This window comes from Coenobita brevimanus, chromosome 57, assembly GCF_032717465.1.
Source record: "Coenobita brevimanus isolate Jiangsu-jjx chromosome 57, ASM3271746v2, whole genome shotgun sequence".
NCBI lineage: Eukaryota > Metazoa > Arthropoda > Malacostraca > Decapoda > Coenobitidae > Coenobita > Coenobita brevimanus.
The window spans coordinates 30,415,691-30,704,048 of NC_137010.1; the positions used below are offsets into that span (position 1 = coordinate 30,415,691).

General features: G+C 41.7%; 2 protein-coding genes and 1 non-coding gene across 3 annotated transcripts; all 3 read right to left on the reverse strand.

Moving 5' to 3' along the window:
- Nucleotides 1-20,084: 20,084 nt before the first annotated feature.
- Nucleotides 20,085-152,606, reverse strand: LOC145401952 (uncharacterized). The gene is made up of 11 exons (XM_080274057.1): nucleotides 152,468-152,606; nucleotides 99,784-99,969; nucleotides 91,901-92,109; nucleotides 72,646-72,757; nucleotides 70,521-70,654; nucleotides 66,872-66,985; nucleotides 58,335-58,640; nucleotides 42,259-42,325; nucleotides 41,954-42,096; nucleotides 39,449-40,763; nucleotides 20,085-20,874 (listed from the first exon to the last, which is right to left on the reverse strand). Exons 1-11 carry the CDS (start codon nucleotides 152,502-152,504, stop codon nucleotides 20,690-20,692), a joined length of 2,808 nt encoding a protein of 935 aa, XP_080130183.1. The 5' UTR covers nucleotides 152,505-152,606; the 3' UTR covers nucleotides 20,085-20,689.
- Nucleotides 75,955-76,073, reverse strand: LOC145402404 (5S ribosomal RNA). The gene has a single exon (XR_013897759.1). It is a non-coding gene; the product is annotated as a 5S ribosomal RNA (ribosomal RNA).
- A 22,827-nt stretch (nucleotides 152,607-175,433) lies between the features above and the next one.
- On the reverse strand, nucleotides 175,434-279,944 carry LOC145402326 (sphingomyelin phosphodiesterase 5-like). The gene is made up of 8 exons (XM_080274470.1): nucleotides 279,773-279,944; nucleotides 277,868-277,985; nucleotides 272,168-272,312; nucleotides 250,850-250,962; nucleotides 215,725-215,802; nucleotides 197,335-197,488; nucleotides 195,691-195,899; nucleotides 175,434-175,816 (listed from the first exon to the last, which is right to left on the reverse strand). The coding sequence occupies exons 1-8, from the start codon at nucleotides 279,937-279,939 to the stop codon at nucleotides 175,499-175,501; spliced, it is 1,302 nt and encodes a 433-aa protein (XP_080130596.1). The 5' UTR covers nucleotides 279,940-279,944; the 3' UTR covers nucleotides 175,434-175,498.
- Between the last annotated feature and the right edge of the window lie 8,414 nt (nucleotides 279,945-288,358).

Here is a 288,358-nt window from a genome sequence, read left to right on the forward strand (position 1 = left end):
GGTGAGGGCTGGGTAATGGTGGCGAGGGCTAAGTGATGGTGATGAGGTCTGGGTGGTGGTGGTGAGGTCTGGGTGGTGGTGGCGAGGTCTGGGTGGTGGTGATAGTGAGGGCTGGGTGGTGGTGGTGGTGGTGGTGGTGAGGGCTAGGTGATAATGATGGTGGCGAGGTCTGGGTGGTGGTAGTAGTGAGGGCTGGGTGGTGGTGGTGGTGGTGGTAGCAGTGAGGGCTGGGTGGTGGTGGTGGTGGTGAGGGCTAGGTGATGGTTGTGATAGCTGGGTGGTGGTTGTGGTAAGGGCTGAATTGTGATAATAATGATGATGGTAGTGACTGGGGTGGGGCTGGTGGGAGTTGTGTTGGATGGGTATTAGGGCTGAGTGGGGGTGGTGGTGAGAGTGGGATTTTAAGGCGTGATGAGGACCTGCATAGGTGACGATTTTTTTTTTTTTTTTAAATCCCCTAGCCAGACCTCATAACATCATACAGCCTGCTAGGGTTACAGGAGAGTGCTACCCCTCCCTGCACAGCAGCCACCAGGCGGGGCGCGAACTCACTTCACGATTACGAGCCCGACACCCTACCACCGAGCTACCGCGCTTCCCCATAGGTGACGATGAACCTGTGAGATGGCATTGCCTTGTGCTAGTCAGGTCAGGGGCCATACAATCATCTATACTGATTTTTCTTTAACTTGGCTCAGATTTTATTTTCCTGATGCAACCCTTTTTCACCTAGCTCTGTGTCTGAATGAGGCATGCTCTTGCTCTACATACTTTCCAGAGAGCTTCCTTGTGACTAGTATCATAATCTAATGTCAATCTATTTTTACAACTCAGCATTCAAGATGAAGAACTGGGAAGTTTAGGCCAAGTTAGAGGACAAAGAATATAGTAAGAAGAGCTTTGCGCATACTGTAGATACCACTGTACTATACTGCTCCCTTAGCAGCAAGCCTTTACAGTTGGATGGTAGTTAACCAATGATTTGGTTAGATTTATCTGTGTGCACATGCGACGTAAAAAATTAATTCATGCCCGATATTTTGTGAACTTGGGGCAAACCTTATGCCATCAGTTAGATAGTTGTTAGACCATGGTTTAGTTAGATTAAATGGTGTGCAGATATTACATAGACCATGATTTTATACTAGAGTTTCAGTGGTCTTGAGGCAAACTATAAGCAAACTGTTATAGTGTGATTACCCCCTGATTTGGTTAGATTTAACAGTATACAGACATTATGTAAACGATAAATTTATATCAGAGATTTTGTGGACTTAAGAAAAAATTAACATAAAAATAGAAAACCTTTTGCAGTAAACTTTTGATAATATATCAACAAATATTTCCATGTTTTGTAAATTATTTGAGTCATAATATATTATGTTTCTGTTGCTCCTGGCTGGCATTTTTAAAATGAAAATCAGTCACCCCCCCCCAGGAGTAGAAACTCAATCTAGCCATTGGACAAATGTTACCCTTATTTGATGACTGACACAAGAAATACAGTACAAGTACAATACAGTATTGTACAGTAGCTAGAAATATGTAACCTATTGAAAATATTAAAAATAGGTTACTAACATTACCGTATTGTATAACTATTTCTCTCTGAAAGATCCAGTAGACAACCACAGTACAGGCACATTGCAAAAATCTTCTTTAAGGTGCACTCCATTTGCTGTTACTGAATACGTGCACTTTTGTTTCAAGTTGTTTCATTTTTAAAGGTTCCAACATGCTTGCATGCATTGGTCTTGGTCACCTAATAGCGGCACTCCATGCTACTCAATCTCTGGCAGCTTCCCTATTTAGTCCTTTATCCCTGAGGTCATACTCAATGACCTTGTCCCAGGTCTTTTCCAGTCTCTCTCTCGCAACCTTATCTCAAACGTTAACACTTCTCACTCTCTGCACACAATTATCATCCCCCATCCTCTTTACATGCCCAGACCATTTCAATCTACCTCTCCTCATCACAGCACCAATACAATCCAGTCCCATTCTTCCTCTCAACTCTTCCATCATATACCTAGACCCCCCAGGCCTCACACTCAGAGGTGCACTGCACATCCACCTAATCATTGCCATTTCTGTAAATTTGAGCCTGCAAATATTCTCTTCCTTTACTGCCCAGGTCTCATTACCATACAGCATTATACTCCTAACACATGCTGCATACAAAGATCCCTTAGCACGGAGGGAGAGCCCTCTCAATGTCAGTTCAGCTCCCTGAACTTCTTCCAACCACTCCTCACTCTAGCCACAGAGCTAGCTCCAGACGCACCTCCAGTGCATAACATGTCTCCCAAATAACAAAACTCTCCCATGCACTCAAGAGACTCACCAGCAAGATCAATCCTTTCATGCCTGACAATCTCCACATGCTCTCCCCAACACACCTCACACATGAAATCAGCATTATCTTGCAGTCCACCTCTAATACCACTACATTTCTTTTGCACCCACTTATCATAAACACTGCACAAGATTGAAATACTTCCCACACCCTTGTGGTAAATCACACATGGCCACTCTCCCTCTTCTTTGGCAGTACTGCTACCAACCCTGGATACGATCAATTTTGTTTTATTTGCATTCACTCTTAAGCCCTTGTGCTCCATACCATCTCTCCACTTCCTAAATCTTTCCTCCACCTCCCTTTCTTTCTCTGCAGTCAATACCAATCACCTGCACAAAACATTTCCCAGGGGAGTCCATTTCTGAGGTCATGTGAGAGGGTTTCAAGTACCATGATAAGCAACAAGAGGCTCAAGACTGACCTCTGACGCACACCAACATTCATGGAAAACTCATCACTCAAATCTCCCTTCACCCATACCTGGGTGTGAGCATCCACATACATAGCCATACCCACCCAAACCAGCCACTCCTCTATCCAAAGCTTTCTCATTGCCCACTTCACCGCCTCCCTAGGGACTCTGTCTAACATTTTCTCCCAATCAACAAAGTACAGATTCCTTTTCTTTCCTTTATATATTTCCTGAAGCTGTCAAATAATGAATATGACATCAGTGGTCCCTTTGCCTCGCATAAAGTGCATCTCATCAATATTCACTCTTTCTCTGATCATAGCTTCTAGAACTCTCTCCATTACCCTCATTATCTGGCCCAACAGCTTTATGCCTCTATTATTACCTCTCTCCAGGGCATCACCTTTCCCCTTGTACACATTTACAGTTACATGTACACATTTACAGTTCATTTTTTTGCAGGTAACTGTTCGTACAACTTTGGCCTCATCACTCAGTCACTGGAATGTATGTGCAATCGTTAGAGTTTCCAGTTGGTAAACAAGATGGGGGAGATTTTTCATTGTTCCAGTCCATGAGTTGGTCATGTATTTTTTTTTAAGTAGATGCCACCAGGGGTGGCCTAGACTCAGGGCCCCTAAGCTCCAAAGCAGGCAGAGTTTCATTTGACAGTTTGAACAAACTGAAATTTGGCTTACAACCAAGTCTGTCTCAGGTTAGATCCTGGGTAGTGGCTAATGCTTTGGTTAACTTTGCACTAATTACAAAAATCTTATATGTTTTACTGTTCACTGAAAATCACAAACCAATGATAGCCCTGGTTTACTGGCAACATTAGCCCAACTTCAAGACAACTTATTTGCTATGGCATTGCTTTGACTTGGCCCAGGTTTTCATCATTTTGCGGCTTATTTCCTGAAGACCAGTAGCAGAAAAAGAGAGTAGTATGGCTCTACATACTTCCATTATCACTTTTTCATGACTAACATCATATTCTAATGTTAATTTCTTATTACTGCTTACCATTCAAGATGGAGAAATGACAATTTTAGGCATAGGAAGAGTAGAGAGAGTAAAAGCCATTAGCAGGATATACAGTACTTTCATGGGCTTAGGACACTCCCTGATGCTGCCTAAATGAATTACATTGGACATTTATACCTTATACTTTCTAGTTTCCATGGTCCAAAGAGCTAAAGCACAGGCTTGGAAAGGTCAAGTGTTCAGTCCCATGCAAGGACCATTTGATGATGTCAGAAAGGGCAACTGGTCACAAAAAGTGCCACATGCTTCAGAAAGTCATCTACAGCGTGGTAACACTTGAGCCCATCACCAAGAAGGGAATGCATGGCACAAAAAATCAGATTATTTTAGTATCAGTACGGTTTGCATTATAGAAGACTATTAACATGTTTATCTATCTATCCATCTATAGCCAGACACCATAATCCCATAAGGGGTGGCCGTCTGACTTTGAGATAGTTGTTTTACAAGGATGGACACTAACCTTCTCCCAACCCACTTGTTGACACATAGGGAACATGTATGAGTTCGTTACAGTATATGGGTACCATCCAGGATTGTAAATGATTTCCTGGATTACAGGAAACCATTAGGCTTGTCACTCAATGTAAATCTACCTGAAAAGGAAAGAAGAGTAATAAAAAGTGACAGGAAAGATGGGAGAAATAGACAGAGAGGAGGGCAGACATATAAAAAGAATGATAAAGGTGAAGGAGGAAGTAGGTAGCACTACATCAAGTGAGTGGATTATGGTCGCCATCAACTACCACCATGTCATATACAAAAATAAACTGACAAAGTGATATGCAGACTAGTAAACCCATGAGAATACAACTCCAAGAGAACAATGCTGTACTGTTCTGGGGTCTGATGGGGACTCTGAAAATTAGGACATGTTTTTCATTAATAGTGATGAGAGCAGCCTCTTGGTATGAAGTAAGCAAATGCAGTTGGACACTGTCAATGGGTGTAGCAACAGATGCAATCTCCATCTAGTCTGTAATAGCGCTCTATTTCACAGACACAGAAAGAGTCTTAAACCTGGTCACATATGCTGCTGCAAATGTGTGGGAAGGATCAAGGAAGGCCCCTGATTTTCTGATAAATTCAAGTGAGAGTAAGTTGTGCTTTTTCTTGCCAGTCTTTCCTCCCATCAGAGCACCTCTGGACAAAACCCCTAAATCCTGAACCCATCACAGATGCTCTGAGCAGATTTCAAGACCTGCAGGGTTGACAGGAGGCCATTTGTGTGGCTTCACTCTCTCTCCTGCCTGGAATATCAAGAGAAAGGTTGCTGTTAGCTAATTATAAACTCATCCTCACTCTTCATCTCTTCCTTCCTCCTGTCCACACTCACCACTTGCTCACCATAATCATCATCATCATCATAACATTATTTTATTGTAATAAACAGGAAAAGGAGCACACCAAAGTACAAGAACCATCACCACAGTATCCAATGAAATGGATCACATATCCATTCACTCATCATTCTGGTGATAGGTGGTGGCAACCATCACACACTTACTTGATTAAGTGCTGCTGACATCTTCCTCTTTCTCATTCTATCTCTGTCTGCCCTCCTCTCTTCCCGCCACCATTAATTACTCTTATTTCCACTTCAGGTGGCTCTACACTGAGTGACAAATCTAATAGTTTCCTGTGGACCCCAATTACTATGCTGGGTGGTAACCATATAACCAAATTATAGGATGAAGTGGAGTCTACCATGCTGCCCCTGTAAATTGTTAACTAGGCGGAGAGTTGCAAGTGTGGTGTCCATCCAGGAACCAAGTCTCAACAGTATTCCTTGTGCTTCACTATAGCGAAGCACTGCCGGCCTCCAAGGGCCTGGTTCACTGCATGGGACGGTCCTACGGGGGCGGTTGTTTGCCTGTGGTGGATGGGTCTGCTTGGCCTGACAGACTGGGATTGATCAACAATTCATCCTTCAGGACTTCAAAATTTACAGCTCTCCTCAAAATACTGTACTATGGACATAAAATCATATTAAACCACAATACCACCTAAAAGCAATCAATAAAACTCCATATATAATAAAGCTATTACAGTTTTAATGTTATTTTAAATACATATTAAGTCTAACCTATAATGGTGCTCTGAATGTATTCTATAATTAATTACTGAATTGATATTTGGTGTGTAGACTAGTACCATCTTCTGAGACATTGTATGCACTGCAGTAGTGTATGTACAACAGCACTGTATTCAGTACTGCAGAAGATATCCAATGGTTGGTGATGAATACATGGTGATACTTGCTTGGTGACTCGCCCTCACTTCCACTTCTTACTCTTATTTTATTATTTGCAGTTCAGTAAAAACATGTCTAGTGCTTGGCATAATAACTTACCATCCATCATCATCATAACTTACAAATTCTGGAATCAAGGCATGCTGTAGTTTTTTAAACAAAAAATACCAGTGCAATCTTTAACTCTCCTATGGATAACAAGGTTTACATAATTTCTGTTACTAACCTATAAATATTTTTAAATTTCCATCTTTAATACTATATGGCTATATAATGTTTTATACTCTGATCAACATACTTCCAATCTCTATATCTGCTACTGTTCACTTACAATACATCAGAAATGTTTTGCATGCAAAATAATAATCTGAAACTGTACCAGTCTGCATAAATAGACCTTCTCCTTCGAAGGAGTAAATCCTCCCATGTACAAGTCAGCAAGTGGTGTCTGTAGTCAGAGCAGTGCATATGAAAATTAGTGTTGCAGTTGATATATTGCAGTAATCTGTATACAGGTATCATAATTCATATACCTGCGTGAATAAATATACTACAGTACTTGCAGGCATATGAAAGGACACTGTCAGCACCCACTGTAAATATCCACAGATGGATTAAACCCACACTCAGTGCACACTTAAGTTGGAGAAAAAAAAATAAGTGAGTCACAGTTCATTCCATTACAATAATTGAGTCAGTAACTAATATTCTAAATTTTTGAATGGGAAACATTGTGAATATGTAACTACCCAGTATATTTCAAGCAGACTATATCTGTATATATATATGTATATATATATATATATATATATATATATATATATATACATATATATATATATATATATATATATATATATATATATATATATATGTATATATATATATATATATATATATATATATATATATACATATATGCTGTATACAGTAAACCTTCTATAATTCAGATTAATTGGCTCCAGCCCCACCTCCAACACAAAACATGTCTCCCAAATAACAAAACTTCCACACATTGAAGAGGTTTACCAGCAAGATCAATTCATTCACACCTGACATCTCCACATGCTTTCCCCGACACACCTCACGCACGAAATCAGAGTTACCTTACAGTCCACCTCTAATACCACTACATTTCTTATGCACCCACTTATCACAAACACAGCACAAGATGGAATTACAGTACAGTACTTCCCATGCCCTTGTGGCAAATCGCACATGATCACTCTCTTCTTTGACAGTACTACCACCAGCTGTAGATGCCATTGCTTTTGTTTCATTTGCATTACCATCTCTCCACTTCCTAAATCTTCCCTTCATCTCACGCTGCAATGAACATCAAATAATTGGAATACAACATATCGCACAGGTGCCCACATCTGAAGTCACGTGACAGGGCTTCAACTACCATGATAAGCAACAAGAGGTTCAAGAATGACCCCTGATGCACACCAACATTCACGGAAAACTCATCACCCAAATCTCCATTCACCCTTACCTGTGCGAGAGCACCCACATACATAGCCATAACCACCCTAACTAGCCATTCCTTGATCCAAAGCCTTCTCATAGCCCTCTTCACCACTTCCCTAGGGACTCTGCCAAAGGCCTTCTCCATATGAACAAAAATAAAGTACAGATTCCTTTTCTTTCCTATATATTTTTCCTGAATCTGTCGAACAATGAATATAATATCAGTGGTCCCTTTGCCTGGCATAAACTCAAACTGCATATCATCAATATTCACTCTTTCTCTAATTGTATCTTCTAGAACTCGCTCCATTACCTTCATTATCTGGTCCAAAAGCTTTATGTCTCTACAATTTCCTCTTTCCAGGGTATCACCCTTCCCCTTGTACACATTTACAATTACACTCTTCAGCCAATCATCTGGAACAACACATTCACATATAATCATGTTTATCAAGTCAGTAACTTACCCCATTCCTATATCTCCTGAGGCTTTCAGCATTTCAGCTGTCAACCCAGACACACCTACTGCCTTCCCCACCTGCATCCTACCTATTGCCCTGCTCACAGCAGCAGCGTTAATCAAAGGCCAAGGGCCATACATTAGATCTACTGGCTCCAAACCTTCCCTGTTCCAGTCAGACTCCTCATTCAGCAACAGGTTGTAGTGCTTTTTCCAGGCATCTTTAATATCCCAACTGCTCACCACTACCTTTCCTTCAACATTCTTCACACACTGCTACACTATGATAACTCTGTTTTCCATCTTCATCTGATCTGCCACCTTAAGTGTTATATTCTTCCTTTCCACAATACAATATTGAGGTTATAGAGTAAAATATATACAGTATAGGTGTACAGTCTGGACACTGCTACTCATCACCCTGCCCTAGAATGGGAAAAGAGGTCCGGACACTGCTACTCATCACCCTGCCCTAGAATGGGAAAAGAGGTCCGGATGATATATATATATATATATATATATATCTTTTAGTCTTGCTACAGTCAGATAATTCTACTTAGCTTGCTGTTTAGAAGGGACTTAGAGTTAGTCTTCAATAACCCTTTCATACATTAAATCTTTCCAGAATTAAATGAGATTATCTAGACGTATGCCTATGTTTTTGAAGGCTTTGGTCATGCATGCATGTGTAAGCCTTTTTTCACCAACTGATGGTGCTTAGCGGTGGTACTGGGTACCAGGTAGCTCCAACACCACTGGTGTACCACAAACAAGTAGCCTAGGTATTTTTTTTTTTTCTCTTTTATGGTTATATACTTTTACTGCTGCCAGTCCTCAGCTAGGGCCATGAATAAGACTTCAGAGCCTTCCTTTTCCTAGGCCAGCTACCATCTAAGGCTAAAGAGTCCAGTCTAACACAGGGTACTGCAAACTCTCAATTATCCGTCATCGCAATATCCAGCCCAACACAATATCTGGCACTGCTGGTTCAGCTCTATTAGAGAAATATCCAGCAAAATTATGCAATATTGGTGCTGAAATGGGACGTAAACGGCAGTTCTATGCAATATCCAGTGTTGAGGTGTATCAGTCCCCTTGTAAACAGCAGCCAACCGGCGCTGTATTACTGTACCATGTCTTTATTATGTTTTAATCGTAATTTTCACCTTTCACTCATGGGAAAGTCTTTAGGATAGAGATTCTAGATGGACAGTAATGCAATATCCTGCTCAACGCCGAATACTGAGCCAATGGTGGGGTACTATGCAATATCCGGCATTTTACTTTAACTGGCGTAAGGCTTGGCTGAATTACTCTGGATAGTTGAGGGTTTACTGTATGTGTAGTAGTCTCTCTCTGGACTCTGCAAATGTGTACGTTGAGTTCCCCTCCTAGCTGTTGATGTTGGTGATGGTGCTTGACCCTGGTCAGCCTGATCAAGTATACCTGTCATATAAAGATAAACAGACACCCCTGTGAGACTGTCCCATAGGTTCTCTACACCATTAACATTATGCCTGCATCTCTGTGTACTGTAGTATGTGCTGTGCAGTGCTCCATATGTGTTGCATCATGTGGGCCTATTCTACAAACAGGGCACATGTCATCTGTGATTCCACCCAACCACTAAGTTAGTAATTTAGGATAGCTGGGTGATCTCTTGAACTAAGCCTAGCTAGGTAAACTCGAGCAACTCAATTTAAAGATACTTCTGATAGGTGGATGTTGTGAGGGGGCTTGTAGTATAGTGTTCTGATCAAGGTGTTGTATGTGCGCTGCCCTGTACATGGAATGGGTATGTTGGTGCTTTATCGATGTTAATGTACGAGTGTCTGGAGGTGGGATGTTGTTGAAAAGGGTCTGATAATGTGTCTAGTTGTGCTGTGTGGCTCTGTTATTTGATGACAAGGGGGTTGTGTGTCATCACAGGTTGCCACAAAAAATTGTGTGCCTCTCAAATCACGATATTCTCTAACAGGGAGAACTTTAGTTTCAGAATGTAAGTGAGCTATGGGAGTGGTATTGGTACAAAGTTGAGGAGTGATGATATATAAGGTGTTGCTCTGTTTGGTCTGCAAGGTTTTGTAGTGGGTTTTAGATAGGAAGGGGGCCCATGCCAGGGAAGCACAGGATAACATTAATGTGATATACTGTTTACAGGGTTAGGAGGGTGTTTCTGATTGTTTAGCCTGCCCTTGTAAGTGCAGTGAGTCTGAGGATGCATCATCTCATCTTGTAAGTGGTCCTTAAGGGCACCTCCAGTATAATAAGTCACTGCAAAAATCTTGATGGAAGGAGGTATGAGGCACTGTTATGCCATTAAGTGTAATATTAGGGGTGTATTGGTGCTTATGACTGTGACTGGTGATGAATGTGGTGGTAGATTTGGCTGAAGCAATCATCAATCAAGTACAACCCATCTCTTAAGTGTATTAAGGTAATCTTGTTGGATGAACAAGCTGTGTCTGAAATGTGGTGTGTAGTTGTTACAGTAATATCGTTTGCATATAAAGCAATTTTTGTGGGTGGCTGCGGAGTGCGAATATCATGCATGTATAGTTTGAACAGTGCGGGTTGATGGGTGCAGAGGAAAGAAGGTTAGAGAGTTCCTTTTCCAAGGCCAGCTTTTTTTTTTTTTTTTTTTTTTTTTTTTTTTTAATGCAAGGAAGAAGGAACCAAAGGCCAGGAGCCTGCAAACTGTTCCTTCCAAGAAAAAAACAAAAACAATACAAAAGAGAGCCAATTCAAGATCCATTCATTTCAAGATGCCTAGACACACTGCATTTGAAAGACTGGAGATCATGGAGATCATAGGAAGTAGGAAATACTGACAGGGAGACAGTTCCAGAGTAGACCTGTTGCACAAATGAAGGACTGGAGAGTAACGGTTAACTCTTGCATTAAAGAGTTGGACAGAAAAGGGATGAAAGTTTGTTGCTAGATGGGTGCTACGCACCCATCGTAGAGGTGGGAGGATGCAAGCAGACAGTTCAGAGGAGCAGTGACCATTGAAGTAGTGATAGAAAAGATATAAAGATGCAACAATGCAGTGAAGAGTCTGAGGCTGAAGGAAGCATGTAAAAGAAGGGCAGTTAATGAGACGAAAAGCCTTTAACTCCACCCCTTTGAGAAGAGCTGTATGTGGGGAGCCTCCACACACGAGAGTTGTACTCTACACAGGGGTAAATAAAACCTGTGTATAAACTCAACAACTGTGCAGAGGTAAGGAAGGTATGGAGTCGTCTTAGTACAACTAACCTCTTGGATGCTGAAGCAGATTTTACAAGAGATGTAATATGATCCTTCCAAGATAAGTCCCGGGAGAATGAAACCCCAGGTATGTTTAAAGATGATGCAGGATTGAGCTGGATATTATTAAACATTAGTGGGTACAGTACTCTTGTGGAAGATTTTGTCGAGTTGATAGGTGTAAGAACCGAGTCTTTGATGCATTAAAAACAACAAGATAACTTTTACCCCAGTCAGAAATACAAGCCATGTCAGACATTAGGTGTGCCACAGTCTCATCCCTTGTTTGTTGAAGCAATGCTGAGATTGACGATGCAAGAACTGAATGGAAAGGTAAAGAGTGGAATCATCAGTGTATGAGTGGATGGGGTTAGATATACAGCTTAGAAGGTCATTAGTGAATAAAAGGAAGAGAGTTGGTGATAGGACAGAGCCCTGAGGAACACCATTGTTGATAGATCGAGGAGAAGAATGGTGGCCGCCTAAAACAGCAGGTATAGAACGACCAGAAAGGAAGCCATAGATAGAGGCACAGGTAGAAGGATAGAAACCGTAAGAGGGCAGTTTGGAGATTAAAGATTTATGCCAGACTCGATCGAAAGTCTTTGAGATGTCAAGTGCAATGGCAAAGCTTTTGCCCAAGTCCCAAAAGGAGGATGACCAGGAGTCTGACAGGTAGGTGAGAAGATCGCAAGTGGAGCAACCCTGACGGAACACATACTGACGATCAGAAAGAAGGTTGTGATAGGAAAGATGCTTTAAAATTTTTCTGTTAAGAATTCACTCAAAAATTTTTGAGACACAGGATGTTAAAGCAATTGGGCGATAGTTAGAGGGTTGGAAATGGTCACCCTTCTTTGGGACTGGCTGAATGAAAGCAAACTTCCAGCAAGAAGGAAAGGTACAAGTCAGTAGACAAAGGTGAAAGAGTTTAACTGGGCAGGGAGTAAGCACCGAGGCACAGTTCTTGAGGACAACAGGAGGGACCCCATCAGGCCCATATGCCTTGTTATGATTGAGGCCAGTAATGGCAGAAAATACATCAGCTGAAGAAATTTTAATGTCAGCCATGAGGAAGTTAGAGGGGGGGAAGTGATGGAGGAACAGCACCAGAATCATTCAAGGTGGAACTGGAGGAGAAAGTCTGAGTGAAACAGTAGAGGAAATAGCTACAGAGCCATCAGAATAGAAAAGAGGAGGGAGGGATGATGAGGTAAGGTTGTTAGAAAGTTTTTTGGCGAAAGGTGCCAGAAGGAGCGGGAAGAATTCGAATTGGAGAGTTGACAGCATTTAGTACAGATGAAATTATTTTTAGCAGTGTGAAGAACTGACTTAGCACGAATCCGGGCAGAAACAAAAAAGGTGTGATTCAGGGGTGGGTTGGCTCCGGTACCTTTTATAGGCCCTCTCTTTGTTGTGGACAGCATTAGGACAAGCGTGATCAAATCAAGGCCTTTTTGCATTAGTCAAGGGATATGAGAATGGAATGTATGCTTCCATGCCCTAGAGAATAACATCCGTAATGTGCAAGATACACTCAGTTGGCTTCTGGCCATGGAAGCAATAATCATTCCAGGGAAAATCAAAGAAGTACTGCCTGAAGGCCTCCCAATCAGCAGCTCCAAAGTACCACAACTGACGTTTTTTTGGAGGGTCCACAGGCCATACTGGAGTTGATAGGACAGGTTAAGGTAATATGGTTGTGATTGGAGGAGCCCAACAGAGAGGAAAGATCAACAGCATAAGCAGAAGGATTAGTTGTAAGGAAGAGGTCATGTATGTTGGAGCTCTCTCCAAGGCGGTCAGGGATAAGGGTAGGGCGCTGTACAAACTGCACTAGGTTATTAAGGACAGAAAAGATGTGGGCTTGTTCACCAGGTGGATCAGTGAAAGGAGAGGAGAGCCAAAGGTGGTGGTGAACACTGAAAACTCCTAGAATGGAGATTTCAGAGAAAGGAGAAACGGACAGGATGTGTTCCATTGTAGAAGTATAATAGTTGAAGATTTTTTCACAGTAGAAGTAAGGGATAAGTAAACAGCGCTGATATATTTAGCCAGAGAATGACAGGAAAGCCGAACCCAGAAAGTAGAGAATTCAGAAGAGCCAAGCTCAGGAACAGGAGTGCAAGATAAGTCGTAGTGTACGTATACACAACAGCCACCTTTGGCTTTGAAATGAGTATAGAGAAAGTAGGAGGATACAGAAAAGGGTTTGCTATTACAGTAGTTGCCTCAGACAGCCGAGTATCAGGTAAGAAGAGAAGGCGAAGTATAGAGGAGGAAAGGTGGTGTTCAATAGAGAAAAAGTTAGAGGAAAGGCAGCAAATGTTGAAGAAATGAAGAAGTGAGTCAGACAGTGGTTCCAGGCAGCTTGTTGATTCATCACCGGGAGAAGGGTGGAAGGTGGAGTCATTTATGGTCCCCTCCCCCCCTGGGGACTCCAAGGCTTGGTTATTAGATGCTATTTTAATTTTTATTGTTGTACATTTTGAATAGGAAGTGTAGTGTGTAATGTGCATGTAGTCTGGTGATGACAGTTGGAGAAATCTGTATTGGAGAGCATGCTGGCCTACTGTATTACTGAAACACAGGAAAAGTTCAGCAAAGGGGGATGGTCAGGAACTAGTCTCAAGGGCTGATGAAAAAGGAGCTCCAGCTCTCCTTGTCATCAGCTTTCCATCCACCTTGGGAGTACTGCCCTGCTCAACTGATGCTACAGTCTACTCCAAAGCTTAAGAATCCTGTCTAACACAGGAAACAATCTGTAATTTTATAGAAAAGGTATGTATGCATAATGGTCTCAGCCTAGACTCTGTAAACATGAGTAAGTTTTCCTTCTTGGAGTGTTGTGCAAGGCCAGTTACCAGGCTTGTGGTCCCACAGCTCTCCCAGGTTAATACCTCCTGTATACAATGGTAACCAGCCACTAACAATAAAGTGAAAATGACCATCATTATAGTAAAGGGGTTAAGAGTTATTCCACATTAGAGTAAAACCTCAAATTTACTACTGGTCTACTTAATCCCTTCAAACTGAGGACATAATTTGTACTTTGTTCCTCCTACCACCAGACGATTTTATTCAGCTTAGGAAGGACTTTTCAATATGGAGGGATAAAACCGTACATTACAGTGTATAGCCTTCTAAGCCAAAGAAAATCATCTGATGGTAAGAATAAAACCAATGCAACATTCTCTGGCTGAAGGGGTTAATATTATACAACAAATAGGCACTAAAAGTTAATAATCTTAAATGATGCAACACTGAACAAATAAATACTGAGAAGAGAGTAACAAGACAGCTAATGGGAGGAAAACTGAGGGAAAGCACTTCTGGGTTGGCAGGAGGAGGTGTGATGAATGGTACTAGAGAAACCAATAGGCATCTAGGAATAGAGTACAGTACAGTACAATACACAGATGATCTATAGTCTGTATCAATTTTACTCTGACCTACCAAAGATCCCTAACCCTTTTCAGCTCAGTTAATGGCCAAGTGTAGTAAGAGTGATAAGTCAATTTGATTATGAATCAAGGAAACTCATTTCTACCTCAATAATAAGGTTAACTGAATTTTATGCAACCACAACTTGGTATTCACAGAGTAGGAGTGGTCCAACTCCATCAGGTGAAAACAAACCAAATACAGTGATGTCTATTAAATGAAAACTTCCTTCATTTTACACAAAACTGAACATATTTAAATATCAGTCCTCATTTAAGTGGCATCACTTAAAAGATGCTTCATTATTATGCTAGTAATGCCAATTTTTCACTTAAAATTATTCATGATTCATTATGTGTTTTGAAATCAGAAATTATTTATTTGTTTATTTACAGTATTTATTGCTTCTGACTTTAATCATGAACTAGTAGCAGGCATCACTGAAAGTATCATTTTGCTAGTGCTGTACACATATTACACTTTAACTGAGGATTGAATGTACCGATGATTTTCTGCTCATTGTTCTTCCTGAGGGTCCACTGTATGGAAAATCTGAATATGAGTACAATTAGCAAATGTCTAGTACAGGCAGCAATAGTAGTAGTAGTAGTAGTAGTAGTAGTAGTAGTAATAGTAGTACTTGCAAAACCAGGCTCATATGGATGCAAACTCAGTGGACTGCAGTCCACCCTTTCCTGCAGTCCACTATCCTCTCTCATGGGAGAGGGAGAGAGAGGATTGAGAAAAATTTGTATAACCAGCCAACTCCACTGTAAGGTCATTTTGGTGCCACCATGTGAAGGCGTCCCTCTCTAGCACCAAGGAAATGACTGATAATCATACAACAGCCAAAAGCTGAGAGTTCTCCACCTACACTAATAATCAACTCGAAAGTTGGTACATTTCACTCTAAGAGTATAAATTTTTAAAATATATAAACAAGTGCTGCACAAAATAACAGAAGAAATTACAGTTTAAATACATATACAGTATAGCCAATCATATATACTAACAGAATTGTTCCTAAAGTATATATAAAAATAAAACCAATCAACTACAGTACACCGAAACCAAGCTAATAACATTGGCAAATTAATAAAGTAAAATGTACTGGGTAAATGAACCAAAATCACTGGTATATAGGATCTTCAAAAAGCTCATAAAAATTTTTCCTAAAACTGTACTACATCATTTCATGGAATATAGGGGTAGCGTGAAAATGATGATGATGATGATGATGATGATGATGATGAAAAAAACAATTAGTATAATGATACTACACTACAGCACAATGCATAATTAACTGTCCTAAAACTGACTTCTTGTTAAGTGTCATTTTAAAGCAAATTGTGGTCACATGTGATGAGTTGTTATTGTTGAGTGACCCCAATCTGTTTGGCTAAGCAGACCCATCAACCACAGGCAAGCAATTGCCCCTGCAGGGCATATCATACAGTAAACTGATGTTCCCTTGCAGTTGACAGTGCCTTAGGACAGTGAGGAGCAAGGCAAAGTGTAGTGGTTTAGTTCCTGGATGGTCACCACAAATACATCCTTCTACCCAGTTACCAAAGACACCATAGTAGGCTTCATCAAACCCTGCTATTTATATGGTTACCAACCAGCAATGTAAATAGTCTCCCATTTTACAGGAAACCATTAGACTTGCCACTCAAAGTAAAGCCACCTGAAGTGGAAAGAAGAGTAATAAAAAGCAATAAACTGACAGTGCAGGACAATATCACAACATAAGTGGTCACATGCACATGGACTTAAGAGGCTCCCAAGGACCTTTCTTACTAGTATATTCTTGTTTATGGCATGTCAATATTCTTTTGTAGTTTACTGGTATACATGCAAAATAAATAGCAGAGGATCAGGTACCTGTACTTGGGAATCTCCTTCATCCATGAGAATACAGCCCTGAGTGTTGTAGTGATTCTTACAATTGGGATTAAACTCTCTATAAGCACCAACTGTTTAGATGCCATATTAATATCAGCTTAGGAGGTTCTCTAACACTTCTTCCTTAGTGATGTACTGTGGATACTACACCTTACCATTCTCTAGAAGATATATCCTTTTTTTAAAATACAAGAATAGACTACTGGTACTATAGATAAATATCATAAGTATGAAAGATTACTATGCAGAAATAACCCAGTATGGAAGAAGTGTGAGGACATCTCCTTAACTTGCAATATGGCACCAAAAGTTCAGTCAGCTACATAAAACTGTGGGGGTGCAGTAGCTCAGTGGTAGAGCATCGAGCTCGTGGCCAGGGTGTCGCAAGTTCGAGCCTCGCCCAGGTCTACCGTTGCCGGGAGGAGTTGCTTCCTCCTGTAACCTAGCGGGGCTATATGGCCTTTGATGCCTAGCTCGGGGAATTCATTTCTCCATTTTTTTTTACATAAAATTGTTCTCCACTACACTGGGTTAAAACAGAACACACGGTGGTCTAAGCACCAGTTGGAATGAGGATGATGTGCTCTACATAGTGGTTCAAATCTTTAAGAAGCATGTAAAGGTTTTTCAGTCTTGTAATACAATACTGTACTATACTACTGTGGGTGTGGTGGAAGGTGGGGGCAACCATCATCCACTCACTTGATGTAGTGATGCGTACTTCTTCCTTGTCCTTATCATTATGTCTCTGTGTCTGCCCTCCTGTCTTCCTATTTCTCTCCTTCCTGTCGCTCTTTTTTGCTCTTTCTTCCATTTCAGCTGGCTCTACACTGAGTGACAGGCCTAATGGCTTCCTATAATCCAGGAGGTCATTTACAATGATGGGTGGTAATCATATAATAAAGTACATGTAACTGGTTGATATGCAGCCTGCTATGGTGTCCCTGCTCACTAGGAGGAGTGACAAAAATGTGGCATCTATCCAGGAACCAAACCTCCACTCTTTTCCCCATGCTTTGCTGTTGCAAGACATTTTCAACTGCAATGGAATGTTGGTTCACTGCACAGGATGGTTCCGTAAGGTCAGCTGCTTGCTTGTGGTTGATGGGTCTGCATGGTCAGAATGACTGGGGCTGATCAACAACAACAAACACTGATGAAGGCCAATCACCTACCCTTAAATCATGACTGATGGCTCTGCTTTGGGTCATTAAACCTCCTAAACATTAATGTTAGGCTAACTATTACTGCTGCCTCCAGACATTCAGTGAGGAGTTAGATATAGAGTAACTTTCATTAATAATTTAATACTAAATATCTCTCCTTAAGATGAATAAAGTAATCTGGTACTGGATTTAAAAAAAAAAGAAAGAAAAAAAGTCATCATGTGGAAGTGGTTCAGGTGAGAAATGGTTCCTTGTCACAGGGTCAACCCTATATATAAGTGCAGGAACTGAAATATTGTAAATGAGAGTGAAAAGAAGTAGACAGGTCCACAGTTACTGATGATAATTTTTGATACTGTACATGTTATGATGCATGAATAATGTCTGACCTTTCCGCATTGTTCATGACTCCACTCTAATGTGGGTAGCTGGCTCATCACATCTAACAACTACAGGTATTTTAAAAATAATTGTCTGAAAAGAAAGGCCAGCTTACACTTTGATGCACTCAGTTTCCATAATGCTGGTTGTGGGATGCAGAGTGTCATCTCCTACGATTACAAACAGAGAGGAAATGTCCCTGCTAGACCAAGCTAATGAAAGCAGTATGTAAACATTAGCTATAATGGTTCTTTACCTACATTACAATACAGTAAATCCCCATTACATGTAAAGGGCATGTTCCAAAATAACAATGTTTTCCATACAGCTGGTGCTGTAAACTGGAGGATATTGGTAAATCATCTTTACAGGTACCAATGAACTTTAACAGGCATTGCATTAATCATTTACTGTGGATTTAATTGCGCATATGAACAAAGAACAACATATAATGAGGACTTACTGTACTATAACTGCAGCAATACCAAACATAACGTCCAAGTAACATGTGAAGCAGTATCTTAACAACTCTGGGTAGCTACCTGACTGTTTTATGCACCAAGGAAATTAACCCCTTCAGCCACAGGATGCCATTTTTTTTTTTTTTTTCTGGTTAATGCTAGGTGGTTTTACTCAACTCAGAGATGTCCTCAGACTGAAGGAGTTAATTTATACTTTCTACAGTACACTTCTTAACTAAATACAGTAACACAAGTCAATTCAGTCTTTCATAGTCTCACAGCTACTTCTGACAAATGCCCTAGTACAATTAAAATATGTACACTACTAACCACATAATGCATTACCTTATCTGCCCCAGTATCTAAATATGACTACTTTTACTGACCTCTGTTGCACTCCCCTACAATATCTACAAGGAGTCACAAATAAAAGGCTGGAGGATAGAAATACAATTACATAAACTACATCTTATCTTTGCAACACTCTTTTACCTCCTTAGATTTCTATGTCTGAAATATATGGAACTTACCTTCAGTACTGCGCATCATGCTACATAAACACACTGAGCAATAATTTCTGCAAATATTGTACCAGTGCCAACTTGTATCTTTAGACTAACCATTACAAGTTTAAGTCACCACCAAATCATTTTTTATCAGCAACTAACATTATGCATACTCAGAACAGATACAAAAACTGTTACTTGCTGCTTATGTGTTGAATCCTTATTATTTGATGAACTATAATTCTACAATATAATTATATAGATTTGCTTTTTGAAAATTACTTCATAACAGTATATACAATAATTCTCTAGACTGAGTATTGACAACTCTTTGGACTGTTAACATATATGGTATCACTGACTATACACTTTTATGCAAGCGCAGGACAGCTGATTTTACAGTACTGTGCATACACCTCGTACTCAAGCAACATTACTTAGTCAACATCCCACAGATCCAGTTTAGCCTATTTCTTCTTCTTCTTTTTCTTTTTGTACCTACCATACAACCTTTGAAAAGCCACTACCATCTGTTATATGGTATACATGGTGCTGTAAAGAAGGTAAAATAACCCTCCAATATGGGTACCTTATCTTTGGCTAGTCCTGAATTAGTACCTTCCAACTTTCTAGCACTTTCTTCACTTCATCAAGATAATTCTTTAATTGGGCCAATGTTAACAGTACTGTATGAACTTCATCTAGGCTAATCTAGTAATTTCAGACTTTAGAAAAGCAAACATCATCTCCCCCAATTTTACTTCTTTTCAGTAATACTTTATTTTTTCTGCTATCTACTGCTTTCTCCTTTCACTGCAGTTGTAATATGAATATAAACAGTCTCTTTTAAGTTATTCAGGACTATTTTTCACTTACTGGTAAACCTGCTTTTAAAAAGATCTTTCTCGTTCAATGCATATTATAACATGTCCAGCAGCAGTGTAAAGCGCTACTGGTCACTGACACGTTATCAATTTTTTCTTACCTTTGGCTCAATGTTAACACTATTTACAGAGCTTTAATTTCAACTCACTGAACAGAACATACATTATATTACTCCACAAATACCTCGCTAATGATTTCAAATGTTACAGATCCATCTCATGAAGAAAACCGTACTTACAACTCAACTTCTTCCTTACCTTTATTCATCCTCACACTCCAACAACAACTTCTTCCTTATCTTTGTTCATTCTCAAACTCCAACAACTTCCACACAACTCTTGACAATTTCCAGACTCATTTCCTTTTTCTTCTTTTTCCTTTTGTAATTTCTTTTTCTTCAATCTCAACCTTTCTTTTCCTCCTCTCTGTCTTTTTTGTTCTCTGTCTAATTTTTTCTTCCTTCTTTTTCAACTTTTATTTTCTTATCTCCCTCAACTATTCCAGCTCTCTCAGCTTTTCTTGTCCTTCGCTCACAGCTTTGCTTTCCTTCTCCCTCAACCCTACTTTTCCAGGCTCCTTAGGATGGAGATGGACTTATGAACTGCAACATCCTCTGCAAGTGTGACAGCTCTTCTCATTCCAGTGACTGTCAGGTCAAGTTAATACTTGTTCTGCTACTGTGTCACTTTCTCAGGTCATAGTACCATCCTTCTTTCTTAGATACTCACGTGGCACCAGTCCTGACTGCCCCTTAAGTCTGGCACGCCACCAGCCAGATGCACCAGATGTGTCATAAACAAATAACTCCTCCCCACGGCTGAAGCTAAGAGCCCGATCAATGGAGGCAACAAAGGCAAACTTAGCTACATACCATTCTGTTGGGATGAAGGGGACATCATGTGATAATGTGACAGGGCACTAATATTACTTAAATTATGTCACAGCCCATGCATAGGAAAATATATATATATATATATATATATATATATATATATATATATATATATATATATATATATATAATATATATATATATATATATATATATATATATATATATATAATACATATATATATATATATAATATATATATATATATATATCTATATATATCCATATATGTCTACATGTGTATCATCATCATCATCATCATCAGCCATTTGAGTATCCACTCCAGGACCGGCCTATCCCGGCCAAAGTTGGGACGATACAGCCAATATATCTACCAAGTGGCTTAGGCTGTCTGGCAGAGATTGTATGTACAGTAAGAAGTGCTTGTAAATGTAACTGTAGTGTTGGAATGGCTTTGGATGTGTGTGTAGTCTGTGAACCAAGTGCAATCGGCCTGCGCAAGCTGACTGGGTGCAAGCATATTTTATAGTAAGCGACACTGGTTCAATCACAGCACTCTTTGTGTCCACCAATGCAGTACGTGGCTGGGTGAACACTCCCAAAGTTTATTACCCTGGCACGGCACGAACCCTGGTTCACCTGTGTACGAAGCACACACTCTACCACTGTACCACAAAGGCTCCATATATACATATATATATATATATATATATATATATATATATATATATATATATATATATATATACACAAGAGTCATGTGTGCTCTCAGCTTGATTACTATTCACCTTTGTGGAATGGATGTGGAGAGGTTGCACTAAAATAACTAGACAAAATTTAGAACAAAGCTGTTGGAATTATTATTAACCCTGTTATTATAAATAACCTACCTCCCCTACAAACAAGAAGGAATGTTGCCTCCCTAGCATTATTTTACAGATGTCTTTATAGCAAATGCTCAGATGGTGTTGCATCCATTGTGCCATCTCTCCATGCCTTCCCTCGTGCTACATGGGCATCTGGTAGCACTCATGACTGGAATGTCACACAGCCATATTGCAGAACTTAAGCTTATCAGATTTCATTTATTCCCCGAACTGTATCTCTCTGGAACCCACTTCCTAGGAGTTGTTTCTCTCCAAACTTCAACCTACAGCTGTTCAAGTCCAACTGTGAGGAGTAGACTGTAGCACCAGTCGAACAGGGCAATACTCCCGAGGTTGATGGCAAGCTGGTGATAGGGAGAGCTGGAGCTACCGTTTCACCAGCCCTCAGGACTTGATCCTGACCATCTCCCTTTTCTGAACATTTTCAATGCACTCATTTACACAGAGAGTAGGCCAGCATGCTCTCATAATACCTCTACCTTCAACTGTCTACACCACACTACATGCGCATAACATATCACACCTTCTATTCACATCTTTAGTAATGGCCGCTGCAATCTTACTGTCAAATGAGGTGGTACCTCGGATTGCCACCACTGGCAGGGTAGGGCTGGAGGCACAGGGTCCTCCCGGTCGCCATCAAGCGACTGTGCCAGCAGCGACTGTTGCTATTTCCGGGAATGCTCGTCGGCGAGGAGGTGACGGTGCGGCCTTATTCTTTACCAACATCCACGGCCTTACCACAAATTTAAACTCAGTTCATTTTTTCCTTCAGTCCATATCCCCTTTGGCCCTTTTCCTCACAGAACCACAAATCTCACCCTCCACCGATATATCTCCATTTTGTTTTCCCGGTTACCATCTCCTTACAAACTTTCGTAACAAGGGCGGCACCTGTTGTTATATCAAATCCCAATATGCAGTTGACACTGTTTTAAACTTCACTTCATCCAGTTTTGATTACTCATTATGTAAATTAAATTGCCAAAACATTCCCAAATATATCTGTGTAGTTTATCGTTCCCCCAGTGCTTCTTCGGAACCCAGTGTATTTGATTCCACAACCACTCAGTTGAGTAACCTTGACCTTGCCCTTGGCAATGAAATTACCATTTTGGGTGATTTTAACATACACAATGTTGAACGGCTATTGCATTCTGCCCGGACTGACGACGCTGGTCTAGAATGCGAGCTGTTTGCGGAATCATTTAATCTCACCCAGTTGGTAAAGCAACCAACCAGAATACCTGATAATCCTGACCATAATGCCCATCTCTTGGATTTATTCTTGACAAATAATCCAGATCAATACAGGATAGAGGTACTGTCACCACTTGGATCCTCTGACCACAATCTCATCAAAGCCTCATTAGTTAACCCTCCTACACCTCCCCACTCTGAACCTGTCAGGGTGACCCGATGGCACTTTGACAGGGCAGACTGGGATGGATTTAGAAATTATCTTGCTGATGTTCCATGGTAGTCTTTCTTCTCTAGTGATCCCAATTCTACCCAGTCCCACATTTGCGACTTAATACTAGCTGGTATGGATTTATTCATACCAAGTCAACAATTCACTAAAAGATCAAACTCTCCAAAATGGTTTGATGGCAATTGTGCCAGAGCAACAGCCCAAAAGTCATTAGCATATAACTCTTACTTAAAATCAAAAACATCTGAATCACTCTCCCAATTTAAAATTGCTAGAAATCATGCAAAAGCTGTATTAAATCTATCTAAATCAAACTTTCTTCAAAAGCAAGCATCAAAACTACTTAACAACCCTAATGACAATAGAATATTCTGGTCAACTCTTAATTCTTTCAATAATAACTTTAACAGGTCATCTTCCATTCCCCCACTAAAATCTTCAGATGGCAATATTACAAATGACCCACGTGGGAAAGCAGATATCTTTGCTAGTACCTTTGCCAGAAACTTTACCATAGATGATACTAGCCAGAATGTCTCAGTACTGGAACTTGATTCTCCCGAAACTGCCCCACTTAAAATACAGACAAGATACGTAAAATCCATCCTAGACAATTTACCTACCAACAAAGCTCCAGGCCCAGATGGAATTCCACCAATTGTTTTGAAAAAGTGTTCCCCTGAACTTGCCTCTGTCCTAGCTAAATTATTCAGACTATGCATACGTACTTCTTTATTCCCAAATTCATGGAAAGAAGCCAATATCCACCCAGTTCCGAAGAAAGGAAGTTCGTCTGACCCCTCCAATTACAGACCAATAGCTGTCACATCTTCTCTTGGTAAGGTATTTGAAACTTTAATTAATAAGCATATTGTTAAACATCTTGAATCCAACAACTTAATTAGTGATAGACAATACGGTTTTTGCCACGAAAGATCCACCATTGACAAACTCAATCTCTTAACTCATACCATCCATCAATCAATTGATCTTTTTGGAGAAACTCATGCAGTAGCTCTTGATATCTCTAAAGCTTTCGACACCGTTCCCTGCTGTCCAAACTCCCTTGCTATGGACTAACGTCTTTTGTTCCTTTGATTTCTTCTTATCTTAGTGACAGGAAAATAAGAGTAAAAGTAGATGATGTATATTCGAATTTCCACTCAATTAACGCCGGCGTGCCGCAGGGATCAGTTCTGGCGCCAACCCTATTTCTGGTTCATATTAATGATCTCTTATCTGTCACTCACAATCCCATTCACTCATATGCAGATGACTCAACACTACATAGTTCATTCACACTCAGACATCCATTCACAAAGTCTAATATCTCTACCTCTCAACTCAGTACAGCCATCTCCATAAATCAAGATCTATCTACAATCAGTGAATGGGGACAAAACAACCTTGTCTCTTTTAATGCTAGTAAAACTAAATATATACAGTTTACTAATAGACAGATATTGCCAGATTCGTACATTACCTTCAGTGCTACTAATATTCCCATCTCCAAAAGTATTGAAATTCTTGGTGTCTCACTTAACAGTGCCCTCAGCTGGACCTCTCATGTCAGATCACTTGCTAAAACCGCCTCAAAGAAACTTGGATTATTGTACAGAGTCCGTAACTTCTTCGCCGATGAGCAGTTAGCTATAATTTATAAGAGTCATGTGCGCTCTTAGCTTGAATATTGCTCACCCTTGTGGAATGGTTGTGAAGAGGTTGCATTAAGACAACTAGACAAAATTCAGAATAAAGCTGTTAGAATCATTAGCAACCCTGCCATTACATATAAACTACCTCCCCTGCAAGTAAGAAGGAATGTTGCCTCCCTTGCATTATTTTACAGATATTTTTTGGCAAATGCTCAGACGAAGTTGCGTCCATGATGCCACCTCTCCATGCCTTCCCTCATGCTACACGGGCATCTGGTAGCGCTCATGACTGGAATGTCACTCAACCATATTGTAGAACTTCTGCCTCTCAGAATTCTTTCATTCCCCGAACTGCATCTCTCTGGAACTCGCTTCCCCAGAGTTGTTTTCCTCCAAATTTCAACCCACAACTGTTCAAGTCTAACTGTTACAGATGTTTTATGAACGGAGGACACCAGTAATCTGGTGTATGGATTATTTTTTTTTACCCATTTGTTTTTCCTTCCTCCGTTCTGTTATTTATTATTAAAAAAAAAAAAGAAAAAGAAAAAAAAAAGATATTTTATGAATGAAGGACACCAGTGATCTGGTGTATGGATTATTTTTTTTAATAATTTGTTTTTCCTTCTTCTGTTCTGTTATTTAAATACATACACACACACACACACACACACACACACACACACACACACACACACACACACACACACATACACACACAAACACACATACAGAGAATCCTGAAAGACAGATGGATAAAATATCTGGTAGAGATGAATATTTTGGCTGAATGTCAGTTTGGATTCAGAAGTGGAAGGTCATGTGTTTCTAACTTGTTGAGCTTTTACTCAAAAGCGATTGATGTGGTACAGGAGAGAGATGGTTGGGTGGATTGTGTGTACTTAGACTTAGAGAAGCCCTTTGACAAGGTACCTCATAAGAGACTAATGTGGAAACTAGAACATATAGGAGGACTAAAGGGGAAACTTCTGGAATGGATGAGAGACTTTTTGAGAGACAGACAAATGAGGACAGTAATAAAGGAAAAGATGTCTGGATGGAGGGAAGTAACAAGTGGAGTCCCTCAAGGCTCAGTGTTGGCGCCAGTAATGTTCCTGATTTACGTAAATGATATGGTAGATGGAGTGAACAGTTATGCAAGTTTGTTTGCTGATGATGTAAAGATCTTGAGGAAGATAGAGGTTGAGGAGGATTGTAAAATACTGCAGGAGGATTTGGATAGGATACACAATTGGAGCCAGACGTGGGAAATGAAATTTAATGTAAAGAAATGTAAAATATTGGAAATGGGTAAAAGTACCAGGAGACCATCACTGAATATTTTTTGGGTAATGAATTAATCACAAAAAGGAGAGAAGAGAAAGATTTGGGAGTGTTGGTCCAAGATAGTTTGTCACCAGAAAAGCACATTAACAAGATAGTTGGAGAGACTTATAAACTCTTGACTAACATAGGAGTAGCATTTCATTATATGGATGAGGAAATGATGAAAAAATTGATAGTGGCCATGATCCGCCCCAGGTTAGAATATGCAGCGGTAGTGTGGTCCCCACACAAAAAGAAAGATATAAACAAGATTGAGAGAATACAAAGAACAGCAATCAAGATGGTCCCCAGTCTGACAGACCTGTCATACAGAGAGAGGCTGGAAAAACTGGATTTGCCTTCCTTAGAGGAAAGGAGAAAGAGGGGAGACATGATTGCGGTGTTCAGGACCATGGTGGGAGTAGATAAAATTGACAAAGAAGATCTGTTTGTATGGGATAAGAGAGCAACAAGAGGGCATGGAATGAAATTGAAAAAGTCAAGCTGCTTGAAGGATATCAAGAAATATAGCTTTCCTTACAGAAGTACAGTAGTGCACCAACTTTTGCTACAGCAGGATTCGCGGAATCCACTTTCGCGGCATGCACCAAATATTCCCTAACTTCCACTTTCGCTTGAAAAAAATCGATTTTCACACACAAATTTTGGGTTTGGGACAATATTTTGAACTTTGAATTTCCTGCACCGCCCGCCCGCAACCCACCGCCATCTTGAATGACGTCATGTCAACACTCTGTCCACCCATTCCCGCCATTGTGTACGAGCGTGCTAGCTCCATTGTGTTGGATTCTCACGGTTCAATGGCCTCTACTATACCTGGTAGTGTGGGGAAAGGGCCTGATGGTGTGGGGGGAGAGCCTGGTGGTGTGGGGGGAGGGCCGGGAGGCAGTGGTGGTGATAAAAAGTGGCCGGGACATTCAAAGTCGGGAGGAAAGGCCAAGGCTAAAAGAGAGTATCGTGTTGGAGTGAAGAAACGGCAGTATAATAATGAAATGAAAAGGAAGATAGTTGAGCACATGGACAAGGGCGCAAAAAACAGTGAAATCTGCCGTATATTTAACATCCCAGAATCGACAGTGCGTAGTATGAGGAAACAGCATGGTGGTAGCGAGGCAGCAAGAGGTGGCGCCAATACGTCTGGCGTGGCTAAATAAGCCCGCCACGCGCCTCGGATACTTACCCCCAACATCCATTAAACACCTCAACCTGGTCTCTGTGGTATGTTTCTCCTCATATAATGTGTACTGTACAGTTTTTATTGTTTGTATCTCACAATGCAATGTACAATAGTGATTTGATGTACTGTATTGCAAGTGAAAATGAAAATCTGATGTTACTTTAGGATAACCGGGAACCAATTAGCCTTTTTGCCATAAAGACAATGCCCCAACTTTCGCTAATTCCACTTTCGCGCATTATTTTTGGACCCAATTAGGCGTGAAAATTGGTGCCCCACTGTATAGACTTATGGAATAGCCTTGACAAAGAGATCGTCCAGTCTAAAAACTTAAACGAGTTTAAAGTTAAATTCGACTTATTGAGAAACAGTGACGGAAACCCACGAGCATAGTACATTCTGTGTATATCACAATTAGGTATATTAGGTAAATACTTAAATATTTGGAACGACTTAGACAAAGAGGTGGTGCATGAGAAAAACATTCATGTGTGTAAAGGTAGACTTGATAAATGTGGATATGGAGACAGGACAACACGAGCATTGCTCAATTCCTGTATACAGTACTACAAATAGGTAAATACATATATATATATATATATATATATATATTCAGTATATATGTACACCCACCACAAATTGACTTAGGACCTAAACACAGAATTGCTATGGGAGAGTTGTCTGTCTTTGCTTTGTGTTTTCACCTCTACCAGTGAATTTTTTGGGCAAGAAGTAAATGGCAACTCGTCTGGTGTTGGCGGGAGGTGGTGAAACACTCAGCACGTCAGTGCTTGCCCAGAAGCGAGAGTGGGAGTATATGTTCCCGTTGCTCTGAGCTTGCACCTCCCTCTTTTTTCGTATGCATTACTGTTTGCCCTGTTATTTTCCTAAAGTCAAGTTGTCATGCCTGGAAAGTACTGCTCAAGGGATGAGAGAGTCCGCATCATCGCATGAAGGCTGGATAATGTCCCTATCAACACAATTTGTGAATGTACTGGACGCACAAAGTCGCCCATCATGAAGATTCTTGCTGCAGTATTCAGCCTGCCACCTGATGTCGTACCAGAGCACGAGCATGGTGATGGAAAGAAGAGGACGACATCCAGAGGTACAGATATGCTTCTGAAGAGGGAAGTAATTAAGAATCCTCGACTGAGGGCAGCAGAATTGAAAAGAATACATCCCCAGCTGTTACAAGACGGCTCAATTCGAACTATCCAACACCGCTTGCAGAAGGAGCTGGGTTTGTTAAGCTGCACCGCAGCCAAGAAACCGCTTCTCACTGACTGCATGAAGAAGCAGCACATTCAGTTTGCCAAGAAGTATGCACACTGGACATCAGATGAGTGGCAAAAAGTTATGTTTTCCGATAAAAGCACATTTCAAGTGTTCCAGGCGTGTTCCGCTAAGGTTCGTCGCCCTGTCTCCCATAGTCTATATGACCCTAATTACAGGGTGCCAACTGTTAAGCACCCACAATCAGTAATGGTATGGGGATGTTTCTCAGGTGAAATGGGAAGGGGAGGCCTCTACTATCTTCTTAAGAACTTGATGATGATTGGTGGCCAGTACAGTACATTCAAGTTCTGAAAGATCATTTGTCAAACTTTTTTGCTATTCATGGGTGCAACTTTTTCATGCACGATTCAGCTCCATGTCACAAGTCAAGAAAGGTGACAAAATGGCTTCAGGATAATTGATTGAGGTCCTCAACTGGCCTGGCAAAAGTCCGGATCTAAATCCGATAGAAAACTGCTGGGCAAAGATGAAGAAAATCATGGCAGAGAAGACATCCAATCTGGACAACCTCAAGACTGAACTGACAAATGTTTGGTGCAAAGAAATGTCCTTAGATTACTTTAGAGATCTAAGTGATTCCATGCCAAAACACATGCAACTGGTCCTGAAAAACAAAGGAAACATGATTTCATATTAACGAATGGCATTTCATGAACAAAAATTGATATACTATGATCTCTGTGCTTTTTAATACCTTGTGGGGGGAGGTCCTAAGTCAATTTGCAGTACATCTATAGATATATATATATATATATACAAACATATACAGCATATACCAATATATACACACTACATATATATATTTATAAACTGTATATAGAGAAATAACAGACGAATTAGTTGGAGAAGAACAGGGAGGTTTTAGAAAGGGAGGGGGCTGTGTAGATCAGATATTCATTCTTAGGTCTTTAATGGGAAAGTTTCCAGAGAAGGGAAAGAAGTTGTATGCGGCCTTTATGGATTTGGAGAAAGCATATGACAGGGCGGATAGACAAGGATTGGGGAAAGTATTAAGAATATATGGAGTAAATGGGAAGTTGCTGAATACTGTGAAGAGTATGTATGAGGGTGCTAAGGCTGTAGTGCGTGTGAACAGTGAACTGGGTGAGTTTTTCTATTTGAAGGTCGGATTGAAACAGGGATATGTCATGTCTCCATGGCTGTTCAGTCTTTATATAGATAGGGTTATAAAAATGTACAAGGTAGGGCAGTGGATGTTGGAGTGGCCCTAATGAGAGGGGGCAGTGTGTGGAAACTCCTTGTACTGTTGTTTGGAGATGATACTGTGTTGTTAAGTGAAGACGAAAGACAGCTGCAATCTTGGTGAATGAGTTTGGGAGAGTGTGTAAAAAATGGAATCTAAAGGTGGATGTAGGGAAAAGTAAAGTTATGGTCTTTGAGAGAAATGAAGTCACTGAATGTACAGTAAGGTTGGATGAGGAGGAAATGGAAAGTGTGAGTGCATTTAAGTACTTGTGTAGTGTGATGAGTAAGAATGGAAGCTTAAAGAGTGAAGCACTTAAAAGGGTACAACAAGGAAGAAAGGTTGCTGGTTCCTTGAAAGCAGTGATAAGAAAGAGGGTAGTGAGCAAGGAAGTGAAAAACTTACAGCATGACAGTACTGTGATACCAACTCTAACATATGGTAGTGAAGCTTGGACCTTGTTGGAGGGACAGAAGTCAAGAGCGAAAGCTGCGGTAATGGGTTATTTGTCAGTAGCATGTGCAGTCACATTGAGAGACAGACTGACAAATGAGGAAGCGAAGGAGTGTTGTGCTGTGGATGTGGATGTGATTGGAAGCATAAAGAGAAACACACTGAGGTGGTCTGGCCATGTGGAGAGGATGGAGAGTGAGAGACTGACAAGGAAAGTGTATGTGAGTGAGGTGGAGGAGAGAAGAGGGAGGGGGAGGTCAAGGATGAGATGGGGGATGGAGGGGAGAGGTATATAAGATAGGAGGGTGTGAGCTAGAAGCAGGGCAGTGAAATGGCGAGGAACAGGGTGACATGGAGGCGATTTGTTTGTGGCCACCCCTTATGGGATTAAGGTGTCTGGCAATATATATATATATATATATATATATACACAAGGTGCAACCCAAAAGTTCCAGTAATTTGAACAGAGGAAGCCAACCATTTGCAGTTTTACCTTTTGCCACTAGGAGGGGTCAGCAGCACCCCTTGTGTATCATTGTGGCCATGGCTGTGTCTGTGAGTGGACGTGTTGTTGAGCTACACTTACCACTGTAACGTGGTGTGTAGGTGGTTTGGCGGTTTTGCAATGGCGGACCTCATGGAACAAAGGACCTGCATCAAGTTCTGCCTCAAGATCAACAAGACGGCTGGAGAAACTCACCGGTTGCTTCAACAAGCCTTTGGTGACAACGCCATGTCCCAAAGCAAAACATTTTTCTGGTACAAGCGGTTCAAGGAAGGACGAACTTCCGTCTAAGACGATGACCGTTCTGGATGACCATCAACGGTAACAACACCAGAAAACATCGGAAATGTTCGTCAGGTTATCCTTGCAGATCGTAGACGAACTATTCATGATGTCTGTGATATCGTTGGACTGTTGTACAGGAGCGTGCAACAAATTTTGTCAGACGTGTTAGGCATGAGATGCATCGCTGCAAAATTTGTGCCAACACTGCTGAGTGATGAGCAGAAGGCACATCGTGTTGCAGTTTGCAGGGAGCTCAAGCATCAGGTCAGAGATGATGCCACCTTCATTTCCAAGGTCATAACTGGTGATGAATTATGGGTTTATGGCTATGACCTGGAGACAAAGCAGCAGTCATTGCAATGGAAGTCTCCCAATTCTATACATTAGTGTTGGTATCAAAATACTGTCATGCAGCAACTTTGTCACTCCCATGCTCACTTCCCTGTTTCTTATCACTGCTTTCAAAGAACCAGCAATCTTTCTCCCTAACTGTACCCTTTCAAGCACTTCACCCTCCGAACTTCCATCCTTACTCATCACACTAACCAAGTACTTAAATGCACTCACATTTTCAATTTCCTCCTCATCCAACCTCACTGTACATTTACTGATATCATTACTCTCGAAGACCATGACTTTACTCTTCCCCACAATCACCTTTAGATTCCGTTTCTTACACACTCTCCCAAACTCATCCACTGAGCCTTGCAGCTCCCCTTTGTCTCCACTTAACAACACAGTATCATCTGGAAACAACAGTACAGGGAGTTTCCAAACACTGCCCTCTCTCACAAGGGCCACTCTCACATCCACTGCCCTATCTTGTACCTCTTTTATAACCCCATCCATATACAGACTGAACAAGCATGGAGACATGACACATCCCTGTTTCAACCCAACCTTCAAACAGAAAAAGTCACTCGGTTCACTATCCACATGCACTGCAGCCTCAGCAACCTTATACATAGTCTTCACGACATTCAACAACTTTCCATCTGCTCCATATATTCTAATACTTTCCCAATCCTTGTCTATCCACCCTGTCATATGCTTTCTCCAAATCCATGAAGGCTGCATACAACTTCTTTCCCTTCTCTAGAATCTTTTCCACTAAAGACCTAAGAATGAATCTACACAACCTCTTCCCTTCCTAAAACCTCCCTGCTCTTCTCCAACTAATTCCTCTGTTGTTCCCATAACTCTGTCGATACGTATTATATCTCTAAGTTTAAAAAAATATCAAGGTTTGAGGGGGGGCCCCATCCATATGTTATTTTTCCCATAAGATTTTGTATTCACAGTACATGAAATCATAGTGCCTGAGGTCTTGGACAGCCTATCCACTTGCGCACTGTGCAAGCACACTGTATGTATATATATATATATATACCCTGTATACATACATACATATATATATATATATATATATACAGTATATATATATATATAAATATATATACACAGTACCCTCGCATCCAACACGCGTTTGTCCAACACAATTCGTGTTCAGCATGGAGAGCAATAATTAGTAAGATTTAATTCGGTTTAATTACTGTAACACGGGTGCATTAGCATAACACGGACGGAGCTCTGAGAAGTGGGTGAAATCTGCAGAGTTCGCCTCTAGCACGATCACCCCTGGTCCAACACGGTCATACTGGACATTCCCGTGATCCTGACAGCCAATAAAAACTTCTGATCAAGTAGCCTCCCCCGCCCACTATCGTGAGGTGATCATGATGTCACCCAATTAAAAAGGCTTCTGCTCTCACGTGATGTTTTGTTTAAATTTCTCCCGCAACAGCGCCACTCAGTCACATAATTCGCATTGGAAGGTGCTTTTTTCTTGCTGCATTTTCTGCCCTTGTTACTGCATTTTACCCTGCTCACGACGCCTAGGAAGCCTTCTGAGAACCCCAAGAAGCGGCGGCACTTCCCTCAGGCCATCAAGCTAGAAAGCATCGAGAGGAAGAAGAAAGGGGAAAGGAAAATGGACATTGCCATGGCCTACGACATGAATGAAGCCAACGTGAGGACCATAATAAAAAACCAAGACAAGATCCTCGCAGCAGTGAAGGCTTACAGAGTGCTAGGACAGGCAGAAGCAGGACCTTCCATGGCTGTGGACGAAGATAGTGATTCTGAGTGTGATTTCGAAGGATTTATGAGGGAGGTTGAGGAGGAGCAGCAGCCATTACCCGCTAGTGACGCCAGCAGCCATGCTCCGGGTACCCAGTAGGACTACCTACAGCCTTGGATACCACCTTCCATTCCCAGCAAGCCCACCAACATTATCCTAAAAGGTTAGTTATCATTCACAGCACAGTACCATTTATTATAATTACAGTAGTACCGATATATGTATAGGTATATGGTCGGTATTTAGGGTGACTTTTCCTAGGGCTGCTGACATAATTCATTTTTCCCCATAGGTTCTGTTGTTTGTCCAACACATTTTTGGTCCAACACGGGACCCATGCATGACAATATTACCGTGTTGGACGCGAGGGTACTGTGTATATATATATATATATATATATATATATATATATATACAGTATATATATATATATATATATATATATATATATATATATATAGAACAGTTATATATATATATATATATATATATATATATATACCCTGTATACATACTGTACACACACACACAGCTGAAAGTAGAAGGAGAGGTCTTTAAGGATGCGGCAATGCAAGCAGAAATAATGAACAAACGTTTCCAGTCAGTTTTCACTAAAGAAAAGGAGCTTGTGGAAGGGGAGGGAGTGATTAGAAATGTTCCGGTGATGAAAGATATAAAAGTGGAAGTACAGGAAGTGTATAAATTACTGGAAACTCAAGATGTGAGGAAAGCCCCAGGACCTGATGGAATTTCCAATTGGGTACTGAAGGAATGCTGAGAACAACTGGCGGATAAAATTCACAGCTTAATTGTATGCTCACTGGAAGAGGGGAAAGTGCCAAAAGAATGGAAGAGGGCAAATGTGGTACCAATTTACAAGGGATGGAACAGGGAAGAACCCCTGAATTATAGACCAGTGTCTCTAACCAGCATGGTCGCAAAATTGTGTGAGAGAATCCTGAAAGACAGATGGATAAAATATCTGGAAGAGATGAATATTTTGGCTGAATGTCAGTTTGGATTCAGAAGTGGAAGGTCATGTGTTTCAAACTTGTTGAGCTTTTACTCAAGAGCGATTGATGTGGTACAGGAGAGAGATGGTTGGGTGGATTGTGTGTACTTAGACTTAGAGAAGGCCTTTGACAAGGTACCTCATAAGAGACTAATGTGGAAACTAGAATATATTGGAGGACTAAAGGGGAAACTTCTGGAATGGATGAGAGACTTTTTGAGAGACAGACAAATGAGGACAGTAATAAAGGAAAAGATATCTGGATAGAGGGAAGTAACAAGTGGAGTCCCTCAAGGCTCAGTGTTGGCGCCAGTAATGTTCCTGATTTATGTAAATGATATGGTAGATGGAGTGAATAGTTATGCAAGTTTGTTTGCTAATGATGTAAAGATCTTGAGGAAGATAGAGGTTGAGGAGGATTGTAAAATACTGCAGGAGGATTTGGATAGGATACACAATTGGAGCCGGACGTGGGAAATGAAATTTAATGTAAAGAAATGTAAAATATTGGAAATGGGTAAAAGTACCAGGAGGCCATCACTGAATTATTTTTTGGGTAATGAATTAATCACAAAAAGGAGAGAAGAGAAAGATTTGGGAGTGCTGGTCCAAGATAGTTTGTCACCAGAAAAGCACATTAACAAGATAGTTGGAGAGACTTATAAGCTCTTGACTAACATAAGAGTAGCATTTCATTATATGGATGAGGAAATGATGAAAAAATTGATAGTGGCCATGATCTGCCCCAGGTTAGAATATGCAGCGGTAGTGTGGTCCCCACACAAAAAGAAAGATATAAACAAGATTGAGAGAATACAAAGAACAGCAACCAAGATGGTTCCCAGTCTGACAGACCTGTCATACAGAGAGAGAGTGGAAAAACTGGATTTGCCTTCCTTAGAGGAAAGGAGAAAGAGGGGAGACATGATTGCGGTGTTCAGGACCATGGTGGGAGTAGATAAAATTGACAAAGAGGATCTGTTTGTATGGGATAAGAGAGCAACAAGAGGACATGGAATGAAATTGAAAAAGTCAAGCTGCTTGAAGGATATCAAGAAATATAGCTTTCCTTACAGAAGTATAGACTTATGGAATAGCCTGGACAAAGAGATCGTCCAGTCTAAAAACTTAAACGAGTTTAAAGTTAAATTCGACTTATTGGGAAACAGCGATGGAAACCCACAAGCATAGTACATTCCGTGTATATCACAATTGTTTATATTAGGTAAATACTTAAAAATTTGGAACGACTTAGACAAAGAGGTGGTGCATGAGAAAAACATTCATGTGTGTAAAGGTAGACTTGATAAATGTGGGTATGGAGACAGGACAACACGAGCATTGCTCAATTCCTGTATACTACAAATAGGTAAATACACATATATATATATATATATATATATATATATATATATATATATATATATATATATATACAGTATATATGTATATATATATATATATATATATATATATATATATATATATATATGTTGGTAGGTGGTGGCGACCATCATCCACTCACTTGATGTAGTGCTGCCCACTTTTTCCTTAGCCTTTATCATTCTTTTTCTGTGCCTGCCCTCCTCTCTTCCCATTTCTCCTATCTTTCCTGTCACTTCTTATTGCTTTTCTTTCCCTTACAGGTGGCTTTACATGGAGTGACAAGCCAAGAAACCATTTACAGTGCTGGGTGGTAACCATATAACCAAACCATACGTGCTTCCTACGTGTCAACAAGTGGGTTGAAGGAGGGTTAGTGCCCCTCCCCGTAAAACAAATAACTCATAGTCAGTGGCCACCCCTTACATGATTATGGCATCTGGCAAGAGATAAATATATATATATATATATATATATATATATATATATATATATATATATATATATACCTGTACATGTATGGAGCCTCTGTGGTACAGTGGTAGAGTGTGTGTTTCGCATGCTGGTGGACAAGGGTTCGCCTCCCGCCAGAGTTGTAAAAACTTTGGGAATTGTTCACCGAACCACTTGTTACTTTGGCGGACATAAGGGGTGCTGTGGTTGAACCAGTGTCACATACTAGTATGCTTGCACCCAATCGGCTTAAGGCAGGCCGATTACACTTGGTTCACAGAATACATACACATCCAAAGCCACTACAACACTACAATTACACTTACAAGCACTTCTCACCCTACATACAGTCTCTACCAGACAGCCTAAGCCACTGGGTAGAGATACATTGGCTGTATCGTCCCTGCTTCAGTAGGGATAGGCCGGTCCTGCAGTGGACCTTAACGGCTGATGATGATGATGATGATGATACACATGTATACATGTGTGTGTGTGTATACATATATATATATATTCCTTCTGCCTGTGGGTGACTCTGCACTGAGTGACAAGCCAATGGTTTCCTGTACACCAGGAAACCATTTACTACGCTGGGTGGTTACCATATAACCAAATTTTGGCGCCTGGTGGTTTAGTGGGTAATTATTGCGCTCCAATCGGATTGAGCCGGTGAAGGTTTATATCCAAGGGATGGTTGGGGTTGATTGCTCATGTAATGCCACTCAGGGATGAGTGAGGCTGGTCATTCTCATCTTAAATGTCAGGACCAACTGCCTAGCCCTGGGCTCCTACGCTCCTCATGGGGCAATGTAGGATTGGATAAGAGATATATATATATATATATATTTAATAACAGAATGGAGGAAGGAAAAACAAATGAATACAAAAAAAAATAATCCATACACAAGATTACTGGTGTCCTCTGTTCATAAAATATCTGTAACAGTTAGACTTGAACAGCTGTGGGTTGAAATTTGGAGGGAAACAACTCTGGGGAAGCAAGTTCCAGAGAGATGCAGTTCGGGGAATGAAAGAATTCTGATAGGCAGATGTTCTGCAATATGACTGAGTGACATTCCAGTCATGAGCGCTACCAGATGCCCGTGTAGTATGAGGGAAGGCATGGAGAGGTGGCACCATGGACGCAACTTCGTCTGAGCATTTGTCAAAAAAATATCTGTAAAATAATGCAAGGGAGGCAACATTCCTTCTTACTTGCAGGGGAGGTAGTTTATTTGTAATGGCAGGGTTGTTAATGATTCCACAAGCTTTGTTCTGAGTTTTGTCTCGTTGTTTTAATGCAACCTCTCCACATCCACTCCACAAGGGTGAGCAATATTCAAGCTGAGAGCGCACATGACTTATAAATTACAGCTAACTGCTCATCAGCGAAGAAGTTACGGACTCTGTACAATAATCCAAGTTTCTTTGAGGCAGTTTTAGCAAGTGATCTGACATGAGAGGTCCAGCTGAGGGCACTGTTAAGTGAGACGACAAGAATTTCAATACTTTTGGAGATGGGAATATTAGTAGCACTGAAGGTAATGTATGAATCTGGCAATATCTGTCTATTAGTAAACTGTATATATTTAGTTTTACTAGCATTAAAAGAGACAAGGTTGTTTTGTCCCCATTCACTGATCATAGATAGATCTTGATTTATGGAGATGGCTGTACTGAGTTGAGAGGTAGAGATATTAGACTTTGTAAGTGGGTGTCTGAGTGTGATTGAACTATGTAGTGTTGAGTCATCTGCATATGAGTGAATGGGATTGTGGGTGACAGATGAGATCATTAATATGAACCAGGAACAGGGTTGGCGCCAGAACTGATCCCTGCGGCACGCCGGCGTTAATTGAGTGGAAATTGGAATATAGATCATCTACTTTTACTCTCATTTTCCTGTCACTAAGATATGAAGAAATAAAAGGAACCAAAGACGTTAGTCCATAGCAAGGGAGTTTGGACAGCAGGGAACGATGCCATACTCTGTCGAAAGCTCTAGAAATATCAAGAGCTACTACTGCATGAGTTTCTCCATGTAAATCAATTGATTGATGGATGTTATGAGTTAGGAGATTGAGTATGTCAATGGTGGATCTTTCGTGGCGAAAACCATATTGTGTATTACTAATTAAGTTGTTGGATTCAAGATGTTTAGCAATGTGCTTATTAATTAAAGTTTCAAATACCTTACCAGGAGAAGATGTGACAGCTACTGGTCTGTAATCAGAGGAGTCAGACAAACTTCCTTTTATATACAGCATATCTATCTATCTATCATCTATCTATCTATCTATATAAACACATATATACTGCACATATATAATAATGATAATAATAATAATAATAATAATAATAATTTTTTCATTCATTCATCATCCAATCCCACATTGCTCCGTTAGAAGTGTAGGAGCCCGGGGCTAGGCAAGTAGGTCCTGACATTTAAGATGACAGTGACCAGCCTCACTCATCCCTGAGTGGCATTACGTAAGCAATAAACCCCAACCACCCCTTGGATATAAACCTTCACCGGCTCAATCCAATTGGAGCTCCGTAATTACCCACTAAACCACCAGGTGCCAAAATTTGGTTATATGGTTACTACCCAGTGTAGTGAATGGTTTCCGGGTGTACAGGAAACCATTTGGCTTGTCACTCAGTGTAGAGTTACCCACAGGCAGAAGGAAGAGGAAGGAATGAAGGAAAGAAAGACAGAAGAGGGAGTGTAAAGTCACTTGCAGCAGAAGGATGAGGAAAGAATGAAGGAAAGAGAGACAAAAGAGGATGGAAGAAAACAGGATGGAGGAGAGGAAAGGGCAGACACCCGAGAGCAGCACTACATTGAGTGAGTGGATGGTGAGTACCCCCACCTACCACATTAATAATAATAATAATAATAATAATAATAATAATAATAATAATAATAATAATAATGATAATAATCTGAGCATGTATTCGAGGAAGTTGCACGTCTAGTGTATGGAAGAATCACAATAATCTCTCCCATGCCAAAATAATACACACTTTTCAGCCTATCACTTATGCCCCATTCTTTAACAACATGCAGGGACTGCACAGACAGTCCAGTATTCTTTCCCTTCTGTTTTCACTATGTACACTGTGATACAATATTAAAGGTTTGATCTCTGAATACAGGTAAAGTATCAAACTTGCACCTGGCTGCTTGGCATAATGTCATTATTATTATTATTACAAATCTGTAAATATGAAATCTTAGTGGCAGAGTAAAATCTTTAAAATTTTCTTTCATATCCTTAGTTATTAACTATAATGTAACATTATTTGACAGAAAGAAGTTACAACATGGTATATGAAATGTGGTCACACTCGGTGCTCTTACCTCCAGCTTCCTCAGTTTTGCTGCTGCCTTGAGCCACAACATTACCACCTCTCTCTACAGTGTCTGTGGTGTCAGTGTGAATACTGCTGCCACCACTGGGCTCATCTGGAGTCTCATAATCATCTGATGAGTCGTCAGCCTCCTCACTCATTCCACTGTTACGCTGCTTTGATGGGACTGGTGGTGCTGACAATTGTGTCACTGCACCACCATTCACCAAATTTGCTGGTCGTGGGGGTAAAGATGGCTTACTTAGTCTGCCATCCACTGTTCTATGTGCTGGCTTTGCTCTAGAATCTCCAGTTTTTGCAAATTCACCATTGTTGTTTTCACCAGTTTCTAGCATTGTGGTAGTCACTGGATCCTCTTTGATTTTTGTTGGGGGACTGTCTGAGTCTGCTTTATTTTTATTCAACCTAGCAATCATGTCTTTCACTGAGGTTCCCTGACTTAATCTGTTTTCTACACTGGGCTCACTACTTGTCTCATTCTCACTCATGTTCTCAAAACGCTTGGCAAGGGACCTAAAACTGGTCTTAGCATATGGGTTCTCTTGACCACTGAAAAATGATGACAATGGTTTCATATCCTCCTTGACTATGGATGTCCTTCTTTCACTTGGTTTGATGGAAACTATAGTCTGTGTTGGAGGGACTTGATACAGCTCAGAGGCAGATTTGACAGGACCAGATATATTATGAGCAATGTTACTACTTTCAGATAAGCTTTCCTTGCCTGTAGGAACTGGATTAGATGAAGGAACTTGATACTCAGTATCATGTGAGGCTGGTGGAACTTTGTATTCTGAATCATCATCATCAACAACCAATGGAAGGCCTTTAGGAGGGAGTTTTGGAGGATTGTTAACAGGACGAAGGGAAGGGTAACGCGTGGGAGAGGAGGTGCTGAAGTCAGAAATGTTTTGAAGCACCTCATCACTCAGGTACCCAACCAATGAATTTCCTGAACCACGTTCAGGTAAGGGTGGAGCAGGGTTACATAATGGCTTTATTTCCTTGTTCACTTTGTTATTTATTTCTAGTCCCTGCCCACTCTTCCCTTCTCTTTCTGCTTGCAAAACCTTTTCATAGTTTTGTTTTGCAACATCAAGCACATCCTCATCAATTTCACAGTAAATGCCAATTATGTCTTCTGAATCCTGGTCATGATCATAAGGAGCATCTGGGAGTGGTCGTGTGGCTTGCTGATTCAACCGGTCCTGGATTACCGCAGGAAGGGGAGGCCGGTCAGGTGGTGGTTGTTTGGGTGCACAGGAGGGAGGCAGGGGTGGTGGGCCACATTCTTCAGAACCAACCTGAGGATCATTATGGTTTGGTATCATTAACACTTCAAACAATGACTTCTCCAATACAAGCATTTCTGATACTCTACAATAAAACTACTGGTACATTACAGTATAATCAGACTAGATCATCATCATTGTATTAACCCTATTTCTCACACTCCCAATGAAGAGTGGGTTAATCAAAACTGGGAATTTAGTCATTTAACACTGCTAAAAGTAAATCATTGTATTACAAAGAACAAATGTAATGTGACAAGAACAATGTGAAAGTATTTGGTAAGGTAACTGGAAAAGTAATATTACATTACCTGTTTTGCAGTTGTCATATTTAATACATTACTTAATAGCTCATAAAACAAATGCTACAAATCAAACATATCCATACACACATGCACACATGTATGCACACACTCTAAGCAGGGTGACAATTAATAACTTGAGAGGAAGTAATGCAAACACATGCAGACTGTCATAAGGAGCATAATGTACCATGCAAAACCAAGACAAAACATGCAACTTAGTGGATAGAAGCAGAATTAAGAGAAGGAAGCACTCTAGCCTTAAAGAGTTCAGGCAACAACTCAGAAAAACCCAAACTCGCATGAAAACAAATTATAAGTACTATACTTCTTATTAGAATTTTGAAATTCTGGCAAGCTGTTCTCAATTTCCCACAACACCAGTATGCTGATTTTGACTTCCCCTAAATCACTAAGATAACTGAATCAAAGAACACTGATTACTACAATACCTCAAAAGAATTAACAACAGCAAATATTCTTACCAACATCTACAGGTGAAGCTTTTGAGCATTAAGGGTTAAGGAGAGTCATGCACAATTACTGGATAATACTTTGACACCCAAAATGACATACCGTACAGCAAAGAGAAATGGAACTAAAGATTGGTGTAGAATTAAGCAGGAAAAAGAAGCCTTGTTGATGGCACTAAGCAAAAGGAAATGGAACTAAAGACTGTGCAAAATTAAGTTGGACAAACAGGCTTGTTGCTGTTGTTTTATTGTCATTGTTGTTGTTGTTTGTATGGCCTTAGGATCATCTGGATGTGAACCCAGTGAGCTGCATGCTGATGCTGCTCTTATTCTGTAGTCCACCATCCTCCCTTTGGGACTATGGATAAAACTGAGGGACATTTCTATAACCAGGACTGTTCCAATCTTTTGGTTATATCAATGTCACTGTGTGAAAGCTTCCCTCTCCAGAACTACTGTAAGCATCCTTAATAATCATAATGAGCAGCAGACACAAGCAAGCAGAATCACAGGACACAAGCCTCAGGAGCAGTACCGGGTCATAGTCCGGGAGTTCCTCAGGTGGTGGTGGTGGGGGGCAGGAGGGGGGAATGGGGGAGGAGGTGGGTGGTAGGGAGGAGGGAGGAGGAGGAGGTGGAGGGGAAAGGTTGGTAAGGGAGGCAGAGGGATGAAGGAGAGATGATGACTGAGAAGGAGGAGGAGGAAGGAGAGAAGGAGGTGGAGGGGAAGGGCTGAGGAGGGAGGGTGGAGGGGGAGGGAGAGCGTCGCAGTGCCCCTCAGTATCTATCTCCTCATACACCTGTGAGTGAATGGTTACTTAAAAGAACACAAAATATAGCAGTAAGCATTAACCACTTCAACATGGTAACATATCTTTCATTTACCCTTTTTGCCTTCTTTGGAATCATCATTTTTCTCTGGCTACCACAAGATAATTTTGTTCAGCTCAGGAAAATTCTAGGAGAAAAAGAGTTGGAAACTGTTATGATACACCACTGGATGCTTGAATTTCCTTCACTGGAATAACACAGTGTAAATTTATCCTGAATAAATTACCAAAAACCATCCAAGGAAGGGAAAGGGTTAATTCATGCCATCTCCAGAAAATTTTATTTTGCCTTTGGGGGAAACTTTTTAAACTGCACAGATCAAAGATAGCTTTTTACTATAAGTGACTCTTTCCAGGCTGAATATATTGTCTGGTGGTTGCAAATATTAATAAATAAGATATCCTCATGCTGAAGTGGTTAACCTCTTCACTATGAAGATGTATATTCTTGTTACTTCCAGATGAATTTATTCAAGTTAGGAAAGACCTTACATTCTGATGGGATTAATGAAGGCTATCTTACCCCTCCAATTAAAATTTACATCCTAAACAGAGTAAAATCATCTTGAGATAACAAGAATGAAACAGAAATACCGTACATCATAAGAGTGAATGGGACAACTGGGATCTCTAGAAGTTTATATCGTACAGTATAGTGTTTAGGGACACTGGGCAATGAATTATGATAAGTGTACATTAAAGTGCTGATAACTGTTGTTATTCCACTTCGTTTCTCATGAAATGGAATCTTAGTTAGGTCATGTCTGTCTGTCTGTATATCTGTTTGTCTGTTTCATGCTGTGTCTCAGAAACCATTTGTTGGAATTTTCTCATATACTGTATGATTGTAGGGTTATATAGGAGGTTGATGACCGTTTTTTTGAAATTTTGAAAAAATCCACGATGGCCAGCTTATGATAAATTTTCTATTTTGAAACTTTAAATCTCTTTTATCTCTTTAACAGCCAAGTTTACAGGATGTAACAAAGTGGAATATAGTCTTCCTGGGACTTGTTTTTCTTGCTGATCCCATGGTTCATACTGCTTTAAACATGGTGCATGATGGAGCTTTTTTTCTGACACTAGGCATAGTAGTCCATTCCCAAAGGGCTGACAGTCCTCCTATGTGCCACAAACCTTCATGTCACCACTCTGGTACAAATATCCACTGTCCATATTGAATATAGACTTCAGGGCTGCATGTATTTACTTATTTGTAGTATACAGGAATTGAGCAATGCTCGTGTTGTCCTGTCTCCATATCCACATTTATCAAGTCTACCTTTACACACATGAATGTTTTTCTCATGCACCACCTCTTTGTCTAAGTCGTTCCAATATTTAAGTATTTATACCTAATTGTGATATACACGGAATGTACTATGCTCGTGGGTTTCCATCGCTGTTTCTCAATAAGTCAAATTTGGCTTTAAACTCGTTTAAGTTTTTAGACTGGACAATCTCTTTGTCAAGGCATTCCATAAGTCTATACTTCTGTAAGGAAAGCTATATTTCTTGATATCCTTCAAGCAGCTTGACTTTTTCAATTTCATACCGTGTCCTCTTGTTGCTCTCTTATCCCATACAAACAGATCTTCTTTGTCAATTTTATCTACTCCCACCATGGTCCTGAACACCGCAATCATGTCTCCCCTCTTTCTCCTTTTCTCTAAGGAAGGCAAATCCAGTTTTTCCAGCCTCTCTCTGTATGACAGGTCTGTCAGACTGGGGACCATCTTGGTTGCTGTTCTTTGTATTCTCTCAATCTTGTTTATATCTTTCTTTTTGTGTGGGGACCACACTACCGCTGCATATTCTAACCTGGGGCGGATCATTGCCACTATCAATTTTTTCATCATCTCCTCATCCATATAACGAAATGCTACTCTTATGTTAGTCAAGAGTTTATAAGTCTCTCCAACTATCTTGTTAATGTGCTTTTCTGGTGACAAACTATCTTGGACCAGCACTCCCAAATCTTTCTCTTCTCTCCTTTTTGTGATTAATTCATTACCCAACAAATAATTCAGTGATGGCCTCCTGGTACTTTTACCCATTTCCAATATTTTACATTTCTTTACATTAAATTTCATTTCCCACGTCCGGCTCCAATTGTGTATCCTATCCAAATCCTCCTGCAGTATTTTACAATCCTCCTCAACCTCTACCTTCCTCAGGATCTTTACATCATCAGCAAACAGACTTGCATATCTGTTCACTCCATCTACCATATCATTTACGTAAATCAGGAACATTACTGGTGCCAACATCGAGCCTTGAGGGACTCCACTTGTTACTCCCCTCCATCCAGACATCCTATCCTTTATTACTGTCCTCATTTGTCTGTCTCTCAAAAAGTCTCTCATCCATTCCAGAAGTTTCCCCTTCAGTCCTCCTATATATTCTAGTTTCCACTTTAATCTCGTATGAGGTACCTTATCAAAGGCCTTCTCTAAGTCTAAGTACACACAATCCACCCAACCATCTCTCTCCTGTACCACGTCAATCGCTCTTGAGTAAAAGCTCAACAAGTTAGAAACACATGACCTTCCACTTCTGAATCCAAACTGACATTCAGCCAAAATATTCATCTCTTCCTGATATTTTATCCATCTGTCTTTCAGGATTCTCTCACACAATTTTGCGACCATGCTGGTAAGAGACACTGGTCTATAATTCAGGGGTTCTTCCCTGTTTCCTCCCTTGTAAATTGGTACCACATTTGCCCTCTTCCATTCTTGTGGCACTTTCCCCTCTTCCAGTGAGCATACGATTAAACTGTGACTTTTATCCGCCAGTTGTTCTCTGCATTCCTTCAGTACCCAATTAGAAATTCCATCAGGTCCTGGGGCTTTCCTTACATCTTGAGTTTCCAGTAATTTATACACTTCCTGTACCTCCACTTTTATATCTTTTATCACAGGAACATTTCTAATCACTCCCTCCCCTTCCACAAGCACCTTTTCTTTAGTGAAAACTGACTGGAAACATTTGTTCATTATTTCTGCTTGCATTGCCACATCCTTAAAGACCTCTCCTTCTACTTTCAGTTTGGTGATTCCTTCCTTTTGTTTCAGTTTGCCATTAACAAATCTATAAAACAGTTTGGATTCATCCTTGCATTTGTCTATTATACCTTTTTCAAAATTCCTTTCTTCTTCTCTACGTATTCTTGTGTATTCATTTCTTGTTCTTTTATATTCTTCCTTTGTTCTGTTGTTACCTCTCTTTTTCTCCAATTGTTCCACGCCTTATATCTCTCTTTTTTTGCTATCATACACCTTCTATTAAACCACTCCTTTTTCCTGTTTTCTTTTCCTCTTACTCTTGGTACAAATTTTTCCACTCCCAAATTATAGAGGTCTAGAAAGATATTCCACTTCTTCTGTATCTCTTTTGTTTCTCTGAATTTTCTCCAATCCGCATTTTCAAAAAAGTTTCTCAATCCTGTAAAATTTGCTTTCCCAAAGTTGTATCTTCCCTGTCTATGAAGCTCGTCTCTTGGCTCGACGTTCCCTATTAACATCTGGAACTCAATGACCACATTATCACTTTTTCCTAAAGGACAGAGATATTTCAATGATTCTATTACATCGGGTTCTTTGGTGAACAGTAAATCTAACCTTGCTGGTGTGTCCTCACCTCGAAACCGTGTCTCTTCTTTGACCCGTTGCGTCATCACATTATTCATTATTATATTTAATAACATAGTGCCCCATGAATCCTCGCCACCTCCCGAGTACCATTCCTCCCAGTTCACCTCTTTACAGTTAAAGTCACCCACTAAAATTATATTATTGCTTTTCTCAACTATTTTTTGCAAATAGATAGCCATATCTGACATCTCATGGTATTCGTCATCCTTCCATGCTCTCGTCTCTGGGGGAACATACACTACCGCCATATCTCTCTTAACATTCTCTCCAGTTTCTAATTTCATATATATCACTTCAGCCCTGCCTTCTCCCATTTCCACAGTATCTACATTTATGTTGTTCTTCACTGCTATCATCACTCCTCCTCCCTTTTTTTCTTTCCTGTCTTTTCTCCACAGTTTGTATTTACCATCTCCCAAATGAACATCAATATCTTCTCTTAATTTGGTCTCTACAAGGCACATGATATCAGGTTCATGTTCTCTCAAGAAATCGTTAATTTCGATCCTTGTCGATATGAAACCATCAACATTAGTATATATCACCTTCAAATTATTTTTGACATTTTTAATACCCTCTTCTCTCCTACTCTCTATCCGTAAAACTTCCTCAACTTCTGATCTTTCACAGCCATCCCCCTTAGTTTCCTTCACTTCTATTTCCTTAAATACCACTTCCTTACTTTCATATCCAATACTCTCCAAAAAAAATTATTACATTCTTTCTCTGTCCTCTTATCATTTTTTCCCTTTGCTTCTTCCTTTAATGATTTTAAAACTTCTCTTTCTTCTTCATTTAGATCTTTTCTTATTATAATATTTTTCATCCCCGCCTCTTTGCTTAATTTCCAAGTCACTTTAAGTATCTCATTTATTACACTTTCTGATGTAAACTTTACTCTCACTGGTCTTGTTTCCCCTTTCTTATGAGGCCCTATCCTCCTTACTTCCTCAATTTCTTTTACCCACTTGTCTCCTTCGGGGTCAATCTTGCCTAATATTCCTCTCACCAGGTTCATGTCTCTCTCGAGTCTTACGAACCTAACCTTTTCTTCCTCTTCCCTGTTTCCAAATACTACCACACATCTGTTCCTTTCTACAGTTTCTCTCACTATTTTCTCTTTTTCTTCAGTATTTTCACTACATTTTCTTCCATTTTTTTCTTGTTCATTTCCCTTTCTTCTTGGATGATCTCTCTTAAGGTGACCACTCTTTCTGTTCTTCTTCTACATGTGCCCACTTTGCCTTATGCTCTTCGAATACATTACTCACCTTCTCCGTTTTATTAGTACTGTACTCTCTTCTAGTTTCCTCCTCAATTCAACATTTTCATGCTTCAAATTCCTAATCTCTTCATTCGCTGTTTCATTGGATTGGATCAGACTCTGTATGGTACTATCCGTATTTTCAGACACATCTTTTATCACTAGATTCTCTACTTTCTTTTCAAGTTCACTAATCCTCATAATTAATGTTTTAACCAGGTCCATGACATTGGTATTTGTATCAAATCCTTGAAATTCGAGTCCCTCATTGTTTACATTTTCGGCCATGTTTAATGTAAAGTACCAAAACAGCCGTTACCGAAAAAACTACAAACATTCATGTATACTATAGCCACTAAATCTTTACATTTTAGGTAGTCTATTAACTTTCATTATTTTAAATTTAAGACAAGACCTTAGGAGACAGGACAGACAAAATTCCTGAAACTACTTAAGGTTAGGAGCGATGGCTGGGACGTCTGCTCTCTCTGGCTGTTCGTTCGTGTGATGACATTGGCATCCTGGCAGGTCTTGCTAAAGATCAGTACAGTAATGGCTATTTTAATGAAACTCAAATACTGTCCTCAGTTTGTTCTCTGTCCTTGTCTTGGACCAAACTTACATTCATTCAAAAAGCACACTGCTTCTCTAACCACTTGACGAACCCCTTCCCTTGATTACTTGAGCTATGATCTCACATACAGGTTGAGATGAAGGGGTGTGTGAGTTATAAGAGTGTTACAAACCTCAATACTAACACTGATATAGAAACTGGTCTCTTCAGCAGGGGTCTGTAACTGAAACCAATATGAGAGTAAGCTTTGGAGAGAGAGAGAGAGAGAGAGAGAGAGAGAGAGAGAGAGAGAGAGAGAGAGAGAGAGAGAGAAAGAGAGAGAGAAAAAGTACCACTGGCAGCCTCACCACCATGTCCCAAGCCAGGATGGTGGGTAAAGGGCTGAAACTCTTTTAATACTGTAAGGCTGTGGGAGGCTTGCATAGAGGACTTTTAAAACCCACAGTAACATACTGGTATAGATGCAAAACTTGTGTGGTATGAAAGTGAAAAGTCTGGAGTAGGAACACTGGAAATGAGATTTGGAGCATGGAGAGTGGACAGGATGAGAAATAATGTGATTCATAAAAGATGTGAAGTAAAAATGTTTGTGGATACCAGAGTCAACAGAGTGCGCTAAAGTGGTATGGATATGCGGAGAGAATAAGTGCACACAGATTAGTGAAAAAAAGGTATACGTGCAAGTTTGAAGGTGGGAGGTGTGATAAGTCAAAATGGTGGGTAGATATGGATGGATACAGTAAGTGTAAGAGACAACAATGTATGGAGGTTGATGATGCAAAACTGACAACAGACTGAGCTGAATGGAAGAAATATCTATGAAGAAAAGCATGACAGGGATTTGGCACACATTTTAACTCAGTGATGTGATAGTTATACACTCTGCAGGGATCTAATGCCCCCTTGTGGTGGACAGCATCTCACAAGGGCTGGACCATGGTCCTTCCCATGACAAGGTGCAGGAAACTATGAGGAGGTTTGGCTTCTGGGTAGATCCAGCAGTTGTTCCATCCAGGGTGCACAGCACCATCATGTGTAGGTTCCTTGTCAGTGCCTGATGGGTAAAGTGAAGCATGTAAATGTGGAAGGTTATGCCTACGGGGTGAAGTCGGGATTCTGGAGGCTTGAATGGTGAATGAATGAGAATGTTGTCCATTTAACTGGGTATGCTGTTCACAGTTCTTTTTCTATCAGCTTTTTTCTTGCTCTCTGGACCATACATCACCCCTGTGTGTGATGAAATATCAAATTGGCAGTCATTTACCGAATCAGCACTTTCATCTGGAAAATATTATCATTTTTATCACCATACAGGTTCATGCACATCTAATTATCTGAAATCTAGTTAAAAATTTTGGTTTAATTTAATATTAGTCAAAAAATCAGGAGCCAGAGCAAAAATCTGCTAAAGTTTGCAAAAGTGTTTTGCCTCTAGCTTGACAACTCACCTTAGGAAATTTCTGTTTTGTATAAATATTGATTTACAATGCAAATACATTTATTTCCACCTGAAATAAATATTTGTGCAAAACAGAAGTCTCCCAAAGCATGCTGACGATCTGAATGGGAAATATCCATTAACATAGAATGTTTTTGCTCTGAAACCTGATTTTTTATTAACCATTACATTATGCACAATTATCTGACAGGACTTCAGATAACTGTGAGTGTATAAACCTATATGGTGATCAAAGTTGAGCACCAAAGTAATAATCCAATAACAGATAATTATCGAAGTTAAATTTTATCAGACTATAATCGGAATTTAACTTCCACTGTCGTTATCGGACCAGGTAACTTCCGATAGCTCAATTTTTTAGTCTGATAATGCCTGTTAATTTTTTGTCCAGTAAAATTTTCATCATTTTATGTTTTATTTTAGGTTCTTTGTAAGGAAGTTAGTCATTCTGAAGGGAACCAGCACATACTATGAGTGGGTGACTCACAGACTCAAAAAAGACTCATTGTCATAATGTGATTATTATATCATCTTAAGCTGTCTGTAATTAGTAATTACAGGCAGCTCCCACTATCTGACTGGGATGTGTTCCATAAAATGTGGTTGAATAATGAACTGGTCGAATAACGAACCTATTTTTCCCATGAAGCTTAAGAAATAGAGGGGTTAGGTTCCTGACCACCTTCGTCATTCAAAAAATATTCAATAAAGAGAGAAAAAACACCAATATTTATCATTTTACACCTTTTATTTATTAAACAGAAGGAATGTTTTTCATCCATTCATCATCCAATCCTATTTGGCCCCATGAGGAGCATATAAGCCCGGGGCTAAGCAAGTTGGTCCTGACATTTAAGATGAGAGTGACCAGCCTCTCTCATCCAAGAGTGGCATTACGTAAGCAATAACCCCAACCGTCCCTTCGATATAAACCATCACCGGCTCAATCCGATTGGAGCACTGTAATTACCCGCTAAACCACCAGGTGCCATAATTTGGTTATATTATTACCACCCAGCATAGTAAATGGAAACCATTCGGATTGTCACTCAGTGTTGAGTCACCCATAGGCGGAAGGAAGAGGAAAGAGTGAACGACACAAAGGCAAAAGAGGGAGTGTAAAGTCACCAGTAGGCAGAAGGATGTGGACAGAATGAAGTTATGAAAGACAAGAGGAACAAAGGAATGGAGGGAGGAGAGGAAAGGGCAGACACCCGAGAGCAGAACTACATCGAGTGAGTGGATGGTGGGCGCCCACACCTACCACACAGGAATGTTTTTCTATCAATCTATCTATTGCCAGATGCCTTAATCCCATACGGGGTGGCCACAAACAAATCGCCTCCAAGTCGCCCTGTCCCCTGTCATTTCACTGCCCTGCTCCCAGCTCACACCCCCCTCTCTCATATACCTCTCCACTCCATCCCTCCATCTCATCCTTGGCCTCCCCCTCCCTCTCTCTCCCTCCACCTCACTCACATACACCCTCCTCGTCAGCCTCTCACTCTCCATCCTCTCCACATGGCCAAACCACCTCAATGTATTTTTCCTAACGCTTCCTATCACATCCACATCAACACCACAACGCTCCTTCACTTCCTCATTTGTCAGTCTGTCTCTCCATGTGACCCCACATGCTTCTCTCAAATAACTCATTTCCACTGCTCTCACTCTTGACTTGTGTCCTTCCAAGAACATCCAAGCTTCACTTCCATATGTTACTGTAGGTATCACAATATAGTTATGTAGTAACTTTTTCACTTCCATGCTCACTTCCCTCTTTCTTATCACTAGTTTCAAGGAACCAGCAACCTTTCTTCCTTGTTGTGCCCTTTCAAGCACTTCACCCTCCAAACTTCCATTCTTACTCATCACATTACCCAAGTACTTAAACGTACTCACATTTTCCATTTCCTCCTCATCCAGCCTCACTGTACATTCACTGATTTCACTTCTCTCGAAGACTATAACTTTACTCTCCCCTACACTGAGCTTTGTATTCTATTTCTTACACACTCTCCCAAACTCATCCACCAAGCCTTGCAGCTCTCCTTTGTCTTCACTTAACAACACAGTATCATTTGCAAACGGCAGAACTGGGAGTATCAAAACACTGTCCTCTCTCATTAGGGCCATGCCAACATCCACTGTCCTACCTTGTATCTCTTTTATAACCCCATCCACATACAGACTGAATAACCATGGAGACATGACATATCCCTGTTTCAACCCAACTTTCAGAGAGAAAAATTCACCTAGTTCACTAACCACAAGCACTGCAGCCTTAGCACCCTCATACATGCTGTTCACAGCCTTCAGCAACTTCCCATTTACTCCATAAATTCCTAATACTTTTCTCAATCCTTGTCTATCCACCCTGTCATATGCTGTCTCCAAATCCATGAAGGCCGCATACAACTTCTTCCCCTTCTCTAGAAACTTTTCCAACAGATGATCTAAGAATGAATATCTGATTTACACAACCTCATTCCTTCCTAAAGCCTCCCTGTTCTTCTCCCACTAATTCCTCTGTTATTTCCCTAACTCTGTCAATCAGTATCCTACCATATACTTTTCTTATTTCACTAAGAAGACAAATGCCCCTATGATTACTACACACTTCTTTTTCCCCTTTTCATTTGTACAAGGGAATAATTACAGTATACCTGATTTCCAATCCTAGGGGACTCTACCTTCCTCCCAGGCCAATCTGCACGTCTTCCACATCCATTCTATTACTATCTCTCCCCCATGCTTCAGCATTTCACCACACACTCCATCAATTCCTGGGGCTTTCCCCAGTTTGACTTTCTTCATTGCTTCCACAACTTCCATCCTACTGATTTCTTCCTGTCTTCTCACCTCCCTCCTTCTCCCAGCCATTCCCCAGCCACTTATACTCACATTACTTTCATTCTCTATGTTCAACAATTCCTTAAAGTGATCTCTCCATCTGCTCACTTTTTCTCCCTTCTTCACAAGTAATCTACCATTTTTGTTTTTCACTCCTCGACTAACTTCACTGCCACCTTGTCTAACTCTCTTTACCTCTTTCGAGAACATTTTCTTACAGTCCCTCCCCTTTACACTCTAATTCCTTCCAAATTCCTCATCCACTCTCTTCTTACTCTCTCTTACTAATCTTTTCACCTCTCTCTTCCTTTCTACATACTGTATAACTCTCTCTTCCGTCTCTCAACTTCTTCCATGCCCCTATTTCTCATCCATTCATTATATGCTTTTTTTCTTTTGTGCCACAGCCAGTCTCACCTTTTCATTCCACCATGCTGTTTCTTGCACCCCCTTTCATCTTCTCTTCACACTACACACCACCACACATGCTGCACATACTTCTGTGAATATGTGGTAGGTGGAGGTGCCCGTCATCCACCCACTTAGTGTAGTGGTACCCAGTCTTTAAGGTAGCTCTACACTGAGTGGCAAGCCAAATGATTTCCTGTAAACCAGGCAATCATTTACAACGTTGGGTGGTAACCTCAAAACCAACCGACACGTGTTCCCTACGTGACAGCAAGTGGGTTGGCGGAGGGTTAGTGCCCCTCCCTGGAAAACAACTAACTGAAAATTCAAACAAGAAGCCTCGGACCAGGACTGACCCAAAGATGATGACTAAGGACCGAACAAAGGACATGATACAGATGGCGATATGGACTGCAAGGAGTGCAAATGATGAGGTGAAAGAGAGAGAGACTGTCCAGGTGCTTCAGGGTGCAAAAGTGGATGTATGTGGATTAACTGAAACTAAATGGAGAGGTGAGAGTGTGAGAGAATGGGAGTATGGATGGGGTATATGTGTGGGAGTAGGTGAGAATGAGAGGGCAAAAGAAGGAGTGTGTATTGTTGTGAGAAACAGATGGAAGGAGAATATAAGAGAGTATGGATCAGTTGACTCAAGAATTGTGTGGGTAAGACTGAAAGATGGACTACAAATGTGGGCAATTGTGTGTGTGTATGTGCAAATGTAAGATCGTGCAAGCAGAGTGAGAGAAGAGTTCTGGACAAATGTGGAACTGTGTATGGAAAAGTTTGAAAGGGATGAGTGTTTTTGATTGGAGCCAGGGAATCCTGAAAGACAGATGGATAAAATATCCTTAGGAGATGGACATCTGGCAGAAAGTCAGTTTGGATTCAGAAGGGGAAGGTCATGTGTTTCCAACTTGTTGTGCTTCTACTCAGGGGCGACAGATGTGCTACAGGAGAGAGACAGTTGGGTGGATAGTGTGTAATTAGATTTGGAGAGCCTTTGACAAAGTGCCTCACAGGTGACTAATGTGGAGATTGGAACACACAGGAGGACTCAAGGGGAACCTCTTAGTGTGAATGAGAGACTTCTTGAGAGACAGACAAATGAGGACAGTATTAAAAGACAGGATGTCTGGATGGATGGAAGTAACAAGTGGAGTCCCACAGGGCTAAGTGTCAGCGCCCGTATGTTCCTAATTTATGTAAACGATACGGTAGATGGAATGTACAGTTATGCAAGTCTGTTTGCTGATGATGCAAAGATCATGAGGAAAGTAGATGTTGAGGAAGACTGTAAAATGCTGCAGGAGGACCTGGATAGGATTCACGATTGGAGCCAGATGTGGGAAACGAAATTCAACACAAAAAAATGTAAACTATTGGAAATGGATAAAAGTACCAAGAGACCATCACTGAATTATTTGATAGGTAATGAACCAATCACAAATGCGAGAGAAGAGAAGGACTTGGGAATGCTGGTCTAGGATGATTTATCACCTGAAAAACACATTAACAAGCTAGTTAGAGAGACGTATAATCTCTTGACTAACATAAGAATAGCATTTCACTGCATGGATGAGGAGATGATGAAAAAATTGATAGTGGCTATGATCCATCCCAGGTTGGAACATGCGGCAGTCGTGTGGCCCCCATATACAAAGAAAGATATAAATAAGATCAAGAGAATACAAAGAACAGCAGCCAAGATGGTCCCTGGCCTGACAGATCTGTCGTACAGGGAAAGGCTGGAAAAGCTAGAACAGCCTTCCTTGGAAGAAAGGAGAGAGAGGGGCGACATGATTGCAGTGTTCAGAGCAAGAATGGGAGCAGAAAAAACTGACAAACAAGATCTGTTTGTATGGGATGGGAGAGTAACAGGAGGACATGAAATGAAACTAAAAAAGCCAAGCTACTTGTAGGATATCAAGAAATATAGTTTTCCAATTAGATGCACAGACCTGTGGAACAGCCTGGACAAAGAGATCGTCCAGTCTAAACATTTAATTAAGTTCAAAGCAAAATCTGACTTACTGAGTAACAGAGACCAGACCCCACCAGTGTAGCTCATTTCCTGTATATCACAACCAAGTAAATACGACTAGGTAAATACACACACGCACACACACACACACACACACACACACACACACACACACACACACACACACACACACACACACACACACACACATACACACACACACACACACACACACACACACACACACACACACACACAAAACCACAAATTATATATGAAGGTCACATACTTACATGAACACTCACTCAGGTTGGTGATCATATGACTGTGCTTGAAAAGGGTAGTACTAGGGGTCTTGGGTGGTGCCATGGTGGTACTGTACTATTCCAAATAGAAATGAAGACAGATGAAGAGGCAACTGATCAGCAGGGCAGAGCATGGGAGACTGAGCCACTGAGGCAGTTCAGCCAGTCTGTCTGGTGGCATGTGGTCTGAACTGTCGAAATAGTAGGGATAACCATGTCGAACAACGAAAAAGGGTATAGATTTATAAACGCCGAAACAGCAAATTTTTGAGCAACGATCGGTTGAAAAATGAGGGTTTCCTGTGCTTCTTTTTTTTAGATTTTGAGTTGACTAAATGCTAATTCTGAGTTTGTATATAACTGTACCATACAGTATGTTTAATAGTTCAATATGTACTTATTTCAAACATACCTTTCGGTTCCCACTGTACTAATTATCTGGTTCATGGTACTGGTTTGGTTACAAGGGTTTCAAAACAATACATTTTTAAATAAAAACTTTAAAAAATATTAAGCAAAAAAGTTGCAAACTTGTAGAAAATGCTTACTTATTCTTGGAATTAGCATAAATAAGCATTTTCTATGGGATTTGAAGGTTTTTTCCCTTGTGTGTTTTTTTTTTAATTTTTGTTTTTAAAAAGTTATCATTATCGGATTATTGTTAACTTCCGATAACCAAGTATTATCAGTCTCAATATCGGGCTTAAAAACTGGGGCTGTTGGATTATCGTTATCAAAGTTACCTTTTAAGTTACCAGTGCCAAACACTGGTGGTGATAAACATTTATAATATTTTCCAATTAACCCCTACACCGCGGGCTTGTTTACCAATGACTTGCGTGTGCCGCGGGGTTATTTGGGCTCCGACAGACTCTCAAAAAATATTTGCCAAAAATCAGTTATTAGTCCTAGAATAATAAAATTACATATGCTTATGGCACATACCTTCAGCTTTCTCCTGGAATGACTGTTGAGCCTTCGTCGGTTACCGTAGGACTTGTGGAGACCTCTGAAGTAGGGTAACGAAGTCTCCACTTTACACTTCCCAACAACCCGTAATATGATTACCACAGCCAGATACAAACACTATAAACACTATTCTACAATTTTCAAGTAGTTTGGGATCCATACTCAAAAAAAAAAAAACACTGTGAAAGCAATGGAAATTACGAGCGCATCTGATCGTCGCACTGGCGCTAGTTCGCTCTTGGTACTCTGTCATTTATTATTCATAAAACCCCTCACACTTTATATTTCTATTACTATATAACACTTATATATATCTACAGTCTTTATCCATAAGTTTCCTTCAGTAGTATTAGTTTATTGTCACTGTAGGGATTCAATTTCTTTCAGTAAAATACGTAGCATTCACTTTCTCATCCTGTATACTAGCATTGAGAGTGAATGTCACTTTCATCTTCACTCTCATAACTCATAGCATTCAGACATGCTAGAGTGAAACTTTCACTTTCATTACTCCTAGGGTATATACTCGTATTCTTATAATACTACTCATTTACATTTCTATTTATGTTCTCTATTTTATTTACATCATTTACATTTCTATTTTATTTACACTGTGTTATGCACTGTCACTTGAAGTAACTTATAAAACTATTTTCCATTGTTCACGTATATTTACATTCATTACTTTCACTTGCTGTTTACACATTATTTACACATTATTTACAATTCCACTTGCACTGTTTTACTCAACAGAAATATCGTAGTCACTCTTTTATCAATTGTCAGCCCTTTACCTCTTTCCACACGAGGTTTAGTAGGGGGTAAAGGTCACAGGGCCCTTTGCATGGGGGTGAAAAAGTCCTTGAAGTCAGCAAGAAGAAACATACGTACCCTCACTTCGGAAGATGAGAGTAAACTGATAACGGAGGGCAGGGGTTGAGGCCTACTTAGGGGACATTCAGAGCTACCAATGTTAGCTCTTGAAACAGCTATGTCTAGCACTGAAATGATTGGCAGGAAATCTAGACAATACATTATAAATTAGGTAGTTCCAGGTGAATGTAAATATCACTTAGGCTTCTCCCTTCCCTCCTTACATGTATATCTATTACGAAAATAGATTATGCGGCATATTTCAAGGGGAAAAAAACAAAGAAAATTAGCGAACGAGTGCATGTGAGGTGTTGTCAGGTAATAATTAGCCAATTCCAGGTGTATGGCACTCTCACTTACCTTATTTCTTTCTTATATATATTATTTGGTATAAGAATAGGACATAGGGCTTATTTCAATGGATGAAATCAGTGAAAAATTCCAGGGAAGATTTACTTAGCGTAGCACGGCCGGGCAGGCGAGAGGATAGGGTAATGGAGGGGGGGTAGGGAGGGGAGTCAAGAACGGGGAGAAATGGCTTAATTGTCAACAATGGATGGGAGTACAGATGAGATTAGGAGTGCTGACTAATGTTGGACATTGGCAGTACTGATAGATGATACAAGCCCCCACTTGGAAGCCCGGGTGAATTCAAAATAACACAGAATCACAAAAGCGACGCCCCGCGGTATGATCCCTTGCTCCCAAGCGTCACGAAAGTGACGCCCCACGGTTAAGGGGTTAAAAGTGCTGATTTGGTAAATGACCACCGATTCAGTATTTCGTCGTACTGCAGCCTTGGGTGGGAAGAGATATGATAATGATGACGATGATGATGATGCAAGAGTGCAGTGCAAGAAATGTGTAGTGATGAGCTAAGTGGTATAACACCGAAAACAGAGTGGGTTGTGTGTAGGTTATACTTAGTGTTGATAGAGTTGATAGAGGTCCCACCTACTGTACAATACAGTACTTTAACTTCTGCTGACAATGAATGCATTGTAATCTTTGCTATAGAGCAGTACAGTTCTTGAAAAGTGTTAAAGAACATAGCAACATGATTTCAAGGAACTCTATACACTGTAAAAACATGTAAAGATTAGCTTGTACACTCAACACAGAAGATGATACTGAAACATCTACAGTATGAAAAACAAAACATTAAGAGTTACAACAATTAAACATAACTGCAAAAGAACTTTCTACAAGAAAAGTTCTAGCATCACAACTGAATGAGCACCTATACTGTACAACACAGAAACAAATTGCATACATCAACATGGGCATCTATACAAAAACTAGTGTGCAAATATCTGAATACTATATATTATTACAGCTCAGAACTCACTGCATCTTTGGTACACACATGTAGTCCTCATTATATACCAGGGATGTGTTCCAAAATAACACATTTCCCTTATAACTAGTACTGTAAACTGGAAGAGATTGGCAAGTCAGCTTTATATGGAACAGTGTAACTTTAAGTAGTAAATACAGGTTATTTCTTTAATTTGATGAGGAATTCTAACTGTAAGAATAGAACATAATAAGATGACATACAATGAGGGCTTGTCATACAGTACAACTTCCTGTACTACTGTCACTACAAAAACTAATACTCCCTCCCCACTCACCTCATCTCTTTCATCCTCAGCAACATCATGATAATAAAAGTACACGTCAGCCGAGCTTCCCAAAAACCCTGAAGATGATGACACTGATCCCAGTGGCTTCTGTGGATGCATCACATCTACTGACTTGCCAACATTTCCATTCTGGGACATTATTACCTCTGAGGTCGTGTTTGTCATGGCAGAAATAGCAGGGGTATGAAAAGTTGGGATCTTGGGGTTTGCAGAAGTATGGCTACATCCAGACTTCATTGTTCTTTCTAATGCCTCTAACCACTCCATTTTATCACGGGCTGTTCGTGCAATGAACTGTGGAGAAGAAGCCCTGCAGTTACTTACGCTATCAATATATGTTGCCATCAGTGACCTGTTAACTAGGAAGGGACTCTTGGGCCTGATAATATAATTAAATACAGTAAAGATACTGGAAGACGCTGTAAGCAACTCAGAAACTTCTGTGAATATTAACCTGAATATTTTCTATAACATTCAACTGTGGCACAGAAACATTTCCTTTCTTGATAAAAATTAATGGAGAAAGATGAAATACATAAAACATCATTCTCATCCTCATTACTTTTTTTCCATTTAAGGATGGAATGAGACAGGGTCCAGGAAACAAGCACAGAAACAGCATGAAAGGGGGATACCTACCAGCAGCAAACTCCATGAGATGGGGAAGACACTCATTCAAGCCTGGAATTTTGGTCACCACACAGAAAAGAAAAAAAATGGATATCAAGAAAGCTATGTTCAGGAATGCTAGGGAGATGTGTGGTAAGAGGAGTTTGGGAGGAAAGGAAAGAAGGGGTACAGAGTGGTAAAAACATTGTATCTTTTACAAAGGCTCCAACATGCTTGCATACATCAGCCATGGTCACCTAATGGCAGCTCTCCATGTTGCTCAATCTCTGGTAGTCTCCCTATTCAACCCCTTATCCCTGAGGTAACACATTACCTTATCCTAGTTTTTTTTTTTTCCCCCTGCCTCTCGCAGTTCTACTCCTGACGTTCACATTTCTCACCTTCTGCATATACTGTAACTGTTATCCTCCATGCAACATGAACAAACCATCTGAATCTACCGTTCCTCATCACAACACCAATACATTCAAGTCACATCCTTCATCTCAACACTTCATTCGCAATCCTAGCCCCCCCAGGGCTCGCATTCAAGGACACATTACGCATCTGCCTAATCACTGCCATTTCTGTACATTTGAGCCTACAAATATCTTCTTCCTTTACTACCTAGGTTTCACCACTATACAGCACTGCATTACACTCCTAATACATACTGCAAAAAAGATCCCTTACCATGGAGAGAAAGCCCTCACAATGATAGGAGAAGCAACAGCTCACTCAACTTCCAACCACTCATTACCCTACCCACAGAGGTAGCTCCCGCCCCACCTCCAGCACATACCATGTCCCCCAAATACCAAAAATCCTCCACAAACTCAAGAAAATCTCAAACAAGGTGAATTATTTCATGCCTGACAACCTCTAAATGCTCTACTAAGTCATCAACATACATCTCCCATGAGAGTCCAATTCTGAAGTCACGTAACAGAGCTTCAAGAACCACGACAAACAATATGGAGTTCAAGACTCTGATCCCTGATGCACATCAACAATCACAGAAACCTTGATCACCAGGGTGCTAGAACCCACATTCATAGCCATTACCACCCTAACTAGTTACTCCTCAATCCCAAGCTTTCTCATTACTTATTTCACCACCTTTCTAGGGACTCTATCAAAGGCTTTCTCCAAATCAACAACAACAACAAAAACAAGTGCAGCTCCCTTTTCTCTCCAATATATTTTTCCTGAATCTGTTGGACAATAAATATGGCATCAGTGGTCCCTTTGCTTGGCATAAACATAAACTGCATCAAATCAATATTATCATACCATCTAGGACTCTCTCCATTACCTTCATTATCTGGTCGAAAAGTTTTTTTGTCTCTATATTGTCCTTTTTCCAGGGTATCACCCTTCTTCCTATACACATTTACAATCACACTGTTAGACAGTCACCTAGGACAACACACTCATATAAATGAATTTATCAGATCAATAACTAAACCCACTCTTATATTATCTCCTGAGACATTCAGTATTTCAGCAGACAACCCAGACACACCTGCCATCTTCCCCAATTGCATTCTGCTTATTGCCCTGCTCACAGTAGCAGCAGCAATCAAAAGCAAAGGGCCAAACTCTGGATTTGTTGATTCCAGACATTCCCCATTCTGGTCAAACTTCTCACTCAGCAGTAGGTTATATTGCTCTCTCCAGTTGTCTTTAATATCCTCACTGTCCACAACTACCTTTCCTTCATCATTCTCCACACACTGCTCACCTCTGATATCCCTGTTTTCCCCCTTCATCTGATTTGCCACCTTAAATTTGAAATTCTTCCCTTCAACACTATATACTTTATCTGGCAAATGTCAGAGACTCAGATTTGACCCTATATACCTCCATTCTAGCCCTACATTTGGCAACAAAATATTCCTCTCTGTTACCACCCTTTTTTCACTTCCTGAAAAGTGTTCTTTTTCTCCTTAACTGCTGACTGAACATCCTCATCCCACTACCATGTTACTTTATATCTTAGAGGGCTCCTTGTCCATCCACACACACTGGATCAGTAAATCTCAAGAGATTGTTCTTGAAAGCTCTCTACTGCTCATTAACACTTTCTGTCAACAGCTCCCTGTTCAGCCACCACTCTACTCAGCTCACTACAGAAGGCATCTCCTACTGATTGTTTTTTAACTACCATATTTTCCTCCTGGGTGCACCAGTCCTTCTTTCATCACCTGCTCCTTCAGCACCATGTCACATCAGTAATTTGTGTTGCAGCACACACTCTTTGCTCCCTATATAACATTCTTCACCAACCTCCTATCAGTCCTCCTGACCAGGAAATGGTCAATCTGGGTACTATTATCCCCAACTCATATGTAAACAGGCTACTCTCTCTTTTCCGAAAAGGCACACAGTTATGTTCATTGCCTCACTGAAGTTGGGAATCCACCAGGCCTCTACCTTCCTCCCAGGCCAATCTGCACATCTTCCACATCCATTCTACTACTATCTCTCCCCCATGTTTCAGCATTTCACCACACACTTCATCAGTTCCTGGGGCTTTCCCCATTTTGACTTTCTTCATTGCTTCCACAACTTCCATCCTACTGATTTCTTCCTGTCTTCTCACCTCCCTCCTTCTCCCAGCCATTCCCCAGCCACTTATACTCACATTACTTTCATTCTCTATGTTCAACAATTCATTAAAGTGTTCTCTCCATCTGCTCACTTTTTCTCCCTTCTCAACTAATAATCTAACATTTTTATCGTTCATTCTCCTATTAACTTCACTGCCACGCTGTCTGACTCTCTTTACCTGTTTCCAGAACATTTTATTACATTCCCTCCATCTGATACTCAAATTCCTTCCAAATTCCTCATCCACTCTCCTCTTACTCTCTCTAACTAATCTTTTCACCTCTCTCTTCCTTTCTACATATAACTCTCTCTTCCATCTCTCACCTTCTTCCAAGCCCTTACTTCTCATCCATTCATTCTCTATGTTCAACAATTCATTAAAGTGTTCTCTCCATCTGCTCACTTTTTCTCCCTTCTCAACTAATAATCTAACATTTTTATCGTTCATTCTCCTATTAACTTCATTGCCACGCTGTCTGACACTCTTTACCTGTTTCCAGAACATTTTATTACATTCCCTCCATCTGATACTCAAATTCCTTCCAAATTCCTCATCCACTCTCCTCTTACTCTCTCTAACTAATCTTTTCACCTCTCTCTTCCTTTCTACATATAACTCTCTCTTCCATCTCTCACCTTCTTTCAAGCCCTTACTTCTCATCCATTCATTATATGCTTTTTACTTTTGTGCCACAGCCTGTCTCACCTCTTCATTCCACCATGCTGTTCCTTGCACCCTCTTTCGTCTTCTCTTCACCCCACACACCACCTCACATGCTGCACATATTTCTTCTGTGAATATCTTGCACACATCTTCCACATCCCCCATCTGCTCCACTTCATATTTACCCAATCGTTCCTCCATTTCTCTCTTATATTCTGCCTTTTTCTCATCCTCTTGTAACTTTTCCTCTCTCCTTGCATATACTCCTTCCTCCCATCCTTCCCTTCTTCTATTTCTCCATTTTACTTGGACCTTGATTCTGTTCACCACCAAGTGGTGGTCAGAAAGTCCACTCCCCCAACCTCAATATGCTCTTGCATCCATTACACAGCTTTGCATCCTTTCATCCACACACACATAATCTGTCATTGCCTTCCTTTCATTCAGTTCACCATCCACCCTTCTCATCACTTGCCATGTATAACTGTCTATCATTTTGTGCCTGAAGAGGGTATTAGCTATCACCAACCCCCTCCCGGCACAAATATCCACTAAAGCACTGCCACTCTCCTCTATCTCAGCATGCACACCCCACTCACGAACTACTCCATCCACCTTCACATTCCCTACTTTACCATCATATCACCAATCAAAAACACTCTCTCATTCCTTTCAAACTTTTCCATGCACATTTCCACATTTGTCCAGAACTCTTCTCACTCTGCTTGCAAAATCTTGCGTTGGCACATACACACATACAATCGCCCACATTTGTAATCCAACTTTTGGTCTTACCCACACAGTCCTCGAGCCAATTGATCCATACTCTCTTATAATCTCCTTCCATGTGTTACTCACAACAATACACACTCCTACTTTTGCCCTCTCATTCTCACCTACTCCTGCACACATACTCCGTCCATACTCCCATTCTCTCACACTCTCTCCTCTCCATTTAGTTTCAGTTAATCCACATACTGTACATCCACTTTTGCACCTTCAAGCACCTGGACAATCTCTCTCTCTTTCGCCACATCATTTGCACTCCTTTACATTCCACGTCACCATCCGTATCATGTCCTTTGTTCGGTCCTTAGTCGTCATCTTTTGGTCAGTCCTGGTCCGAGGCTTCTTGTTCATATTTTTAGTTAGTTGTTTTCTGGGGAGGAGCACTAGCCCTCCGCCAACCCTCTTGCTGTCACGTAGGGAACACGTGTCGGTTGGTTATAAAGTTACCACCCAGCATTGTAAATGATTTCCTTGTTTATTGGAAATCATTTGGCTTGCCACTCGATGTAGAGCTGCCCTAAAAACAGAGTACCACTACACTAAGTGGATGGTTGATGGGTGCCCCCACCTACCACTGAGATAGATAGATAGATAGATTAGTTTTAATAGGAGGGACACTTACCCTCCGCTAACTCACTTGTCGACGTGTAGGGAACACATATGAATTGGTTACTGTATATAGCTACTACCCACTGTATTAAATAATTTCCTGATTTACAGGAAATCATTTAGTTTGTTACTCAATGCAGCATCACTCTGGAGTGGCCCTACACTGAGTGGATCAGGGGTGCCCCTATTCATGGTTTGGCCATGTGAAGAAGATGGAGTGAGAGACTAACTAGGAGTGTATGTGAGTGAGGTGAAGGGTGGGAGAGGAAGGGGGAGACAGAGTATGAGATAGGGGGATGGGGCAAAGAGGTATATTAGAGAGGGAGGTGTAAGCTGGGGGGAGGGCAATGAAATGGAACAGGTCAGGGCAACATTGAGGTGATTTGTTTGTGGCCACCCCTCACAGGATTAAGGCATTTGGCTATAAACAGATAGACAGACATTCATGACACATCCACCCATTTCTCCTCAACCAGCACATCCACATTGCCATATCTCTCTGCACTTCCCCTGCCAAAATAGGTTATATCTACAGTCCTTCCCAGCAACCATACAAGCTGACTCTCCTCTGAACCTGACTTCCTGTAGGCAAAAAAACATCCATCCATCTCTTACTCAGGGTCTCTACCATCCCATGCTCTACCCTTCAAATTATCCATATTCCACAATGCCACTTTGACCCCTCAGGTGATTTTATTTCTACTGGCTTGCTTTTAATGCTTTTGCTTTTGTCATGTCAAGTAAATGAAGGGGAAGATGGACCACAGACCCCATCCACCCACATGGCCCCAAGACCAGGCATGGGATCTGGGACCCACAGTCCACCAGCAATGGCCAGTGGCTGTGGCAGTGGCCTCAGGGCACCCTGCCAGGACACCTACTGGGACACCCTTCAAGCACATCTTGGCACTGTAACTGCCTCGCCATTATACTCCCACTGATAGAGCAACCTCCTGGGACACTACTCCCAGGTCTGAGCCCCTCTCTACTGGGTGGAAGCAGCACCCTGGGAATTGCAAGGCCCTTTACCCTCTGCCACAGATCCAAGCTCCATCCCATCCTGGTTCCAAAACTGCACTGGTGATGTCAGTACCACACCTCCCCTCAGGTCTGCCACCTGGCTACGGGGGCAAAGATTTCTGGTCCCATGCCCTTGCTGGTGCCAAACCCTGTGGCACAGTAGGGTGTGTACGTGGTATATAACGCGTATACATTGTACTGCATATGATAGCTAAAGAAAAGCGTTTGGGGGAGTATGCTGGCTGGCTCTCTGTGTTAGTGTCACAATGAAAAAGGTCAGGAAAGGGAGATGGTCAGTGTATGCAGGGGACTAATGAAAAAGGAGTTCCAGCTCTCCCTATCACCAGCATTTTCATCCTCCTTGGGAGTACTCAGATCGTCTGGGGCTACAGCCTACTCCCTGGTAGGAGAGAAAAGAGGTTCTTATGGACAGTGCTTGCAAGGAGCGTGTGTAAAAGAGTGAGAAATATACAAGAAAATGGAAAGAAGCTTTGAGAATGGGAGAGAGTTGAAGAGGAGAGCAAACAAAACATAGGGTGAATGAGTGTCAAGGAATTTCTGTTAAAATAAGAAATTGCTCTAGAAGGAAGTGAATGCTGTAATGAGCACAAGAGAGCAAATGAATATACTGCAGCAGTAAGAGGAGTGACTGGAGAAGAAGTACAAGATTTTGGTGAGATGAACAGGAGATGGAGTGACCAAGCTGCTGTGATGGAAAACTTGTTTCGTGCATATTTGCATCAGTGCATGGTCACATTACATGGTGTCATAGGAAAGAGAGAGAGGAAGTAGAAAAGCATTACAGAAAATGAAAATTGAAAAAGCAGCAGGAATGGATGTTATCGCAACAAAGTGACAAACAAATGGGAGGGAGGAGGGAGGAACAGCATTGTGGAACAGTTATTATGAATTTTCAAGATATGCTTGGATGAAGATGAGGTACTGGAAGATCAACTAAGTGCATGTAATCTGCTGCTGTATAAAGGCTGGAGTAACAAGAGGGAATGCACAAAGTTTAAAGGTATAAAAATGTCGAGCATACCAGATATGATGTACAGGAGAGTGGCAATTGAAAGACTACTGCAGCATACTGAACACCATATCAGGAAGGAACAGGGAGGCATTAGATGTGGCAGAGGGTGTGTTGATCAGCTGTTTGCTTTTAAGCATTGCATATGTGTGAGTAATATTTAGATAGAGAGGAGAATTACGTAGCTTTTGAGAACCCGGAGAAGAAATATGACAGTTGATATACTTCTAGGGTTGGAGCAAAGCTCTTATGTGTACTGAAGAGGTTTTATCAAAGCAATATGATATGTGGGAGAACGGGAAGAGATGAGGGTGAATTGTTTGAGATAAAGATGAGGCTCCATTTGGGATGTGTTACATCTCCTTGCCCTCTTCCTCTTCCTTCTGCCTGTGAGTGACTCTACACTGAGTGACAAGCCAAATGGTTTCCTGTACACCAAGAAACCATTTACTACGCTGGGTGGTAACCATCTAACCAAATTTAGGCACCTGGTGGTTTAGTGGGTAATTATTGTGCTCCAATTGGATTGAACCTGTGAAGGTTTATATCCAAGGGATGGTTGGGGTTTATTGCTCACGTAATGCCACTCAGGGATGAGTGAGGTTGGTCACTCTCATCTTAAATGTCCGGACCAACTGCCTAGCCCCGGGCTCCTACGCTCCTCATGGGGCAACGTAGGATTAGATGATGGATGGGTGGATGCATCTCCTTGGCTAGGTAATCTGCTCATAGGTAGGTTAGTGAGGAAGGCAGATACAAGTATCTGGTATGAGGCTACTGTACTCTTTATTATACTTAGGCTACCACCAAACAACATTATACAAGTAGGAGTGCTCTCCAAACACTGGAAAGTCTAATGAGTGCTAACAGTATCTAATCTCGCCAGTTCAAAGAGTAATTTCTATGCTGAATAAAATCATCAGGCGGTAGTAAGAATAAATATACAAGACATCATCATACTCAAGGGATAAATAATCATGATGGGTAAATAACTGTGAACATAATAAGATCTAAAACAATGGGACTGCATAATTCTGGAATTGAAATAGATCTTTAATATCAGGTATAAAAAATTCAAGTTTCTCTACACTAGAGTATTCTAAAAGGATCATCAGCATAAATAAAAACAAACTTCCCTTTCTGTGCTACAATAAAAATGGAACTTCAACTGTGATAAGTAACCCAACTGACCGTATGTGTCTTTTTGCCCGGGCCAACAAGCTCAAAGGCGGCATCCTTCTTGCGCTGGTCCTTGATGTCGTCCCCAGTGGCTGAGCGGGCAGTGTAACCCGTCAGATCTAGGGTCTGGAAGGCAACACTGCAGTCAGTTTGGGAAGGTGGTGGTTACGTGGTTTGAGAAATTACTGGTAATCTATCTATCTATTGCCAGATGCCATAATCCCGTACGGGGTGACCATTTGACTCTGAGTTATTTGTTTTACAGGGAGGGGCACAAACCCTCCACCAACCCACTTGACACGTGGGAAGCACGTATGGTTTGGTTATATGGTTACCACCCAGCATTGTAAATGGTTTCTTGGCTTACAGGAAACCATTTGGCTTGTCACTCAATGTAAAGCCACCTGTAACAGAGAGAAAAGCAATATGTAGTGACAGGAAAGATGGGAGAAATAAGAAGAGAGGAGGGCAGGCACAGAAAAAGAATGATAAAGGCTAAGGAAGCAGTAGGCAGCACTACATCAAGTGAGTGGATGATGGTCGCCACCACCTACCACTAAGCGGTGCAATATTCAATGTCTGACAGCTTCACGAAAAATGTATGGGAAAGAAAATGGAGCTGCACTTTCTTTTTGTTGATTTGGAGAAGGCCTTTGAGAGAGTCTCTTGAAAGGTGAGAAAGGTTAGGACTGAAAAGTGGCTGGTTTGAGTGGTTATGGCTATGTATGTGGGTGCTCGCATTCAGGCAAGAGTGAATGAAGATCTGAGTGATGAGTTTTCCGTGAATGTTGGCATGCATTAGGGGTTAGTCTTGACCAACTTATTGTGTTATGGTGCTTGAGTCTCTCTCATGTGACTTCAGAAATGGACTCTCGTGGGAGATGGTGTCTGCTGATGACTTGGTGTTGATTGTGGAGAGTAAATGGGAGGCAAGGGAAAGATTTAGGATGAAATGGAATGGGACAAAATGGTTTGAGAGTAAACGTCGATAAAACATATGTGATGATAGCTAGGGCTGGTGGCAGTACTGTCAAAGCAGAGGGAGTGTAGCCATGTGCAGTTTGCCACAAGGGTGTGGGAAGTAACTTCACCCTGCACAGTGCTTGTGATAAGTGGGCGCATAATAAATGTAGTATAATCAGAGGGAGACTGCAACATAATGCTGATTTCGTGAGTGTGGTGTGTCGGGGAGAGCATGTAGAGATTGTCAGGTGTGAAAGGACTGCTCTTGCGGAAAAGTCTCTTGAGTGAGTGGAGTTCTGTTATTTGGGGGACATGTTATGTGCTGGAGGTGGGGCCGGAACTAGCTCTTTGGCTAGGGAAATGCTTGGTTGGAGGAAGTTTACGATGCTACTGCCTCTCCTGACACTGAGAGGGCTCTCCCTCCATTCTAATGGATTTTTTATGTGGCATGTGTTAGGAGTGTAATGCTGAATGGTAGCATGACCTGGGCAGTGATGAAAGAGGATATTCATAGGCTCAAATATACAGAAATGACAATAATTAGATGTATGTGTAGTGTGTCTTTGAATGTGAGGCCTGGGAGAGCTAGGATTGCAACTGAAGAGTTGAAAAAAATGACGGGATTGGAATGTATTGGTGTTGTGATGAGGAGGGGTGGAATGAGATGATTTGGGCATGTTGAGGGGATGGAAGACAACAACTGGGTGTGGAAGGTGAAAAGTGTGAACATCGAAGGTAAGGCTGCAAGAGGCAGACCAAAAAAGACCTGGGACAAGGTCATGGAGTGTGACTTCAGGGATAAGGGACTGAATAGGGAGGCTGTCAGAAACTGAGCAGCATGGAGAGGCATCATTAGATGACCCAGGCTGATGCACGGTGCAGAAGGTGAAAAGTGTGAACATCGAATGTAAGGTTGCAAGAAGCAGACCAAAAAAAAAAGACCTAGGGCAAGGTCATGGAGTGTGACCTCAGGGATAAGGGACTGAATAGGGAGGCTGCAAGAGATTACGCAGCATGGAGAGGCACCATTAGGTGACAAAGGCCGACGCATGCAAGCATGTTGGGGCCTTTATAAATGATAAGAATGATATAATATGAACACATTCCTTAACCGTCCCATTTCCTCCGCTTTTAGTCTTGACCTTTCACACTCATGTAATAACCAAATTTCAAACTCATACATTAATGTGGACACTAACACAGCCTCAGGTAATTCTTTTGCAGCCTCCATACTTAGACCTATTGTACTGTACAGGTTAGAAATTAATGCCAATAATATTTTTGCACATTGCCCTGGAATATCCCATGTTTTTATACATTTTACCATGCTGTTGTGTATTCTCTACATCGATTCAGTATTTATTTTTTCCAGTTGAATGATGACACTTGAGGCTAATATGTTACCAGTGAGTTCCTATTTGCGATATTTATCCACATTTCTAAAAGAAAATATTATAGGCAGTTTAAAAGTTCATTTATTGTAAGGATCCCAAAGGGGAAAGGGGAGACAAGGGGATGCCTAAGGGGGGGATGCCTGTGTCCGCTCTCTGTGTTTTGGTTTCTGAGTGGGCAGCATCACAGCGTCCTGCCTGGAGCTTTTCTTTCTCCTACCCCCATGATGAGTTAGTGCACCAACTTCTATTCCCCTAAAAGGTACAGTATTTTGATCGTATTGTGCCTATGCTAGTAATGTTTTGAAAGTGAAATCTGCCCTAGAAACTGTTAGATATGAGAAGAGTACAGAGCAGCTCTATGTGTGTGTGAGGAAAGGCAAAAAACTGCTGACCTCAGCGTATGACCCCTTGTGGTAAGGCTAGGTAGTCACATACACCACCGTGATACGAAAATCTGTTTTATAATTGTGAATTATGGTGACGAATTCTTATCCTATGCAGTATCATCCTAACACCTAGAGGTTAGGGTGGTCAAAGGGCGGCTGCATGATCCAAATCCTTGGAATATTCCTATGAAAAGTTTTATTTTTTCACAAAAGTATAATACTTTTATCTTATTATTTTGCTTGAAACTACCTGAAAGTTCTAACACTTTCAGGGGAGCAAGTCTTGGAGCAATTCTTGGTGCAAGCCTGAATATAATTCTGGGGGTGGACTTCAATCAAGTTCCAGCAGAGTATTTTTACATCCGACACTGGGTCCAGCATGCCCATTGTCTGTTTTTTATGCAGTTTTTTTTCAAGTTTTGCCCAGACCTGGAACAAGTCCAATCTCCCTCTTGTCACCTAGCATGTAATGGAGATGCAGAATGTATATAAAGGACCAATTTCTACAGTCAGGGTGTTTTGTCAGCCTCCTGCATCACCCTGTTCTCCTTCCCAGAAAACCAAAAGGTCAACACTAACGTGTATACCTCATACCGTTCGTCAAGTTATAGTGTGGACATCCCTTTAAAAGAGGTCCATTTGTTATTTTATTTTAGAAGTATTAATAATAATGGATCTTCAAACATTTAATATATATTCTATCAACTTTTCTTTAATTTTAAATGTACTGGTCACTTATAACAGTCTTTGTAAGTGGTTTGTGGTGGTTATTCTTCCACCAGTACATAATGGTGGCCAGTACACTATATATTGTATCAAAGCCACCTTTCTGCTCCAAATAAGAAAGATAAAGGAACCCAGTGTGCAACCTCTGCATATGTTGGTTAGTCTATTCCCTCATTTCCACCTGGCACTAACCTTGCGCTGGCGTTCATCAGTGTCCCTGAGGTATAGGTAGAGGCGTCCACCAGCAACAACAGTGTGGTAGGTCTTCAGGTTTCGTAGCAGACCCTTAGTGCGCTTGGCCAGAACCCCATGCTTCTCACATGTTGCTGAGGGACAAAGAGAAAGTTACTCTACTGTGCTGTAGGTAGTTTCTTGCTCCAAACCTTCAATATGATGATTACTTGTTATTTACAATATTCAGTCTATTGCCTGACAATTCCACTCAGCCTAGGAATGAACCACATATTGAAAGGGTTAAAAACAATCTTTGTTAGGCCATTCAAAACAGTGCTTATACTTTTTTTTTTTTTTTTTTTTTTTAATGTGTCTGACTCTGGGCATAGGCTTCACAGTCTGTTCCCAAGGACCAGTAGTCCTCCTCCATACCACAAACCTCCACATGCCATCACTTTGGCACTAACACCCACTGTCCATGCTGAATGCAATCTAGGGTTGTCTCATACAGAACTGGTGTATTGGTATTGGCAAGGGTACTTTTACAACATGTCAACAGGGCTTCTGGTAGATCAGTAGTGTCTGATTTATGAAACTCAAATCTATAAATTGTCCCCTGCACCAGACAGGATTCAAACCTGGGTCCATTAGGACTGCAGGTCACCTCTCTACTGATTCACTCTAACTACTGGTAGATAATTTGATTTAGATTAAGAGAAACCATGGTCATAAATCCTTTGGAACCTGCATAAAACAGGTAGACAAAAAAAAAAAAAAAAAAAAAAAAAAAAAAAAGTACACTAATGGGATTAAGAAAAAAATGGAGATATGGTAGTTTTCCGTCCCCTGAGACTGGGTGACCCTTTCCAAGTTGAATAAAATAATGCAGCAGCAGTGAGAGCAAAATTCAAACTTTGTAATCTAAGTACAGTATGTATGTTTTGCAATCACTGGTTTGCATATGATATTAGTGAGCAGCATTATTATACTGAACTGGAATATATCATCCTCTCATTCTAACATGCTGTCTCCATGATCTGACTTAACTGTTGCAAATATCTGATCCACACACTACACAGTGTACAACATTCTGTTCATTATTCACCTGTCACTAATACCTGTCTCACCCTCTCAGTCCTGTAATTATTCTATCATATGCTTTCTCTGCAACATTCAACCACCTCATCCCCACAACATTTTTTGCCTTCACTTTGGCAATTGTCTATGTACTGTCTATATACTGTATTACAACAAATAACATGGTGAGAGGATTTATCTAACTACTCCTTGTAAAAACAGTAATGTTCAGCTGTCTTGGAGACTCCAATTACATGAACCTGTTTATTTGACTTTCAATAAATCTTCTGTCTTGTCCCTTCCTGGGAACTCCTGCACACAGAATAGTAATGAAAGAACTGTCTCCAGCACACTCTGTCCTTTCACATTTCTCTTACTCTCTGAATATTTCTATACAAAGTCTCCTGCTTTCCACTAGTTCAGGTCTCTTCTCTGATACACCAAGAGGTCTTTCTCTGGTCACATTTTTCCAACATTCTGTTCAAATGTTCATATCACCTTAGTGTTCTTCTTCATCCACACCATAACACAACACAGCATACCCTCCCTTCTTTCCTACATACCAAATCTCTGTATATTCTCCTACTGCTAATTCCATCATGAATTCTTACTGCAGCTGCTGCTCTTAAGAAGTCTGTCATTACCTTTCGAATCTCTGACAATCTGTCCTCACTCAATGTTCATTTTACACATTATATGTAACAGCAGATAACGTGTACTCTCACTCAGTGCCTGCTTCACTTAAGACCAACCAACTCCTCTTCCAGCATACCGTAGTTTCTAGTCATTCTTTATCTCTCAAGTGTTCTCTCTTACTTCACCATCCATGCTTCTATACTTACGCATTATTCCCCTGGGGTATTTATAGTATTTCACTTTCTCCAGCTCCTGTTTCTTCATTTGAATCAACTGTATTTTTGTACTGTAATGATAATCTGATATATTCAAGCACTCAAAGTAAAACAGTGAAGAACATTATTGTCATTTAGCAGAAGCTATAATATCAATAAACAAAAACATACAAACAGCATAAATACTGTATATACACCCTAGTCAGGCAGGCTACCTATAATGGTACTAAATGGCACTGCTTCCACTGATTCCATATACACTTCCTCTGCATCATCCTTCTCTTCCATCTCCTTCCCCTTCTCACTACGCCTCTCATCTCGCCCTCTCTCCATTTTCCCATTCTGCACTGCTTCCTCTTCCTGCAAAAGTAAGTAACTATTTATAATAAAGGTAGTTTACATGACGAAACCAATGCCAACTTTTTCATAATTTTTTCCCCTCAACACATTCAGAAATATTTGAATTTGAATTCTGAGAATGTTTAAAGAGAAGAGAGTAAACTATATACATACATACATACACACACACACACACACACACACACACACACACACACACACACATATATATATATATATATATATACTGTATATATATGTACTTGAAAATTTACCCTGATTAAAAATTGTTTGGATGAACATATTAAAAATGAATGTCATCAACATCATCATCTGCCTTACCCTTGTTCCCACCTAAAAGGATAACATAAAGTATATCAGAATAGAAGCACAAAAAAAACGAAATACAGTACTGTATATTTTACAGTTCAAACCACTACAGCTACTAATATCAACTGCCCATCGCAACTCACAATCCCTTTAATATTAACCCTCATTCTCACTGAATTCTCATTCTCACGCTTTTGTTCTCTTCACGCACACCTAATTTCACTCACTTACTTCAACTCTCACTCCTGTCTGCATCCTTACACAAGCTCCTCATTCACTAGCAAGCATTCTGAGTAGGCTACTTCACTTTCCTCAACAAATACCCCCTCCTACCCTGTCTGTCTGTCTGACTGTCCCTGTGTCTGTCTCTCTATCCCTCCCTCCCCTCCTCCTCTCTCTTACCTCACCTAATCTCACAAAAACCAGCTCACCTCACCATGCTCAGGTCACTTTCTCTTTCCAATCAAAACACAGCACTCAAAATCAGCCAAGGGTATTACATTTACTTGTGACATTTTTAAATTCTGTCACAAGTAAATTTTTTTTTTTTTTTATCATTTAATGTCATGATATTTTTTTGAGATAAGGAAACTGGAAAATTCTTATTGTTTCACAAATTCCTGTCACAGCCAATTAACACAATCATTTTCATCAGTTCTTCTATCCAAAGAACATATTGTTGCTACCTCCAAGCTGTTTTACTTACTGTAGTTTAAGGTTTATGGGTGACCTCTCATACTACAGGGGTTAATGAAGGCTATCTATAACCAGTGCAACTGGAAAAGTGTCTTGTAATACAAATAATGCTGCCTCAATAAAGCAAGAAGAAAACAGAAAATACATCAATAGTTTTAATTGATTAAACACATCTACCAACTCTACCACACCCATTATCACCATACCATACATCTATTATCTTACAATCATTACCTACTACCACACACTACCATTCTTGTCATGTCCTAACACATCACTCACCTATAACTTCCATTAAGGAAAACTACCAACATTATCACACTCCCTACAGCCTACAACACCCACCATCATGCTCCCTACATTAATGGTATTTTTTCATCCATTATTCAATCCAACCTAGTATTGCCCCATCAAGAGCACAGAGGCCCAGGGTGAGACTACTCAATCCTGACATACGAGGCCAGAGCGATAGTCATCATCTGAGTGATATGTGAGCAATATACCCCAACCATCCCTCGAAAGGAGACCCTTAAGGGGAACATCCAGTTACAGCAACTTAAATCACCAGATCACCAGGCAACTGAGAAAGTTTATGAAGGCAATGGAACTAAAACACTACCTTTATACAGCACAAAGGAACACTTTTGTCAGCCTGCACATGTCAGAGAATGGTCCCATAAAGGGGAAAGAACCCAAATGCTACAGAGTGGGGCTCTGGATATACTGTATCTTTCATCAAACAAAAATATCAACCCTACCAAGTCCACTGCTTCCTACACAAACCAACTCTGCCTGACCCTACCACACCTTCTACATGCATTAATTAAGAAGAAATAAGGTAGCAACAAATCTCATGTTAACCATCATGCCTCTGAGGTACAGGGGCCCAAGGCCAAGCAATGGCAGTGCAGTACATTTACAGATACATAACCTTCCTCCAGAATTGTAGTGGCTCAGTGGTAGCATACTTATCTTGTGATTCTGTGCCCCAAGTCATCGGTTCAAGCCTACCTGTGGTACGCATCTAAAGTGGGTTCTGGTAGTATGCCATTTTATGTGTTTGTATATGTTTGCATCACTGATTCTCCTGACATACAGACTTACATTAATAAACACTGCCAACACAGCATTTCTATTTCCACTTTTACATCTATCACTCTTTCACTGACAACCTTTCTCCATTAGTTCTTTGCCAGCATTAGGATGGGTTGATTCTGGCTTTCACTCTTTCTCTGACAGGAAGGTCAGGTTTTACAGCAGATCTAAATTTACTGATACAGATACTGATACAGATGTACGAGCCAACCTACTCTCCCTGGTGGCATAACATGACTATTAAAAAAAAAAAAAAATTCATGGCCTTGTCAAGTGTGGCACAATGAGTAGGTGCTTAAACCTAAAGACCCTTAGGCACAGTCACTAATAATCTATTCAATAAATAGACCTACCATACTTACCACACCCAGTAAGATCACTACCACAATCAATGCCTCCATCACCACACCCATTACCACTACTAATACACCCACTACCATCACAACACCCATTACTACCACTATCTCTCACACACACACACACACACACACACACACACACACACACACACACCCACACACACACACACACACACACACACACACACACACACACTGAAAAAAAGAGAGAGAGGGGTGACATGACTGCAGGGCCACGATGGGAGAACAAAAAAATTGACAGAGAGGATCTGATTGTATGAAATGGGAGAGTAACAAGAGGACATGGAAAGAAACTGAAACAGTCAAGTTGCTTGAGGGATATCAAGAAATATAGTTTTCCATATTGATGCATAGACCTCTGGAATAACATGGACAAAGAGATCATCCAGTCTAAAAACTTAAACGAGTTCAAAGCAAAATTTGACTTATCAAGAAACAAAGATGGGGTTCCCTTCTTGATTTAGCCTAAATTAACCTAACCTATCCAAACCTAAATTAAACTACCCTTAATTCATGAAATGACTGATTTCACAATCTGCCTGTAACATTCATTCATTCATTCATTCATTCATTGCCAGACGCCATGTATCCCAAACGGGGTGGCCAACGGCTTAGAGTTAATTGTTTTACAGGGAGGGGCACTAATCCTCCACCAACCCCACTCGACAAGTAGGGAGAACGTTATGCCAACAGCATCTGGTGTTCCCAGGCGGTCACCCATCCAAGTACTAACCAGACCCAACGTTGCTTAACTTCGCTGATCGAACGGGAAGCGGTGTACTCAACGTGGTATGGCCGTTGGCACATACCGTATGTATATATACAGTATACGGAATCCCTCCAAGATCCGACGTAACAGAGCTAAAGGCATGCCCAGGACTTGGTACTGTCTGGGACTTGGGAAAAATGCCCCTTGACGGGTACTTATAGACCCCAACCCAACCTAACTTTGAAAGCCACCTAAATACCTCCCTACCAGACATGCATAGCACCTATTTAAGACACTATTCACACAAATAAGGGACAGAAACCATGAAATAAATGAAAAGGAACCAGATATTAAGAAAACAGAAGTGAGTATGGAAAATATTTAGCAGTGCACAGGGTACACATGACACGTCCGTGGCCGTTACAAAGATTAACCCGCCTCCTCTATGGCTCTGACAGTGGTGAAGGTGCACTTGAAGCACGTACAGTAATCCAGTGTTGTGCTGCACTTTATCCCTTGCACTGTGAATTATAATAGTTTAATACTGCACATTCTGTTCTTACTTGCACCACGCCAGTTGCAACACACCAGTTTGCACTCTGCACTTAATCCTTTGCACTCTGAATTCTAATTTCTTAACACTGCACAACACTGTAAATTCCCATGTCGTCTAATGAAGGCAATGGAACTGCAAGGTATTGCAGTTTATTCAATGTTTATTCTCAAAAACGAGCATGTGGGGAGCCATGGAGACGAGTGTGCAGTCACGACAGTAGGCAGGGTGGAACTGGCGAGGATGAAGAGGTGCTCCAGCGGACATAGGCTGAACAATGAGCCAAAACACAGCTGCTTGTCACCGCACGGCAAATTCAAAGTAGGGTTGATTTTTTTTTTTTTTTTGTCTGAGGACCCGAGCCCAAAATGTCCAGGACTTGGGTGTCCGGGTCTTACAGGGATTACTGTATAAATATATATACATATATAGTGTGTGTATATATATATATATATATATATATATATACATGTATAGTGTGTATATATATATATATATATATATATATAGTGTGTGTATATATATATATATATATATATATATATATATATATATATATATATATATATACATGTATAGTGTGTATATATATATATATATATATATATATATATATATATATATATATACATGTATAGTGTGTATATATATATATATATATATATATATATATATATATATATATATATATATATATAGTATATATATATATATATATATATATATATATATATATATATATATATATATACATATATTTATATATATGTGTGTGTGTATCGACCTATGGTTGCCTATAGGTTGATAAGACATCCAACTAATTTACTGACATATATTTCATAAAATATTAATAAATGCCACAGTACTTGAGATAACATGCGAATTCTTTCAGCACAGCAGCTAAAAAGGGACTCAGCGCATGCACACTGAGCCGAACGGTAACTTCTAGCATACAACACCAGTGTTTGGGAATATTTGCAGGCCACAGCTAACCATGAAATCGTGAACGAAGGTGTCGCTAAACTTGGGGCTGCACTGTACTTGGGGCAAATACTAAAAGTAATAAAAGACCATGGTAGTAAAATAAAAGGACATTATAATTGGATGGAAAGCCTTTCATAAACATAGAAACATAATGTAAAGTAGCTTGCCATTATGTATGAAATGAAAAGTATATAATGAATGTATAACTCCAGCTATGACGTACAGCTGTGAGACCTGGAAACTGACAAAATCGATGGGAAATACACTAATCAGTTCTCGAAGAGCAATGGAAAGGTCAATGTTGGGAATATCTTTAAGAGACAGAAGAAGATCACCTTAGGTGAGAGAGCTTAATAAATTCAGACATAATAAAAGTTACAGAACAACAGAAATGGGGGTGGGAAGGTCATGTAGCAAGAATAAGGGATAAATGACGGAGCAAGGGGCTGACTGACAGGACTCCAAGAGATCATAAATGTGGCAGAAAAAGGCTAGACAGGAGGTGATGAGATGAGATGGAAAAGTTTGCAGGCAAAACATGGCTGATTGACTCAGTCAAGGAATTCGAAAAGATTGGGGTAGGCCTTTGTTAAGGAGTGGACTTGCTGTGGCTGATATATATATATATATATATATATAAATATAAAAATATATATATATATATATATATATATAAATATAAAAATATATATATATATATATAAATAAAAAAAATATATATATATATATATATATACAGTGGTTCCTCAAATTTCGACAGTTTAGAATTCAATGAATCAAATTTTGATGCATTTTGGAGTTGTCTGCCTACCTCACGTTTCGATGTCAAGTCGCACATTTCGATGCACTCAGGGCCAGACGAAGAGAAGTACAGTAATTATGAATATAAGGAGCAACATAGAAATGAACAATAGAGACTGAGGAAAAAAAAAAGAAAGTCATGTTGTTTAAGGACAAGAGCTTCTGGATGGGAGTAGGCACCAACAACAAGCCATGGGTAAGGTGATGTTCAGTTGTCGGCGGCCATCTTGCGACTGTTCTGCCAGCAGCCAGCCCTCTACAGCCAAGTGCCGCACTTTCAGCTTGTACCTTCCACGTGTGGACATGCATTTCACTGCAATTTAGTTGTATGTATTTTCTTTGTATTTTCGTCGCAACTTACCTGTTTCAAGATGACATGCACGAGTGGTTCTTCGGGTAGCAGTGGTAATGGACTAAAGCAGCCTGGCACCTCTAAATCTTCGCAGCCAAAGGAGAAATGGCAATACAGGAAAGGGCAGAAATACACCAAGTATACACTTGCTGACAGTATGGCAATACAATGCAGAACTACAGTTACTGAACCACAATTATAGTTCATAAAGTTTACAGGGGGTGTGGGCAAAAAATCATGATTTTACATAGTTAGGTTCGGAGGCCTCAGACCCAAACTAATTTTTCCCATAAGAAATTCAGTTTAAATTTGGATGGTTTGAATTTCGCGGTGATCTTTAGGTACCCATGCCCGTCGAAATTTGAGAAACCACTGTATATATATATATATATATATATATATATATACATACTGCATATCTATATCAATTTATCTATCTATCTATATATAGTTATGCATAATTTCATCTTCTTAGGTACTACTGGGGGCCACCTCCTACAAGAAGGGGATGGCCCTTGGAGGTTCCACTCTTCCTATATCCAGCTCTGGGCAAAGGCTGATCACTGCAGAATTTTGTTTATAAAAAAAAAAAAAAAAAAAAAAAAAAAAAAAAAAAGGCCGTGCATACCACAGCTGGCGGGGACCCCCGTGGATTGCTCCCCAAGGGGGATTGCCCATGGGAATCCTACCCTAACCCAAAACTGATTCATATGGAGGTCTACACTGTTCAAAATAGTTTTCCTAACACCCCCCCAATCCATCCTTTAAAAAGGTAAAGTAACATGGTGTGTGACAGGGGTATGTATTATATTTGGCTACCCCTGTAGTAGTGGCATAGTCAGAGGGGTGGCCAGGGTGGCACTGGCCACCCTTGCGGCCACTTTGGCAAGTGCCTGGCCACTCTCTATTTTTCGGGGAATATCCCAAAAAGCTCCTGGATGACCGTAGAAATAAGTCTGATCATCCCGTACCATTGAGCTCTATAGTATGGAGGGACCATCTCCGCAGTGAGCGTGTGACTTTGGCTGCCACATTGTAACACCAGCACTCGTCGCCTCCACCATGGTAATGCAATTGGAACACTGTTCTTAGCTTGCTGTTTCTGTTTTGCTGTTGCTTACATAAGCTGAACAATGGGCCTTGGCACTATATTTTAGTTGCACAGTGGACTATAGCACTATTTTCTGAATTCATCGGCTAATATCAAAAGGCACGGGCATCACGTCAGGTGTAGTGCATTAACATCATCAGTGCTGCCCTGGGCCCCTTGCGGTGGGCACACAAACTACGTGGCGCTACCCATGAGAAAGCCTCTCCATATTATAGAGCTCACTGACCCTTGTCCACCCTATATTTAAAATCTAAGCAGTAAATTTTTGGAAATACACTCAACTAACTGACATTTAATATACTCATTGCTGAATTTAAGCAATTCTAAGCACATTCTCTACATAAGATTCCGTCGCAAATGCTTTTCTATGTACATAAAAAAGGAGATGGGGGGAGGGGTCTCCAGCTGCTATCTCCATCTTTCATGCCATCTACCCTAACCAAACCTAACCTAACCTAACCAATTTAATCTAACTTAACTTTACCTAATTCAATCTAATCTAACATAACCCTGCCTAACCTAACCCAATTTAATCTAGCCTGGACGTAGATTTGGTAACAGATGGAGCTACGAGCTGATCAACCCCCACTCCACTCCTTATCTACTTAGTACTAAAAAGCAAATTTACAACAGATGTATATAGAAGAAAAATTGATTAAAAATGTGTAAACTAAATGACGAACATATGAAATCACGCTACGTTAGTTGGGTGTACAGTAATCCCTCCAATAACCGATGTAATAGAGCCAAAGGCACGTATGGAAATTCCGTTTGTCCAGGAATTGGCAAAATGCCTCCTGGACAGGTACTTATGGACTCTAACCCAGCCTAACTCAGAAAACCACCTACATAACTCCCTACCAGACATGCAGAGCACTATTTACGACCCTATTCACACAAATAAGGGACAGAAACCATGAAATAAAAGAAAGGGAACCAGAGAATGAGGAATTAGAAGTGAGTATGGAAAATATTTATGTGGTCTGGTGGCAAGGTATTGCAGTTCATGCATTGTTTATTCACAAAAACAAGCATGTGCGGCAGCCACTGCGACGAGTGTCTAGTCACGATGGAAGTTAGGCGGGAACTGGGGAGGGAAGGCAAGGGGCCCCTTTATTACGTGCGAAAACACAGCTGTTCAGTGCAGCTTGCCAAGTTCAAAGTACAGCTGAAAAAATGTTGTACTTTTTTTTGCTTTTTTAATTTTTTTGGCCATTGGTGGGTTCCGAAGGCTATCTATCTATTGCCAGACGCCATAATCCCGTAAGGGGTGGTCATTTGACTTTGAGTTATTTGTTTTCCGGGGAGGGGCACTAACCCTCCACTAACCCACTTGTTGACACGTAGGGAGCACGTATGATCTGGTTATATGGTTACCACCCAGTGTTGCACATGGTTTCTTGGCATACATGAAACCATTTGGCTTGTCACTCGATGTCCTGGGCCCAAAATGTCCGGAAACTGGGGTGTCTGGGAATTGGGCATTCACTTATTACAGGGATTACTGTATTTCCAAAATAATACCATCTAAGCTACTCCCCTGTCCTGCAGGAGCAGCAAAAACATCTCAGAATATTTTTGTATGTCTGCCCATTTTTATATGATAACTCTGGTTGAAATAATATAATCATCACTTTAACCCTTATCCGCCGGTGGTTTTCTGCCATCGCCCACTCCTCCTAACAAGGAATTTCTGATATTTTGGGAAAAATACCCTTACTTCAAATCCTAATATCTGCCAAACTATTATAGCTAGCGAAAAAATTAAGTACAGTATACATAAGACTCACCAAATCTTCTTCTTTCAAATGAAAGTATTCCGAGGTCACCTGGTGGTCCCTTCGAAGAGTATGGATAAGTTAACCCATCCGATGCGGGTGACATGTATACATGTCCTCCCGGGTCCGTCTGGGGGTTATGTATACCTTATGTAGTAATTCGCATCCTTGTTTGAGTATTCAGCTGCTTATTTCCACCACACAGCCACTGGCAACCCTCCGGCACGTTCCAGTTGCCTGCATACCTCCGTCATGGATAGACCTACGCAAAAAGTTTTCCCTGTGTCCGGACCCTCGGGTGTCCACCCGCAATCTCCAACTTCAACACCAATGAAGTCAAAAGTCCCTAAAAGGAAAGGCCTTAGTGACAGTGCGATAGGGAGGGAGTTGGATCTGCCATTATCACCAATAGTGAGTAGGGAAAGTGACTCCTCCTCTGAGGAAAGTGACATCGCCATGCTGAGTGTAAAAATGTACGTCTCAGCGTAGGAGAGTGACTGAGTTCTCCACTGTGAGGTGATATTTTCCCTTTGCACAATCATTAGCCTTTTCTGATGACGAAGAAGGGTCAGATGTTGTTGATGATCCTGCAGAGGGGGATATTCATGCGGTGGAGAAGGCGGAAGGGGAGGTAGGAAGTGCCTTTTCTGATGACGAAGAAGGGTCAGATGTTGTTGATGATCCTGCAGAGGGGGATATTCGCGCAGTGGAGAAGGCGGAAGGAGAGGTAGGGAGTGAAGAAAGGGAGGAAGTTGAGGATGGCAGGAGGAGGAAATGACGCAGACTGAGCTGTGCACCAGAGCGGCCTACCGTGGAAATTTCCACCCATCCTCCATGAACACTAGCCTCTCCCACACAATATGCATCTGTACCAACATCACCACATGCCTCACCATGCCGGTCTGCTTCACCACGCTGGCCTGCCTTACCACGTGGCTCACCACACTGGCCTGCCTCACTATGTGCCTCACCACATGGCTCGCCATGCTGGCCTGCCTCACTACGTGCTTGCCATGCTGGCCTGCCTCACCACATACCTGCTTCACTACGTCTCACCATGCCAGGTTGCCTCACTATGAGTCTCACCATGCCGGCCTGCCTCTCTATGTGCCTCACCACACCAGCCTGCCTCATTATGTGCCTCACTACGCCGGCCTGCCTCACCACATGGCTCGCCATGCCGGACTGCCTCACCACATGGCTCGCCACGCCGGCCTGCCTCACCACGTGCCTTATCACCACAGCCAAGTACGTCGGGCTATGTTGGTGGAGGCACATGCTGGCAGGCATGTGCCCGCCCACGCCTATCACCACTGCCATCACCACCATGATCACCGTCACCAGCATTATCACCATCACCTGCCTCATCTAGTGGTGAGTCGGTGGACTCGCCACCACGCTGCGATGCCAGGGGCCGTGGCAGGGCACGGGGCAGGCCATGTGCACGGCAAAAGCAGGAACCATGGGTGGGTAGATTGGAAACTTTTGCCTGGGATGAAGGGATGGGATTTCAGCCTGAGGTACAGTGTTTGATGACACAAACGCAGGTGTGCAGCCAGAATTCCCCTGTAATCGATCTTCTGCGGTGGAATTCTTCCTTGCTTTTTTTCACAACAGCAGTGAAGTTCACTGTGGAAGAAGTGAATACATTCAGGGAATTCTGCTGCAACTGGGCTGCAACCTCGCACCTAAGAGAGAGTGCAAAGATGAAAGGATGGACTGTGACAAATGCCAGCGAGATGTACATTTGGCTAGCATTGACGATGCTGATGCCTCATGTAATGAAGCACAATATGCATGATTACTGGCTCGTGGATGATACTGCAGCTACCCCCATATTTGATAAGTATATGCCACGGGACTGGTACCTTGACATCCTCAGGTACCTGTATTTTTCCACCAATATGGGCACACATCCAAACAATACGTTGTGAAAGATTTGCTTGATTCTGGAGATGATGAAGGAAAAATTTCTATCCTTTTTCAGGCCATTCCAGAAGTTTGTTATCGACAAGTTGCTTGTTCTGTTCAGGAGATGTCTTGCCTTCATTCAGTACATTCCCTCAAAGAGACATCGTTTCAGAATTAAGTTTTTTTTTCGTGTGATTGCAAGACTGGGTATGTGTTAGATTATACTGTGTATACAGCGAATGATGCAGTGTTGTCGAAGGACGATCCCCATGGCTTCTCTGGCTCAGTCGTGAAGAGGTTCATGGATAGGTACTTTGGTGGCAACCATATCCTGTTTCACCGATAATTATTACATGGCACCAAATTTTTGTACCTGCGAGAACTCAATATTGGATTGTGTGGCACTGTCCGTGCAAAGAGGAAGCACTGGCCACCCTTTCCCAAGGGCACCAAGAAGGGGGAGTGCAGGATCTTGAAATCGGGTAAACTCCTTGCAATTCACTGGCACGAGAGAGGTAAATGTCCTCTCCATGGCCCATAAAGGTAAGCTGACTGATACAGGCAAGGTCGCTAGGAGAACAAGGCAGCCAGTCATCAAGCCTGATGCCGTTATCGACTATAACGTGAACGTGCAACTCGTCGATAAATCTGATATGCAGATCGGCACCGTCGACTGTCTGAGGAGGTGCTGTAAATGGTATAAGAAGGCATTCTTACGCGCACTGGACATTTGTGTACTGAATGCCTTTATTTTGTACATGAGTTACTCAGACCAGCACATCCCTGAGACAGTTTGAGATGGATGTAATTTACAGCCTTCTGGGGAGATGTGACCAAGTAATTCTGTGAAAAGGAGGCACAGTGTGCGGCAACTGCCTGACTGGCTGAAGTGCAGGGACTACTTCAGTAGGCATTACATGGAAGCACTGCCTCCAACACCTGCAGGCAAAGAAGCCTTCCAGCATTGCTATGTTTGTGCCAAATCATCACGCCAACCACAGCAATGCCGTATGATGAGGTGGTTGTGTGCTGAATGTGAAGTGGCGCTGTGCACTAACTGTTTCTTCGATTTTCACTCAAAGACCAACTGGTAGAAGTTTGGGAATTATGCATAAGCTAGTGTTAGTTTTGTACATACCGGTATGTTGTTTTTTGTGTAATTAGAAAAAATGATTTTACTGCTCTATATGTATTTATGTAAATAATGGAAGTAGAAAATTTGTTTCATGATAAAGTCATTGCCTTATTTTATACTGAAAATATTTGTTTATACATATTTCTTATGATGAAAAAAATACAAATCACAGGAAAGTCATAGTGGTAGTATTTTCGATTATGAACAGTATGTAAATAACTACCGGGACTTTGTTCACAATATTTTTTTTTTTTTAGTTTTTTGTAGTAATAATTGTAGTGGTAGTATGTGTAGCAGATGTGGTGGTAATAGTAGTAGTTGTAGTTGTGGTAGTTGTAGTAACAGTAGCAGTAGATGTAGTAGTGGTAGTTGTAGTATTAGTAGTAAAACCTCGATATAAACGGACTTCAATAGACTGGAATTCATTTACATCGGACTCAACGAGCTAAATTCCTATATATCAGAAAAAGTCCAATAAAGCCAGAAGCAGTCTGGACTGACTGCCTGAACACTTCAGCTATGTTCACCATAATAAGGTAAATAAAAGACATGTTTATCTGAGTACGGTACAGTATTATTATATATATTATACCATTTGATTAATGTAGTGAAGTTATAACACAGTACAGTAGCGCAATGATAGTCAAAACAGATTAAAAACCATTCATGCGATCCGGACTAATGTCTGTTATATCAGAAAAAGGGCAGGTTAGCAGGGGGAAGTCTGGATGTCGCTATTATCGGAATTTTGCATTTTTCGGAATGACTTGGGCCCCAAGTAGTCCGTTATAATGAGGTCTTACTGTAGTTGTAGTAGCAGTAGTAGTAATAGTAATAATATTATTATTTGTAGTAGTTGTAATACCCAGACATCTAGTCGCACGGTGGTGACAGAATCAAATGACAATGCAAGCCAAACATACATCTCCATGTGTGTGTGTGTGTTTGTGTGTGTGTGTGTGTGTGTGTGTGTGTGTGTGTGTGTGTGTGTGTGTGAGAGAGAGAGAGAGAGAGAGAGAGAGTCTGTCTGTCTGTAAGGTGGGATGGTGGTGGTGAGGTGAGCAGGGAGCCTGCCTCAAGGTCATTGTTATGGTTACCTGCCTCCCAGCACCATGTATGACCGATTATGGAAAGTTTTTCACGTAAATAGTGTTTGTGGTGGATTTTGGTCTTCTGGAAGTGTTATCAAAGTGTTATTATTGTGAAGGGCTAGTGTAAACCTTAGCTGTCACCAAACCTCTGCCACATATACAGACACCGGCAAAAAAACAACAAAAATTGCTCTTATTCCCCACTCACTCACTCTCCCTACATGCACCTCATGGATCATCTGATGCAATCAGCTTGAAGTCGAAGGATTTGGTGAGTATTATGACACTTTGTTTGTTATATTTGGTTAAGTATTAACTGAGATATGAAGGTTTAAAAATAAACAATTTTCATCATTTCTCTCGGGAAGAGACCTTTTCCAGTGACGTCCCAGAAATCACGTGTTTACGACTCCATATTGGACGGCAAACTCCTCACAGTAATGGCTGTCCAATCAAGGCTGTCAGAGGTGAAACTGTCAGATATATGCTGAAATCTGAATCAACACCACCATGATTTGTACAGGAACAAGATACATTGCTCGGGGCTAGATCCTTACACCATATCTAGGGAGAAATTCACCAGTTTCAAGGACTGGGGACTGACACCAGATCTCAGATATGGCGATCACTATCATTATTTGGTAAAGAGTTAAACACTCCATCAAAGTTAACAAGGGCAACCTTCAAGGGAAACAGACATGCAATATTGTATATATGCAACGTGGACAGCTGGAACTGACATATGGTACTTGTAAATCGACTTAGTAATCAGCAAATTATTGATGTGGGGCCAAGGAGGGAGGGATTGTATTACACTGACTGGGAATCGAGTAGCTGATGAATTGGTTTCCCAGTGATGTACCCTAGTTGCTGCCCCCTACTTAGAAAGCCGCAAGCATAGGTTAGATAAGCGTATGACAGGTATGGGTTGCATACAAAACTTGTCATTCTCATAGTCACACTCCTGTGAGAGCTGCCTAGCATGGGCTATTGTAGGCAGGGTAAATTAGTCACACTCTTGTGGGAGCTGTCTAGCATGGGGCTATTGGCCTACTGCAGTTAGCCTCTCTTCTCAATCTTTAAGTTAGACCCTAAGTTAGGTCAGGTTAGGTTAAGTTGGCTGGGTTAGCTTGGTTTGGAATTTAAAAAAAAAAGTAATTGCCAACAGAAATGAACATCAGATTCAAATTAATCACACAAAAACATTTAAAAATGAAAATTTTAAGCTTCAGGGTGAATTGGATGTAATTCTGGAAATTTACCAAAAAAATTTACCTTTTTTGGAAATTTCAGTAATTACAGACCTAGAAACATACACACAGCCTATATACTGATGTTTTAAGTAGTTTTACATAAAATGCATAATTGATGGTATAGGCCAAAACTGTCAAAACTACTCATGGTTAACTTTTACATTACAACTGAAACATAACACTGGCACAAATTTAACTTATGGTAATTTATTTCATGCTGATGAGTACCACAACATAAAACTAAAAGACTTCCACAATACAGTTTTTATGATTGTACATTTTATATTAACAAAGAAAAATCTTAGTAGCTACATACCTGGTAAAAGAAATATATAGGGGGCTGTTGATATAAGTACATTATTTATCCTCTTATTTGTAATTAAAGTGTTTTTGTACTAAGTGGAAAATGTACATTTAATTGGAGCATGCATTGACAGTTTTGCTTTCTGTGGAGAAACATTCTTTTCTAAATAAAACAGAAAATTATAGACAGTAGTACTAGTAATAATTTTGCTTCAGTTCTAACTGCAACATTGTTTAGCACACAGGTTCACAGTGGTATATAAGTTTTATACTGAAGTCCTGAACAATATTCTGTACTGCACTATTTTCAAAATCACCCATCATGACACAAATATCAGTTTCAAATGAATCACAGTGAAAAACACTGAAAAAATAAAAATATAAGCTTTAACCTAACCAAACATAACCTACCCTCCTTACCTAACCAAACCTAACTTCAAGTATGACCTAAACTGTAATTTAATCAGATTTACTTACGCATCTAACATTCTTGATCATCACTGCTATGTCAGATTTGGTTTAGGTGAAACTCTGGAATAACAAAACAAGGTCTGTGACATGGACCCTCCCCCCTCTTTTCCTATGCACACTCAAGGCCGTGTGGGTTTTGTGCTCTGACATTAACATAATTAGGATATCCCAGGACACCTGCAACTGCTAACAATGGTAAATATGCCCATATCTACTCACAAATCATCGACTTACCTGATGTGAAATACCTGCAGCAAAGCCGGGAGTAGGCCGTCGTCTGCCAATTCTCCCTCTTCATGGCAGCTATCCACTTCTCTTGCCTTTCCTCATAGGCTAGAAACCGGTAGAAATTTACCCCACTTCCAGTTTTCTGCCTTGTCTTACAGCCAAAGGCACAACAGTGGAATACCATTGTGGATTCTGCAATTTTCTGTCTCTAGACATCCGACAATTTGCCATCCAATATGGCTCCGTGAACAAGTCACATGACTTGTGACGTCAGGTGGAAAAGATCTATACCTGGCTGTGGGGAGGGTTCATGGAAACATCTGCTGGATGGGATGGGTTAAAGATGACTGGTTTTCCGTGTTTTGGTGGGCTAATCCGGTTGTGCGCCACTGTCAGTGGCCTTGGACTTGCTGACTAGCGCTTGCAGCACTGACCAGAGTGGTGATTGTAACACTGCCCAGCCTCTTGGAATATTCCAATCATTTTTTCGACTTACTCACCATTGCATGGATGAGTCATCACCCCTTCCATATGGCTTTCCTTTGGGTTTTCTGCCCATTTTATAGTGCCACTATGCCCCGTGGATGTATGGGAAAAGAATAGCTCAGTATTTTTCTTTACCGTACTCACTTCTTGTGTCAATTATAATACAGTAATCCCTGTACTATCCGGACGCCCACTTTCCGGACACCCCACTTAACGGGCATTGTGGGCCTGGACCTTCGGAACCCAAAAGAGACCAAAAAAAAAGAAAAGAAAAAAAATCTGAATTTTTTCCCACTCGTAATTTGAAATTGCCATGTGGCGCCGAACAGCTGTTTACACCACGGCCCCTTCACCCCTTCCTTCCTTCCTCCTCCCTCCCCTGTCAGGGTTGCCATTTGGTATTTTTCATTACCAAATGTGGGCCAATTTGGTAACGAAAAATTTGTTTGGTAATGAATCAGAATAATGCATTACCACACGGATTTTTCACATGTATGGGGATACACATGATGGAGATGGTGGATTGTCCTCTCTGTGATTAATATGCTAGCCTACACTGCATGAAAATAATCAACATGCTGTTAATTATAGAGTGACTAATATTCCACTTGTATATATAATTAGTGAAGAATAAATGCTTGCTTTACGAATTTGGTAATGAAAATTGAGGAGTTTGGTAATGTGGCCGAGTTCCCTCACGACCAGTTACCACCTAACGTCATCACGAGTGGATGCTTATCGCAATGGATGCTGCATGTGCTCGTTTTTTGTGAATAAACGGTGAATAACCTGCAATACCTCACCACTAGACCACACGGGAATTTACAGTGTTGTGCAGTGTTAAGAAATTAGAATTTAGAGTGCAAAGGATTAACTGTGGAGTGCAAACTGGCAGTTAAAACTGGCGTGGTGCAATTAAGAGCAGAATGTGCAATGTTAAACAATTATAACTCACAGTGCAAAGAATTACTGTAAGTGCAGCACAACACTGGATTACTGTACATGCTTCAAGAGCATTTTCACCACGGCCAAAGCCTCTGAGAAGGCGGTCACAGACATGCTGTAAGTACCCTGGCTGAGGTACAATCACTTCTAATTCCTTATTCTTTGGTTCATTTTCATTTATTTCATGCTTTGTGTCCATTATTGGTGTGAATAGGGTCTTAAATAGGTTTAAAATAGGTGCTATGCATGTTCGGTAGGGAGTTATTTAAGTAGCTTTCAAAGTTAGGCTGGGTTAGGGACCTTAAGTACAAGTCCAGGAGGCTGGGGCCCACTATCCATACGGGACCACTTTCTGGACATGCCTTTGGCTCTATTACGTCGGATAGTAGAGGGATTACTGTAATTTCTCTCTACTATGGCACTTATATTTGCACTTGACATCACAATTACAGGTTATTGCACTTTAAGAAGTAAATGCTCTGGCTGTTTCATGTAGTATGGTTGAGTATGAGGTAATTACTTGAACAGAAACTGTAACTAATTTGTACTAATCGGGGACAACGTGAAAATATTACCGGTACTAATACTGTATTATAAACAACTTACATTTTTTGTACTTCACATTACAAATATGCTAATGCTCGCATATTCAACATTATTTTCTGAGTAATGAGGGAAAAAAGTTTGTTATAGCCAACCAGAGGTCATTTTCTTTCTCCTCCATGCACTTTTGGTTTTCTTTCATTGTACTAGATAGGGTTACTCAAGATATTTCCAATCACTGTTTCACAAATAACCATAAACAGGAACATTTATTGCACTGCACTTGTAAAACTTATTATAAAACACTTATATCATTACACCTGTTAGATATAACTTATAATATCTCATTTCACATACGTATAAAAAAAAAAAAACACTTGTGCATACCTGTTTACTATTCACGATTTCCCACACACCTGCTCAGTCACTGAGCCCTTTCCCTGGTGGTAAGGGTAGAACTTTCATGGGGGTCGATGATGCAATCAGCCCCACGCATGGAGGGACAGAATCAGACGAGGACGATAAGAAAGCCATCAGTCTACGCTCTACCAGTGCCGTGTACAGACTGAGCTGTTCATCAGTGGGGTTTCTTGGGTACCCATCTACCCTATGGTTGTCACAGAAAATGGCCACGAGTTCAAAGGGTGGCGGGAAGTTGCTTGCGGTATATCCTGTCAACCAGCGGCACTTCACGCCCTGAATTCCCGATGTCACTAACCAAGGAAAAACTGCCACTCTTCACCAGATTAATTAATTTTCGACATCAAAGTCAGTCAATTAAACTCCGTTCGTTATTCACCAGATTATTTAATTTTCAACATCAAAGTCAGTCAACTAAACTCCGTTCATTATTCACCAGATTATTTAATTTTCGACATCAAAGTCGGTCAACTAAACTCCGTTCATTTTATGTGCCCTCTTTGTCACTAAAAGGATGGGAGAAATTATAACATTATTTTACTCACTGCTACAAGGAAGAGAGGCTATAATAAGCGATAATATAGTCAAATAAAATAAAACAGTTTGTGGGCTAAGTCTACCATCTCGATTTGGGGACGGTTATTATTCTTTCCTTCCTTAAACATCGATAAGCTTTATTTTACATCCATTTCAAGTATTTGTCCATCAAAACAAAAATAAACAGTGTTATGAGGAACATGTAACGATTCTTCGTTAAGAAATATTAGCACGACATGGCTGAAGATCGTATATTATGAATACAAACAATAACAAACTCACATGTGTCTACTGCCCCACTGGACCTGCCGTACAAAGATCATGGATAACCGTTGAACAGAAAAATGGGCAGTGCCTAAACTGAAGTATTTCCTGAAGTCTATAGGAATACCTTGCTCAGGGTATGCCACTGGTGTGTTTTTTTTTACTTTTTGTATGGTATTTTGGAGCCCTCGGCATCGTCTGATTTCGGCTAGCGGTCTCGTCTCTGCACGATTTCGGCTTTAAACATTGTACAATTTTCTTATGAAAAACTCTGCAGACTTTCTCCAGAATTTTGGAGATGAAGCATTGTTTTTTTAGAAAGCTAAATTTTATGATTTTCAAACCAAAGGTGCAGCTAGAGACTTGTAAATATGTGAAGAATGTTGTCACACCCGGTGTGCTTTCACGGTTTCTATAGTAACGTTTTCCTGCATTTACCACATTAAAGCATATCTAGGAAATTAGTATAACTACTAAAGAATAATATGAAGAACTTACGTACGGTATATCAATAAATATGACGAGAGATTTTTAAAGATGGCGCGACTTCTGTGGTCTCTGCACGAGTAGCCCGACTTCCATATTGAACTAGCTGGCGATCAGTGGCAACTCTTGAGTTAGTGACGGTGGAAATCGTGACGGCTATACACATCAGCTGGCAGTAAGGAGTTAATGCCACCATAATCTTCATATATTCTCATAATCCTCACCTTGCATGTTCCGAAAATCCCCGCTAAACATACAAACAGACAAACATTCACCTTGCCATCTTCGAAGTCCTCATAGAGCTCATCCTGCAGCTGGAAGGATGGTGGGAGTGTGTGAGAGCCACCAAATCCTGGCAGGCCCACCCGAGGCATCACCAGGCCATCACCACTACCGCCCCCACCACAGCTGCTGTTGCTGTTGCTGTATGTGTTGCTGCCACTGCTGCTGCTCTCACTGGGGTGCTGCTGCTGAATCCCTGCACACAAGCAAAACAGACTGGATGTGAGAAAACATGAGGGTTTGCTTTAATACGGTATGGTATTATTTAGCTTGGAATGGCTAGGTTACATTTGGTTTGGTTTGGTTAGGTTAGGAAAGGGTTGGATAAAATGTTAGGTTAAGTTTGGTTATGTTGTGTCTGATTAAGATAGGTTAAGTGTGGTTATGTTGTCCAATGTTTTGGTTAATCTGAAGTTCCTTTCATCATCTCATTTGTTTCTTGACCATCGAGAACTCTCTCACATTCAGCCGTACGAATTAGCATCTATCTATCTATCTATCTATAGCCCGACGCCCTAATCCCGCAAAGGGTGGCCGCAGACAAAACGCCTCCAAGTCACTCTGTCACCCACCATTTGACTCCCCTCCCCCCAACTCACCCCCCCCTCCCTTCAATATCTATGCCACTACATGCACGTCCAAGGTGTCGAACCCAGACATTAGCTACCCTGTAGGCTAGGCTGCCCCGCCAACTTACATTATCTCCAGCACTTCACCATCAACACATGCATTCTGATGCAAAAAAAAAACAGATCCACACAGGCAGCATTAACATCCATGCAACTAAGTCTTTGTCCTTACACTCCGTCAGACCCAAGTCTCACAAACAGAAACTTATTTTGATCAGTTAATCGAAAGCTGGTTCTATCAATGTAGGTATAATAAGGGAGGTGTCAGCATGAGGTCACAGCCAGCGCGCTAAATTTTTACAAGCACTAGGTTAGATAAGGAAATGGTTTCTTAGAAGAGGGCTTAAAACTGTCATGTTGGGTTCTTTTCCACGCATTTTCTTTGATAATTTATTGTCTAGTGATTCGATACTGATGTTTTTTAAGACTTTAGTAAACTCCAATAATCTACATTCAGTTTTGACACCGGTGCTGATACTAAATATTCCAAATGGGGGGGAGGGAGTAAAGAATACCGGCAAAGTGCTTCCGCGTTGTGGTCGGTCGGCCAATAAGTAGGCTAGGCCTAAGATATACTGCTGTCTCAAACACCTAACCTAACCCACATAGCCTATCCCAAATTAGCCTTTATAACCTAAGCAACCTAGCCTAACCTAACCTAATCACCTAACCCAGCTTAACGTAACTTAACCTAACCCCCTAGCCCTGCCTGGCCTAGCTTATCTTAACCAGGCACTAAATTAACCCATCTAACTTTACTTACCCCAAGCCAGCTTAACCCAGCTCATCCTAACCTAACCTTACCCAACCCAGTTCATCTAATCTAATATAATCTTAGCCCAAGCTATTTAACTTCAGCTCATCCACTTGATTTAAAAGGTATGTAATGTCTAAGAATGACCAACTTTTTCATACTGTAAGAGTTGTTGTATGTCAGTCATTGGTGTAATACGGACAAATATTCCAACAGGTAGCTACATGTATCATAAACTAGACATACCATGTGTTCCTTTAATATTTGTTTAAAGGTATCTAATGCCTAATAATGGCCAACTTTTTCATACTATAAGAGTTATATCAGTCATTGGTTTAATACAGACAGAATAACTAACAAAGGCTATCTTTTATTAGTGGTATCCTGGGGGTAAGGAGGATTACAACCTTAGAGTGAATTTCATTGAAATGAAATAGATAAATATATGATTGCAGCCTAGGTAATTTGAAATATAAACTATGGTGAATTAAAATGAACTGGAATAAATAAATTTTCTCTTGCAAATGAATTATAATTGATAACTTAATATCCTTCTGGAACTGGATTTGACTTGGAGCAAAGAAATTTGAATTGACCCCATATTTGATACTCTTAATATATACCGGTATATATATATATATATATATATATATATATATATATATATATATATATATATATATATATATTCTCCTTTCGGCTCTCCCCTTAGTGGTCGCCACAGCGGATCACCCGTCTCCATCTTACTCTGTCTTCCGCATCTTCTTCCCTTACACCTACCACCCGCATGTCCTCCTTCACTACATCCATAAACCTTCTCTTTGGCCTTCCTCTCTTTCTCCTGCCTGGTAACTCCATTTCCAGCATCCTCCTCCCGACATAGACTACTCATCCCTCCTCCGCACATGTCCAAGCCATCTCAGTCTCGCCTCTCTAGCTTTGTCCCCAAACTGACTTACGTGTGCAGTCCCTCGAATATGTTCATTTCTAATTTTGTCCAACCTCGTCACTCCTAGTGAAAAACGCAACATCTTCAATTCTGCTACCTCCAACTGTGCCTCCTGTCTTTTTGTCAGTGGTACTGTCTCCATTCCGTACAACATGGCTGGCCTTACTACAGTCTTATAAACTTTCCCTTTCATTTCTGCAGAGACCCTTCTGTCACAGATCACTCCTGTCACCTTTCTCCACCCACTCCATCCCGCCTGTACTCTCTTTTTTACCTCTCTACCACACTCTCCGTTACTTTGTACAGTTGACCCCAAGTATTTGAATTCATCTACCTTTGCCACCTCTACACCTTGCAGCCTCACGGTTCCCGTCATCTCTCTCATTTACACACATGTACTGAGTCTTACTTCTGCTTACTTTCATTCCCCTTCTCTCCAGTGCATATCTCCATCTCTCAAGCTCTGCCTCAGCTTCCTCCCGGCTCTCACTACATATGACAATGTCGTCCGCAAACATCATTGTCCACGGAGGCTCCTGTCTAATCTCATCTGTCAATCTGTCCATCACCATTGCAAACAAGAAGGGGCTCAGAGTCGATCCTTGATGCAATCCCACCTCCACTTTGAAACCCTCAGTCATTCCTACTGCACATCTCACTGCTGTTACACTATCGTCGTACATGTCCTTCACCACCCTCACGTACTATATCTATCTATCTATAGCCCGACGCCCTAATCCTGCAAAGGGTGGCCGCAGACAAAACGCCTCCAAGTCGCTCTGTCACCCACCATTTGACTACCCTCCCCCCAATTCACCCCCCCCTCCCTCATATACCTCTCAACTCCATCCCTCCACCTCATCCTCGGTCTACCCCTCCCTCTCCCTCCCTCCACTTCACCTACATACACCCTCTTAGTCAGTCTTTCATTCTCCATTCTCTCCACATGTCCAAACCACCTCAGTGTATTTCTCCTAATCTTTTCAACCACATCCACATCCACCCCACAACGTTCCTTCACTTCTTCATTCGTTAACCTGTCCCTCCATGTCACTCCACATGCTCCTCTCAAGTAACTCATTTCCACTGCTCTCACTCTTGACTTGTTCTCCTCTTGCAAGGTCCACGCCTCGCTTCCATACGTCAGGGTAGGGATCACAATACTATCATGCAGTGACTTCTTAACTTCCATACTCACCTCCCTATATCTCATCATTACTTTCAGTGAACCAACAACCTTCCTTCCCTGCTGTACCCTTTCACGCATTTCATCCCCCAGAGTCCCGTCCTTACTCATCACACTACCCCCTGGGGGTAGGGGGGTTTCAAGAATACTCCCCCAGTATCCCTGCTTATCGTACGAGGCGACTAAAAGGGTTGGAGGTAGGTTAGTGCCCCACCCCGTAAAAAGAACTAACTAAACAGCGCGAATAAAGCGCCTCGGACCAGGACGTTGACGACTTAGGAACGGACAAAGGACATTCTGAGGGTGGGAACATGGAATGTGAGAGAAGTAAATGAAGTGAAAGAAAGAGAGACTGTTCAGGTGCTTGAGGATGCAAGAGTGGATATATGTGGATTGACTGAAACTAAATGGAAAGGTGAAAGGGTGAGAGAATGGGAATATGGTTCAGGTATATGTGCGGGAGTTAATGAGAATGAGAGGGCAAGAGAGGGAGTATGTCTGATGATAAGCAAGAAGTGGAAGGAGAATATAAGAGAGTATGGAACAGTGGGTGCAAGGATTGTATGGGTGAGGATGAAAGCAGGTATACAAGCATGGGCGATTGTATGTGTGTATGCTCCAACAGAGGACCGAGTGGCAAGAGTGAAAGATGAGTTTTGGGCGAGAGTAGAAGGAAGTATGGACAAATCTGAGAGGAGCGAGAGAGTGCTTTTGATTGGAGATATGAATGGCAAAGTTGGGAATGTACGAGTGGATGGAGTGGTTGGTCAGTGGGGTGTGCCAGCTGACGTAGATGGGGATGGTAGTGTTTTGGTGGACATCTGTGCTGGTAAGGGGTTGGCAATAGCCAACACCTACTTTCGACATAATATGATCCACCGGTATACATGGAGAGTAATGAGGAAGATGGATGGTGAACTTGTTGAACGAAAGGCAACGATAGACTACGTGTGTGTGGATGAGTGAATGAGAAGACAAGTGTTGGATGCAAGAGTGTGGAGAGGGTGGGGGAATGGAGTCTCGGACCATCACTTAGTGATGGCCAAGGTAAAGCTGCAAAGAAAATGGTTGAGGAGACGAAGGGGAAGACAGAAGGAAGCAGCTCCTGTGAGAAGAGTGGAGAATTTGCAAGATAGTGAGAAAATGGCAGAGTATAAGAGCATAGTGGAAGAAAGATTGGGAAGGTATGAGCTAGAGCAGATGGAAGAGGTGGAGACGTATGTAAGATATTTACGGAAGAGATAGGCGCAGCTTGTGAGGTGGTTTGTGGAGTGAGGAGGAGATGCAAGGGACAGCATGGTGGAATGATGAGGTGAAACGAGCTGTGGAACAAAAGAAGAAGGCATACAGTGAATGGTTAGCGAGTGGAGGTAGGATAGAAGATGAGAGAGAGGAGAGAGAGGTATATGTGAGTAGGAGAAGGGAAGTGAAGAGACTGGTGAATAGAGTAAGAAGAAAGTGGATGAAGAGTTTGGGAGGAATCTGAGTGTGAAATGGAGGGAGAGTAAGAAATTGTTTTGGATGGAGGTAAACAAAGTAAGGCTGTGTGAAAGAGGAAATAGTAGGGGAGTGAAAGATAGGAATAATAGATTGTTGGTGGAGAAGAGAGAGAAATTGAGGAGATGGAAGGAGCACTTTGAGGATTTGTTGAATGTAGAGAGTGACAGCAGTGCGAGTATAGGCTAAGTGGTTGGGGAATGGCTGGAAGAAGAAGATATGAGAGGAGGAAGGAAGAGATCAGTAGGACGGAAGTAGTGGAAGCAGTGAAGAAGATCAAGTTGGGAAAGGCCCCAGGAATTGATGGAGTGTGTGGTGAAATGCTGAGGTATGGGAGTGAGATTGTTGTGGAGTGGATATGGAGGTTGTGTAGATTGGCTTGGGAAGAGGGAAGGGTTCCAGAGGACTGGAAATCAGGTATAATTGTTCCTTTATATAAAGGAAAAGGGGAGAGAGAAGTATGTGGTAACCATAGGGGTATTTGCCTTCTTAGTGTGACTGGTAAAATATATGGTAGAATACTCATTGATAGGGTTAGGCATATGACAGAGGAGCTAGTTGGAGAAGAACAAGGGGGATTTAGGAGGGGAAAAGGGTGTGTAGATCGGATATTTGTTCTAAGATGTTTAGTGGAGAAGTATCTTGATAAGAGAAAGAAAGTGTATGCTGCCTTCATGGACTTGGAGAAAGCTTATGACAGAATAGATAGGCAAGGTATGTGGAAGGTATTAAGAATATATGGAGTGGATGGGAAATTGTTGAATGCTGTGAAGAGTATGTACGAAGGAGCTAGGGCTACGGTGCGAGTGGATGGTGAGCTGAGTGAGTTCTTTGATCTCAATGTGGGACTGAAACAGGGTTGTGTGATGTCTCCATGGCTGTTTAATATATACATGGATGGGATTGTAAAGGAGGTGCAGGGTAGGGCAGTGGATGTGGGGGTGGCTCTAATGAATGAGGGTGAGATTTGGAAGATTCCGGTGTTGCTGTTTGCTGATGATACAGTATTGTTGAGTGAAGATGAATGGGAGTTGCAAGGTTTGGTGAATGAATTTGGGACAGTGTGTAGGAGGAGGAAGCTGAAAGTTAATGTAAACAAAAGTAAAGTTATGGTGTTTGAGAGGAATGAAGTCACAGAGTGTACAGTGAGGTTGGATGGTGAGGATATGGAGAGTGTGAGTGTGTATATATATGCTTGCATTTTATCTTGTAGGTTCCCAAGGGATGAAACTTTGCTCAGGAAGTGGATAGGGGCAACACGTAGGAAGGACTTGAATCCCTCTGAATCAGCAGTTCTTTGTTCTCAACATTTTAAGAAAGGATTTTGACAGCACACCGATATGTTAAGGGAAGGTGTGATACCAAATGTGTTTGATGGTTTTCCATAACATTTACAGAAGAAAACTAAATTGCCCAAGAAAAGCCCAACCAAACGGGAGGTACCAGCAGCACAGTCTGTTAAACTGGATTCTGTTAACGGCAGTAAAATTGTTAGTGTTGATACCAGTACTGGTACTTCATAAGGCACTACGTAAAGAAGTGGCAACTTAACGATATATTTTTCTTAATCAAGTCATAAAAGATTCAGTCTTAAACGACCTTCTTTGGTCAGCAGTAGATCACCAAAGATATAGTTATGAAACTTTGTAACTTTGGGCTGAGTTTACTTTTTCTCTGGTACTGTCGCACTCAAGTATTTTATACTTGCTAATGCCAAATAATTTCATTCAGTTGCCGGATGTCTTTACCAGTAAAAGGATTTACAAAAGATCTCTCATCCTGCCATTACAGAGGGATAGTTATGGAAATAAATTGTTTAAGTTTAGCCATATCTGGTACACCATCCAAAGCACGCCATCTTTGGTTAATTAGTTATACTGGAAGTATCTATGGGGATTACATCCCCGTACGAGATTAAGGCGTCTGGCAATAGATAGATAGACATCCACCAATTTAATCACAGATCTGTTCTGGTTAAATGACCATCGCAGTCATAAACTTGGAAACTAGTTACATCTGATTAAAGGACCCCATAATCGAAGACTAGACATACCAAACGGATAGTGGACAAATTTCACCAGAATGGTGCATCAGTCAGCCACCAAACCACTAAATACTTGACATCTGTGATTTATATAGTTGGCTTAAAACAAACAAATACAATGGAATGATTGGGATAATCCAGTCACACACATTAGAGAGTTAACAAGGGTTCGTTGACAAAAATACCGCAGTGCTGGAAGCTGTCAATATTTTTGTGACCCTGGATGTTCCTAGTTGAATACAAATCAATTGGCGGCAGCAAAATAGATGTTGCTTTTACTCAACCCTGGTCTGTCTGACTGGGTAAGCCTGTCGACCACAGGTAGGCAACGGTTTCTGTGGGGCTGTCCTAGAAGTAGAGTCCAGTACATACAGTGTGCAGGGAACCGGTGCTCCCATGTGGTAGACAGCGTCTCACCGGGGCCCTTCCTAACGGCGAGGTGCAGGAAAATATAAAGTCCTGGATACAGGCCGCAGGATGAGCAGCGTCACCACCGGTTGCGTCCTCGTCAGCGCCAGTAAAATAGTTGTTGCTGTTGTTGCTAAGTCCCGCTGTCTGACTGAGCACACCCCTCGACTATAGGTAAGAACTTGCTTCTGTGGGACCGTCTTACGGGTACAGGTACAGTATGCACACCGTGTAGGGCTCCGGCACCCTCTTGTAATAGACAACACCAGGGTCAGACCAGGGTTCTTCCCATGGCAAGGTGCAGGAAATATGATAAGGAGACAGGCTGCAATTACATTACCCCAGAAAAAAGAGGTCTTTCTTTCTCTCTCTCTCTCTCTCTCTTTCTCTCTCTCCTAGTTACCAAGTATAGGTGGGTTGTCCATGGGTAGGTAGGGTAGTGATGCTGCTGACTGCGGTCGTGTGAGGGTGAGGGAAGGGTGGGTGTGGCTGAGGGATTCAATACGCGCCAACAGATTCCGTCTCTCACTCTCACTTCCACCGCTCAGACTTTCGTAGCTCAGGGTCACACTCAGGAAGTGGTGGACGCCTGAAAAGAAAAACATATATATAAATCCTCATAATCATCATTCTAATCGTTATCATCATCATCATCATCATCACCACCACCACCACCACCACCACCCAGTCATTCAGCTACTGCTTCCTGCAATCGTAGGACCTCGGAAAGCGGTGTCACACTTGGCAGAAAACGGCTAACACGTTCACCATTTTCTCAGTCCTGTTGATCAACAGCCAGCGGGATTTAACTTGTGAAGAGCACTTAAATGAATTTATTAATTTTTCTAAAAAAAAAAAAATGCGAATAAAATATTGAATTAGTGCAGAAGGTAAAACGGCTAACAAGTTAGCTATTTTTTGCCAATATGATTCCACCGGTATGCATCTTATTCTTGCTAACACCGCAAGATCTTAGCAAAGAAAGACCTCTCGTCCTGAAAGGGTTAACATCTATATATCTACTCCCCCATGTTCGAAATGTCTCGCCTAATTTGAATCAAATATGAGTTAGAATAAAATGAAGTGCCATCCTCGGATTGGAGGGGTTAAATGAAGTGGGTACTCTCCAGAAACCTGAAAAGTAAAGAAGGCTACCTGTCTGTCTATCTACTCCTACTGTCTAACACCGTATCCTTTGAGAGGTGGACATGACCAAAGGACCTCTACACATTACTGCTCCTGCTCAATGACGACCTCACTTCCCGACACACCCTTCCACAAATACTCCCCCACATTACCATCATCCTCCATCAAATACTCCACCACTTTATCTCTCAAGCATGTTACTTCCTCCTAACCATCTCAGTCACACACCTCGTCATTTTCTCACTCTCCGTTCACTTCACATGGCCGAACCCTTTCAGTACATTCATTTCACCATAACAATTCCCACATCAGCCTCAACACCAATCTTTTTTCAGGCACTTCTGCAACAACATGTTTCAGGATCTCTGACTCTTGGTTTATGTCCACTAAGCATCGTTTAAGCTTTACTGCTGTACATTAGAGTGGAACTAGTATTACTGTAGTCATGTTATATATTATTTCTCGCTAACTATTCCTTATCATTGCTCTTAACGCTCCTGCCACTTATCTTTTTGGTGCAATATTTCCTTCAGCTCATCCTCCACACAGCCGCCTTATTCACAACACGGCCTTTATACCAAAACATCCCCACATTTTCCATGTCTGTACTGTTTAGACCTTGACCTACAATTTTCTAATAGCCTCTTTCACACACTAATATTTAGTTGTTGCCTACAACTGTCTTAACAATACTTACATTCAAACTGACACAAACAAATGATTATACATATTGTCGATAAATGTCTGTAATAATTACTCATGCATGTGCTCATAAATTAACAGCCAAACATCACCGGCTTTCACTCTAACAAACTTAAGATTTTTATCATTTCCTAACAATCTTGTTTTTGCACAAAGAACAAGGTACAAAGTATGTTTGTGCATTCACTTTTCCTTGTTCTTACTGCAAATTAAATCCAAGAAAAGATAGGGAAGTGACACACTCTCTCCCTCCCTCTCTCTCTCTCATATATATATATATATATATATATATATATATATATATATATATATATATATATATATATACAAACACACACACACACAATAATTTCAGCCCTGGGTAACACTTCGGAAATGGTGCTTGTCTCAAAAATATAAACAATGCTATACATAAAGTGGTAAATGTGAGATAATTAATAGCCCTAGTATCAATCCCAACAGCCTCCGTCTTTCACTCTCACCACCACCACTTAGACACAACTCAGGGTCATGCTCAGAAGGTGGTGTGTGCCAAAGAAGACAATATGAATATATGAATAAAAAATGCATACACCCTGAAAACACATCTTTAAAGACATAACATAAACAGTTTCCACCATACAAAAAGCTACACTGATTAATAACTGGAGTGGTTGTTGGGCACAGGTGTGGCGAGGGCCTGGTGCCAGGCAGCTGTTTAGTGTGGAGGGTTACGCCTGTAGGGTGGAGTCGAGAATGTCGTGGGCTTGAATGGTGAGTGAATGGATGAGGCTGAGGTTCGTATATTTATTTGGTTGTTTTAATGATTTTAATGACTGGTGCTGTTGCTTTTGTATTCCCCTGTTCCTGTTTATGGATCCTTCCTATCCCGTTTATAAAGAGAATTAAAGGGTGGTGGTGGTGGTGGTGATGGTGATGATGATGATGATGATGATGATGATGATGATGATGATGTGATGATGATGATGACATACATTTCATTTATCCACTTAATATTAATAAAGTATAGGAAAGCACAAAGGCACGATCTACATACTTCAGAAGTTCTACTATTGATCACGCTGAACCGTATTCCCGTGACCAAAGGAATTTAGGGGGTTCTCTAGCACACTTTTAACAGCGATTTGTTTTGCATACAACACATTAATCCAATGGAATAAGGACGTCTCTCCTAAGCTGAACAAAACCGTCTCGCGTTGCGTTAATACATTACAATAAAATTTCGGCTGAAGGTGTTCATGGTAATGAACATTGTTACAAGTATTCTCTTGTATCTATACATTTCTTTTTTAACATCAATCACGGTTTGCACAAATAACATGCAGACTTAAATGTATCATATCCAAAAACAACCGGATACGAAAGAAACACTAGGGAAGATATCCCACATTCCTACACCATAATCAAATGAAGGATTTTCCATGGCATGCCTTACAATAGGCCGTAAACAATAAAAACAACCCATCACTGAAAGGAGACTTATTCCTGTTTGATTTGAAAGTTGTGTAGCACCTCCTCCTAACCAAGGTGATGTTTATGTTACCAGTGCAAACCACTGACAATAATAATAACACGCAAACCACACGGCTTAGCAGGAGGTGCTGGTGAGTTTGCCAAGGACACAACACACAACTCAAGGTCTGTCCATTGGTACGGCCGGCTAAATCAGTACCGGTATCTGAACAGTTGTGAAGGGTTTCATAATGGGCACTGTGGGTTGTATTATTAGACCTTAAATCGCCAAGGGGAAGACAGACCCTCAATTTCTGGTATCATTATTGAACACATGATTAATACAAGTTTGGTCTTTCTGGCTCGTCATGCACTGCGTTATGTAAAGTAGGATGCAATCTGATCACTTCATACCGGCAATCCTCATACGTAAAACTGACCATCAGAATTAAGGGCTTACACTTTCACCTACCCAGTTTTCAATACGACCATGAGGCTTCCATCATCTTGGAATGGTAAGTGTGTCTGGTAATTATATGCACCTGTTAAACCCTTCACTACGATTATATATTTCTCAATATTAGCCTGATCTTGTCTTCAGACGATACTGTTTACCTCAGGCAGGACCTCTCGTAGTAGAGATGTGAATGAAGATCCCGCCTTACCCATCCAGGTCAAGGAAAAAAAAAATCTAAATTGAATAAAATCGTAAGAAGGTTGCTAGAATTTTAAAAAAATCATCACCGTACTGAAATGGTTAATTAATTCACAGTCGTATATGTAACTCGTCCACAGGGAATTTAAATATGAATGCACTGTACCCTTTGAAATTTAAAGACTGAAAGTGCAATGTCAGGTGTAATTCTCTTGTGTCCTATTTTAAGAGGCTCAGGGTTCAGATACATCTTTTGCCGACTATATTGTACAGTTGAAGGCAAAAAGTTTGCTTAATATTCTACTCTTTTTCACTGAGGCAGGTAGACGAAGTCGATGACGATTATTTTTGTACGAACTGTATCTTTGTGTGTTTGTGTCGAAAACTCGAATCTCTAAAAGTATTGACTGTAGAAGGAAAAATTATTAACAAAAGTTGTTTAGAGTCACAGGCAGACGAAGTCGATGGCCATTATTTTTGTATGAAATGTATCTGTGTATCTGTCTGACAAAAACTCAACTCTCAGAGTTTCGATTGTAGAAGGAAGAACTATTGATACAAGTTGTTTTGAGTCATCGGTAGACGAAGTCTATGGTCATTTTTTTTGTATGAATTGTATGTGTGTCTGTCTGTCTTTCGAAAACTCAAATCTCAGAAAGTATTGATTGTTGTTGTAAAAATTAATATAATACAAGTTGTTTCGAGTCACAACTTGAGTTTACATGTCATTCAAGCAGCACTGAGAGTCATCCAGGATAGATGCATGATAGTCAAGTTTTCATCTAATAGTATTATTACAGTCTACCTGGCTCACAGATGACGGGCAGTCTTGTCGTTTCTTTTTATTCGTTATTGTACTTAGCTAAGAGAGGCTTGCTATGATTCTCTGCCCTTAGATGACTCTCTTTGCTATGATGCGCCACTGAGACAGCGACAACTTGCCCTACGTGTAAAAGAGATGCAGCGGAACGGTTGGCGAACTGTTGTCCCTGACTGTACTGTACATGGTAAATGACAGAGTACCATGCATGGACACAAGTGACATTAAGTTTCAACATTCCCACACCAAGCAAGAGAAAGTTGACATCAATGTAAATAATTTACTCTTCCATTCCATCATAATGGGGAAAATAAGTATGTACAGCCATTACGGTATATATATATATATATATATATATATATATATATATATATATATATATATATATATATATATATATATATGACGCCGCATATGCAGCTAAGGACTAATAGAAGCTTAAGGTAAATTAACTGACTGGAATATATATATATATATATATATATATATATATATATATATATATATATATATATATATATATATATATATGACGCCGCATATGGAGCTAAGGACTAATAGAAGCTTAAGGTAAATTAACTGACTGGATTATAGTATATATATATATATATATATATATATATATATATATATATATATATATATATAATATTATATTCTGTGCAGTATGATCGGACAGAAAGGGATGATGCCTCAGCTGAGAGATTGGATAAGCTGTACTAGTCTATGGTATTCACCTGCCATGTTTCATGATCAGCTGCATCTTTGTGCCGTTAATTGTTCAAACGAAAAATTATATCCACATTTGAAAAAGTTCGTTGCTGGGATCTCTCTCTCTCTCTCTCTCTCTCTCTCTCTCTCTCTCTCTCTCTCTCTCTCCTGCACCCAATCCCGCTTCTTCCCTCCCTCCCTATCCCTCTCAAACCCCCCCTCCCTGCTCTTCCCTATCACCCTGGTGTGTGTGTGTGTGTGTGTGTGTGTGTGTGTGTGTGTGTGTGTGTGTGTGTGTTCTTACCATATTGTTCTCACCAGATTGTAAATATACAGGGATGAGCCAAGCTCGTCTGTCCCGTGTTTTGAATCATTTTTATCATACATGTCTTTAAATTTATGAATAATTTTGGCACAATCTGTTTAATTTAGTAGTGCATTCCACTGATCAGTTCCTCTATTTGGGAAACTGAATTTCCTTACGTCTCTATCACGTCTCTTTTTGTGCAGTTTTATGCACTGTCCTCGTGATGTTGCTTCCCCATAGGTTATATACTCATTTATGTCTATTTTCTCTTTTCCTGTGATGCATTTATATTAATCATGTCTCCTCCTTTCCTTCTCTCCTGTAATGTTGGTAGGTTTAATTTTTCTAGTCTTTCTTCATAGCTTAGATCCCTTAAACTTGGTACTCATCTTGTATGTACTGTAGCTGCCCTTTGTACCTTTTCAGTCTTATCTGTGTGTTTTTTGAAATGTGGATTCCAGACTACTGATGCATACTCCAGGGTTGGTATGATGAGTGATGTTATTATCTTTCTCAGCATGTCTTCATTTATATATGTGAATGCTACCCTTATATCAGCAAGCAGTGTGTACATGTTCCTTACTTTTTCATTTACGTGGTCAGCCGGTGATAGTCTGTTATTGATAATCATTCCTAAATCCTTTTCCCTTTCTGATGTGTGTAGGGTTGAACTTCCTAACTTATACTCCCAGTCTGGTCTTTTTCCACTTTTACCAAATTTTATTACATGGTATTTGTCCACAGTGAGTTCCATTTACCATCTATTGCTCCATTCATTAAGTTTATTAAATTCCTCTTGTGGCTCTCTACAAGAGTCCGTGTTTGTAATTTTCCTTTGTATTTTTGCATCATCAGCAAACATATTTAGGTAGTTTCCATTTCCAGTGTTGCTGTCTATGTCATTTATATAACACACACACACACACACACACACACACACACACACACACACACACACACACACACACACACACACACACACACACACACACACACACACTGTTTTGTTGGATGCAAGACTTTCTCATAAAAAGAGAAATGAGGACAGTACTAAGAGGAAACTACTCATCATGGAAAGAAGTGACTAGTGGAGTACCACAGGGTTCGGTGCTGGCACCAATCATGTTTCTAGTGTACATAAATGATATAAACAGTAACACTGGAAATGAGAGCTATCTGAATATGTTTGCAGATGATGCAAAAATACAAAGGAGAATTACTAGCACAGACTCTTGCAGGGAGCTACAAGAAGAATTAAATAAACTTCATGAATGGAGTAGTACATGGCAAATGGAATTCAATGTGGACAAGTGTCATGTAATCAAGTTTGGTAAAAGTGGAAAAAGACCTGATTGGGATTATAAGTTAGGAAATAAAACCCTATACACATCAGAAAGAGAGAAAGACCTAGGTGTGATTATCAATAACAGACTATCTCCGGCTGACCACATCAGCGAGAAGGTACGGAACATGTATACACTGCTTGCAAATATGAGAATAGCATTCACATACATAAATGAAGACATGCTAAAAAGGATAATAACATCATTCATTAGACCAACCCTGGAATATGCATCAGTAGTCTGGAGTCCTCATCTCAAAAAGCATATAGACAAGATTGAAAAAGTTCAATGGGCCGCTACAAGATGGATACCAAGCTTAAGGGACCTAAGCTACGAAGAAAGACTAAATAAACTGAATCTACCAACACTACAGGAGAGAAGGAAAAGAGGTGACATGATAATGCTATATAAGTGCATATCAGGAAAGGAGAAAATAGACATAAATGATTACTTAACATATGGAGAAGCATCAGCAAGAGGACACTGCAAAAAACTGCATAAGAAGAGAGGTGATAAAGACGTAAGGAAATTCAGTTTCCCAAACAGAGCAATTGATCAATGGAATGCACTACCGAATGAAATAGTGTGTGCCAAAACAATTCACAAATTTAAGGATATGTACGATAAATATGGTCTAAGACACGGGACAATACGAGCTTGACTCATTCCTGTAAAGATACAATTAGGTAAGAACAATTAGGTAAGGTAAGAACACACAAAACATGCCAGCAATGAACCCCGTGGAACTCCACTTGTCACGTCTCTCCATGATGAGCAATTTCCCCTTAGCCTCATCTGAGGAATTCTTCGGATCTGATAGAAAGAGTGAAAAACGTGGATATGAAGGGAAAGAAACTAGCCAGCTTCTACGTCAAGGTTCTGTTTACCAGTGTGCCAGTGGAAGGAGCCATGCATGCTGTTAGCATAGCATTGGAAGGAGTCAATGACGAGGGACTTCCGGTCCCAAAACGTTATATATTTCCTGAAACTCGTATCGTTGTGTGTTAAGTTCGGCGCGTTTGTTTTCACCGGGGAGGAGGACATGCAACACAGGGGTGCAGCCATGGGTCCACCCCTCAGTGCAGTAATGGCGTGTCTGTACATGGTCACCATGGAGCAAGACCACTGCAAGAAAATTATTGGAGGAACTGTGAATGGTATGGGTATGTGGATGATGTCCTGGTAATAGTCCCCGAGAAAACAAACATCGAGAATAAACTGAGGATGTTAAATAATGTCAGTACTCACATACAGTTTACAGTGGAGGTCAGAAGTGAACGGGAGATTACCATTACCGGATACAATGATGTGGAGGAAAGAACATGCAGTATGGTTCTCAGAACACGGCAGACCCACAAATAAGGACAATTTCATCCATTTACTATTGGCACACAGTTTGGGAACAAAGTCAGGTGTTGTAATCGGATTTTTTTTTTTTTATAGAGCGTTAAGAATATGCAGCAATGAGTTTCTGGAAGAAGAGTTTCAATATATCATTGAAAGATTCACAGACTTCAGTTATCCAGTGGGGTTATTAATGAGGCTGAAAAACAAAGCTATACACATACAGAACGGACGCAAGGATAGCAAGCTGAAACAGAAGTACATGGCGGTCCTAAACTCCGCAGTCGGCATGTCTGGCGAAATTCTTCAGAGGAACTGGGATAAGCATCGCAACATCACCAGGAATGAAAATAAGTGATGTCGTGAAGATGAGAAACAGGGAGAGGAATAACATCAAGAACAGTGTGGTCTATACAATACCAGGCTTGTAGAAACTGTTCTTCCGTATATTATGGTGCATCCTCCCAGGGCACATATTTCCGTTCTTCTGGGTACTCGTCTCACCACCGGGAACCCTCACACAGGAGCGACGTTGGCCCCGTCGTTTCAAAATTATCCATTGGTTTTTCTCGAAAATATGCTTAATGTGTTTCCCAGGCAAATTCCTGGTCTATCCTAATCTAACCTAACCAAACCTAACTTATCCCACTAGGGTTGCTTGACTGAAGTGGCTGGCTGTGGTACTGAGACGAACACCTATACAGAACAGAAATATGTTTCCGAGGCCTTAATAAGAGGTTATATGAACGTAAGAACGATGTATGGTTTCGCAGAACATCAAATTCTTTAGTTGTTCACATTGATGAGTATAATCACTTGCCCACTGAGAGAAGGCACAAGTAATACACACGGGTTTACATAAATGTGTAAGGAGGGAAATGGAAGCAGTTCACATCTGTGCACACAAGGGTAACAACCATCGTGACGGATTTCTGTGCTGGGGAGGCCGAGCACGGAAATAGCAATCAGGAGGGCGCCGAAGTCAGGTCAGGTCATGGGGATGCGAGGACAGCCAGCAGGAGGGGGTGATCCCACGGGTACTTAAGCAGTTCACGTCAGTCTGAAGGTAACAATCTATCTGATAAAGGTCTCTGGTCAAAACGTTGGAGAATAAACTCCAGCCTCTCACCTGTGTTTTTCCTAACCTCCCTATAGAATCCATCTTCCTCTATCTCTCTTTATATATATATATATATATATATATATATATATATATATATATATATATATATATATATATATATATATATATATATATACTGTATATAGCTCATCTCTCTCTCTCTCTCTCTCTCTCTCTATCTGTCTATATCTATCTATCTATCTATATATTCCTTCCCTGTTCATAGCAGAGGAGGGTCTAAGTCGGGCCAAAACTGTTGTATTTCCCCAAATAAACAGCTCTTTCTAAACCTGACTCATTCTTCCACAAAGAACACTGCTTAATACCGTGACATAAATATCGGTAATAAGAAAAACTATAAAATAGACTGCTACCATTTTCGAGGATGAGCATTAATCCCTTCACCATGATGATGTATCTCTGCACTTCAGTTTTGTTGCCGTCATACGGTTTTGTTCAGCTTACGAAGGTTTCCTGGTAGTGTGGGAGTTAATGAAGGTTACAGTATATCTAACTGCTCCAGTCCGAAGTCTTCCCTAAGTTCAATATAATCGTCTGGAGATAGCAAAGACAATGGATAAAAGACGTACTCGGGATGGAAGGGTTGATTTGATCGGTAGATAAAATCTTTACTTTTACCAAAAGTGGGTTTGTATCAGCCGGATGTACGGTGCAGTAAACGGTAATGGTACCAGCCAATCACATCTTGGCCTCCTTGCAGGTGTAGGGACCGGAGGCCAGGCTGCCGTAGTTCAGTTAATTAAGGGGTAGATGCTCAGCCTACTTTTTCCTGAGTGGCATTACATGGTGCAAGGTCTCCAGTCACCTCCTGGAATCGAATCTATGAAAGGTGGTCACTCCAACAGGGTCGTTCTGACCACTAAACCCCTCGGCTCCACCCTGTAGCCGTGCGATTACGAAACTCTTACACAACAGTCTGCTGTGAATAGTTTGTTGGGCTCCCAAGATCGCATTACTGGGTTTCGAGAGTCATTGTTCACCCTCTCGTTATTTATCACAATGAACTGCATCCTAAGCTAAATAAACCCGTCCAACCGTACCATGAATAAAATGAGTCGCACCATCGTGCCGAGGGGCTACCGGGGGACTATTTTCAGCCCCTTCACTTCAAGAGGCTTCTTACTGGCTGAATAAGGAAAAAAAAAAAAAAGAAGCGTCATCGTGTCGAAAGGGTTTACGAAGACTTTGCAACTCCCTTCACTACTAAGTCTCCCATCAGCTAATTATATAAATCTGGTGTTAACGTGAATAAAATTAAAAGAAATAAAAGCGTCATCGTACTGAGAGATTTACTTCAACAGTTCCACGGCGCCATTAATTTTATGCTGTTAACCCCTTCACTCCCATGATGTATTTTTCTACACCATTCCTGCTATCACCAAGCGATTTTAGTACACTTACGAACATAACTATCATAGTGAAGGGGTTGATAAGGACTACATCTGCCTCTTCAGCTGGAACAGTCTCGCATCAGCTGAATAAAATCCCATGACAGTGGCAACGTAAAAATAAATAAAGCATACACATCACCATACTGAAGGGGTTTAGGTTAACGTCACTATTTTTAGCTTGGCAGAGACGTCCTCGGGTTGATGGGCTTAATGAATGAAGGACGAAGACCAAGGATGGCGTAGTTTGCTTCACTAGCACTTTTCCTATGTGTGTGTGTGTGTGTGTGTGTGTGTGTGTGTGTGTGTGTGAGAGAGAGAGAGAGAGAGAGAGAGAGAGAGAGAGAGAGAGAAATCCGCCTGAATACGGGTCAGCAAATGAGTGAGATTCGCCATTTTCTAACCATGCAATCCGCCAAACTTTCCCGCCATTTTACGTCGTCCTCACAATCCCTTAATTTCCCTAGCCAGTCAACAAACCTGCTAGTCCCAGTCGCTTCTCAGTTATTTTCCCAGCCACTCAGCCCACCACCCCTGGAGTTTTCTCTTATCGCACGACAGTTGGGTTTTTTCAATGACGGAACTTTGCCACGCCTCATAACCTGAATACTAAGTCGTGGTTGCATGAAATTCCGTGAGCCTTGTTATGAGGCAGGAACGAGTCTCCTTAGTTACTGCACAAAGCAACATCCACATCCATGGTAGGTACACTTGGGCTCGCATTCTCGTCGGTTATGGAAGCCCCATCACCTCTTCCTTAGTGACTGACTTTTCGATATGGGTGGTTAATATCCTTTTGTACGTTATTTATGCAGACTACGGCGATATTAGAAGGATTTATTTACCACAGACGAGGACAGTAAAGTGTTATGAACAAAATAAATCGCTTAGGAAAAGGTGTTAGGGAGCTTCCTTAACCGACCAGAATACGAGCCTTGGCCATCAACAAAGCTAAAGTGGGTTAAGGATCTTTGTCACGTTAGAGTAATCGCGTCACAGCTCCCGAATTTATAGGTGGGGTGGTATCCTCGAAAGCCTCAGAAGCTGGCCAACACTTCTTCCTCTGTGACGACACATTATTATTCTTTTCGTACGTTGTCAAAGTGTTTCCTAACTCTTTCACTGACGTAAATTTACCCTGAGCTGAAAATACTCGTATAATCATCTGGTGACAAAACTAATAGAAGACGTCACGTTACTGAATTGGTTAATGGCAATTGTTTCTAATATTTTCACTACCAGATGTCTCTCTTAGGTTTATTAATATTGTTTGTCACTGGCTAATATTTACCAGGCATGTGTATATGACTCAAATCAGACTATACCACATTTCACTTCCAATTGGCCTAATATATACAATTTCTCCATCTTGAACACTGAGCTACAACGATTGATTATTACCAGAAAATGATGCTGGTCACAAGGTAGTGGTTTGGAAAGGATGTGTAACTGCAGTGTGTCTTTCTGCCATTAAGCTACGGGAAAGAAGCTGCAAAACGAGAGAAATCCGGGCCAATTTAGGGTGAAAAGAGTATAGTCAGCCAACAAATGGAGTTACTGTATGCAACCTCATGCCGCTGTCATGGCTACTGCTTGCCTCCCGCATTTCATAAAATCAGGGAATCTTAAGACGAACGGCTCACAGCACCAACAACGTTAGTTTTATGGTATGTAGTGTGGCTTCCAGAAGAAATGGAACTATTAACCATTAACAATACACCAGTAATCCCAAAATCTCCCCTGTATACACTAGGATTCCAACCTGCAGTGCAAGATTTACCGGCTAAGGACTAAACTACTCAACCAAACGTCCACACCTCATATATATATATATATATATATATATATATATATATATATATATATATATATATAATGTGTGTATGTTTGTGTGTTAAATAAAATGGGCCAGTTAGCCACGTAAGCCTACATAATTTGGCTTAATAGCAAACAAGAGTGCCTTCTGGAAAAATAATGGGAAGAAGAGATGCCTTTGAGCACAGACCAGTGAGGAAGTGATGGTGCGTGCTTAAAAAAAGAGGTGCTGGCACACTTCACAGACTTAGAGAAAATGAGGCCAGAGAAGAAATACTGAGCATGGTGGGTGTGCTGAAGAAGTAAGTGTTAGTGTGTTTTTTACACCTGGGACAACGTGGATCACTGAGAGAAAGAGCTGAGCGGCGATGCAGGCAAGGATACTTTTATATCTTATGATGATTACCCACAGATGATTTTGATCAGTTCCGGGCAGAACCCTAGAGCTGCAGGAGTTATAAACGATCACCAATAACCCATTCCTTATGACAATTTCTTTGTTGTAATGTCTCTCCTCACAGACAGTTTCTCTCAGTTTAAGAGGGACTTCTCGAGTTGAAGAAGGTTAAGGAGGAGGTGGTAGTGAGCCTCCTAAGACAAGAGAACCTGGCCGAGGGGAGAGAGAGGAAGTGTTGAGAGCTGGTTGTGTGGCGTGGTGGTGTTCCGTGAGTGTGTTATGGCCACAATGGGTCTAAGTGGTTGATGAGAGTGGCGCTGGGTCTCTCTCTCTCTCTCTCTCTCCTACTTGCTCTTTCCTTTGTGCAGTCACCTCTCCTCCCTCTCATCATTCTGTCCTTACCGCATTATCATTATCTCTATTATATTCCCTCCCCTACCATCTCTCTCTCTCTCTCTCTCTCTCTCTCTCTCTCTCGTTTCTTTTTTAATCTTTAGTACGTTTTTCCTTTGTCCCTCTTCTCACCCCTTCCCCTTCTCGCTCTTGCGCGCGCGCGCGCGCGCACACACGCGCACACACACACACACACACACACACACACACACACACACACACACACACACACACAGACGCATTTGTTTCCTCCCTGATCGTCAATGATTTTCTTCCTTTCGCCTGTCTTTGATCCCCTCTCACCTCCCCTCCTCTCCCGCTGTCCACATAATTTCCTGCTGGCCTCAACAATCATTCGTTCTCTCCGATGGAATTTCAAAGAGCGTTTTTCTGTTTTTCTATCTCCTGGGTTAGACTGGAAGGAGTAGAGGACTGTGTATTTGGGAGGCTGTGTGTGTGTGTGTGTGTGTGTGTGTGTGTGTGTAGGGGTAAGGTTAGTTGTCTGCATTAGGGACGTCAGTGAAGCAAGAAACAAGACAATTTCCGCCACAGTGTTGTGTCTGTCACCCTCTGAGCGCCTATACACACGGCTGCCATAACTCGGTATTCACTATGAGTGGTTGATCCCAGGCTTTACTAAATTACTGATGTTAATTAAACCAGCCGGTCATGTCACAGGAGTTCAGTGTTCACAGCAACATCATTATAACATCCGTGTCCTTTATATTAGACACAAATACTTATATCTAAATGCTTACACCAGTATTATTACATCAATGCGTTACGCTTAATGCCGCATGTACAGTAGGCTATTCATTCAGCCATAGAAAACCCCAGGCTTGAAAAGGGCAGCTTCAACCATACATATTACTGGGGCAAAATATTTACAATGGTGCTGCTATACATCATTGTGCTCTGACTATAAGTCCATATCACTGACATGAAATATCAACACAGGCTGGGGTGACACACGCAACACAATAACGAATACTGTCAAAACTCTATTTACTTACTACTCTAGTCAGCATCACTATTTCTGTGCCGTATTCTACTGGGTTACAACACTCTTTATGCATCTCCCTTACGCTTTTATTTAGCACTGCAGCTTAATATTCACCTGTGGTATTTATACACCTCTAATACCGACATACTTCTAAACGTCTATCTATCTATCTACCTATTGCCAGACGCCTCAATCCCGTTTGGGGTGGCCACAAACAAATCGCCTCCACGTCGCCCTGTCCCCCGCCATTTCACTGCCCTGCTCCCAACTCACACCCCCCTCTCTCATATACCTCTCCACCCCATCCCTCCATCTCATCCTCGGCCTCCCCCTCCCTCTACCCCCCTCCACCTCACTCACATACACTCTCTTCGTCAATCTTTCACCCTCCACCCTCTCCACATGGCCAAACCACCTCAGTGTGTTCCTCATAACGCTTCCTGTCACATCCACATCTACACCACAACGCTCCTTTATATCCTCATTCGTCAGCCTGTCTCTCCATGTGACTCCACAGGCTCCTCTTAAATAACTCATTTCCACTGCTCTCACTCTTGACTTGTGTCCTTCCAACAACGCCCAAGCTTCACTTCCATAAGTTAGAGTTGGTATCACAATACTGACACGTAGTAACTTTTTCACTTCAATGCTCACTTTCCTGTTTCTTATCACTGCTTTCAAAGAACCAGCAACCTTTCTTCCCTGCTGTACCCTTTCAAGCACTTCACCCTCCAAACCTCGATCCTTACTCATCACACTACCCAAGTACTTAAACGTACTCACATTTTCCAATTCCTCACTATCCAACCTCGCTGTACATTCACTGACGTCACCTCTTTCAAAGACCATCACTTTACTCTTCCCTACATTCACCTTTAGATTCCGTTTCTTACGCACTCTCCCAAACTCATCCACCAAGCCTTGCAGCTCCCCTTCGTCTTCACTCAACAACACAGTATCATCTGCAAACAACAGTACAGGGAGTTTCCAAGCACTATCCTCTCTCACCAGGGCCACTCCAGCATCCACTACCCTACCTTGTACCTCTTTTATTACCCCATCCATGTACAGATTGATCAACCATGGAAACATGACACATCTCTGTTTCAACCCAACCTTCAAAGAGAAAAATTCACTTAGTTCACCATCCACACGCACTGCAGCCTTAGCACCATCATACATACTCTTCACAGCATTCAGTAACTTCCCATCTACTCCATATATTCTTAATACTTTCCACAATCCTTGTCTATCCACCCTGTCATATGCTTTCTCCAAATCCATGAAAGTCGCATACAACTTCTTTCCCTTCTCTAGAAACTTTTCCACTAAAAATCTAAGAATGAATATCTGATCAACACAACCTCTTCCCTTCCTAAAGCCTCCCTGTTCTTCTCCAACTAATTCCTCTGTTCTTTCTCTAACTCTGTCAATAAGTATCCTACCATACTCTTTTCCTATTATACTAAGAAGACAAATGCCCCTATGATTACCACACACTTCTTTTTCCCCTTTTCCTTTGTACAAGTGAATAATTATACCTGACTTCCAATCCTCCGGGACTCTACCTTCCTCCCAGACCAATCTGCACATTTTCCACATTCATTCTACTACTATCTCTTCCTCATGCTTCAGCATTTCACCACACACTCCATCAATTCCTGGGGCTTTCCCCAATTTAACTTTCTTCATTGCTTCCACAACTTCTATCCCACTGATTTCTTCCTGTCTTCTCACCTCCCTCCTTCTCCCAGCCATTCCCCAGCCACTTATACTCGCATTACTTCCATCCTCTATGTTCAACAATTCCTTAAAGTGTTCTCTCCATCTGCTCACTTTTTCTCCCTTCTCCACTAGTAATCTACCATTTTTATCTTTCACTCCCCTGCTAACCTCACTTCCACCCTGTCTTACTCTCTTCACCTCTGTCCAGAACATTTTCTTACAGTCCCTCCACTTTACACTCAAATTCCTTCCAAATTCCTCATCCACTCTCTTCTTACTCTCTCTTACTAATCTTTTCACCTCTCTCATTCTTTCTACATATAACTCTCTCTTCCGCCTCTCAACTTCTTCCACGCCCCTATTTCTCATCCATTCGTTGTATGCTTTCTTCTTTTGTGCCACAGCCTGTCTCACCTCTTCAGTCCACCACGCTGTTCCTTGCACCCTCCTCCGTCTTCTCTTCCTCCCACACACCACATCACATGCTGCACATATTTCTTCTGTAAATATCCTGCACACACCTTCCACGTCCCCCATCTGCTCCAATTCATATTTGCCCAATCGTTCCTCCACTTCTCTCTTATACTCTGCCTTTTTCTCATCCTCTTGTAACCTTTCCACTCTCCTTGCAACTACTCCTTCCTCTCGTCTTTCCTTTCTTCTATTTCTCCATCTTACTTGGATCCTAATTCTGGCCACCACCAAGTAGTGGTCAGAAAGTCCACTCCCCCAACCTCTATAAGCTCTTGCATCCATTACACATCTTCGCATCCTTTCATCCACCACACATAATCAATCATTGCCTTCCTTTCATTCAGTTCACCACCCACCCTTCTCATCACTCGCCATGTATACCTGTGGATCATTTTATGTCTGAAGAGGGTATTGGCTATCACCAACCTCCTCCCAGCACAAATGTCCACTATCGCGCTTCCATTCTCATCTATCTCAGAGGCACACCCCACTCACATATAACAACTACACCACGATAACTTCACTCCAATTACATATTTGGTTACTTCAGTAGATTCTATTCAGCTTTGGAGAAACTTTTCGAATTTGATGGGTTAAATACAGCCTTCATTAACCTCTTCAACACGACAGGTCCTCCACTCACTTGATGCAGTGCTGCCTACTTCGTTCTTCACTTTCATCATTCTTTTTCTGTGTTTTTCTTCCTCTTCTCCAATTTCTCCCATCTTTCCTGTCATTTGTTATTACTTTCGTTTTCACTTCAGGTGCACTACACTAAGTGACATGCCTAATGTGTCTGTAACCCTGGAAACAATTTACAGCGCTGGGTGGTAACCATATAAAAAAAAAAGGAGTGAAGCAGTGAAGTGCACCCTAGTGTGGTGTCCGTGTAAATTAGATGGAGACGCACATGCGGCGTCCATCCGGGAACCAAACTTCCACAGTCCTCCCCGCGCCTCGCTGTGGTGAGGGGGTGTCTATCATAAAGGAACATTGGTTCATTGCACGGGACGACCATGCAGGGATGGTTGCTTGCCTGCCGTTGATGGGTCTACTCGGTCAGACAGACCGGGGTTACTCAACAACAACAACCCACAGATATTTCCTGCGTTCGGTAAAATAATTTGGAGTTAGAAAGAACACACACACACACACACACACACACACACACACACACAGACACACACACACACACAGACACACACACACACACACACACACACACACACACACACACACACACACACACACACACACACACACACACGACGCCATTGTACAGAAAAGGCCAACTTGCCGAAAGGAAGAGGTGCCAAGGAGCCTTCTAAGACCCCAAGCACGCAATCCATATACAGAACTGAACCCCTTTAGCCAGACACTGTAATTTGTATTGTATTCCTGTTGCCGCCTGGCCAGCGTTATGCAGGTGTGGGGGGACTTTTCCAACTGCGGGAGGGGATCCATACCTTCATTAACCCCGCCACACCCACACACCATCCCAGGCTGAACAGAATCGCCTGGAAACGGAAATGAGCGTCGTCGTAGAGAAAGGGTTAACTGGTGATGACGTGTAGCAGCCTCCTAAACCCACGAGTACACGATCCCATATCCCAAGGTAATTACATGATACTAGTCACATTCTACAGTGGCTTTCTTTTTAACTGCTCTGACTGTCTGTCTGTCTGTCTGTCTGTCTGTCTGTCTGTCTCTCTCTCTCTCTCTCTCTCTCACACACACACACACACACACACACACACACACACACACACACACACACACTTACCCATACATCATTTACTTTCTTTTCCGATGTATTGTTATCTCCTGAAAATCTTCATCCTGTCCTTCCCACAATTATTATGTCCAGGCTACCATTTCCCTTCCCCCCTTGTTCTCACGGGTAAGGTATTGACTGAGAGGCAAATTAAGTGAACGCTTTACGGCACTAAAAGTACTCGGGAACACTGATAAGGAAACATTATTTACTTTAGCATCAGCACTCCCCACCTGAAGCAATGGACTCAAAGCCGGCAGAGGACATACACCGCCAGTAAGCTACTCTTTGACAAACGGCACTGGAGATACATGGAATACACTCTAAAATTTTGGAGTGCGAAAAACCATCACAGATACGTGAAGAAAAAGTTAAATAATTATCTTCAACAACTTGGGTAAGAGATTATCGCTGTATCTAAGTAGTGTTTACAGTATGTATGTATGCATGTATCATAGTAATAATAATAATAATTAATATCATAAGCAAACAACGCATTCTTTGTGGTATCAGTTTAATAAGTATACTCAGTTCAGTACCTTCATTTTAAGAACCATTTTCCATCGTTGCTATAAACTTTTCTTCAACATTCCAGTCCTGCAAAGTGTTTCTCCCCCTCCTATCTTCCTTTGCAGCTGATTGTGGGGTGAAGGGTGGGGGAGAGCCTTCTGCCTTGCCAGCCTATCCTGTTCTTTAAGTCCTATAATTAGACAGCCAGGTTTTCTATTAATATTAAGGACAGGCCACCTACAGACTCCTCTCTCTCTCTCTCTCTCTCAGGACAAACAGCTGACGATTTGCGTATATTAACTCCTCACTTAGACACTTGACAGATGCTGAGTGGTGTGTGTGTGTGTGTGTGTGTGTGTGTGTGTGTGTGTGTGTGTGTGTGTGTGTGTGTGTGTGTGTGTGTGTGTGTGTGTGTGTGTGTGTGTGAGAGAGAGAGAGAGAGAGAGAGAGAGAGTTAGCTCACCCCAGTTCCCATGACACCACATTCACTACCAGTTTAGCTCACTCTTGCTCACATCTGTTGCTCCCTCTCTCACTCTCAGTATCACCTCCACTCGCTTTCATTCATACCCTCTCTCTTATTCCTGTCTCTCATTTTCTCTCTTGCTCTTTCATTCTCGCCTCTTCAGTCCAATGTCGTATTTATTCTTTTAGTACTGGACGACTGCACTGATATTTTTTTAAAGTTATCTATACGTCATTCATTTTGTATTGGTGATTTTCGTCCTCTTGCAGTTTCTATCCAGCAGTTCAAAGGCAAAATAGGATAATAATATAGCCCTGCATCCTTTCCATAGCGCTTCTTCGTGACTACCATTATATTCTAGTGTTATTCTCACGCTACAGCTCAGCATTCAAGGTGGAGAGATGGCACTTTCACACCTATACCCTGTTTACTCTAACTTGGCCTAAACTGCCATCTCTCTGTCTAGAATACTAAGTTTGTAACAATAACCACCGAATATGATGCTAGTCACGAAGAAGTGCTATGGAAAGGATGTAGACAGAGCAACTTCTTTTTCGGCCACCGAGCTACGTGAAATAACCTGCAAAATAAAAAAATAAAAAATCTGGTCCGTTAATGCGAAATATCTATAATCCCAGTGAGCAGAATATAGCGAAGAAGTTAACGATGGCTGTATCTTACTCCGCTACATCCAAAGGCCTGACCTAAGCTGAACGAATCCGTAAGGAGGGAGGAAAAAAAAAAAAAAATGAGCTCTGCGTGAGAGGTTAACGTCTTTAGTTTTATATTTATCTATCCATATATGTTTACTCTCTATCTATCTATCTACCTTTCTATCCATTCTTGTATTTACCTCATCTTTAGGAGCGGTCTGCCCAAGCTGAATAAGGGTGTGGCTGTGGCAGGAATTCAGTAAGAAAAAGGATCATTATTCTGAAGGGAATAAACTTCTTATAATTTCTAGGGTATATTCTCCTTATATTTTCATCCTCATCTTTTTTAACTATTATTCCTAAATTATGGGACAAACTCTAACACTGATGCAACAAAACTCAACGCGTAAATATAGACGTATAAAAGCAAATAATAAATAATGGAGGAAAAAAGACAACAGCTAAAAAGGCTATGTATAAAATCATAAAATCTACCAGTTTATTTTTTCTAATTCCTTTTCCTTGCTAACATCCTCAGTGATCCAGCATAACGATACACACGTTTGGAATAGAACCGTAAATGCAAGGAAATCTGTCATATTGTAAGAAAGGGATATAAATAAGAAAGACTATTTTTTTTTAACAGTATTATATTCTTTAACTTTCACTTAGCCTTAAATTGCCTTCTCTCCGTGCTGAATACAGCATTATAACTATACAGTAACACCGCACAATGGTGGTAGTCACAAAAGAAATGAGATGGAAAGAAGATAATGCCGCACGACTGTCCTTTTCTGTCACTAATGTACAAGAAACAAGTTACAAAAGGACGAAAAGCTGGACCACGCTATTTTAAAATGACTATGGTTAGTCCGACTGATTTTGTTAGGCCTGAGGATGAGTAAATACAGTAGGGTGTCAGTGGCGTACCTGACGGGGGGCGGGGGGAAGCTATTTGAAACTGTCCCAGGGCCCCCAATTGAGAGGGGCCCACAAAAGCCTTAAAAATTTATAAGCTTTTTTATTAATATTTAAACATATATATTTTTATCATCCCGACAATCCCAGCTGAGATATTAGATAAGTTTTGAGAATGTGGGGGGCTAGGTTTTTTGCAGGGCCCCCCTACTGGAGGGGAGCCCCGCAAAGAACCTATCCCCCCGGGCCCCCAAATCTCTAGGTACGCCCCTGAGGTGTGTGATCCATTTATCTGGCCACTCTGATGACAGTTTTCTTATCCTGCACTGGTAATTTCCTTTTTAATTATCTGGATTATACCCACCCAATTAAATTAGAGAACTATGATGATGATGATGATGATGATAATGATGATAGGTAAACAAAGCCGAGAGGTTCGGTTTCCAGCACATGTAGGCTATAAACGCTGCGTCATAAACCTGTTTAACAAAGCCACCAAAACGTTCGCTGCACATACCGTTCTAAATTTACTGCTGCAGGCCGTGTTACCTGGTGCATGATTGTTCCTACAGTGGGTGCAAAATACTGGGTACAGCAAAGGCTGCATTTAAACCCTCCTACGCCCCTTAGTCTACCTGCATTTGCACACGTTAGCTATCTCTCAGCATGGTGTGATTTTTTATAAAATGGTACTGCTCACGTTGTCAGCAGGCTTTGCTTGTAAACACTGGTGCACACTCTCAAGGCGGTATTCTCTTTGGCACTGGACACTGCATAACACCTCTTCATTGGCTATTTATGTTATACACTGTACCTTAATATTCCTCTGTATGTTATATGTATTTTTTTGGTTATGATCATATATGGTTGTTTGCATGAATAATAAGCAAAGTAGATCGCTAAAGAAGAAGGGTTACGAAATCTCCAAGGCATCACACAGCACCACTTCCTTTACCATTTAGTATTTTCCTGTTTGTTATTTACGTGATCTTAGTAGGTAAAACCATGATCCGACAGACGAGTGATAAATCACTGATTATAATACACCGGTATGATTAATTTCAATGGTTATGTGGTTTGGCAGTTCTACTTTTATACGGTACGGTACGTTTTAAACATTATAACTCGCTCCAGCTTGTCTGTGGGAATTAAAGTTTGGTAGTAATAAAAAGATTAATATTAACAGACACCACACTACTCTGGACACATAACTCACATACAAAAAATATAATGCTGTCATACGAGAGATTGGCATCGACGCCATCACAGCCCGGGAAAACACGACCCCAAGTAAAACAACATCAATTCCGCACAGCGGTTTATATGCTTTTAATTAACTGCCATACCGTTATCACCAGTTGTACTTCGCTCACACTCTGCGGACGTTTATAAGAAACGACCTGCATGAGGCAGTATTATCAAATGGCCCGTGGACGTGAGGGTTTTAGGCCTGTAGGCTATTCTCGTGGCAGCGTGAGCCTCTCCAACACCTATACTTTACCATTTAATTTTTACACATAGCACGTAAATATCCTCTCGAATGTTATTTACAGGAAGACAGTAAATCACGTAAATAAAGAAGCTAGCTAAGATGGACGTGACAGACAACCTACTACGACAACGAGATAATGGCTCGAGTGTCACTATAATATAGGTTATTCAACATCCCTATGCCATAAAGTAGGCTACCGTAGTTTAGGTATCACTGTACAAGGCATTCAACACCGCCACCCTACACGATAAACAAAAACAAAGGTCAACAACCCTACAAAAAACAAGAGAGTATAGGCATAACTGTCACCCACATTTCATAAACAAATGGAAGGGGCTATAACTATAAGGGACTCAACACCTCTACCATGTCTTAAAAAATTTATAAACAAAAGAAAGCGGTCGTAACTGTAGAGTTTCTTCAACTACAAATAATAAAGGGCACTGTAGGGCACCTAACACATTTATACTGTACAGTAAAAAAATAAATAAAATAAAGTTACTATATGGGATTCCACATCCTACACAATGACCAAAAAAAAAATTACGGAACACTATTAGGCATTCAATACCCCTAAACGATAAATAAAAGCATTCAACAGCCTTACACCATAAACAAAACAAACTAAAGCTCAATTTAATGCATTCAAAGCCCCTACCAAACAAAAAATTTACCTCTATTGCCAACCAAAAAAGGACATGCCAGTGTGAAGGACGACATTCCTGAGCAAGAACGCAGTGGTCAGGACGGCTCAAATAACCTCCTTCACCCAATAAAACCCCATCTAGCATGATTTACTGCCGAGGCGGAGGCGAAAAAGGGGGAGCTGAAAGACGCATTCGGGTCAGGACGGAGTATAAGTGGACGAATCTCGGCGCTTTTTGGATGGAGATTGCAAGAAATAAAAAGAGAGGAATTCAAAATCTGAATGTTTTTATTCAAGCTTTTCTCAATTTTCGAAAATAATATGGCATAAACGTACGAAACTTGAGAGAGTATTTAGGTATATTAGGTTTCAAGACGTACAGCCTACTTGCCCTACCGACTTGCAGTGTACAGGTATAAATGGACGATTCTCGCGCAGACTGTTTTGGTGGGTGACTGAGGGAAATGAAAAACGGGATATGTGATCTGATTAAACTGACAACACCGGTTAGTCCTTCCAGTAGAGAGCAGGATGGAAGAGCGGTCAGTGCATTTGGACAGATGGATGGAATGTGCCAATCCTGAAGGACACCGGCAGAGCGTTCAAAAAAGTGATTAGTAAAAAGCCATTGTACAGCGACAGTGGTGTTACTTTATGGAGAAATGAGAGTCTGAAGGAAATCAGAAAGACGATGGAAATTGATCAGAAGAAAATCTTTCGCTCACCAACTTTTAGAAAGGCAGTAGGATATACTATTTCGAGAGTCCAAAATACCTGAGAACTGTACTCCACACAGAGGCGACAGAATATCCCAGAAGAAAGTCAGCAACTGAGTACGGTAAGTGAAAACAGAGTCGGTTCAGCACACCCAAGATACGAGATGCTTATTTTGCAAGACAGTTACGTGCCTGTGATGTGATTAAACACACACACACACACACACACAGAAGACTTTGAAAACACTGTGAGATGATGTAACGAGAATTATATTACTGAAAAAGAGATACTGCCAAAGAAATAGTCACATGATTGTAGATGACAGAAAGAGGGAGACACTAAGTATTAAGTGTATAACTATTTGAAAGTCAGACAAGAATATAGACAAACCAGATGTCTGAAGTACTGTACCACAGGCGTATCGTGTGAGCTGTTGTGACTGCTGTGATGGAAGGTTCAAGAGGCAAGTAGAAAAGTGACGGGTGGAATCATTAGTGCAACAGTGAACAGAATTACATGTAACCCAGAGCTTACGTCAATGATCAACAACAGGTCGAGAGGTGGTGAAAGGAGTGATCCCTGAATAATTCCACTGGTGGCAGCTTCAGAACACTGACCGTAAACATCAGTAACTACAAAACGACGTGAAGATAATCCGAGACAAAAGTTCGCCTAATATTCCAATGTGTCTACTTCACAACATAAAGTATGTCCTTCACCTTCCGGCCGGACGCATCATAAAAATAAAAAAATAAAAAAAATAAAAATAAAAAAAAGATCTATGGGCAGCGAAACTTATCAAGCCTACCTCAGCTTGGGAAATCTAGCCAGGAGAAGAAAGTGAGAAACAGAAGAGATAACAGCAGGCGAGTTTTTGTCCCGAACTATACTTACCAAAGGCAATGATATACCTATAAGAGGACGATCCAGACTGAAAGGAATATATGTGCCACGATCCCCAACGAGCGGAAACCATGACGACGATCAGAGAGGTGAACACTATAAAGATACTTCAGCCTTCCATTGTTAAGGATAAAGTAGCTTTTTGAAAGTGCACGAGATTAAAGTACGTGGGTCATAGCTAGAAGGGTTGTGAATGGTCATCCTTCTTCAACCGAGTTTAAGAGAAAAATCCATCGAGAGAGAGAGAGAGAGAGAGAGAGAGAGAGAGAGAGAGGTGGATAGTTTCACTAAAGACAAAGTGTTTTTTTACTATTTTCTAATAAACCACCAGACCAACACAAATAAATAACAACAAAAGCCAGGACAAGTGGCCACACTGTCGCGAACAAAGGAGCCTCCCTTCCACCTCCTTCCTCACCACGATAGTTTGCTTCGAACACCTCAATACTCACATGTGTATTATTTATATCTATTGAACAGCGGCAAAGTATACACATACACTTAGGCTCAAAATAATTTTAAAAATAGTTTTGCATTTTTTATTGTCCCCATAATCATAAATAAGCCAACACAAAAGGAATATCAATGCGCCGTGTCCAGATATATATTAGTATGGAATGGACAATAGGGACTCGCCTTATGACATTTTTTTTTTTTTATTCCTGCCAACACCAGACGAATTTATAGTTTATGGAAACCTAGCAGTGAGGAGGTTAATGAAGGTTTCCGATATATTCTATTCCCGGGTACCTAAGCTGAAGAAACTTGCCTGTTAGCAATGATGTACTGTACAGTAATAGGAAAAAAATGTCACCGTAATGGAGGGGGTTATATCTCACCACTCCTACTGAACATGGAAGGCTGGGTTACTGCGATGATGATGATGATGATGATGATAGTGATGAAGATGACGATGATGAACAGGCCTACAACTACAAGAACGGTTCTCCACTACAACCATGATCACCATCCTAACCCAGCTTTTTTAACGTTACTGCTATTAACGGTATTACTACAAGCTACATGTACTACCTGTACATATACAGTACATGTCAGAGGGGTCCTAATGAGAGAAGGAATTGTTTGGAAACTTCCTGTACTGTTGTTTGCAGATGATACTGTGTTGTTAAGTGAAGACGAAGGGGAGCTGCAAGGCTTGGTGAATGAGTTTGGGAGTGTGTAAGAAACAGAATCTAAAGGTGAATGTAGGGAAGAGTAAAGTGATGATCTTCGAGAGAAATGAAGTCACTGAATGTACAGTAAGGCTGGATGATGAGGAAATGGAAAATGTGAGTGCATTTAAATACTTGGGCAGTGTGATGAGTAAGGATGGAAGTTTGAAGGGTGAAGTGCTTGAAAGGGTACAACAAGGATGAAAGGTTACTGGTTCTTTGAAAGCAGCGATAAGAAGCAGGGAAGTGTGATGGAAGTAAAACAACATTGTGACGTCAACTCTAACATTAAAGTGAAGCTTGGATCTTGTTGAAAGACCACAAGTTAAGAGTGAGAGCAGTGGAAATGAGTTACCTGAGAGGAGCATGTGGAGTTACAAGAAAAGGCAGACTGACAAATTGTGATGTGGATGAGGATGTGATAGAAAGCGTTAGGAGAAATACGCTGAGGTGGTTTGTCTATGTGGAGAGGATGGAGAGTGAGAAACTAACGAGGAGGGTGTATGTGAATGAGATGGAGGGTAGAGGAGAGGGAGGGGGAGGCCGAGGATGAGCTTGAGGGATGGAATAGAGAGAGAGATATGAGAAAGGGGTGTGTGAGATGGGAGCAGGGCAGTGAAATGGCGGGGGACTGGGCAACATGGAGGCGATTTGTTTGTGGCCACCCCTTAAGGGAATAAGGCGTCTGGCAATAGATAGATAGATAGTACGCTTCAGTCCATTATCACCTTTACCGCCAACGTCATCCAATTCATGTTTCACGTAATTCTTATTACTATTACCATAATAAAGGTACTAGACTCCTTTTCCTCCTCCTCCTTCTCACCATCATCATCATCATCAACATCATCATCATTTACTCATAATTTTACGTACTGATAACAAAAGATATTACGGCAAGGAAGACGAACAGTGTGGTGTGATGTGGTGAAATGTCGAGTCAAGTGATGTACTGTATTGTGGCGCGTTTTGGTGTGATGGGGTGTGGCGAGATGGTGGTTGTGCTAGAGCAAGATGTTGTGGTGTACTGTGGTGTGGTGGTGTGAGAGAAGAACAGAGGAGAGGAGAGGAGGGAAGTAACGTGTGATGTGGTGTGACTGTAAGATGTGGTAGTGTAGTATGGTGTTTTAGTGTGATTGTAATGTTGTGGTGTGAGAGGATGCAGTATGCTGTTGTGTGGTGCAGCGGATGTTGGATGGTGATAATACTAGTGCTTCTGTTGTCACGCATCACCACCCACCATGACACTCACTCACATTACATCACACACCACACCACCCTCACACTTAACACATACTGTACACCCACCACACCGTCCTCACACTCACCACAGCACACTATGCCATTCTTACATTCAACACCCTCCCCCCCACACACACTTTTTCACCCATCACTCAGTCAAGGCCATATTCACACTTCTTAACACACTACACCAAATCCATGTACCCACCCACCCTCACCATGACACAGCTTACATCCTCGCCATACCCACCCATCCACTCTTAAATTCATACACACCACATCTTCACACTCATACTTTCTCACATATCACAATCTCTACACCCACCCACCTGCATGCACATTCTCTCGCACAAATCACACCCTGAACTACGCTTTATCACACACACACACACACACACACACACACACACACACACACACACACACACACACACACACACACACCACATACTCATCCACACGCAGTCATATGTTCTCAAACAAAACACTCTCATCCACACCAACTCACCCTCAGCCACACCTTCCCATAGTCATTCTCGCTCTCACATTTCACAGCCTCACTCACACATACCATACTAACACCTACCCACTCACACTCTCACAGCACACACTCATCCACATGCATATTCACACCCCCGCACCCACACCCACCAACATTTTTTCACACAATAACCCTCATCCACACCCAGCCACCCTCACACCCACACTTTTGCATCTATTTATTTTGTTTTTTCTCAATCATCTATGCACCGTCCTCCTGTCACCTCTAATTGGTAATGTGTTACTAATTTAGCTATACAGGATATTTACGACAGGGGTGTTGACGAGAAATACCTGCCGTGTCCAGTACTTGTGTAGGTGATATTGTGTGAGTGAAGTTTGGCTGTGGCAGATTACAATGGACAGAACAGGATTCACGCTGGAAGAACACATACCAGCAGCGCCTACATACGCACATGCATACGCACGACTGAACGTATATTGAGTGCACACACACACACACACACACACACACACACACACACACACATACACACACGTATGTACTCGTATGTAGGCTACCATGTATATACTCGTATACGCCATCAGTTCACATCATCCTAGGCCACAGCAGGACTCGGAACCTTCTCCCAGAAGATGAGGATAGTTTGGTGAGTGTGGAGCCTGTAAATGTCACTGATGCAATCAAGAAATGAAAATATTATAAATGAATATGAAGGTTTCCCTTTCAATGTCCACAATGGTTGGGGTTTACGTAGATACAGGGTTCACACATTAAGAGACGAGTACGCTAACCGCCAAGCCACCGCGACTCCATACATACATGCACACATATATATACTTACATATACTTACACACACACACACACACACACGCACATACAGTATATATATATATATATATATATATATATATATATATATATATATATATATATATATATATATATATATATATATATATATATATATATATATATATATATATATATATATATATATATATATATATATATATATATATATATATAATATATATAATATATATATATATATATATATATATATATATATATATATATATATATATATATATATATATATATATGAATATATGACAAGGACACACTGGGAATACGATAAGCATGAACGAACAAAATAGCACACGCACTCACATTATATTTCTGATATGCACACTCACATTCTCTCTCTCTCCCTCTCCCTCCCTCACTCTCTCTCTCTCTCTCTCTCTCTCTCTCTCTCTCTCTCTCTGTAACCAGACCCCAACAAGAAGTAATAAAGCCTTAAATGTTAAGCTGGCGAACACTGCATCAGCAACTGTCAACTCAGCTGACACTCCCTTCACGGCATCACATTTCATTCTTATAGGCTGCACACAGACGATACATCACACACATCATACTACGGGTACATACAATAGACCAGACATACAATAGATCGTGATCATCTAGTAAATAGATCAGACATATAGTAGGCGGCCAGACATGTACATAGCACACCAGCAACAGAATATATCCAATAAACTATAATCCTGGGCGTTCGCGGGCGTGTACGTGTGTACCGCAGCCAAAAATGGAAGAAGGATTTTGATAAAACCTGGCAAAATAGCTGGAACTGGGTCCTAGATGGGTCCGTTTTAATGTCAAGTCGACTCATTTTCTGAAGGGATGTTGTGGCCCCTAATGACTGTCCCCACTGGTGCAAATGGAAAAATGCGGAGGGGCATTTCGTGGAGTTTCATTACCTCTGGAGAGAGAGAGAGAGAGAGAGAGAGAGAGAGGATTGCACATCTACAGTACGATATCTATTATTTCACTGATGCTACGAACAGACGATTTTATTCAGCAGAAAAAGGTGGCAATTGTGGCAATGGTGGTGGTGATGCACGGTTCGTAAAATTCTCTCATTCAGACAAGTCCAATAAGCAGCCCGATAGGGCCGCGAGGAGCTTGTGTATGTAATGTAGAGGTGAGTTTGCAGACATGGGCGGGCTGCTGTACTACAAGACATTCAAGAAGCGTGTTATGGGTCCTGAAGGGCAACTGGTCCATACAGCCGAGAAACACCACTTTGGAGATGAGACACTATCTATCAATTTATCCACTCGTATCTATAGCCAGACGCCTTAATCCCGTAAAAGGTGGCCACAAACAAGTCGACTCCATGTTCGCTGCCCTACCCTCAACATATATCCCACCCCTCCCTCACACACCTCTCTACTCCATCCCTCCATCTCATCCTAGACAGATTAAAACATGATATAAATCATATATAACAGATCATACATATGTAACAATACACCAGACACAAAATATATAGACATAATACACCAGACATAAAACATACCAGAAAGACATATATTAAACCAAACATTTAACTGCATGCTTCCAGCCTCGGGTTCTTTGTTTTTTGTAGAAAAAAATACAAAACAAAAGAGAAAAACGGATCATACAGACATACAATAAGCTACCGTAGCTAGAAAAATAGACGATCCATTAGACATACAGCAGAGCAGATATACATGAACAGATTAGTACGGTAACTTAAGTGGGACATACTACAGACGAGACAAACAGTTCTTCTTGCAATATATACTCAAGTCATACAGATGAGTCAGCTAATGATTCCCTTCCTCACAACTTATATCTCCGCCCACTCATTATGGCGATGTCTTTTACGTTATTCTTGCCACCACCAGACGATTTTCTTCAGCTTGGGTAAAACCTCTCGTAATGGATGTGCTAATGAAGCCCATCTGTAACCCCTCTAGTTCGAAATTCCCCTCCAAAGCTGAATAAAATCCTCTTGGGTAAAGTGTGAAATAAAAAACATCATCGCAGTCAAGAGGTTAACGTCACATAATTAACTCCTGTACGGTAACGTTTCTGAATATTAGACTTTTGTAACCTCCAGGCGATTTTACGCAGCTAACAATAAGTTTTTCCAACGGAGGGGGGGTTGGATACAGCCGTCATCAGCCTCTTCGCTACTAATAATGTCCTCTTCAGCCGACTTCAGTCGCCTGGTGGTGGAAAAAAAAAGAAAGAAAGAAAAAAAAAAAAAGCAACGCTACGCTGTTGCAACCCTCCATCTGACCAAGTACATACCCCCCCCACCTCCCTGCACACCTAACCAAGCGCATAACGAACCTCACCCTCCAATCTTTTCTTTTAAAGGAGGGCGTAAAGAGAACGCCTTGAGGACACATAACCTGGGCCCTTCAGATTCCTTGCTTAGGTCGCATTGAAATCTCTGGACTTTTTGTTTTTTACTTTTTCATTAAAGAAAAAATAATAAATACAGCATTTTACCTATCAAAAGACACCACTTTGCCATAAGACACATACGGTAATTATGCGAAATTTCATTACTCTACGATAAATACTTTCTGAGTTCTTGCCCGGAAACGAAATCTATATGACCAGCCAGCTGCCCTGCCGCCCAGCTCTGCGGACGGACACCCATTAATCCCAGTGATAACAGCACCCTCTTCTGGTTTTGTCAGGTGGAGAGTAAAAACGTACTGGAAAGGTTAATACGGTTAACGGATTTACTGAGGCGATAATCCTTATTTTTATCAGTCATATTATTCAGCTGACATTTCCAGTGGCAGTCAGTACCCTAACTCAGTGTCTTTGGGGATAATCTTAACTTAGGCTAGGTCAGGTACATTAGTATCCAGCCGAAGAATTCTTACGCTAATGCCAGTTATATTACTCAGCTGATAATTCCCACACCCTTCAGTAATACATTTGGTGAAAATACTAACTTGTCAGATTCACAACTAGACATTTTTGTACGGCACCAGTCAAATGATTCAGCTGACATTAACACCAGTGCCATTCAGTAATTATCCTTGTGATAACTTAACTGTACTCACCTGACACTTGGCCTATTCCCAGCTGACAAATTAGTACCCGTGTTGTAAGTCAGTTCGTCAAGATATTTAGCTGACAAAAACCAATCATTCTTTCGATGATACTTCTACCCTAAACATCAATCAAATTATTCACAGGGCTTTTATATCCAACTGGCAAAGTCTTAGGGTAATGTTGTTGTTGTTGGTTCAAATTAATACAGACAGGAACCGAGCAGACTGCAGGCCGAAGTTGTCCTCTCCTGCAGTCCACCATCCTCTCTTGGGTGGTTAGGGAGGAAGGTGAGAGACGCTTGTGTATCCAGACAGATCCTCCGCCCGGTTATATAGATGCCACCGGGTGAAGGCGCCTATGTCCAGCCCCTTAAGGTAATGTCACCAAATTATTCAGCTGACAAAGAAATCCCAGTGCCAGTCAATGAGTCTCGTGGTGATCTTGTGTCCGTCAAATGTACTCGACCAAAAAAGAAAACAAACTCTGTGTTATTCAGGCAATATAATAAACCCAGAGGCTGTCAATGGTTCTCTTGTTTGCAGATCATAGAATTGTTGGTGAAATTAAATCATCACCACTCCGACCCCATTTCACACACACACACACACACACACACACACACACACACACACCCATCATCACTAATAGGTTCAATGATCCAGGACACGAGCGATGCTTCTCAATCAGCTTCGGTTACTGCTCTTCCGCCACTCCACAGCAAGATGTCCTTTATAACTTATTCTTGCCAACACCACTCGATTTTACGGGGCTTAGGGATGATGCATTTTTTCTTTTAGTTATGATAACTCCAAACGATTTATTTCACCTCGGGAATTCCTATGATCATTACTGAGTGCCTTAGCAAAGAAAATACTGAAATAAAGCACAGGTATGAAAATTAATAAAATAATACGATTTAAAATTACTCCTATATGATAACGGTCAGCTAACACAGGAAGAAATAATGTATACATGGTTAAAAAAAAAAAAAAAAAATCCAAATGCCGCCTGGTGTTTACGAATGTTAGCTGCCAGCACTAAGAAATTTGCTGACACTTGCTGACTCAGGGCTGAAGGTTTGATAATACTGGCACCCCCAGGAAAATAATGGAAAGTAATAATAATGAAAGTAGGAAATCTGATGCAGCACTTAATAAATAACAGTGTAAAACAATACAACTACTACTACTACTACTACTACTAGCTAAGTTTAAGTATGACAATAATTAATAATACGGTATTAATAATCAAACAAAACCGCAGGACAGAGCCATATGACAAAGATTACTCAAACACATCGACCCTATAACTATAGAAGTGGGAAAACATGGACCATAAAGAATGAAAGAAAGATGGTGGTGGTAGTTGTAGTTGTAGCTAGTTGTAGTAGCAGTAGTAATAGTTGTAGCAGCAGTGGTAGTATAGTAGTAGTAATTATGATGATGATGACGATGATGATGATGATCATCATCATCATATCCAGAGCTAAAGTAAATAATAACAGTAATAATAATAATCATCATCATCAGCATCAGCATCAGCATCATCATCATCACCATAATTATAATTATAATTACAATAATAATAATAATAATAATAATAATTATTATTATTATTATTATAATTATTATTATTATTATTATAATTATTATTATTACTATTATTAATACCTAGAGCTACAGTAATACTAAACTCTGAATGAGGGATGAGTAATAAAGTTGGGTTAAACAAAGTGTAAGAGGATATGAGTAGCCTAAATGTTATGCAAGGGTGGTGACGCTGCTGCTGCTGGTGCTGGTGACGGTGGTGGTGAGGGGTGGAGGTGTTGGGGTCACAGGGGTGGCGGTGCAGCAGGGCAAAAGGAGACAGGAGGGACCAACAAAAAGGGGGAGTGGAGTGTTGCTGCTCTTGTTGCTTTTATTATTATTATTATTATTATTGGTAGCAGCAGTAGTAGTAGTGGTAGTATTACTATTAGTACTGTATTATTATAAGTGGTAGTTGGGGACGCTCACCATCCACTCACTTGATGTAGTGCTGCTCTCGGATGTCTGCCCTTTCCTCTCCCCCATCCTTCTTTCCTTCCATCCTCTTCTGTCTTTCCTTCCTTCTTTCCTAGTCCTTCTGCCTACAGGTGACTTTAGACTCCCTCTTCTGTCTTTCCTTCCTTCCTTCTTTCCTAGTCCTTCTGCCTATAGGAGACTTTAGACTCCCTCTTCTGTCTTTCTTTCCTTCATTCTTTCCTATTCCTTCTGCCTGTGGGTGACTCTACACCCAAACCAAATGGTCTCCTGTACATCAAGCAACCATTTACTACGCTGGGTGGTAACCATATAACCAAATTTTGGCGCATGGTGGTTTAGTGGGTAATTAAGGCACTGCAATCAGACTGAGCCGGTGAAGGTTTATATCCATGGGGTGGTTGGGGTTTACTGCTCATGTAATGCCACTCAGGGATGAATGAGGCTGGTCACTCATCTTAAATGTCAGGATCAAATTGCCTAGCCACGGGGTCCTACGCTCCTCATGGGGCAACGTAGGACTGGAAGATGAATGATGAATTATTATTGTCATTCGTGCGTAGTAATGATAATAAAATAAAAACATAGGTTTATCTGCTGAAAATTTCCCGTAACATGCAATAAATACTGGATACCCGAGGAAAGAAACCCTGAAGATAACACACTACCACTACCACCGACATTCACCACACCACCACACACACGCTGGCATACCGGTACATACGCCTCTTAACATTCACCACGGCAGCTCTCCAATGACCTGTATATCATCACCCACGACCAAGACTTAAAAAAAATAAATAAATAAATAATAATAATAATAATAATATAAAGACGCCACACTTTTCCTTCTTATATTTTTTCTGTGGGCTAAAAAAAAAATAAATAAATAAATAAATCAAAATGTCTGTAGGCGGCCACAAAAATGAAATAGTTGTCACCGTACTAAGGAGGCTGATGAACAATTATAAAATAGATTATATTACAACAAAAAAATCTCTTGCCTTAAAAAATCACAAGAGTGCCTAGTGAACAGGGACAGAGAGAGAGAGAGAGAGAGAGAGAGAGAGAAAAAAAATAGCACTACGGGTTATCCTAGCTGAGCCGCCCACGCCCTAACGGTCCGCCAACACTACACTGGATCCAACATGGCCGCCGTGACCTACTTATACATTCAGGCACTTTTTGTATCCTATATTTGGACACCACAAACTTACATAAGACTATTTTTTTAGTTAAATTTCAATCGTCTTGTTGGTAAGGGGATGGATTAGGAAGAAGAGGAAGAAGAGTTGGAGGAAGAGCAAGTGGACAAAAGAGAAGCATAATAAAATAAAAGGTGGATGAGCTGGTGAATGGACAAAAAAAAAAAAAAAAAAAAAAAAAAATGTGGAAGAATATCAAGTGGAAGAAGAATAATAGACACAAGCAGTAAAGGTGAACGACCCAGTGAAGGAAGGACAAGGAGGGCAATGGCTGATGAGAGGACACAGAAAATAAAAGAGATGGCCAATAACCTGTTGAAAATGGAAGAGGAAAGGGAAGAGGAAGTAGAAGATACAAGCAATGAAACGAAAATAGTTAGAAAGGCCAATGATCTGGAAAAAAAACAAAAAAAAAAAAACAAGGGGTCGACAGAAGATGAAACTAATGTATAATCTGTTTTCCACTTCCGTCTTAACACTGACATCCATATACTTCATTCTTGTTGCCAACAGATCATTTTATGTTATGCAGGGGAGCATTCTCCTTGGGTAGGGTTTAGAAAAAATGGTTAATGTACACTTTCTTTCCTCTTGTAAATCCCTTCCATACAGTGACGTCTTTATCATAGTACTCACGCTACCCTCTGACGACTTTATTCAGCTACTTTGCTCGTCTAATCGTGATGGGGTTGATCAAGGCTATCTAACCCATTCACTTCAAAAAGTTCCCCTTATCATATTTGCCTTGATGACAGGCAACGAGAAAATAGGTAATAGGTAAATATATAAGTCAATAAATAAATAAAATAACGGACGTTCTCGGAGTGAAGGTGTTAAACTACTCCAACACAACTGCTTCCTTGTGACTGCTGCTACTGCACCTGTTCGTAGTACATCTACCAAGTTTGTACAGAATAACATGTTCATAAAAATAACGAGTCGCCTGCGGCCAACATGGAACATACACAGCCTACGTACATTCAGCAAGTGTGTGTGTGGGGGAGGGGGGGCTGTCAAAAAAGACTGTGCAGTAGGAGAAGGGAGGTGTGTCTGTGTGTGGTGTGGCGGCGTGAGGTTTGGCAGTGTGTGGTGTGGACTTGTGAAGTGTGTCAGCGTGAGATGTGTCAGCGTGAGATGTGTCAGTGTGAGGTGTGGTAGTGTGTGGTGTGAGGTGTTGCAGTATGTGGTGCGGTAGTGTGATGTGGGGCGCTGTGCTGCTTGGCGGTGTTTGGTGTGGTAGTGTGAGATGCGGCAGTCAATGGTGTAGCAATGTGGTGTTTCATTGTGATATGTGTCAGTATGAGATGTGACTTGTGTGGCGTGGCCATGTAAGGTGTGGCAGTGTGAGGTGTGGCAATATATGATGTACCTGTGTGTGGTATGGGAGTGTGTGGTGTGGTAGCGTGAGGTGTGAAGGGTGTGGTGTGGTAGTGTGAGGTGTGAAGCGTGTGGTGTGGCAGTGTGGTGAGGCAGTGTGAGGTGTGATGCGCGCGGTGTGGCAATGTGGCGGGGCAGTGTGTGGTGTGGCGCTGTCTCCTACTGCATAACATTAAGACATACAGCTAAGGCAAACCGTAAATAATGCATGGTAATCACACAGCCTGGATTATAATGACGTACAAAATTAACATAATTGCATCGATTACATTAACTCGTATATCCGGTGTAGCTAGATTCATTCTAAGTACAGTTGAGGACAACTTCCCTTATGAGTCACTTCTGTAGATTTATGTAATGTGCAATTGTTCTCTAATATTTCATCTCTTTTGCTTCTCAGTTGCCTCTGATGGCTAATATTCCTAAGATGAGAGAGGCGTGGTATATTTCTCTGCTCACAGGTAATTCCCTGACATAATGTCTTATGGAGGAAAGTGACTGACATGCCTTAAAAGTGTAGATGGAGGGGAACAGCAGGCGACCTTTGTCTATATAAGGTCAGGATATCACAAACTCACACTAAGCCAGCTGTTGATAACTAATGAAATATAGGGCAGAGAGAGTATAAAGTACATTACAAAATGCGGCAGATACTTTTGTTTTTTCTTGTCCTTCCTGTGCTATAGTACCACAGGAAACACAGTACTACGAGTATGTGTGTTTCATTGTTTACATCATCTTATCTTCATCTGTCCATCTGCCACTACTGCCTAACGTCGCAACCTGTGAAATGTGGCCTTGACAAAAAGATCTCCAGACCCATACCTTTCCTCTCACTAAAGAATTACACAGTGGCGATTTTACTGACAAACTCTGATGCCACATGTTATTAATCCCATCAAATCGATGTCTTAAATTCTTGCTACCCCTAGACGAGTTTAACCCCTTCAACTTCAATGACTTCTTTATTTTTCCTAATACTGTAGACGATGAACAAACTATTAATTAAATCTTTGTAAACACTAAAGCACGGTACTGAATGCTTTATATGATGGTATACTTCCAATCAGAAAAGTCTCTCTAAAGATGGGTGAACCAGTGTGGATATAGCATGAATAAATTTACACAGACGACCTCGGGCACAAGGGGTTAAGAGGGGCCACTCGTACTGAAGTGGTGGGTGTACTTTCAAGGCCCTTATAGGATCTTGAGTACTTCATAACCTTAACCTTTGTGTTTTGTATAGAACTTGTACATCTTATTTTACTCGTGTATGTAATCCATTTTTATTTATCTATGGTGATTTACTCTTGAGAGAGAGAGAGAGAGAGAGAGAGAGAGAGAGAGAGAGAGAGAGAGAGAGAGAGAGAGAGGCGTTTACTGAGTGAGATGGAATGAGTCACCATTTAAAGAGTCTAGATGAGTCACCGACTGGAAGACGAGGGAAGGAGGGGTGAGATTAGAATATACCCCCCTCTCCCTCTCTGTCTGTCTGTCTCTCTCTCGTTGTTGTTGTTGCTGCTGATGTGGTCCAGGCTCATCTGTACATGAATGCAGGCTTTCAGTAAGTTATCCCCTTATGTAACAACTCACCATTCTTCTTTTCAGGGATAAGAAGGGAGTTGGGGAATATACCTGTGCCACTGCGTGAAGGCGACCCTCTCCTGCACCTCCCTCTTTAATACCAGTTAATAAACGGAAGGAAGTTGTTACGCGTGCTTGTTTCTGTCTGTCTGTCTGTCTGTCTGTCTGTCTGTCTCTCTCACACACACACACACACACACACACACACACAAAAGGAGAAAGTGTTTTGGAGAGGTTAGCCCATTGAGTACGATGGCGCCTTGTGTATACAGTGGCCACCGAGCAAAGGATTATATCCAGGTTAGGGCAGACCTGTCCTAGTGAAAAAGGGTGATGAACTACAACGTGTTTGTTATAACCTGAGGAACGTCCCTAACACCTAACATCTTTCAGGCGGGTGTAATCAGGCTGCAGGGTCGATATGACGAGTAATCAAGGAGAATATATATATATATATATATAGATAGATAGATAGATAGATAGATAGACAGATAGATAGATAGAAAGATAGATATATTTGCATGTACAACTCAGTACTGAATTTGTGGGAGTGGCCCAGTTCCCTCAGGAGAAAACAGACTGACAATTAGAACTCTTCAGTGGAACAAGGTTATTTTTCCGTTATTATCAGACTTTAGTACCTCAGGGAAGACCTCTCACAATGCAGGAACTTGATAAGCCTGTAGACGGCTGTATTCTAGCTGGCACAGACGATTTCGCAACACCTCTTCCTTGGTGATTTACTATGCATATAATTCCTTAACATTCTCTTATATGTTATTCATTTGTTACAATATCGACACAGTTTGCCTTAACAGCACACAAGAGTTTACTAAGGTGCAATACCCAGAAAAATTCGCTACAGGAGAGGTGTTACGAGAGACTTACCGTACAATGGACCACACAAACATACCCTGAACATACACCACTAAACACGGTATCATTACACCAACCAGCAGCAGCTTATTTAGTGGTCGTACAGGAGCTAAATTAACATCACACCAAAATCAGGACAAACCATAACCCAACAAACTACCTTATCTTCATCCTCTGCCTTGGTTTTCATTTCCGTATAGCTTTTCATGGGTCCTTCAGTATTTATAGTTATCGGTACCATTATTGTTCCTGTGTTATTACCCTGCTGAATAACATGAGAGAGAGAGAGAGAGAGAGAGAGAGAGAGAGAGAGAGAGAGAGAGAGAGAGAGAGAGAGAGAGAGAGAGTGAGAGAGAGTGTACCGGTGCATGATGGGTGAGAGGTGGCGGTGAGGGGGTGAAGGAGGGGTGACAGGGGTGCTGGTGAGGCTGGTAATAAGGTGAGCCAGCTGACCTTGTGACTCTGGATAAACGAGTTCACATTCCCCCCCCCCTCTCTCTCTTTCTCTTTCTCCATGCTCTGATTTGTCCAGCAGGTACTGTTACATTTTACATAAATTTCGGGATAACACGAATTATTGTCAAAATCGTTAATATATATCGGTTATCTATCTAATGTATATAAAGAGAGAGAGAGAGAGAGAGAGAGAGAGAGAGAGAGAGAGAGAAGCACAGTACTGATATGTATTCTAAGTGTATGCATGTAGCGGTACATGTGCGAACAGGTTTGCATGTAGAGTACAGCCTGTGTGTGTGTTAGTGTAGTTAGTTATATGTGGCCTGTTAATATGCATGCGCATGTAAGTGGTGTACGTATGTATGTGTACGTATGTAGGCTATGTATGTACTGTAGGTGCGGTATATACTTGTACACGGTATGTATGTAGGGCAGCCTGTGTGTGTGTGTGTGTGTGTGTGTGTGTGTGTGTGTGTGTGTGTGTGTGTGTGTGTGTGTGTGTGTGTGTGTGTGTGTGTGTGTGTGTGTGTGTGTGTGTGTGTGTGTGCTTCCACAACACAAGACTGTACCCAGAGTAAGGAAGGCGATTTTTCTATGGCGGTACTTGCACCTCTGTTATTCCAGTATCGGTACAGGAATATAGTGGTTTGAGGGGCCAACCCTGGCCACTCCTATACGTGGATACTGTTGGTGTTACAGACGCATATTTCCCTTCTGTATGATCTTACGTTGAGGTAGGAATCTAACATTTTCTGATGTAAAAGTATCCTAATAAATAAGCCGGGATACAACGGTAAATGTCGGCAGCAGAACACCAGGCCATGACAGACATTCAGTTCCTCCGTGTCATCTACCTTATCTAGCACTGAGAAACACAATGTTCAGAACGTGGCCCACTGAAACGGGGATTTCTTCAATCTAAGTTTACAGCAACCTATACAATCGGACAATCTGCGTCAGAATATGTCTGATTTAAACCTCAGGGTGACAAGGTCTTCAGCCATTGCGGCACCATGTGCTAACTTTGCTCTTCCGAAAATGCTCTTTCTAATTTCCCGGTATATAACTAATCTAGTGTAACTTAACACTAACAGACTAACCTAACCCAACGAAACCTAACTTGGACCTTCCTGGAAAAGCACACCTCAACTACAGTTCGAATATTTACTCGCAGCATGAGACTCTAAAGTAATTTCATAGGGTGGTTAGGAGGAGGGTAAGACAAGTGTACAAGGCAAAGAAGGTGAAACACAAGACAGCTGAAGTCGACAGGGAATCTGAGAGGGACCTTCTGTCACCTACAAAAAACTTCGCAGAGCCCCCACCACCACCGCCCCACTGTACAGGGATGGGGTGTACCTCTGCCCCACACGCCAGCCATCCGTCATGTGCTCTGGGACTGCTTTGAAAGGTTAGTGGCCATCAGGCAAAGCACAACAGAATATATACTGTGCATGTGTGTGTGTGTGTGTGTGTGTGTGTGTGTGTGTGTGTGTGTGTGTGTGTGTGTGTGTGTGTGTGTGTGTGTGTGTGTGTGTGTGTGTGTGTGTGTGTGTTAAACTTTGTCTCGACAATTCAATCCGACATGAGACAGAATCCAGAACAACTGTTATTTCAAGGTTAAAACTGTGTGTGTGTGTGTGTGTGTGTGTGTGTGTGTGTGTGTGTGTGTGTGTGTGTGTGTGGAGAGAGAGAGAGAGAGAGAGAGAGAGAGTTACTAGGCACCTCCCATAGGTACCCCCATATATGATATTCTCTCTCTCTCTCTCTCTCTCTCTCAAAGGACGTTTATGTTAAGTAGGGCTACGTTTTAATCTGTTTAACTGCGCATTGTACATTGTGTGTGTGTGTGTGTGTGTGTGTGTGTGTGTGTGTGTGTGTGTGTGTGTGTGTGTGTGTGTGTGTGTGTGTGTGTGTATGTAAGTAGGAGTGATGTTGTTATCATCATCATCATCACCATTAACCCTACAACACTAATTAATTACATATATATATATCTACTTAGGCTAAGCAGATGGCCAACACGATGAAATCAACAATAACTCTTCTACAGCCACATATACCGTATATTTGGCATCACTATCATCATCGTTATCATTATCGTTACATATCTTATTTCTAGTTTCCTCAATATTGCCGCCACACGTCTAATTGTGCTCCAGCTTCCTATAATTAATTAGTTATATTAAATGTCGTGAGTGAGTTAGCGAACACTGACCAACCTTGATAAATTTTCCTGAAACTACGGTGTTATGTACCGTACCACTAGACAGAAAATACTGATAATAGCAACAATTATACCACTATTACTGCTACTACTACTACTACTACTACTAATATTAATAATAATAATAATAATGAGTAATAATATAATAACAAAAATAAAAATATCGTTAACAGTGCAAGCAACAACAACAACCACAATAACAACAAATTATTTTTAATAATAATAATAATAATACAAGGTTAAGTGATAAACTCAATAACAGCGAGAAAAAAAATGGTGCCACATACGGCCCTGGTAACATTACTGTTGCCAGGAGGGTATACAAGAGGAAGTGTCATTTTTGCTGCCTTGTAATAATATTAGGGATGGTGAGTGTTTGTACCATACTTACCGTGCCATCGTCCACCGCACAAGGCAAATGAAAGTGTAAGGGGCGAGTGGGTGTGTTGGTGGGGTAAGTACTGGGTGGTGGTGAATGCCAGGGTGCACGGTGAACAGCGCTGGTGACGCTGTTTGCTGCTTAGTTCAAGGTCCACCACTCAAAATATTTTCTGGTATTTTGTGCTGGGTGGGGTGGGGGATGGATTCTTAGAGACAGCTGACAGACCTCAACAAATGATGCCGTACTGAGAGAGAGAGAGAGAGAGAGAGAGAGAGAGAGAGAGAGAGAGAGAGAGAGAATGTGTACAGTAAGTTGAATACTCTAATTCATTCATACAGAATAAATAAATATTTACCAATATTTCATTCCATAACTGGCTCTATCTCCTTCAGTAGGGCAGCTCTCCTCCACGCGGAATAAATTTGTCTGATACTGAAAAGAGCTAGATCAAAAAAAAAAAAAAAAAAAAAGACGTCATGGCAGAGAAAGGGTTAATGGAAAGCGTTTCCAACCTTCTCTCAACGCGATACCGTATCTATCCAGTGTTGAATGGCGCTGGTAAGAGTATACCGTAATAAATCAGCCAGTGTTAACTGCCTATAAACGACGGGTGAGTTCAAGTGACTTTTCCAGCCACTGGTGAAAATAACACTGCGCCAGTAAGAGTTAAACCAAGGTCAATTACACAAGGGTAGGCTATTGTTGTCGTACCCTGTCAAAGGAACTGCATGACTCACGTTTTATGGTATTACGAACCCCTTTTTGTACAGGAGGCCTCATGTTTAACTTCTGCTACCAACAGGCAAATGAAGTAATCTTAGGAGATATTTTTTCAAACTGCAGGGATTCAGTAGCTACAAAAATTAACTCCTAATCTAAATAAAATCATATTTAGATAACTCGAATAAGTAATGGAGGTGCGAATCTTATTACTGTCAAGAGATCTTTTATTTTTTTCTGCTACTTCCAAGCGATTTGACGCAACTTGAGGAGAGGATAAAAATAACCTGCATTGTCCTGTTCTTTAGCAAGACGTCTTTTATATTTTCTGGCTTAAGCCTACATAGTTTAGGAAGGACCAATAATACCAGTGGAAATAATTTCTATTAATTGCTTTTTGGCGATATACTTTTGTTTTTTTAGCTCCAGTCTAGATAACGCAAGCCGATTTAACTTCGCTCAAGAGCTTTACTGTTGTGACAAAGTTAGTACAAATGAACGAATGACTGGTATATAATGAGTGAGGTGGGCAAGATCCAAAGACATGAACAGCACCATCAACAGTGTCCTGTACAACACCTCATATCTTCCAATAACTCATTCAAGGAAAGTTCCCTTCGAGATATGGGACTACAAACAAAGTATGCAGTCCGGGGCCAGATTTTGTCATCCTATGTTCCAGGACACATTGCATACACACTCAGTCCTTCACCCATTCACCACGGTATACTTTAACACGAACAAAGTCGTCTGGCTATACTAAATTAAAGATGTCACACAAAGAAATGTGAATTAAATCTTATGGCGGCAGCAAGGAAAACGAAAAAGCCTCTAGGTTGCCACTGTACTACAGCAACAAGGATGAGAGACAATAGCGGTACCTTCTGGCCCATGAGTTTAACCGCTTCACTGCAACGACACAAAGCTTAGTTTATTCTTGATATCTTCAGACTACAGTATCATGTTCAGGTTAGAAAAACCTTTCCGAAATGAAGGGGTTGAATACGGCTCTGATTAGCTTACCACCTCACAAGAATAATATAATTGGCAGGTAAAAAATAAGCTTCAATAACAAGTTGTCGTTGTTGGCGAGCCAAACTGTTGCCTATGTTGCCCAGTTTTACTAAAAACTTGTTACTGTCGGGAGAAAAACTATTCCTACGGTATCTGACATATCGGACCTTTGTGTACCGGTATGTAAAAAAAAAAAAAAAATGATACCGGTACAGTATAATAGTAAATCATTATAATACACACAAACGCGCGTGGGCAAGAATTTTGTCTGCCTGTCTGTCTGTCTGTCTCTCTCTCTCCATCCAATTCCCGATATCATCCCTGGGGGCTGCAACAACACTGTAAAGTACCTCTGTCATCGCTCTAATTTGTCCACCTTAGCATGACTGAAATGTTCACCCTCGTAACACATACCACGTAACTAGTTCAATGGCATAATAAGACAGTACTTGCCTTGGCACTATTTCACAGCACTTCTGTATGGTTGGCACTACATTCCAGTGTTAATCTCTTGATACCGGTCAGCATTCAAGATGGAAAGACTGCAATTTTGGGCCAAGTTAAAGTGGGCACAATATAGTCTCTCGTCCTCCAATCCATATCACAGTTCTCACTGCACAAAACAGTTGCAATGATTTTCAAAAGAAGGCTGAGTCCTTAATATATGAACCTCACAAAAGAACGGTACCGGTATTGTATATTTATCTGTGCCGAGGTAAGTGCTATACTGATCGAATAACGTAAACAGTTAAATATTGCAAAAAGAAGGCTGCCCAATTTCCTAATACAGTTAATAAATCCCGCAAAGGAATACTGGTGTTTATTTGTGTGAGCCAAGGTAAACGCTAGGTATCAAATAATATAAACAAAATAATCTGCCATCCACGTTCTTGAAAATCCGGATTGCGCTTCGTGGCCGCACTTCTGTTGATGTTCTGGATGCGTGACTGTCCTTTGTGCGTACGTCCGTTGTTGGTCTCTCCTCCCTCCCTCCAATCGTAAACCCTACTCTTTGCTCTATTTCTTTTTTATTTATTCTCTTACACACCCACATTATTTTCTTTCAGTTAGGGAAAACCTTCTGAAATTACATAACTGAGTGAAGGTAATCGCTGTCTCCACCGGTGAAAAAGTTTCATAGCTTAAAATAAACCGTCTGCATACAGAAGAGATTAAACACTACGTCCTCGAGTTGAAAGGGTTCAAATACTACTTCAGCTTCGACTACCACTACTACTATTACTACTACTGCTGCTACTACTATACTACTTCTACAACTATTACTGTACTACTACTACTACTAATAATAATAATAATAATAATAATACCGGTGATAATAATAATAATAATAATAATAATAATAATAATAATAATAATGATAATAATAAACATTTAAAATATTACATCAGACAATAAGTACAGAGGAAGTCTTTAAGTGGAAGCTACAAGATACTAATTTATCAGACGAGAATGTTTCAGAGCTGAGAGAGAGAGAGAGAGAGAGAGAGAGAGAGAGAGAGAGAGAGAGAGAGAGAGAGAGAGGCTCAACTTTCAAACCAAACTTTCCTCATAATAAACTGACCACAAAGATGGCATCACTGTGAGCTGGCAGGATATATGAGGCCAAGTCCGACATTTTGTTTCAACACATTCAGTTTACTGAGTTGAGAGAAAATGACTATGACACTTTTAATGCTGTAATGTACCGTACAACATGGCTTGGTTCGCTTTCCAGCTGCCCTCAGCATCTTGTAAATATCTAAAAATACAGGCCAGTTCAGCGTGATCCGTGTGCCGCTGTATTCAAAATGGCAGAGCTGACCAGAAACTATCACTACAGTCTCACATCTCGCGTCAAGATCCTCACTTTTTTCCAACATGGCTGCTACGGGACTCCCTCTACTCATGTTCCCATTCCAGCGTTTTTAGTGGCGTTTTTATCGCAATGGTAACTTGGCTTCGAGTCGCCCATTTTACGGGTGGGATACTGAGCGTCTGGGAGGGGCAACATGGCGGCAATGTGGCGTCGAGTGAGATGACCGAGAGTGTTTGTATTTAACATGGTAGGTGTTCGCCATGTCAGTCCAAGCAACCAACGAATATTAATCCTATCATCTACACAGGTACTAAATGAATAAAACTGGCACTTCCATTAGTAAAATGCAGTGATTAGGAACACATCCCTGCGGCACTACTATGGGTACAGCTAACTAATCAGTCCAGTCGGGGACAAAAGTTCGACTGATAACTCACACTTCTCACTTTCCTTTATTGGATGATATTCTCAAGCTGAGAAAGGGCTGGCATGTTCTCTGTTCAGATGATTCTTTGATGTAATGCCCCATGGAGGAAAGCGACCGACATGGACAAAGTGTGTAACAAACGCGGTTGAATAACAGCGTAGGTGAATCTTTCTCCCTGGAAGTAGGCTATAAGTCTACTGTATACGTGAGGTACACATTCTGACTTAAAACTCAAAATCTTCATCTGCCTTTTTGTTACTACATTGGACGTGACTGTGTCTAGCCTATTTTCTTGTCTTAGCAACGTTCGTGAGGTGAGGTGGGTTAAAAGTATTATCGTAGGCCAGCGATGTGTTTTATTTAACCTCGTCTAAATACACAAAGCTTTATTCTCCCTGTGTGGAGTACGAGCCTAACCTAGCGTGCGCGCGATTGCCGTCTGTGTGTGTGTGTGTGTGTGTGTGTGTGTGTGTGTGTGTGTGTGTGTGTGTGTGTGTGACAGGAAGTTAAACATTAATATTTCTTCTTGTTAACTCCTCATTTCACTCCAACGCAACCCTCAATTCACTATCTTTGCCGCGATGATGCATCACTTCAGATTATTAAAATACATACCATACTTTTCTAAACTGTTAATGACATGGCTACCTCTTGACGTGGACACGCAGGTCTCATTACCCTACCATAGATTTAACTATGGTACGCACAACCTATGAACTCGGGACTAAGTGATCGTTTAGACTGTCAACGACCTCCAGTACCGGTATGTAAAACGGGATATTCGTTTGTCATGGCATCTCTTACATAAAAGGCTCATGGGAGATATACACAATCTTCTATCTTAGTCGCACACACACACACGAGAGAGAGAGAGAGAGAGAGAGAGAGAGAGAGAGAAATACAGGTGCGTGGTGTGGTGGTGGGGGTGAATCTAAACTATTACCGGATGGGAGTGATGCGCACTTCAACCTTCACATTGGTTCACTACTCAGATTACATCACCCCCTCACGCACTACTCCCCCCTTCTCTCTCTCTCTCTCTCTCTCTTTCTCTGAAGGTCGCATGCTTAAACCTTAAATCGCAAAGTGTAGTGTAAAACTCAATTTTTTTTTTTCGGTTATTTATGGAAAGCCTGCGGTTATTACGCATGGTTAGTTATTACAGGATGCAGTAAACAATCACAGCGGAGCCAAACACGCTCCAGCAATGTCAAGCACTTTAAAAATCATTGTAAAAAATTTCGTAGTCTGCATCCTACTTCCTCGTTTTCAGGTTAAAGCATACGAACCTAACTCACCCTAATTTTTTCATTCACCAGTCTCTCTCTCTCTCTCTCTCTCCAGCTCAGTTACCTCCACCCTTCCTCCGTCATTCTCCCTCCATTAAAATTCACCTCCTAAACTCCCCTCCCGCTTCCGTAGCCTCTCCTCTCTCTTCTTTTCTCAGCATCTGTCTCTTTTTCCATCTCTCCCACACTTACTCATTCCTCCATTTCCTCTCTCCATCCTTCCCTCCCACTCTCTTCCTCTCTTCACTTTTTTTCCTTTTCTCTCAACTACTCAACTCCTCTCCCTCCTTTCTCCAAATTTCTTCTTCCCTTGCCTTTACTTTCCCTCCCTTTTTTATCTTCCCTTCCTTCCTTCGTCTTCTTCCACCTTTCTTCCCCCCCTCCTCTCTCCTCCCCCCCTCCCCCCTAATAATTCTCTCTCCCCCTCCCGCTCTCCCCAACAACTAGCATTCATAACATCACGCACCCCTTCCCTCCCCTTCCGTCTCTTCTTTCTTCTCTCCATCTTCCATCTCTCTCCCTCCCTTCCTGCCTTCTCCTTAACTCACTTCTTTCCTGTCTCTTCGCCTTTCTTTCCCCTTTCCTATCCCCTCTTCCTTCTTCCATCCCTCAATCGTCATTCCCTCCTTACCTCCCACCCTTTCCCTCCCTTTTCTTCCTTCCTTTCTCCTTTCCTGTCTCTCCCTTTTTCCTCTTTTTCTGCTCAACTTATTTTCCTCTCCTAACCCCTCGCACTTCTCTTCTTCCTTCTTCCCGTCCTGGCACCCTCTCTCTCTCTCTCTCCACTTATCATCCTACAATACTCTTCCTCCCTCCTTCCCCCTTTCTCCTCCTCCCCCCCTGCTTCCTCCCATTCTCTGTCTCGCTTCCCCCGTCTCTCCTTTCAACCCCTTTTTTCTTCTTTCTGTCTCTCCTTTACCGTCCCGTTCTTCCCTCTCCTCCTCGCCCTCCCCCTTCTTGACTCCCCTTCCTTCCTCCCTGCCTCCCCACTCCCAGTAATGAAGACACATAAATCTATTACCTCCCTTGTTTACTTAACGACTCATGTTACACCGAGATGTACCTTTGTTCATCTATACTCTGTTCACTTTAACTTGGCATAAAATTCTTATATCTTCATGGTGCTAGTCATGAAGAAGTGCTCTGGGAAGGTTGTCAAGCCCTAGCGTCTTCTTCTGCCACAGAGCTACAGGGAATAAGATGGAAAAGGACGATAATCTCCACCTACATAAAGTGAGAGAGAGAGAGAGAGAGAGAGAGAGAGAGAGAGAGAACTTGCACCGCGAGAAAAAATACCAGTAGCCTAGATCTTTCAGAAGGTTTTACTCGTGATATCACTTCTGGTTACGCTGGTTTCTACAATACAGTATGTACCTGTGCACTGAGAAAGAGAGAGAGAGAGAGAGAGAGAGAGAGAGAGAGAGAGAGCTAATCCTTGGGAGAATAACCTGTACCATGAGAAAATGCCAGTAACCTGTATTTACCGTACGCTACAATTCCTCAAAGAAATTCCTGTGCACTTGGAGGGCCTGAAGTCATATTCATAAATTTTTTCGATCTTAAGTTACATATAAGATCCAGTGATTACGCTTTTAAATTAACCTTTTCATGTTGCGGACTATTTTCTTTTTTCTACCACCAGATGATATTTTCCAGAGGAGGGAGATTTGACATTAGACTAGTTAAGGCTAGTAAATTATAACTAACCTTCAATGACCCTTCAATACAAGAGGACTCGCCTAAGCTGAATAAAATCGTGTCCAGATGCCCAGAGTAAAATAACAAATGTAACAGGACTGGAAAAGCTGATATAGGCTATTTGTAAATTTTCCTGAACTTACCACTGGATCGTATTTGTCTTTTTACGTAATCTTTCCACAATCAACTTGCATAATTTATAAGATCGTTTGATTACACTTTTATCTAACTCGGCTACCAAACACTTCTCGATGGGGCTTGAGTGAATAATAACTTGAAAAATACGACTTCTCGTTAAGATATTTCACATTCCTACGGTTGAGTCAAAGTTTAGTTAACGCCCTCCTGATAGGGACAACTCAGGTATTCTTTTGCCGCTAGAGCCAGACAATTCTAGTCTCCTGAGAGTGAGTAAATGTTGCTACAATTAACCCTTTCATATCGATGTAAATCTGTTATTCTGTTCCCACTAGCCTAACTTCAGACGATTATAATTCAGCTGTGTGAGTCACACTGAAGATGTCATATGAAAACCCCCCGTGACATCGCAAGATGGCCGCGCCGAGCAGTAGCAAAACCCAAGGACGTGATATTCCATGTACGGCCTGGACCAGGAAAGCAGGCTTAATTTGAGGTCTGCATTTAGCTTTCAGTTCGTTACTTCCTACTTCCTGTCCTTGCTCACTGATCTCAGTCTGCTAATGTCACTTAAGCTAATAATGACTACATCCCTACGGCATTCCAGCTTCTATCAAGGGCGACACGCAATATATGGCCTAATAACTACAATTTATGAAAGAAAATATAATCTATAATCATGAAGAGCATACTCTGCTGAACTTCGTCTACAGTTGTTTAAACTGTCAGGAACACTCGGTCAAAAACTTTGTATCGTCATCCATATAGCCATCATCCATTATCCAATTATTTATTTTCATTCACGCTGTATACAATGTACATCCTACCGTACACATATACCCGGTGGTCTTATACGCATAAAAGTAACACGTACATACACACACACACACACACACACACACACACACACACACACACACACACAAAGACAAAATCCTCCAGCACAACCATTACCAAAGCTAGCCTATAATAAGAAACTGACGAGCGTGACCGTTACAGAAGAGTAACGGTTCAGCCATTAGCAATTTTCTGAAGTGTAAGTCTTCGTAGACAAACAGTAAGAGATATAAGCAGTGCAAACAGTCACAGTAACCAACCAGAGGCCCCCCAAAGGGAAAATCACACTAGCCGCGAGCCGATACATATGTAGCGCGGCTCGGGATATGACCTTGACCTTGACCTACTTTCACCAATTTCGAACTCGTAGATTTTCATCCCTACTACATGGATGGTGTTGTAAGGGAGGTGAATGCAAGATTTTTAGGTGGAGGTCTGAGTCTGGTGAATGTTGATGGTGGAGAGTGGAATCTGAAGCAGCTGCTGTTTGCAGATGATACTGCACTGGTGGCTGATTCAGAGGAGAGATTGAGACAGTTGGTAGAGGAGTTTGGAAGGGTGTGTGAAAGGAGGAAATTGAAAGTAAATGAGAATAAGAGTAACGTGATCAAGTGTACGAGGTTGGTAGATGGTAGGGGGATTAATATAGTTTTGAATGGCGAGTTGCTTGAGGAGGTAGAGTGTTTTAAATATCTAGGGTCACATGTTGCTGTGGATGGAAGAATAGATGCAGAAGTGAAGTTTAGAATAAATGAAGTAGGAAAGGTGCTGGGGGGAATGAAAAAAGTGTTTAGATGTCGTTCGCTTAGAATGGATGTAAAGAGAAGGCTGTATGAGGGTGTTGTGGTACCGACTGCGTTATATGGGGCTGAAACATGGAATATGGGTGTAGCAGAGAGGAAAAGCTTGAATGTAATGGAGATGAGGTGTCTGAGGAGTATGTGTGGAGTTTTTTTTTTTTTTTTATGTGTCCGACTCTGGGGATAGGCCTCACAGCCTGCTATCAAGGCCCACCAGTCCTCCTACATACCATACACCTCTACATGTCACCACTTCGGCGCTAACACCCACCGTCCATATTGAATACATGCTGGGGCTGTCTCATACAGGACTGGTGCATTGGTATTAGCGGGGGTATTTTTACGACATGTCGGCGGGTCTTCTGGTAGATCAGTAAAGCCTGATTTATTGAAATTCAAATCCTTAAACTGTTCCCTGCCCCAGCCGGGATTTGAACCTGGGCCCGTTAGGACCGCACGCCACCTCTCTACCGGTTGAGCCACCGCCTCCCCCCGCGTATGGATCGAGTGCGAAATGATGAAGTGCGAAGGAGAACTGAAGTTGTTCGGGAGATGGCTGGTAGAGTTGACCAGAGGGTGTTGCGATGGTTTGGGCATATGGAGAGATTGGATAAAGAGCGATTGGTGAAAAAGATAACTCGATTTGATGTGAGAGGTGTAAGGCTGAGAGGAAGACCACGAATAGGATGGATGGACAGTGTAAAGAGAGCGCTGGATGCGAGAGGGATGTCTGTTGAGCAAGGAAGAGTGGCTGTGCGTGACAGAAATGGAGAGAAATTGTGAATGAAAGTGATGACGCAGCCCTGAGGGGATATTCTCCCGCATTTGGTCTGATCAGCTAGTCAGGTCAGGTGCGGGTAAGGGGATGGGTCCGTTATGATGTGGCAGGGGTAAACCAGTTCTGCTGTCGGGCCCTGCTGCAGATGTCACTGATTGCACTGCGCAGTTGACCCTTGTGCGGTGTGGTGCGGTGAGGATCTGTCCGTTCTCCCCTTTGGGGCTAAGAGGCGAATGAATGTGTTTGAATGGATGAGTAAATGGGGAGAGTGTCGTCCTGTCTTGGCTACCTCCCTTTCCTTGGGGAAGCAGCCTAGGTATATAGATAGACTACACACCTGTAAAATCTTGATATCTTGAGCGGTTGCAAAGTCATCCTGGTAACAGACACACAGACCTTGACCTACTTTCACCAATTTCGAAATCAAAGGAGATTTTCATCCCTACTACACACCTGTAATAATATGTGATAAAACCTTAAGCGACTGCGAATTTATAGTGCTGACAGACACACGAACAAATTGAGAACAACACTCGTAGGCGATTTTCATCCCTTAATACAAACCTGTAAATTTTGGTGATGATATCTTGAGCGGCTGCGAAGTTATCGTGGTAACAGACAGACCTTGGCCTACATTCACCAATTTCGAACTAGTGATCGCTTTTTTTTTTCTTTTTTCCCTACCACACACCTGTAAAATTTTGTGATATCTTGAGCGGTTGCAATATTATCATGCTAACACACACACACACACACACACACACACACACACACACACACACACACACACACACACACACACACAATGAAAACAATACCAGCTTCGCTTCGCGACACCATAAAATTAAGCCAAACAGGTATGATAGGGCAACACGTTGATCAACCTTGTCTACGTTCTATTTTTCGATTCTTTTAATATAACAGCCCTATTTTTTAAATTACATAATTACTACCATTTTGGTAACTTAACCTGATCATACTTTTGCGATATCTTACTAACTTACTCTATTGCAACAATACTTGACAAACCTGTACAGTCTAACTTAAACTTATATGGTACCGTACCAGTACGATAAACACCGTAACTTCCGTATCTACATTTTTGTTTTTTCATTCCGTTCTTTATTGTCCCACCCGGAAGGTGGGGACAGTTAGGCTACCGGTACTCAATCCAGTCATATCAGGCCCGGGTAACCTGTTGCCTTCCCCCAAGTGGCATATGTGACCACATCTCAGGTAGGCTGTAAACCCTTAGGAACTAGCTACATCCGCCTGAAGCGCCTAACTCAATAAGAAGAGTACCTAAGTGACCTGCTGCATCACTGACTTACATGAACTGAAAATAAGAACAATACTGGTGCACCAAGTCTAAGCTTATACTAAAAACGCAAATAGAAAAAAAGTTACATACATTTTGTCAATTACGAAAATTAACCTATAACAGCCTAAGTGACGACAACTAACCGTAGTCTTAAAAAAAATAAAAAAAATAAGCACAACAATTTCAGATATTACCAAGACTAAAGCATGACAATACCCTACAAGATGTGGCCTATGTAAATATAATCCACAAACTATACTAACAATTCCAGGGATCTTACAAACCCTGGGAATAATTACAGTACCGTATAACTAAACAAAGTGTAGCCTGGCATCTCAGTACCACTTAAACCTACTTACATCTCGTTAAGGATGCACATAAATTAGACTAAACAAAGACTTATTTATCCACCCACCTTCCAGCACCTCCTGTATGTCCTTGCTGAGTTTCATCTTGAAGGCTGTTTACAACTTGAAATTTGGATGTTGAAGTAAATACTCGAGATTGATGGTGGTGTCACGAAAGTGTTCTCAAGAGTTATCCATTTTTATAAGTGTTACCATATTATTTACAACACTCACATATTACAAAACTTTAACTTGGGCATCTAATGTCAAAATGTTCAGCATTTTCTCAAGGAATCTGAGTTCTGGTAATCAGTCAATTATGGCTCGATTGCTATCAAATTATACGCCAGTATCGATACATCGCTTAATTTGTCACTTACTTATGAGATATGTTGCAAGTTACTAAACCACCGGCACAATTACAGCAGCTGAAAAGTTTACATTTTGTCTATACTTGAAGTACTGTGGCCTCTGTCGTAACATATCACTTACACTTTTTTTTTTGTTAAACAGTTCCACATTTTTCAATAAACGTTGATAATGGCAGACTGTTGTTCACTTACTTCCATCTTCATTTACATCACAACACAACACTAAACCTGAAACAGTTTTTAGCAGGTATTATTGCTGGTATTAGTAACTTACGCATTATTTTTCCTCCCCTAAAATATGAAGCGTTGCCAGACACTGAGAGAGGAGTCAACGGAAGGGTTAAATAACTTACACGGCATTAACTGGCTAGGCTACTCCATATGATACATGCATAGTACCTTAGCTTTAGTTACCCACTTTACCTTAAGAATGTCTGGTGTTCCACAGGCATTGGCACTTGAAAACTTTGTTGCTATTTAATGGATATTGCATCAACTTTCTGATTCATTAGGGTTACGTGCTATCAAGTCTTTTACACTGGCTGCAGTGTTTTCATAGACTAAGTAAAATCGTCCGTCGTAAGGTAGAATATAGCACGAAGTCCGTTATTGGCCAAAATGTTAAATGTGATAGTTTTTAACACTACTGGTGCCCTTGGTTTCACGGTGGCATCGTAAAGTCCCCTGATGATAATCGAAGTGAAATGAAAAGAAGGTGACTCGCACATGATTTTAAAGACAACGGTATAGCCTAGTTATCTGTATCCTTTGACCCCTCTATTTTGCTTACTGCACATAAATATGGATACGAAACAAGGAATGTGACTTCAATAGGCCCTGCTGAGACGTGTAACTAGAGGTGGCACGAAATTAGACTATGCAACTAAAGGCGCCACCTCCAATACACTTGAGATACCGGCACAAGTTAAGGTTACAACTACACTGGATGCGCCGCCTTCAGTTGCACAACCTGTCAGCTGTGAGTGCCTTTCGAGTCTTTGTATAGTATTCGTGACTTCCCAAAATATGTGCCGCATAAGTACAATGGAAGCATCGGTACCAGATTTTATTATTATTATTATTATTATTATTTTTAAGTGTTTGGGATTACTGATCCTTTTCAATGATTTCTTAAAATTACGAATGTCACCTATCACAAAAACCAACACAATTTGCAGGTGTACAAATGACAGAAGCACTGGCCAAGACAACAGTAGGTGAGGGTGTTGAAGGCTAGACTAGTACACAGTATCTGTGTTATCACCACAGCAGTTATGGCACATCCTGTTGTCCAATGTTATTATCAAACCCTGTATGCATGTTAATATACAAAGGTTTGAAGCAACTGGAGGCGTAATTTGTAGTTTATTCCCGTTCGGCAGTGCTATCCACAGACGATTACATTCCATTTAGGAGACACCACAGGGGTCAGACACAACCTTTATCACGGCGTTGCTCCCCTAGTCTGAATAAAATCCTCTGGTGGCAACAAGAATAATACATGAAATGTGTCATCAACTGAACGAGTTAAAGTGATAAAATAGGAAACCAAAACATCCTGTGATAATAAGCGTTACGGGCATTTGTCTATCAAGCGAACTGGTTTAAAATCTTCCATAAATATGATTCCTGGATATATCCTTGGGTCGCTTTCTAAGTGGGTATGAAGATACAGTATATATGGTAACACCTCTTCCCTAGGTATTTATTCTGCGCAATACATTTCATTATCCTCTTGTATGCTACTGGTGCAAGCTAAGTGGATAATAAAATAACATAAATAATAAGTGAATGTTAATGTGTAATGCCTAAATTAAAATCACCAAGGAAAAGGTGCTACGAAGCCTGATATACCACCTAAAACACAGCCTCTTCGGTGCTGCACAAATCTAGACCGGAATCACTAATATTTTGGTGTGATGAGCTTCTTCATTGGAAGGACACAAGTCAAGAGTGAGAGCAGTGGAAATGAGTTATTTAAGAGGAGCCTGTGGAGTCACGTGGAGAGACAGGCTGACGAATGAGGATATAAAGGAGCGTTGTGGTGTGGATGTGGATGTGATAGGAAGCGTTGTGAGGAACACACTGAGGTGGTTTGGCCATGTGGAGAGGATGGAGAGTGAAAGACTGACGAAGAGAGTGTATGTGAGTGAGGTGGAGGGTGGAAGAGGGAGGGGGAGACCGAGGATGAGATGGAGGGATGGGGTGGAGAGGTATATGAGAGAGGGGGGTGTGAGTTGGGAGCCGGGCAGTGAAATGGCGGGGGACAGGGCGACTTGGAGGCGATTTGTTTGTGGCCACCCCAAACGGGATTGAGGCGTCTGGCAATAGATAGAGCTTCTTCACGACCTTTGTAGCTAAAAGACGTATTTCCGTTTCAGTCTTGCCACTACCAGACCTTTGTATTCAACTTCCAGTGGTGAAGTGTGTGCTGAAATCTACATCCTTTTCCTCCAGCTTGAAAAGTGTGCTAAGATGAATAAAATCGCCGGAAATAGCAGGCACGAAAAAGAAAACGGCGTAGGCCTACTCGTTATCCTTTTGTCTGTGTAGCTCACGATAAATAAAAAATATTAAATAAATAAGAAACTTTAAAATCATCAACTCTTCAGCACGATGATGTTTATTTTGTTCTTGCTACCTCCAGTCGATTTTATGACAAGGTTAATTTAAACTGCAGAGACTGCCTAACCTCTCTGATTCGAACAACCTCATCTAAGCTGAATAAAAGCCTGTAAAAAAAAAAAAAAAAAAAAAAAAGGCGCGATCAGTGACGTAATTAACCTCTTCAAAGCGATGACGCCTCTTTTAGGGTCATACTGTGAGTGACTATGCATAATTCGTAACATTCATGACGGTTAAGGACGCTCGAAACACGTCATCCTTAACTATTTTCCTTACTAGCCATTAATGTCCCCTTTTTTGTTTCTTATATCTTTCACATAGCGAATCAGACTGCACGAATAACACACATTAGTACATTAACGGAACATATACAGAAATAAATCGGTAAGGAAGAGGTGTTCGTAAGCTTTCTAACTGCACGTGAATACCGCCCCAAGTTAGCGGGAAAAAAAAAAAAAAAAAAAAAAAAAGCATACCAGGTGTTGTCAAACTGAATAAAATCGTCTGACAGTTGTAATATTAAACTACAATCGGACATCAACTTACTGAAGGGATTAATTAGGACTGTATTCATCTCCTTCGGTTCGAAAAATTGTCCAAATACGTCTTTCACTACTTTACTGTTTTTATCACAAGACTGCTTTATTCAGATTGGGAGAGCCGCCTCGTAGTGAAGGGGTTAACTAAGGCTGTGTTTAACTCCTCTCGTTCGTTCGTTTGTTCGAGAGAGAGAGAGAGAGAGAGAAAAAAAAAAATCTCCTAACTGAATGCAGTCGTCTGAAGAAAATAAACACGTCATCGGACTGGTCAGCTCCTTCAATCCTGCTTTTTCTTTTTTTCTGCCATATTCAGACGATTTTCTCGAGATTATTATTATTATTATTATTATTATTGTTGTTGTTGTTGTTGTTGTTTTGACAGGGGTTCAGATGGTCTTCAATAACCCCTACAACACGAGAGGCTTTTCCTTAGTTTATTTAAATAGTCTGGATGTAGCAAGAATTTAAGTACGTCATGGGGTTGAAGATAGTGTCCCTTTAATCCGAGGACGCATTTTTCCCATATCATTCTTGCTGGTTCCCACCAGTTTTATTTAATTTAGGAGTTAATGAAAGCTATGTAACCCTCCAGTTCCAAAACCCACTATATTAAATGAAATAATGGGGAGGTATAGCAGGAATGAAATGCAAAAATACGTCCTCGATTTGAAGATGCTAAGGAGCGTGCTAAAGCCTGGGAATATGCTCTTGTGAACACGCTAGGATGTCGTCAAGGTTAGGGTGTATCAGTGTGAGCGACGGATGTGAGGTGTACTTATCGCCTGAAGTGTGTGTTGTCATATGCCACCACCACATCTGACAAAAGGTCTCCTCACCCTGGGCTTGGAGGCAGACACGGTCGTATTCAAGGTGGCTTTGGCTATTTCGTAACACATCTTCCTTACCCATTTATTCTACTGTACACATAACACGTGCATATTCCTGATGCAAACTCTGATGATGCTTAAATTCTGACGACACTAAAACGAAAGAAATAAAAAAAAGACAATGTTAAGGTATCATAAGCATAATAAATCGCAAGGGAAAAAGCCCCACGAAGCCTCTAATTCTCAGCAACCAGAGTATTAACTACAACGGCACAAGAGGGGTCACTGGAAAGCCTATCCCTGGATCATCATGGTATCGCAGTTTGCCCCCACTTGTCGCACACCCCGTCTCATTACGCCTGGTCCCGTGCATTCCGTGTCACAGTGGCAGACATGATGCGGGTGACAGTGATCAGAATGCCCAGTAGGTGGCCAAAAAGCAACGAGGTGTTTCTATTGCAGCTTCTAGGCTGACCTACTCGATCAGAATATCTGCGTCAAACTATGGGTGTTATTACATGTGACATTAGAGGGTTCGTAGCACCTATTCTTTAGCGAATTATTCTGCAGATTACACCTTGACATGCTGTCTACATCTTACAGTATTAATAGTGAGACGGTTAGCACCAGTAATATTCAGAAGTGATATTAAGCAGCAATGTGCACAATAAATCGTAAAGGAAGCTATGAAATCTCCAAAGTCACTCAGAATGCAATCCTATGTCCGATTCCGACCACAGTGTGATGAGGCCATAACCCCCGTCACTATAATGGTGGCTTCTGTTTTTCTTGTTACCATTCAATAATTTTATTTTTGACTTAGGAAAGCCCTCTCGTACTGAAAGAGGGCAATGATGGCTGTGTCTCAAAACCCTATAAAGTCCCTCTCTGACTGAATAGCATGGTCTGGAGACAGGAACAATACACAACATAATACGACATAATCGTAATGAAGTGGTTATGAAACACGCTGACTGCCATTTGGATTTTATAAACAACCAAAACTAATGGATATTTTAATATTTACTGAATTAAAGGTAAAAATTTCAAGTTAACTTTTTCTGTCCCATGGCGGATTTATAAAATTTCGCTTTTCCCATCTGCAGACGATTTTAGTTAACCCGAAGAATTTGTAGTAAATACGGAGTTAATTAAGGTTATATCTAACACTTCCAGTTAAAAATCTGTGCTGCGACGAATTAAATCATCTGAAGGTAGCAGGAGTAAAATCAGACAAAACAGAGCACACACAGCATGTCTGAGGCAGAACATCTGACTTTGCCGTTTTACAGTGACGTTCGACCGAGTGTTCTCAAAATCGAATTACTTCATCTTTCCTGACCCTCAACCCTTCTACCAAGTTTCCACCTAATTCGATTAAATTTCTGGATTGACATTTTCCTGAGACCCTGACCTTTACCCAATTGCTCTGGAAAATCCAGTCTAACCATTCTTGCCCATCCTTCAACCTCAACAAGCTTCATACAACACGAATCAAAACTGAGATACAGGATCGAACTTTGACCCTGACCAATGACCATGACCTCTGATTGTTCTCAAAGAGGAATCAATTCATCGTTCCCTTACCCACAAGTGTACCGCCAAGTTCGTTTAACTCCGATCAAAATTCAGATGATCTTGCTATGTGATTTTACCCTGAAAATACTGCTCTCAAAAGCAGCAGGTCAGCCCCCTGGAACATCCTTAAACATGCCACCAGGACTGGCCCAAACGGGATTAAAACTATGAATTTTGTTTACACACACACACACACACACACACACACACACACACACACAAGCGAATAAACGAATATTCTACCCTTTCTATTGCAAGTGCGAGTGTAATATGACATAAAAAAGAAGTCGTTATGAAACACGCTGGCACGCACCACCATTTGAGGCCTAGAAAACATCCACAAATGATAATCACTGACTCAAAACCTACTGACTGATGTGATGGTCAAATGTATAGTTATTGGGGGGGATATCCGACATTTTGGTTAGCCTGTGTGTGTGTGTGTGTGTGTGTGTGTGTGTGTGTGTGTGTGTTTGCAAGGTTCTTCCTAATTGTGGATAATAGCGAAGGAAAGGTCCAATGGGAGGCTAGGCTATGGCAATTACGGAGAGAGAGAGAGAGAGAGAGAGAGAGTGTTTCTACTGTTACCCAACATAATGTAAGAATCTTGTCAAGGCCGCGAGAGAGTATTTACATCTTCTCTTCAGCCCAAGGACGCTTAGTTATATTCTTCCCACCAGACTATTTTACTCAGCTTAGCAGGGACCCTGGTGGTAAAAAAAGCTAATAAGGACTAAATCTAACCCCTCTAACCCAAAGCGTCTCTAGTATACGAAATAAAAAAGAAATAGTGAGAGAAGAAGGCGTGGATGGAGTTGAAACAGACTTGAAATCCACATATAAAAGGGGAGGATGTGAATCAGGATGACAATCAATGCCTCTGACTGGAGAAGGCTGGGACAGGCATTTTAACACTAGAATATGGTGAAATCTTGGGTCATGGTGTAATGAAAGCTATGTCAGTGTGTGTGTGTGTGTGTGAGAGAGAGAGAGAGAGAGAGAGAGAGAGAGAGAGAGAGAGAGAGAGAGAGAGAGAGAGAGAGAGAGAGAAATGAACAATGGCAGGTGTAAGATGGAGTGATGGGAAGTGGCAGACGAAGGGCATTATAGTGTGAAAATCCACACAGCTACCGGTATATATGGGTTGGGAAAGGCAGACAACTGATACGCCTGAGTGGGGAAAGCAAGAACAGGCCTTGTGACGCTGGCTGATGGCTAGGTGGATGTCAAGGTGTGCGAGGGGTGACGGTAGTTTCTGTGTGTGTGTGTGTGTGTGTGTGTGTGTGTGTGTGTGTGTGTGTGTGTGTGTGTGTGTGTGTGTGTGTGTGTGTGTGTGTGTGTGTGTGTGTGTGTGTGTGCGTGCGTGCGTGCGTATGTGTGTGTGTGTGTGAAGACGTGGCAGTGATATAAGGGTATGTACAGTGACGTCAGGGTTAGTATTCAGTTATATCATGGATGTGTACAGTGACGTCAGTGGCTGGTGCAATAGCAAGGATGGTGATGTTAGGAAGTGTAGTGATGTGTGTGTGTGTGTGTGTGTGTGTGTGTGTGTGTGTGTGTGTGTGTGTGTGTGTGTGTGTGTGTGTGTGTGTGTGTGTGTGTGTGTGTGATGTCATTCAGCGGTGCAACACTAGGATGGCAGTGTCAGGGTGTGTAGTGATGTCAGTGAGTGTAGTGATGTCAATGGGTGGTGGTGCCAGTGGGTGTTGTGATGTCAATGGGTGGTACAATATCAGGGAGGTGGTGTCAGTGGGTGTTGTGATGTCAATGGGTGGTACAATATCAGGGTGGCGGTGTCAGTGGGTGTTGTGGTGTCAGTGCCTTGTGGAATATCAGGGTGGCGGTGTCAGTGGGTGTAGTGGTCAGTGGCTGGTGGAATATCAGGGTGGCGGTGTCAGTGGGTGTAGTGGTGTCAGTGGGTGTTGTGGTGTCAGTGGGTGTAGTGGTGTCAGTGGGTGTAGTGGTGTCAGTGGGTGTTGTGGTGTCAGTGGGTGTTGTGGTGTCAGTGGGTGTAGTGGTGTCAGTGGGTGTTGTGGTGTCAGTGGGTGTAGTGGTGTCAGTGGGTGTAGTGGTGTCAGTGGGTGTAGTGGTGTCAGTGGGTGTTGTGGTGTCAGTGGGTGTAGTGGTGTCAGTGGGTGTAGTGGTGTCAGTGGCTGGTGGAATATCAGGGTGGCGGTGTCAGTGGGTGTAGTGGTTGTCAGTGGGTGTTGTGGTGTCAGTGGGTGTAGTGGTGTCAGTGGGTGTAGTGGTGTCAGTGGGTGTTGTGGTGTCAGTGGGTGTAGTGGTGTCAGTGGGTGTAATGGTGTCAGTGGGTGTAGTGGTGTCAGTGGGTGTTGTGGTGTCAGTGGGTGTAGTGGTGTCAGTGGCTGGTGGAATATCAGGGTGGCGGTGTCAGTGGGTGTAGTGGTGTCAGTGGGTGTAGTGGTGTCAGTGGGTGTAGTGGTGTCAGTGGGTGTTGTGGTGTCAGTGGGTGTAGTGGTGTCAGTGGGTGTAGTGGTGTCAGTGGCTGGTGGAATATCAGGGTGGTGGTGTCAGGGGGTGTCATTGTCTTAATTCCTCACTTCCTGTCCTCACTTCACTTCTCGCCGCCTCTCACGCCATCTCAGTTTCCCCCTCCTCAACTCTCTCTCTCTCTCTTCCTCTATCGCAGTCTTCCCGCCACTCCAAGCCCCCTTCCCTCATCCACCCTCCACTTTATCACATGACATCTCGTTCTTTCCCCTCCCATTCTTCCCTATCCTGAAGACTTCCTGTATGTCCTGATTCTATCGCCACTTCCTCTCGCTGATACACCACCATATTCCATTATTTACCCACATTTTCAGTTCGGATTCACATTTTTTATCCATTCCCATACAGACATAACTTCTTATTGAGGTTGTTCTTGCTGCCTCCTAACGACTTCAACTGCTTTATATTTCTTATACTTCTACGCAGACATTATCCCTTCATTACTATGACGTCTTTTTAGAGGTTCAGTACATACTGGATGAAACCCTATTGCATATGTTCTGATTATTATTGTTATTATTATTATTATTATTACCCTAGACCTTTCGAACTGAAGGAGTAAATGAAGGCTCTAATCCCTCAAGTTCGAAAAAAATCTTAAGCACACACACACACACACACACACACACACACACACAAATGGAGATACTGTAAGAAAATAAATTTTAAAGACATCCACGGGATGAACGATCTTTTTATCAATTTTCTTACACAGATTAACATCTTGCCTTACGTGTTCACAACTTTTTTTTTCTTACACTTTTCTCCATATACAAATTATCTTATGATCTTACTTTGACAGAGTAACATGAACCACTTTTTCTTATAATTTTTTTTCCCCCGTCCTTCGCACGACATACAAATTTTTCATAACATACGGTAAAAACTTTTCCTTAGTTCCCAAGTTTTCTTTCCTCTTTCTCACACCAAAGTGTAGATAAACTTGTAACAGGCTACTTGATGTTTCTTACGTTATCATAAATATATACATATTTTTTCCTACATCAGCATTCTGACATTCATATAATTTTCTCACATCATCGTTCCTCCTCTCACTCTGTAACAAATATATCAGCCTCTCATCCAGTAACTTAATATATATTCATCTTTTACGTTAGCCCTTTCTTTATTTACACCTACTTAATCCCTTCAGCACGAGAGCACTTTTTTTTTTCCTGCAGTAACTGGTATCATGAAAGCTTTTTTTATTTTTTTTACAGTCATTGATTTGTATGGGTTAAATATAGCCTTCATCAACCCCTTCCATACGAGGTCTCCTAAACAGAACAAAATCATCTGGAGGCAGCAATACACTTAATAAACACGTCATCATCCTATCTCTCGTTTACATTCCGTTTTATTGTCCATAACACATCTTTTCCTCCCTTCTCACACGCCCTGGCACATTTCCTTTCTTATGACTCTATAATTTCCTCTCCCTTTTCCTTCCTTCTCTCTCTCTCTCTCTCCATAACAATTGTTGCAGGATTTTTTTACTATTTTTTTTTTTTTAACCCACATTCCGTTCTCTACGCTCTCTCACACTGGCTTGCATTGTTCTTCCCACTTACATTCCGTATCTCTGTCACACTAGCTCACATTATTTTCTCATATTACATTTCATAATTTAAGTTGTCTCATTTTTCACTCACACTCCAGCTCTCTATTTCACTGGCTGCCATTATTTTCTCTCACATTCCGTTCCTCTCTCTCTCTCTCTCTCTCTCTCTCTCTCTCTCTCCAGTAACCTTTAATTCCTTTACGTTACATTTTCCTTAAATCTCTCTTTCTCTCTCTCTCTCCAGAAACCTTTAATTTCCCTTACGTCATCATTTCTCGTGATTCTCTCTCTCTCTCTCTCTCTCTCTCTCAGCTAACCTGTATTTCCCCACCCCCTCACAAGCAACATACTGTATTTATATCTTCAGTTCATTCTTTCTCTTGTATGAAGCAGTCGAGTTAGTTCATGTCTCACTTCAGCTTTCTTTAACATCTTCACTACGATTGTCTTTAGTTTACTCTTGGTACCTTGGGACATCTTATTCACCATCGTACTGAAGAGGTTAGACTATCGCTTCCAGTGTGAAGTCTTTCCTAAGCTGAAAAACCGTCTGTAGATAGCGAGTAAAATATAAATCATATCCTCGTTCCGAAGGGATCAACTTTTATCCCTTCGACCCGATGACGCAGTTTTTCATTTTACTTTTGCCAGCACTAGACCATTTGATTCAGTTCGGGGGGGACTGGCCCAGCTGGAGGAAATACATGCAGCCTTCTTTACCCTTCCGGCATTCAGAGGTCTTTTCTGAGTAAAATCGTTTGGCATTAGCAAGGATAATGCATACATGATGGGCTTCAAGGGTTTAATAACTGTCTCCCACGCCAATCTACACAGCCCCTCCCCGCTGTGACTCCCCCCTCCCCTTCTGTCAATGGATTTTATCCTTCACTTTGATAACGTATTTACTAATTTAATTAAGGTACCACCAGATTATTTTATCATAATACTCGTATTTTATTCAAATGCGGTAATGAAGAACTGAACTAGGTTGAATCTAACCTATTCACTTCCAAGTCTCACATGAGGTGAATGAAGTCGTCTGGATGCAACAAGAATAAAATTATATATACGTCCTCGGACTGCAGGGCCAATTAACCTCCCCCCCCCTCTCTCAATTCCACTGTTACTGAACTTATATTACAATCGTTCATCCGGTATGAGCCGTATTCTCCATGGCGTGGGTGGTTTTGAAGCACTTCTTAATATGTATTTCGCACACTCCACTTTTACATGGCTTTGCTATTCATTTTTTTTTAAATCTAGACAACTGCATCAGTAATATATCAATATTACTATTAACCCCTTCACTATTATAGCTTATTAGTTGATTCTTGCTACTTCTACACGACTTTAGTTCACCCCTATGCTGATTACAGCTGTCATCAGCAGCAATAAGACATAAAATACGTCATCTGATTGAAGAGACTGAAAAGTAAGTGGTATTATGACAGCCCCGAAGCCAACAAATATAAGAATACCGTATCCCTCTGCTGCATATTATCACTTACAATTTTCATTAACGCAATGTTACCGAATTTTCAACACTACTTAGTATATTTATAATTTGTTCGTAGTTTCACATGCTTAAGGTCACAGCAGAAAAAATGTAGCAAATAACGATGCACTGCTTGAAAATTTTAAATATTTCCCTTCACTAACATAATTATAGCCATTAAAAAAAAAATATCAGTTTCCATAATCTGCCATTCTTTCAGCATCACACAAAAACTGCTAGTTTTCTTAATTTACGTTTCCAAGGTCTGTCAGTTTTGTTAATTACGTATTTAACTTCAACAGCCACGTACAATCGCACTTTACCTCGCACTGTTGCCGTACGTTATCGGATACCAGCGACGTTAGAAACACTGCGATTGTTTCATTAACGGTGTCACACATAACCCCAGGAGCAACGGGGCTATGCACCCCAACCTCTACATAGTCAGCAGGCAACTACACTCCGTCCTTCTGAGATCCTGTAGTTGCCATATATTGCAATTTCAAACCTTGGAACTATCTCCAAACACCAAGACTAGTCAAGGCAACATCACTGGACTTCACAGTGTTCTTACCCTTCATAACTCTGTTTATTATCTTTATGAGAAATCGATAACAAAACGCTGTAAAACATTTAGAATTCAGTGTGGCACCCTCATCTCCCAAAATGAGCTAATCCGACTCCCGCCAAGCGCCTGAATAACGTGATGCGGGTGGCTCCCTTCCCCTCCCCGCTATTATTAGGTGAGGTGATGTGGGTGTCGAGGGGGATTTAATTACCGTTTAGAGTTTCCTTAGCTATTGCCAGACGCCTCATCCCACGGTCCATCCAGGTTGGGGTGGCGGCCACCAAAACTCCTCCAGAAGCGGAATTCACTAACTCACAGATCATTTCCTTCTCCTAGCCCTAACTCTGGTGTTTTTTGAAAGACTACACAGGAGATATGGGAAAATTAAGTATTCGTTTCGTTGTCCTTCCTGTAAATCAGTTACGAGAGAGAAATAATCGAAACTTAGGAAGATTTCGGGTTTCAAGTTTCCATGCTTATCACCTACTCACACTATTCACCATCTCCTTATCACCCCAAACTGCCTTCCCTCATCTTCAGGTTAACAGTTACAGTCGTACTATCGAAAATGAAGAAAACAAAGGTGAACGCAACCAATTAATTTCAATCTCATATGGGACATCTAGATGACATCATGTTATTTTGCATGTATAGTCACAGTGCATTCAGAAGTGGATTTCACTAATGACCGTCAGAAATTAAGGGACTGCCTACACCTTCCCCCTCTCAGCTTTGATTATGTCTATCTCAGTCTCTTGATACAATTTTACCATTTTCCTATATTCAGAGGTCGCGTCCATGGAATTGTCCGTAAGCTGGACGTCCTAAAATTACATAATCCCTTCAATACGGTGACGTAACCCTATTTCTCACATCGCCAACTCCATCTTGGAACCTCTGGGCCGATGTTTACATTCCCGACTTCTAAAGACGCAGAGTCAATCATAGTTTTTGGGACCATAGGCATTTATTTGTTTATAGTAATTACAATGCCTGTACCAAAATCTCCACTGCTAGTACTAATCGCATAAAGCATCTTTGTGTCAGTACGAAAATGTCAAAATTTTCGACTATGACATACAATATTAGCCTTAAAAAAAAAAAAAAAAAAAAAAAATCACGTATGCTATGACAAATATGAACCATAATCCAAAATGGTATTCATCAGACTATTACTAATATTGCACATAAATCATATTCACTTAGTGAAGAATAGTAATCAAACTTCAAAATTTAAATATATTGTAGATAACCTGTTAAGCGAGAAAAGTCGCGGTTTTGCATACAAACATATTTCATAAATACAAAATGTAGACTGCAATACGACGATTTGCATGACTATGACCCAGTAAAAGTCATAATTATTTTGTCCCGAGTCGCGGGAGATGTAGACTGGGAAAACTGTGCTCAAGGACCTACCGGCCGTCTCAGGGGTGCTGGCAGGAGCTGGAGAAACAGCTTCACCCCGATGTTGGTTGGGGATGGCTCGCCCGGAAGGTAGTCTTGTATTCCTGCTATGGTGGCGGCGCTGCGTGAGACGGAGTAGGAGGTACTGTACCATCGATAAAATAAGTATCGGCATCCTAGGTCCAAGACATAATGATACACGGACTACGAGTTACGGGAAATGACACGTTTATGTCGCTTTGTATCCTTCATTTGTGTTATCATATATTTTACGGATATATAACTGGATTAGTCAATCACTGTACTACAAGGTAAATCAACCATTTTTGTGAATTAAACAGGCATGCTAACACTACCGACTGAACTACAGACGAAGTATTTCACATCTTATCCGACCGCAGGGTGCCGATACTTTTATCATCCACTCACTTGATATAGTGCTGCCTACTTCTTCCTTAGCCTTTATCATTCTTTTTCTGTATCTGCCCTCCTCTCTTCCTATTTCTCCCACATTTCCTATCACTTCTTATTGCTTTTAACTCCTTTACAGGTGGCTTTACACTGACAAGCCAAATGGTTTCGAGTAAACCAAGAAACCATTTACAACGCTGGGTGGTAACCATATAAACAAACCATACTTGCTCCCTACGTGTCAACAAGTGGGTTGGTGGAGGGTTAGTGCCCCTCCCCGTAAAACAAATAACTCAAAGTCAAATGACCACCCTTTACTGGATTACGACGTCTGGCAATAGATAGATACCCGGTAGATTATGCAGCCGCCGGTATCATCATCAGCCCGAGTTAGTCCACTGCAGGACAAAAACAAAGGCCTCTCCCAAGCGTTTCCACACCAGCTATGGTCCTTTCGCAGCAAGAAGTCCGCTCAGGGTGTGGCAGAAGTTGGGATTTCCCCGAGTGCGACGTTGCCAATTTGACCACCAATTATCGGATTATCACTCTGTCTACCCTACCTACCCCCATACCACCTGTTTCTCTCTCCCTCTCCCTCTCCCTCTCCCCCCCCTCTCTCTCTCTTCTCTCTCTCTCTATATATATATATTGTATATATTTATTATTTATTTTCAACTTTTTTTCCACACCACCTATGAGGTAAAAGTCTAGGCACGTTTTATTTTTAAGAGGTTTCCCCTGTAGGCCTAATCCTCTCTCTGACCCTGGGTCCCTCGCCGACCTCGGCGTGGCAACATGGGAAAAAAGCACTGCCACGTGTCATAGAATTCATTCAAATCGTTGTTATAATTCTAAAAAGTGATACTCAGTGTAATATATAGCTTCCTTTATTATAAACAGAATATAAAAAAACAATTTCAAATAGCACATAGATGGGAAATAAGAGAGAGGCATGTACTACGGTTGATTTGGCATCATCGCTAGAGGTGATTCACCAGGTGGGCCCCACCTTGAACGGACTTCTTGCGGTGAAAGGACCATAGTCATACGTTAGCTTGTTCCACCCCACACCTGCAAACTCTCTGCTCTCATCCCTCTTTCTGATTCTCTGTCTACCCCTTCTTCTAGCTCCATCTCTAGGTTCCCACTCTGTTGCAGTAGTGGGTCATCTGTTATCATGTCTTCTAAATACATGACGTACCCAGGACCATTGTCCCTTTTTTTTTTTTTTATTTTTTTTATTTTTTTTTTTTTTTAAGGAATGTGGATATCATCTACTTTTACTTGCTCTCTTATCCAAGAGCCTCTCTTTCTGTCTCTCCAAGTTATGCCTGGCATTTACTGTTTATCGTCTCCATTCCTCTTTGGGCATTCCTAAGCTTACGTTATAGACATTTTGTTACACTCCAAACTTATGATCCGTGGATTAGTACAGGGAGGACACTTTGTCTGTAAACTTTTTACCAGTGTCCGGCACTACAGCGGTAATACGATAACAGATAATTATCGATGTTATATGTATTTTTTGGACGAACTATTGTGGCGGGTCAATTATCATCCTATATATATATTTGGCAAAAAAAAAAAAATAAAAAAAAAAAAAAGGCAGCTTACAGTAGGGTAAAAAAACAACAAAAAAAAGGCAGCTTACAGTAGGGTAAAAAAAAAAAAAAAAAAAAAAAGATCTAGCGGTAACGTGGGTATATTGGGTAATCATAGTGGTACAGACTTAGTGTGTAAACATACAAATCAAAATACAGTATACTTATATTGGTGCATTTCATGATGTACAGCCTTGGACATTAATGCTGATATAGGCTACACATTATCAAAGCTGTCTCTATACGAGTTGAATCTATTTTTTTTGTTTTTTCCGCAAAACTTATCAGAATTAATGTTCACGCCTGTAGCCTTGTATAGTATCTCTCATTTTGTTTTTGTCAATAAATCATCCAATGATGCAAAGTTACCAGTGGAAAATTTTTGCCCCCCCCCCCAATTAATTTTCCTGGCTACCCCCTTGCTTCTTTCTTTTACCTTTGAATCTGGCTGTGCAACCCACCATTCTGTGGTCACTTCTAATATTTACTTTATCATAGTTCTTTTATTTAGTAATAATGACACTACTGACTAATAAAATATACCAAATGGAGATACTACTGTATACTGAAAAGTGAGTATGCATGTATGTGGGTATAACCATATCAACCTAAGGTTACTGGGCTTTGGCTAGGATTTAAAAAAAAAAAAAAAAAAAAAAAAAAAAAAATTGCTTAGACTAGCACTTTCAAAATTAGGGTGCATCTTACACAATGCAGCATTTCATATGCCGAAGAACATGGTAACTTATGATTGTATGGGCAAATGACTGTAAAGTGATCAACTGTATTGCGAGGTTAAACTATTCAGCTATAACATGTTGTGCTATGCCACATAGTATGGATATAAATTCTGAATAAATCTGTTATTTTTAAGTTGAGTACTTGATTGTCTTATACATTAACCAGCCCATAATATCATCATCATCCTGCCTCATTTTCCCATCCACAGGTGGGATGAGGTAAGGTCCAGAAAGCAGGGAAAAAGAAAAAGTGATAGCATGAGAACTAATCAACAGCATGCCTGATGAACTGAGCCATACACTGTCAGTCACTTTTCAAGCCCCTGGAACCCTGACTCATACCTTATCTTTATTGTGTGTCCAGAACAATGTATAATTTAAATTTATTGCTCCCTCTTCATTTGTGATGAATCTGTCATCGTAGTGAGAACCTCAAGCTGAAATGATGTTAGGTTTCACTGAGTAAATATTATGTAACATTGTGTACTAATTTTTTTTTTATTATTGCCTTATAAAACTGGGTGCATCTGATGCAACCACAAGCTGCAAATTAAGATACAGTAAACCCTGTAAGACCAGGATGCCTAAGTCCTGGACATCTGGTCCCGGACGTTTTGGGCTCAGGCTTTCAGAAACCAAAAATGGCCAAAAAAAACGTAAAAAAGCAAAAATAATCTGACGTGTTTTCAATCGTACTTTGAACTTGGCACGCGGTGCCAAACAACTGTGTTTTTGCACGTAGTAGAGCGCCTCCCTGCACCCTCCCTTCCTCAGTTCCCACCTAACTACTGTCGTGACTAAACGCTTGTCACAATGGCTGCTCCGTGTGCTCTTTTTTGTGAATAAACAGAGAATAAACTGCAATACCTCGCCACTAGACCACATGGGAATTTACAGTGTTGTGAAGTGTTAAGAAATTCAGAGTGCAAAGGATTAAGTGCAGCGTGCAAACTGGCGTGTTGCAAGTAAGAACAGAATGTGCATTGTTAAACAATAATTCACAGTGCAAAGGATTAAGTGCAGCACAACAATGGATTACTGTGCATGCTTCAAGAGCATTTTCACCACTGTCAGAGCCTTAGAGGAGGTGGGTTAATCTTCGTGACGGCCATGGGTGTGTCGTAAGTACCTTGTATACTGCTAAATACTTTCCATACTCACATATAATTCCTCATTCTCTGGTTCCTTTTCATTTATATCATGCTTTCTGTCCCTTATTTGTGTGAATAGGATCTTAAATAGGTGCTTTGAATGTCCGCTAGGGAATTATTTAGGTGGTTTTCAATGTTAGGTTGGGTAAGGGTCTATCAATACAGTACCTCTCCAGGGGTCTTAAATAGGTGCTGTGCATGTCTGGTAGGGTGTTATTTATGTGGTTTTCAAAGTTAGGGTGGGTTAGGGTCCATAAGTACCTGTACAGGGGGCATTTTCCCAAGTCCCGGACAAACTGAAATCCCAGACGTGCCTTTGGCTCTATCATGTCAGATCATGGATGGATTACCATAATATATACAAAACACAAGTACTTTGTACTAAAAAAAAGGGGAGGGGGAGGAAAGCAGGGAAGGAAGCAAAAAGTATGGTAATACCCATAATAACCTACTGAACACAGAACATATCTGGAACAAAATGTTATTTTAGAAGATGCTACTAATTCAAAACTACAAAAATAAACTCAATATATACACATGTAGTATAGCTATACATGAACAGCATAAAACCTAAAACATATAAGACTGTAAATCACAAACCTTAAGAGCCACACACAGTACACCACACCTGAACCTGAAACAGTACCAGTGTGGAGAGCGTGTCTGGCATTTGGTACATCTAAAAACCTGGACATATTCATGTGTTTATGGCTGATAGTAGGATGAATGAATGAAGCTGCTAATTATTAGTTAAAATGACCAAATAACTGATGTATGTACAGCATTTCATAAAGTGTAGCTAGACCATTGGTATACGGTGATACTGGCCCAGTTCAAGTGTGGTATACCGTAAACATTTCATGTAACCTTATATAACCTGAGAAATATACAGTCATGTATAATACTGTAGTTCCTGTATGTAACCTTGGGTAATCTGAAAAATATACAGTCATGAAAATGTATGGAACTCTGTGACTAAAACTGCTGATTTGTTAAGTCATATATGGTGCACTGAAATACCATCCAGTACCGTACACTAATAATTTTAGCCACTGCATTTTCCTACAAACTTCAAACCACTAATCTCACATAGTTGAAAAAAAAAGGTATGACCAGAACAAAGTTAAAAATCCTTAGCCATCTAGTGAAATAATGAAAAAGATAAACTCATCCACAAGTGAAAATATGAATATGCAAGCTAGTTACAGATACACCAAATTTCTGACATTGGATGGTCTGCCACCTCTTTTGAGCCAGACAAAAATATAAAATGGCACTTGAAATTCCTGGCCTGCCAGACTAGTTTACCAGGTGGCAACAGATGGCACTGAGTATACCATGTGCTCACCTGGACTGCATACAATGCATATCTTACTGGTGATTCCTGTATTTTGTCTGATTCTTAGCTTATTTTACTTACATTTAACCCTAGCTATGGCTTCACATAAAAATCCAAGTGTCAGTGGTGGTGTCAGGCATAAAAACCAGTCTATAACGATACAGAATATGGCAGAGCTTGTGAAAAAATTGGACCGTGGTGTTCCCATGTAGAAGTTGTGCAACACATGTGGTACTGGTTCATCTACTGTTTATTCAACATCCATCAATAAGTTTGGATTGAAATAATTTTGCATGTAACTATTTATTTTACAGTGGAAATACATGAATATACAAATCTTTCATCGCCACCTTGCTTTTGCTAACGGACTTTTTTTTTTTTTTTCTGATGCACTTAGCATGGTGCAATCACTCCATACTTCATGAGTGTGTATATCTAACCAACAGAATGCTTAGTTTAGTGTTTACTTATAGTGTACAGGATTTATGATATTGCATACTCATCGAAATCTGCATTACTGAAATCTTATTTAATAATAATGCCATCGAATGATTTACTTCTGTCTATTGGTGGCACTGGTAACAGTCACATCAACTCACAGGCCTACCTAAAATACCCAAAACTATGACCTTCGTTGTATAATGCACAGGGTGATTTTTTCAGCAAAATTTTTTGGGAAAAAGTGCATATTATATGGCAGGAAACATGGTATTATATGTGACCTCTGTTGGTCCCTGTTGAATTATCATGTGATATATGTGACCTCTGTTGGTCCCTGTTGAATTATCATGTGATATATGTGACCTCTGTTGGTCCCTGTTGAATTATCATATGATATATGTGACCTCTGTTAGTCTGGTAAAACAGTTTATCTGGCAAGGCTCTGGAACCAAGGGTGCCAGAAAATTGGTGATGTACCCATATCAAAATTAATCATAGCATCTAAGAAAACTTTCCTTTAAAAAAAAAAAAAAAAAAAAAGCCATCATCATCATCATCTGGATCTCCTTTCCCACCCTAGGGCAGGGTGAAGAGTAGCAACATCCAGACAGGCCAAGTTTGCCCAATTCAATGGGTCACACTTCCATTCACTCATCATTCAAGCCCCCGGAATCCTGGCTCTATCTGATATTTCAAAAACATTCACCACATTCTGCAGCTTCACAAAAACATATCTGATAGAGTCAGTCCAGACACTGCCACATTAAAATGGGGTGCCAAATCCCTGATCATGCACTTCTTAAAACATTCATCCATCCAGCTCAATCTCTTTTCAGTTCCCTAGCCTCACCAACTTCTTTACCTGTCTTCCTCTCACACTCATCCACCATATCCCTCCACTTTCTCCTTGGCCTACCTCGCCTTCTCCCTCCTTCGAATTTGCTGATATATAACTTTTTCACCACTCTGTTGTTATCCATTCTCTCCACATGACCATACCATCTCAGTACACTCTTTTCTATTCTGGAGTTCACAAACTTCCTCACTCCACATCTTTCATGAATCTCACATTATTTCGTATCCTCTCAACTCTCTGTACTCCACATGCATTCCTCAGCAGTCCCATCTCCATTGCTCCCACTCTTGACTTTCCATTTTCATGCCACACCCCAGTCTCACATCCATATGTTAAAGTTGGCACTAACACTCCTTCATGTAAGTCTCGCACAACTGCAACACTCAAGCCTCTGTTTCTTATCAAGGCCTTCATAGCACCAGCTACTTACCTTCCTTGTGTTACTCTACTTTCCACTTCTTTTGTACATTTTCCTCTCTTTCCTATCACTGTACCCAGGTATTTGACCTGTCACCAGTTCCAGTCTCTCACCATTCACTGTAACATCATACTGGGAGTCACCTTCTCTCTCAGTAACCATCACTCTACTCTTTTCTACATTTACTTTCAAGGCATGACGCTGACAGACATCAGCAAAACTCTGCACTAGTCTAACAAGTTCTCGTCTGGTATATGCAAGTAGCACTGCATCATCAGCATACAACAAATTTGAGATATTCCATCCATCACCATTCATTAGCAACACCATTCCTCTTTCCATTACTGTACTCGTTTTTTACTTCTCTCATCACCCCATCCATAAATACATTGAACAACCATGAGGACATCGCACAATCTTGTCGCATGCCCACACTGATCGTGAACCATTCACTCAGCTGCCCATTTACCCTTACACATGCCTCACTATCTTCATAAAAACTCTTGATGGCCCCTAGCGGATTACCATCTACATCATACATGAGCAAAACCTTCCACAATCCTTCTCTATCTACATTGTCATATTCTTATTCCATATCCATGAAAGCCATAAGCACCTTATAGTCCTCCTCACAAGCCTTCTCCACTATCTGTATTACTGCAAATATTTGATTCACACATCCTCTGCCACTCCTAAAGCCATCAGTCACTAGGACTTCTGATATCTCTCTTACTTTCTCAGTAATAATTCTTCCATATACTGTACCTTCCCTACCACATTCAATAAACTTATGGCATGATAATTCTTGCACTCATTTCGCTCACCTTTATTTTTTATACAGGGGTAAAATCATAGTCATTTTCCACTCTCCTGGCACAGTTTCACTCATCCATGCCTTCTTACTTATCTCCAACAAGCACTTCATTCTGCTCTCTCCACCGCACTTAATCATCTCTGCATACACCTCATCAACCTCAGCTGCTTTCTCACTTTTCAGCCACTTCACAGCGTTCTTCACCTGTGCAAGTGTCACATTTCCTGGCACTGCATTTCTTCTCTGCACACCCCAAAAACCAATCATGTTCACAGCACCTCTGCTCTCTCTATTCTCAATCATCAAGCTTTCAAAATATTCTTTCCATCTGGTCCTTACTTCATCCCCATGGGTTAATAATCTACCACTTACATCCATAACACTTTCATATTTCTTTCCGCTGTCGCTTCTACATTTCCGAACCTCTTTCCAGAATAACTTCCTATTTTCAGAGTAATTCTCATTCATTTTTTTTCCTTGATCATCATTTACCTCCTTTTTCCTCTTCACTAGTCTCTTATGTGCTTCTTGCATTCAATATATTCAGTTCTTATTTCAACTGAACCCCTGTCCTGTAACCACTCTAGCCACTTCTTCCTCTTTTCCTCCACTGTTGTCTTAACCTCTTCATCCCATCATGCCATACTTTTCTTCTTTGCTGTTACTCTTGTCACACCACACACTGTTTTAGCATTCCTAACTAAGCAATCCCTATATGTGTTCCACAGGCCGTCCAGATCCATTTCATTCCAATTCACTGATTCTAACTTCTCCCATACTTTGGTCCTGTATTCATCTGCCATTTCTTTGATCCTCAGCTTCTCAACTGTCAGTCTTTCTCCCTGACTGCTCCTCTTTCCTTGTCCACCTCACTCCTCTAGCCTTGATTTTGCATACCACAATCATATGTCTGACAGACCTCCACACTGTCCTCTCACAGCCCTTATATCAGCAACCATTCCCAGCATCGACCTCTTTACGAGCACGTAATCAATTAGGCTCTTTTCAACATGATCCCTGTTCCCTCTATACCATGCATATTTATGTGCATCTCTGTGTTTGAAAAGCCAACATTCAGAATAGATATGGCTTCAAAAAGTTGCTGTTGTTGCTTAAATCTAGTCTGTTTGGCAAAGCAGATCCATTAACCACATGTAAGCAACTGCTTCCGTGGAGCTGTCCTAGAAGTACTCATACAACACAGTATGTACTGTACATTGTGTAGGGATCTGGCATCCCCTTGTGATAGACAGCGCATCACCAGGGTTGGACCAAGATCCTTCTAAGGCAAGGTGCAGGGAAATACGAAGAGGTCTGGCTCCTGGGTGGGCGCAGCAGATGTTCTACCCAGGGTGCACAGGGTCTCCACACGTAAACTTCTCAGCCGATCCGCTTCAGACAGCAAAGCCTCATATCATACTTTGCAACTTACTGTAATGCACCCTGCTCTGTTTATCTGTTTCTTGTCTTTTTCTTTTTCCTCTTCTTTTTCCATTTCCAAGTTTTTCCATCTCATCCTTCATTTGTCTAGACTATTTCTCACACCAGTCTCTCACTTTTTCTGGTTGCATTTAGTTACTGTATTCTGGCTACCAAAGACAATTTTGTTCAGCTAAGAGATAATCTAGTAGTCTGTGGGCAGAGAAGAGTCTTGAATACCCTCTGGAATGCTAAGATTTTCCACACCTGAACAGATTAGTCTGGATGTAGTCTGAATAAAATACCAAGTTTGTTCAGGGCAATGGAAGGGTTAACTACCACATTTTTCCGGCAATGCTCACTCATAATGGGTCTGCTGAAACAGACTGAGGTTACTCAACAACAACAAACATTCACTCACTCCTTTTCAAAATAATTCCTGTTTTTTAGAATTTAACCCTTCCTCTCCTCTTCTCTCCCCTGCTTGCCCTTCTCTATCTTTCTCTCTCTTATCCATTTCCTCTTCCCCCTCCTCTACTTTCCTTTCTATCATCATGGCCACTGGGATATGATCAGACAGGGATGCCATGGTGGAAGAGAACCAATATGCAACTGGGCGTGCCAGATCTCCCACCCGCAGCAGCAGATAATCAATCCTCCGCCCACCCCCACCCTCCATTGGCTTCAGCTCTCCGGTGATCGGGTCTCCTTTGGGGCTGCTATACATGAGGTCTGTTGTATGTTCCTGTGGGGAATAGGATGAGTCAGTACAGGCTATGTTCTCATCACCTTGGGGAGCTTTCTACCATTTTTTTTTTTTTTTCTTTATAATACACCTTGTCATTCATCTACAAATTATATATACCTGTACTACAGTGCATCCCCACACAATGCGAACTCACACGGTGCGAATCACATACAATGTGAGGTCAACCCAGAAAATACTTGTTTTTATCGAATCGAACTTCCCAACATGAGAATCGACTGTATGATTCCAAGGCAAAAATAGATTTCCTGCCATTACTACAAGAGTTGGGCTGGACAATGCAAGTCAGTCACATGAAGGCAGGTGGACGGCAATGAGCCAGATTCAAAATGGTAGGCGACTAGCCAGCTATCTGTATGCCATCTGCCGACTTTCCTGGGTAAACAGACACTTCTCCTCCATATTGCAGCAAACCACATGTTGTACCTTGCATCCTGTGGTCCATTTTAGCATTATAGCGGTACCAACCTGTTCACTTTGAAGACTGGCACCTCCAGGAGACCTCAGCAGTGACAATGAGAGTGACAACGGAGCACCCCGCCCAGCAAGGCAAGAGTAGACGCCCCTAGCCTCGGATACCCACCCCCCCTTGCTTCTTAACAAGTCCAGAAGTCACTTAAGTAAAGGAACATAGTGTTCTATTTGTTGTTTTATTTCTTGGTCCAACTAGAAGCACTATTAGACAAAGTATTAGCAGGGTACAGTAGGCTGGCAGGAGACCCGAAGATCAAGCTCTGGCCGGGCTGTCCATTCATCCATCCATCATCCAATCCTACATTGCCCCATGAGGAGCGTAGGAGCCCGGGGCTAGGCAGTTGGTCCCGACATTTAAGATGAGAGTGACCAGCCTCACTCATCCCTGAGTGGCATTAGCCTACATGAGCAATCAACCCCAACCACCCCTTGGATATAAACCTTCATCAGCTCAATCCGACTGGAACGCAATAATTACCCACTAAACCACCAGGTGCCAAAATTTGGTTATATGGTTACCACCCAGTGTAGTACCGGTGAATGATTTCCTGGTGCACTGGAAGCCATTTGACTTGTCACTCAGCGTAGAGTCACCCACAGGCTGAAGGAAGTGGAAAGAATGAAGGAAAGAAAGACAGAAGAGGGAGTGTAAAGTCACCCGTAGGCAGAAGGACAAGGAAAGAATGAAGGAAAGAAAGGCAGAAGAGAATGGAAGGAAAGAAGGCTGCAGAGGAAAGGGCAGACATCCGAAAGTTGCACTACATCGAGTGAGTGGATGGTGAGCACCCACACCTACCACATAACCATGTACTATTTTTCCCATTAGGAGGGTACAGTAGGCTGGCAGGAGACCCGAAGACCAAGCCCTGGGTGGGCTGTCCACCATGTACCATTTTTCCCATAAGTTCTCAGGTTCACACAATGCAAAATCGTAGAATGCGAGGGTTTCTGCCACCCCTAAACTCACATTGTGTGAGGGTGCTCTTTATCTAGCTATCTATTGCCAGATGCCATAATCCTGTAAGGGGTAGCCATTTGACTTTGAGCTATTTGTTTTGCGGGAAGGGGCACTAACCCTCCACCAACCCACTTGCTGACACATAGGGAGCACGTATGGCTTGGTTATATGGTTACCACCCAGCATTGTAAATGGTTTCTTGGTATACAGGAAACCATTTGGCTTGTCACTCAATGTAAAGCCACTTGTAAAGGAAAGAAAAGCAATAAGAAGTGACAGGTAAGATGGGAGAAATAGGAAGAGAGGAGGGTAGGCACAGAAAAAGAATGATACAGGCTAAGGAAGAAGTAGGCAGCACTATATCAAGTGAGTGGATGATGGTTGCCACCACCTACCACTATGTGAGGGTGCATTTATATATATACACTCAATCCTCGTAAATCGTGTGTTTATAAATCATGGATTTGTAAAGCACGGCTAAGTGGCTGTCAGACTGCCGGCACCCTTAAATCGCTGTTAAGTCACGAAAATCGCAGATCTAGACACCGAAGTGGGCCTTTTACGAGGAGAATCGTAAACTGCGACGTTCAATTTGAAAATCGCGACCCAACACCCAATCACCACCCGTCCCTGGTGGCAAGTGTGCATACTAATGCTGCAGAGTTAATGAGAAACATCAGGAACTCATCACCCACTACTTTGCCCAGGTAAGGGCAGAAGCTGAGCCTGAACCACAGCCTGGCCCTTCACACACTGAGGACGTGGATGACGTAGCATCTGTCATCTCTGAGGCAGACTTTGAGGGCTTCCTGAGGGAGGCAGAGGAGCTGGAGAAGGGAGAACAGCATGAGGGAGCACCCTCACCTCATGCTGAGAGGTTCTAAGTTCTTCCCAACACCACCCCACTCCATTCACTTAAGCAATATCGTCATAGGATTATGGTGAGATCCCTTAACACTGCTTATTTCTATTAAATACATGCACTGAATATTCCTAAATTTGTATGTTTGTGTTTGATGGTGCGTAGATAGGTGTAGGTAGGGTGCTGTGGGGGGTGGTTGGCCAAAGTCCAGACCAAAATTAATATTTCACATAAGAGTTAGTATTTGTAAATCGCGGCAGTGGTCCAGACCCAAATTGCCGCGATTTACAAGGATTGAGTGTATATACTGTATGTATATAATATATATATATATATATATATATATATATATATATATATATATATATATATATATATATACAGTAAGCCCCCGCGTTTGGCGAATTTCAACTTGGCGAAACTCACTTTTGGCGGTAGGGTGGCCACGGACCACCGAATGGGCGCTTGGCGATTTGAATTCAAACTTGGCGGTCCCCTGGCAGTCCCCCCCACTCAATGTGCCACAAGAACAGCCCCAAAAGCAGCCACAAGAACAGCCGCAACCTCCCCAGCCATCCCAACCTCCCCAGCCACCCCAACCTCCCCAGCCAAGCTTCGCTGCCCTCTTTAAGCTGGATGCTGACTTTTCTGGCTTCGATGAAGTGGATGATCAAGCGAGACAAATGGTTGCTAAGGGGGTTATGGGGGAGGAGGGGGAGAGTGATGAGGAAAGTGGTGGTAGCAACTAAGCTGCCCCCACTGCCACTCCGACGTCCCCAGCCAAGCAAGCCTATCTTCACTCTATTTACGGTTAGTTACAACCTTTATATCATGTCTTATTAGCTTTATTTATTGTTTATTGGTCTGTTTTCTACATGTGTATTAATATGTGAAGGCAAAAGATTTTATTTCAGCTCGAAAGATGGTGTTTTAGGGGTCAAAAGGGGGACTTTGGCAATGACCAAAGACTGATTGAGGCACTTTATAGGCAATTTATATGGTAAAAAGAACTTGCGTTTGGTGAAATTCGCATTTGGCGGTAGTTTCGCCAGACTAATTGGATCGCCAAACACGGGGGCTTACTGTATATATATATATATGTATATATATATATATATATATATATATACAGTATATATATTATCCATTTTTTCCATTTGGAGCCCTCCTATCACTACTTTTTTCTACTGAAATAATAAGATTAGTTGTTAAATTGTCATGGGTAATATAAAACTCATCTTAAATGAGTTAATAAGGTGTTTGGTGTGATGATTGTTTCAAGGCTTATGCATGGTGGCTACAGCGGCATACCCCCGACCCCTCGCTGGCCTCGTCCCCACTCCTGCCTCTCATGCCAGGGTCACCCATTTCTGTCAACATTTCATCAAACCCCACAAAATCAAAATCTTCAGGAAAGTCCCCAATGTCATCATCTACTCAACCCCCCCCTGTTGTTCTTCCTCGGTTGGGCGGAAAGAAAGCGAGTGATGACTGACTATTGGCGGGCATTCACTCAATCATGATACTGTTTCTGGTATTTTCCTGAAATCTGATTTACATGTCCAATCAACAGTCATTTATTCTGATGGCTGCACTTTCTCCATCTCAGCAGACTTAAGTTGTGGCAGAGTGCCGACCACACTTGTTTAACAGTTGTCAATGCTGTATTATTCCAGGCTTTGACGATGAAATTTATGGCCTGTTGAATATTATATTTCTTCCAGAATACAGCAACAGTAATTATGATTGGGATTGCAGGTATGCCAGGTGGAGTAGCTGAGTCAGGTGGGGCTGTGCAGGTGGAGGGGATGGCACTGGGTGAGTCAGGGGAGGTGGAGAGAGGAGGATCCTCCATTTCCTCCTCGCTACTGCTCACATTTTTGGCAATTTCCTTCACCTCTTCTTGTGTGTCTGTTGCATTTCTCTTCTTGATATGGACATAACAACTTGGCATTCATGAAATAACCATTATTCAAGTGAATCCAAACATTATCACAGAAACTGGATATCTATTCTAACTTACCATTATTGCTGAAAACGTTATTGTCGAAGTTGTTATTGACGAGATCCTACTATATATATATATATATATATATATATACACCATATCCTATTACGAACTACACAAAATAAACAACCTAAAAATAATAATACACCATATATATATATATAGAGAGAGAGAGAGAGAGAGAGAGAGAATGTTACAAAGAAAAGTTAGTACTGTACTTCCAATCCACACTGAGGAGATACTGTGCATTTGCATGGGAATGCATATCCAACTCCAGTCATTCTATTGTGTGTAGGATCCTATCGAGGTTTCTCTTAAACTGCTCTACTGTAGTGCTATTAACAACACTTGAAGTCTGTTCAAGATGGAGCATATCTTGTACATGAAAAGGTTTTCATAAATGCTGAGGTAAAATCTTTTCAGTCCCATCAACCAAACATGATTGCTTGTTGCGTTAATGCTGAGACTAAACAACTTTCTATATCAAACCCATTCAGTATTTTAAACACTGCAATGAACTTGCCTCAGTCTATGAGTTTCTAATATAAACAGTCCCAGATCCCTTGGCTAATCCTGGTAATGCTGTCTCAGGAAGGCTGGAATCAGTTTGTAGCTCTGCTTTAACTCTTTCAAGTCAATCTGTATCATTCCTAAGTGTACAGTAATTGACCAGAACTATACAGCGTACTCCAGTAGTGGCTGCATTAAGGAGTTATGCAGTGTCGGATGAAAGAACAAACTCTTTATTTCTATAAAGAAACTGCTTCTGGATATAGCCTAGCAAATTCTGGGCCTTTTTCACTACATCAATGCAGCATCTGGAAATTTTTAAGAGTCACTGCTGATCAGCAAACCTAAGCCCTTTTCCATATCGGTCATCCTCAGAGTTCTCCCCCAAAGTGAATAGTCCGACCCAGGATTTGCATGGCCAATATGCATCATCTCACATTTCTCCATGTTAAAATGACATTTTCCATGTCTCAGACCAGTCCCCTAGCCCTAACAAGTTAACCTACATTTTTTTTCAATCCCTTCAGGACTGCTTACATTTGTTCCAAGTTTGATGTCATCTGCAAACTTTGCAATCACACTTAAAAGACCAACATCTGTGTCAATGATATCAATGATGAATACGAGTGGACCAAGGACTGACCCTTGAGGAAATCCAGAAGTGACTGAACCCCAATCACAAAAAATTCGCTTCATCACTATTAGCAGTTTCCTATTCTTCAGCCAGTTTTTTATGTCAAGACACTAAAATATCATAATACACTACCTAATAGCTAGTGATGTATATACTCCTAATATGTAATACAGAGGTTTGAGGAAAGTCGTGCCTAAGCTCGAGAGATCTGGAGGAAACAGTAATGCACATTCTAGCTTGGGAATTTCACACACAGCACAGTATGACACCGGAAGGGAAACTCCACAGTCATGGAAAGTTCCTTCACACGTGCCCTCACGCGTAAGCCAACCAGACATACTGTATACACTCAATCCTCGTAAATCGCGTGTTTATAAATCACAGATTTGTAAAGCACGGCTAAGTGGCTGTCAGACTGCTGGCACCCTTAAATCGCTGTTAAGTCACGAAAATCGCGGATCTAGGCACCGAAGTTGGCCTTTTCTGAGAAGAATCGTAAACCATGGCATTCAATTTGAAAATCGCAACCCAACAACCAATCACCACCCATCCCTAGTGGCAAGTGTGCATACTAATGCTGCAGAGTTAATGAGAAACATCAGGAACTCATCATCCACTATTTTGCCTGGGTAAGGGCAGAAGCTGAGCCTGAACCACAGCCTGGCCCTTCACACACTGAGGACGTGGATGACGTAGCATCTGTCATCTCTGAGGCAGACTTTGAGGGCTTCCTGAGGGAGGCAGAGGAGCTGGAGAAGGAAGAACTGCATGAGGGAGCACCCTCACCTCATGCTGAGGGGTTCTAAGTTCTTCCCAACATCACCCCACTCCATTCACTTAAGCAATATCGTCATAGGATTAAGGTGAGATCCCTTAACATTGCTTATTTCTATTAAATACATGCACTGAATGTTCCCAAATTTGTATGTCTGTGTTTGATGGTGCCTAGATAGGTGTAGGTAGGGTGCTGTGGGGGGTGGTTGGCCGAAGTCCAGACCCAAATTAATATTTCACATAAGAGTTATTATTTATAAACCGCGAAATTTGTAAATAGCGGCAGTGGTCCAGACCCAAATTGCCGCGATTTACGAGGATTGAGTGTACATGGGAAATTGGAGAGATGGGACAGAAGGGATTAGGAGAGAGAAGGGGCATGGTGGGAAAGGCAGGAGCAGTGGGCACAGGGTTAGCTAGTATAAACAGCTCTCACCTCAGTACTGCTCTTGTGAAGAAAACTTCCTCTGGAGAATAAAACTGTAGTCAAACTCCAGGCTCATCTTTATCTTTCTCCTGCCATCCATGACAAGAACAACTTGAACATCCTCTCCTCTTAAAATCCCTACAATTTAACACATTTTTGGAAATGCTCAACAATGGCTACGATATTATTTGGCAGCAGTGGTGGGATATAGGGAAGAACATTCACAAACATACCCTTGCAAATCAATATGTTGATGAAATGTTAAAAATGGATCTTATTGAGCCATCAGTCTCCCTGTGGAATGCCCCATTATTTTTTGTGCCCAAACGAAACAGTGAAATGCGTGTGGTAGTCAATTACCATAAATTAAACCAACACACAATCCCAGACTGGTTTCCTATGCCATTGTTAAGTGACGTCTTGCAAAATATTGGATCAGAAAATAATGTATTTTCCACAATCGATTTGTATAATGGATATTATCAGATTGCACTTGATGATGAGTCGAGCAAATACACTGCTTTCTATACCAATACAGGGCATTATCAGTACTGAAGAATGCTGATGAGGTTAAGGACAGCTCCAAGCACATTCCAACTATTAATGAATTGTGTACCATCAGGAATGTTAGGAAATGGTATCTTCGTGTACTTGGACAACATCATAATTGCAACACACACAATAGCTGAACATATACAGAAATTAGACCAGCTCCTACACAAGTTAACCAATGCTGGTTTAAAAATTAAGCTGTCTAAATGCAAATTTTGCTCTAAGGAAATAAAATTCTTAGGCCACAGACTCAATGCAGGAGGCATCCACATCGCAGAGGAGAAAACACAAGCAGTATGGGATTTCCCTGAACCCACAACTGTGGATAAAGTAAGACAATATTTAGGACTAGCTGGATACTACAGATCATTCATACAACAATTCTCTCACATAGCAGAACCATTATTCCACCTACTGAAAAAGCAGGCTGTATTTCAGTGGGGAGAGGAACAAAAACTAGCATTTAATGAATTAAAAGATAAATTTACATGTGCACCTTGCTTGGCTTAACTTAATTTCACAAAACCATTTATAATTTGCACAGATGCATCTCTTACAGGATTAGGGGCCATACTGATGCAAGACGATAAGCTTTGGAAAAAAATCAACCAACTGCATTTGCTAGTACACAAATAAAAAGTGCAGAGAAAAATTATTGTACTACAGACCTAGAGGCACTTGCGGTGGTCTTTGCATTACAAAAGTTTCGAGATTTGGTATATGGTTACGAAATTTGCCTATTTGCCAACCATAAACTGCTCGTGGGCATATTCCAAGAAAAACTCCTCTCTGGGAGGAGAGCAAGATGGAAATGCATGGTTGAAAACTATAATGTACATATTCACTACATACAATCTATCTATCTATTGCCAGATGCCACAGTCCCGTATGGGGTGGCCATTGACTTTGAGTTATTTGTTTTATGGGGAGGGGCACTAACCCTCCACCAACCCACTTGTTGACACGTAGGGAGCACGTATGGTTTGGTTATATGGTTACCAATCAGCATTGTAAATGGTTTCTTGGCTTACAGGAAACCATTTGGCTTCTCACTCAATGACATCCCACCCGTAAAGGAAAGAAAAGCAATAAGAAGTGACAGGAAAGATGGGAGAAATAGGAAGAAAGGAGGGCAGGCACAGAAAAAAATGATAAAGGCTAAGAAGTGGGCAGCGCTACATCAAGGCAAAATAAATTTAGCTGCAGATGCATTAGCTTGGAAATTGACGACAATCATGTTGCAACATTACGTCTAGAGGAAAACATCCCCAACCATGATGAAATCTGGAAAAGCACAGAGACCTGATCCAACATGGTCTAAAGTTACATACAAGTTGGACAGTGGTGAGGACATACAATTACCCAAGCTACATACACCACTCAAACAATTCACAACAGTCGACAATGCCTTATATAGAATCAACCCAGGACAACCAAATCATAGAAGAAATAACAGACAACCAGAGGTATCTAATGAAATGATACCTCATGTTTGAAGGACAATACATGATAGTCCACGTGCAGGACATCCTGGCAAAGATACGACAGTCAGACAAGCCCAAATGTTATGCTACTGGCCATCGTTATGCAAAGATGTACACAATCACATACACAAATCCAAGTCATGTCCGAGACACAAAGGCTACAGGTTAACACGTGCACCTATAGGGAAATATCCTGTACCTAACCAACCGTGGGACGTTGTCGCAGTTGAACTACTTACGGTATTCTTATCTTAACAATAATAATAAAGATCTCTTCGTTGCTACAGATAATTTCTCAAGATATGTGATTATAGTCCCAATTAAGGATAAGACAGCAGAAACAGTGGCAAGGGTAATCATAGACCACATTATTTGTAGATTCACCACACCAAAGGTAGGAATAAATGATAAAGGAGGTGAATTTAATTCTGATATCTTACAAGAAATATGTAAACAATACAATACAGTATAAAAATGGTCAATGTCTTAGCCTATCACCCAGCATCCAATGGGCTGGTAAAGAGACAAAACAAAAATGCATTGGATGTGCTACAACACATTCTCAATGAAAATTATGCAAGCTGGGATGATTGGATTCCTGGAGTAGAAGCATCAATTAATTGTGCTATAAACAAGTCTATTGGAGACACGCCCCATTTCATTATCTACGGGACAGACAAAAAATTTCCGTATGAGATTCTGGAAGGTGAAAAATTGCCCGTCTACAATTATGACGATTATCCTAAACTCTATTTGTGTGAATTCCAGGAGGTACACAAAATGGTGAAGAAACAATTATCGATGTCCAAGGACGAATGACAGTCATTTAATAAAATGACAAAAGAATCAACTATCAACATAGGAGACATTGTCCATGGTATCATTCACACTAGAGACAATAAACTATCACCGAAATTTGAAGGCCGACAGAGTAATTAAGAAGACAGCCAACAAGGTAGTAATTAAGTCACTGTTGAGTGGTGAAGAAAAGCAAATTCACAATGATCATTTTAAAAGGGTCTCAAGGAATTTAGCCAGCAATTATGTAACCTCAGACACCACCGAAAAACAATACAAACGATGAAATAAACTAGAAGAAATCAATACATACAGAAATAAATTCACATTGCATAACAAACAAACAAAAATAGGTACAACTGTTGCTACAAATGCCACAATACAGCATTTACATGATCTAGGTATCAATTTAACCCCTTAACCGAGGAGCGTCACTTTCGTGACGCTCGGCCACCATGGATCATACCACGGGATGTAACTTTTGTGATTCTGTGTTATTTTGAATTATCCCAAGCTCTCAAGTGGTGGCATGTATCATCTATCAGTACTGCCAATGTCCAACACTAGTCAGCACTCCAAATCTCATCTGTACTCCCATCCATTGCTGACAATTTAGCGATTTTACCCCCTTCGTGACTCCCCTCCCTACCTGCCCTCCATTACCCTGTCCTCTCACCTCCCACGCCGCGCTGCGCTACGCAAATTTCCCCTGGATTTTTCCACAGATTTCATCCATTGAAATAAGCCCTATGCCCTATACTTATACAAAATAATATATACCAAAAAAAAAAAAAAACAGGTTAGTGATAGTGTTATACACCAGGAATTGGCTAATTATCACCTGACAAAACCTCATGTGCATTCATTCGCTACATTACCATGGTAATTTCCCCTTTGAATTATGCCTTGTAATCGATGTCTGTAATAAAAATATACATCAGAAAGGAAGGGAGAAGCCTAAGTGACATTTACATTCACCTGGAACTACCTATTTGTTTATGTATTGCCGATATTTTCTACCTATAAAAAATTAGCATGTAAGTTAGCAGCAGTCAGCCTAAGTGTCACTGTCAACCCTTCCCTTCTCAGAAAAGCCGCGGCATTTAGTTCCTTGTCCTCTGCTGTAGAGAAACAATGTCGCACTCGCGCCCCCCCCATTCCTGCCGCTTCTGCGCCCATTGCAAAGGACCCCGTGACCTCTACCCCTAAGAAGAGTAGTGAGGCAAGCAGGAGAGGCCTTAGTGACTCTGCAGTGGCACGTGAACTGGCAGAATTGTCCATGGTTATGATGGACAGTGACTTTGACGATTCGGGTGAATCTTGTGATGAGCCGGGTGAGGTTATCGTGCCAGAAACAGCTACAACGAGTGCTTCAATGTCAGAATTAGTGTCTAGCTCCAAGGGAAAGGAGCCTTTAGTGCAGCAAGGACAGGAATTTGGGAAGGGAGTGAAAAGGTGGCGTGTTAGCCCCAGAACAATGCCCCCACGTGACCCAGCCCGCCATGAGTCACGAGTGCATTCACCTCCCCGTTCCCCAAGTCCCACTTCACTCATTTCTTCATCATCGTCGGCTGAGTTATCTCCGGAGTCTTCGTTGTCGGAGTCACCACCAGCATCAACAGTGAAGGCAGGCCATAGAGGTAGAGGTAAATCAAGGAGAGTGAAAAGTAGTGTAGCTAGTAGGGTAAGGGCTGCTAGTGCTGTACGGCAACCTAGGGTCAGTGCGAGTGACCTTGACCGAGATAAATCTGCCTCACAGCCAACCTCCACCACCACCACCAACACCACCCGTCCTACACTGCCACGACAGGGAATCCTGGATGCCTTCACGTGGACGGAAGGGTCAGATTTTGTGCCAGAAAATTTAGTGTTTGATGAGAGCTCCTCAGGAGTTCAGCCTGCCTTCACTATGGACGAAAATGCTGAGTGTGTCGACTACCTTTTGGCTTTCCTAAATGACGAAGTCATGCAGCACATATGTGATGAGACCAACAGGTATGAATCACAACGTGCTGCAAGTGGTACAGGTGCAGCCAAGATGCAACAGTGGTCCATGCTGGGAGTGCAGGAGCTGTATGTGTTCTTTGCCCTCATGCTTCTCATGCCACACTCCAAGAAGCATGAGTTGGAAGAATACTGGTCCATGGACCCCTTACTACCCTCACCCACCTTCAATAAGTACATGGTCAGAGATCGCTTCCGGAACATCATGGGAAACCTGCGCTTTGCCAACAATGATGTACCTTCCCAAACCGACCCACTCTGGAAGATCCGGGAGATTCTGAGCAGAATGAAGGATAAGTTTATGTCATTCTTCCATCCCTTTCAGAAGGTTGTCATTGACGAATCCTTGGTTTTGTTCAGAGGACATCTTCGGTTTGTTGAGTACATTCCAAGCAAACGCCATCGCTTTGGAATTAAGTTCTTTGTACTGTGCGACTGTAAGACGGGGTACATCCTTGACTTCGTCATATATTCAGCCAGCACTGTTGATCTGGATAAAACACACCCCCTTGGCTTCTCAGGCTGTGTAGTGAAAGTGCTCCTAGAAAAGTATTTTGGTGGGAATCATGTGCTGTATACAGACAACTACTATACAGCACTGAAACTTGCCAAATACCTTTCTGAGCACGGCATTGGCTCCTGCGGCACTGTGAAAAGTAATCGTGCCCACTTCCCCAAATTCCCAGAGGCAGGAACCTCGCAGCGAGGAGACGTGCACCTACGCAAGTCTGAGAAGATGCTGGCAATACGGTGGCATGACAAGAGGGTCGTGCACATGCTCACCACCGTACATAAGGGGGAGATGAGAGACAGTGGGAAGGTCGACCGTAGGACAGGCGAACCTGTGATGAAACCTGATGCTGTGTTGGACTATAATATCAACATGTGGCTGGTGGACAAGTCCGACATGATGATTGGTGAGATCGACTGCCTCAGGAAGAATACTAGGTGGTACAGGAAAGTTTTTCTGCATCTCACAGATATGACGATGCTGAACGCCTTCATCCTGTACAAGATGAAGGTCAAGCCACCCAAGTCCTTCTCCCTGAGGTTGTTCGCCAGGACTTGTGTCCAGTAGCTGCTGGAAAGATATGGTAGGGTGACAGCAGCAACTCCAAGGCGCCATCCAGTAACACTTCCCGACCGACTTGAGCAGAGGGCGTATATGGATCGGCACAGACTTGAGCTTATGCCTGCCACAGGGAAAAGGAAGGCTGTGATTCGCAGGTGTCAGGTATGTGCACATACCACCCGCCGCACACCTGAGTACAAACGCTCCTCTTGGCAGTGCGCTGAGTGCCAGGTTCCCCTCTGTGTTACCTGCTTCTTCAATTACCACAGCCAGAAGCAGTTCTAACAGTGCAAGTGTGAAAGCAGAATAATTTGGAAATAATGTGTAAATAATGTGTAATTAATGTGTAAATAGCAAGTGAAAGCAATGGATGTTCAGTACATATGATTGAACAGTGTATTATAGTTTTATCTTACTGAAAGTGACAGTGAATAACATAGTGTAAGTAAAACAGAAGGGTAAATATTGAAAACAGAATAGAAAATGTAAATAATAATGTAAGTAATTAGTAATATAAGAATATGAGTACAAATAATTTATGTTATAACAGTGAAAGTGAATCCGTGGCTCTCTACGTATTTTACTGAATGAAAAATTGAATGACTTCAGTGACAATAAACTAATACGACTGAAGGAAACTTATGGAGAAAGACTCCAGATATATATAAATGTGATATAGTAATAGAAATATAAAGTGTGAGGGGTTTTATGAATAATAAATGACAGAGTACCAAGAGCGAACTAGCGCAAGTGTGACGATCTGACGCGCTCGTAATTTCCATTGCTTTCACAGTGGTTTTTTGTTGGAGTATGGATCCCAAACTACTTGAAAATCATAGAATGGTGTTTATAGTGTTTATATCTGGCTGTGGTAATCATATTATGGGTTGTTGGGAAGTGTAAAGTGGAGACTTCGTTACCCTACTTCAGAGGTCTCCACAAGTCCTACGGTAACCGACGAAGGCTCAACAAACATTCCAGGAGAAAGCTGAAGGTATGTGCCATAAGCATATGTAATTTTATTATTCTAGGACTAATAACTGATTTTTGGCAAATATTTTTTGAGCGTCTGTCGGAGCCCGAATAACCCCGCGGGACACGCAAAACATTGGTAAACATGCCCGCGGTGTAGGGGTTAAACTCCTTCTGTAAGTGAAACAATGAACAAAGTTGTTGTTCTCCAAGAGCCACTTTATAATGTGCATCATCACCATCATTGACCACAGCATGACTGGATTAGCTAAATGACAATTTTTTTTTTTTGTAGGTAACGATGAGGGGACATAAATTATACCATGGATTCTCATCTATATAGCAAGAGGATCAGCTCACTTAGACCCTCAACATATAATATGGCAAGGATGCCTTATAGCCCCAGTGGCCTCGACAGCAACTGTGAAAGATATCATGAGTACTGAAATTAGTTTGGATATCTTATATGAATAACCAGTATTGCTGGAGAACATTGCTAAGCCACTGAGGACACTGGAAGCTATGATAAGAAGCTCTGCTTCAGGAGTTCATAACACAAAGGAAGTGACTGAATTCATGAAGCTAGCAAAATGGAAATTAGAACAAGCAAAAACTACCATGCTCATCATGATCCAAGATATCCCATCTCGTGGAACTGAGACAATTAGCGACATGAACATCACACATACATGTGAGGCACTGTTTATTTGACCTGGCTGGTGCAATTCTGGTGAATATTTTTGGATTGGCTATGGAAAAAGGTCTTCAAGAAATAAACAACAAATTTAATAAGATAGCTCAGGTATTAACATATCAACAGAAGCTAGTTAACAATCAAAACATGGCAATGATGAGGATTGTGAAAAATCTCAGAAAGGCAGAAAAGATAACTCAAGAGAATGTGGACAAAATAAATGCAATGGAAGGAAACATGACACTTTTTCAACAATTTTCAGCAGTCATGGAACATATTGACATAATAATACTTCAGCTAGACAACACCAGGGCTTGTATCAAGCTTTGATGAAAGGTATTGCAAATGTTGGTAATGGTGCAATCACCATTAACTTACTTCCAGTTCATGATCTACATCAAATAATCAGTCAAGGCATGCATAAACATGGTTTGAAGCCTTTGTTTAAGGACAGGAAACTCATATTATCCATACTTAGAAGCAACTATAACACCATCAGTAATAGTTCATGTACCATTCAGTAATAGATAATCTGTTCACAGTTTTACCACATATACCCTTTTCCTTCTGAGAATAATGACACCTTGGTCATCACCAACATCAACACCAACACCAAACTCATCATGGTCTCCAAGAGACAGGACACTGTCACTTCCGTTAGTGAATCAAGGATTGAACGAAAGTGTCGTACATCCTTACATGCTGTTCACCATTGTCCTGCGTACATTTTCACGTTTCAGCCTACTGGAACAGTCCCTTGTGAAATGGCTATCATAAGAAATCATGACATTCATCAACACTGAAACTTCACATTTACTCCAGATAAACTCACCCACCATCAGTGCATGGGGCATTCACAGTTTTTCTACTTCGCTCATAACACATCAATTTTTGTAATTTCTCCAGATACACCACCATCTCATACTTCAGCATCAGGAATATACATAGCACCTTACATTCATGCTGTACTTACACCATTTTTGTCCACCTGAGCTACAAACAATCACTATGCCATCCTTAATCACACACACAAATACTTCCAAGCACTGACTGAGATGGATTTAAACGTAAGCATAAATAATTAGTTGACTTCACCTGAGTCTGAAACTATGTGATTAACCAATCAAACAATGAAGCCCTTGGAAGAACTGAGTATAAGTACAGGTATGTTCAATCCATATTATGCATATAGCCCAGCTCCAGTTGTCTCTGTAATCTTCTCTACTATATTTAGTATATTACTATTGGCTACACACACAATGCAAGCAAGGATTGCAAACTTGGAATCAGTACTTATGGGAGGAAAAGTAAACATTCAAGTGAGACCCCCTGAGTGAAATGTGTATACTATGTAAAATATTGTAAATTATCTATACAAAGAAAAAAAAAAAGGAAAATGAAGGAAAATTATGGGGTAATATATAATATTAATCTAACTATGCATAAATGATTAATTGATACACATATTTCCAGTCCATACAACAATATTAATATATCTCATATATACTGAGAGAGAAAGAGAGAGAGAGAGAGAGAGAGAGAGAGAATAAGTTCATTACATATGACTGGTATGGTACTGCCAGTATATTACCACTGTATAAATGCATACATACATTATCACTACAATGCAACATAAAATGTTCAATTTTTACTACCACATATCTACTCCATATAATGTGTCATGGTTCTACAATATTATTGTGTCTATACTATATTGTGATGAACACCATGTATTAATAGATTATGACAGGATATGTAAATTGTTAATATCTACTGTCATGGGTACACCAGCTTGGCATGACCGAATGATGTCAGGACACTAAAATATCAGAACACACTGCATAACAGCTAGTGACGTATATACTGCTAATATGTAATATAGAGGTTTAACGAAAGTCATGCTTTAGAGGACAGCCAGCAGCTGGCAGTGCTCCAGGTGGGGGTGGGGGAGGGGGGGAAGGGAGGGAGACAAGCAGGGGTGGGGAGGGAGACAAATGGGGATGGGGGAGGGTGGGGGGACAGGGAAGGAGACAGCCAAACTGCTCTACTACCCTCCCCTCCCCTTGTCTTTCACTCACTCACTCACTAACTCTCATTCATGCACTCTCAATAACTCTCACTCACTCATTCACCACTCTCACTCACTCACACACACACACACACACACACACACACACACACACACAGGAGACAAGCAAGGGTAGGGGAGGATGGGGGGATAGAGAGGGAGACAACCAGGGGTGGGGGAGGGCAGGGAAACAGGAAGGGAGACATGCCTGGCAGTGCACCAAGCAGGGCTGGGTGAAGGCAGGGGGATGGGGAGGGAGACAAGTGGGGGTGGGGGAGGGTGGGGGGACAGGAAAGAAGACAAAGCCAAACTGCTCTACTACCCCCCTCCCCCCAGTCTTACTCACTCACTCACCACTCTTGCACACACACACACACACACACACACACACAGGAGACAAATGGGGTTGGGGGAAGGTGGGGGGATGGAGAGGGAGACAATCAGGGGCAGGGGAGGGCAGAGGGAGAGGGAGGGAGACATGCCTGGCAATGCTGAGTGTGGTGGGGGATGGAGGAGGGATGGGGGGGGGGGAAGAAGAGAGGGGATAGAACGAAAGGACCAGGACAGCTTCATTTCAAGCCTATGGAGAGGTGGGGTGTCAGACTAGCAAGGTGACGGACATTCAAATTGCTGATACTGTGGGCATGTTTCCCTATTTCTTGTGCTCGGTCTAACGACGCACCGGTTATCGATGTGCTGGATAATAGGGTATGAGTGTTCTGAACATTTAAGCTGATGTGCAGTTTATGTAGCTTTCATGGACTTTGGATTTACCCTAAAGGGTGACACTTCTACAGAATGAGCCTGTGTGAGGATGCAAAGTTATGGTCCTTGAGAGAAATGATGTCGTGAGTGAATGGGGAGACTGGTCCCGAAATGGAAACCAGGAATACCATAAAATACAGTAATCTCTCATTATACAATGCCTCTTTATATGATATTTCGCTTATACAATGTCAAAATTTTAGTACCCTACGACCACTATAAGATGGGAACGATTTGCTACAACGATGCACCATCCGCGGCTCAGTGAAGAGCGAATGTACAAACGCAACACAAACATCCTCACACTGTTGGCGCTGGACCACACGCACTTGTCCACTGGTCCAGCCTCATTAGCTAGCCCTGCCCAGCCAGCCAGCCCTGCCCAGCCAGGCAGTTCTGACAGTGATGAGTGAGGGCTGTGACTGTGAGGCCGAGTTGGGACAATTCGCTCTCAAGTCAATTCGCCGTCAGGATGATTCTCCGTCATTTATTTAAGTATCAGTTTATTTAGCAAGTACACTAGTTTTTGAATTATGTAAGTTATAAAAGTGATGGTGGTTTATTGTTTTTATAGTAAATGTAAAATATGGCACCAAATCATGGGTATTAAATGAAAAAATAAAATATATTGAAACGTGAATTAGCTGATTTACGATCATTCCTTCATCTTAGCATAAGGCTACATATGAGACACTGGCATTTATATAAATGCCTAATGACCTTCAGTGAACGATTGACATACTTTGGAATTATACGAATAATCTTCACATTACGTCTATATAAACGTTCGGGACAATTCGCCATAAAGTCGATTCGCCATCACAACAATAAAAAGACAATTTGCCACCGGGACTTTTCGTCGTCAGGATGATTCCCTGTCGTTTATTTTCATATCAGTTTATTTAGCAAGTACACTAGTTTTTTAATACTGTACTAGTACCTCTTCAAAGTCTTTTTAAAATATGCCCAGGATGTTGTAGTACCAATGGAAATTAATGAAGACAGCTATGGGTGATGCTAGAACATAATTCAAAGTCAACTACAGCAAGGTAGAAACAAGTTAAATATTGTCTAAAAGTGCAACTTACAAATGATATCCAAAGCCCACGCTATTGAATGAAAATAGACTTTGATAGATCCCCCTGAAAATTAGTTATTAAAGTATCAGTTAATCAGTAATAAGCATATTTATAGAATGACGGGGAACTGTCCTGACAGGGAATCGTCCATATTATGACGGAGAGTTGTTGACTTCATGGCGAATTGTCTAGGAACCACATAAACAACCCTGCTTGCTTCCATAAAGGTAAGAACTACTGTATACTGTAGTTTTCATGCTTTTTTTTTCTTTATTCACTATTAATGGGTTACTTTAAATGTTTAAACATAAGGATATTTCATGTATGTGAGTGCTAAGGTGTGTGTATGTGAGAGTTTAGGCAGGTCTGGGAATGTATCCCCATTGACTCCATGTTATAATGGGCTTGCTATACGATGGATCGCTTTACGATGGGGTTTTCAGGAACGGAACCCCATCGTATAATGAGGGATTGCTGTATTTAGGTTGTGTGTTGAGTGCAGACAAGAATGTACTTGGTGTTATGGCCCTGGGTTCATATGGACATGATGCTGGTAGACTGCAGACTGAAGTTGTCCTCCTGCAGTTCACCAAATGGAGGATAGGGAGCAAGTTTGGGGGATGTTTCTACAACCAGGCAAAGTGACCTGGTTATACTAGTGCCATCATGTGAACGTGTACCTCTCCAGCACCCTGACATGACTTAGAGTAAGAAAGATGAGAAAGGGTACAACAGAGAAGAAAGGGTTCAGGTACAAGGTAGTGATAAGAAATAGGGAGGTGAGCACTGAGTTAATGAAATTATGGTCCCATCACTAATGTACAGAAATGATGCTTGCACTCTGATGGGAAGACATTAGCCAAGAGTGAGAGGAGTGGAAATGAGTAATCTGAGATGTGCATGCAGAACTATCTTGAGAAGCAGACAAATGAGGAAGTTCAAGATCATTCTGGTTCTTATATGGATGCAATGGAAAGTGTTTGGAAATGTACCCTGAGATGGACTGACCATGTGGAGTGAATGGGGAATAATGACTTAGGAGTGTGAATGGGAGTGAGGTGAGAGGGGAAAATGGAGAAGTGGAGGGGTATATGAAAGAGGGTGGTGTGAGTTGGAGGATAGGAAGCCTGATACAGGATGACACAAAGGTAATTTGTTTATGTCCACCACCATATGGATTAAGGTGTCTGGCTACTGAGAGATCAATGGTTCACAAGGTTCATGTACAGATGTGCCGGAAGCCACAACACCAAACAACAGCAGACTATCGGTTATACCCTCAGCCTAGGAGTTACTGTATGTTCTTGACTCTGATTGTCTGTAGGTGTAACTGTATTATAGAATAATATAGAAAAACTACTGTATGGAATGGTACTAAATTTGGAATAATGACTAAGGATCATCACAGAAACACTTCGACAATTTTGGATGAAAAAGTATCAAAGGACAAGGTCACAAGAGAGGCTGGTGCTGCCCTGGTGGAGGTATGCACTTGGAATGCTCTTGTGTGACAGTTTTTCAAAAACTTTGAGAGCCAAGATCTCTCTTATCTAGTTGAAAACTATAATCTGGTGGTAGCATGAATAAAATATAGTACTGTACCCAAGTGCACCAACCCAAATGAACTTGTTAGGATTTCTTTAAGTTGAACAAAATCTGGTAGTAGCTGAAGTAAAACTCTGAAGTGCACCAACATCAGTAAAAGATTAATGACTTACCTGTACATCAGCATCAAGAACAAACTTCCTTCTCTCAACATCATCTAGCAACACAGTCCTGAAGGTTGTTGGGTCAAGCATGGGAAGCAATGCCATGCGCTGCTGCCTTAGTTCAGATCCAACTGCCCATGTCTTGTCTCGTCCAGCACTTTCACGACAAGGGTCCTCATACTCTTGGAACAGTGGCAGTTCACGAGTCGGCTGGTCTCCTACAGTGCATGAGGAAATGGATGCTCTATTGACTATAACTACCAAATTAAAATGCGCCAGAATGTTGGTAGTTACGAAAGCTTAAAAAATATTGAGAAATATGCTGAAGTTTATACTGTTGTTATTATCTCTCTATCTATAGCCAGATGTCATAACCCTGTATGGGGTGGCTGTTTATCTCTGAGTTAGTTGCTTTATAGAGAGGGGCACTAACCCCCTGTCAACCCACTTGCTGATACAAAGGGAACACATATGGGTTGGCTAGATGGTTACCACCCAACACTGTAAGTGGTTTTCTGGCTTATGGGAAACCATTAGGCTTGTCACTCAATGTAAAGCCACCTGAAAAGGAAAGAAAAGTAACAAACAATGACAGGAAAGATGGGAGAAACAGGATGAGAGGAGGGCAAACACAGAAAAAGAATGATAAAGGTGAAGGAAGAAGTAGGAGACACTACATCAATTGAGTGGTTGATGGTTGCCACCATCTACCACCGCTGTTGTTATAATGATTACAGTAATCTCTAAAATACTGACAGAATTCTTTGAAATTTGGTGCTAGGTAAATATTCAAATACTATACTGTATTTTGCAAAACTGCTAAAATGGAAAACCCACTATAGGCAGCTTTGTCTATTTTGATAATTACAATATAGCTTTAAACCTTTACTACCTCATCCAAAGTGAAGGGACCCACAACTGGACTGAGTAGTCCAGATATTTCAGACAAGAACAACTAGCTGTTTGCTCCTGGGTGGCATTATCTGAGTAATAAATTCCCAAACATCCCCTGCATTTAAACCTTTTATGAGGCAAATTTGGTTTGCTGGATATACAGTCAGAGCAAAAATTACAGTAAAATAAAATTCAGGAAGACAGTCTATTCACTCAATATTACAGAGTTACACACTCCATCATTTTATAGTAGAACTTTGCACCTTGTGACCAACTAATGCCCAAATCTACCATGAAATGCAATTCCACAAAACACATGAGATTTAAAACAATGGATACCACTAGCAGGCTAACAATGACACAGGGGCCAAGAGATGTCAGACTTTCTACCTACCTTGCCATATAATTAATAGCTAAATTGAAGAAACTGCAGTAAATCTTACAACAGAGTAATAAAGGAACAGAAAACATAAAGTTAATGAGTTGCTTAAGCAAACAGGTCAAGATTATACAACATCAACTGCAGTGAAAATTTCTTGCACCCAGCAGTGTATCTCCAACACCACTACATCTCTTGAGAACCAATTTATTGTAAGTTATACACAATAAAATTCCTTCCAACTCCCCTTTACACACTGCACAAGGCCACTTATCTTCTTCAATGACATTACAACTCACTTCCTAACCTCTAGTCACTCTGCTTCCATCTCACCCCTCCACCTATCAAACTTCTCTCTAGTCACCTGCATATCTACCTACCGGGAGATATGTTATCGCAGTTGAAGTCTCCACCGACAACAGCAAACACAACCACCTCCTTCTGTGGATTGTGTGTCTTTGTGATGAACCTGTTGAATACCAACCGCATCTCCTCCAGCTGCGCCACCAGTATCTGCTTCTTACCCTGATAGGCCTGAGAAGGGAGGAAACATCAGAAGACAATACATGCAGTCCTCATTATGGGTTAAGAATTCACATCTTCCCCATCTCTGATGCCTTGCTCCCTCGTGGGAATCCCTGACAGGGGATGGCCATGACAGAACTGTTGCCAGGCTACTTCATCCTCACATTATATAGTAGTCCAAGGGCTGGGGGCCATAAAAAAGAAAGAAAGAAAGAAAAAAAGGACCAGTGTTTTATAGCTTTTTTTTGAAAAGGGGGTACCTTGGGGCATTTGAAATGGATAGTCTAAAGTTTGACCAGTGGTGGATTTGGGCGATATTAACCCTTTTCCATTATTTTGTGACATCCACTGCTTCCTCAAAATTATGGGGTAGGGCAAACATAAAAGGCTCTTGCTGATAAGGTGTTCAGTGCAGAACTGTGATATATACACCAAAATACATGTTACTGCACTGTCTTTCAGTGATATAATATTTATTTAGATTGGGTTGTTATTGAGGTCAGAGGTCCAATGACCACTGATTTCATGGAAAATTGGATGTCTTTGCAATAGCTCTTGCTTGCCCCTACATTGATAGGGAAACACAAACAAACACTCATGCCTCAAACCAGGGTCATCTGGACAATTTTTGAAATAGGTTTGGTTCAGTTTGATACAATGCAGTGGTCAAGACATTTTTTAAAAGTTACGTCTTTTTGTAGAGTTACAGATTCAGTTATTTCTCTCACACAAAATACTGTCCGTACAAAACAGTGACCAGAGTTAATGTATTAAACAGATAAACCAATCTCCAGTGAAAACTGCAAGATTTAGTCAAGGTTCAGGTTTAGTCCTCATCACTATCTTCTTCATCTGAAGACGCACTATATGCTGGCATATCATGATCCTCGCATTCCTCACTGTCCTCCTATAGACAGACATTAGCTGGGGTCTGGGGCCCCTCAAACCAAACTCCCCACAGTTTGTTATCTTCAACTGTTCAACCATGCCCATACACCTGAGCTTCTGTTCAAGCACTGTTCTGCAGGGAGGCAGGCAATGCAGATCAGAAGATTTAATTTTCTCCAGGGGTTGGCCAGGCTTAGATGGTCCACGGAGCTTCCTAAAGAGGCAATAACATATGAGTTTGATATCTGACATGTTACAGACTCCGTAAATACCACAATCAAACTCTTCATTTGTGGCTGCCACCTCTGCATCCATACAACTAGAGATACTCAGTTTGCTTAATGCTGCAGCGAATCGTCTGTCTTTCACCATTAAGTCAAATGGCCTTGATTTGGCCTTCTACAAGAATGATGCTGTATAATCACAGCTGGTGAAGGCATGAATACAAGGTAATGCAGCACATATACCTGATGTCAGATCTAGTGCAATGGCAGAGATGTCTATGAAATGCCTGGTGTTGTCCTAGCTCTTACAAGCATCCGTCCACAGAATTCCACAGATCTGTGCTGTATGATAGATGAGCAGGACGAAGATGTTTGTGTCATCACTCCGAACAACTACCACTTTGGGGGAGTCAGGATCTAGTTGTGAGACATACTGCACATGGAAAAGGAGTCATTGTGTCTGTCTCTTTATGACAGCTTTTTAGTTCATCAACCTGACAAAACTGTACTTGTACCTGTTTAGCTGAATAAGTGAAACAATACTGACCCACTGTGAAGCAGACTGTGTGTCCTTCCAAGACAGATACATAGTCTGGACACATCCATTCTCATGCGAGGAAATTCAACATCTGAGTTTTGAACGTACTTGATTGTAATGCATCACAGAAGTAAACTGGTCTTTGCCAGGATGGTCCTGTAACTTTGTATACAGCATGAGAATCACCACATTCCTCATGCTCATGTCCCTTAATGGATGGCACTTCTCCATACATGTCACACATATTTGTGGGAGCAAAGTGCATAGTGATGACATGCAGAGTATGTAACCACAGATTCTGACGATGGCACAATAATCAGGGGCTTCATACAAACCACTTGCAAGTACCAAATGAACAAGAGCTCCAGGACAGATGATGCCGAGGTACTGAAAAAGAAGTATTGGACATGACCAAGACGAGCATGGTGCACTGGGAGTTTGGGGGCTGGAATGAAAGGATAGATGGATTGTATGGAAAAACTGAGAACCAAAGAGGATTCACAGGGAGCAGCACTACCAGGAAAGATGGCCAGAAGATAAGCAGCACAAAGTCGAGAAGTAGGCGTAAGAAAAGCACACTGGCTGAGACTGCTCGAGGATGTGAAAGCAATGGAGGCATGATCATGTGACGGGAGGATATATTCAGGGGAAACAGAGGCCTGCAACACAGAATTACTGAATAAGAAAGGGAAAGGGATTATGTGGAAGAGATTGAATGTGACAGAGGAATGGAGAGGGATGTGAACAACAGTGTCTTTAGTGAGGAAGGTAACTTCAAGTACACATACTGGGTAGAAGAACTCTAAAGAGAAGGAAATCACTGGAGATAAGTCAAAGGTAGAAAGAGCCCATTCCAATTCAGAACGGAGATCAGAGACTGGTACTAGGCCTACAGTGGCATGACCACTGACAGCATCAACCAGAATACAAACGAAGGTTGTGACTTGGGTGAGGAGTGAATCCAGAGAGAGTTGTAGGTTGTCCAGGTGTAGTCTGACATATATTAAGTCATCCACCCATCCATCATCCAATCCTACATTGCCCCATGAGAAGCGTAGGAGCCCGGGGCTGGGCAGTTGGTCTCGACATTTAAGATGAGTGACCAGCGTCACCCATCCCTGAGAGGCATTACATGAGCAATCAAACCCAACCACCCCTTGGATATAAACCTTCACCGGCTCAATCCAACTGGAGCGCAATAATTACCCACTAAACCACCAGGTGCCAAAATTTGGCTATATAATTACCACCCAGCATAGTAAATGGTTTCCTGGTGTACAGGAAACCATTTGGCTTGTCATTCAGTGTAGAGTCATCCACAGGCAGAAGGTAAAGGAAAGAATGAAGGAAAGAAAGACAGAAGAGGGAGTGTAAAGTCACCCGCAGGCAGAAGGACAAGGAAGGAATGAAGGAAAGAAAGACTGAAGAGGATGGAAGGAAAGAAAGATGGAAGAGAGGAAAGGGCAGACATTCGAGAGCAGCACTACATCGAGTGAGTGGATGGTGAGCGCCCCCACCTTCCACCCCTCTCCCGGTGACAACTTGAGCTGCCTGGAACCACTGTCTGACTCACTTCTTCATTTCTGCAACATTCGCGGCCTTTCCTCTGTTGAGCACCACCTCTCCTCTAAACCTCACCTTCTCTTTCTAACTGAGACTCAGCTGTCTGAGGCAATTGACAGCAAACCCTTTTCTGCATCCTCCTATTTCCTCTATACTCATTTCAAAGCCAAAGGTGGCTGTTGTGTACATATGCGCAACGACTTATCTTGCTCTCATGTTCCTGAACTCGATTCTTCTGAATTTTCTACACTCTGGCTTCGGCTTTCCTGTCATTCTCTGACCAAATATATCTGTGCTGTTTACTTATCCCCTAATTCTATTGACTATCAAAAATTCTTCGACTATCTTACTTCTACGATGGAACACATTCTATCCATTTTTCATTTCTCTGAAATCTCCATTTTAGGAGATTTCAATGTTCACCACCACCTTTGGCTCTCCTCTCCTTCCACTGATCCACCTGGTGAACAAGCCTACATCTTTTCTATCCTTAATGACCTAGAGCAGCTTGTACAGCACCCTACCTGTATCCCAGACCACCTTGGAGAGAGCTCCAACATACTTGACCTCTTCCTTACAACTAATCCTTCTGCTTACACTGTTAATCTTTTCTCTCCATTGGGCTCCTCCGATCACAACCTTATCACCTTAACCTGTCCTATCACTCCGGTACGGCCTGTGGACCCTCCAGGGAAACGTCGTCTGTGGCATTTTGGAGCCGCGGACTGGGAGGCCCTCAAGCAGTACTTCTTTGATTTTCCCTGGAGTGATTATTGCTTCCATGGCTGGGAGCCATCTGAGTGTGCCTTGCGCATTACGGAGGTTATTCTCTCAGGCATGCAAGCATACATTCCTTTCTCGTATCCTTTGTCTAACACAAGAAAGCCTTGGTTTAATCACGCTTGTTCTAATGCTGTCCGCAACAAGGAAAGGGCCTACAAAAGGTACCGGAGCCAACCCACCCCTGAATCACATCATCTTTACGTTTCTGCCCGGAATCGTGCTACGTCTGTTCTTCACTCTGCTAAAAATAATTTCATCCATACTAAATGCTCTCAACTCTCCACCTCAAATTCTTCCCGCTCCTTCTGGCACCTTGCCAAAAACCTTTCTAACAACTTCACCTCATCATCCTTCCCTCCTCTTTTCTACTCTGATGGTTCTGTAGCTATTTCTTCTACTGATAAAGCAGATCGCTTCGCACAGACTTTCTCCTCCAATTCCACCTTAGACGATTCCGGTGCTGTTCCTCCATCACTTCCCCCCTCTGACTTCCTCATGGCTGACATTAAAATTTCTTCAGCTGATGTATTTTCTGCCATCACTGGCCTCAATACAAACAAGGCATATGGGCCTGATGGAGTCCCTCCTTTTGTTCTCAAGAACTGTGCTTCTGTGTTTACACCCTGCCTATGCAAACTCTTTCGCCTTTGTCTGTCAACTTGTACCTCTCCTTCTTGCTGGAAGTTTGCTCTCATTCAGCCAGTCCCAAAGAAGGGTGACCACTCCCAACCCTCCGACTATCGTCCAATTGCTTTAATGTCCTGTATTTCAAAAGTTTTCGAGTCAATTCTCAATAGAAAAATTTTAAGGCATCTTTCCTATCACAACCTTCTTTCTGATCGTCAGTACGGGTTCCATCAGGGACGCTCCACTGGCGATCTTCTCACCTACCTTTCAGACTCCTGGTCATCCCCCTTTCGGGACTTTGGCGAAAGCTTTGCCATTGCACTTGACATCTCAAAGGCTTTCAACTGAGTCTGGCATAAATCTTTAATTTCCAAACTGCCCTCTTACGGTTTCTATCCTTCTATCTGAGCCTTCATCCCTAGCTTCTTTTCTGGTCATTCTATAGCCGCTGTTGTAGACGGCCATCGTTCTTCTCCTAGATCTATCAACAGTGGTGTTCCTCAGGGCTCTGTCCTATCACCAACTCTTCGTTTTTTCGTTTTTCGTTTTTCGTTTTTAAAGGCTCCAACATGCTTGCATGTGTCGGCCTTGGTCACCTAATGGCGGCTCTCCACGCTGCACGATCCATTGCAGCCTCCCTGTTCAGTCCCTTAACCCTGAGGTCACACTTAATGACCTCGTCCCATGTCTTTCTCGGTCTACCCCTCATAACCCCACCCCCAATATTAACACTTCTCACCTTCCTCACCCAACTATCATCCCCCATCCTCTCCACATGTCCAAACCACCTCAATCTACCTCTCCTCATCACAACACCAATACACTCCAGTCCCATCCTACCTCTCAACTCTTCCATTGTAAACCCAGCCCCTCCAGGCCTTGGACGCAGGGACGCACTGCACATCCACCTAATCATTGTCATTTCTGTACGTCTGAGCCGGCGAATGTCTTCCTCCTTCACTGCCCAGGTCTCACTGCCATACAGCATTACACTCCTAACACACGCTGCATACAAAGACCCCTTAGCACGTAGGGAGAGCCCCCTCAATGTCAGGAGAGGCAAGAGCTCCCTGAACTTCTTCCAACCACTTCTCACCCTAGCCACAGAGCTAGCTCCAGCCCCACCTCCAGCACACAACATGTCTCCTAAATAACAAAACTCTTCCACACACTCAAGAGATTCACCAGCAAGTTCAATTCTTTCACGTCTGACGATCTCCACCTGCTCACCCCGGCACGCCGTACACATAAAATCAGCATTATCTCGCAGTCTACCTCTGATACCACTACATCTCTTATGCACCCATTTATCACACACACCGCACAAGATGGAATTACTTCCCACGCCCTTGTGGCAAACTGCACATGGCCACTCTCCCTCGTCTTTGACAGTACCGCCACCAACCCTAGATATCATCACTTTTGTTTTATCTGCATTTACCCTTAAACCCTTTTGCCCCATACCATCTCTCCACTTCCTAAACCTTTCCTCCGCCTCCCTTTCATTCTCTGCAATCAACACCAAATCATCAGCATACAACAACTCCCACGGGAGTCCGTTTCTAAAGTCACGTGAAAGGGCTTCAAGTACCATGATAAACAACATGGGACTCAAGACTGACCCCTGATGCACACCAACATTCACGGAAAACTCATCACTCAAATCTCCATTCACTCTCACCTGGGTGTGAGCACCCACATACATGGCCATAACCACCCTAACCAGCCACTCCTCCAAGCCAAGCTTTCTCATTGCCCACTTCACCACCTCTCTAGGGACTCTGTCAAAGGCCTTTTCCAAATCAACAAAAACAAAATAAAGATCCCTTCTCCTACCAATATATTTTTCCTGAAGCTGTCGAACAATGAATATGGCATCAGTGGTCCCCCTACCTGGCATAAACCCAAACTGCATCTCATCAATATTCACTCTTTCTCTAATCATACCTTCTAAAACTCTCTCCATTACCTTCATTATCTGATCTAAAAGCTTTATACCTCTATAATTCCCTCTTTCCAGGGCATCATCCTTCCCTTTATACACATTTACAATTACACTCTTCAGCCAATCATCTGGGACAACACACTCATAAATAATCCTATTTATCAGGTCAGTGACTAAACACACCCCTATATCGCCTGAGGCCTTCAACATTTCGGCAGTCAACCCAGACACACCTGCTGCCTTCCCCACCCTCATCCAGCCTATTGCCTCACTCACAGTAGCAGTATCAATCAAAGGCCAAGGGCCAGACACTGGATCTGCTGGCTCCAAACCCTCCCTGTCCCAGTCAAACTCCTCATTCAACAACCGGTTATAATGCTCTCTCCATGCATCTTTAATATCCTCACTGTTCACCACTACCCTTCCTTCATCATTCTTCACACACTGCTCACCTATGATATCCCGATTATCCCTCTTCACCTGACCTGCCACCCTAAATATATTTTTCCTTTCCCCATGATTTAGGTTATCAAGTAATTGTCTCTGTGACTCAGACTTTGCCCTGTATACCTCTCTCCTAGCCCTACGCTTGGCAGCCAAATATTCCTCTTTGCTACCACCCTTCTTCCATTCCCGGAAAAGCCTTCTTTTCTCCTTAATTGCAGCTTCTACACCCTCATCCCACCACCAAGTTACTTTATGTCTTGGTGGTCCTCTTGTCCAGCCGCATGTTACATCAGTAACTCTCAAGAAATTGTTCTTGAGGGCTCTGTACTGTTCATTAACGCCTCTGTCTACAGCTCCCTGTTCAGCCACCACTCTCCTCAACTCGCTATAGAAGGCATCCCTTACTACTTGGTTTTTCAGCTTCCATATTTTCCTCCTAGGTACATAAGTCCTCTTTTTCATCATTTGTTCTTTAAGCACCATATCACAAATCAATAGTTTGTGCTGCTGCACACACTCCTCACTTCCTATAACTTTAACATCCCTCACTAACCTCCTATCGGCCCTCCTAACCAGAAAATAATCTATCTGACTGCTATTTCCCCCAGACTCATACGTAATTAACCTACTGTCTCTTTTCCTAAAATATGTGTTGCACACAATCATGTCCGTTGCCTCCCCAAACTCGAGTATCCTTTCCCCTTCTGCATTCCTTAGACCATATGCACATCCCCCATGCACTCCTTCATAACCTTGGGCTGCTTCACCTACATGACCATTTAAGTCCCCTCCCAAAATCATTATCTCATCATCCCGCATACCACCCACTACACGTATTAAATCATCCCAAAATCTATCTTTCTCTGATTCATCCAATCCTGCCTGTGGAGCATATGCCGATATAATCACAGCTATCTTTCTTCCCAACAGAATTTTCACAACCAATATCCTATCGCTTACTCTCAAAACATTCATAACATATTCCACCCATTTCTCCGCAACCATCACACCAACACCTCCATATCCGTCTGTCCTCCCCTGCCAAAACAACTTATAGCAACAGTCCTTCCCAACAATCATTCTGGCTGATCCACCCCTGTACCGGACTTCCTGCAAACACGCCACGTCCACCCACCTCCTACTGAATGCCTCAACGACTTCCCCTGCTCTTCCCCTCAAACTTCCCACATTCCATGAACCCACCCTCATCCCCATGGGTGATTTACTGTCCTCAGGCTTGCTTTGAAACCTTTTTTGTTTTGTCATCTTCAGTATTAATAAATAGGGACAGACACAGCACAGGTCCCACTCACCGCACAATCCCAGGTCCAGGCAATGGATCTGGGACCCCTAGCCCACCAGCTTACCAGTGGCTGTGGTAGTGGCCTCGGGGCACCCTGCCAGGACAGCTGCAGGGACACCCTCCAAGCGCGTCTTGGCACTGCAACTATCCCGCCATTATACACCCACTGATAGGGCAGCCTCCTGGGACGCTACTCCCAGGTTCGGGCCCCTCTCTATTGGGCGGAAGCGGCAGCCTGGGAACCGCAATGCCCTGTACCCTCTAGCACAGGCCCGAGCCCCATCTCGCCATGGACCCATGATCTATGCCGGCGGAACCCCCGCCACGCCTCCCCCCAGAAGTCCGCCACTAGGTAGCGGGGGCAAAGTTTTCTGGCCGCATGCCCTTGCTGGCGCCAACCCCTGTAATGTAGTGGGATACGTTGTGTGAAATGTAAAGTGCATGTGGTGTAGTGCATAGATAGTTAGAGGAAATGTTTGGGAGAGTATGCTGGTCTACTCTCCATGTTACTGTCACACTGAAAAGGTCAGCAAAGGGGGATGGTTAGATAGCTAGTGAAACAGGAGCTCCAGCTCTCCCTATCACCAGCATTCCCATTCCCCTCGGGAGTACTACCCTGTTCGGCCCGTACTACGGCCTCCTCCTAACTCTCTTCCTTTTTATTCATCAGTGACCTTCTAAGCTGTACATCTAACCCTATCCACTCATACGCTGATGACTCCACCCTTCACCTTTCCATTCGGTTCCCGCAACACCCATCTCAGCATTTACTTCAACAAACAAGGGATGAGGCTATGGCACACCTAATGTCTGACTTGGCTCATATCTCTGACTGGGGTAAAAATAATCTTGTTGTATTTAATGCATCTAAGACTCAGTTCTTACACCTATCGACCCGACAAAATCTTCCACAGGTATACCCACTAATGTTTAATAATATTCAGCTTAATCCTGCATCATCCTTGAACATCCTTGGGGTTTCATTTACTCGGGACTTATCTTGGAAAGATCATATTATATCTCTTGTAAAATCTGCTTCCAAGAAATTAGGTGTGCTAAACCGACTCCGTTCTTTCTTTACCCCTGCACAATTGTTGACTCTATACAGGGGTTTTATCTGCCCCTGTAAGGAGTACAACTCTCATGTGTGGGGAGGCTCCCCACATAAAGCTCTTCTCAAGTGGGTGGTGTCAAAGGCTTTTCGTCTCATTAACTCTCCTCCTCTTACTGACTCCCTTCAACCTCTGTCTCTTCGCCTCATTGTTGCATCTTTATCGCTTTTCTATCGCTACTTTAATGGCCACTGCTCCTCAGAACTGTCTGCATGCATTCCTCCACCTCTACGACAGGCACGTAGCAACCGTCTAGCAGCAAACTCACATCCCTTTTCTGTCCAACTCTCTAATGCAAGAGTTAACCGTTACTCTTAGTCCCTCATTTATGCAACAGGTCAACTCTGGAACTGTCTCCCTCTGTCTGCATTTCCTGCTGCCTATGATCTCCAGTCTTTCAAATGCAGTGTGTCCAGGCATCTCGAAATGATCGGATCTTGAATTTGGCTCTCTATTGTATTTTGTTTTTCTCTTGGAGGGAACTGTTATTGCGGGCTCATGGCCTTTGGTTCCTTCTTCCTCACATAAAAAAAAAAAAAATAATAAAACATACATATACTAAGTCAGATACAATATTAACTTCTCAAATCTGTTTCTGTAAGATGTCCGAGAAGTGGTTTACTGTCTCTGTTACATCATTTAGGTGTGATGTAATCTGCATCAGAGTGTTGAACCTGTAGAACCCTGTTTTGAGACTCATGAACATCAGCCAATTCAACAAGATTTGATTTGAATTCAGAGAGAGATCACGAGTAGTTGCTACACCAAAAAGACCACCCAGAATTTCTCCCCCGTGAGCAAAGAGGCATCGCTTCACACATGGACGACCTACAGGTGATTGGTTGGGGAAAGTGTCATTTAGTTGAGAAAATTTGCTACGAACATACTCTAGCTACAAACGAATAGGTAAGTAGAGAGGGTACCATAAGGTGTCTACATTGTGTTTCTCCTCGATGGTGGACAGAAGGCTGTGTATTTCATCCAGCTGTTGTGCGAAGTGGGGCAGGGCAATGGCAACGGCAGCCAGTGGCTCAGGGTTGTAACGCAAAGAGACTACATCTTCAATCACCATTACTTCACCTCCAGAACTAACAAGGGCCTCGGGTCTCACTGGGCCATCGTTCTCACCCAACCCAGACCCTATGAGGGTCAGCACTGTCAGCAGACTGACCCACAACATCTTTACCTTTAAAATAAATCTAAGAAGATGATTGTGAAGAGGTAAGTTTTATGCATGAGGTTTGTGTGCAGGACACAGATGAAGATGTGTCTGAAGGGGTGTCAGAAGAAGGAATGGAAGGAACAGGAGGAGAAGGTGGAATTTCTCAAAGTGACTTCCAACACCAGCCCCCTCGAGGTGTGCTTAAGATCGTCTGCATGCACCCACTTGGTATTTCAAGTAGATAGTTCCTGTATTTCAAAAATGTTACCCTTCCGAATTAAAGTATCATGCGCTGTGGGCTTGTAAATTTATCATCATATTTAGAGGTATTTGTAAACAAACAAGCAAATACTGTACTAGATCTCTGACACTGATGTTGACAGATGATGCAGACTTATGCTGGCGTTGTGCCAGCTTCTCCTGAGATAAAGTCAGATTTGCTTTTACATACTGATGTACTTTCTGAAAGTTTGGCATTTTTACTTTCACTTAATCATCCAAATTATAGAGTGGGCCAGGCTTCGATGACAGCATGGAATAAGCCATGTCTTTATCGAATCCATATAAGACAAATAATGGATATTCGACAATGAATGCATTAATGGAACTGCTGACAGAAGCTGCAACCTGGGGTATCCATTCATCTCAATACACTGTGAACACAGGTGCTTCAAACACTCCAAAATTTTCCTATTCTGCCTTTCGACAAGGCCATTAGAAGCTGGATGACTGGATCTAACACACACATTTAGGTTCATCATTATTTCTAGAACACCTCTTGGATGCATGGCCAAAACCCTGACAGTGATAACACTGTGTGATCTAGAATATATCAAAAGCTTGCCATCTTGTAAGATTCATATACTGTACAGTATATATAGCTGTCTTGTTCGATGATGGAGGATTTCACCTCAGGTGACATCTTCATGACAATGGTTTTAGTGTCATTCTTAGTTCTTGTAAAGAAAGGGTTGAGGGCACAACCTCCATCCATGAGCATTGTAATTTTATTGTTTTTGCTCAATGTTTGGGATGATGTCAAAGACACTCGAGGAAGAGGAAAGGCCCATCACAGTCATTTTTGGCAACATTTCCTTTGGCTCTGAATGCAAAAAGTGCCATCAGAGCCAAAATAATCATTCAATACCTCAACCACTTCACCTTTGGCCTCAGCTGATGGAAACTTCATTACTAGCCCACCAGCCTTGGTCTTAAGGCAGGTATCAACTGGTATCGAGTCAAGTACACCTCTGACGTCTTCTGGTCCCATTTGACTCGTCGGAGCATCAGCACCACTTTTTAATTTTACAATCAGTACCTGTTGACTACAGATTTTTTTATTTTTTTATTTTTTTGTCATGAGCACTGATCTCAATCACATCCCTAGGCAGATTCTTCCCATCACCTATGAGAGACCCCTGAACAGCACCCGCAAATGACTTGCCTCGTCTTAGGTGACAGCCATGGGTGATGAGACCTTGGTCACTAGTGCCTCCAGTCTGCTTGAAACATCCTTGATAGCCTGGAAAATAGGCCCAACTACCTCATCTTCCAGATCCTTCTTTTTGACTCTGCTTTCTCCACCAGCCAAGACTTCATCTGCCCATACAACACACTGGCTACACGGCCAGCAAAAGCCCAGCCAGTGATTCTTCTTCATAAATGGATAATCGTTTGCATCCATACTTTTGCATGCTAAGTGAACCCACTCACTGCTGTAGACGCACTTCAGCGCTTGTGCACTTTTTTCCACAGACTTACTGCAATATGGGCACTGGTGTTATTGGCTCATAATAAAGGGGGGGGGAAGAAAAGAGCAAAACAAAATAAACAACAGCAGCAAGAGCAAAAGGTATATACAATACTACCTGGGATAAACCCAGGTAGCACTGCCTGTTTGTGTCACCCTAATTTAGAAAAAAAATAAAGAAAAAAGAAAAAAACACAAAAAACAAATTAACCCCTAAAGTACTAATTTCGTCGATCAAGGATTTTGCACAGTTTCTGAAAAGGACGAGCAACACTGATCGTGCAACATCCACAAACAACTGGCGGCAGCTGGCTCCACCCTGGCTGTGATGCAGATGATTTTTAACCAATCAGAACTAAGTGTTGGACACACCGGAGGGGGGACCCAGGCCCCTACCCAGGCGGTCTCCCTCTCGGCACATCTCTCTGCCCCACTACCCTCTTACTGCCCTACCTCCCACCGTTCTAACCACCACCACCACCCCTCCCACACCCTCCTCATGCATCCTCCACCCCTCCCATGTCCCCCCCCCCAGTCATCTGGGGGAAGGGTATTTCCCCCCTACTCTGTACTCCACTGGGGCCCTTCCTTTGTGTCTGGTGGTGGTCTCCTCCCATCCCTCCATCCCCATACACCCCCTCTTGGCCTTACCACCTCCCACCACCACCCCCCATCCCCACTCCCACCCCCACCCCCTAGCATGCAGTATCTTCACCTCCCCGGCCTCAAATATTTTGCGTATTTTTTATGCTTTATGGCCTGTGTTTTTGAATCATTACCTGTAATTTATCCATATCTTTGCATACAGATATGCACACAACAATTATTTTAGCTGTCTTTATTTGAAACCCACTCGAAAAAGAATTTTTTTTTCCCTAGCTACAGTAGATTTGACAGCTATGAGGGGAGGGGAGGGGAGGGGAGGGGAGGGGAGAGGGGAAAGGGGGGAGAGGAGGTTAGGCGAGAGGAGGGGAGGGAAGGGGAGGAGAGAGGAGGGGAGGGAAGGGGAGGAGAGAGGAGGGGAGGGAAGGGGAGGAGAGAAGAAGGGAGGGAGGGGACTGGAGGTATGGGGAAGGGAGAGGAGGGGAGGATAATTTTTACTATTTACCATATTTTTATTGCAGGGGTTCATGACCACTTTCCCTAGCTAAATTTGACAGCTCAGCAGAGAGGGAAGGGGGAAGGGAAAGGGGGAGGGGAGGTTAGGTGAGGGGAGGTTAGGTGAGGGGAGAGAATGGGGGGGAAGGGAAGGGAAGGGAAGGGAAGGGGATTGGAGGTATGGGGAGAGGAGAGGAGGGGAGGAAAATTTTTGCTATTTATCATATTTATTGTGGGGGTTTGTCACCATTTTATTATTTTCTGAGCACATTACAGTGGTTTATAACATCTATGCACACCAAAAACAAATGATTTTGGTGATTTTTGTACATAGTTTTGTGAAGAAAACAGGTACGAGCTGCGTATTGTCTTTCTTACCAGGGCCATGACGGGTAACTATTATCTACTTTGATGGGCCATTGCTTGGTAACTACAGTAATCCCTCGCTATGCGATGCACTCTGTATACGATATTTCGCGAATACGATCGATCTTCTTTAGTACCCTTGGCTCTCTAAATGATTGCTCTGGCTCACACTTACGATCGCACAAGCGCGGTCGGTCCAGGGTTCCTCAGTGCAAGTCGATAGGCATTTGTTTGGAATTGCGATCGCCGCGCCAAGGATGATGGTGCAGCCACCCATCAAAGCCAGCTTGGGCTACAAATAGCGAATTGGGCTACTTTTGGAAGCCCTGCATTACTAAATTTTGAATTTAGCTACTTGCGACTTTTTGGGCTACTTTAAAGGTAAGTTGGGCTAACTTGGGCTACTAATGAGACGAAAGTCAAAGGTTGATTAGTGATTATGTATCATTTAAAATATAGCCTATTTACCTTTTGAAGACACAAAAAGATAATGAATTATAATTTATCATATCCCTCTTTAAATTTCTCGCACTCTTGCATTAATCCCTGACTGGCTATTTAATTCGAACTGAACGTGTGAGATTACCACCCCAGTCAGTCGTGTTTTCTTCATCCATGACTCGTGGATGCAGAAGCAGACCTTGATAATCTTCGGCTGCGAAGACGTGGTTGCGGACACTTACTGAATAATTATTTAAATATGTAATTATAATGAGGTGCAAGAAAACATTTTCCTTTAGTTCCTAAAATACTTTCGTTAATTTGAAAAAATGACTAAGTCAAACAGTAAGAGTTATGTTTTGTGAAGAAGAAAACAGCTTAGTTCCGCGAATGTAAAAGAAATGACATAATTTAAAGAAAAGAGAAGTAAATTTAGTTAATGCAGTACATAAGGAGTTCTGTGTTAATTAACTTTAGGGTTACATCACTTCGAACAACCTTACAGGAGCATTAATGGAGCAGCATTCAACTGGTAAGCTGTGCACAGTTAAATTATTTGCATCTGTATGTATATACTCGTGGAGAGAGAGAGAGAAGAGAGAGAGAGAGAGAGAGAGAGAGAGATTCTCTAGATAGATATATTGACAGATATGTATATATACTGTACATAATTATGTTGGGCTACATTATACTGAAATTCACTACTTTTGAGGCCTGTTACCGCTACTTTTGGTCACAAAAATCTGGGAACCCTGGCTCAGCCTAGTCTTTCGCGCGCTCCCGTTTGATTCACTAGCTTTGTATTCCTGTGCATTAGCAACGTGATTTTCACTATTATTTCTCGCCTAACTTAAAGTACCAGTTCTGTGATGTCTTCCAAGCGGCCTGCAAACTCTAGTGCCTCTGATCTCAAGCCTAAGAGAGCCAGGAAGCTTAAATTTGGAGTCCAAGCTCAACATCATTTAGGCGTCATGAGGGAGGCGAAGGGGTAAACTCCATTGCTCATGCCCTTGGTCTAGCCCAGTCTACGGTATCAACAGTGATTAAGAATGCTGCCAACATTAAGAAGGCTGGTGAAATGAGCTTGTCAAACCTTCCATCGACTGTTTAGTGTTTTGGGTGAAGAGGGAATGAGGAGCGAGTGTTTCCGGTGCCGGGACGAGTTTGTGTGACACGTAAGTTTTATAAGCCAGTGTTTATGAAAATGTTTCAAATTCTAAGTTGGATGTGTGTTTTTCATTGCTTTGTGATTGTTATCACTAAAGTAGAGCACATAAAACATCTTTTATTTATAGCCTCCCTTGTCAAACCTTCCGTCGATTGTTTAGTGTTTTGGGTGAAGAGGGATTGAGGAACGAGTGTTTACGATGCCGGGACGAGTTTGTGTGACATGTAAGTACAGTACATAAAACATCTTTTATTTATAAAATATGTGGTACAGTATAGTTTAAGGGCACATAAATATGAGTCTAGGAACGCATCCCTATTTTTCCCATTAAACCTTAAGTTCAGTATACGATTGCTCGATTTACGATTCCCTATTCAGGAACGTAACCCAATCGGATAGCGAGGGAGACCTGTATTGGGTCTAGGAGGTTGGGGCTTGCATTTTCAGCTGTGTAAATTCAAGCTCTATAAATCAGGCATAAAACTTTTAACCTTTGAGAAAGTCAAAAAATAGGCCTGTTTTTGCATCCCGCAGGGTAGTCGAGGCTGGAGAACTGCGTACCGTAGGGGTTAAACAACAGGGTGTATGCGAGGTCACCATGTGCAGGTGGGGTACAACTTGACTACCCTTCTAGGAAAGGTAACCCAAACCGGCGTGCCGCAAAGGTGCTGAGATGGTATTTAACCCCCTAGGGTACCCAATTCTCCAGCCTCGACTACCCCCCAGGATGCAAAAACAGGCCTATTTTTTGACTTTCTCAAAGGTTAAAAGTTTTATGCCCAATTTATAGAGCTTGCATTTACATGGCTGAAAATGCAAACCCCAACCTCCTAGACCCAATAGTTACTGAGCTATGGACCGTCAAAGAAGATAATAGTTACCCGTCACGACCCCGGTGAGAAAGACAATACATCGTTCGCACCTGTTTTCTTCACAAAACTATGTACAAAAATCACCAAAATCATTCTTTTTTGGTGTGCATAGATGTTATAAACCACTGTAATGAGCTTAGAAAAAAATAAAATGGTGATAAACACCCCCAATAAATATGATAAATAGTAAAAATTATTCTCCCCTCCTCTCCTCTCCCCATACCTCCAATCTCCTCCCTCCTTTTCCTTTCCCTCCCCTCTTCTCCCGTCCCCGCTGAGCTGTCAAATCTAGCTAGGGAAAATGGTCATGAACCTACGCAAAAAAAATATGATAAATAGTAAAAATTATCCTCCCCTCCTCTCCCCTCCCCATACCTCCAGTCCCCTCCCTTCTCTCTCTTCCTCTCTCCTCCTCTCACCTAACCTACCCTCCCCCCCTTTCCCCTCTCCCCTCCCCTCCCCTCATAGCTGTCAAATCTACTGTAGCTAGGGAAAATAAAATTTCTTTTTTGAGTGGGTTTCAAATAAAGACAGCTAAAATAATTGTGGTGTGCATATCTGTATGCAAAGATATGAATAAATTACAGGTAATGATTCAAAAACACAGGCCATAAAGCATAAAAAATACGCAAAATATTTGAGGCCGGGGAGGTGAAGATACTGCATGCTAGGGGGTGGGGGTGGGAGTGGGGATGGGGGGTGGTGGTGGGAGGTGGTAAGGCCAAGAGGGGGTGTATGGGGATGGAGGGATGGGAGGAGACCACCACCAGACACAAAGGAAGGGCCCCAGTGGAGTACAGAGTAGGGGGGAAATACCCTTCCCCCAGATGACTGGGGGGGGGGGACATGAGGGGGATCCACATGGGAGGGGTGAAGGATGCATGAGGAGGGTGTGGGAGGGGTGGTGGTGGTGGTTAGAATGGTGGGAGGTAGGGCAGTAACCTGGTAGTGGGGTAGAGAGATGTGGCGAGAGGAAGGTGGGGGGTACATCCCCCACTGCCTGGGTACAGGCCTGGGTCCCCCCTCCGGTATGTCCAACACTTAGTTCTGATTGGTTAGAAGCCATCTACACCACAGCCGGGGTGGAGCCAGCTACCGCCAGTTTTTTGTGGATGTTGCATCATGACCAGTGTTGCTTGTCCTTTTAAGAAATTGCACAAAAAGCTCGATCGATGAGCTTAGTACTTTAGGGGTTAAAAACTTTTTCCAGCAGCAAATATGTCACTTACGAGAGACCTCATTGGTTATGATACTGCCACTGTGCAAAGCTACTTTTTTTTTTTTTTTTTTTTTTTTTTTTAAAGAAATGAACAGGGCAAGGAAAAACAAATTAAATTTTAAAAATTCATACACTGGATTGCAGGTGTCCTCCATTCACAAAAAGTCTGTAACAGCTGGACTTTAACTGCTGTAGGTTGAAGTTTGGGAGGAAGGTAATCTGGGGAACGAAATTCAAAAGGGAGGCAGTTCAAGGAATAAATGAATTCTGATATGCAGAAGTTCTGCAATGTGGCTGTGTGACAGTCCAGTCACACAGGGGAAGGTATGGAGAGGTGGCATACTGGATGCAACTTCGTCTGAGCACTTGCCATAAATCTACAGTATCTGTAAAATAATGTAAGGGAGGCAACATTCCTTTGTACTTGTAGGGAAAGTAGTTCATTTGTATCTGCTGGGTTATTAATTATTCTTGCAATTTTGTTCTGAATCTTGTCCAGTTGTTTTGGTGTAACCTCTCCACATCCACCCCACAAGGGTGAGCAATACTTGAGCTGAGAAGGTACATGACTTGTAAATTATAGCTAGTTGCTCATCACTCAAGTTACAGATTCTGTACAATAATCCAGGTTTCTCTGAAGTGGTTTTAGCAAGTGATCGTATATGAAAAGTCAAACTGAGAGTACTGTTATGCAAAACACAGAGAATATCAATATTTTTAGAGATAAGAATATTGGTACCTGTGTGTGAGTGTTGGCAATGTAACCAACTGCTCTCAGCTCCTCTTCTTCTGGTCCCTTCATCACCCCCAAGTCCAGCTGAGAAGAGAAAGAAAAATCAATAACGAACACCTCAAATACGAAAATTATGATACTGTACTACTAACATTTATATAATATGGAATTCATCAATCAGGGGAAGTTTCTAACAATAATAATAATAATCATCATCATCATCGTCATCATCATCATCATCATCATCATCCAATCCTATACTTGCCTCATGAGGAGTGTAGGAGCCCGGGGCTAGGCAAGTTGGACTTGACATTCAAGATGACAGTGGCCAGCCTCACATATTCCTGAGTGGCATTACATGAGCAATAAACCCCAACCATCCCTTGGATTTAAACCTGCACTGGCTCAATCCAATTGGAGCGCCTTAATTACCCACTAAACCACCAGGCTCCATAATTTGGTTATATGGTTACCAGTCAGAAGAGGAAGGAAGAAAGAGAAGAAAAGGTAGACACTCGTCTGCAGCACTACATCAAGTGAGTGGATGGTGGGCGCCCCTAATTACCACTACATAATAATAGTAATAGTCTATCTATCTATCTATCTATAGCCCGACGCCCTAATCCCGCAAAGGGTGGCTGCAGACAAAACGCCTCCAAGTCGCTCTGTCACCCACCATTTGACTACCCTCCCCCCAACTCACCCCCCCCTCCCTCATATACCTCTCAACTCCATCCCTCCACCTCATCCTCGGTCTACCTCTCCCTCTCCCTCCCTCCACCTTACCTACATACACCCTCTTAGTCAGTCTTTCATTCTCCATTCTCTTCACATGTCCAAACCACCTCAGTGTATTTCTCCTAATCTTCTCAGCCACATCCACATCCACCCCACAGCGTTCCTTCACTTCTTCATTCGTCAACCTGTCCCTCCACGTCACTTCACATGCTCCTCTCAAGTAACTCATTTCCACTGCTCTCACTCTTGACTTGTTCCTCTCTTGCAAGGTCCATGCCTCGCTTCCATACGTCAGGGTAGGGATCACAATACTGTACTATCATGCAGTGACTTCTTAACTTCCATACTCACCTAATAGTAATAATAATAATAATAGTAATAATAATAATAATAATAATATACATGTAACAGATATTGCATTACAATCCATATTATACCAACTGATCTGTGGGTCTCAGTTTCATAGGGGTGTGAATTAACGAAATGGAAGAAAAGTACATATCTTCAGTTTTTCACCAATAAACAAAATATCAATATGTTGGTAAATTTTCTTTAATCTATTTGTGTTTAACCAAACCACCGGTGGACTTCAGGGCATGGGTTCACTAAACACTTAAGGCGCCGGATCTCCTAACAGGGCCTAAAGATACGGTGCTGAGGCAGAGTCAGTCATTCACTAAGCATGGGCGTGGCCATCTTGCCCCAAGATCTGGTGCCTGAAGTTAAGCACTTGGGGGGACATAACCCACATCACAACTCGGAATCAGTATGTTTATCAAGTATGCAACCTCTTGGACTTTCGATTGCCTTTGGCTCTCTTCACTTCTAATCAACGTCGTTAAAGAAGAAAGTGAACAGACAGAAGCATAAAAGATTTCCAATATTTGTTTTACTGCAGCTAAGAATTCTGGCAATACTTATTTCTTTGCAAGGTAATATGAATGTCAAAATTAAACATGCCACTGGGAAAGCTTGGGGCTGCTTGAGCAGTCAGCTGCTGATGTTTGCAGCTATGGAGTCTGTGGCTGTGAATTTAGCTCGCCAACATTTATGTCGAGAGAGAAGGTTCAGAGACCCATTAGACCCTCTCCATGTGCCTGATGAGCATTTGCTACAATATTATAGGTTTCTACGACATGAAATCAGACTTCTGGCAGTTCATGGGTTGATAATGGATGTGCTGAGCAATGACAGTTTGATATACTACAGTGATTAAACGTATATGAAGACAATAATTTTATTTCAGACATGGCACTGGAATTATGGTGTCAAATAAACCTAACAAACATTACCTAAACAAAGTCTATGTGATACAAACCATTTCATGCATCAATATACTAGATAAGGTAGCAAGGAAAATCAAAAGGAATGATTTCTTTGACAATATGAATGCTCATCATAAGACCAGCAAAATTATTACTGATTGATGGGATCAACTTTAACCTTTGGCATATAGCAAATTTTTCTAAGGTAATTGCTTACAATACCAAACAATTCTCAGTCATCAATGCCTAAAGCACGACCCCACCTCCCTCCCCCCCAAAAAAGGAAATGACTTCCTAGTTTTAGACTTGTATGATCAAGCTAACCAAAGTGTTATAATCAAACCCTACCTCTACCAGTAAAGCCTCATGAATGGGTTAGGTTTGGTTGATATGGTAGGTTAGAACAAACAACTAATATCCTCAGAGGCACTATGTAATTAACAACAGAAATATGCATTTTTTTTACATAAAGTTTTTTTTTGCCTCTCTCAATGCCTTGGCTGCCTTCCCCTTAACTTGTGATCTAAAATTACGGAATTTCTTCCTCACGTCACTGCTTTCCCTTTTCACTCTACTAATACTGTTCACCCTGTAGGTAATACTTTCCCATGCCAGCATCTGTGCTTTCTTTGCAATGTTTGTGTCTAGTGAGGAAGAAATAACTGTCTTGGTTTTGGAGACTTCATTAATCAAAACTAAGAGGGTAAATATTTCCTTTATTGCAGTTTCCTATTTTTGGTTTATTTATTTATTTATTTTGGTTCCATTTGATAGTTTTGTAGTTCACTTGAGTGTTTTGAGGCCTCATTTGTTGTGCAAATGAATAATAACCATAATATGACTATGACAATCTGATCGGAATTATTTGTAATGGTGTAAGGGACTGGCCTACTGTAAGTGTTTAACTAAACCTAACCTAACCTAGCTTACCTGTACCTAATAATTTAATCTACCCTAACCTAACCTAACTTAACCTAACCCAGCATCCAGTTGGAAAGTTGGGAAACGAAATCCACCGTTCAGTATGCTGAACAAGATTTGGTAATATTCATTTGCACAAAGTAAAACACATACAGGCATACACTATATAGTACAAATCCACTGGGTATGGTAAGATTGCCCGCTAAAGGAATGGCAATAAAGGAAATAAATACCACTAAGAGTTCATCACTTGAAAAGTTTGGATGTTTCTGGTTCTGTTGGACTTGGAGTTTTTATTTCCATTATATATTTCGCTACAAGAAAATATGCCGAGTGAGTTTGTGGTGTTACTTCCTCCTGTTTGGTTGAAGACTGTGTGTTGTGCATGTTCTCCCCTCTGCACTTGTGTTTACATTAGGGAGATAAACAGCTGATATGAGGGTTGGCTCCATGATTGGTTGATCGTGACAAAACCTCACTTCTAGATTCTCTGTCATTGGCTAAGCAGAAATCAGCTGATGACAGTCGATTTAAGGCACGTACAAGTTACGACCGGGGTAAGGTGCCGTAAAAAAAATTAGTGAATACCGAACTCTGGTGAGAGATATTGTGCCACAGGAGCACGTAATCTGAGATGCCATATCTTGCTCAGGCACCTCAAATTACAACCTTGTTAGTGAATCCAGCCCCAGAAGGGCAAATTCAGCCTGCATCCCATCCAGTTCATGTTCAGATGAGCATTAATATGTCTGGACTGTGATTATACGAGTACAGATGTCCCTCAACTCCCTCCCTGTCTCCTGAATGGGGAATGGTAAACTGCAGGAAAGGGGCACCAACAGTCTGATGTCCACTGGATTCACATCCAGATGAGCCTAGGGCTACAACAACAAAAACAACTATTAGCAACTCATTTTTCACCTTGGCTTCAGAGAGGAAATACCCCATGCTCCCTATCCCATGGAGATTTATCATGGCAGAGATCAAAGGTCCACATTCTAAATCTCCCCATCCAACATTAACATGAGAAATTGGGTTTGGATGTGGAATATGATAATCAAACAACACAAGACTATAAAAATGAATTTTAATGTGCAGTATCACTAAACACTTTACATCTCCTTTTATGTATTAGTCACTTCTGTGTTGTCCATCAGGATCATTGGTGCCCATGGCTAGGCAACTTAGTCTAAGCATTTATGACGGCAATGCCAGTCACTTGTCACTGCAGGTGTTATTTGAGCAGTGCTCACTAGCAACCCCTAGTACCTGACCCATTATAAGTCTTAACAAACTGGAACACCTTAACCCACAAGATCACCAGACATCCATGTGTTGGTAATATGGTTATTACCCATCATAGTAAATGGTTTCTTTGAGTATAAGTAATCATCAAGCTTAACATCTAATCCTGAATATTTCTGTAATCATCTTCAACAGGTACTTTATGAGATACTGTACACAGAAAATGCCATGAATTGTATGATTTCCAATTTCTGTAAGAACACATACAGTAATGTGTACTCTGACAGTCAATGATTAGATACATGGATATACAGATAAATAGACTGATAGACAGATAGGTAGGTAAGTAGGTAACAGATAGACTGATACAGATATAAAACTTGCTTATCATCATTCATCATTATCATCCAAACATCTTTTCCCACCTAAGGAAGGGGTGCGGCAGGGTTTAGAGAGCAAGAAAAAAACCAGTTTGGTGAAACTAACCAAAAGTCTGCCCACCTGACTGGGCCACTCTCTCTTTCATTCATCATGCCATTCCCAGAATTCTGACTTCACCACACAAGCATCAACATACAAAGTCTACAATATCTGATGGACATTTCATATTACAGCAAATGAACATGTCTAGCTTCCCTTAATCTAGATTACTTACTGTAAAAAATACAGTGTTACCCTTAACTGGCAGTTAAAGCACAAAATTTAAGTGGCCAACAGTGATTTAAGCTAGGAGGTAAGTTGCTATAAGTACAGTAGAACCTTGTATGTGTTGGTATGATTAAGTTATTATATTCAAATGGGCAGGCATGTAATGAGTAAAATGAGTGAAAGTGGAAGCTGGGTCAGGGTGAAGCTGAGCGAGAATGGTTGCTGATGGTAAGTGAACAAAGGCTGGTCAGTAAGTGACAGACAGTATGCAACCCTCTATGGCCAACATAAAGTACAAAGAGATGAAACAGGAGACCAACAACATCACATGGCTCTCCTTAGGATATCATGGACTGGCCCAAGACCCCTGTCATGTAAGTTTAGTTGCAAAAAGTTGAAGCTGATGGTGACATTGGCCTATTGATCTGTGGTGATTTACACACAATTCTTGACTGAGAACGTTCAGTGCTAGCTGCTACAAATGTACAGGATACCATAATGAATACTAATTGTAAATTAATCAACAAATTATCAGCCAATTCACTCGATGTAAGACTGATGGTGCCATCAATCAGGAAGAACTGATCGAATAAACTGTACTGTACCTGTATCCGTGTATTGGATTTTACTTTCCTAGTTCTCTAATACTGTGCAGCCTCATTATACGACACTGTTACATGATAAATCACTACAGTGATAATTGAAAAGTTGTACCTTGTCTCGGTACATTAAAAAATTGATCGGAATTTCACTACAACAATATTTTCAGTGGCCGCCTCTGAGAATATCATGTGGACACGATGATGCACGCAAGCTAAGATGGCCGCCCTGTGTTTACACTGGCTGTGATCGTTGCCTTTCATTCTATTTTGTGTAAGAAAGGAAAATGAAACAACACTGTTATTGCCAAATAAAAATATAAGTGCTTAACAAATATAGCAGTGTAGTGTGCAATACTGTATTAAGTGAAGTAATACTTTTTGGGTGTGAAATATTGAAACTTGTAACTTGGAAATCATGTCAACCTTCCGTAGTCATCATCCCCTTTTAGAGCCTCTATTCTTGCATGAATGGCCACTGAAACACTATTGTTATCATCAAATAACAGTGTGCTCATATCACCAATAGCATTATAGGATGTGAATATTTTTGCTCTTTAATTCTGCTCTTTTATACTCTTATTCATTTATAACTATTAACTATATCAACTATATTTCACTGCATCATATACTGTGATTTTGCACTATATACTATCATCATCGTCATCTAATCCTGTTTCGTTTTCGTTTTTAAAGGCTCCAACATGCTTGCATGTGTCGGCCTTGGTCACCTAATGGCGGCTCTCCATGCTGCACGATCCATTGCAGCCTCCCTGTTCAGTCCCTTAACCCTAAGGTCACACTTAATGACCTCGTCCCATGTCTTTCTCGGTCTACCCCTCATAACCCCACCCCCAATATTAACACTTCTCACCTTCCTCACCCAACTATCATCCCCCATCCTCTCCACATGTCCAAACCACCTCAATCTACCTCTCCTCATCACAACACCAATACACTCCAGTCCCATCCTACCTCTCAACTCTTCCATTGTAAACCCAGCCCCTCCAGGCCTTGGACGCAGGGACGCACTGCACATCCACCTAATCATTGTCATTTCTGTACGTCTGAGCCGGCGAATGTCTTCCTCCTTCACTGCCCAGGTCTCACTGCCATACAGCATTACACTCCTAACACACGCTGCATACAAAGACCCCTTAGCACGTAGGGAGAGCCCCCTCAATGTCAGGAGAGGCAAGAGCTCCCTGAACTTCTTCCAACCACTTCTCACCCTAGCCACAGAGCTAGCTCCAGCCCCACCTCCAGCACACAACATGTCTCCTAAATAACAAAACTCTTCCACACACTCAAGAGATTCACCAGCAAGTTCAATTCTTTCACGTCTGACGATCTCCACCTGCTCACCTCGGCACGCCGTACACATAAAATCAGCATTATCTCGCAGTCTACCTCTGATACCACTACATCTCTTATGCACCCATTTATCACACACACCGCACAAGATGGAATTACTTCCCACGCCCTTGTGGCAAACTGCACATGGCCACTCTCCCTCGTCTTTGACAGTACCGCCACCAACCCTAGATATCATCACTTTTGTTTTATCTGCATTTACCCTTAAACCCTTTTGCCCCATACCATCTCTCCACTTCCTAAACCTTTCCTCCGCCTCCCTTTCATTCTCTGCAATCAACACCAAATCATCAGCATACAACAACTCCCACGGGAGTCCGTTTCTAAAGTCACGTGAAAGGGCTTCAAGTACCATGATAAACAACATGGGACTCAAGACTGACCCCTGATGCACACCAACATTCACGGAAAACTCATCACTCAAATCTCCATTCACTCTCACCTGGGTGTGAGCACCCACATACATGGCCATAACCACCCTAACCAGCCACTCCTCCAAGCCAAGCTTTCTCATTGCCCACTTCACCACCTCTCTAGGGACTCTGTCAAAGGCCTTTTCCAAATCAACAAAAACAAAATAAAGATCCCTTCTCCTACCAATATATTTTTCCTGAAGCTGTCGAACAATGAATATGGCATCAGTGGTCCCCCTACCTGGCATAAACCCAAACTGCATCTCATCAATATTCACTCTTTCTCTAATCATACCTTCTAAAACTCTCTCCATTACCTTCATTATCTGATCTAAAAGCTTTATACCTCTATAATTCCCTCTTTCCAGGGCATCACCCTTCCCTTTATACACATTTACAATTACACTCTTCAGCCAATCATCTGGGACAACACACTCATAAATAATCCTATTTATCAGGTCAGTGACTAAACACACCCCTATATCGCCTGAGGCCTTCAACATTTCGGCAGTCAACCCAGACACACCTGCTGCCTTCCCCACCCTCATCCAGCCTATTGCCCTCACTCACAGTAGCAGTATCAATCAAAGGCCAAGGGCCAGACACTGGATCTGCTGGCTCCAAACCCTCCCTGTCCCAGTCAAACTCCTCATTCAACAACCGGTTATAATGCTCTCTCCATGCATCTTTAATATCCTCACTGTTCACCACTACCCTTCCTTCATCATTCTTCACACACTGCTCACCTATGATATCCCGATTATCCCTCTTCACCTGACCTGCCACCCTAAATATATTTTTCCTTTCCCCATGATTTAGGTTATCAAGTAATTGTCTCTGTGACTCAGACTTTGCCCTGTATACCTCTCTCCTAGCCCTACGCTTGGCAGCCAAATATTCCTCTTTGCTACCACCCTTCTTCCATTCCCGGAAAAGCCTTCTTTTCTCCTTAATTGCAGCTTCTACACCCTCATTCCACCACCAAGTTACTTTATGTCTTGGTGGTCCTCTTGTCCAGCCGCATGTTACATCAGTAACTCTCAAGAGATTGTTCCTGAGGGCTCTGTACTGTTCATTAACGCCTCTGTCTATGGCTCCCTGTTCAGCTACCACTCTCCTCAACTCGCTATAGAAGGCATCCCTTACTACTTGGTTTTTCAGCTTCCATATTTTCCTCCTAGGTACATAAGTCCTCTTTTTCATCATTTGTTCTTTAAGCACCATATCACAAATCAATAGTTTGTGCTGCTGCACACACTCCTCACTTCCTATAACTTTAACATCCCTCACTAACCTCCTATCGGCCCTCCTAACTGTGCTGCCCCATAAGGAGTGTAGAAGCCCGGGGCTAGGCAAGTTGGTCCTGATGTTTAAGATGAGAGTGACCAGCCTCATTCATCTCTGAGTAGCATTAGGTGAGCAATAAACCCCAACCACCCCTTGGATATACAGTATACTAACTTAGATTTTAAGTGTAAAATATCCTTATACTGTATCTACTATAGTATATGCTACCTACTACATATCATTAGGGGTAGCTGTTGCATCACATATAAGAAGACCAGATTTACTGGAGCTAAAAGCTGGATACTGTCATGTGTATACTGTGTGTGTGTGTATATATATATATATATATATATATATATATATATATATATATATATATTTATATATACAGTACATCTATCTATCTATCTATATCTATCTATCTATATATATATATATACATGTACAGTAATCACTTGATTCTTTCAGAGTCCATCACCTTGATGGACTCTGAAAGAACAGTAATGGCCCCCAGTCCCGTGCAGCCCTTAAATGGGCAGGGGGTGCTAAGAATCTCACGGTTGCCTCAATTACAATCTAATTCCTTTGTCAATGCAAAAAATACAATTAAAATTGGTAACTGGAATGTGAGAACGCTAAATCATGATGGTAAAATCGATGAGTTAGTGAAGGTTTTTCAAAATTACGGACTTGATATTTGTGCTCTGACAGAAACTAGATTAACTGGAGTCGATAAGTTGGATTTGGAGGATGGTATACGTTTATTGATATCTGGTCGACAGGACGGAATGCATTATCAGGGAGTAGGATTGTTGCTGGGTGGTAAGGCAAATAAGGCTTTATGTGAGTGGGATCCTATAGATGAGCGATTGTTATACGCACGGTTTAAATCAAATCATGGCAACATCAGTCTGTTTGTGTGTTATGCACCTACTAATGATGCACTCGATGAAAGGAAAGACACATTTTATGAAAAGTTGCAAGAAGGAGTGGGAAGGGTACCTAGACACGATGTTTTGATCTGCGTTGGAGACTTTAATGCAGTAATGGGCTGTTCAAATGAGGGATTTGAGGCATGTATGGGTAAGATGGGAGTTGGTAGTAGGATGAGTGAAAACGGAGTGAGGTTTGGAAGCTTCTGTCTAGCAAATGACTTAGTCATTGGGGGCACACTCTTTCAGCATTGCAATATACACAAGACAACTTGGGTGTCGCCGTGTGGAAAATATAAAAATCAGATTGATCACATCGCTATCAGTAGGAGGCATAGAAGTTCTCTGCTAGATGTTCATGTTAAACGGGGAGCGGATATTGGTAGTGACCATCAACTCAGCATTGCAAAAATAAGGTTTAAACTTAAAAATCAGAAGAAGGAAAAATCGGGTGTTGGTAGATACGATATTGTTAAGCTTAGAAGGGAAGGAGAAGAAAAGGAGGAATTCAGATTAGAATGCAGAAATAGGTTTTTGGTGTTGGAAACGTTGGAAGAGGGGGAGAGAAGTGTAGATGAGATGTGGGAGGATGTGAACAAAGTTTTGCATGAGACTGCTGAATGTACGATTGGAAGGAGACATAGCTTCAGGAGAAAGAAATGGATATCAGAGGAAACGTGGGATATGATAAAAAAAGAGAGGTGAGGCTAAATTGAGGAGTGAGATGCAATGCGTTGATGAACAAGAGATTGAATTAGCAAGAGCTGCGTACTGGAGTTTGAATTCAGAAGTAAGAAGGTTAGCTAGGAGAGATAAAAGAAGATGTTTGGATGAAAAGGTTGCAGAGACTGAAATCTTAATAAACAAAAATGATGGACAGAGTCAAAGAATAGCATATGAATCGATTAGAGAACTGAGTGGTAATGCAGGTAAACGCAAGGAAATACCAGTTAGAGACAGGGAAGGAAATTTATTGACCAAAGATGGAGATATTAAAAATAGATGGAAAGAGCATTTTGAGACAGTTCTTAATAGACCAATACCACCAGAAGAGGATATACCGTCTGCTCAGGAAGATTTAAATATAGAAACAGGAGAGTTGAGGCTTGCAGAAGTGGAGAAAGCAGTAAAACAGTTAAAGAATAATAAGGCACCAGGGGAGGATGGTTTATTTCCGGAAATGTTTAAAGTGGAGGGGGATAGATTAATAATGATCTTGACCAAACTATTCAATAAGATATGGGTGACGGGGTTACTACCATCAGTTTGGAAGAATGGTGTGATTGTTAAAGTTCCGAAGAAGGGAGACCTGAGTGAATGTGGTAATTGGAGGGGAATCTCTTTGTCACCGATAGCTTTGAAAGTTTTCAGTAGAGTGTTGTTAAATAGGTTGGAGCCAGTGGTTGAGGGTATTCTGAGGGATGAACAGGCTGGTTTTAGAAAGGGACGTGGTTGCAATGATCAGATCTTTATAGTTAGGCATTTGATGCAGCAAGTTAATGAAATGAGAGTACCGTTAAGTCTTTGTTTTGTTGATTTTGAAAAGGCTTTTGATAGTGTTTCGAGAGAGACTATGGGGAAGATCATGAGACATTATGGAATACCAGAGGAGTTTGTGAGGGTCATTATATAATGAACATGCATGAGGACACATTTTGTAAAGTGATGGTTGATGGTTGTCTGAGTGATTCGTTTGAAGTCAAGTCCGGAGTAATTCAAGGTGGTGTTCTATCGCCTTTACTATTTATATTGGTCATTGATTACATTATGAAACGCGTTGGAACAGAAACCGGTGCAGGTATACTTTGGGGAGAGAACAGGAAACTTTTGGATTTAGATTATGCAGATGATATAGTTTTGATTTGTGATGGGCCAGAAGAGATGCAGAGAGTGTTGGACTGTTTGGTGAGTGAAGGTCGCAAGGTGGGTTTGGTTATTAATTGTGGAAAAACTGAAATAATCAATATGAATATGGAAAATGCGCAGGAATGTGTAAATGGAGGTATGGTTGTAAAGCAAGTTGATAGGTTTAAATATTTAGGTACTTATTTAGCCAAGGATGGTTCTTTGAACTTTGAATTCGAGGAAAGGTTAAAGAAGGCTAATCAGGCAATGGGAATGCTTAAAAATATTTGGAATAATAACAATTTCTCTGTTCATACAAAAATCAAACTTTATAAGGTAATGGTTAGGAGTATCTTAATTTATGGACACGAGTCTTGGTACAGCACAGTGACTATGGAAAATAAATTCTTGGTGTTTGAAAATAAAGCACTTAGAAGAATATTAGGAGTTAAGTGGTGGGAAAGGATACCAAATAGTAGAATTAGAGAAATAACGGGAGTGCAGCCGGTCGATGAATATGTTAGATTCTCACGATGGAAGTGGCTAGGACATGTGTATAGGAGACAGGGAATAGTACGAGGTACACCAGGGTGGGTGGCACTTGGTAGGAGAGGTAGAGGAAGGCCAAAAGAGACGTGGGTAAGGACAATGAGACGGGAAGCTGGAGATGAATGTTTGGGAGATCTTGAGGAGTTAGCACAAGATAGGATGTGGTGGTGTGAGTTCATCGAGACCCTATGCATCCCCGAGGGTGCCACAGGAAATGATTGATTGATTGATTGACAGTAATCACTCTAATATCCGGACGCCCAATAACCGAACATCCCCACTAACCGAACCTTATCGTCCTGGGATCAAACATTCCCAAAATGGTCTGAAAATCCAAAAAAGTTATTTAAAAAATCGATTTTTTGCCGTCCGTAATTTGAACTTGCCGCGCGCGCCGCGTGAGAGCATTGTTTTGGTTCGTCATTCCTCCGACGTCCGATAGAGCGCCGCTGCATCCTCCCCACTTCCCGCCTGTCTCTCACCGCAACAAGACCTACGCTGTTTGCCATGGCTGCCCACGTGCTCGCTTTTGTGGTGGTACCGTACTTGCTGCAAGGCCTCCTGCTGCTCTCTGCCCTACTCTTAGTGTGATGATGGCCCCGCCTCCTGAGAAAAGGAAGAGAGTGGTGTTGACTCTGGAGAAGAAACGGGAGATATTGGAGAAGGTTGATGCAGGTTGGTCTTCCTCACGCATTCTCTGCGAGTTCAACCTGGCCCGGTCGACTTTGATCGATATCAAGCGTTCCCGAGACAAGCTCATGCAGTACACGGCTGACTTCTCGTCGAGAAGCAAACGCAACGTGGAGAGGAAGGTTATGTTTACCCCCAAGTTTGCAGAAATCGACCGCTCCACGTTGATTTGGTATCGACAGCAACGTGCAGCTGGTGTGATGGTACGTGGAATGGAGCTGAAGGCTGCTGCTGAGAAGTTTGCAAGGCTTCACGACGCCCTTGACTTCAAGGCATCCGAGGGTTGGCTCTTCGCGTTCAAGTTACGACATGGCCTTACTAACCGTAAAGCACATGGCGAAGCATTGGACGCTAACGAGGATGGAGTGGACGAGTTTCGGCACAAGGTGAAAGGCTTGATCGACAGGGAGGGCCTCACTCTCGGTCAAGTCTATAACGCTGACGAAACTGGCCTATTCTATCGCTCGGTGCCAACGAACACTCTAGCCGATGAGACGGAGAAGCGTGTACCTGGCCGCAAGCTTTCTAAGGAACGGATATCTGCTTTGTGTTGTGCCAATGCTAACGGCATGCACCGGCTTAAGCCCGTTATTGTTGGCCGTGCAAAGCAGCCTCGGTGCCTTCGTGGGGTGATGGATGTCCTTCCTGTCGTATGGTACCATTCTTTGAAATCATGGTTCACAGCTGTGATTTTCAAAGACTGGTTTCACCATCACTTCGTCAAGGAGGTCATCCAGTACCAGACGAAGACACTGGGAATTCCTCGCGACCAGGTAAAGGCTCTCCTTCTCCTCGACAATGCACCTGCCCACCCGTGCGACAAGGACTTGGTTGCTGAAAATGGCCGTATTAGGTGCATGTTTCTGCCACCTAATATGACTGCTCTCATTCAACCAATGGACCAAGGAGTGATCGTGGCAACAAAGTGCCTGTACCGTCGGAAGTTCCTGGACGAGGTGATGGTTGTCCTCGAGGACGAGGACGAGCGCAGGGAAGGACGTGACACTCGAGGCAAGCGGACTTTGGAAAACCTTCGCCGCTACAACATCAAGTCTGCGCTGTACAACTGGGCTAGTGCATGGAAGGAAGTCCCTGTGAAAACTCTTGAAAATGGTTGGTCTCGTCTGCTTCTCGGAACAGATGTGGAGTACGATTTCCTAGGGTTTGACGTGGATGACTTCCATGCACGGCTACGTACGCACGGCGACGATGTTGATGTGGACGATGTTCGTGAGTGGTCGGACGACGATGAGGGCGATCCTGGGTATCAGATGTTGTCTGATATCGAGATCGCGTCTTCGGTTGCTGGTGTCAGTCCCGAACTTGAAGATTCCGACGATGAAGGCGATGATGATGCGGACTCCTCTCAGCAGGACACTACTCCAGCCATCCCCAAGCTGAGCGCACTCCGGGAACATCTAGAGTTCATCCTAGACTACCTGGAACACCCAACTGCGACAGGGAGATGGGGCCCTTGGGACTCGTGGAGGAAGTGAGTGCTTTCCGGCAGCGCATCATCAATCGCCAGAATCGTCGGTCCTTGCGTCAGTCAACGATTGACAGTTTTTTCAGGCCCGTGACCCCCGCTGTGCCAAGCTCTGGTTCCACTCCGTTGCCTCCCCAAGACAGGCCCTCATGCTCCGAGCCACAGCCCAGCACATCAGCTACAGTGGAGTCACCGCTCGATGTGAGTTTGCGGCTATCTTCAGAGTCTTCTGTAGTCGGTACGCCATCACCACGACCCACCGATGCACCCCTTGGTCGCCTGCCAGTGATACTCTCGGACTCTGACAGTGAATAAACAGCAAGAACTTCTCCACTAGACCACACGGGAATTTTGAGTGTTGTGCAGTGAAAAAAACGGTGTGTTGTGTTAAGGTTTTCAAGTTGGGAGAAAAGACTCAGTAGAAAAGAAATTTAACGTTACTAACCTTCTTTGTTTTGGCTTTGGAAAATTAAAAAAACTTGGGAAAAGTTAATGTGCAACACTTAAAGTAAAATGGAACATTATTTGGACTAAAGTGAACACTGTGAAAAGAACGGACTTCTGTGTGTTAGTGACTAAGTTCAGTGCAAGACTTCAGGAAGAGTGTAGTGCAAGTGCTTCAGGAAATCGTTCTTACTGTCAGAGTCCGAGAGGAGGCGGTTATTCATCGAGGTGGCCAGGGACTTGCTGTACGTAGCCAGAATGTTTCATATTGTACTATTTTCCATACTATATTTACCAGAATGTTTCATATTGTACTTTTTTCCATACTATACTTACCAGAATGTGTCATACTGTACTTCTTTCCATACTATACTTACCTCATGCATGTGCAGTAGGAATGTGTTTTTCAGAGTTAGGTTCGGTTAGAGTCCATAAGTACCAGAATGTTTATTAATGTATGAACATACTTCTAAACCCACATTTTATGTTTCTTTTGCATTTATTTCAGTCATTTATGTGCCTTATTGGTGTGATTTGGGTGTTAAATAGGTGCTATGCATGTCCGGAGGGAGTTGTATAGGTGTTTCTCTGAGTTAGGGTCCATAAGTACAAGTCCATAAGCTGAGGCCCAATATCCGGACGAAACCAATATCCGAACCTACCGATGGCTCTATTGATCCGGATATTGGAGGGGTTACTGTATATATATATATATATATATATATATATATATATATATATATATATACACAGTAAAAGTCCATTAATCTGAATGGCAGTGGACTAAGAATCATCCGGATTATCAGATTTTTCGGATTTTTGGGTGGGACCCCTAAGACACTTAATTTCATGTTTAAACTGAAATTTTACCAAATGGATCACTTTTCATTCATTCATAATACAATATGGCACATATTAACATTATGTACTGCACAATTTTTTTTACTTAATAATGTATTACTGAAGACACAAACTGTAATTGGTATATTAAGAGATGTTATGGGTTGTTTAACTCACCAGTAATGCATAGTGTTGAAAACAGCAGTTGGAGGCAGGTAAATCCAACTAGACAGAGTAAGCCAGGGATAATAATAATAAGCACATGTTGTAAAAGCACAATTCGCAGTCAGACAATTTGCCATCAAAATATGGGCGATTCCCCGTCATTTATTTACATATCAGTTTATTTAGCAAGTACAGTACACTAGTTTTTTAATACTTGCACCTCTTCAAAGTCGTTTTAAAATATTCCCAGGATGCTGTTGTCGTGGTACCAATGGAAATTAATGAAGACAGCTATGGGTGATGCTAGATTATAATTCAGTCAACTACAGGAAGGTAAAAACAAGTTAATTATTGTCTAAAAGTGCAACTTATAAATGATATCCAAAGCCTACACTATTGAATGAACACAGACTTTGATAGATCTATCTGTCTATCTATCTATTGCCAGACGCCTCAATCCCATTTGGGATGGCCACTAACAAATCGCCTCCACGTCGTCCTGTCCCCCGCCATTTCACTCCCCTGCTCCCAACTCACACCTCCCTCTCTCATATACCTCTCCACCCCATCCCTCCATCTCATCCTTGGCCTCCCCCTCCCTCTTCCCCCCTCCAACTCACTCACATACACTCTCTTCGTCAGTCTTCCATCCTCTCCACATGGCCAAACCACCTCAGTGTGTTCTTCATAACACTTCCTATCACATCCACATCCACACCACAACGCTCCTTTATATCCTCATTTGTCAGCTTGTCTCTCCATGTGACTCCACAGGCTCCTCTTAAATAACTCATTTCCACTGCTCTCACTCTTGACTTGTGTCCCTCCAACAACGTCCAAGCTTCACTTCCATACGTTAGAGTTGGTATCACAATACAGTTATGTAGTAACTTTTTCACTTCCATGCTCACTTCCCTGTTTCTTATCACTGTTTTCAAAGAACCAGCAACCTTTCTTCCCTGCTGTACCCTTTCAAGCACTTCACCCTCTAAAGCTCCATCCTTACTCATCACACTACCCAAGTATTTAAACGTACTCACATTTTCCAATTCCTCATCATCCAACCTCGCTGTACATTCACTGACTTCACCTCTCTCAAAGACCATCAATTTATTCTTCCCTACATTCACCTTTAGATTCCGTTTCTTTCACACTCTCCCAAACTCATCCACCAAGCCTTGCAGCTCCCCTTCGTCTTCACTCAACAACACAGTATCATCTGCAAACAACAGTACAGGGAGTTTCCAAACACTATCCTCTCTCACCAGGGCCACTCCAACATCCACTACCCTACCTTGTACCTCTTTTATTATCCCATCCATGAACAGATTGAACAACCATGGAGACATGACACATCCCTGTTTCAACCCAACCTTCAAAGAGAAAAATTCACTTAGTTCGCCATTCACACACACTGCAGCCTTAGCACCATCATACATACTCTTCACAGCATTCAACAACTTTCCATCTACTCCATATATTCTTAATACTTTCCACAATCCTTGTCTATCCACCCTGTCATATGCTTTCTGCAAATCCATGAAAGCCACAAACAACTTCTTTCCCTTCTCTAGAAACTTTTCCACTAAAGATCTAAGAATGAATATCTGATCTGCACAACCTCTTCCCTTCCTAAAGCCTCGCTGTTCTTCTCCAACTAATTCCTCTGTTCTTTCTCTAACTCTGTCAATAAGTATCCTACCATACACTTTTCCTATTATACTAAGAAGACAAATGCCCCTATGATTACCACACACTTCTTTTTCCCCTTTTCCTTTGTACAATGGAATAATCATATATTTTCATAGATGCCCCTGAAAATTAGTTATTAAAGTATCAATTAATCAATAATAAGTATACAGTATTTACAGAATGATGGGGAATCGTCCAGGGTGTGAATTGTCTTGTTAGTGTTGTGATGGCGAACTGACGACGGCGAACTGACTTGACGGCAAATTGTCCCAAAACCATCAGTGGATTTACCTGCCTGGTTGCTCATGCACTTCAGCCAGTCACGGGTATCAGCCTGCCTGATGGCCTGCACACGTTTTTTGTAGAACTCATTTTGCAAGATATGGAAATTGATCACCTCAGCCCCAGTGTAATGATTATTTTATTCAACAAAATGCACCAGTTTATCAAAGCATACAGAAGCTTCCTTCTCTGAAACTTCCTTGACCACACTGTTCGGCACTTCGGTGCATTTGGCGCCCAGTTTGAATTTTTTAATTTTGATTTTTTTTACTTTTGGAGTTTTTGTCAGCCTTCTTCAAAAATTCAGATTATTGGGATTTTCGGATTATCAGTGTTCGGATTAATGTACTTTTACTGTGTATATATATATATATATATATATATATATATATATATGCTGTGCTCAGTGGGTTAGAGCGCTCTGCTCTGACCGAAGGGTCGGAGGATTGAATCCACCCAAGAGTCATTGGTAGACATCAGGAAGGGCATCTGGTCATAAAATGCTACACGCTCCAGTCCAAAAGTCCTCTACCCAGGGGCAATGCCTTAGCCCTTCAGGGATACCAGGCGTAAAACCAAATTATTTATTTTTTTATTATATATACTATGTATATATACATATATATATATATATATATATATATATATATATATATATATATATATATATATATATATACAGTTATCCCTCCAATATCTGATGTAATAGAGCCATAGGCAGGTCCGGATAGTGGTCCTGTCCGGATATTGGGCCCCAGCTTATGGACTTGTACTTATGGATCCTAACTCAGAGAAACACCTATACAACTCCCTCTGGACATGCATAGCACCTATTTAAGACCCAAATCACACCAATAAGGCACATAAAAGACTGAAATAAATGCAAAAGAAGCATAAAATGAAGGTTTTGAGGTAGGTTCATACAATATTAAACATTCTGGGTACTTACAAGTGCCTGGCTCCTGGACTGGTACTTATGAACCCTAACCTAGCCTAACTCAGAAAAACACCTTCCCACTGCACATGCACAGCTCCTAACACCCTATTCACACCAATAAAGGACAATAAAGAGTGAAATGAGGTGTTTGAGGTAAGTATAGTAGGGAAAAAAGTACAGTATGAAACATTCTGCCTACTTACAGCAAGTCCATGGCCATCTCGATGAATAACCGCCTCCTCTCGGACTCTGACAGGAAGAAGGATTTCCTGAAGCACTTGCAGTACACTGTTCAAGAAGTCTTGCACTGAACTTAGTCAATCGCACTCAGAAGTCCGTTCTCTTCACAGTGCGCACTCGTCTAACTTATGCTCCAATGTAACTTACTAAGTGTTGCACTCTGCATTTTAACTTTTCCCACTGTTCTAACCATTTTCTAAAGCAAAAACAAACAAGTCTATTTACGTTAAATTTTGTTCCAAAATTGTATTCTCACTCACAACTGTAAATCCTTAACACAACACACTGTTTTTTCACTGCACAATACTGTAAATTCCCATGTGGTCTAATGGAGAAGTTCTTGCTGTTTAATCATTGTCAGAGTCTGATAGTATCACTGGCAGGTGACCTAGGGGTATGTCGCTGGGTCGTGGTGATGGCGTACCCACTGCAGACAACTCTGAAGACAGACGCAAACTCACGTCGAGCGGTGACTCCACCGTGGCTGATGTGCTGGGCTGTGGCTCGGAGCATGAAGGCCTGTCTTGGGGAGACAGCAGAGTGGAGCCAGGGCTGGGCACAGCGGGGGTCACGGGCCTGAAGAAACTGTCAATCGTTGATTGACGCAAGGACCGACGATTCTGACGATTGATGATGCGCTGCCTGAAAGCACGTACTTCCTCCACAAATCCCAAGGGCCCCATCTCCCTGTCGCAGTCCGGGTGTTCCAGATAGTCGAGAACAAACTCTAGGTGTTCCCGGAATGCGCTCAGCTTGGGGATGGCTGGAGTAGTGTCATGCTGAGAGGAGTCCGCATCATCGTCATCGTCCTCGTCGGAATCTTCAAGCTGGGTATTGACACCTGCAACTGAAGATGCGATCTCGATATCAGACAATGTCTGATACCCAGGATCGCCCTCGTCATCATCCAACCACTCACGCACATCGTCCACATCAACATCGTTGCCATGCGTACGTAGCCGAGCATGGAAGTCTTCCGCGTCAAAACCTAGAAAATCGTACTCCACATCCGTTTCGAGAAGCAGACGAGACCAACCATTTTCTAGAGTCTTGACAGGGACTTCCTTCCATGCACTGGCCCAGTTGTAGATTGCAGACTTGATGTTGTAGCGGCGAAGGTTTTCCAAAGTCCGCTGGCCTCGCGTGTCCTGTCCCTCCCTGTGCTCGTCCTCGTCCTCGAGAACAACCATCACCTCGTCCAGGAACTTCCTTCGGTACAGGCGCTTTGTTGCCACGATCACTCCTTGGTCCATTGGTTGGATGAGAGCAGTCGTATTAGGTGGCAGAAACATGCACCTAATCCAGCCATTCTCAGCCACCAAGTCCTTGTCGCACGGGTGGGCAGGTGCATTGTCGAGGAGAAGGAGGGCCTTTACCTGGTCGCGCGGGATTCCCAGTGTCTTCGTCTGGTAATGTATGACCTCCTTGACGAAGTGGCAGTGGAACCAGTCTATGAAGATCTGGGCTGTAAACCATGCCTTCAAAGAATGGTACCAGACAACAGGAAGGACATCCATCACCCCATGAAGGCACCGAGGCTGCTTTGCACGGCCAACAATAACGGGCTTAAGCCGGTGCAAGCCGTTAGCATTGACACAACATAAAGCAGATATTCGTTGCTTGGAGAGCTTGCGGCCAGGTACACGCTTCTCCGTCTCCTCGGCTAGAGTGTTCGTTGGCAAAGAGTGATAGAATAAACCAGTTTCATCAGCACTGTAGACTTGACCGAGAGTGAGGCCCTCCCTGTCGATCAAGCCCTTCACCTTGTGCCGAAGCTCGTCAACTCCATCCTCGTTAGCGTCCAAAGCTTCGTCATGAGCTTTACGGTTGGTAAGGCCATGCTGTAACTTGATCGCGAAGAGCCAACCCTCGGATGCCTTGAAGTCTAGGGCGTCGTGAAGCCTGGTGAACATCTCAGCAGCAGCCTTCAGCTCCGTACCACGTACCATCACACCAGCAGCACGTTGCTGTCGATACCAAATCAACGTGGAGCGGTCGATTTCAGCAAACTTGGGAGTAAACATCACCTTCCTCTCCACGTTGCGTTTGCTTCTCGATGAGAAGTAAGCCGTGTACTGCATGAGTTTGTCTCGGGATCTCTTGATACCAAACAAGTAGATCGGGCCAGGTTGAACTCGTGGAGGATGTGGGAAGAAGACCACCCCACATCTACTTTCTCCAATATCTCCCGTTTCTTCTCCAGAGTCAACACCACTCTCTTCCTCTTCTCAGGCGGCGGGGCCATCATCACACACAGTAATAAGAGGCACGAGAGCAGCAGGAGTGCCTGAAGCAGGTAAGGAACCACCACAAAAGCGAGCACGTGGGCAGCCATGACGACGAGTGTGCAGTCACGGAGAGAGACAGGCAGAAAGTGGGGAGGATGCAGGGGCGCTCTATCGGATGTCGGAGGAATGACGCGCCACAACAAAGCTGTCCCGCGCCGTGCGCGCCAAGTTCAAATTATGGGCGGGATTTTTTTTTTTTTTTTTTTTTTTTCCGGACCATTTTGGGAATATTGGATCCTGGGACGATTATGTTCGGTTAGTGGGGATGTTCAGATACTGGGCGTTCGGATAATAGAGGGATTACTATATATATCTATATCTATCTATTTATCTATCTATCCATATATATATATATATATATATATATATATATATATATACACATACATGGATATTTCAATATATGATACATCTAGATGCAATAGCCCGGCTTAACGATGGGGGTGGAAATACCACCATAACCCGCCTAACGATAGCCAAACCCCAGTTTAACAATGGGTTTTTATTCTTTTTTTACTGATTTTGATGATATTTTAGACTAAAATTGTGTGCTTAGGTTGATTTATAAACTGTCTTTAGACTTAGATTAATGTGTTTTAGCCACAGGTGGGGTGAACATTGTCATTTGGGGGCACGGTTTACTAAGCTTGACTTTTTCCAGACTTATAGTGTATTTGACGATTTTCAGATTTTATTTGTTGGTTTTAGTGAGTTATTAACAGGTGTTAATCTTAGGTTGGCTTCTTTTACAGCTGTCAGGCCACTGATATTGGCTTTAAACTTGTTTTTGTACTCATCTGGGTGGGTTTAGGACTTGGTTGGGGGGGAAACTCAAGGCTCAAAAATGCATCCCTATACTTTACATGTTAAATCTACCCCGAGATACAATACCCTGACTGACGATGGGTTTTTACTTATCCAATTGCACTGCTAAACCGGGGTATACCTGTGTGTGTGTGTGTGTGTTTAGATAGATAGATATATATATATGTATATAGTAAATCCTTGTTTTTTGCGGCGTGGATGTTCCACCAAAACCGTACGAAACACGAAACGCTGAATTGTGAAGTTAAGAATCAATGGGAAAAATAGAGGAGCGTTTCGGTGGGTCATGAACCTACCCTATCAGAAAGTACTATAACACCAAACAGGCTCTACCCAAAATTAAATGAAGAGTGTTTGCTAGTGCTAAAAGAGCATGGCACAATAAACATGTACCTGAAAAGACATTAAAGCTGTTATAAAGAGCTGCAACACCAAAAATCCCTACAAGAAAAAAAATGAAGACTGGCTTGAGTTGTAGGTGAAGGTGTGTTGAGGGTAGATGGGCTAGTTACTAGGTGACATGGGCCTTTCTGGGGAAGCCCCATCACCTATGTCAAAGCCCTCGAAGTTGAACTCAGGCTCCAGCACCTCCACTTTCTCTCTATCCACCTCTCCTCCTTCATCCACCCCTGCTGGCACATCCAAGTCTTGCAGAATAGCAGCCACATTCTGTCCCTCATGAAAATATCGTGTGATCCGGGCTTGTCTCTGCTCCTTTATGTTTCAGTTGTAGACAGCCATCACCTGAGACTTCAGATCACTCAAGGTCGATAGGATGTTGGTAGCCTCAGGCATAGTCCTGGTGTATGCATCAAAGGTGGTTGCCATATCGGTTATGGTGGACAGGGTGGTCGCAAGATGGCCGCCAACAAATGAACACCGGTATGCATCGTCGGCTGCCGGTTGGGAGCATCAAACTGTGGGGAAATTCGCAAATTGTGAGAAAACTTGGAAACTATTTTCTTGTGCGAAAAACGAGGCGTCGAAGTAAAACGTGTCCAAATACGAGGACTTGTTGTCTATGTATATATATATATATATATATATATAAATATATATGTATATATACAGTATATATACAATATGTATAAATATATATATATATATATATATATATATATATATATATATATATATAAGTAATCCCTCCAATATCCGACGTAATAGAGCCATAGGCAGGTCCGGATAGTGGTCTTGTCCGGATATTGGGCCCCAGCTTATGGACTTGTACTTATGGACCCTAACTCAGAGAAACACCTAAACAACTCCCTCTGGACATGCATTGCACCTATTTAAGACCCAAATCACACCAATAAGGGACATAAAAGACTGAAATAAATGCAAAAGAACCATAAAATGAGGTTTTAGAGGTGAGTTTATACAATATTAAACATTCTGGGTACTTACAAGTCACTGGCTCCTGTACTGGTTTGAACCGCCAGTTTGCAGTCCACAGTTAATTCTCTGCACTCTAAATTCTAATTTCTTAACACTGCACAACACTGTAAATTCCTGTGTGCTCTAGTGGCGAGGTATTGCAGTTTATTCACAAAAAACAAGCACCTGTGGCTTGCACTGCTATGAGCATTTGCTCTCGATCGGAGTTAGGCTGTGACTGTTGATGATGGCGGGGTAACAGAGTTGCCAGATCGCAACGGCCACATTACCAATCTCCTCAACTTTCATTACCAAATTTAACTTTTCATTACCAAATTCGTAAAGCTAGCATTTATTCTTCACTAATTATATATACAAGTGGAAATACATGTAATCACTCTCCTTATAATTAACACCATGTTAATTATTTTCACGGTATGTAGGGTAGCAGATTAATCAGAGAGAGCAAACAATCCACCATCTCCATCCTGTGTATCCTCATACATGTGAAAAATCCATTTGGTAATGCATTATTCTGATTCATTACCAAATGAATTTTTCATTACCAAATTGGCCCACACTTGGTAATGAAAAATACCAAATGGCAATCCTGACAGGGGAGGGGGAGGGAGGAGGAAGGAAGGGGTGAAGGGACCATGATGTAACAGCTGTTCGGCGCCAGGCGGCAATTTCAAATTAGGGTGGGAAAAAAAGTCAGATTTTTTCAAATTTTTTGTGGTTTTTGGCCTATTTTGGGAATACTGGATCCCAGGACGATTATGTCCGGTTAGTGGGGATGTTTGGATATTGGGCGTTCGGATATTAGAGGGATTACTGTATATAAATAGTAGTCCCTAATTTATCTGGATGTGCAGTATCTGGATGCTGGACTTTGGCTCTATTAAACTATTATCCAAATTTACTTGCCATTATCCGCACGTAAATGTTCTCGAGAACTTCGGCCGCCCAGCCAACATGTTCAAACATTCCGTATTATGGCTGCTGGGCTCAAGCCGTGAGCAGGAAGTAGTCCGTAACCCACAAACAGAGCTAAAATATCTGTCCGCCCCTGTACTGAATGGTCAAAGTCGAGTGCATGTCTGATCACTCCCAACGAATCTCCAGCACCCGAGTAATACGACTGACCCACAAGTGGTGTCAAAATGTTTGTACACATTCCCACCCAATGTCCAAAGTTGCAAGGCCACCAGGCTAAGTTTTTCCTAACTGCCCCTGAGCCTGTAACACAGACTGCAAGCCACGAGTACATGTTCAGTGACAGCGGACGTCCGCCTCTCTAATGAAGGTCGAAAGTCCCCTGGTCACCGTGAGTTGTGTTTCCGCATGGTCACTTGGTGTCTAACAGACAGCAAGCCACGAGTAAATGTATGATAAAAGCGCCTGTCCGTGTTGACAGAAGCGGGAGAATCCTGCCCACAGCCTTGCTTCTTCCCCCCTCCTGTCCCTCCTCCATACCCTCTTGGCTCCCCCCCTCACTCCCTCAGTCCCTACCCTCCTCCGCGGTGATAACACTGACTTGTGAGTTTTCAAAGTTTTTTGCAATTTATTCAACTACTATTGGTCTTATCAAAATTCCGCAAAATCCACAAGAAAGCTCATGAAATTCTGCATCTAGACATATGCTTAACTCTTGGAAGGTGCTGACAAAATTTTGCACTGGGATGGTGGGAAGTTATATGCAGGTAAGTTTTACTCCTGTTCATCCCTGCAGCTCTAATTACTGACCATACCCTCTTTAATTCCTGGGCATTCCTCTCAGCCATTTTCTCTACACCTGCTACTCTGGTTCAATTTAATACTCCCTCCACTCCGGCCTTCATTGAAAAATCCCGCAAATTCACTTGCACTGGATGTAAACAGTGGATTCTCTCCCCCCGCCATTATACACCCATATGAAAATTTTAAACTTCTGCTGTGTCTTGTGCTCTTATTTGACTGAATCCTCCATTTTTTCCACTAAAATTGGACAGGACCACCATTCATGCATTCAGTTCACATAATCACAATAGGTTGGCCTCCTTTTTGCCGGTTTTAGCGTCATTCCCTCACAGTCAGCTCTGTCAGCGACCTGTGTGTGTGTGTGTGTGTGTGTGTGTGTGTGTGTGTGTGTGTGTGTGTGTGTGTGTGTGTGTGTGTGTGTGTGTGTGTGTGTGTGTATTTACCTAGTTGTGATATACAGGAAATAAGCTAAGCTCGTGGGATCCTGTCTCTTTTTCTCATTAAGTCAAATTTTGCTTTAAACTCATTTAAGTTTTTAGACTGGATGATCTCTTCATCCAGGCTGTTCCACAGGTCTGTGGATCTATATGGAAAGCTATATTTCTTGATATCCTTCAAACAACTTGGCTTTTTCAGTTTCATTCCGTGTGCTCTTGTTACTCTCCCATCCCATAAAAACAGATAATTTTTATCAATTTTATCTAGTCCCATCATTGCCCTGAACACTGCAATTATGACACCCCTCTCTCTCCATTCTTCTAGGGAAGGCAGATCCAACTTTTCCAGCCTCGCTCTTTAAAACAGATCTGCCAGGCTGAGGACCATCTTGGTTGCTGTTCTTTGTATTCTCTCGATGTATTTATCTACAGTACTTGTATTTACCTATTTGTAGTATACAGGAATTGAGCAATGTCTGTGTTGTCCTGTCTCCATATCCACATTTATCTAGTCTACTTTTACACACATGAATGTTTTTTGCCTGCACCACCTCTTCATCTAAGTCGTGTCAAATACTTATGTATTTACCTAATATACCTAACTGTGATATACAGGAAATGAGCTATGCTTGTGGATCCCGTCTCTGTTTCTCAGTAAGTCAAATTTAGCTTTAAACTCATTTATGGTTTTTGATTGGACGATCTCTTTGTCCAGGCTAGGCCACAGGTCTATACATCTATAAAGAACTATATTTCATGATATCCTTCAAGCAGCTTGACTCCTTCAATTTCATTCCATGTTCTCTCGTTACTCTATTATCCCAAACAAACAGGTCTTCTCAGTCAATTTTATCTACTCCTATCATGGTCCTGAACACTGGAATCATGTCTCCCCTCTTTCTCTTTTCCTTAGAGGAAGGTAAATCCAGCTTTTCCAGCCACTCTCTGTACAACATCTGCCAGACTGGGGACCATGTTGGTTGCTGTTCTTTGTATTTTCTCAGTGTTGCTTATATCTTTCTTTTTGTGTGGGGACCACACTACTGCTGCATATTCTAACCTGGGGCGGATCATAGCAACTATCAATTTTTTCATCATCTCCTCATCCATATAATGAAATGCTACTCTTAGTTGGCAAACGATTCCAGTCGCTTGAAGCTAACCATTTCTTCTTCAATAGAGTTGTAAATATATGGAATAAATTGCCCTCCAATGGAGTAAATTGTAATACAGTACATACCTTTAAAGGTCGCCTGGATAAGTATTTGGCATCCAACCCCCAGCTTATTATGTTTACTCCTGAATAAAACACTTGTGTATATATAATTTTCTATTTTATTTTATTTTAGTTTTTTAGAGCCTGGATCAATTAATTAAATGCAAATATAGTATATGCACAGACTAGGATATGCACAGATAGCCCTGAGTTAACGGTTAAGGGTCCCTGTTAGTTACGTGGCCACCATCGGGATTTTTTTAATGTACCAAGGGTCACTGCTTCAGGAGGTGACTTTGACTGCCGCCTACCTTAATAGAGCCAGGCAAGGCTGCCGCACCACCCCTGAATATCCACACTGTGCACTGTGCAATTTCCACACTGGCCACAGACGCCCCGTCGATCTAACATACCTGTACATAGCAACATGCATTAGTTTATTTATTTATTCGAGTATTCATTGTACTTTACTACTTTCTCTTTCAGGTTATTCATACTGGTAGGTTATAGATAATGTATTATAGAATGTAGCTTTTCCTTTTCAGTCTTTCCTATGAAATTTCCATGTCAGTTTTTCCATGCTGCATGGTGGTTTTTCTCACTTTTTCTTGCCAGTTTTAACTGGAGGGTTTGGAGGCAGGGGGAGCCTTCTTGCTTTACTATCCTTATCCTTCAGCATGTAGAGTTAGATCATGTAGTCATAGTCTACTCTGTAACAAACAGCCTCGAAAGGACCATAAGGTCTGTTGCTGTTTGCTTTCCTTTGTACTCCTTTGTAAGAGTTTACATGTCACTCTAACTGTCTTGTGTTTTTCAGATGACAAACTATCCTGGACCAGCACTCCCAAATTTTTCTCTTCTCCCACTTTTGTGATTGGTTCGTTACCCATGAAATAATTCAGTGATGGCCTCTTGGTACTTTTACCCGTTTCCAATATTTTACATTTCATTGCGCTGAATTTCATTTCCCACATCTGGCTCCAATCGAGTATTCTATCCAGATCTTCCTGCAGCACATTACAGTCCTCCTCAACCGCTACCTTCCTCAAGATCTTTCCATCACCAGCAAACAGACTTGCATAACTGCTCATGTCATCCACCATATCATTTACGTAGATCAGGAACATTACTGGCACCAACACCGAGCCCTTTCCTTTATTACTGTCCTCATTTGTCTGTCTCTCAAAAAGTCTCTCATCCATTCCAGGAGTTTCCCCTTCAGTCCTCCTATATGTTCTAGTTTCCACATTAGTCTCTTATGAGGTACCTTGTCGAAGGCCTTCTCTAAATCTAAATACACACAATCCACTCAACCGTCTCTCTCCTGTTGCACATCAATCGCTCTTGAGTAAAAGCTCAACAAGTTGGATACACTTGACCTTCCATTTCTGAATCCAAACTTTCAGCCAAAATATTCATCTCTTCCAGATATTTTATCCATCTATCGTTCAGGATTCTCTCGCACAATTTTGCGACCATGCTGGTTAAGGACACTGGACTATAATTCAGGGGTTCTTCCCTGTTTCTTCCCTTATAAATCAGTACCACATTTGCCCTCTTCCATTCCTGAGGCTCTTTCCCCTCTTCCAGAGAACACACAATTAAACTGTGAATCTTATCCGGCAGTTGTTCTCTGCATTCCTTTTGCACCCAATCTATCTGGTCCTGGGGCTTTCCTTACATCTTGAGTTTCCAGTAATTTATACACTTCCTGCACTTCCACTTTTATATCTTTTATCACTACATTTCTAGTCACTCCCTCCCCCTTCCACAAACTCCTTTTCAAAAGTGAAAACTGATTGGAAACATTTGTTCATTATTTCAGCTTGCATTGCTGCATCTTTATAGACCTCTCCTTCTACTTTCAGTTTGGTGATTCCTTCCTTTTGTTTCAGTCTGCCACTGACAAATCTATAAAACAGTCTGGGCTCATTCTTACATTGGTCTATTATACCTTTTTCAAAATTCCTTTCTTCCTCTCTACGTATTCTTGTGTATTAATTTCTAGTTCTTTTATATTTTTCCTTTGTTCTGTTGTTACCTCTCTTTCTCTAGTTGTTCCAAGCCGTCTCTCTCTCTTTTTTTTTTTTGCTATCATACACCTTCTATTAAACCACTCCTGTTTTCTGTTTTCTTTCCCCCTTACTCTTGGCACAAATTTTTCCACTCCTGAATTATAAAGGTCTAGAAAGATATCCCACTTCCTTTTTATCTTTCCTGTTTCTCTGAGTTTTCTCCAATCCGCATTTTCGAAAAATCTTCTCAATCCTGTAAAGTTTGCTTTCCCAAAGTTGTATCTTCCCTGCCTAGAAAGCTTGTCTCTTGGCACCACGTTCCCTATTATCATTCAGAACTCAATGACCACATGATAACATCTTTCTATAGGACACAGATATTTCAAAGATTCTGTTACATCGGGTTCTTTGGTAAATAGTAAGTCTAATCTTGCTGGTGTGTCCTCACCTCGGAACCGTGTCTCTTCATTGACCCATTGCGTCATCACATTGCTCACTGTTATATTTAATAATATAGTGCCCCACGAATCTTTGCTGCCTCCTAAATCCCATTCCTCTCAGTTCACCTCTTTACAGTTAAAGTCACCCAATAAAATTACATTGTTGCTTTTCTCAATCATTTTCTGTAAATAACTAGTCATGTCTGACAACATCTCCTGGTATTACCGGTAATCATCATTCTATGTCCTTGTCTTAGGGGGAACATACACTACCATGTGTGTGTGTGTGTGTGTGTGTGTGTGAGAGAGAGAGAGAGAGAGGTGGTTTGTGTCTCTGTGGTGCCATTTCCCCTCATTTATCTTTTCTCCTTCGTTGCTCCTCTCGTTTGCCGAGTCAGTGCTGCCAGGTGTATCTCCCTGCCCATCCTCTCACCCTCCTCCACCCCCACTAGCACGCCACCTGCCTGGGCCCTAGCTCCGCGCTATCCATTCTCGATGTGAATGTTGCCCTGTATGCATCTCACCACTGCACCTCCCACCATCTTACCTTCCTGCATATGTGGTTTGATGTCCCATTTTTTAGCAATACTGTAGTATTGTTTATGAGGATAATAACATTAACTATGGTGTTTCTGTGTCAGTGTCTATTGAGTGAGTATGGTTTATGAGAGTTTCGGTTTTGGCCTGGAAAGCATCTCTGGCTTTTCTTCAGAACCTTACAGGGAAAATTGCTTTGATATCCAATATACTTGCTGACTGAACACTCCCACTGGTACGCAACACTCTGGATATCAGGGTATGGGTGTATCGGGTTTAATGATCACTGAGAAGGCTAAGCAGCATTGCATGGATATGGAAACAGGCTGATGTAATATTCTCTGACAAATGGCTTTGTAATTTTAAGCTTCAGCATGGGATCCGGTCCCTTCCAATGGTCTGAAAAAAAAAATAACATTTCGAATGACCCTTGGTCCCTTGCCATTCGGATTTCAGGACTTTTACTGAACTAAAAACGTTTTCATAGTCTAGGATTTCAGGATGCCATGTTTGAGATTTTATTCCCCCTCATTCAGTACCTTGCACAGTTAGATTTGGACATTACTTCAGAAGCAGTGTTCCACAATAATCACCTCTCTTGTCAATGCCAAGCTGGTCCATGTTAATGCGGAATTATTTCCTTTGGATCATTTACAGTCAGCTTTTCAGTATGAGTGTGCTAGTTTCAGTCTGACTCCACTCTTTGAGGGCTGCCACTTAGAATCTCATTATCCCTGGTTGGAAGCAACCCTCACTGACTCACAAATACTGGTTCACATTCCCTTGAAATCTGATGTAAATTATTTGCCTTACAGTGTCACTCCTTTCCCAAAATGTGTCAGAGATTCACTACTTACTCTTGTCTCTCAGTTGGTCATGTTTCTTGTAGGGGATGATCATATGTCCATTGCTCTCACTAGCCGGACTGTAATGACCTCCTGTAGGTCTAGTTATTTGCAAGTTTATGTTTGCCCCGCTTACTTGTTTGTTCTCTTGCCATCAAAGTCAACACCTTGCAAATCAGCCATCATGCGAAACAACATGGGGTTGATTCATAAATTCTGCCAATTTGAACCTGTGAGCCATAAGAGGCTGGTCTGTCACGTGCACGCTGATGATGATCAGTTCTTCTACTTCAGGGAACCCGTGAGCATTACACTAATGTGTTCCGGCCACAGTAATACTGTCATCACGGAAGGCTATTATGTTGTTCCTGATTCATGTGAAGTTTGTTCGTCCGTGATCTCAACCCTTCCTAACATGCAGCATCTTGGCTTTCAGGCAATCCTACCTACCGGTAGTTCTTTGGTACCACTGTCCCCATCCTTTGACATCCATCCTGAAAATCTGACTGTGGTGTCTAAGCGTCTGATGGTGTTGTCCTACATGAATGAAGATGTCCTTATGTCCTCTGTCCCATCTTTCATACACTCTCATGTGTTGTACTCTATGGTTTCTGTCTGTCGTGGTGTTGCTGGTCATTGTGTGTCTTTTGCTGGTGTCTTAAACATCTAGAGGATCGCTCTCATGACAACCGTGAGGCGTCTGGACTAGAAGTTGTTCCACCAACTCCTACTCCATGACAGGTTAGCTAGATGTAGGAGTATATTATATCCTTACTACTCTGTATAAGTTTTGTCGGCCTGAAGACAGTCCTATTTTATGTGGCTGAGCTATGCACTAATATCATTAATATCATCATGTGGTGTCCATATTTTTGCTCTCGTAATTTTGCTCTTGTATACTTTTATTCATGTATAACTCATCACAATATTAACTATCATCATCATCATCCAATCCTACATCACCCCATGAGGAGCGTAAGAGCCGAGGGCTAGGCAAGTTGGTCCTGACATTTAAGATGAGAGTGACCAGCCTCACTCATCCTTGAGTGGCATTATGTGAGCAATATACCCCAACCACCCCTTGGATATACTAGCTCAATCCAACTGGAGTTAGGTAATGACTCACTAAATCACCAGGCACCGAAATTTGGTTATATGGTTACCACCCAGCATAGTAAATGGTTTCCTGGTGTAAAGGAAATCATTTGGCTTGTCACTCAGTGTAGAGTCACCCACAGGCAGAAGGAAGAAGAAAGAATGATGGAAAGGAATACAGAAGAGGGAGTGTTAAGCCACCCATAGGCAGAAGCATGAGGAAAGAATGAAGGAAAGAAAGACAGAAGAGGATGGAAGGAATGAAGGATGGAGGAGAGGAAACGGCAGACACCTGACAGCAGCAATACATCGAGTGAGTAGATGAGTTTTTTTTTTTTTTTTTTTTTGCTCGACTCTGGGCATAGGCTTCACAGCCTGGTCTCAAGGCCCAGTAGTCCTCCTACATATCATACACCTCTACATGTCACCACTTCGGCGCTAACACCCACCGTCCATACTGAATACATGCTAGGGCTGTCTCATAGAGGACTGGTGTATTGGTATTAGCGGGGGTATTTTTACATGTCGGCGGGTCTTCTGGTAGATTGGTAAAGTCTGCCTGTTATGAAATTCAAATCCTTAAACTGTTCCCTACCCCAGCGGGGATTTGAACCTGGGTCCGGTAGGACCGCAGGCCACCTCTCTACCAACTGAGCTACCGCCTCCCCCACTATATAGTATTCTACTGCATTATATAATGTAATTTTGCGTTGTATACTAACTTTAGATTTTAAATGTAAAATATCCTTAAACCTATTATAGTATATTGTATAATCTAGGTTATGCTATCTACTACCCATTGTTAGGGGCAGCTGTTGCACCAAATAGGATATCAGCGTAGAAGCTTAGAACCTTCAATGTCCCATCAGATCTCTTCCCATGCCCTGCAGAGACAGTCGGATCAGTTCAGTTGTAGCCAGGGTGTAGGGGTTGGAAGATGTACTTCTCTAGCACACACAGACTTGCATTGTGTTAAATCGGGTAACCTACATCTATTATACAAACTGTAAAATATTTCAGTTGAAAAGTGAAATGTTTTACCTTCTTATACCAGTCTTTATTTAGCTCCATAACAATGGGTCATCACACAGCGCAGATACATGGCTATATTACAACTGTGTTAGGAGATTATATTTCTGGGAGAGGAAGGGAGTACAACCAATCACGAAATACCCACAAGGTGACACGGAAAGACTCATCATTATTGCCAGTAACAAGGAATAACGTGTAAACAGCGAGGGACATCGTAGAATAATTCATACGAAAATCTCCCAGACAGCTCTGGTCTGACATGTTTGGTAAAACAGTGCTAATGCTTAACAAATAGTACAGAGTGCAATATTAAGTGAAGTGATACTTTTTTGCGTGTGAAATTCTGAAATCTGTGACCTGGAAATTGTGTCAACCTTACATAAACATCAGTCACTTTCTGGACCTCTACACGCTGACTAGGCTAAAATGAACACCCAGTGTTTACACTGGCTGTGTTCATCACCTTTTGTTTTATTTCGTACATCAAAGGCAACTGAAATACCACTGCCATCGCCAAATAACAGTGCAAGTACTTAAATAGTGCAGTGTGCGATAGGAAAGTGATGCCGTATCTTTTATGTGAAGTGGTCGTCCAGTCCCTTCTACTGTCCTCCAACCTGGAGGGGAGGGGGGGAGCCTTGGTGATGACTCATACCAGCATAGGACAAATTTTAAGTGGGTGGCAGAGGTTTTTAAGTCAATTTAGACTTCATGGTCGAGGCCACTCTCCCTAACCCCACTGAACCCATGTTATTTTGACCTCGTTCTGTGATAATTCATTAAGAAATAAGCCTTCACTTGATGCAACCATATCGCATAATGAGGCTGCACTGTAGCTGCCTCACCAGTGGTTACAATAATCATGACAAACATCAAAGTACTGTTAAAAAAAAATAATAATAAATAAGGACAGGCAAAGCCTACAAGTTACTAACACAGTTTAGAAATCTGTGTCTATCTGATTATAATAAAGATCATGTTGTCTAGTTGACCAAAATTTGAAGTGAAGCACTTATTTGCAGTTCCTTCAATATTTGTATGTTTCAATACTAAGTTTGTGATACTGTTGCACTCCAGCCACCATCAGCATCTCCATAAAATTTTGGGACAATCTAAACACAATACTGTACATACATTCAGAAAGAAAATGCTCCACACTTGTATGGATCAGTCTTATTCATCTGATGGCAACTTTCCCACCCAAAGATGGAGTGAGGTAAGGACTAGAAAGCAAGAAAAGAGAATGTAATAGAGGGAGACCTAATTAATTGGATGCTCTAAGAAATGGACCATACAATCATTCATATACCAGAGTCTGACTTACTGGAAAAAAAAAGGGGAGGGGGGGGTAGTACAGTATATATTCTTTATTAACATTTTTCTTCTACCAGATGATGCAGTAATGTCTGGTGTCTTTATTACAAGAAAATTCTTGGAAGTATTTCACAAAGGGGAGAGAGAAGTATGTAGTAATCACAGGGGTATTTGCCTTCTTAGTGGGATTGGAAAAATATATGTAGATTACTCATTGACAGGGTTAGGCATACAACAGAGGAAGTAGCTGGAGAAGAACAAGGGGATTTAGGTGGGGAAAAGGATGTGTAGATCAGATATTTGTTCTAAGATGTTTAATGGAGAAGCATCTAGAAAAGGGAAAGCAAGTGTATGCTGCTTCCATGGATGTGGAGAAAGCATATGACAGAGTAGATAGGCAAGGTATGTGGAAGTTATTAAGAATATATGGAGTGGATGGGAAATTGTTAAATGCTGTGAAGAGTATGTACGAGGGAGCTAGGGTTGCAGTGCGAGTGGATGGTACGCTGAGTGAGTTCTTTGATCTAAATTTGGGACTGAAACAGGGATGTGTGATGTCTCCACAGCTGTTTAATATATACATGGATGGGGTTGTGAAGGAGGTGCACGGTAGGGCAGTGGATGTGGGGGTGGCTCTAACGAATGAGGGTGAGGTGTGGAAGATTCCGGTGTTGCTGTTTGCTGATGATACAGTAGAGTGAAGATGAATGGGAGTTACAAGGTTTGGTGAATGAATTTGGGACAGTGTGTAAGAAGAGGAATCTGAATGTTAATGTAAACAAGAGTAAAGTTATGGTGTCTGAGTGGAATTAAGTCACAGAATGCACAGTGAGGTTGGATGGTGAGGATATGGAGAGTGTGGCTGCATTCAAGTACACACGTCAAGAGTGAGAGCAGTGGAAATGAGTTACCTGAGAGGAGCATGTGGAGTGACATGGAGGAACAGGTTGACGAATGAAGAAGTGAAAGAACGTTGTGGGGTGGATGTGGATGTGATTGAGAAAATTAGGAGAAAAACACTGAGGTGGTTTGGACATGTGGAGAGAATGGAGAATGAAAGACCGACTAAGAGGGTGTATGTAGGTGAAGTGGAGGGAGGGAGAGACTGAGGATGAGGTGGAGGGATGGAGTTGAGAGGTACATAAGCGAGAGGGGAGTAAGTTGGGGGGAGGGCAGTCAAATGGTGGGTGACAAAGTGACTTGGAGGTGTTTTGTCTGTGGCCACCCTTTGTGGGATTAGGGCATTGGGCTATAGATAGACAGATAGATAGATTTCACATGTCCACGTGTCTAAGAGGGTTAATGATTATTATAGATTTCACATGTCCAGGTGTCTAAGAGGCTTAATGATTATTTAATGAACTTTGGTATGTCTCACCTTTACAGACAGTACCCCTAGGGAGACCAGCATGCCATAGTGTGAGACTCGGGAGTATGGGTGGAAGAATGCATCCAGTACTGGGTAACGTGAGGCAAGGAACAGTCCACTACCTGGTGGCACAAGAAAAACAAAAAAATTGTCTATAACGATTACAAGACAACTAATCCCAGAGCTAATTCAAGGTGGCTGAAGCAAAAAAAGCCTTTAACTCTATTTCATGCTTCACCACAAAGCTGAGGTAAAACAGTAACAGCCAATCCCATTTTTCCAATAAGGTGCAGAGGCCTGAAGCCCAGCTATCACAGCCCAGTATTTTAACCCATTAACTGTGATGTGCAGCCACAGCCGTTCCAAGCTGCACTGCAACATACAGCTCCTGCACTGGGTTGAAAATTTTATTTTCCACATGTTGTTTTAGACTGGACTGTTGATGAGTGACTTGAGTATCATGTGGAGGCATTTGGAGCATTTTCAGCCACTCACAGCCTACCCCACACATGCCTCATTAGTCACTGTTTGGTATGGTGGAAGGTCAAGGTCTGGTCCAACTTCATCACGGCTACATCAAAATATACACAGCTGATTTTATGTTGCATAATACAGTAAACTCTCAATTATCCATTGTATTTCAGTCAACCTCGATGCCAGTTAAAGTAAAATGCTGGATACTGGATTGTAACCCCTCCCATTGGTTCAACATCCAGCATCGAGCGGGTGTGTTACTATCAGTCTCAATCCTCCATCTTAAAAACTTTCCCATGAATAAAAGATGAAAGTTAAGCATAAAATAAAATACAGTATTGATACAATACAGTAATACTGTGCATTACAATCTCAGTTAACAGGGAAGCTTAGGGAGTTTACGTTCCCAGTTACTTATTTTTCCCAGACATCTGATATGTACTCTTATAAAAAGGCTATACCACTGAGGTATATACAACACCACTCATATCCACAGCTACACGAACAATTCCATTTGAAACATAACCTCCTCTTAAACACACCCCACAGACATAACATAAATGATTACAGTGTCCTGGAGGAGTGAACAATGCACATGGTAAGTTCATTATGTTAAACATTATTCGTTATCTTATTCATAAAACATGAAAAAATAAACTAAATAAATAAATGTTGGGTACTGTATTAATTTATTGGTGAACTGATGATTAGGAAAGAAGTGTTGTACAGTCGAATTATCACGACTCCCTTGCTCTATTTATGGTTGCGGCCCACCAATGTATTCCTCAAATGCGTTCTAAGATGAATCTTAGAATGCACTTGCACTGGCAAAGGAGATAAAATCCAGCTGATAGAAATGAAAGTTTGCTTTGGACAAAATTACTGTGCTTGCAACTGGTACATATTTACTGTACAGTATTATCTGCAAACCAGCTGAGTGGCGAGTGACGGGTGGAGCACGGCAGTCAGGCAAGGTATAAATATGCAGGTAGTGGCTCTATACTGTAAGCAAGGGAGTCATGATAATTCTTCTGTATACAACACTTTCCCAATCATCAGTTCACCAGTAAATGCTCAAGAATTATTTCTTTTAGTTTATTTTTCCATGTAATTTGTACGTGCTTACAATATCATCTGCAAAACAACTGAGTGGTAAGGAATAAATTGATGGATTGCGGTCATCTGCATAACTCTGAGCAAGGGAGTCGTGATAATTTTACTGTACAACATTACCTTCCAAATCATTAGTTTACCAATAAACCCTCAAGATTTATTTCTTTACTTTATTTTTCTATGTTTTTATAAGTAACGTTTAATATTATGGACTTGCCATGATACTGTAAGATATTGCAAGCTCGTTGGCAGTTAGAGTCGGTTCATTATGTAGAAAATCATGGAGGTACAACACACTTTTTGCCGATGAAGAGCATGTCTTATTTTTTTCAATGGATTTATTCGTCTTGCTTTTCTTGACTCTATCTTAAAAACGTTCCCATGTGTAAAAAATGGAAATTAAACATAATACTATACAGTATTGATAGAGTAATACAATACATAGTATAATATGTTCTCACCTAGTGCTGGCACAAATGAAGAGTATTGCACACCATGCTACAGTTCAGTGCACTTAATCCCATGTGGTCTACTGGAAAGAATTACGTGTACAGTAATTTCAGAATCATAACAGAGCACTAGCGCACAAAGCACTGAAAGGTCACATACAACAACAAGCAAGGCATGAAAGGCCACAGAGTAAGTCTTAGCACCAGGGTTTTGCCACTGCATGGTCACGAGCTGAGTGCACAGATACGTCTTCACTGAAGGAGATCTATGAGACACAAAGAGTGCAGGCTCGGCATGCTGGGGGCAACTTCCGCAATGAACTCTGACTGGCTGGCGTGTTGAGGGTGTTCTCACTGGCTGGTGCGCTGTGGGGTTTTCCTGGGTGCCGGTTGGCTACCGCATACAAGAAGTTGATACACCTCACATCCCAATATTGCATAGAACCGTCAGTTACTTCCCATTTCGGTCAGGATATTGCATAATTTTGCCGGATATTGCTTTAATAAACCCGAGCCAACAGCACCGTATACTGCACTAAGCCAGATATTGTGACGATGGATAATTGAGAGTTTAGTGTATTTATGCATGAACACTTCCATGCGGTACTCATAAAATTTACTCGTGATGAATATTCCTGGTAGCTGCATTTCTGCGTAAGTCCCACCTTCAAAATAAAGAAAATCTCCAGGCTCTCTACGGTCAAACTAGAATAGATACTAACCTGAAAATCTGCACGCCCATATTGCAGCAGGCTCTTTTCTATATCATACCCATATAAATCATCTTGGAAAAAATTATATATATGTTACAGGGAAGCTGTGTAAGCAGTGATTCATGAAATCCCTTGTGAATTCGTGAAATGAGTTTAAACTGGGATGGGTAAATTTAGGTTAGGCTTATTTAGGCTGTGGTTAGGTTTGGCTGTGGTAATCTGGGTTATGTTTAGGTTATGTTAAGCTAGGTTAGTAAGGTTAGGTTAGATTCAATTAATTTAGATAAGCTTATCATAACTTAGCATTCATCTAAATCAATCGAATCTAACCTGACCTAACCTAACTATCTAGTCTAACAATACCTAAACTTAACCTAAATTATCCTAGCCTAACCTAATCACAGCCTAATTTAACCAGACTTAAATTAACCCATCCCAGTTTAAACTCATTTCAAAAATTCACTAGGGATCAGGGCTGGAAAAAATCACCGATTAAAAAAAAAAAAAAAAAAAAAAACTTAAAACTGATTTTTTAAATTTAAATCAGATTCTTTTCCCAACACTGTTTGTGCCTTTGGGAATTCTGTCAGAAGAGTACCATACTGGGTCTTTTTTTCCTCCCACTTGCTGCAATGCATCCATTAGGCATGATTATATATCACTGTTCAAAAAAAGAGACTTACAAAATTGAAAATTATAAATATGAATGGGAAGTGGGAGTAAGGCAGTGCACCATAGGCTAGCACTTCTTGGTATGGGGAAGGTTACTCATACTCAGGGTTGGAAAAAATGGTATATATATATATATATATATATATATATATATATACATAATCTACTCCAATAACCGACATAATACAGCCATTGGTAGGTCCGGTTATTGGTTTTGTCCGGATATTGGGCCCCAGCTTATGGACTTGTACTTATGGACCCTAACTCAGAGAAACACCTATACAACTCCCTCTGGACATGCATAGCACCTATTTAAGACCCAAATCACAGCAATAAGGCACATAAATGACTGAAATAAATGCAAAAGAAACATAAAATGAGGGTTTAGAAGTATGTTCATACATTAATAAACATTCTGGTACTTATGGACCCTAACCTAGCCTAACTCAGAAAAACACATTCCTACTGCACATGCATAGCTACTAACACCCTATTCACACCAATAAAGGACATTAAAGAGTGAAATGAGGTAAGTATAGTATGGAAAAAAGTACAGTATGAAACATTCTGGTAAGTATAGTATGGAAAAAAGTACAGTATGAAACATTCTGGCTACTTACAGCAAGTCCCTGGCCACCTCGATGAATAACCGCCTCCTCTCAGACTCTGACAGTAAGAACGATTTCCTGAAGCACTTGCAGTACGCTCTTCCTGAAGTCTTGCACTGAACTTAGTCAATAACACACAGAAGTCCGTTCTCTTCACAGTGTTCACTTTTGTCCAAATAATGCTCCATTGTAACTTAGTGTTGCACTTTAACTTTTCCCAATTTTTTTCCATTTTCCAAAGCCAAAACAAAGAAGTCTATTTACGTTAAATTTCTTTTCCATTGAGTCTTTTCTCTCAACTTGAAAATCTTAACACAACACACCATTTTTTTCATTGCACAACACTCAAAATTCCCGTGTGGTCTAGTGGAGAAGTTCTTGCTGTTTATTCACTGTCAGAGTCCGAGAGTATCACTGGCAGGCGACCTAGGGGTGCATCGCTGGGTCGTGGTGATGGTGTACCCACTGCAGAGGACTCTGAAGAAAGCCGCAAACTCACGTCGAGCGGTGACTCCACCGTGGCTGATGTGCTGGGCTGTGGCTCGGAGCATGAGGGCCTGTCTTGGGGAGGCAACAGAGTGGAGCCAGGGCTGGGCACAGCGGGGGTCACGGGCCTGAAAAAACTGTCAATCGTTGACTGACGCAAGGAACGACGATTCTGACGATTGATGATGCGCTGCCTGAAAGCACGCACTTCCTCCACGAGTCCCAAGGGCCCCATCTCCCTGTCGCAGTCCGGGTGTTCCATGTAGTCTAGGACGAACTCTAGATGTTCCCGGAGTGCGCGCAGCTTGGGGATGGCTGGAGTAGTGTCCTGCTGAGAGGAGTCCGCATCATCGTCGCCTTCGTCGTCAGAATCTTCAAGTTCGGTAATGACATCAGCAACCGAAGACGCGATCTCGATATCAGACAACGTCTGATACCCAGGATCGCCCTCGTCGTCGTCCAACCACTCACGAACATCGTCCACATCAACATCGTTGCAGTGCGTACATAGCCGTGCATGGAAGTCATCCACGTAAAACCCCAGAAAATCGTACTGCACATCCGTTCCGAGAAGCAGACGAGACCAACCATTTTCAAGAGTTTTCACAGGGACTTCCTTCCATGCACTAGCCCAGTTGTACAGCGCAGACTTGATGTTGTAGCAGCGAAGGTTTTCCAAAGTCCGCTTGCCTCGTGTGTCCCGTCCTTCCCTGCGCTCGTCCTCGTCCTCAAGAACAACCATCACCTCGTCCAGGAACTTCCGACGGTATAGGCGCTTTGTTGCCACGATCACTCCTCGGTCCATGGGTTGAATGAGAGCAGTCGTATTAGGTGGCAGAAACATGCACCTAATACGGCCATTCTCAGCAACCAAGTCCTTGTCGCACGGGTGGGCAGGTGCATTGTCGAGCAGAAGGAGAGCCTTTACCTGGTCGCGAGGGATTCCCAGTGTCTTCGTCTGGTAATGGATGACCTCCTTGACGAAGTGATGGTGAAACCAGTCTTTGAAAATCACAGCTGTGAACCATGCTTTCAAAGAATGGTACCATATGACAGGAAGGACATCCATCACCCCACGAAGGCACCGAGGCTGCTTTGCACAGCCAACAACAACGGGCTTAAGCCGGTGCATGCCGTTAGCGCTGGCACAACACAAAGCAGATATCCGTTCCTTGGAAAGCTTGCGGCCAGTGCTTCTCCGTCTCCTCGGCTAGAGTGCTCGTTGGCAGTGAGCAACAGAATAGGCCAGTTTCGTCAGCATTGTAGACTTGACCGAGAGTTAGGCCCTCCCTGTCGATCAAGCCTTTCACCTTGTGCCGAAACTCGTCAACTCCATCCTCGTTAGCGTCCAATGCTTCGCCATGTGCTTTACGGTTAGTAAGGCCATGTCACAACTTGAACGCGAAGAGCCAACCCTCGGATGCCTTGAAGTCTAGGGCGTCGCCTTGCGAACTTCTCAGCAGCAGCCTTCAGCTCCGTTCCACGTACCATCACACCAGCTGCACATTGCTGTCGATACCAAATCAACGTGGATCGGTCGATTTCTGCAAACTTGGGGGTAAACATAACCTTCCTTTCCACGTTGCGTTTGCTTCTTGACGAGAAGTCACCCGTGTACTGCATGAGTTTGTCTCGGGAACGTTTGATATCGAACAAAGTCGACCGGGCCAGGTTGTACTCGCGGAGAATGCGGGAAGAAGACCAACCCGCATCAACTTTCTCCAATATCTCCCTCTTCGTTTCCAGAGTCAACACCACTCTCTTCCTTTTCTCAGGTGGCGGGGCCATCTGCCCGAGAGCAGCAGGAGGCCCTGCAGCAGGTAGGGCACCACCACAAAAGCGAACACGTGGGCGGCCATTGCGAAGAGCGTACGTTCACTCGCGGTGAGAGACAGGCGGGAAGTGGGGAGGATGCAGCGGCGCTCTATCGGACATCGGAGGAATGACGTACCAAAACAATGCTCTCCCGCAGCGCGCACTGCAAGTTCAAATTACGGACGGGAAAAAAAATCGTTTTTTTTTTTTTTGAATGTTGCATCCCAGGACGATTAGGTCCGGGTAGTGGGGATGTTCGGTTATTGGGCGTCCGGATATTAGAGTGATTACTGTATATATATATATATATATATATATATATATATATATATATATATATATATATCAATGCCTTGGGTGGGAAAGGAGGTCCGGATGATGATGATGATGATGATGATGATGATGATGATATATCAATCTTTAATATTTGATTTAAATCAGATTTTTAAATTTAAATTGATTGTTTTACTTAATTGGATTTTTTTCCCTCACTTTTATGAAGACTTGTTTTTTGTACTAAGCCTTTACCAATGTTAAATGAAATCATATTTTGATATCATACATTTATTACCCCAAAATTGCTATGCAAATTGAAAAGACATGATGCATTAAAGGCTTTCCTAACCGGAGCACTTATTGTTATCAAAGAGCCTTCTTTCCTCTGATTTTTTAATATTTGCCTTGTAACAAAAGGCAATCACTTGTGCCTGACTTGATCAAGATCAGTACAGGATGAGTACAGGCCAAGCAGACTTGATACATCTGTACAATACACATCCACCACATTCTCTGTCTTCTTCATTTTTACTGTGTTTATATTAAAGAAATCAATTTTGATTTAAATCATGATTTTTTCACTCTGATTTAAATCAGTTTAAATCACATGATTTAAATCATTTAGTTTAAATCACATGATTTAAATCATTTGATTTAAATTATAACAACCTTGCTACGGATTTCATGCAATCACTGGTTACACAAATTCCCTGTAACATATATATAGAGAAAACTCTCAATTATCTGTCGTCACAATATCTAGCCCAACGCAATATCCAGCTCTGCCAGCTCGGCTCTACTGAAACAATATCCGGAACCGAAATGGAGTGTAACCGGTGGTACTATGCAATATCAGGTGTTGAGGTGTATCAATTGGCTCAAAGACTGTTGCCAACCAGTACTGTATTACTGTACTGAATAATTAGTTTATTTTATTTTATGCTTAATTTTCATGTTTCACTCATGGGAAAGTTTTTAGGACAGAGGTTCAAGACAGACAGTAACACAATACAGTACTGTATTTGGCCTGATGTCGAATACTGAGCCGATGGGGGGTACTATGCAATATTCTGCATTTTATTTTAACCGGCATAAGGCTTGGCTAAATTACAGTGGATAACTGAGTTTAATATACAGTAAAACCTTGGTAAGTTGAACTCTGACAGAGGTGTGACTTAAGTGTTTATTCAAAGGGTTACATTTTAGTTTCTCATATTCCAAGTGCTACATTTTAGTTTATTACATTCCAAGTGTTGCATTTTAATTTAATTGTAAAGTGAAGTCAATAAGTGCAGAACTTTGTGTAAATAAATGACTGTTGCACCCTCCACCTATGCAAACTCCTATCCTAGCCTGGCCTATGACATGCACCAAATTGTTTTTATTGTTTGTTTTTATTGCTTTATAAATGCTTCTTTAGTGTAGTGTTAACAAAGAACTAATCACATATAATTTGCAATTACTAGGGAGGGGGAGTAATACAGTTTCTTTTGCAATTACTGTATTTCCGGTTATTCGGAAAATTCAGTAAGTCGAACTACCCTGGAGCCCCACGTACAGGTAGTTCGACTTATGAAGGGTCATCTGTGTGTCCTTTTTTTCCCCAGCAATAAAAAATTACCACACCTGAAAACACTGTAGCAAGTAAACTATGCCACATCTATCTGAAAACTGATAACAAATACTTTATCACATCCTAAAGTATTAGAAAGACAAGAAAACAAATATGAAACTTTTTTTTTCTTGTGGTTGGTGGGGGCACTCACCATCCACACACTCAGTGTAGTGCTGCTCGCAGATGCCTGCCTTTTCCTCTCTTCCTTCCTTCCTCATCTGCCTTTCTTTCCTTCATTCTTTCCTCTTCCTTCTGCCTACGAGTGACTTTACACTCCTTTTTCTGTCTTTCTTTCCTTCATTCTTTCCTCTTCCTTCTGCCTATGGGTGACTCTACACTGAGTGACAAGCCAACTGTACACCAGGAAACCATTTACTGCATTGGGTGGTAACCATATAACCGAATTATGGTGCCTGGTAGTTTAGTGGGTAATTAAGACGCTCCAATCGGAATGAGCTTGTGTAGGTGTATATCTGAGGGATGGTTGGGGTTTATTGCTCACGTAATAACACTCAGGGATGAGTGAGGCTGGTCGCTCTCATCTTAATGTCAGGACCAACTTGTCTAGCCCCGGCCTCCCACGCCCCTCATGGGGCAACGTAGGATTGGATGATGGATGGATGGATTTGTGTGTGTGTGTGTGTGTGTGTGTGTGTGTGTGTGTGTGTGTGTGTGTGTGTGTGTGTGTGGGGGTCTGTGCATGGGATGCACTCTGAATTTCCAATCTTCTGTATTTAATAGGTTAAAGGGTAGGTGAACCACCTATTTCCCTTGAGGGCATTATATGGTTCAAAAGCCTCCAGTTACCTATTGGGGATAAACGTATGGATGGAAATCACTCAGCATGAGGCATTCTAACTACCGGACCAAAAAAATTAATTAAGTAATTTTAAAAATATTTACTAACATTGTAACCCTACCAGTGGTAGGTGGGGACGCTCACCATCCACTCACTCGATGTAGTGTTGCTCTCAGGTGTCTGTCCTTTCCTCTTCTCCTTCCTTATTTACTTCCTTCCTCTTCTTTCTTTATTTCATTCTTTCGTTATCCTTTTGCCAATGGGTGACTTTACACTCCCTCTTCTGCCTTTCTTTCCTTCATTCTTTCCTCTTCCTTCTGCCTGTGGGTGATTCTACACAGGGTGACAAGCCAAATGGTTTCCTGTACACCAGGAAACCATTTACAGTACTATGCTGGGTGGTAACCATATTACCAAATTATGGCGCCTGGTGGTTTAGTGGGTAATTACGGCCCTCCAGTCAGATTGAGCTGGTGAAGTTCTATATCCAAGGGGTGGTTGAGGTTTATTGCTCACATTATGCCACTCAGGGATGAATGAGGCTGGTCACTCTCATCTTAAATGTCAGGACCAACTTGCCTACCCCAGGCTCCTGCGCTCCTCCTGGGGCAATGTAGGACTGGATGATGGATGGAGGGATGGTAACCCTACCAGTATTTCAAGTTATTATTCTATTGACAACGTGACCATTTACCCATTAATTAATCATTCAAGTGGCAAAAATTTTCATGTAAACTCCACAGGCAATTAATCTTAAATGTCTATCTCTATCTACTGCCAGACGCCTTAATCCCGTTTGGGGTGGCAACAAACAAATCGCCTCCAAGTCGCCCTGTCCTCCGCCATTTCACTGCCCTGCTCCCAACTCACACCCCCCTTTCTCATATACCTCTCCACCCCATCCCTCCATCTCATCTTCGGCCTCCCCCTCCCTCTTCCCCCCTCCACCTCACTCACATACACTCTCTTCGTCAGTCTTTCACCCTCCAAAAAAGAAGTGGAAAGTAGAGTGACACAAGGAAGAAAAGTAGTTGGTGCAATGAAGGCTCTGATAAGAAACAGAGGCTTGAATGTTGCAGCTGCATGAGGCTTACATGAAGGAGTGGTAGTGCCAACTTTAACAAATGGATGTGAGACTATGGTGTGGCATGAAAATGAAAAGTCAAGAGTAAGAGCAGTGGAGATGGGATTGCTGAGAAATGTATGTGGAGTACAGAGGGTGGATAGGATGCGAAATAATGTGATTCATGAAAGATGTGTAGTGAGGAAGTCAGTGGACACCAGAATCGTACAGAGTGTACTGAGATGGTAGGGTCATGTGGAAAGAATGGATAACAATAGAGTGGTGAAAAAGGTATATCTGAGTAAATCTGAAGGAGGGAGGAGGCGAGGTAGGCCAAGGAGAAGGTGGAGAAATATGGTGGATGAGTGTGTGAGGAAGAGATGTTTGAAAGTCGGTGAGGCTAGGGAATTGACAAGAGATCGAGCTGGCTGGATGAATGTTGCGAGGAGAAGTGCATGATCAGGGATTTGGCACCCCTTTTTAACGTAGCAGCGTCCGGACTGACTCTACCGGATACGTTTATGTGAAGCTATTAGCTACAGAACGTGGTGAAGGTTTTTGGCGTATCCGATAGAGCCAGGATTTCTGGGGCTTGAATGATGAATGAATGGAAGCATGGCCCATTTGACTGGGCAAATTTTGGCTGTCTGGACACTGCTACTCTCACCCTGCCCTAGGGTGGGAATGGAGGTCCGGATGATGATGATGATGATGACGACAAAACATTCTTCGTGCTTAGCTTCTATTGTGCAAAACAGTACACAGTTTGTATAAATAATCCATGCTGGACGGTGCTAGCCTCTCTCCTTTGTTATACATAGCTAGCTGCCTGCTTTCGTCTCCACTCATTTCTATCTACACATCTCACTCTCACCTTTAATAAATAACGATATTTTTAGTGCCTGCAGCTGACCATGAATTTAATGCAGATGAGAGTGGCCTATGGTGGCATGGTAGGTGATGGGTTATGTCAAGTGAAAACTCATAATGTAATGATTTATCATATACCACAGTCAATATAACATAGGTTCAATGGGGACGGAGGGGGTGAAGGGCCACTTAACTTTTAGGCTTGTCTTTGGCATCATCAATAGCACGGTGCTCTCCACTAAGGACAATATCTTTGCCAGACATGATTTCCAAGTGACAAGTTTCAGTATTTCACACAAAAAAGTTACCTATCTATCTATCTACCTATTGTCAGACGCCTCAATCACGTAAGGGGTGGCCACAAACAGATCGCCTCCATGTCGCTCCGTTCCCAACCATTTCATTGCCCTTTCCCCAGCTCACACCCCCCTCTCTCATATACCTCTCCACTTCATCCCTCCATCTCATCCTTGGCCTCCCCCTCCCTCTCCCCTCCTCAGCCTCCCTCACATACAGTCTCCTTGTCAGTCTCTCCACTTACTATCACATACCTGTACTGCACTATTTGTTAACACTTGCACTGTTATATGGTAATAGCAATGGTTTTTCAATGGTCTTGAATGGTCAAAATGAAACAAAAGGGAGACAATCACAGCTAATGTAAACACTGGGCAGCCATCTTGGCTTAAATATCTGACTATCGCCTTGTGTGGGATGCACTGCGTATGCATGGGATTGTCGTACATGGCCACCACAATTATTATATTACATAAGCTAATTTCTATATCATTATCGGGAAATTGGGTATAACTTTTAGTTCACTGTTCCACCGATTTATCACATAACAGTTGTATTAGAAGATCAGGCTATATATAGAAAATGCATATTTAATAATTAAAAATCATGTTAACATAGCACAGGTGCCTGCATAAGAATTACTAAAAGATTATATACTGGCATCCGTGGGAAAATCAGCATCAACGGGACTTGCATATCAACGACAACTTAGGAATGTGACCACCACCAATAACAAGAGTGACTATACAGTAAATATTTCTTAACCTCACTGATATGATGACAATTATTTGCTTTTATTCTGATTAACTGTGCAAGACTGCATTCAGATCAAGAAAGACCTCTCTGGCTGGTGTTGAAGGGACTAAAAACAACCTCAGTTAATCTCTTTGTTATAATGATATTTATAATACTGTACATTCTTGGTGATGTGGCTGAAAGCAAAATTTGGACGTGAGTTGTGGGTATTTGTGAGTGCATATGGGCCTGGTAGCGAAAAGTATGCAAAAGAAGTGAAGTCTTTCCAGAATGATGTTGATGAGTGTCTGCAGAGTTTTGATGCAAATGTGATTGTGGTAATGATGGGAGATCTGAATGCTAGAGTGGGAAATGTAGCAGTTGAAGGTGTAGTTGGTATGCATGGTGTGCCTGGAAGAAATGAAAATGGGGAACGAATGATAAGGATGTCTATTGTGCAAGAGATGGTGATTGGAAATACCTTGATTGAGAAGAAAGATATTTATAAGTATACATGGGTGACACAGGAAGGTGGAAGCGTTGTTGACAGAGCATTGATGGATTATGTGGTTGAGTCCAGGAAAGTAATAGGAAGACTGTTGGATGTGAGAGTTTTCAGAGGGGAGGGTGGAGGTATGTCTGACGACTATCTGGTGGAGGGAAAGTAAAGAGTGGGTAAGAGATGGGTGAGAGCTAGGAGAGTTAGGTGTGGCAGGGAGGTTTTGAAAGTGAGTGAGTTGGATAAAAGAGAGAAAATGATAGAGTATCAGAAGAGGTTGAAAGATGAGTAGAATGCAGTGAAAGATCATGAAAATGGCAGTGTAGAGGAGGAATGACAATTGTTTGAGTGCCGTGGTGGGGGCACGCAGAAGAGGTGTTTGGTGTGAGATGAGTGGGTGGTGGTGTATGAAAGGGAAGTGAATGGTGGTGCCAGGAAGTAAGCATGGCTATGGCTGAGAGGAGACATGCATATGAAGTGTGGCTGAGGAAGGATGAGGTGTCATATGAGAGGTATAAGGAAAAAAAGAACAAGGCATGAAGGACTGTGCATGATGTTAAAGTGGCAGCAGATGAGAGGTGGAGTAGGCGATTGAGAATTTTCAACAGAATAAGCAAATGTTTTGGAAGGAGGTGAAAAGGGTGTGAAAGGGAGAGTCTGAGAAGGAAGAATGAGTAAAAGCAGAGGATGGAAGGATGTTAAATGAGATGGGTGCAATAAGGAAGAGATGGGTGGAGTATTTTGAAAGACTGTTAAATGTAGAGGAGGAAAGGGTGTTAAATGTAGAGGAGGAAAGGGATGCTGAGATTGTGGCTGCTGGCAGGATGCAAGGAATAAATGTGTTGGAAGAGCTGAATGATTCTTTGATCATGATGGAGGAAATGCAGAGGCAGTAAAGAAGATGAAAGCAGGGAAAGCTGCAAGTATGAATGGGTGTCCCTGAAAAGTGGTGAAGCGATTATTGTTGAGTGGTTAGTTAGACTGTTGAATGTGTGTTTTCTAAGAGGTATGGTGCCAATTGACTAGGTAAGTGCTTGTGCAGTTCCACTGTATAAGGGTAAGGGTGATAAGTACAGTATAAGTGTACTATCTTTTGGGGTATAAGTCTGCTGAGTGTTGTAGGTGTGTAGGTAGAGCATTGTAGAGTGTTAATGAAGAGAGTTAGAGACGGTACAGAGGGAGTGATTGGTGATGAGCAGTGTGGCTTTAGGAGAGGGAGGGGATGCATGGATCAGGTGTCTGCTGTGAGACAGATGTGTGAAAAGTATTTGGCAAAAGGTAAGGATCTGTTTTGGTCATTCATGGATTTAGAGAAAGAGTATGATAGAATTGATAGGGCGGCTTTGTGGACTGTTCTGAGATTGTATGGACTTGATGGTAAGCTGCTAAAAGGAATGAAAAGTTTTTATGTAAATAGTAAAACATGTGTAAGAGTGGGAAACACTGAGACTGACTGGTTTCCCGTGAAAGTGGGGCTGCAGCAGGGATGTGTGATGTCGCCTTGGTTGTTTAATATTTATATGGATGGTGTTGTAAGGGAGGTGAATGCAAGAGTGTTAGGTGAAGGTTTGAGTCTGATGAATGCTGATGGTAGAGAGTGGAATCTGAAGCAGCTGCTGTTTGTGGATGATACTGCACTGGTGGCTGATTCAGAGGAGAGATTGAGACAGTTGGTAGAGGAGTTTGGAAGGGTGTGTGAAAGGAGGAAAATGAGAGTAAATGAGAATAAGAGAAAAGTGATGAAGTGTATGAATTTGGCAGATGGTAGAAGGATGAATATAATTTTGAATGGTGAACTGCTTGAGGAGGTAGAGTGTTTTAAGTATTTAGGGTCACATGTTGCTCTGGATGGAAGGATAGATATAGAAGTGAAGTTTAGAATGAATGAAGTAGGAAAGGTGCTGGAAGGAATGAAAAGTTTTTAGATGTTGTTCGCTCAGAATGGATGTAAAGAGAAGGCTGTATGAGGGTGTAGTGGTACCAACTGCATTATATGAGGCTGAAACATGGAATACGGGTGTAGCAGAGAGGAAAAGTTTGAATATAATGGAGATAAGGTGTCTGAGGAGTATGTGTGGAGTGACACATATGGACAGAGTGAGAAATGATGAAGTGCGAAGGAGAACTGGAGTTATGTGGGAGATGGCTGATCGAGTTGAGCACAGAGTGTTGCGATGGTTTGGGAATATGAAGAGAATGGATGATGAGCAATGAGAGGTGTAAGGCTGAGAGGAAGACCACGAACAGGATGAATGGACAGTGTGAAGAGAGCGTTGGATGCGAAAGAGATGTCTGTTGAGCTAGGAAGAGTGGCTGTGCATGATAGGAATGACTGGAGAGAAATTGTGAATACATAAATGATGACACGGCCCTGAGGGGATATTCTCCCACATTTGGTCTGATCAGCTAATCAGGTCAGATGCGGGTAAGGGGATGGGTCTGTTATGATGTGGCAGGGATAAACCAGCTCTGCTGTCGGGTCCTGGTGTGGATGGCACTGATTGCACTGTGCAGTTGACCTTCGTGCGGTGTGGCGCAGTGAGGATCTGTCCCTTCTCCCCTTGGGGCTAAGATATGAATAAATGTGTGTGTTTGGATGAGTAAATTGGGAGTGTGTCGTCCTCTCTCGGCTACCTCCCTTTCTTTGGGGGAAGCAGCCTAGTATATAGATAGACAGACATTCTTGCTGTAACCTAATGATTTTGTAAGTTCAAGAAGTACCTCTCATAGTCAAAAGGTGCAGACTTAGGATGAGATGGAGGGGTGTGGAGGAGAGGTATATGAGTCAGCGAGGTGAAGGGAGAACCACCTGATGAGAAGGAAGAAGGTGACATGGGGTTGATTTGCTTGTGGCCACCTCTTCCAGGATTAAGGTATCTGGATAAAAGATACACAGACAGAAAGTAAAAAAGGGTGAGAACTACCAACAAAAATCAACTGTACACTCATTCATAAAACATCAAACATTTTATCATTTGATTAACCTCATTACATCCTTATTACTGTAACAACATATTCCCTTTCTACTACTTGAACTTTGTATCCTTAGCATTTCCTTTTTTATTCATCTCTTCTTTCCGCCTCCACATCCCTTCATATTAATCTCCTTTATTACCCAACACCCTCATTAAAAATCACATATTTTTAGCATTCCTAAATGAATACCATTTTCATGGGCTTACAGTTCTTCTAAATTCAAGTATCCAGGACCCACTAAGCCAGATATCTCCTCTACCTCTAGCTCATATACATCTATCACTGCTTTGTCTTTCAGTTTATCCACTTTTATTCTTTCTCTCTGAGTACCCTTCTCACTTTTCTTCAGTGATCTTCTCAATTTCACCTAGTATATGACAATCATGTAATCAGACGCTTTTCAGCAATATTAACTCCCAACTTTCATATCGATAACACATCCAAGCATTTTGCTCTCTATGGGCTGATCAATTAAGGATACTATTTGGGTTTGTGATAAATTAAGCTTCTCTCAACACTTATTTAAATCTCTGCAAACTACATACTGTACTGTACAGTACTGTCATGAGCAAAAGTTAGTCACCTATCCCATGGCAGGCGCCAGCAGTACTACTGAACATTTTTCATTCTTCCTACCAACATCAGAGAGGATGCTTCAATAGCATTTATATAAATATATATGAGGCCGTTCATGCGAGTTTGTACCAAGCGCCACCTAAGCTGATCATGCGTTTTCATGTTGTATCACTATTTTGACCCTTCTTTTATATCCCAGGCATGTCGGTACAATTTCGAAATAGACATAAGGTTGAAAGTCCTCCAAAATACAACACTGAAATCGATTTGTGAGGTGAGGGTGGGTGACAGACCGCCAGCACGGGCGAGTTTGTCCCAGGCGACACCGACATGGTGAGTCACTGCCAATCCACTTGCTATACATTGTCAGCTATTGTTAGCATCTAACAATTGTTATGAATATAATTTTAATTTATGTACCAGATTATTAAGGAAATTTTGCCAATGCTCTGACATGTTAAATATGGTCAATATTGTTTCTCAATAACCCAGAAACTCTTATGCTAATGATATGGCTATGTACTATTTTCAACATTTCCGGCGCATGCTGTTGGTGGTACTGCGAAGACCGAGTTTTGCCTCGCATGTCATTTTCCGCATACAAAAGCTACACTTTTCCCTGTTTTTTTTTTTATGTGCTCATTGTGCCCTTAATGTCTTCTGATAATGAGTATGTTGATGACCCTACCACTGGTCCTTCAGGGGTGCAAGAGAGCAGCTCTACTGAATGCTCCAAGTCTTTTAAAGTCGCCCTGGTCTTAGGGATAGAGCACGTGGTGTCAGTGTGGCTGCTTTGGAGAGTGGTGATAGTCATAGTGATGATGGTGATAATGGTGCAGCTAGTGTGGCATTATGTGAGGGCGCTGGCGATGGTGATACGGCTCCTGGTGCCATAGTTCGTGGTGGTGAAAGTGATGGGGTTGGTGGTGATGGTGGGGATAGTAGTGATGATGCTGGTGATAATGGTGGATGTGTGGCACTACCTGAGGGCACTGGGGGTGGTGATACTGAACGTGGTAGCCTAGTGCATTATCACCACCCCCTAGTGCATATTTGACGTCTTTATGTCCATTAACAACTATGTACTGAATGGTTTTTTGATCATGAACTCTGAGTGAAAATTCTGTCACACTTGGAAAACAGGTGTTTTCTCTTGCACTAATTGGTTTACCTGAAATCTGTTTATATATTCATAATCTGCATCCTTTCCACTTTACTATGTTTTTTTTAATGGAGTCTCTAGCATTATTAATAATGGAGTTGTACTTCATTTAAGTTGTATACTAAAAATCGCCGATTTTCGGCATTTCAAAAAAAACTACAATTTCGTATATTTGTGTATATTATTTTCAATGAATAACAAAATGGGCATATTTGGCATACTTTACCCTTCATTTTGGTCTTTGAAAGAAGTCTCTAGCTTTAAAAACAACGGAGTTATGATCGTTTCAATATTCGCAAACTTTAAACACGATTTCTGGCGTTTTAAAAAAATGTCGTTTGGTACAAACTCCCATGCGTGGCCTCCTATATGTGTGTGTATATATATATATATATATATATATATATATATATATATATATATGTATAGGTAGGTGGGGACGCTCACCATCCACTAACTCGATGTAGTGCTGCTGTTGGGTGTCTGCCCTTTCCTCTCCTCCATCTTTCTTTCCTTCCATCCTCTTCTGTCTTCCTTTCCTTCATTCTTTCCTAGTCCTTCTGCCTACGAGTAACTTTACACTCCCTCTTCTGTCTTTCTTTCCTTCATTCTTTTCTCTTCCTTCTGCCTGTGGTTGACTCTACACTGAGTGACAAGCCAAATGGTTTCCTGACCAGGAAACCATTTACCACACTGGGTGGTAACCATATAACCAAATTTTGGCGCCTGGTGGTTTAGTGGGTAATCATTGCGCTCCAATCGCATTGAGCCGGTGGAGGTTTCTATCCAAGGGGTGGTTGGGGTTGACTGCTTGTGTAATACCACTCAGGGATGAGTGCAGCTGGTCACTCTCATTTTAAATGTCGGGACCAACTGCCTAGCCCCGGGCTCTTACACTCCTCATGGGGCAATATAGGATTGGATATATATATATATATATATATATATATATATATATATATATATATATATATATAGGCATTACTTACACTGGCCAATTCTTATTTGCTTGGAGCTGATGACTCAAATGCAAACATACTATATGTCTGGCAGCAGATCAAGACCAAACAAGGCTACTCAGAACTCTGGGGTGGGGGGTCATAAAGGGTGATTTGATGGCGTGTTCACATATTTTGATACATATTTGTGGTTGTGATGGTATGGTTTTCTGGTGGCTGCCACTACTATAATTATGGTTGGTTCAAAGAAACTGACTAATTAACAGATAGCCACACTAACAAAATTGATTATGACAGGTTGTACCAACAAACAGATCACTCTTCTTACAGGAATCAACTTGAAAATTGTGTAGTGCTGGGTGATGGTAGTGCTACTGCCACTATGTCCCACATAAAGCAGGGTAGCCAGCCCAAGAAAACTAGTTAGGAGACTGTGAATATTAGCTGAAGATAATAAGAGTAACCTTTGGCTTAGAGCAAAGCAGATTAAAGAAAATAACCCTTGTCTGCTGGCAGATGTGAGTGAAAGGGCTGTACTGCACAATTTAGCAGGATGAGATGCCTTGGCTACCATCTGCTCTGATCCCACAGAACACCTCGGGGAACCCTTAAGCTGGCTAAGCATAGGGTCACTTTTGCCTCGCAGTATCTCCACTGGGACCTCGCACACTGAAAGCAAGTTTTGTGGATAAACAAAGTGACCTTTACGGTGATGGGAAATTGGGGTGGAAATTTGAGGCAGCCATGGGGTAGACACACTTCTGCCAACAAATATGTTCAGCCCACCATCATTCCCTGATTCTTTGATGGTATGGGGTGTGGGAAAATTAGTGATCCTCCCAAAGAATGTCACCACGAACCACTACAACTATCTTAAATTACAAAGTGATATGCTATATGTGTCCTATGATGTCTGCAAGACTAAACTTCTAATGCAGGATGGGGCCTCTTGCCACAATGCAAAATATGTTCCTGAATGGCTGGATGACTGTTGTATGAAGTACAGTACTTCAAGGACTGGCCAGGAAATTCACCAGATCTTAATCTAAATGAAAGCATGTGGGTGCTGATGAAAAGTCAACTACATGGCATACAAGCAAGGATACCCCCCCCCCCCGTCGACAAGCTTCGGGCAGCCATATTGGAGGAGTGGACTTCTTTATCCAAGAAAACACTTCAGAACCTCACTCAATATGTTGTCTGCCAGCTCTGGGCTAGCAAAAAAGCAATGGGATGGATATATTAGAGTACAGTAAGTGTATGTGTTTTTTTTTTAATGCGAAGATTCATAGAACGCTACCTGATATGTCCCCTAGTGATGTATCGGATATCCGCCTCCGCGGAGCCTCTGCAGTGAAAATAAAAGAGGTACAAGGTAGGGTAGTGGATGTTGGAGTGGCCCTGGTGAGAGAGGATAGTGTTTGGAAACTCCCTGTACTGTTGTTTGCAGCTGATACTGTGTTATTGAGTGAAGACGAAGGGGAACTGCAAGGCTTGGTGGATGAGTTTGGGAGAGTGTGTAAGAAACGGAATCTAAAGGTGAATGTAGGGAAGAGTAAAGTGATGGTCTTTGAGAGAGGTGAAGTCAGTGAATGTACAGCGAGGTTGGATGGTGAGGAATTGGAAAATGTGAGTACGTTTAAGTACTTGGGTAGTGTGATGAGCAAGGATGGAGGTTTGGAGGGTGAAGTGCTTGAAAGAGTACAGCAGGGAAGAAAGGTTGCTGGTTCCTTGAAAGCAGTGATAAGAAACAGGGAAGTGAGCATGGAAGTGAAAAAGTTACTACATAACAGTATTGTGATACCAACTCTAACGTATGGAAGTAAAGCTTGGACATTGTTGGAAGGACACAAGTCAAGAGTGAGAGCAGTGAAAATGAGTTATTTAAGAGCAGCCTGTGGAGTCACATGGAGAGACAGACTGACGAATGAGGATATAAAGAAGCGTTGTGGTGTGGATGTGGATGTGAGAGGAAGCGTTATGAGGAACACACTGAGGTAGTTTGGCCATGTGGAGAGGATGGAGGGTGAAAGACTGACGAAGAGAGTGTATGCGAGTGAGGTGGAGGGGGGAAGAGGGAGGGGGAGGTCGAGGATGAGATGGAGGGATGGGGTGGAGAGGTATATGAGAGAGGGGGGGTTGAGTTAGGAGCAGGGCAGTGAAATGGCGGAGGACAGGGTGATGTGGAGGTGATTTGTTTGTGGCCACCCCAAACAGGATTGAGGCGTCTGGCAATAGATAGATTGATAGACTATCTGCATCCACGTCTTCACACAACAAAAGCTCCGCATCATTATCCGCCACCGTGTTTTCAGATAATAAAAGCTCCACATAACAATCCGCCTCCGAGTCAAAGAACCGCAGAGGTTGCTGATCTCCACCCATCCAATATTTTTCCCTTCTCTTTTTCTCTCTCCTGTTCATCCACAACTCTCCTATCTGTTCCCCTCACCTACCAGTTCCTCTTCCTCTTTCTGTTTTCTTCTCTATTAGCTCTCTTCCTCCCTCCATCTCTCATTGTTCCTCTTCTCTCTCTCTCTCTCTGTCTATCTGTCGCAATAGTTACACGTACTATGTTAATATAAAGACATATTTGGAGTCACTTAAGTATGGCTGAAACTCAGCACTTTATACTGCTTAAATGTACTGTAATATGTGAAAAAAAAAAATAAATAAATAAAATAAAATAAAATCCGTGTCCGCAACCGCGGACATGGAGGTAAAAATAATCCGCAGTTGTGTCCGCGTCCACAAAAATTAATATCTTAACCTCCGCCGTTTTATCCGCAACCGCATTTTATGAGAAAAAGATATCCAGCTCCGCCTCTGCGCAGCTCTAAAATTTGGTATCCGATACATCACTAATGTCCCCCTCCCCTAATTTTTTTTCACCATGACTACACTTTTCTAATGAGTACATGAAACTGTTATCTATCCAATATACAAAGTTTTCTTGTTACATCTTACACTGCCACAACCAGTAGGGATATGTTAATGAAATTTTTGTTGTGACTACATTTATGTCCTTTGTGTTTAAGTATTAATTTCTTGTACCCAACTTCTTGCCTTACATACGTCCTTCAGTAATGTCCACAACCATTTTTCCCAGGCACAACAGAATGATCCATTACATGAGTAAAAGCAACAACAAGAATAACTCCTTGACTAACCCATAAGGCAGCAGTTGATGGATAACTTGTGTGAGGCGATGTCGTAGATGCAGTAGGGGTAGGTGGGTGAGAGGTGTTGCAGGAGGTGGTGAGCATTGTGTCTCTCAAATACCTCCTGCAGCAGTATTATGTCTATCACCGGCAACTGTAAAAATGCCAAACTGTTAGCGACATACTGAGCATGCTTGCTGTTGTTGCAACCCCAAGTTCATCTTGCAATGTGGATTGCAGAAAATGTAATTTCAACTGGCTGTTCCCTGAGATCTTAAGCTGAGGTTATTTTGCAGATTGTCTTTGTTTTCATATTCATAGTGTGGCCATGAGATGAGTATGTGTTGTTGTGTAGAGGACTGCACTGCAGAGTGGCCATAGTGTATTGCTTGCTTTATTTTGTGATGCTACTTATTGCATAGAAAGGTGATGACCAAACTACATTCCAGCTAGGTGCACCTGCAGGTCTCTGAATATGATAGTTCTGGAGGGATGGATGCCTGGTGGTGGTCTGTGAATGATGCTACTTGGCTGCAGAATTTGGATGGCTGTAGTGACATGTTATGTATCTGTGAAGTGTTGTACTGGGTAGAGAAGGATGGATGTTATTGAGGTACCGTGTGTACTGCTGGACAGTTACCTTTTTTTTTTTTTTTTTTTTTTTTTTTTTTAAAGGCAAGTCTAACTATCAATCTACTGCCAGACGCCTTAATCCTGTAAGGGGTGGCCACAAACAAATCACCTCCATGTCGCTCTGTCCCCTGCCATGTCACTGCCCTGCTACCAACTCACACCCCGCTCTCTCCTATACCTCCCCACTCCATCCCTCCATCTCATCCTTGGCCTCTCCTTCCTTCTCCCACCCTCCACCTAACTCACATACACTCTCCTTGTCAGTCTCTCACTCTCCATCCTCTCCACATGGCCAAACCACCTTAATGTGTTCCTCCTAAAGCTTCCTATCACATCCACATCCACACCACAACACTCCTTCACTTCCTCATTTGTCAATCTGTCTCTCCATGTGACTCCACAGGCTCCTCTCAAATAACTCACTTCCACTGCTCTCACTCTTGACTTCTGTCCCTCCAACAAAGTCCAAGCTTCACTTCCATTCCTTAGAGTTGGTATCACAATACTGTCATGTTGTAGCTTTTTCACTTCTATGCTCACTTCCCTGTTTCTTATCACTGCTTTCAAGGAACCAGCAACCTTTCTTCCCTGCTGCACCCTTTCAAGCACTTCACCCTCTAACTTCCATCCTTACTCATCACACTACCCAAGTACTTAAATGTACTCACATTCTCCATTTCCTCCCCATCCAGTCTCACTGTACATTCACTGACTTCACTTCTCTCGAAGACCATCACTTTAACTTTTCTACATTCACCTTTAGATTCTGTTTCTTACACACTCTCCCAAACTCATCCATCAAGCCTTGAAGTACAGGGAGTTTCCAAACACTACCCTCTCTCATTAGGGCTGCTCCAACATCTACTGCCCTACCTTGGGGATGGACCTTGCTGGAAAGTCTCTTGAGTGTGTGAAGGAGTTCTGTTGTTTGGGGAACACAGTATGGGCTGGAGGTGGGGCTGGAGCTAGCTCGGTGGCAAGGATAAGGAGTGGGTGGAAGAAGTTCAGGGAGATGTTGCCTCTCCAAACACTGAGAAAGCTCTCCCTCCATGTTAAGGGGACCTTCTCTGATGCATGTGTTAGGAGTGTAATGCTGTATGATAGTGAGACTTGGACAGTAATGGAACAGAACATTCGTAGGCTCAAACAATTAGAGATTAAAAAGATTAGACGGATGTGCAGTACGTCCCTGAATGACCGGCCCGGCAGTTAGAATTACGAATGAAGGGATGATGGGAAGGATGGGACTTGAATGTATCAGTGGTGTGATACGAAGAGGTGGATTGAGATGGCTTGGGCATTTGGAGAGGGAGTAGAATGACAATTGGGTGCGGAGTGTGAGTGGTGTGGAAGCTGAGGGTAGGGCTGCAAGAGGCAGACTGTACCAGACCTGGGATGTGGTCATACAGAGTGACCTCAGGGATGAAGGACTGGAAAGAGAGAGAGAGAGAGAGAGAGAGAGAGAGGGGGGGGGAGAGGGGGCTAGAGACTGAGCAATACGGAAGGCTGCCATTAGGTGACCAAGGCCAACACATGCAGGCATGTTGGAGCATTTATAAATGAAATGACACAACAGAACAAATGTACATAATCCTCATTCAGTTATGATACATTACACTTTTAAATGCCTTTGTTAAGCATGCATGAGTGGGCCTTGTTTTCACCCACTGATAGGAATTACAGCAATATTGGGTCCCATGTAGCTCTAGCATTGCCACTGCACCACCAATAAGTAGCAGAGGCAAGTATTTCAACTACTGCATGTTCTTGGCTGTCTATCTATCTATCTATTGCCAGACGCCTCAATCCCGTTTGGGGTGGCCACAAACAAATCGCCTCCAAGTCGCCCTGTCCCCCGCCATTTCACTGCCCTGCTCCCAACTCACACCCCCCTCTCTCATATACCTCTCCACCCCATCCCTCCATCTCATCCTCGGTCTACCCCTTCCTCTTCCACCCTCCACCTCACTCACATACACTCTCTTCGTCAGTCTTTCACCCTCCATCCTCTCCACATGGCCAAACCACCTCAGTGTGTTCCTCACAACGCTTCCTATTACATCCACATCCACACCACAACGCTCCTTTATATCCTCATTCGTCAGCCTGTCTCTCCACGTGACAGGCTGTCACCATCCCTTATATAGGAGCTAAGGCTTAAATTTAGAGTTTCCCTTCTGCTAAGCCGACTGACACTAAAACTAAAAGTAAAGTTTAAACTACCCTTACAAATATATTTTTGCTGCATTGAAGAAAAATGTACCGGTATTTATAATAGTTTCAGCTTGAACTCTGTGTAAATGTGGTGGAGTTTCCTGCCTGTAATGATAACACAAGACCAGCTACAAGTCTTTTTGTCCCATGCCATTCCCATGGCAGCACCTTCCAGGGATGACTGTAATCATCCATCTTCAACCTGTGTACAGAAATAAATTAACTCCTTCAATAAAAAATTATATGATGCCAAAATTATCCCAATGCTCACAAACATAATTTTCATAAAACCACCAACACCAGTGTTTACTGCTTCTGGAAGAAAAGCTGGTGAACTGAAGCTGGACCTGAATACTGTGATGTCATTATAGTCAACCTCAAAATGGGATGACATATTTAAGTCTCATATCTCGTTTAAAATAAAGTTCATGAATGCATGCATTTATACATAGTATACTTGCATCCATACCATACAAATTACACGCACACATTTATATACGAATGTGTATGTGCGTGCACACACACACACACACACACACACACACCACTCGCTGGCTCAGTGGTAGCGTTCTCGCTTGCCATCTGGTAGACGGGAGTTCGAGCCTCGCTCAGGTTGTGAAAAGTTTCACTGACGAAGTGGGTGGTTACTGTCCCCCTTAACCCCTTAACCGCGGGGCGTCACTTTCGTGATGCTTGGGAGCAAGGGATCATACCGCGGGGCGTCGCTTTTGTGATTCTGTGTTATTTTGAATTCACCCGGGCTTCCAAGTGGGGGCTTGTATCATCTATCAGTACTGCCAATGTCCAACACTAGTCAGCACTCCTAATCTCATCTGTACTCCCATCCATTGTTGACAATTTAGCCATTTCTCCCCGTTCTTGACTCCCCTCCCTACCCCCCCTCCATTACCCTATCCTCTCGCCTGCCCGGCCGTGCTACGCTAAGTAAATCTTCCCTGGAATTTTTCACTGATTTCATCCATTGAAATAAGCCCTATGTCCTATTCTTATACCAAATAATATATACAAGAAAGAAATAAGGTAAGTGAGAGTGCCATACACCTGGAATTGGCTAATTATCACCTGACAACACCTCACGTGCACTCGTTCGCTAATTTTCGCTGTTTTTTTCCCCTTGAAATATGCCGTATAATCTATTTTCGTAATAAATATACATGTAAGGAGGGAAGGGAGAAGCCTAAGTGATATTTACATTCACCTGGAACTACCTAATTTATAATGTATTGTCTAGATTTCCTGCCAATCATATCAGTGCTAGACAAAGCTATTTCAAGATCTAACATTGGTAGCTCTGAATATATATCTCCTAAGTAGGCCTCTAATCTATTTTCGTAATAAATATACATGTAAGGAGGGAAGGGAGAAGCCTAAGTGATATTTACATTCACCTGGAACTACCAAATTTATAATGTATTGTCTAGATTTCCTGCCAATCATATCAGTGCTAGACTTAGCTGTTTTAAGAACCAATATTGGTAACTCTGAATAACCCCTAAGAAGGCCTCCACGCTGGCCCTCCGTTATCAATTTACTCTCATCTTCCGAAGCGAGGGTAATTATGTTTCTTCTTGCTGACTTCAAGGCCTTTTTTCACCCCCATGAAAATGGCCCTGTGACCTTTACCCCCTACTAAACCTCGTGTGGAAAGAGGTAAAGGGCTGACAATTGATAAAAGAGTGACTACGATCTTTCTATTGAGTAAAACAGTGCAAGTGGAATTGTAAATAATGTGTAAATAATGTGTAAACAGCAAGTGAAAGTAATGAATGTAAATATACGTGAACAATGGAAAATAGTTTTATAAGTTATTTCAAGTGACAGTGCACAACACAGTGTAAATAAAATAGAAATGTAAATAACGTAAATAAAATAGAGAACGTAAACAGAAATGTAAATGAGTAGTATTATAAGAATACGAGTATATACCCTAGGAGTAATGAAAGTGAAAGTTTCACTCTAGCATGTCTGAATGCTATGAGTTATGAGAGTGAAGATGAAAGTGACATTCACTCTCAATGCCAGTATACAGGACGAGAAAGTGAATGCTACGTATTTTACTGAAAGAAATTGAATCCCTACAGTGACAATAAACTAATACTGCTGAAGGAAACTTATGGATAAAGACTGTAGATATATATAAGTGTTATATAGTAATAGAAATATAAAGTGTGAGGGGTTTTATGAATAATAAATGACAGAGTAACAAAAGCGAACTAGTGCCAGTGCGACGATCAGACGCGCTCGTAATTTCCATTGCTTTCACAGTGTTTTTTTTTTTGAGTATGGATCCCAAACTACTTGAAAATTGTAGAATAGTGTTTATAGTGTTTGTATCTGGCTGTGGTAATCATATTACGGGTTGTCGGGAAGTGTAAAGTGGAGACTTCGTTACCCTACTTCAGAGGTCTCCACAAGTCCTACGGTAACCAACGAAGGCTCAACAATCATTCCAGGAGAAAGCTGAAGGTATGTGCCATAAGCATATGTAATTTTATTATTCTAGGACTAATAACTGATTTTTGGCAAATATTTTTTGAGAGTCTGTCGGAGCCCAAATAACCCCGCGGCACACGCAAGTCATTGGTAAACAAGCCCGCGGTGTAGGGGTTAAGCAAGGGGACGGGTGTGTGCGTGTGTGAAGGTCACAGCCTTGCCCTTAGATCGGACTATATGAGCTCTCAGCTCCCTTCCAGGAGGGTAAAAGCTGACGATCACGACCATCCAGTGATCCTGACCGACCCGGTGAATTAAACACACACACACACACACACACACACACACACACACACACACACACACAACCTCTCTCTCTCTCTCTTGTTCTTTCTCTCTCCCTCTCACCTTGGTCTCGACAATGTGTTCTCTGCATACGGATTGTGTAAGGTTGCGTGTGAGGTTCAGCTGAGGGTCCTGGTTCAGCAATCTTTTCGCCACTTCATGCACACGCCAGTAAACATTCCTGAGAAAAATGTATGATGCACTACATGGAATAATATCCATTTCACAAAGTACATCTTACTGATATACAGTGCAGTGATCCCCTGGTTATCACACACTTGATTACAGCAGCTTTCATTAGCACTACAAGATGAAAATCTGCATTCCTGATATTATCGTGCACCTGAGCTGGTCTCTGCCAACAATGATGGTACAAAATCTGTGGTTTCTGATGGCTTTGAAGGATTCAAAGATAAGGTCCTACTTGAGGAGTTAATTCAATAATCTGTAATATCCGGACGCCCAATAATCGGACATCCCATTACCTGGACATTTTGGGCCTGGGCCTTCGGAACCCAAACATGGCCAAAAAATGTAAAAAAGCAAAAAAAAATCCTATATTTTTTTCACCCGTACTTTGAACTTGGCGCGAGGTGCCGAACAGCTGTGTTTAAGCGAGCCCCTTGCTTCCCCCTCCCCAGTTACTACCCAACTACCATCCTGACTAGACGCTCATCGCAATGGATGCCGCACATGCTCGTCTTTGTGAATAAACAGTGAATAAACTGCAATACCTCGCCACTAGACCACATGGGAATTTACAATGTTGTGCAGCGTTATGAAATTAGAATTCTGAGTGCAAAGATTAAGTACAGAGTGCAAACTGGCGGTTGAAATTGGTGTGGTGCAATTAAGAACAGAATGTGCAGTGTTAAACAATAATAACTCGCAGTGCAAAGGATTAAGTGCAGCACAACACTGGATTACTGTACAACTTCTTTCCCTTCTCTAGAAACTTTTCCACTAAAGATCTAAGAATGAATATCTGATCTACACAACTTCTTCCCTTCCTAAAGCCTCCCTGTTCTTCTCCAACTAATTCCTCTGTTATTTCCCTAACTCCGTCAATAAGTATCCTACCATATAGTTTTCGTATTACACTAAGAAGACAAATGCCATTATGATTACAACACACTTCTTTTTCCCCTTTCCCTTTGTACAAGGGAATAATTATACCTAACTTCCAATCCTCTGGGACTCTACCTTCCTCCCAGGAAAAACTGCCCATCTTCCACATCCATTCTACTACTATCTCTCCCCCATGCTTCAGCATTTCTCCACACACTCCATCAATTCCTGAGGCTTTCCTCATTTTGACTTCTTCAAAGCTTCCACAACTTCCATCCTACTGATTTCTTCCTGTCTTCTCACCTCCCTCCTTCTCCCAGCCATTCCCCAGCCACTTATACTCCAGAGTAATTATCATCATTATCCTACCCCTATTTCAAAATAAAATAAAATTCAAAACTCATCTGAAAGAAGTTGTATGTGCATACTGTATTTTATCTTTACTGTGAAGAGGTAACAATTTCAGCTCTGCTTAGAGGGCTGAAGTCAGGCCAAAACTGTTGTACACTAATGTAAAAGTTCTGCATTATATACTCATTCTACACTGAAACACTGTACTGTACATGAGACAAGTACAGTATGAAACAGTAGCCAGACTCCCACCAATCTGGTAACTGTTTCAGGTGTGGGTTTATGGCAGGAGGAGGGTTGGAACTGATGACTACTACCCCTCCTTCTTCCACCTCCATCCTGTTCACACACACATTTACCAGGTAGGTGGGTGTCTCGCTTGAACTTCACTTGAATTTTTCTGACATACAGTAGTTTGATATGGGAAGTGACTATATAATGCAGAAGTTAAATTGAGTGTACATCTTCAAAAGACACAGTTTCAATACGTGGGTTAAATTTCTTCAGTCTGAGCAATTCGTAGCACTGTGATGTCAAGCCCCAACTCACCTGTTATTGTTGAAGCGGACTATGAACTCCGGACACAGGATCACATTAGCTGTGCAGAAGGTGAAAGTGCCAGGGCAGTTGTCTGGTTCCCTCCTATCATGCTCTGGGCAGGTGGTTCTGAAGGGCTGGATGTCAGATGCATAGTGGTTGATTACTACCCAAAGCATGAAGCCAGCAATAGCCAGAGGGGTCATCACTAGAGACAGAAAGCCAAAGATGGGGCCTATGATTGTATATCTGTTTTGAGAGAAAGTTATGTTAACTCCTGAATCACATGATGTACTACAGTTGTTACATCAGTCTTCCTATCACAATACATTCAGACACTAAGTCCTTGTTAAATGTCAGCAATGTGCTCCAGTATATTACAACTTCATCCTCACAACTGCTACTGTAAATTGTGGAAAATTAGCAAACCAGCTGTACAGGTGACAATTGAACCTTGATAAACAATTTTACCATAATCTACTTAATTTTTCTAAATGTCAAAGAGGAATAAATAATGTGAACATATAATTATCTTATTCTTGTTGTTTCCATATTGTCTGATTTAAAGCAAAATATTCTGAACCGCAGAGATTAGATACAACTTTATTGATCTTTTCATTAACAGATGTCCTTCCAAAGTTCAACAAAATAGCCAGGAAGTAGTAAACCTCAAAGACATTGTCATGTTGAAGGGGCTAAGTGTAGAAGAACAACTGATAAATGACTGGGTGTGCACTAAGGTGATTGAACTTACAGTAGACTCTTCCCTCATTTCTTAACTCAGTATTCCCTGTCAAGAATACTGCTTGTGTAACTCAAATCTCTGTTAACTATTAATTGCTGGGTGGTAACCATATTAGCAAATATATAAATTCCTGATATTTTTGGTGAGCTAAGGCACCTCAACTTTCAACATCCTTGGGGTTTCAATCTCTCGGGACTTATCTTGAAAATATCATATTATATCTCTTGTAAAATCTGCTTCCAAGAGATTAGGTGTGCTAAGCCGACTCCGTACTTTCTTTCCTCCTGCACAGTTGTTGACTTTATACATGGGTTTTATTCACCCCTGTGTAGAGTACAACTCTCATGTGTGGGGAAGCATGTTCAAGGATGATGCAGGATGAAGCTGAATATTATTAAACATTAGTGGGTATACCTGTAGAAGATTTTTGTCGGGTTGATATGTGTAAAAACTGAGTATTTGGTGCATAAAAACAACCAGATTATTTTTACCCCACTCATACGAGCCAAGTCAGATATTAGATGTGCCATAGCCTCATCCCTTATTTGTTGAAGTAACTGCTGAGATGGACGATGCGGGAACCGAATGGAAAGGTGAAGGGTGGAGTCATCAGCATAAGAGTGGATAGGATTAGATGTACAGCTTAGAAGGTCACTGATGAATAAAAGGAAGAGAGTTGGTGATAGGACAGAGCCCTAAGGAACACCACTGTTGACAGATCTAGGAGAAGAACGATGGCTGTCTACAACAGAGGCTATAGAACGACCAGAAAGGAAGCTAGAGATGAAGGCACATATAGAAGGATAGAAACTGTAAGAGGGCAGTTTGGAAATTAAAGATTTATGCCAGACTCGATCGAAAGCCTTAGAGATGTCAAGTGAAATAGCAAAGTTTTTGCCAAAGTCCCGAAAGGAGGATGACCAGGAGTCTGAAAGGTAGGTGAGAAGATCGCCAGTGGAGCGTCCCTGATGGAACCCATACTAGCGATCAGAAAGAAGGTTGTGACAGGAAAGATGCTTTAAAATTTTTCTATTAAGAATTGACTCGAAAACTTTGAGATACAGGATGTTAAAGCAATTGGACGATAGTTAGAGGGTTGGGAATGGTCACCCTTCTTTGGGACTGGCTGAATGAGAGCAAACTTCCAGCAAGAAGGAAAGGTGCAAGTTGATAGACCAAAGCGAAAGAGCTTGCCTAGACAGAGTGTAGGCACAGAAGCATAGTTCTTGAGAACAACAGGAGGGACTCCATCAGGCCCATATGCCTTATTAGTATTGAGGCCAGCAATGGCAAAAAATACATCAGCTGAAGAAATTTTAATGTCAGCCATGAGGAAGTCAGGGGGGGGGAAATGATGGAGGAACAGCACCGGAATCGTCTAAGGTGGAATTGGAGGAGAAAGTCTGAGCGAAGAGATCTGCTTTATCAGTAGAAGAAATAGCTACAGAGCCATCAGAGTGGAGAAGAGGAGGGAAGGATGATGAGGTAAAGTTGTTAGAAAGGTTTTTGGCAAGATGCCAGAAGGAGCGGGAAGAATTCAAGTTGGAGAGTTGAGAGCATTTAGTTCGGATGAAATTATTTTTAGCAGGGCGAAGAACAGCCTTAGCACAATTCTGGGCAGAAACGTATAAAAGATGTGATTCAAGGGTGGGTTGGCTCTGGTACCTTTCATAGGCCCTCTCCTTGTTGCGGACAGCATTAGAACAAGCGTGATTAAACCAAGGCTTTCTTGCATCAGTCAGAGGATATGAAAAAGGAATGTATGCTTCCATGCCCAAGAGAATAACCTCCGTAATGCGCAAGGCACACTCAGATGGCTTCCGACCATGGAAGCAATAATCATTCCAGGAAAAATCAAAGAAGTACTGCCTGAGGGCCTCCCAATCCGCAGCTCCAAAGTGCCACAGACGACGTTTCCTTGGAGGGTCCACATGCCGTACCGAAGCGATAGGACAGGTTAAGGTGATGAGGTTGAGGACAGGTTAAGGTGATGAGGTTGTGATCAGAGGAGGCCAACGGAGAGAAAAGATTAACAGTGTTAGCAGAAGGATTAGTAGTAAGGAAGAGGTCAAGTATGTTGGAGCTCTCTCCAAGGCGGTCAGGGATACAGGTAAGGTGCTGTACAAGCTGTTCTAGGTCATCAAGGATAGAAAAGGTGTAGGCTAGTTCACCAGGTGGATCAGTGAAAGGAGAGGTGTAAGAAGGCATGAACCTGGAACAGCAGGCAGTAAAGGGAAGGCCATGCATGACTACTGCAAGGTGGTGAAAAAACGCAAGTATGATGACGAGTTAAAAACTAAAATCGTGGCGAAAATGGAGAAACTCGTAACTCTGAAATATGCAAAATGTATACAGTCATCCCTTAACATCTGTGTTTTTAACATACATGGTTTTAAATATCCATGGATGGATATAAGATAAACGGTTTTAAATATCCGCAGGTGGATACAGTACTGAGGCTGGATTCACTAAAGCATTTAAATCGTTGTACTCTGCTGACACTGTTCACTGTAAATGTAACATTATCCCAGGCACAGTTCATAGCTGTTTTAGTGATGGCATTATCCAGTGAATCAAATATAACACTCTTCCTTTTGGTCACTTCATTTATTAATGCCATTTTTTCATCAGGAGAAAAGTTACGACAGGCTGGGAGTATTTCTTTTCTTCCATGTACCCTTGATCAGCTGGTCTAAACTGGTTTCCTGCCCCCCCCCTCTCTCTTACCTCCTGATGAGCTGGTCTAAACCAGTTTCCTACCCCCCCCCTCTCTCGTAAATAATACGAAACAATACACACACAAATCGTACTGAAATTATACGATAGTGGGTGAAAGTGTTATTTTATATTATATTGTGAATGAATGTGATAAAATACAAATGATTTAGTGATATTTTTACGATAATCAGAGAAGTCATGATGCTAAAGGCATTAGCTAGCAAACATTTTTGCGGCTGCAAACTGTGCAGTAATGCTATGAAATGACTCATGACATTATATCAATAAGTTTTATAAAAGTATGTGGTAATAAAAGTCATTCATGAAGTTTGATAAAGTTTGTCATGATTTTCCTCACATCATTACTGTTTTGCTAAAGTCTAATGTTAACACAGGAATATCATACCAAAATCATAGGAGACTGGCTAGAAGTGTTTTATTTTTATTATTACTGCAATTACTGTGATGAGGTAATGTGGATGTAATCCTGTTTTGTATGGAAACAGTTCATGGCTGTTTTGGTGATGGCATTATCCAGTGAATCAAATATAACACTCTTCCTTTTGGCCACTTCATTTATTAATGCCATTAATTCATCAGGGGAAAAGTTAGGACGGGCTGGGAGTATTTCTTTTCTTCTATGTGCCCTTGGTGAGCTGGTCTAAACTGGTTTGCTGCCCTCCCCCTTCCCCCTGTCTCTCGTACCCCTCGATGAGCTGGTCTAAACCGGTTTCCCCCCTCCCCCCCTCCCTCTCTTGTAAATAATACGAAGCAATACGTACCCAAATCGCACTGAAATTATATGATAGTGGGTGAAAGTGTTATTTTATATTGTATTGTGAATTACTGTGATAAAATACAAGTATTTAGTGATATTTTTACGATAATCAGAGAAGTCATGATGCTAAAGGCATTAGCTAGCGAACATTTTTGCGGTTGTAAATTGTGCAGCTATGCTATGGAATGACTCATGACATTATATCAATAAGCTTGATAAAAGTATGTGGTAATAAAGGTCATTCATTAAGTTTGATAAAGTTTGTAATGACTTTCCTCACATCGTTACTGTTTTGCTAAAGTCTAACATAAACACTGGAATATTGTAACAAAATCATAGGAGACTGGCTAGAAGTGTTTTATTTTTATTATTATTGCAATTACTGTGATGAGGTAATGTGGCTGTAACCCTATTCTGTATGGAAAAAATCTGTTTGGTGGAAATTTCCACCTCTCTGCATCAGAGTTAAAACACACCTTGTATTCTCTCAAATCGTTCTCCATGCTTGAGTGCCTAGGGACATGCAGTTTGTTGCAAACGACAGTAGAAAGATTGATGTCTGTCTGACAGAAATTTTAGCTCTCAAGATTAATGATAAGTGGCTTAAAACACGAGTTTAAAACACATTTTTTTTTTTTCCTATTTCTCCGCAATGAGCACAGTCAGTATGTTGTCATCACAGCTGCTGCAGCCAAAGGGTTAAGGGGGGTCAAGAGATGTTTTTAAGGGGGGCAGCAGATATCCGTGGATTTTTAACATAAGCAGGTGTTTCTGTTACCTAATCCCCGTGGATGTTAAGGGAGCACTGTAATATGCAACAGTCAACTATGCATAGTATGGGAAAACAGCTGAGTGAAAATTTGTTACAGTGGCTGAATTGGAGGACCCAAGAGGGCATTAGTGTGTCAGGTCCCAAAATTCAAGACCAGGCCTGCCTATTTTATGATGCAATTGAAAAGGAATGTAACATTGTGTCACCCTCAAGTTCACTGCTTCACGGGGTTGGCTACAGAGGTTCAAAAGCAGGTTAATAGCAACATTTCAGGTAAATTTAGGATATATTTAAAGTCGGAAATACACTAGGGGGGGTGACTTTTCTTATGGGCCTGGTCCCTATTAGCTTATTTCCTATTAGGTCAATGCCCCAACTTTGGCGACACTCTTCACGGTCCCTACTAGGTGCGTAACCTGTTGCCCTATTGTAGCTAGTAGAAAATTAATATATACTAATACCTATCTTGGGGTATTTGAGGAAGCCGTCAGTTCACCCATGGCAGCCTGTTTACCAGCTGAGCACACTGATTACTAACAATCTCACCAATGGGACGTGTCAGTGCATCAAACATTCAAATCTATAGTAAACCTAATGATCCAGCCTAACCTAACTTATCCTAACCTCCCTATTTTAACCATCTAGGACTGCCACCTAACCTAACCTAGAGAGCTCCAGAATACATACAGTATCAGATTAAATGTGTCAGCCTGAGAAGTATGTACAGTATGTCAAGTTCAAGTTTTAGAAGGTGAAAATGGCAGTGCTTGTGGTGTATGCACCGTGTGATGACAGGAATGAGACAGAGAAAGACAGGTTTTGGGATGAGCTGGATGAAGTAGTAGGAGAAATGTCCAGGAGTTATTAAGTGATTGTAATGGGCGATTTGAATGGATGAGTATGCACTGGTCCTGTGAATGATATCATCATTATCATCATCATCCAATCCAACATTGCCCCATGAGAAGCATAGGAACCCGGGGCTAGGCAAGATGGTCCTGACATTTAAGATGAGAGTGACCAGCCTGACTCATCCGAGTGGCATTATGTGAGCAATAAAACCCAGCCACCCCTTGGATATAAACTTTCACCAGCTCAATCTGATTGGAGTGCTGTAATTGCCCACTAAACCATCAAGCGCCAAAATTTGGTTATATGGTGAATGATATAATGGGTAATAATGGAGTACGAGGAGAGACTGATAATGGGAAGCGACTGAAGGACATGTGACAGGAAAGGAGGTTGTGCATTTGTAGTTCTTATTTCAAATACAATGATGCACATAAATATATGTGGTACAGATTCAATGGAGATCATGCTGAAAGGAGCCTGACTGATTATGTGCTCGTAGAGAAATTAGTGCCGGGTAGTGCTGCCGATACGAGGGCAGTGAGAGGAAGATGTGGAGGTCTGTCTGATCATATGATTGTGGTATGCAAGTTCAAGCTAAGAGGAGTTAGGTGGACCAAGAGAGAGAGGAGCTGTCATGGAGAAAGACTGAAAGTCAAGAAGCTGAGGATCAGAGAAATGGCAGATGAATACAAAGCCAAAGTAGGGCAGGAATTAGAATCAGTGAATTGGAATGAAATGGATCTGGACAGCTTGCGGAATGTATACAGGCATTGCATTGTAAGGTATGCTAAAGCGGTGTGTGGTGTGGCAAGAGTAATAACAATGAATGGTACAGCTTGATGGGATGAAGAGGTTAAGAGGAGAAGAGGAAGAAGTGGCTAGAGTAGATACAGGACTGGGGTTCAGTTGAAATAAGAAATTAATATACTGAGATCATGAAGCACATAAAGAGACTAGTGAAGAGAAAAAAGGAGGAGGTAAATGAAGACCTAGGAAGAAAAATAAATGCAAATAACTCTGAAAAGAGGAAGTTATTCTGGAAAGAAGTGTAGAAATGTAGAAGTGACAGTGGAAAGAAATGTGAATGTGTGAACGATGTACCATAAGTGGTAAATTATTAACCCTTGGGGATGAAGTTTGGACAATATGGAAAGAATACTCTGAAAGTCTGATGAATGGGAATGGAGAGAGCAAAGCGACTGTTAATGTGAGTGGTTTTGGGGATGTACAGAGATGGAATGCAGTGCCAGGAAACGTGACACTCGCACAGGTGAAGAATGCTGCGAAGTAGCTGAAAAATGGGAAAGCAGCTGGGGTTGATGAGGTGTATGCAGAGATGATTAAGTGTAGTGGAGTGAATAGAATGAAGGGCTTGTTGGAGATATGTAAGAAGGCATGAATGAGTGAAGCTGTGCTAGTAGAGTGGAAAAAGGCAGTGAACGTACCCGTGTACAAAAATAAAGGTGAGCGAAGTGAGTGCAAGAATAATCGTGGCATAACTCTACTGAGTGTTGTCCGGAAAGTATATGGATGAATTATTATAGAGAAAGCAAGAGGGATATCAGAAATCCTAGGAGTAACCAACAGGGTGGCTTTAGGAATGGCAGAGAATGTGTGGATAAAAATATTTGCAGTAAGACAGATGGTGAAGAAGGTGTGTGAGGACTATAAGGTGTTTATGGCATTTATGGATCTGGAAAAAGCATATGACTAAGCAGACAGAGAAGGATTATGGAAGGTTTTGCACATGTACAGTGTAGATGGTAAGCTGCTAGGTGCCGTCAAGAGTTTTTATGATGGTTGTGAGGCACGTGCAAGGGTAAATGGGCATCAAGGTGATTGGTTCTCAATCAATGTGGGTGTGCAACAAGGTTGTGTGATGTCCCCATGGCTGTTCAATATAAATATGGATAGGGTGATGAGAGAAGTAAAAACATGAGTAAAGAAGAGAGGGATGGTGTTGGTAATGAATGGTGGTGGATGAAACATCTCAAATTTGTTGTATGCTGATGATGCAGTGCTATTTGCAAGTACCGGACAAGAGTTTGGTAGACTAGTACAGAGTTTTGTAGATGTCTTCAAGCACTGTGCCTTGAGAGTAAATGTAGAAAAGAGTAAAGTGATGGTTACTGAGAGAGAAGGAGGCTCCCAGTATGATGTTACGGTGAATGGAGAGAGACTGGAATTAGTGAAAGAGTTCAAATGCCTGGATAGTAAAAGAAAAGAGAGGAAAATGTGCAAAAGAAGTGGAAAGTACAGTGAAACAAGGACGGAAAATAGCTGATGCTATGAAGGCCTTGATAAAAGACTGAGGCTTGACTGTCGCAGCTGTGCAAGGCTTAAATAAAGGAGTGTTGGTGCCGACTTTAACATATATATGTGAGAATACGGTGTGGCATGAAAATGAAATGTCACAAGCAAGCGCAGTGGAAATGGGACTGCTGAGGAATGTATGTGAAGTACTGCGAATGAATAGGATATGGAATAATGTGATTCATGTAAGATGCACTGTGAGGAAGTCTGTGGGCACCAGAATCGAAGAGAGTGTACTGAGGTGGTATGGTCATGTGGAGAGAATGGATAACAATAGAGTGGTGAAAAAGGTATACACTCAATCCTCATAAATTGCGTGTTCATAAATCACGGATTCGTAAATCACGGCTATGTGGCCATCAGACTGCCAGCAACGTTAAATCACTGTTAAGTCATGAAAATCGTGGACCTAGGCACATA

Coding starts and splice junctions, on each gene's coding strand:
- LOC145402326 (XM_080274470.1), bottom strand. CDS start 279,939: ATGCTTTGGGTAGTAATCAACCACTATGCATCTGACATCCAGCCCTTC. Junction 272,313..277,867: donor AACACATTGTCGAGACCAAG/GTGAGAGGGAGA, acceptor GCATTTTTACAG/TTGCCGGTGATAGACATAAT. Junction 215,803..250,849: donor TAGGGGTACTGTCTGTAAAG/GTGAGACATACC, acceptor TTCTCTTCTCAG/CTGGACTTGGGGGTGATGAA.
- LOC145401952 (XM_080274057.1), bottom strand. CDS start 152,504: ATGAAACTCAGCAAGGACATACAGGAGGTGCTGGAAG. Junction 99,970..152,467: donor CATACAGGAGGTGCTGGAAG/GTGGGTGGATAA, acceptor TTTTCTTTTCAG/GCGTCCACCACTTCCTGAGT. Junction 72,758..91,900: donor TCGAAGATGGCAAGGTGAAT/GTTTGTCTGTTT, acceptor GGGAAAATGGAG/AGAGGGCGAGATGAGAGGCG.